Source organism: Oncorhynchus masou, chromosome 16 (assembly GCF_036934945.1).
Source record: "Oncorhynchus masou masou isolate Uvic2021 chromosome 16, UVic_Omas_1.1, whole genome shotgun sequence".
Classification (NCBI taxonomy): Eukaryota; Metazoa; Chordata; class Actinopteri; order Salmoniformes; family Salmonidae; genus Oncorhynchus; species Oncorhynchus masou.
This window is the reverse complement of record NC_088227.1, coordinates 9,568,495-9,856,852: the sequence shown is the minus strand read 5'-3', so window position 1 is coordinate 9,856,852 and position 288,358 is coordinate 9,568,495. Positions and strand designations below refer to the sequence as shown.

The following is a 288,358-nucleotide window of genomic DNA, read 5'->3' as shown; positions in this document are numbered from 1 at the left end:
AGAGACCAGGGAGAGACCGGGGGAGAGAGATGGAGAGACAGAGAGGAAAATACCTGCAGTCAGTCTGATCCTCTTCAGATTATAATCTGTTTGTCTCTCATGGTGGTGTCGATAGATACTGTACGTAGAGGCCTGGGCAAACAGCCTGGCTGCCATAGTGACTAATGGCCACTCTGAGGTGAGTTCATTTGTTCCAGAGTGACAGGGATGAGGTCACTGCGCTGTGCCACTACACGTCCACTCGTTTGTTCTGTATGTTTTCAAGTAGGGTGAAATGTTAATGAAAGAGGAGGCGAGGTGACAAGGCTGTGAAGGGTTTTCTACTATCAGGCCTACTTTTGACCAGAGCCCCCATGGAGTTCAGTTTAAACACCATAGGGAAGGGTTCAGGTCTACTCCAACAAGCTGTGCCTGCTGAGGAGAGCCTTTAGCCCAGGGGCCAGATGTGTGGAGGAGCTGTTGAGTTCAGCCATGCAGGGAAATTCCCCCACCCATCCCTCCAGTTGATATTTAATTTAGACTATGAGAATATCAGCACTTTGTTTGATTCACATTGACATAACACAATCAATTTCCTAAAAATGGAGGGGGGGGCAGAGAGATTCCTTTAGGGAGGAGAATGATATGGTATCAACCTAACATGGCTACTTCGCTTTTTGTACCCAATTCCATTTGGAATTGTTGTTTGAGTTTGTGTTTGTATATACAGTTGAGTTATAGTACCAAAAAGACAGGTTTCTGTCGGCCATCGGAAGTCACAGGAGGAGGTGTTACTTACTGGTGATGACACTCGCACAGTGCTAATGTTTCCACTAAAGGGGGGCTGAATCCTGTCCAGACCTGACTGCAGGAATGTTCTGGAACTTTCTTCTCCTGTGTTGTTCCGGAACTCCAGGACGGGAATGTGCCTGTCTTGTCTTTAAGGAACAGGTCTGGCAGGGGAGAGAGAGAGAGAGAGAGAGAATGGTGGAGGGTGTAAATGGATGGGGGTTGGAGAGAGAAGATAGGTATTGAGAGAGAGAGAGAGAGAGAGAGAGAGAGAGAGAGTGAGGTGGGGGGGGGTTGGAGAGAGAACAGAAGGATTGTGAGTGTGACTGGTGGTATCCCTGAGAGACAACTCCCTCTTCAGACAGTAACTGGCATTACTAACTAGCTACCTCTGAAACACCTCTGAAATGTCTGAAATGGTTGATGTCTAAATATGGTGGACTCTCATTCACTTTCTATGCAGTAGAGTAGAGGACAGTGCCACAAATAACTACCACTCAAAATATGACCTGAAACCATTGTAGTGATCCTGCAATCCCACTGTATAACAGCTAGGTTTCCATAACTATAAAATCTACCATACGTAATCAGTATGGATGGACACTACGGGGTCTTTTTGTTCATGTTGTTCTCACTGCCGCACACATGTTACAAACACTGGTGTTTTGGATACAATTCCTGCAATAAGCTACAATAAACAATTCTAACTTGTAACATATTTGGTTGAAAATGGATACTATATGATAAAGTCACCACATACAGTAATTTTTTATCATCCTGAATCTGATCAGTTTTGATTATGCGTTAGAGAGAGAGACCCTCTCCTGCTGAGGCTGAGCTCCCCAGCCCTGGTTGCTATGGAGACCAGCCCGACCACAGCAGCAGAGTGGTGGGCTGCAGGCTGGAGCTATACCCAGTGCTGAATGGGGAAACACACACACACGGAAAACCGACACACAAAAACCCCTCGCCCACTTTCATCAGCCAGCCGATCTTCCTCTTTCATTACCACATTTGAGGGTGCTTGTCAATGTATATATTACATGAGCCGACATCAAGGCCCTGTAACAGAAGACTAATGAGATGAATTAGGTGGGCTATTATAATAACCCGATTATAACAATAACAGTACATGTTGTGGGTTTTGGAGCTGCTCCAAGGTGATTTACTGTAAATGAAAGAGATGGAACAATAATACTTCATTGGGTTGTTGAGTCTCTAAGTCTGAACGTCTATTTTGGTCTCCAATAGAGTTACTCTTTTAGACAGTGCAGACTCCCCGGGGATGGTTCTCTTCCTGTTCCTGCAGGGTACCAATAATATTTGCTTTCTTCTGAAGTGTGCACTCGTTCACTACTTCCCACAAATCTGAAAGCATTGGATTGCTGGAGGCGTGAGCTAGAGGGATTTTCCACTATATTTCTTATACCAGCCATTTCCTTTCAAATCAGTTAAGGGAAGTGAACAAGTGCACACTTTGGGAAAAGGGAGGGATAACTGGGACGTAGCCACAGATGTCCGTGTTGTGTTGCGTTCTCACATTACCTCACCCCGGAAACATGCCACACAGACCCTAACCTCGGGGCCCTGGAATGTGTGACTCAAATCACCCTACCACAACTGCGTGTGTGGAAAGAATGTATTGTTCACATATGTAAGCGATTCAGAGAATATTGCTGTTATTTTTTATTTATTAAATGTTCAATTGAGAGACTAGGAGCACACATTTCCACAGCCTGAAGTGAAGAGAGTACAAAATACAAATCACAGTTTCTGCCCAATGCTGCAGCTGTAGAGCCATTATCATTGTGCAGAGTGGGAGAGGGTGGTGATAGAGAGAGGGAATGAAAAAGACAGAAATATTTATGACTGTGGCATGAAACGCTAGCAGACTCCGCATGCCCCTTTTCTGTGGGGTTTTCCAACAGACTTATCACAAAGCCTACATCACCTGACAGCCTACGCCCATCTCCTCCTCCTCCTCCTCCATTTGTGGAACACAAAAGGAATCACAAAGCAAGAGCAGCAGCGCATTTCAAACTGTCCTGTGTTTGTGGTATGTAGGCAGGCAGACAGGCAGGCAGAAAGACAGGCCGGAAGGGACACAAACAGGCAGTTACTGACTGTTACTGATTTCCATAGACAACAGGGTTTTGCTTTGCATAAATAAATGCTGTTGTCAGCCTGAGGGGCAGCAAACCATAAACTTGGTTCCTTTGGAGGCTAAGGCAGGCAGGCAGGCATCTCACGTTCAGGTAGCTCTTCTGTGGGGAAAACAGTAGGCTTGGTTTAACTTAAAACACACCACCACCAGCCATCACACCATTGTAGTAACAACAGGCACTGTATAGGTAATAGTGTGCCCTTTGGAACGGGCCGGTGCCATTTGGGAAAAGGATGCGTGGTGTTGATGTTTAATGTTGCTCTTCGGGATGGAGGATTAAATTCAGCCAGCCGGCAACAGTGAGCTCTGACTCAAACCTGATAATAAAATGATGCTGTGGAAGAGGAGCATAGCCCACTTTGTCTGCATTCCCAAATGGAACCATATTCCCTATCAAGTACAGTACTTTTGTCCAGGACCCATAGGGCTCTAGTCAAAAGTAGTACACTATGTAGGGCAGGGGTATTAAACTCTTACCCTACGAGGTCCGGAGCCTTCTGGCTTTCTGTTCTAGCTGATAATTAATTGCACACATCTGGTTTCCCAGGTCTAAATCAGATTAGAGGGACACAATGAAAACATGCAGTGGAATTGTCTTCGAGGTCCAGAGTTGAGTTTGAGGGATATAGGGGATATGGAGCCATTTGGGACACAGTGTCAGTATCTGAAAAAAACACAACAAAGCCCCCATAAACACTCTCCAGATGGCTCTGATGCTTTGTCAACAGAAACAACAGAGCCATCGTGGACGTCTGTGTCTTCGTCCCAGTTATTTATCCTTTCTCCCAAAGTGTGCACTTGTTTACTTCCCTTAACTGATTTGAAAGGAAATGGCTGGTATAAAGAATATGGTGGAAACTCTTTCGAGCCATCCACCAATCCAATGCTTTCAGATTTGTGGCAAGTAGTGAATCAGTGGAGGCTGCTGAGGGGAGAATGGCTCATAATAATGGCTGGAATGGACTCAATGGAATGGTATTAACCACATGGTTTTCATCCATTACACTCTATTCCAGCCATTATTATGAGCCTTCCTCCCTTCAGCAGGCTCCACTGATGAGTATTCAGGGACAGATGACCGTATGTATAGACCTTGGCATGATTAACTGGAGTAATATAAGACAAATTCTGATGTCTGAATGTATGACTCAAGCTATACTTATACTTACAAATGGATTTACCAAACAATGAATCCATCTACACACCCTCTTCTTCTTTCTTGTGGTTTCCATGGTGCTAGCTCCAATCCTGTCACACCACACAGTACAATCAGCACCAACGCCACCCACACACAGACACCAACTCATGACATAATCAAGTAAAGCAGGTCAATTATAGAGCAGATGCCTCAGGTATGGAAAATCACTACAATTAATGTAATGGATGACTCAGGTGATAACTACAAGCTACAACAAACAGTACACTCTCATTCTCCTGCAATCAATGTTGCCCTCTATAGGGAGACATCAGACATTGGACTTGCAACCCACCTGAATGAGCAGGCTAAAATACTTTTCAGATATTAAATATCTGTAATTGTTTTATTCTCTGTAGTTCAGATATAGTAAAAAACAAACATGTATTTATTATTATGTTGAATGTATACCCCTTGGCAACACGCTTTTGCACATGTGCTTGTGATGCACAGTAAAATCATGTTGATTCCTGTCGGGTGGATTTATTGGTAACACACAGGAAGTTCTTATTCCACCACAATAAACCAACACGTGAGAGTTCACTAATGTGAAACAAACTCAAGTGTGTGAAAATGGACGAAGAACAAACGGTAGGTTGTACAAGTAGGACGTGTTAAATTGTTATACCTGCCAGATTGATCTGAAAAACATGTTCTTGTTGTAACGTCAGTGGCTAACCTAGCAAAATGTTCATTTTTTTTTTTAGCCACAAGCAAACACAGTTGGGATTGAACATGTTTAAAGAACGTGCAAAACAAAACGCTTTTCAAACGCAAATCTTTCTTTTTCCCATGTATTAGCAGGTAAGGTAAAGCATTTAAGAACCCCTTAATGGAAGATTTTTTACCATAGGCGTGTAGCAGCTATAGTAGTTACAAATATATTAACGGTGAGAACCAGTGGAGGCTGTTGAGGGGAGGACGGCTCATCATAATGGCTAAAACGGGGCAAATAGTATGGCATCAAACTCACGGAAACCATATGTTTGATGTATTTTATACTGCTCCACGCATTACCATGAGTCCGTTCTCCACAATGAAGGTGCCACCAACCTCCTATGGTAAGAACTGTATCAACGATTTTTATTTTATTTTTATAATCGGTGTCGGCATTTTTGGTCCTCCAATAATCGTTATCAGCGTTGAAAAATCATAATCGGTTGACCTCTACTACAAACCACTTGAGTGTTGCTTTAGCAGTATGCTTAGGGTCATTGTCCTGCTGGAAGGTGCCCCTCAGTCCTATTCTCAAATCTCTGGAAGACTGAAACAGGTTTCCCTCAATTTCCCTTTATTTAGCTCCATCCATCATTCCTTCACTTCTGACCAGTTTCCCAGTCCCTGCTGAGGAAAAACATCCTATAGCATGATGCTGCCACCACGCATCACTGGGGATGTTGTTCTCGGGGGTGATGAGGTGTTGGGTATGCACCAGACATGGCGTTTTCCTTAATGGCCAAAAAGCTCAATTTTATTCTCGTCTGACCAGAGTCCCTTCCATATGTTTGGGGAGTCTCCCACGGGCCTTTCGGCGAACACCAAACGTGTATGCTTATTTTTCTTTAATCAATGGCTTTTTTTCTGGCCACTCTTCTGTAAAGCCCAGCTCTGGAGTGTACAGCTTAAAGTGGTCCTATGGACAGATATTCCAATCTCCGCTGTGGAGCTTTGCAGCTCCTTCAGGGTTATCTTTGGTCTCTTTGTTGCCTCTGATTAATGACCTCCTTGCCTGGTCTGTGAGTTTTGGTGAGTGGCCATCTCTTGGTAGGTTTGTTGTGGTGACATATTCTTTCCATTTTTTTAAATTATGGATTTAATGGTGTTCAAAGTTTCTGATTTCTTTATAACCAAACCCTGTTCTGTGCTTCTCCACAACTTTGTCCCTGACCTGTTTGGAGAGCTCATTGGTCTTGGTGGTGCCCCTTGCTTAGTGGTGTTGCAGAATCTGGGGCCTTTCAAAACTGAGATCATGTGACAGATCATTTGACACAGATTGCACACAGGTGGACTTTATTTAACCAATTATGTGACTTCTGAAGGTAAATGGTTGCACCAGATCTTATTTAAGGGCTTCATAGCAAACTTTTCAGTTAATTTTTGTCAACATTTTTATTTCTTACACAAAATAGTCCAAATTGGTGAAGTGAATGTCCATTACGTGAAATCCAAATAAACATCCATTTAAATTGCAGGTTGTAATTGCAACAAAATAGGAAAAACGCCAAGAGGGATAAACGTTTGCAAGGCACTCCGTTTGCATATTTCTTTTAGGGAATGCCTACTCTGAAGTGTGTGTAGTGTAATTACTAATTTCGCCCTTGCGCTCCTTCTAAACAACACATTTTTTACAACTTGCAAAGGGTAAAGTCTACAAAACTTTGATCACTCTGTTAGTAACAGATTCTAGTTTGGGAAACAGAACTGTATTGAGATTAAATGTTTCATCGATGAGAGAATTTGTAGAATGTCGGCCAAAATCCATCTTGCTGCATTTTCTTCCACTGCCAGACACTGGGCTTTCTCTCACCGCCTACTGGTGAAATATTGCTCTCATTGTTCTGTGACTATGCTCTCTCCATACTGCAGCATCCCTGATTACAGTTCCTATTCACCTGTGTGCCTAATAGACGTATGACCCAAAATATAGTTAGTTCCCTCTAGAGTACAAATTTAGTGAAATATGCAAAGTATATAGACAACACAACAACCACACAAGTAGTTCAAAATGGGTCCTACAGTCTCGTTAGTATGGCCCTCAGTTACAATTGTTGCCGCAGCTAGCTACATGCTCTCATATGTTGTTATGGATCAATGGACCTGATGTCTCTGTGTGTATTTAATACTATGCATAATGTGCCATATAAAATTGGATTTGATTATAGGGGGGCTACAGCGATATCTGTGGCCAGTGTGGAGAGGTGAACTGGGGGGTGTCGGATGAGGGTCGGTTCTACTGCAGGTCCTGTCATAATGTCATCGAGGTAAGCACTCTCATTTAACTACTATTCAAGATTGCTTCATGTTGAAGTAGTCATGGGCTACATCCCATATGGCACGGTATTTCCTTTTTGGTGCACTACTTTGGGACCGTAGTCCTATGTGCCCTGGTCAAGGCAGTGTACTAGTCAATAGGGTGCCATTTGGGAGGCACACGTGGACAACCATTTATTTTTTTTTTTTCCTCATTCTCTACACAGAGAACAAAAGAAGTGGTGGATACAAACACTTTTATGGTTGGTACCAGCAGAGTGTCCTCCATCTCCAAGGGAACCAGAAGGAAAAAACTAGGTTGGTCTCCACTCTCCTGTGTCATTAATTCCTACAAGCAAATTATTTTGATTTGGGTTTTTTTGTTTGTTGGTTCTGTATGTGCCTGACTTATTTGTGACTGTGTTTCAGAGCAAGGGCGGGAGTGGATGGTGTGTGAGGGCTTTCAGTTCATCCTAAAGCACCAGGCTGAGGCTCTTCTGGCCATGGGAGTCTGCCCACAGTTCAAGGTCTGTCAGAGGGAGCACAGAAGGGCAGTTTCCCGGACAGAGATTAAGCCTAGTAGTTAGAGAATCTCTATTGAAATGTTTAATCTGTCTCCGAGAAACCGGAAAGTAAAACCAAATGAGGCTATTTTACATCAATGTAAAGACACTCGACAAGTTCTGTAATTGTCTTGTATGGTCTGTGTTTTGTAGGATGACGTGCTGTGTCAGTTTTGGAGAATGTACCTACAGAAGAGTCGACAGGCCTACACCAAGAATCCTGTGCATGATGGGAAATTTAGACTGGTCAGTATTCTCATCACTTCAAGCAAAATGGCACTTTCTGATGAAGTGACGAAAGCCTTCCCTGTCTGTTATCGCCCCCTTGTGGTGGACGGTCGAGTCATTCACTCAATGTGTTTTTAGATTGGATACGTTTAGTTACACGTTTGCAGCACTCAGATGATAACTGTACACCTACACACACACACACCTCACCCTCCTTTTGGTTGCTGTATTGTTTATTTTGTGTGTCTGTCTCTTGTCTCCCCTTCTTATTTCCACTCTTTTTCTTGTTGCCCTCCCTAGCGTTCTCAGGGCTCTGGGGAGTCGGACGGTGCTCCGGAGTCGTCAGTGATGAGTGACTCTATGATGTCTGCCTCTGAGACAGACGGGGATGGAGATTGGGCAAGTGGAGGAGGTTCTGTCTCAGGTACAGTAAACAACACAAGTATGCTGAACAGCCAATGTACCTATGCACACTAGCCACACACAGTGATTATATATGTGAGTGTACATGCATCTGTGTGTGTGTGCACGCTAACGTGTGTGTTTTCCAATGTGTGTGCATGCTCCCCAGGTCACACCAGTGACGGAGCCTCCTCGGTGTGTTCCGGTTCTATTGATGCCGTCTCGTACCTGACCCCGCGCCAGAGGAGGAGCCAGGGGTTGATGAGCATGCCCAAGACCCTGGCACTGTGCCACCTGGCCCTGCTGTGGGCCAGAGAGGCCATCACATTGGCAGACCTGCTCAGGTTAGGGCCAAGTGGAGGTGGCGGAAACATGAAGTAAATGTTCACATTAAGTCTCAAGCTTTGCGTCCCTGACTATTGAGTTGCTCTCTGTGCTGGGCAGGTTTGTGAATGAGGGCCACATCCCCTATGTGAACGCCTACGAGGACTTCCCAGAGGAGATGAAGCTCTACGGCCGAGACTCACTCATCTTCAGAGTGGAGGTGAGAGCTCACATTAGTTGTTGATTTATTGGGGAAAAGATGTGCTGAGTACAAACTAGGCGATAACACGTTAAAGCAATTCCACTTTTGTCCATCGTGGTCCTTGACGGAATACAAACAAAATAAAAGGACTGTAATCTTTCTGCATCACACAGCATAGGACAAATAACGCAAAAATGAAAGATACAGGAAAATAAGAGTAAAGTCAACCTATTGTGATTCCGTCCTCCTGGACTCTAAATGCATTATACATTAATAAATCTACATCGTTATCAATTAAACTGTAACGCTAAGATGGCCTCTGGGCCAGACCTCTGTCTTTACATTTCTGATGTAGCAGAGGCATAAATGCCTTTCAGTCATTCAGCTACTCAACAAAAATTAGCTTTGACTTGTCCCCTTTTTTAAAAACACCCCTGGACTGAGACTGTTTAATAGGCGTTCCACAACAACTTCCCAGTGTAGAAGACTGAGTACCGTGCCATACTACTTCCTGTTGGCGCACTGACTCTCCGTGTTGTGGCCGTGTCGAGTGTGAGACACAGCTGTGTGTAAGCCTAAGTAGTCATGAGCAGTACTACTAATGGTATTATAGATGTGGTTAAGCTTCATCTAGGCAACAGATTCACTGCTTGGAATTTGTGTACTCCAACATGTGTTCTGGGGGGGTGCATTAAGCTGATGGTGACAGATGTGGTTTTGTTGTCAGACCACTGTACCACGCTACTCTCATTGAAACATGTATAAAGACATCAGAATGTTGGCTCAGGTGCAACAGAAACTGCTGCTTGTCCCCACATGCCAATACACCTGTTGTCTTGAAGTCTTATCCTGATCCTCCAAAGGGATTCCTTGCATAGAAGACCAGATTAAATCTGTGCGTCTGTGTGTTCCCTAGTCTATCCCCTCTTACAGCCACCTGCACAAGGAGGCCCAGACCCTGGCTGTGTTCCTGGAGCTTCCCCTGTTCCCCCCCATCACCCTGGACTGCCTGCTGCACCCCTCCCTGCTCACTCTCCGCTACCTCACCGAAGCCAACCTGCCCGGTGGGTCTGCCAAGCCAACAACACACTCTTAACTCTTTTGTTGTCCGTTGGTTAATTTGTGTCAGTCACTTTAAAGAGGAGACACCAGTTGTTGTTTTTTTGTCTAGTTGTTTATACCTGTTCCCCTTTTACATTTATTTATTTTAACTTTACACAATGTGTAACTCCAGTCTCAACACAAGTTATTCCAATCAACCAGTACTTTTTTTTTCTTCAGATGAGCTGCATGACTGGGTGTGCAGGATCATGAAGAAGGCTGGAATGGAGTCGTCCGTGACCTTTGAACCCATGAGGTCTAGATCCTCTCTCCCACACTACGATGTCCAGGCTGCTGCCCTGATCATCATCGCCATGAAGCTGCTCTTCAAACTAGACGACCACACTGAGTGGTAGCTATGCCGTCTGTTAAGTAGAGAGAGGGAGAGAAATGTATTTAAGGGCTTATTCTCACCAAATAGTCATGTACTAACAATTTACATGTACTAACACTTTACAATTCACATTAGCGACGGGAATGTTACGAGATGACAAGGGGTTTGGTTGACGTTCTTGCTTCGCCACTCAAAAGTACCGTAAATGTCACAGTAACCACTAGCCAGGACTCAGAAGGTTAAGCATTGCAAACTATTCTCCTAGCTAGCAACTAGTTAACGTTAACCAAGCAACTCTTCACACATCTACCGTTTTACACTCTTAATTACTGCAACAAAACCATGTTACACTTGAATAATTGAATAATGCAACGATTCACAAGCATGGGCAGACAGTTTTATTTTTTGTCTGTACACACCACATGTTATCTTCAAGACAAACACACAGATGTTGACTTATGTAGTCAAATTAGGTAGTATCGATGTAAAAAAAAAAAAAAAAAAAGTTTGAGTTTACTTGAAATCGCCAAGTCTAAAATATAAGGAAAATGTCTACTCTATACATTTCAGCTGTTTCAAAAACATTGCTTTGCTATTACCATTGATGCTGTAGGAATGTTGAGCTCAATGAGACAATTCTGTTTACACTGCCGTGCTTGGAGGGCGGCAACTGTCGGGTGCGACCTCCAGAGGAAGCACCCGAGACGTGTAAACTTGTGAAATTCTCACAACAGTATTGTCTCTCGAGAACCTCTGTACCTTTTGCTATCGTCAATTTAAAAACGGTCTCACTCCAAGGGGTTTGACAGTGCATAATACAGATTTTAACACTACATTGTAGACCACTCGGGTAGTTTTGAGACACTATGTAATCATAGTAGGCAATTCTAGTTCACTATATAGTCTGTCAGCCATGTCAACATTTTACCACAGTCTTAAAACCACGATGTTCTTTAGGAAGCTCAATATAGACTGGAACATCAAGTCTGCATGTCCCTGGTCATGTAAACAGTCGCACAGAAATGTCATAAATAGGGCCTCCCGGGTGGCGCAGTGGTTAAGGGTGCACAATTGGCCAAGCGTCGTCCGGTTTAGGGAAGGCTTGGTCGGTAGGGATGTCCTTGTCTCATCGCGCACCAGCGACTCCTGTGGCGGGCCGGGCGCAGTGCGCGCTAACCAAGGTTGCCAGGTACACGGTGTTTCCTCCGGCACACTGGTGCGGCTGGCTTCCGGGTTGGATGCTCGCTGTGTTAAGAAGCAGTGCGGCTGGTTGGGTTGTGTATCGGAGGACGCATGATTTTCAACCTTCGTCTCTCCCGAGCACGTACGGGAGTTGTAGCGATGAGACAAGATAGTAGCTACTACAACAATTGGATACCACAAAATTGGGGAGAAAAAGGGGTAAAAAAAGAAATGTCATAAATAGTTTAGGTCACTATGCCGACGCAAGATATTGCACTTTGGTGATTGTTTTACTACTGCTCATATCTAACGCAGTTCTCCTGTTTGTGTTTTTAGGGATTTATCCAATGATGCAAGTGACAAGAACAAGGAGAACCCAGGTAAACCTCATTCACTTTGGTGTGATAAGTTAATAACCAGCCCTCCCTGATGGCTGATATAGATGTGGATTTTTTTATTTTGCATCATTGAGAAGGTATTGATCTGAATAATCTCTCAGGAGTCTTGTGTGAAGTTGGCCCAAGGCTATAAGGAGTTGCATAGTACATACAGAGGAATAAATTAAACAGTTATTTACATGTGTTTAAACAGTTATTTACATATGTGTCTGAAGGGGTTTTAGCCAATGGAATGCCTTTAAAGGCAGTAAATGCTGTTTCTAATGTTCTGTTTAACATTTCACATGATCTTATCTTTTTCAGCACAGATAATCATAGTTTGTATTGTCCTACACATTGTGATTTAATGCTTTTCGTAAAGAGCGGCCATTGAGGTGTGGTCTTGTCTTTGGGACGGGGAATGTTGCATGTACTGTTTGTCTGCATTCCTTTGATTTCTGACTGCCTTTTTTCATTCACTTCCATTTGACAGCTTAGAAGTGAGAGTAGATTACATGGCTGGGCTGAAATATTTGGGTGATTTAGAAGCGCTAGAGTTTCCCCTTGCTATTTTCTGTGGTAATTAAAAAAGCAGATGGAGAATTCTGACTTTTTTTAACCTTTTTTATTTAACTAGGCAAGTCAGTTAAGAACAAATTCTTATTTTCAATGATGGCCTCGGAACAGTGGGTTAACTGCCTGTTCAGGGGCAGAATGACATATTTGTACCTTGTCAGCTCGGTGATTCAAACTTGCAACCTTTCGGTTACTAGTCCAACGCTCTATGCTGCCGCCCCAAACTTCTCTTAAGAAGTATAGCCAATCTTTATGAGACTTATATGAAGTCCATGAGTTCCTAGCCTGTTTGTTTGCAACTAGTTAGGAAATGGACACTTATTTTGGGAAGTCTTCTCAGTTGGACATTCCAAAAGTCAAGTGTCCTAAATTCTGTCTGGCACTCATCCCTCTCTTTATGTGCGACAGATGGGAACCGCTTTAACCTGAGGTGGTGGTACAGGGCAATGCAGACTGCCCTGACCACAGCTGCACGGAGACGGCAGGACAATATAGCCAGGTGAGACACCTCACTTTTAACTGGCTCTCTCTTTAAAGTTGGCTGGGCAGATACTGTGGTCTAGTGGTAACACATCTAACTGGGGTTCAATTCCTGTACCACCCTTGTTACTGTCTCCCCCTTTCATCTATCTATTTCCTCTATTTCATAAATGTCAGTATATAGAGTAAATGTATTTACCCACTTAATTTATTTCTACAGAAAGTATTGGAAGCCCCAGAAACCTCTATATACCTCGAAGAAAGACAAGTCGGTCGTTCTCAAAAGGAGACGTAGGTGTCACTCATATCAGTCTTTTCAGATAAAGAAGAAAAACGGACCTGGCTCATGTCCACTATTTAGTGTATGGCAAATGGGCTGTAAAAAGAGCTGGCACAAACATGCTGATGTCACTCACCGGCCTATACAGTACCAGTCAAAAGTTTGGACACATACTTATTCAAGGGTTTTTCTTTATTTTTATAATTTTCTACATTGTGGAATAATAGTGAAGACATCAAAATAACACATGGAATCATGTAGTAACCAAAAAAGTGTTAAGACAAATCAAAATAGATTTTAGATTCATCAAAGTAGCCACCCTTTGCCTTGATGACAGCTTTGCACACTCTTGGCATTCTCTCAACCAGCTTCATGAGGTAGTCACCTGGAATGCATTTCAATTAACAGGTGTGCCTTCTTAAAAGTTAATTTGTGGAATTTCTTTTCTTCTTAATGCATTTGAGCCAATCAGTTGTGTAGCCCTATTTGATAAAAGACCAAGTCCATATGACTGCAAGAACAACTCAAATAAGCAGAGAGAAAAGAGTCCAAATTTGAGATTTTTGGTTCCAAACGCCATGTCTTTGTGAGACAGAGTTTTAACAGGACAATGACCCAACACACCTCCAAGCTGTGTAAGGGCTATTGGACTAAGAAGGAGAGTGATCGAGTGCTGCATCAGATGACCTGGCCTCAACAATCACCTGACCTCAACCCAATTGAGATGGTTTGGGATAAGTTGTACCGCAGAGTGAAGGAAAAGAAGCCAACAAGTTTTCAGCATATGTGGGAACTCCTTCATGCATTCCAGGTGAAGCTGATTGGGACTGCCAAGAGTTTGCAAAGCTGTCATCAAGGCAAAGGGTGGCTACTTTGAAGAATCTCAAATATTTCATAGTTTTGACATCTTCACTATTATTCTACAATGTAGAGAAGAGTAAATATAAATAAATAAAATCTTGAATGAGGAGGTGTGTCCAAACTTGACTGGTACTCTGTCATTCTGCTTTTGCTAATCTCCCTTTTCTCCACCCTGATCTCACTACTCCCCTTCTCTTTCCCTCACCAACTAACCACACCCTTTTCCCTCACCATTTCCTGCACCCTCACTTTTCCCCCTCCTTCTCCCTCTCCAGGTATTGCAGAGCAGCTCCAGTTGAGTTTCCAGAAACTGTCTGGTTCCCCTGTGGCCCCACCATCCACCCCTCCCTCCAGCTTCTGTTTCCGCTGGGGTGAGGGGGGGGAGGAGGTCTGGGACGGGCCCAGCTATCACCACCTGACCCTGGACAGCAGCGTCCGGCAGAGAGGGGCAAGCCTCCAGCCCGCCAACCCAGAATACTGGCACCCAGCCCTGAGGGCCTGCAAGCCCAGGTAAGGCCCAGTACCTGGCAACCTAATCCTCAGCTTCCAATTGGCTCATTCATCCCCCTCCTCTCCCATGTAACTATTCCTGAGGTTGTTGATGTAACTGAGAATGTGTTCTCAGTCAACTTGCATGCAAAAAAAAACAACCTTTAAGGTAGTCAGTGATGCACAAAGTAAACCGCAGAGTCAGCTTAGACCTCTGCAACAAGCATACGATTTAACTTCTCTGTTGATCCCGCAACTATCAGCTTGCAGGAGTGGGAAGTGTACCCATCTTGCATCTAAGTTAATATTTCCCTTGTTGGGGTTACCCTGAACCTCACCTAAACATCCTAACTAATGTCTTTTTTTTCTAAACTATGATAGCCCTCTCACAAACATACAGTGCACAGTTACCAGACTGCTGAGAGCTTGTGGTGGTTGTATATGCTGGGTGAAGGAAAGGGGGAATGTAGGCCTGTGTTCTCTCTCTCCTCTGATGGGGGGCCTGTTTTCACTGTCAGCACTGATCAAATCTACCAAGCGACTCTTTCCTTTTCACCTTCCTCAGTTTGCTGAGGCTGAATCCTATAGTGATTGGCAACTGCACCCACCATTAATCTACACCTGGGGTCTATGCTTTTAGTTGTGGAGGCCGACTCCCTTCTAACCTGCCCCACAAGGGTTCCACTCTCCATAGGGCGTATCTAAACCATCCCTTTTAATAAAACCTAGTTTCAGCTAGAGACCGCACTGGCTATGGGTTTTCCCAGCATGCATAAGAATGCTTTAGGGAAGTTTTCAGAATTTTGGCAGACAATGTTGAGATGCGACTTGTGAATATACATATAGAAACCAAACGCACAATGACAAGCTTTAAATATGTTCTGGATGAGAGGACCAGGATGTCTGTCGTATGTTGTTTGCACACTAGTTATTAGCAGTGGTTAATAGTCGCATGCACAGGGGCGTGAGACGTACTCCATTTGCAAATCTGCCAACTTTTGGTTCTACTTGCAGAATTTCCAGTGCTCCATAAAAGTTAAATTCAACTCTCTCAGAATGGCCTTTACTGCACACCTCACAGGGATTGCGCTGCACGAGGCACACAAAGGGCCCGGGTCATGTACCTTCTTTAAAACATTATTGGTCATGTTTTCTTCCCCCCCCCACAGGTTTTGTAAGAGCCACTATGCGGAGGTAGAGGTCACTCTCCCCAGGATGTACGTGTGGCTGTTGGACCTCTTCTCCTTCCTCCTGGGGGTTAAACCTGGCTGTGTATACGAAGAGGTACTGAAGGTGGAGAGGTGCTTCCTTGGGAGCAGCAAGTCCCAGCCCAGGGCAAGAGCTACGCCCAGAAAGACACAGCCCAAAAAACGACACAAACAAACCAGTAAAACATGTTCTCGGTGACTAAAGAGAGAGTGACTTCATCTGGAACAACTGTCGATTATTTATATGGTTTTTGTATCAATGCAAATTGATTGTGCTTTTTTTGTACAAATTGTCTCATTGCATTGCCAAGGATGAATGGCAATGCTCCTGTGATTACAACGCAATATGAAGTTTATGAAAATGTACCTTTTTAAATTATATTAAACTGTTCTGTTATTACAATGTTATAAATAGCCATGTGTTGCTCTGTTCATTAAGGAATGCCTGACATTTTAGGCTAAGTACAAACTGTTCCGTTTTTAATGTGATGGACATGTAATAGGTGTTACCTGCCATTAGTGTGGTTTTGGAATACTTTGTTCCAAGTCTCAGGCACTTCTCTTTACGAAACTGGTATGTTTCGGTTTTTGTGAACCTCCACAATCTATTTCCTAGTACGTTTTACCTGAAACCCGCCCATTGTCACAGGAAGCCAATAGCGTGGCCTAACGCAGGTAAAACTTCGGCTCCAGCTCACAGATCGAGAAAAGCCGAATAAACTAGTTCTGGAGGACACGGTTGACATACGTTTACCTACCAGCATCTCGTGTTTTTTAAATAGTGAACGGATCGGATTTACCGTTCCAACTCGAAAGTCCAGTCCGGCAGAGCGAAATGACACAGGAGCTTGGCAAGTAAGTGGGCCTACACGGTCCAGTTGTGTTGTGTGTATGAATCTGAGCTGAATACGTCTGTTTACGGGAATGATAAAATGTTTATCGCAATTCGGTTGATGAACTTCAATAGCCGAACTCCAGGTAGCCTAGGTAAACTATTGTGAGTTACTGAGTCACAATTGTAATATTTTTAGTATTTTTACAGATGTATTTAAGATTGTTTAATGCTGATCCTGTAAATATTTTGAAATGGGTTTCACTTAATATTTTTAGAATTTGGAAAACTTTCGAAAGAAATCTATTACATTAATGACAGTTGTGGAATGCACTTGATTGTGCATTGAACTTAAGACAATGTACTCATACTGACACACTGGTCCTATTTCTGTACCCGACATCTTTTATTTAAACAAAGCTATTACATTAATTTAGTCTGATTGCCATGACACAGACAACGAATTGAATACCTGTCTTGCTGGTAGAGCAGGATAATAGATCTGTCGAGTGCTACTGCTTGAAGGTAGCACTTACAAACCTGCTGCTCACTATGGGACTGCTTCTGTCCGTGTAATATGTAACATTGAAGAGGTTGTGGCTATTATTGGGCATAATTAGGGAGATTCTGAACTAAATGTTGACCTGACCCACTGCAGAAAAATGGGGGTTCGAAACTAAAAGTTGGGACTGTCCCACTGTAGAAAGAGGGATTCTGAACTAAATGTTGGACTGTCCCACTCACTGTGCAGAAAGAGGGGTGTTCTGGTGCTCCAGAATGAGCCATCGTACAGCGGTGGTCAGCGTCAAGCATTCACGGAGGATGACGAGGCATGGAGGACCTTCCTGGAGAACCCCCTGACAGCCGCCTCCAAGGCCATGATGAGCATCAATGGAGATGAGGACAGTGCCAACGCTCTGGGCCTCCTCTACGACTACTACAAGGTACCTACTAAACTCAGCAAAAAAAGAAAGTCCTTTTTTCAGGACCCTGTCTTTTTAAGATAATTTGTCAAATTCCAAATAACTTCACAGATCTTCATTGTAAAGTGTTTAAACACTGTTTCCCATGCTTGTTCAATGAACAATAAACAATTAATGAACATGCACCCGTGGAACGGTTAAGACACTAACAGCTTACGGTCGGTAGGCAATTAAGGTCACAGATATGAAAACTTAGAACACTAAAGAGGCCTTTCTGCTGACTCTGAAAAACATCAAAAGAAAGATGCCCAGTTTCCCTGCTCATCTGCGTGAATGTGCTTTAAGCATGCTGCAAGGAGGCATGTGGACTGTAGATGTGGCCAGGGCAATAAATTGCAATGTCCATACTGTGAGACGCCTAAGACAGAGCTACAGGGAGACAGGACGGACAGCTGATCATCCTCGCAGTGCCAGACCATGTGTAACAACACCTGCACAGGATCGGTACATCCGAACATCACGCCTGCGGGACAGGTACAGAATGGCAACAACTGCCCGAGTTACACCAGGAACGCACAATCCCTCTATCAGTGCTCAGACTGTCCGCAATAGGCTGAGAGAGGCTGGACTGAGGGCATGTAGCTCTGATGTAAGGCATGTCTTCACCACACATCACCGGCAACAACGTCGCCTATGGGCACAAACCCACCGTCGCTGGACCAGACAGAACTGTCAAAAAGTGCTCTTCACTGACAAGTCGTGGTTTTGTCTCACCAGGGGTGATGGTCGGATTCACATTTATCGTCGAAGAAATGAGCGTTACTTGTTGAAGTATTTTTTTTATTGAACTCACACAAGAATGGTGTATATGTATAAAAGACAAGTATACCATTTTTATCTAAACATTAAAGAGCAAACAGAAACAACAAGACTCACGAGTTCTGGGTACAAAACAAATAATACAAAACACGACAGCACATGCTGCCCAAAGGTAGATTAAAATAGTACAATTGAGATTGTGTTAAAGTGTACAAATTCACTGCGCTTACTGGTCCAAGTAAGATAGGAAAGGCTGCCAGATTTGATCAAATGTTGATAATTTATTGTTCAGAATATATCTAATTCTTTCTAAGTGTACAGTGTTTGCCAATTCACTGAGCCATAATTTGGTAGAGGGCGCTTCCCTCTTTTTTCCAAAACAACAATATTGTTTTTTGTTGCCGCAATGAGACTGTAAGAGATGAGTTGTTTTGGGGGGGGGGTTGGTTAATCCGTTTAGGGAATCAGACACTCCCAGGATTATCAGAAGCGGGTCTTGGTCTAATGAAGTCTCCAAAACTTCAGTGAGGATCCTAAAAATTCCACCCCAATAACCATACAAGCTAGAGCATAGGGCAAAGCAGTGGAGTAGTGTACCCTGAGCAGCCTGACATTTATCACACATAGGGGATGAATCAGGAAATATCCTATGCAGTTTAGTTTGGAATAGTGTAATCTGTGTAATACCTTGAACTGTATGAGACGATGTCTGGAATTAATGGAGCATGTGTGGATATTCTCCAAGCTCTTTTTCCAGTCTGACACCGAAATGTCAGTCCCTAGTTATTCCTCCCATTTTGCCTTAATGGCATCTGTAGAAGTTGTGCTAACAGATTGAAAAGGGTCATATAGACAAGATATCAGTTTGTCTGAGGTGGGGGCATATTTTTATGCATCCGTCAAACATGGAAGGTTTAGCATTCCCAAATGTTGGGAGGTGTTTTCTAACATACCGACAAATTAGAGACTATCTGAAAAAGTTACTTCTGGGAAGATTATAAATTTCCCTCAGCAACTCAACGGAAGCAAAGGTGCCCTCTATATATAAATCCCCTATGGTACTTATCCCTAACTCTCCCCATCGCTCAAAGGTGTTATCAAGGTTAGAGGGGCCAAAGGAGGGATTCCTAGCAACAGGGAGCATGAATGATATTGGTCTAAGCTTAAAGTGGACTTTAATTTGCTTCCAGATTCGGACTGTGCTATGTATAATAGGATTGTTAAAATAAAGTGACATCTCCAGATTGACAGGCGACAAAATCACAGCGCCAATAGAGAAGGGATGACACTCCTCACGCTCCATACTAAGCCAGCAAAAACGTAACAGTGCGGAGGTTAGCGGCCTAATAGTCAAATATAAAATTTGGGAGAGACAATCCATCTTGGATTTAAAGAGTTTTTTTTACCTGTCCTGTGTGTTCTGTGTGTTTTATAATCCCAGATGAAAGGATTGATAATTGAGTCCAGTTGTTTATGAAAGGATTTAGGTATGAATGCTGGGATGTTCTGATATAGGTAGAGCAGTTGTGGGAGGAAGACCATTTTAATGGCATTATTTCTTCCGAGCAGAGAAATTGGGAGAGTTCTCCAAAATTGTATGTTTGCCTTGAGTTTTTGCATCAGAGAGGGGAAATTCTCTTTAAATAGTGAGGAGTATTGTTTGGTAACTACAATTCTTAGGTAGGTACATTTTTCTGAAGATAACTTAATGGGAGATGTTCTAGCCAGGAGGTGTTTTGCAACCGTATGGGCATTAATTCGCTCTTGTTCCAATTTATTCTGTATCCCGAGAAGGTACCAAACAAATTAATCACATCAAGAATAGCTGGAATACTAGCTTGGGGTTTTGTTACATAGAGGAGAATGTCATCTGCGTATAGGGAAATCTTATTTAGAGTATCTTTAGTATTATAGCCGTGTATTGCTGCATGAGATCTGATCGCCTGAGCGAGAGGTTCAATAATTAGGGCGAAGAGCATAGGCGACAGCGCACAACCCTGCCTTGTCCCTCTGTAAAGGTTCAATCAGGGCAACAATGATTGGTTAGTGAGTATTCTCTCACAGGGGTTCCTATATAAAAGCTAGATTCAATTTATGAACCCATCTCCAATTGAAATTAGCGTTACGCCGAGGCCTGTACTCTGGAGCGGGATCGATTTGGAGGTGGAGGGTCTGTCTTGGTCTGGGGCGGTGTGTCACAGCATCATCGGACTGAGCTTGTTGTTATTGCAGGCGATCTCAACGCTGTGCGTTACAGGGAAGACTCCCTCATGTGGTACCCTTCCTGAAGACTCAACCTGACCCACCTTTTGTTCAGGGACACATTATTCAATTTCTGTTAGTCCACATGTCTGTGGAACATGTTCAGTTTATGTCTCAGTTGTTGAATATTATGTTCATACAAATATTTACGCATGTTAAGTTTGCTGAAAATAAATGCAAATTACAGTTTGCGGATGCTTCTTCTTTTGATGAGTTTATATTACTACTACTATATACCTACTATACTATAACGATTCTATAAGTACCTCCACCGCCATAAATGTATCATATGTATTGTATTACTTCTAGGTGCCACGAGATAGGAGAACGGCTGGACAGCCCAAAACAGAAGTGCTCCTGGGCGATACTGATCCAAACAAAATGTAATGAATATCCTTAGTTATGATGTTGTTATCCAGTTATGACTTGGAATACTTACATTTACTGTAAATCGAGACAAAGTGTGTTGAAGTAAAGAAAGTTGCGCTCAGATTACATTTACTCTGATCATCTCCTCAGAAATGTCATGATGCCACTCCAAGACTCTCCCCTGAGGGCCGTCCCTCGCAACACTGCGGCCAAGGGCAGCAGCCAACCCAGCCGGGGGGACAAGATCCGGGCTCTCTACCCAGCCTCAGACTCCATAGTCTGCCTCTCCAGCCCTCCCTCCTACTCCATCAGCACAGGGCGGACCCTGGCCCTGCACTCCTTCCCAGTGGGCCTCCCCCCTGGTCCCCACAGCTCCCACAGTTCTCAGTCCGACGGAATGGCCTTCAGTCACCAGCTCAACCACAGCCAGTACAGCCCCAGAGCCAAGAGCCTCACCCCCGATTCCACCCACACAGAGCCCTACAAGGACAGCTCCGATGAGGTAGGTCCTCTAACTGTTCCTCAAGAACCAGATTGAACCAGGGCATCATTTTACACTGAGCAGCACAATCCTCTTGTGGAGCTGTACTGCTTACACCCAGGTTTCTTAAAAAAAAAAAAAAAACATTTTTAATTGATCCTTTATTTAGCTAGGCAAGTGAGTTAACAACAAATTCTTATTTACAATGATGGCCTAGGAACAGTGGGTTAACTGCCCCTGAACAAGGCCCAACGCTCTAACCACTCGGCTACCTGCCACCCCATTGAAATGAATGAGAGTGTCTCACGCTCTGTAAAAGTAGCATGCTTGTGAGAAACAGCCTATTCACTTGTAGTATAATATGTCATGGTCACCTATACAGATTATTATGGGTGCCACCCAAATGGCACCATATTCCCTATAGTGCACTATAAAGCCAAGTGAATAGGGTGCCATTTGGGTCGAATCCTATGTCTATGGTGCTAATGTTCCCCTGGAATGTTTTGTTGTGACCCACAGGTCTTCCCTCTCTCGGAGGAGCTCCAGCAACGTATGACCTCCATCCCTCCCGGTGGATACCCTTACTACAGCTTGACAGCAAGGTAACATACTCAGTCAAACATGGGATAGAGACTGGGAGACACATTGAGAGACACATTCCTTTTACACATTCATGTTAAAGGCAGAATAAATGAACTGAACTTTGTGTGTTTTCAAAAATGCTTTCATAGTCACCAGACATCAAGGGTGTATGATGACCAAGAATATTCTCTCTCTTAGTCAACACTTTGAGTACATGCTGGAGGCTCCCCAGTCTATCCGGCCCAAGAGCAGCAGTGGCCAGATGAGTTACCTGAACAAGGGCCAGTTCTACCCCATCACCCTAAGAGAGCTAAGGGGCCCCACGGTCCTACCCCACCTCAATGGAGCATTCCGAGTATGAGCTTCTCTATTGTATCTCTTCTGTTTCTATTCTTATCCCTCTTTCTGTCTCTCCTCCCTCCCTCTCTGTGTCTTTCTCTCCCTTCTCTTTCATCTCTCATCTATTTCTATTCTACAAGTATCTAGTGTGTCTCGAGGTTTGGGGAATGTTTTGGGAATGACTTACTGATGGAATATTTCAGAGTGTGGTGATGCTGGTGTTTGGAGAGGAAAAGTTCACAGATGACCAGCTCAAACACTGGAGATACTGGCACAGCAGACAGCACACAGCCAAGCAGCGCTGCATTGATATTGGTAAGGGGTTACACACACGCATTCATAAACACACTGCAATCATACGCACGCACACACTCTCACTCACACACTCTCACTCACACTAGGGCTGCACAATTAATTGAATTCACATCGAAATCGCAGTATTGACATGTGCAATATTCATATCGCAAGAAATCCATATCGCATGCAATATTTTGAAATGCATCTCAGCCGTGTGCCATGTCTGTTTTTATAATTTGCTATGTTTTTTTCTGCTCTTGTGGCCGCTTTCTGCCACACATCAAGCCACGCCCTCTGTCACTCAAGCAGCGCGGTCCCTATTCCTGCTGCTAAATTCATTATACGTCTGCATGATGTTGTGTTAGGTCAAATGCAGTCAATCGATTGTTCCAAACAAGAACGATGCTGCTTTACACACACACACACACACACACACACACACACACACACAACCAAAACAGTCACTAAACATTATTGTTTGTGTGTAAACCATCTTGTTGTATCTCTTCCCTGTTTGTTCATCCCAGCTGACTACAAAGAGAGCTTCAATACGATTGCCAGTATTGAGGAGATTGCCTACAATGCCATCTCTTTCACATGGGACACTAAGGACGAGCCACGGGTAAAAGAGGCCAATATTTTGGGCTCCGGGGTGAAGTTTCCCCTGGGTATAGATCTAGGATCAACTTGCCCTCCCCCAATCTTAACCTGAACCAATAGTGTAAAAAATGCAAGATCAGCATCTAGACTCTAGAGACTCTAGTCTAGAGGCAACTTCACTCTACACCAGAATTTGAAGCAAAATGTATGTCTTTGTCAGAAAAATAAAGTAGTTACAAACAATCTCCAGCTGGGGGAGACATACACAAGTAAATCAATCATACACAACACTTTGAAACAACCCAGGACTACAGTTTCTAGAGACTACAATTTTCTACCTTGGTTTTCTACCAGCATGAAAGAATTGTCATACTCAATGGAAATAAACCCATAAATGTGCATCAGGACTGTTCATTTACATGTAAAACATTCTGTCTACTCCTACTCTAACAGTGTATGTTTTCATGTCATCATTGGTGTGTTTATTTAATGTTGTATGTGAGCCTCATGCCATAGACTTTTCTGTCCAATGTAAATTGGATGAACAATAAAGTGTTTAAGAATTTGAATCCTTATGTACCTTGATCTTTGCCCCATCAGGTGTTTGTGTCAGTGAACTGTCTGAGTACAGACTTCTCCCCTCAAAAGGGAGTGCGGGGCCTTCCTCTCAACCTCCAGATTGACACCTACAGCTGTGGTGGCCATGGTGACAAGCTAGTGCACAGAGCCTACTGCCAGATCAAGGTGTTCTGTGACAAAGGTGCCGAGAGGAAGATCCGAGACGAGGAGAGGAAGCAGACTCAAAGGAAGGGAAGGGGACAGGAGACAACTGCAGCCTGTGAGTACAGTACACCTAATACAATCAATCAGTCAGTCTTTAAGTACACCCATACATATATACTACCGTTCAAAGGTTTGGGGCCACTTAGAAATGTTCTTGTTTTTGAAAGAAAAGCACATTTGGTGTTAGCTAATCCAAGTTTATAATTTTGAAGTGCTAATTGATCATTAGAAAACCCTATCGCAATTATGTTAGCACAGCTAAAAACTGTTGTTCTGATTAAAGAAGCAATAAAACTGCCCTTCTTTAGACTAGTTGAGTATCTGGAGCGTCAGCATTTGGTGGTTCGATTACAGGCTCAAAATGGCCAGAAACAAAGAACATTCCTCTGAAACTCGTCAGTCTATTCAGTGCGAGAAATTGCCAAGAAACTGAAGATTTCGTACAACGCTGTGTACTACTCCCTTCACAGAACAGCGCAAACTGGCTCTAACCAGAATAGAAAGAGGAGTGGAAGGCCCCGGTGCACAACTGAGCAAGAGGACAAGTACATTAGAGTGTCTAGTTTGAGAAACAGACACCTTACAAGTCCTCAACTGGCAGCTTCAAGAAATTGTACCGCAAAACACCAGTCTCAACATCAACAGTGAAGAGGCGACTCCGGGATGCTGGCCTTCTATTCAGAGTTACAAAGAAAAAGCCATATCTCAGACTGGCCAATAAAAAGAAAAGATTAAGATGGGCAAAAGGACACTGGACAGAGGAATGCCTAGAATGCCAGCATCCCCGAGTCGCCTCTTTACTGTTGACGTTGAGGCTGGTGTTTTACGGGTACTATTTAATGAAGCTGCCAGTTGAGGACTTGTTCTGTGAAGGGAGTAGTTTCCATGACCAAGCAGCCACACACAAGCCTAAGATCACCATGCGCAATGCCAAGCGTCGGCTGGAGTGGTGTAAAGCTCGCCACATTTGGACTCTGGAGCAGTGGAAACACGTTCTCTGGAGTGATGAATCACACTTCACCATTTGGCAGTTCGATGGATGAATCTGTTCAATTCAACTTACACTCAAACAAATTTTCTGCATTTCCTGCACTCATTTGAGATAATTTCCACACTGCCACGTAGGGTTGCACAATATGGGCAAACAATCTCGGCCTTATTTTTAACCAAATGTTGCAATTGCGATTTGACTTGTGATTTAGAGCAAAACACTTGGGTGAACTGTTGGATTCATGGAAATGTAATTATTATTCAAATTCTAAAGTTAGAATATTTTAGTAAGGACTTTAAATACAGTTTTACATGACGACAAATGAAAATGACAGGGAGGAGTTATTGTGACAGGGTAGGAACCAAAGTGTTGACCAGTGTTTCCTAGGGGACCCTATAATCTTTCGCTTCATTTAATGTTGCACAAAAAATATGCAGATGTACCATCACTGCTCGGACGCAGTACATTTATCAGCTCGCTTGCGATTAGCATTAGCGGCTAACAAGCTAGTGGATTTATATATATATATATATATATTTTAAAAAATTTACCCCGTTTTCTCCCCAATTTCATGGTATCCAATTGTTTTTAGTAGCTACTATCTTGTCTCAATGCTACAACTCCCGTACGGGCTCGGGAGAGACGAAGGTTGAAAGTCATGCGTCCTCCGATACACAGCCCAACCAAGCCGCACTGCTTCTTAACACAGCGCGCATCCAACCCGGAAGCCAGCCGCACCAATGTGTCGGAGGAAACACCGTGCACCTGGCAACCTTGGTAAGCGCGCACTGCGCCCGGCCCGCCACAGGAGTCGCTGGTGCGTGATGAGACAAGGATATCCCTACCGGCCAACCCCTCATATTGTTTCATGTGCTGCATTGATCATATATGTCTCTTGAGTGACAGGGGGCGGGGCTAGGTCTGTGTGGAAAGTGGCATGGACATAGAGAGTGGAGATGGATGACTCAAGTAGCAAATAAACTATATATATGGACATTACACACAGCATATCACATTTAACAAGTATTCAAATGCCGTTATAGAAGGTAAAGTAAAAACCAAATAGGTCCATGCATCAATACCGGTATATCGTAAAATAGGGTATACCACCCAGCTCTACCTGCTCGGATGCATAGTGCCAAATGTAAAGTTTGGTGGAGGAGGAATAATGGTCTGGGGCTGTTTTTCATGGTTCGGGCTAGACCCCTTAGTTCCAGTGAAGTGAATCTTAACGCTACAGCATATAAGGACATTCTAGACGATTCTGAGCTTCCAACTTTGTTAGGGGAAAGCCCTTTCCGGTTTAAGCATGACAATGCCCAGTGTACAAAGCAAGGTCCATACAGAAATGGTTTGTCAAGATCAGTGTGGAAGAACTTGACTGGCCCGCACAGCGCCCTGACCTCAACCCCATCGAGCACCTTTGGGATGAATTGGAATGCCAACAGCGAGTTAGGTGTAATCGCCCAACATCCGTGCCCAACCCCACTAATGCTCTTGTTGCTGAATGGAAGCAAATCCCTGCAGCAATGTTCCAACATCTAGTGGAATGTCTTCCTAGAAGAGTATAGGCTGTTATAGCAGCTGTAGAGGCTGTTAAAGGACCAAATCCATATTAATGCCCATGATTTTGGAATGAGATGTTCGACGAGCAGGTTTCCACATACTTTTGGTCATGTAGTGTGTGTGTATATATATATATAATTTAATCTCTCGATTACAGACAACATAAACATCAATGGTACCGTAGATCGGTCACGATACATGTGAGATAACGAGCAGCATTAAGAATGAAACACATCGACAATCTCACTGCCGAAATGTTTAGCCAGCTAGCTATGGGCTGGTAGTATGGGATTATGGAAAGTGGATTAAATTGTTTCTTTGTCATCTTTCTAGATAGTTATCTAGCTGTGGCCATCTGGCTAGTATCATCAAGGGCTTTCTACAAAATAGCAATAAACTAAGCAACACACGCGGACATGCATTGCCAAACAAGGCTACTGCCACCTTTTGGTTTGGAGAATTTTAACAAGGCTTTGTGGCTGATGACTTAAACGTCTTTTCTGTGTGAACACAAAAGAGATTGACTGCCTACACTGTTCAGAGGTGTAATTACTCTCGGCTGGTGAACGGTAGACAACCTTATGTGTGTCCCTGCTCTTAGTTCCGGTGCTTTGGACAAATCACAATTTCGCAGGTGTGTTTTGAATGGGTTGGGGACATTTGGCCCATAGACTTGCCCGCAACTTGCAAAGAGAGAGGGTGGAGCTCTTCAGTCCGTTTCCAATCCTCATTCTATCTCTTCTCAAAACATGAACCCAGAACTTAATCGAACATCTGACCAATTACGCAAGACTTTAGTTCTGGGTTAACCCGAGATTAATATATAGTGCTTATAATGAATACATTTTTCTTTGTGTGATTCACAAAATCCTGTCCTCAACTAACCCCTAAAAAAAAAGCCAGGGAAACAGCATGTCAAGGGTAAAGAAACTCAGTCTCTAGAGTTGACATACAATAGTAGACCTGCCTCAATAAAATAAAAAAACACCTTGAAGAAAAGGAAAAGCACATGTTCTTTGCAACAGTCCCATTGGTCTCTTCTCACAACCGATGGTGGAGTGCCCAGACGGAGGGCCCCTTATTTTGGTGAGCGAGACTACCGTCCCATCCTGCTCCCATGTTAACCTCTCTACCTCCCCCTGCTGTCCTATCGCAGGTGTGGAAGACCCTCTGACGCTGAAGCATGTGGACATAACATCGTTCAAAGCCATGAGTGATATGAACTCCCAGCCGGTCCTCTTCATCCCTGAGGTTTACTTCCCCAGCAGCCAGCGCCAGCATGTAAGTCCTACATTACATGTAAAGTTAAAATATTAAAGCATTAAACCGCTCTCTTAAAGTATCCATTGTCCAGAAATTCTCTACATCCAAATTGGTTTTCTAGAAAGGTACTTAGAGAGGCCCATCCTGTGTTTAAGAGTGGGCATCCCTCTTTAAAGTATCCTACTTTTTAAATGAAGTCAAAGTCGGCTACAATTTCAATTTCATCCTCCAGAAAAGGCAGATCTGATATTACAGCAAATAATATGGCTAAACTCCAATATACTGATAGAGAAGAAAAACACATTTGGGCGGAGATTTACTAAAAGGATATCATATTTATGAAGGACATTGTAAACAAAAATGGTAAAATTATGTCACACAAGCAACTAATAACAGTGTACCGAGGAGTGTGCTCAATTCGAAATTATAACCAACACATCAAGACTCTATCACAAAATTGGAAGAGACAATTACTTAAACAAGAAAGTAAACAATTAGTCTGTCTGCCTCCCATTAAAAATCATAAATGGCTTAAAATTATTAGTATAAATCAAAAAATGTATCAGTTCCGCTTAGAATCAAAAGGTTTGACAGTGATACTGTATACATTTCATGTCCGTTGGGAACAGGTCTTTGATGTCCCAATACCTTAGCATAGGGTCTGACATATAAAACTACAATTGACACATCAATCCGCTCGTTTCAACTATTATATAAAATACTTGCTACAAAAAGAATGCTCAATATATGGGGCGATTGAACAGTCAGCCTTGTACAAACTCTACCACAAGAAAACATATGTTCTTGTACTGTCCATTGGTGGCTCGCTTTCTGAGTCAGGTCCAGGAATGGTTGTTATTTCATAATAATATCAGGGTTCAGGTGGACCTGCAAACTGTAACGTTAGGGGACCTGAAAACCAGAATCAGTCAACGGGAAATATCAAAGTATTTATTTTTAGGGCAATATACTAAGTAGAAATGTCTAACGAGGGTCCTGAACCTCCCTATTTATAACATCATTGTAAAATGGAGGGATGTATTGCTGAAGGAAATAGCTAAATGGCATTATACTAGGAAAGATTGATTGATCTGTGGACATCGGAGGGTTGGTGTGGATGAAAAATCCAGCAATTGAAGAAACTACAATTTAACTACAGGTACCGTTAGATGTGAGCAAAATAACTGTAAGTAGCAGTAGTTTACCCGTTAGTTTACTCCAAGTAGGGTAGGGGGATAAGTAAAGGGAAAATCATGCAAACAATTTTTATTTTTTTAACCTTTATTTTACTAGGCAAGTCAGTTAAGAACAAATTCTTATTTTCAATGACACCTGGAAACAGTGGGTTAACTGCCTGTTCAGGGGCAGAACGACAGATTTGCACCTTGTCAGCTTGGGGATTCGAACTTGCAATCTTCCGGTTACTGGTCCAACGCTCTAACCACTAGGCTACCCTGCCGCCCCAAATTACTAGAACTATTAAACTATTAGAACTATTAAAGCTGATCTACCCCACCCCCTAGAGAGTAATCTTACATTACCCATGTTTAGGGTTTCAAAATTCTAGTAACTTTCCCAAAGTTCCTGGACTTTTTAGAAATACCAGTTGGAGGATTCCTGGAATCGAGGCAATACGCTGGGAGGCAATACGCTGGGAGGCAATACGCTGGGAGGCAATACGCTGGGAGGCAATACGCTGGGAGGCAATACGCTGGGAGGCAATACGCTGGGAGGCAATACGCAGGGAGGGAATCCTCCAACTGGGATTTCTGGGAAAAACCTGGGAACTTTGGGAAAGAAACTGGAATGCAACCCTACCCATGTTACACTGCAGCATATCGTCAAACTTACCATAGTTTCTAGGGACGTTTTGTTTTTAGCCTTTGCTAGGACTGAGCAACATTTTCCTGGATAATTTGTAATACAAATGAGTTATAAAGAAATATACACCTGGTTGCATACAATACTGCTGATTCATTTAAATACAATAATCAGCTGAAATAGAGGAGTAGAGCTCATATAACAAGACTTATTTAAATTTGTGTGAGATCACATGACATTTTTGAGACATCTTTTTCAGAAAATGTGTGTTGTGCAACATAAAGAACACAAAAGGACTATCACAGCTAAGAGACGGCAACCCTCAAGGGGTGCTGGTGCTACACTGACTGGAGAGTTTCAGTGTAGTTGGCTTGAGACAATAGCAGCTGAACAAATAGCCCAGGTATAGAACATTCTGGAGATGTGACATCACATGATGTCCTTGTTATTGTCCTGTAAGGGCTCGGGTTTCCCCCTCAAGGTGGTTGTCCCTGTAAACAACTAGAGTACTAACGATCCGAAACATGAACAAAGACTATGCTCTGGGTCATTTACATGTTATATTTATTAGCAGTTTTGTAAAGTTATTAAGTAAAAATCCTTTAAAGTACTAATTTCGTTGTTTTTTGGGGGTATCTATACTTTACTTTACTGTTTATATTCTTGACTACTTTTACTTCACTAAATTCCTAAAGAAAATAATGTCCTTTTTTCCCGGACACTCAAAAGTACTCATTACTTTTTGAATGCTTAGCAGGAAAGGAAAATGGTGCAATTCACACACTTACCAAAAGAACATCCCTGGTCATCCCTACTGCCTCTGATCTGGAGGACACGCTAAACATACAGGCTTTGTTAGTAAAGTATGTCTAAGTGTTGGAGTGTGCCATTGGCTATCCAGAAATAAGAAAAAAAAGAAAATGGTGCTGTTTGGTTTGCTTAATATAAAGGATTGTAAATTATTTATATTTTTACTTTTCATACTTAAGTACATTTTAGCCAAATACTTTTAGACTTACTCAAGTAGTATTTTACTGGGTGACTCACTTTTACTTGAGTCATTTTTTATTAAAGGTATTTTTACGTTTATTCAAGTATGACAGTTGTGTGCTTTTTCTCAATATAGATACGGATATCGGATATCTAATCTTGCTCTTTATCCTTTATCAGACATGCATATCAGATGACGGTGAGGATGGGTGAGTACAGTTCTTCTTTTAGACAAGACTTGTAATATCAGGTAACATGTATGGATGCTATAAATGTAAAAATAATAATAATAATAATTGGAAATGCTGCATACCCATAATAAGTGATTAACTGCATTTTCCGTACTCATCCATACTCACGAGTCATACATGTATTGTTTGTTTTTCTGCAGCTTGGGGCAGAAGAGACTGCTCCACTATGATGAGGAATTTGACTCTGCCACTCACAAGAGAGCCAGGAGGGAGGAGCCAGAAAAGGGTACATCAAACAGTAGAAACACAGGCAGACAGGCAGACAGGCAGACAGACAGACAGACAGACAGACAGACAGACAGACAGACAGACAGACAGACAGACAGACAGAGTGAAAAGGAGACCGTTTAGAGACAGTAAAGAGAAGGCATAAACCAGAGAGAGAGAGAGAATTATAGAACTCTGGAGCAAATAGAGAGAATGAGTGAGGGAAAGAGAATTAAAAAGTAGCATGAGAGAGTGGGAGAAATGCTTTCTGGCTGGCTGCACTGTAGTTGTGTTTGTTGCTCTGGCTGCTCCCACCTAGTTCAGCTTACTGAATTCATGTAAACACAGGCCACGTGGCTTCCAAAGCCCCCCCTCTGAATGCACAAAACACAACACACACAAACACACTCAACTGGTTTTCCAAGTGGAACGTGATCATTTTCCTGACATGTAGTCAGTCCAAAGGGGATTGCTTTTTTTCCCCACTCACGTGTGTGGCGGTGGAAAGGTTCTGAGAATGATTAGGGGCTGTTTACTGTTTGGTGTGGTCTCTGTCAGACTAGTCTATTGCTGACCAGGCTCATAGCCAATTCCCAAGACGCCAGCAAGAAAGGAGCAAAGTGCAATTATGGTCCAGCCTGCTCTCAGTGTAACAAAGGGGTGTCCAAAATGGCCCCCTATCCTGGGCTATGGTCAAAAGTAGTGCACTATATAGGGAATAGGGTGCCAATTCACTATCTTTATGGGGGTGAGAGTGGAAGTTTTTTCAGCATGAATACACACCACAACCATGGAAATATCACCCAACAGGATATTAGGGCAATGCTGTAGTAGTTGCTAAGATCTTACCTCAGTGACTTGACTGGGAGAGAAACCCACACAGTATTTTAATGTTTGAAACTGTCTCACACCCATGTCGAAAAACATACTTTGTGTGTATTCCTACCTCCATTTGCTTATGGCAACTCTCCCTCACACTGGGGGTTGGTGTGGTAATATCTGACTGGGTTGGTGTGGAATTTGAATGTACCTCTCCCTCACACTGAGGGGGTTGGTGTGGTAAGCAATCTTTTAGTGTGGTATCTGACTTTTGGTTTCGTCTCTCTCTGTGTTCCTCTAGTGCTGCTCTACGTCCGTAAGGAGACAGAGGAGGTGTTTGATGCTCTAATGCTGAGGACGCCCACTCTGGCAGGACTACTGGAGGCTGTGAGCAGATGTTGTTGGGTTCCATAGAACCTTTGTTTTTGCAGAAGTATTTTCAGAACTCCTCGGTTTTCGTAGATGAGTCCAAAATGAATCTATTTAGCTCAGAACGTCTTCTTTGACATGACTGTATTTATCCCAGGGATATAATTTATCAACCGGCAAAGTTCAAAAATAGCTGGAGTCAGACTTTGTCTGATAAGTGTTGTATGTTTTGAGTGTGTGCCATATAAGTGACCTTGATTTTTTTCCCCGTGGGTTTAAATACATAGTAAGCAGACATAGCTATTTGTGTGAAGTGTGCCACCCTGGATGTGTCCTAAATGACACGCTATTCCCTTTATAGTGAAATACTTTTGACCAGGGTCCATAGGGTTCTGGTCAAAAGTAGTGCACTGTATAGTATATACGGTGCTATTTGGGATGCAAACCACAGTGTCACAGTCAGATAGGTTTGTTTCCTGTTTGTGTCTGTCAGGAAGCAGTCACTCATCAGAGAAGGCACACAGACGTTCAGTGGAATGTATTGTATTGTCTGACTGTTCACGCCCAGGTCTCATAGGGGGTTTCCCATGTTTTTCATCACATCTCTAGGTATGTGATAAATATGAGCTGCCGCTTGGAAAAATGGGGAAAGTCTACAAGAGGTGCAAAAAAGGGTAAGACCGGTGTCACCGCTCATGATCTAGGTCACTGGGAATAATGTGTGCCCCAAATGGCACCCTATTCCCTATATAGTGCACTACTTTTGACCAGGGCCATAAGGCTCTGGTCAGAAGTAGTGCACTACATAGGGAATATGGTGCCATTTGGGAGGGGTAGAAAGTAAATAATCTAGAACATGTTTATAGAGTAAACTCCACTTTGAAAATAAGTAAATCACTTCTACTCTCTTGTCTGTAGGATCCTAGTTCATATGGACGACAACATCATCAAGCATTACTCCAACGAGGATGCCTTTCATATCCGCATGGAGGAGGTGGGGGGAAAGGTTCTGCTGACACTGACCGAGATCTGAGCTCTGAGCCTGGACATACATTAGGGCCAGCAACGTTTCAAAACGTTTCGCAATGGAAAACGAAAATAACAATTTCTTATTGGACCAGTACAGGTTATTGGACCTCCCTGTTTTATAAATGTTTCTTCTGTTTGGTGCCTCCAAGGTCAGGTCCTTGGAGGAGGGACACATGTTGAGCTCCAAGGGCGTGAGTAGGGATCCAGAACAGTAAGATTAGTCACCTGTTTACACAACTGTAACATACTTCTACAAGTAAAACTAGATCTTTTCATGACTTCTGCCTTTCTGCTGCACCAGTGACTACAAGGCCATTTTCTGGTTGCACAACATTGCTACCTCGTTCGCTGGCAAGATTCTTGTTGCATTTTCACTTAAAATATGACTGATTGATTCACTGTCTCCATGTTAAAAGTTGAAATTATTTTTGAGGAACATTTGGAAACAATATTGTGTAACAGCCAATAATATTTTCCTTGCTTAAATTTAGACATTTTGTACTACTACTTTACAGTATATGTCGCTGTGAATGAATTATTTTCCAGACGAGATGGCAGAGTGTTGTTTAGAATGTCAGTGTTCATATAAGTTCATATTATGTATTATTTTCAAAGATATGCAGTGGTCAGTTTTAAGAAATGGACTTGTAAAACATGATGTGGTGACCGGTTAGGGCTATTTCTGTCTGAGTATGTACTTTTATATTTTTTATTTGTATGTTTACATCATGAAAAAGTAATATATGAATTCAATAATATATGTATTTATATTTACATTTTGTGCCAAGTGTGGTGTGTGTATCTGAATCTAGATATATAGGTGTCAGCTCCATGTGTGATGACACAATGTGAATATTTCTTGGCAACAGGAAATGGGGGTGGGGGTGGGGGTCAGGAAGTGTGCGTTAGTGTTTCAAAACCTTGTCTGTCATGCAAGAACTGGTTTGAAATCAGTCCTGTTAGCAGATGCTTACCTACAGTGGTTATTAAATTTGTTAAAGTCGTTCTTCAGACTAAGTATTTCTTTGCCCATTGTGTTTTTGTGAGGGAACTTAACTCAACTGCATCAACGAGGCATGAAGCAGAGATGTGTGCAGATTTGGTGATTAGGCTCTGGTCAAAAGTAGTGCACTATATTGGGAATATGGTACCATTTGGGATGCAAGTTGAGTTTCATATAAATAGAACCACAATAGGAAAGTGTGTTTTAATTGCCCTTTAAATTGAGTTCGAAAAATAATATAGAGTCTGAGAATCATCTTTCTCACAGCTCTTTTCGTCCTATCCTGAACATCATGCAGTCAGGCTGTCCCATGCTACTTGTTTCAAAAACACCTAGGCCCGTACACATTATTTTGAACACTTTTGCCACAATGGTTGTGATACAACAGAGAGATATTCGGAACCAAAAGAATTCCAAAAGTGCTGTAGAGACCCATCGGAATGGTTGTGTAATAATCTTTGCACAGACGAAGTCTACTGCAACCATACTTAACAGGAGGATCTCGACCCGGGAACAGTGTCAATATGGACCACGGGTCCTGACTTTATTTTTGTTGTATTATTTATTTTGGGGAAATCAGTCTTGCTTTTTAACTTACTGATGTTGCAATAGTAGAAGGCACACGCTGCCTTGAAAATTGGTAGTATATGGGCAGTTTTCCTCTTATGTCATTCACTGACTGTCTGACCTTAGAGAGCTTTTACTAACTTGTCAGCAGAGATGGGCAGTATTTCAATTACTTTGGAGTATTCTGTCATTTGTATTACACTGGGTTGAACTACAGTCCAATGTATTTTGTAACAAGATACTTCTGAGAGTTGTAATTTGTATTTTCAATACCATTTTTTTTATAGCGGTTTTGTGGATTTTTTGTGAATTTTGTGGACCCCACTCACCCTGCATTGGTATCAGAAGCCTGATGGCACTATGGTGTGATTAGAGCATCTTATAAAATAATAAAATATAATTGTACATGTAACAATGAACAATTGCAATTCAATGGGGCACCTTAAATTACATTTTGGGGGAAAAAAGCCAACTCGGCTCCTTCATTCATTGAATCAGATGGCTCATTCATCACAAAGCCCAATGATATTGCAAACTACTTTAATGACTTTTTCATTGGCAGATAAGAAAACTTAGGGATGACATGCCGGCAACAAACGCTGACACGACACATTCAAGTATATCGGACCAAATTATGAAAGACAAGAATTGTACTTTTGAATTCCGAATGTCGTGTGGAAGAGGTGAAACAATTATTGTTGTCTATCAACAATGACAAGCCACCGGGTTCTGACAATCTGGATAGAAAATTACTGAGGATAATAGCAGATGATATTGCCGCTCCTATTTGCCACATCTTTAATTTAAGCCTACTAGAGAGCGTTTGCCCTCAGGCCTGGAGGGAAGCTAAAGTTATTCCACTACCCAAGATAGTAATGCCCCCTTTACTGGCTCAAATAGCCGACCAATCAGCCTGTTACCAACCCTTAGTAAACTTCTGGAAAAAATTGTGTTTGACCAGATACAATGCTATGTCACAAAATGAAAACAGAAGGAAGGACACCTCAACAAGTGCAGCACTTACACAAATGACTGATGATTGGCTGAGAGACATTGATCATACAATGATTGTGAGGGCTGTCTTGTTAGACTTCAGCGCAGCTTTTGACATTATCGATCATTCTGCTGCTGGAAAAACGTATGTGTTATGGCTTTACACACCCCTTGCTATAATGTGGATAAAGAGTTACTTGTCTAACAGAACACAGAGGGTGTTCTTTAATGGAAGCCTATCAAATATAATCCAGTTAGAATCAAGAATTCCCAGGGTAGCTGTTTAAGCCCCTTGCTTTTTTCAATTTTTACTAACGACATGCCACTGACTTTGAGTAAAGCCAGAGTGTCTATGTATGCGGATGACTCAACACTACACGTCAGCTGCTCACTAAACCCTAAACCTGAACTAAATCTTATAATAAATCATGTGGAAATAGAGCAAGTTTAGATGACTAAACTGCTTGGAGTAACCCTAGATTGTAAACTGTCATGGTCAAAACATAATGATGCAGTAGAAGCTAAGATGGGGAGAAGTCTGTCTATCAACAAGGCAGGTCCTACAGACCCTAGTTTTGTCGCACCTTCAGTCGTGTGGTCAGATGTCAAAATAAAGGATTTAGGAAAATTGCAATTGGCTCAGACCAGGGCAGCACGGCTGGCCCTTGGATGTACACAGAGAGCTAATATTAATAATATGCATGTCAATCTCTCCTGGCTGAAAGTGGAGGAGAGAATGACTTCATCGTTACTTTTATGTATGAGAGGTGACATGTTGAATGCACCGAGCTGTCTGTCTAAACTACTGGCACACCCATGCATACCCCACAAGACAGGCCACAAGAGGTCTCTTCACAGTCCAGAACAGACTATGGGAGGCACACAGTACTACATAGAGCCATGACTACATGGAACTCTATTCCACATCAAGTAACTCATGCCAGCAGTAAAACTAGATTTAGAAAACCGATTTAAAAACACCTTATGGAACAGCGGGGATTGTGAAGCAACACAAACATTGGCACAGACACACACACACACACACATGGATTTAGTACTGTAGATATGTGGTAGTGGTAGAGTAGGGGCCTGAGGGCACACAGTGTGTTGTGAAATCTGTGAATGTATTGTAGTTTTTAAAATTGTATAAACTGCCTTAATTTTACTGGACCCCAGGAAAAATAGCTTCTGCTTTGGCAGCAGCAAATTGGGAACCATAATAAATACAAATACAAATGCTGAGTATTATTCTAATGAGCTCCACCCAACATAATGCCAATAATAATACCCAGTGTGCTTTGCAGTTCATTTTGATATGTTCATTTTCATTTATAAATTTACATTTTTGTCATTTAGCAGACACTCTTATCCAGAGTGACTTACAGTCAGTGCATTCAACTAAGGTAGATAAACAACAACATATCACAGTTATAGCAAGTAAAATGTTTCTGTAACTGTTACTGAGAAGGTTGACATGGCAAAATGTGTAGAATTGTAGGAAAATAGCTTAAATAAAACAGCAACATTTTCTCTCCACCCCATGCCAAAATATGTAGAATTGCAGGAAAGACTTATTAAAAATGTAAAACTTTCTCTCCACCAACAAGAGGGGTGTTAACAGTTTGGGCTTACCTGCGTTGTGAGGTGGTGGTTTGTTACTACGCCAATAAATAACAATATCTACCCGGACCTTCTCAAGTAGTAGTACACCTGAGTACACTTGGTTTATTGTATCACAAAAATATCAGTTGTATAAGTCACAGCCATTGTGTGAAGTACATTGTTCAGCTAGCCATATGATGAGCCTGAGTACCAGGATGTACTGTAGTCAGGGTTGGGTAGGTTACTTTCTAAATGTTAGTTACTAGTTACCTGTCCAATCAGTAACGTAACTTTTGGATTACCCAAACTCAGTTATGTAATCTAGTTACATTCCGTTACTTTTAGATTACTTTCCCCTTAAGAGGCATTAGAAGAAGACAAAAGTGTATGTTACCTATTGAACGACATCTATTGCAGGATAATTCAATGTTAAAGTTTACACTGCGTGAATCAGGCCTTCATGGTCGAAGAAACACCTACTAAAAGACACCAATAATAAGAAGAGACTTGCGGAAATATGTCCTTTGGTTGAAATTTGAGATTTTTTGTTCCAACCTCTGTGTCTTTGTGAGGAGGTGAACGGATGATCTCTGCATGTGTAGTTCCCACCATGAAGAATGGAGGAGGAGGTGTGATGGTGTGGGGGTGCTTTGCTGGGGACACTGTCAGTGATTTATTTAGAATGCAAGGCACACTTAACCAGCATGGCTACCACAGCATTCTGCAACGATATGGCATCCCATCTGGTTTGCGCTTAGTGGGACTATCATTTGTTTATCAACAGGACAATGACCCAGCACACCTCCAGGCTGTGTAAGGGTTATTATACCAAGAAGGAGAGTGATGCAGTGCTGCATCAGATGACCTGGCCTCCACGATCACCTGACCTCAACCCAATTTAGATGGTTTGGGATGAGTTGGAGCACAGAGTGATGGAAAAGCAGCCAACAAGTGACCTTCAAGATTGTTGGAAAAGCATTCCAGGTGAAGCTGGTTGAAAGAATGCCAAGAGTGTGCAAAGCTGTCATCAAGGCAAAGGGTAGCAACTTTGAAGAATATAAAATGTCAAATATATTTAGATCTGTTTAACACTTGTTTGGTTATTACATGATTCCATATGTCTTATTTCACCATTTTGATGTCTTCATTTTCATTCTACAATGTAGAAAATAGTAAAAAAAATAAAAATTAAAAAAACGATTGAATGAGTAGGTGTATCCAAACTACTGACTGGTACTGTATATAAACTCAGCAAAGAAAGAAAAGTCCTGTTTTCTGGACCCTGTCTTTCAAAGATAATTTGTCAAAATCCAAATAACTTCACAGATCTTCATTGTAAAGGGTTTAAACACTGTTTTCCATGCTTGTTCAATGAACCATAAACAATTAATGAACATGCACCTGTGGAACGCTCGTTAAGACACTAACAGCATACAGACGGTATGCAATTAAGGTCACAGTTATGAAAACTTAAGACACTAAAGAGGCCATTCTACTGACTCTGAAAAACACCAAAAGAAAGATGCCCAGGGTCCCTGCTCATCTGTGTGAATGTACCTTAGGCATGCTGCAAGGAGGCATGAGGACTGCAGATGTGACCAGGGCAATAAATTGCAATATCCGTACTGTGAGATGCCTAAGACAGCGCTACAAGGAGACAGGATGGACAGCTGATCGTCCTCGCAGTGGCAGAGACCACCTGCACAGGATCGGTAACAACACCTGCGGGACAGGTACAGGATGGCAACAACAACTGCCCGAGTTACACCAGGAGCGCACAATCCCTCCATCAGACTCAGACTGTCTGCAATAGGCTGAGAGAGGCTGGACTGAGGGCTTGTAGGTCTGTTGTTAGGCAGCGCAAACTGTCTCTAACCAGAATAGAAAGAGAAGTGGGAGGCCCTGGTGCACAACTGAGACAGAGGACAAGTACATTAGAATGTCTAGTTTGAGAAACAGACGCCTCACAAGTCCTCAACTGGCAGCTTCATTAAATAGTACCCGCAAAACACCAGTCTCAATGTCGCAGTGAAGACAATGCTGACCTCCATCAGACTCAGACTGTGTAGGCCTAGGGATTCTGACTGTAGGCCTAGGGATGCTAAGAGGCTAGGGATGGACTGAGGGCTTGTAGGTCTAGGGATGCTGACTTAGGACTCCAGCGGCTTAGGGATGCTGACTGTCTCTAAGGCCAGAATAGAAAGAGAAGGGATGGGAGGCCCTGACTGTAGGCCTAGGGATGCTGACTGTAGGCCTGAGACAGAGGACAAGTAGGGACATTAGAATGTCTAGTTTGAGAAACAGACGCCTCACAAGTCCTCAACTGGCAGCTTCATTAAATAGTACCCACAAAACACCAGTCTCAACGTCAACAGTGAAGAGTTAACTCCGGGATGCTGACTGTAGGACTCCTGACTGTAGGTCTAGGGATGCTGACTGTAGGACTCCTGACTGTAGGCCTAGGGATGCTGACTGTAGGACTCCTGACTGTAGACCTAGGGATGCTGACTGTAGGACTCCTGACTGTAGACCTAGGGATGCTGACTGTAGGACTCCTGACTGTAGGCCTAGGGATGCTGACTGTAGGACTCCTGACTGACTGATAGACCTAGGGATGCTGACTAGGCCTAGGATGCTGACTGTCCTGACTGTAGACCTAGGGATGCTGACTTTAGGACTCCTGACTGTAGGCCTAGGGATGCTGACTTTAGGACTCCTGATTGTAGGCCTAGGGATGCTGACTGTATGCCTAAGGATGCTGACTGTAGGATGACTGTAGCCCTAGGGATGCTGACTGTAGGCCTAGGCTATGTGTTGAGGGTGGCAAACTACAGGTGAGCAAGGTAGCCTTGTTTGTGTGCAGTCTCAAATGGTCCCTATTTAGTTTAGTTCACCACTTTTGACCAGGGCCCACAGGGAATAATGTGCCAATTGGGACACATCCCTTCTCCTTGTGTAATCAGAGCCAGTCTCTGGCCTCACTTCACCCCACCCCGGGGCTGTGGGCTACATTCATCCCAGTGTGTTTTAGCAAGGTCTCTGCTCAGGCCCAACTCTCCTGACTGTGTGAATTGTTAGCTGCATGGTCTAACTGGCAGTCACAGTGCTGCCTGCCTGCATGCCTCAGCTAACCGAAAGCGCATGTGAGGGTGTGAGAGACATCCCACTGGGCTAAAACTGGTTGAATCAACATTGTTACCTGGCCATAAAAATGTTTTCAAAAATCAATGTGATGACGCTGAATCAATGTGGAAACTGAATGGATTTGAAAAAAGTAATCAACCTAAGTAAATGTACTATTTTTCTCACCCAAATTTGAACCTAAATCCACTGACATGGTGATTTTTTTTGCGGATTACCCGTTGAATTTGCATTAGTTGACAACTCAATCAAATGCAAATCAAAACTTGTTGTTGAAATGATGTTGAAATGCCCAATGGGATGCTTGGAGTGCTGTGTAATTGTTTGGTGTGGTTAAAATCTGAACCAAAGAGATATTTCACCTCATGGGTCAACAGAGAGGCATTCTCTTCTCCCACATATACTTCCACTAAGGGAGTTTGGGGTGAGAGGGAGCGTGGACAGTATGCAATACAGCAAGCATGTTACATCTCAGTGTTTGAGTCAAGCCCTCCCTTTTTTTGGGAGTGGGGTGACCAACATTCCAGAACCCCACCCACCACAACACACTCCACTCTCTGTTAGTTAGGCTCGCTGAGGTGATGTTCATTTTCCTGTGTGCATGTTTGTGTGTGTGGTGTGTGTGTGTGTGAGTTCCCCCTTGGTTGGTGAGCCCACCACTGTTCAGTGTCCCTGGGGGACGTCACATCTGTTGCCCAGAGCTCTCAGCAGCCTCTCTCTTCTCACACCCACCCACTCTGCATTGCCTCTGGGCTCACTGCTGACCAAATTAGTGACAACCTTAAAAGTTTATTTTCTGAAGTCTCTCAATCATTTGGGGATCAGCAGGGCTCTGGTCAAAAGTAGCACACTATATAGGGAATAGGGTGCCATTTGGGATGCAAGCCTTTGTGATGAGTAGGATGAGGATCCACACCTGTGAAAATATAGTGCGTATTCTGTAGCATTACACTACCAAAGTTGAAGGATATTGATTGTCTGAGTTCCTGAGCTTTAGAAGTTCTAAAGGGCACAAATGTGGGGTTGGGAGTAGGCTTGAAAGCGCGACCTCTGACCTCTGGGTAATGTGCACAACTGCTAGGACAACAGAACGTGACCTTAAGCACCCCTCGAGCATTCCACGCACTAAAGTCCTAATTTGCACACAACCCAACAGGTCAGCTCAATAACTAATGCAAATGATCTATTATAGATAATAAACAAACCTTGATGTGGACAGCAGTTTATGATCCCATCCCTTGCCTCCTTCCTTTCTGTTTTTTCTCACCGTAATAAGTTACTATCCCGTCACATGCCAAAATACCAATCAAGTCTCTCCATTAGGTCTAGGTGGAGTCTAGCAAGCAAAGTGTTAGTTTACTCCATATTCCAGCGTTTCCAAGACAACAGCCACCCAATTAGAATTTCCTGTAGCTTGGGGTGATGTCATGTGTTGATGTCATTGCGGGAGTTTGGTTCATATATCTCTCCATGTTCTAGAATTCTCATTTGATTCACAGAAAAGACCATCCACTTAGCTTAACATGACATGCTCCTATATAGTAAAAGCATGACTATACAAGGTAAAACAATTGAAATGTAGGTTGCTCACACTCAGAAACTGGGGTTGACATTTGGCTGTGTTGAACAATGACTTCTTTGTTCATAAGAAATTGCACGTCTCCTGGCCCCCAAAGGATGTCTTGGAAAACACTACATTTCATATGTGATCCTATTGAGGTCCAAATGAATTTGTTTAAAAGCAAGGCAATGCTTTAAACATTCTGTGGTTAGAAAATACCAGAAGTGTATATATGCTGGGTCAGGAGGTTAGTGGAGGAGCCAGATCTGTTATCCCTCAGTGTATTTTAGCATGGAGGGGATGTCAGCTAAAGAGGTTATATATTTGCACTACACTACACTACCGCCCCTTTACTGGAGTCTGGAGGAATTATGTGTGTGTGTGCATGAGCGTGTGTGCGTGAAATGAAAGTTCATTCAGTTTACCTCCCCTCCCACCAACCCTCTCTCTCTCTTTCTCTCTTGGTCTCTTGGCTATCAGCTGCCTGCATAGCGGCCCCTTGGCTTGCAGTGTGGCGTCACCCTGCAACTCCCTGCCAAACAGCTTCCCTGCTCCCTGCCCTACACACAACATTACAATGCCTTCTACACCCACAGCCTCAACAGGTGCTATGCGTTGCCTTAAAACAACACAATCTATAGAACAAACTCACTGTGTGAACAAGGTGAGACTGGATTGATCTGGAACTTAGTGAGAAGAAAGTTGCACAATGAGAGAAAGATATGTGTGTGTGTTTGTTTTAGTGCAACAGTCTAACCCCTGCATATACATCCTCGCATGAACCGCAGGTACACTAGATATACCTGGGGTGGCAGGTAGCCTAGTGGTCAGAGCGTTGGGCCAGTAACCAAAAGGTTGCTGGATCAAATCTCCAAGCTGACAAGGTAAAAATCTGTTCTGAACAAGGCACTTAACCCACTATTCCCCAGTAGGCTGTCATTGTAAACTAAGAATTTGTTCTTAACTGACTTGCTTACTGACAGTTGAATAGCCCTTCAAAGGGTAGCTTTTCCACTCTCTATTTAATATTGCTACTGGGTTCGAAACGGGTCTCTTGCATGTCACAAGACTGTGTTAGCCCACTTAGCTTAGCCAAAGCCCAAAGGGATGAGTTCAGGAAGCTTATACAAATCTTCAAGTCTCCAGCAAGGTTACTCAGCAAAAGAGCGTGGACCTCGGTTACATTTCACCCCATTTTGACCTCATACTCAGAGATCACAGCACCAATATAACTGACTGGGTTAGAACTCAGGCCTACTGCACAAGAACACCTTCTGTGTCAAACAGAAGCAGAAGGATCTGTGCGCCCCAATGAGAGTGCAAAAGAGGTGGTTTTCTGATCCATGCATTGTGATGAACAACCTTATCGCTTGAGACCTGAAGACGTGTTAGTTTGACTGACGGGGTTCTAACCCAGGTCTCCTGTGCGCCAGACAATGTAACTTTTCAGGTCTCCCCTTGCGCAATCGAAGATAGCACGGTGAGTCATTTCTGTCAAGGGTGTCAATAATTGTGGAAACCAAAGAGAATGAAATTGCCATTTATTTGACATGCATTCAGGTGTTTGACAGCTTTTCTGTGTTTTAAACGTGTAGATCAGGGGTACTCAACTCTGACCCTACAATGTCCGGAGCCTGCTGGTATTCTGTTCTACCTGATCATTAATTGCACCCACCTTGTGTTCCAGGTCTAAATCAGTCCCTGATTCGAGGGGAACAATGACAAACCTGTGGTTTTAATTGAACAGAGCAGTCATTAAGTGCATACAAAGGATATCAAGGATTCTGTATGGAGGAATGGTCAATTTGTTTTTTTAGAAATTAGCTCAAATCAAAATTTATTCGTCACATACAGTTTACAACAGGTATAAAAGGTGCAGTGAAATGCTTATGTGGTAGCTCTCTCAACAATGCAGTACATTCAGGAATAACAACAATGAAATGAGTCAAAATAACAAGTAGTAGAAGTAATAGAAGGAGTAGTATGCATAGTATGCACTGTATTTACAGTTTGTGTAAGTTTGTGTGGAAGGATTGGATGTGTGGGTAGTCAATAATACATTTCTAAGGTGTATATAGTCTATATAGTCTCTCTGGTGCAAATAGTCTAAGGTGCAGGTCTGTGACGATAAACAGCTGGGTTTAGCTTTTCAGAAGTCTGATTTTCTGGTGGTAGAAGCTGTCTTGGTGACTGTTGCTTCAAGACCCGATACTCCGATACTGCTTGCCAGATGGTAACAGAAACAACAGTCCATGGCTCCTTGACGATCTTTCGGACCTTCCTCAGGCACCGCCTGCTGTAGATGTCCAGGAGGGCAGGTAGCTTACCCCAGTGATGTGTTGGGCCGTCTGCACCACCCTCTGTAGGGCCTCCTGGTTGAGGGTGGCGCAGTTGCCGTACAGGCGGTGATGCAGCCGGTCAAGATGCTCTCGATAGTGCGGCTGTAGAGCTTCTTTAGGATTTGAGGGCCCCATGCCAAATTTCTTCAGGCACTTGAGGTTGAAGTGGCGCGGCTGCAACTTTTTTACCATGTGGTGGTGTGGTTGGACTATGTGAGGTTCTCTGTGATGTGCACACCGAGGAACATTTTATTATACCCTCTCCACTGCAGCCCTGTCGATGACAATAGGGCTGTGCTCCTCCCCGTTTCCTGAAGACACGCTCAACTCCTTGGTTTTGCTGATGTTACCCTCAAAAGGGGAGGCATTGAAAGGTATTGAAAACAGAGGTGTCAATATTTCTGACCCCTACCTTTTTGAAAAAATATATATATTACATGTTAAACAAAATCTCTTGCTTCTGAGCAATTGTATTAGTATAAAATAATATAATTTCCAAATGTTTTGGTGCATACAATATAGCTCAGTATTTGTATTTTTTCTATAAAGACATTTTTGCTCATCTTTATCAAGGGTGTCAATGAATTGGGATCCCACTGTAGATCGAAATGAGGGTTATTTCTGTGAGCTTAATACAACCTCCAGGGAGCCGGTGTGGAATGAGAAAAAGCTCTTTGTCTGCTGCCTCTATCTCAGATTGAATGACTGATGTATTCTCTCTCAACCCTCCAAGATCGCACAACATGGAAGACTTCTGCTGCATTTCTTATTTATACAAGTGGTGCTCATTTTCTGTGGTTCAGTTCCCTGTCAAATGGAGCAAAGTCCATTGGACCTGGATGTGCTCAAGCCTGGGCAGCACCATGTGAAATAAAAAGGTCCTTTTAAGGGTTAATGTAATGTACAACCACAACAAAAGGGGTGAAGCGAGCTCCCTTCCAGGCCCCACCCTGAAATTATTTATAGGAAGCCTGATACCAACCTCAATGCATAGGACTCCTTGGGTTCACCAGCTGGAGGGAAGAAAGGAGGGAAAAGGGGGAGGGAGGGAAAGGGGGCTGGAGAGTGGGGTGCAGATTTGAGATTCAGTCATAAGAGACTGGAGAGGAGGAATACGGCACAGCGCACAGGAAGACAATAAGAGACACAGAAACAGTGTAGGCTGCTGAGGGGAGGACGGCTCACAATAATGGCTGGAATGGAGTCTATGGAATGGTATGAAAAACATCAAATAAGTGTTTTCCATTTGGTTGATACCATTCCATTGACTCCATTCGAGCCATTATTATGAGCCATCCTCCCATCAGCAGCCTCAACTGCATAGAATGTATATACCTAAACTGAAATATACACTCACCCCGTTTTACGAAAATGGTTCGCTCCTACAGACAGTGAGTCATGTGCGCGTGGCTTGCTATATAAAGCAGGCAGACAGGCATTGATGCACTCAGTTACTGTTCGATTGAACATTAGAATGAGCAAAGCGAGTGATCTAAGTGACTTTGAACATGGCATGATTGTCGGTGCAAGGCATGCCTGTTGTAGTATCTCATAACCAGCCTCCTGGGCTTTTCACGCACGACAGTGTTTAGGGTTTACTGAGAATAGTGAGAAAAACAAAAAACATCCAATCAGTGGCAGTCCTGTGGGTGAAAACAGCTTGTTGATGAGAGATCGAAAGGGAATGGCAAGAATCGTGCAAGCTAACAGCGGCCCACAAACCAGTAAATAACGCCGCAGTACAACAGTGGTGTGCAGAATGGCATCTCAGAACACACAACTTGTTGGTCCTTGTTACGGATGGGCTATTGCAGCAGACGACCACACCAGGTTCCCCTCCTATTTGCTAAAAACAAGAAGAAGTGGCTCCAGTGGGAACGCAATCACCAACACTGGGCAATTGATGAGTGGAAAAACAACGCCTGGTTTGACGAATCCCGGTTCCTGTTGTGTCATGCTGATGGTAGAATCAAGATTTGGCATAAGCAGCATGGCCCTTTCCTGTCTGGTGTCAACAATACAGGCTGGTGGTGGTGGTGTAGCAGCATGGCCCTTTCCTGTCTGGTGTCAACAATACAGGCTGGTGGTGGTGGTGTAGCAGCATGGTCCTTTCCTGTCTGGTGTCAACAATACAGGCTGGTGGTGGTGGTGTAGCAGCATGGCCCTTTCCTGTCTGGTGTCAACAATACAGGCTGGTGGTGGTGGTGTAGCAGCATGGTCCTTTCCTGTCTGGTGTCAACAATACAGGCTGGTGGTGGTGGTGTAGCAGCATGGCCCTTTCCTGTCTGGTGTCAACAATACAGGCTGGTGGTGGTGGTGTAGCTGCATGGCCCTTTCCTGTCTGGTGTCAACAATACAGGCTGGTGGTGGTGGTGTAGCAGCATGGCCCTTTCCTGTCTGGTGTCAACAATACAGGCTGGTGGTGGTGGTGGTGTAGCAGCATGGCCATTTCATGTCTGGTGTCAACAATACAGGCTGGTGGGGGTGGTGTAATTGTGTGGGGAATGTTTTCCTGGCACACGTTAGGTCCCTTGATACCAATTGAGCAACGTTTCCATGCCCCAAATAATTCAGGCTGTTCTGGAGGCAAAGGGGTCCGACACGGTACTATATGGGTTTACCTTGTAAACTGGCCACTGAGTGTACATTTAACATTTAAATATACATTGAAATAAATATAAATTATATTTCAGTATATTATACGTTCTGTAATTTGTGCATTTTAGAAGTGTTTCAGTGGGCCATTTGTTGATATTTTCTAGTCTTCCACACACTACTCTGTGATCCTATTTGATCATGTTGCATAATTTCATTATTTATTTAAAAAATTGTGGGATTGTTTTCGTTTACTATGGGTATTGACATAATTGTTCAGAATGTCATAAAGATGAAGCTCCATTTATATTTCAACATATATTCCCATAGATCAGAAAATGAAAACTAATCATAATAGCCTTAATTGTATAATCTTATTACTGTATATATAAAATAAATGTCAAATCTGTAATATGAATTTTATGACCCGATTGATTCACAACAGAGTAACATCCATTTAATAGACCAGATTTGTACAATGCAATTACACTAATCGATAATAAAACAATTTAGACGCTATAAGATATTATCGGATTTATAAAATAAAAAACACAGCTAATTCTTTATTTCGAAGCCAACGTATTGCATTCTGCAGTTTCCCTATTAATTTCTTTGTGCCCATTTTGCGCATGCCCGCTTAGCGCGCGCTCTCGTTCCAAAGCAAGCCAGACGCGTGCAAGTATCTCACGATTCGCCGTTTCAACCTTTCCCCTAGTTCTCGAGCATTGAGTTCACCGAGTTTACTCTGACACCACTGACTCCTTCGTCACGCCTTCCAACAGCCACGCACCCTCTTTGCTCCAATCGCGACGCAGACACGTCCTGATCACGCGCTGCTTGCGATCTGATTGGACGACGTCCGCTACACCTTTGTTTTTGATTGGTAACATGTTACCACCCGCCAGTCTGCTCTGAATTTTGTTTCTGTTTTTTTCGTCTCCCCTTTTGATTCACTCAGCTAAGGCCAGTCTCAACAACTGGCAGCGGGAATACTTGTGTGCTCAGGGCTCGTTGAGTGGTTAAATTGCTACTGTCTCTACTATTATTGTTTTACTCATACTTTCCATATGGTGACTTTCACATCACCCCCGAATTCATAGCAATCTTGTCGGGTAAGTTGATTGATTTTTACTTTAAATGTTAAATCTTCGGGTATTTCAAGACCATCGATAAGTTACACACACACACACAAACACACACACACACATTACATCATTATATAACTTGAATTGAATGCATTGAAGCAAGCCGCCCAAGTTGAACGTGATGTTCTTTTAACCCAGGCAGTCTGGTTTATTTGAAGTCAGAATGAAACTAGTATCCCCGCGCAACGGCCAGTGTATCAACTGTGTGATCACACATTGCTACATTATATCCGCCTTATATCAATGCATTGTTACATTGTAATAATACTTTTTTCAATATTATTATACGTTGTTATTTTAAATTGTTACACACACACATTGTTACACAAACACACACATGCGCTCAGAACTCTCTCACACACACACACGACGCTGCTGTTCTATTATATACTATTTATTCTACTGCGTGACCAAGTCACTGCCCATTTTATATTTGTAAATACAGTCCATTATTAATATGCATACTACCTACTCCATTACTTGTTTTGTTTTTTTACTTATTTTTATTATTGATTAATGTACTGCATTGTTGCGGGAGCTAGCTCATAAGCATTTCGTTGCACATGATATTATACCTGCTGTAAACTGTGTATGTGACGAATAAAATTTTATTTGATATCGTGTTACATTTTAATTGTGGCCCTAAAAGCCAAATGGAACTGTACATCTCATTTTGCATTTTAGCGGGGCTCAACTAGACTACTGTGTTTGTTGTATTACTATGTGCCATTATCAGTCTGCTTGGTTGAACATTTTGGACATAAATTGACGATTGATTCATAGATGAGCTAATTGATAAAAGCATGAAGATTGGAATTGAATTGGATTATGAGCTGCTTCCATGTGTGTCAATAAAACAAGTGGCTGGTTGTTATTGCTGGAGAGTGTCCTCAAGCAGTTCAATAAGAGGCGGGGGTTCTCAATTCAACCCAATACTTCCTGATGCGGCCCACACCCCCTCAACAGTTCTTGCATGTTAATCAAATCGACTATTCTGGGTTTTTGTTGTTGATGTAGCACATTACTTACATGTCTATTTTTGGTGATGTCCAATGTTATGTGAGCTACTGGGAACTGGGAGGATTGGATGCACCCACCTGCCAGCCACCCGCTCAAATGGCTGCTGTTAGCTTAGCGTTGCAGTGTGGCCCCTCTCTCTCGCCATTCCTCTAAAGCAGCGAGCAGCCTCACTACGTGCAGCTGAGCATTCAGCGGATGACAACAAACTGCACTACATAGCTACATGCACATCTAGAAGAATACCCAGCCCTTGTTCATTGACTATTGTCTATGTGTTTTCCACCATTTTTAGGCTTATGTGGTTCATAACTTGAGCTAAAACCATCTGAGGGAACCATTGCAGTAGTAGGACTCTAGATATATTTAGTGAGATAGATGTCAGTGTTGAAAAGAGTCTGCAGCCATCAGAAGCTATTGAGCTGTAATTGTGATCAAATCAAATTGTATTTGTCACATGCACCGAATACAACAGTGAAATGCATACTTACAAGCCCTTAACCAACAATGCCGTTTAGAAAAATAAGAGTTAAGTAAAAAAATAGATTAAAAAAAAAAATTTTTTTTGCCTAAGAGCAGCAGTAAGAAGTGGACTGGCTAATGGGCAGTTTGGGCAAATACCAGATGGGCTGGTCCATCTTCAGCCCACTGGGCCAGTCTCAATATAATTTTTTGCACAGAATTTTCTTTATTTGGGGGGTGGGGGAATAAATAGACTAGAGTGCATGTTAGTATTGCCTAAACTGATTTCTGGTCTGATTAATGGTGCATCCTCTCCCACACTCCATCTGATCTAATGGCCAATAGGGCTCTGGTCAAAGGTAGTGCACTATATAGGGAAAAGGGTTCCATTTTGGGACACAGATGGTGATTGGCGGTGCATTTTCCCTGTGGCCTCCCATCAGGCTGATCTAATGGACATCAGGGTGATGATGATGGAGAGGAACAGGTACGACAGTGAGCAGTCCTGCTGCAGCACCTTTGAGTACCACGACCTGGAGGCCGCTGAGGCGCTCGTCAGCATGAGCTCCTGGGGTCAAAGGTCACCAAACCACAAGCCACGCCCCCTGACACCTACCTCTGACTCCTGCGACTCTCTCCTCCTGCACCCTGAGAGCATGGAGTCCCCCAAGGATCTGATCGCACTCTCATCACTGGTGAGTTGAATCCCATTATGTAGGCCTCAGTGGTTTTGAATTTCTACTGTAAAATATCACTTTTCTATGCCAACCGTAGTTAGTCTAGTAGCCTGAGTATAGAAAAATGATTGGTTGGGACTAACCAGAGGCTGCCATTTTATTCAAAACTACAATCAGCTTTTTTTGCAATAGAGAATTGAATGGGTTTGTGTCACATTTGAGAGTTAAAATGTTTAAAGCAGGGATCCGCAGGTGGTGGGCAACCTTATGCCGCGCCACTTCTTGTGTAGTGGGTTCAAATGGAACGAAAACAAGGGGATTGAGCCCTGAGCCGTTTTGGGCTGGTCTTCTGGGCTAGGTGTGTGGCTAATCCCGCTGCCCCGGAGCTGGAGAGGATGTGAGATTCACTTGCAATCTAACATTACAGCTGCCAGACACAAACAGAGCAGACGTAGTCAACAGGTATCATTCTCTGTTCTTGGATCTGAATCAACGACCCCAATAGAGAAAAAGAAGCGAGAAAACGACTGTTCATGACCAACCCAGAAACCGGATTAACATTGGAGTTAATTTTGAAAGGGGAAAGAGTGACGCCAACATGGCCACCGCTCTCATGGACTGGTAACGTTAGGTACAGTGCATTCGGGAAGGTATTCAGACCCCTTGACTTTTTCCACATTTGTTACATTACAGCCTTATTCTAAAAATGTATTCAATTGTTTTCTTCCTCATTAATATACACATAATACCACATAAAGATAAAGCAAAAAATAAATAAATGAAATATCACATTTAGATAAGTATTCAGACATTTCACACAGTACGTTGTTGAAGCACCTTTGGCAGCAATGACAGCCTCAGGAGTCTTCTTGGGTACGACGCTATAAGCTTGGCACACCTTTATTTGGGCAGTTTCTCCCATTCTTCCCTGCAGATCCTCTCAAGCTCTGTCAGGTTGCTGCAGCGCTATTTTCAGGTCTCCAGGGATGTTCGATCGGGTCCAAGTCCGGGCTCTGGCTGGGCCACTCAAGAACATTCAGAGACTTGTCCCGAAGCCACTCCTGCGTTGTCTTGGCTGTGTGCTTAGGGTCGTTGTCCTGTCTGAAGGTGAACCTTCGCCCCAGTATGAGGTCCTGAGTGCTCTGGAGCAGGTTTTCATCAAGGATCTCTCTCAACTTTGCTCCGTTCATCCCTCGATCCTGACTAATCTCCCAGTCCTTGCCTCTGAAAAACACCCCCACAGTATGACGCTGCCACCACCATGCTTCACCGTAGGGATGTTGCCAGTTTTCCTCCAGACGTGACACTTGGCATGCAGGCCAAAGAGTTCAATCTTGGTTTCATCAGACCAGAGAATCTTGTTTGTAACAAATGCTTTAACAAAATGTGGAAAAAGTCAAGGGGTCTGAATATTTTCCGAATGCATTGTAAGTGTTAGTTGCATTTTTAGCCTCCTAGCTACATTAGCTGCTAAACGTAGTGTGTCCAGTGTTCAAGCTAGCTAACACATACTTAGCTAGCTAGCTAACATTTTCTGTATTCTGACATTTTTGGTTTGGAAAGGCCATTGACACTTGCGCAAATAAGGATTTCAATTTATTTGAGTGATATAACTTTTTCTTTCCAATCACCATCAACACTGTCAGTGTAACAGAACCATGGATAACTTGGATTACTTACTGCATGATAAAATGACCACAAATCTGTTATGTAAAAATCCACATTTACATTTGAATTCACAATTAAAAACAAAAATGTGACTGATTTCTAAAAAGAAATGGGACAATTACAATGACAACTGAACACTTGTAGAACTTAAATGAAACACACACACACACAAGGCAGGACATGTACAGCTAGCTACCAGCTCCCAGGAATAAAGCCTCAAATTTGCTGAAGTGGATCACGGGAGGCCAGTACTTCACAGCAGCTTGGAATAACAACTCTGTTGCCAGGTCCCTCACCTTCAGGCCACAAACTGTTATGTGCTGTTCCTGGTTCCCACCTTTCATCTCCTACTAGAAGGTCATCAGAGCCGGTATAACCACAATGCATCCTTACTGCTCTGCTACAGAGGGTCAATTCTCAATGGCTGACACAAAACCTTATTTCTATCTTGAATTGAAATGTTTATTTAGTTGGGTTCTGGTGTAGCAGGTAGAACGTCACATGGGCACTGCTGATGGCGACGCATGTAGTGTAGCTGAAGGGTTAGGATATTCACATCTATGGCTGACTATGTTTCCTCCATCCAACAAGTCCAAGCTATCCTGTGCATAGGTTGACATTGTGGGAAAACATGAAACAAATTGTTATTTCATAGTACATGGTACAATACGTCATATCCCCATATGCTGAACATCCTGCATATGCCAAAATAAAAAGGGATTTTGATTTGATAACTATACTGGACTAGCTAAATACCCCTTACCCAGCTATCCAGTTAGCTAAACACTCATTTAAATAACTCAGTGAGAAACAGGGTGCCGTTTTGGAAGTTTACTTGAATCACAGTGTGAAACTGCAACAAACAGTAAAGTATGTTTTCAGTTACAGTATTATAGAGCACAGAATGTATTCCACAATAACTGCACTAAATATAAGGGATAAGAGTACTCAATCTAGAGTCAAATATAAAATAAAGTTACTAGAATGCAACTGTATGCTTGATATTACTCAGCTAGATGTCCCTGGGGAGAAATAGCACTAAAGCTAATGCAAAGTAGCTAACCGTTAACTTAATTTTCAATCTATTACAGAAGCATGAAAATGATATGTGATAAACATTTATCTTGTGTTAATAAACAAATGTACTTACAGACATGGTGTATTACAAAGCTTATATAGAAGGATGTTGAAGGATTATAACTACTCTATCAAACATTGCTTCACTTCAGAAACTGCTTCAGAAACTGCTTCCTGTCACATGACACAAACAGTTAAATTCCACCCTGCTGCACATAAACTGCCACTAGGGGGTGCTCAACAACTAACAGGTCCAGAACAATAACATAATATTGATAAAATATGAGTACATTAGTGAGAACATACCAGAGGTCGACCGATTAATCGGAATGGCCGATTAATTAGGGCCGATTTCAAGATTTCATAACAATCGGAACTCTGTATTTTTGGACGCCGAATATTTGTTTAGATTTGTTGAAATTTTTAACAAATACATTTTTTACAACTTTATTTAATGAGGCAAGTCAGTTAAGAACACATTCTTATTTTCAATGACGGCCTAGGAACGATGGGTTAAAACTGCCTTGTTCAGGGGCAGAACGACAGATTTGTACCTTGTCAGCTCAGGGATTCAATCTTGCAAACTTACGGTTAACTTGTCCACCGCTCTAACCACCTGCCTCACGAGGAGCCTGCCTGTTACGCGAATGCAGTAAGAAGCCAAGGTAAGTTGCTAGCTAGCATTAAACTTATCTTATAAAAAACAATCAATCAATTAATCATAATTACTAGTTAACTACACATCTTTGATGATATTACTAGATTATCTAGCGTGTCCTGCGTTGCATATAATCGATACGGTGCGCATTCGCGAAAAAGGACTGTCGTTGCTCCAACGTGTACCTAACCATAAACATCAATGCCTTTCTTAAAATCAATACACAGAAGTATACATTTTTTAAACCTATATATTTAGCTAAAAGAAAGGTTAGCAGGCAATATTAACCAGGTGAAATTGTGTCTCTTCTCTTGCGTTCATTGCACGCAGATTCAAGGTATATGCAACAGTTTGGGCCGCCTGGCTCATTGCCAGCATTTTACGTAATTATGACATAACATTGAAGGTTGTGCAATGTAACAGCAATATTTAGACTTAGGGATGCCATCCGTTAGATAAAATACGGAACGGTTCCTTATTTCACTGAAAGAATAAACGTTTTGTTTTCAAAGCTGGTGGTTCCTTTTAACATGAGTCTTCAATATTCCCAGGTAAGAAGTTTTAGGTTGTAGTTATTATAGAAATTATAGGACTATTTCTCTCTACGGTTTGTATTTCATATACCTTTGACTATTGGATGTTATTATAGTCACTTTAGTATTGCCAGTGTAACAGTATAGCTTCCATCCCTCTCCCTGCCTCTACCTGGGCTCGAACCAGGAACACATCGACTGTCACGCCCTGGTCTTAGTATTTTGTGTTTTCTTTATTATTTTGGTCAGGCCCGGGTGTGACATGGGTTTATTATGTGCTGTGTTTTGTCTTGTTTTTTTTGTAGGTATCGGGATTGTGGTATAGTGGGGTTATCTAGAAAAGTCTATGGTTGCCTGAAGTGGTTCTCAATCAGAGGCAGGTGTTTATCGTTGTCTCTGATTGGGAACCATATTTAGGCAGCCATATTCTTTGAGTGTTTTGTGGGTGATTGTTCCCGTCTCTGTGTTTGTTTGCACCAGATAGGCTGTTTAGGTTTTCACGTTACATTTGTTGTTTTGTATTGTTCGTGGTTTCATCTTTATTGAAGATGTATACAAGTAACCACGCTGCATTTTGGTCCGCCTCTCCTTCACCGCAAGAAAACCTTAACATCGACAACAGCCACCCTCGAAGCAGCGTTACCAATGCAGAGCAAGGGGAACAACTGCTCCAAGTCTCAGAGCGAGTGACGTTTGAAATGCTATTAGCGCACACCCCGCTAACTAGATAGCCATTTCACATCAGTTACACCAGCCTAATCTCGGGAGTTGATAGGCTTGAAGTCATAAACAGCACAATGCTTGAAGCATAGCGAAGAGCTGCTGGCAAAACGCATGAAAGTGCTGTTTGAATGAATGCTTACGAGCCTGCTGCTGCCTACCATCACTCAGTCAGACTGCTCTATCAAATCATAGACTTAATTATAATATAATAACATACAGAAATACGAGCCTTAGGTCATTAATATGGTAGAATCCGGTCAAATCAATTTAGCCTCAAATAAATAATGAAACCTGTTCAATTTGGTTTAAATAATGCAAAAACAAAGTGTTGGAGAAGAAAGTAAAAGTGCAATATGTGCTATGTAAGAAAGCTAATGTTTCAGTTCCTTGCTCAGAACATGAGAACAAATGAAAGCTGGTGGTTCCTTTTAACATGAGTCTTCAATATTCCCAGGTAAGAAGTTTTAGGTTGTAGTTATTATAGGAATTATAGGACTATTTCTCTCTATACCATTTGTATTTAATTAACCTTTGACTGTTGGATGTTCTTACAGGCACTTTAGTATTGCCAGTGTAACAGTATAGCTTCCGTTCCTCTCCTCGCTCCTACCTGGGCTCGAACCAGGAACACAACAGCCACCCTCGAAGCATCGTTACCCATCGCTCCACAAAAGCCACAGCCCTTGCAGAGCAAGTGGAACAACTACTCCAAGTCTCAGAGCGAGTGGCGTTTGAAACGCTATTAGCACGCACCCCGCTAACTAGCTAGCCATTTCACATCGGTTACACCAGCCTAATCTCGGGAGTTGATAGGCTTGAAGTCATAAACAGATCAATGCTTGAAGCACAGCGAAGAGCTGCTAGCAAACCCAAGAAAGTGCTGTTTGAATGAATGCTTACGAGCCTGCTGCTGCTGCCTACCATCCCTCAGTCAGACTGCTCTATCAAATATCAAATCATAGACTTAATAACACACAGAAATACGAGCCTTTAGTCATTAATATGGTCAAATCCGGAAACTATCATTTAGAAAACAGAACGTTTATTCTTTCAGTGAAGTAGGGAACCGTTCTAACGGATGGCATGTACAATTCTGGCAAATTAATTATGGTCTTTATTAGGAATAAATGGTCTGCTCGCAATGAGCCAGGTGGTCCAAACTGCTGCATATACCCTGACTGCTTGCATGGAATGCAAGAGAAGTGACACAATTTCCCAAGTTATAAGAAATTCATATTAGCGGGCAATATTAACTAAATATGCAGGTTTAAAAATATATACTTGTATATTGATTTTAAAGAATGGCATTGATGTTTATGGTTAGGTACACATTGGTGCAACGACAGTGCTTTTTTCGCGAATGCGCTTGTTAAAATCATCACCTGTTTGGCAAAGTAGGCTGTGATTCGATGAGAAATTAACAGGCACCGTATCGATTATATGCAACGCAGACATGCTAGATAAACTAGTAATATCATCAACCATGTGTAGTTAACTAGTGATTGTGTTAAGATTGATTGTTTTTTATAAGATAAGTTTAATGCTAGCTAGCAACTTACCTTGGCTTCTTGCTGCCCTCGCGTAACAGGTAGTCAGCCTGCCACACAGGCTCCTCGTGGAGTGCAATGTAAGGCAGGTGGTTAGAGCGTTGGACTAGTAACCAGAAGGTTGCAAAAATGAATTCCCGAGCTGACAAGGTAAAAATCAGTCGTTCTGCCCCTGAACAAGGCAGTTAAACCACCGTTCCTCAGCCGTCATTGAAAATAAGAATGTGTTCTTAACTGACTTGCCTAGTTAAATAAAGGTGTAAAAAAAAAAACGTCCACGACCGGTGTCCAAAAATACAGATTACCGATTGTTATGAAAACTTAAAAATCGGCCATTGACATCTACTTTGTTTACTACAGCTAAATGGGGAGGGGAGGGGGGGGGGGGTATTACCACCAAATAAGCCAGTCACAACAGTATATTTTACATGCAGTGCATTCAGGAAGTATTCAGACCCTTTTGACTTTTTCCATTACAGCCTTATTCTAAAATTAAATAAAAACAATTCTATACACAATATCCCATAATGACAAATCAAAAACAGTTGATTTATTTTAGCAAAAAACAGAAATACCTTAACATAAGTATTCAGACCCTTTGATCTGAGACTCGAAATTGAGCTCAGTTGCATCCTGTTGTTTCCATTGATCATCCTTGAGATGTTTCTACAACTTCATTAGAGTCCACCTGTGGTAAATTCAATTGATTGGACATAATTTGGAAAGGCACACACCTGTCTTTAAGGTCTCACAGTTGACAGTGCATATCAGAGCTCCGAGACACAATTGTGTCGAGGCACAGATCTGGGGAAGAGTACCAAAAAATGTCTGCAGCCTTGAAGGAACCCAAGAACACATTCTTAAATGGAAGAAGTTTGGAACCACCAAGACTCTTCCTAGAGCTGAACGCCTGGCCAAACTGAGCAATCAGGGGAGAAGGGCCTTGCTTGGTCAGGGAGGTGACCAAGAACCCGATAGTCACTCTGATAGAGCTCCTCTGTGGAGATGGGAGAACCTTCCAGAAGGACAGCCATCTCTGCAGCACTCCACCAATCAGGCCTTTATGGTAGAGTGTCCAGATGGAAGCCACTCCTCAATAAAAGGCACATGACAACCCACTTGGTGTTTGCCAAAAGGCACCTAAAGGACTCAGACCATGATTATCTGGTCTGATGAAACCAAGATGGAACTTGTTGGCCTAAATGCCAAGCGTCATGTCTGGAGGAAACCTGGCACCATCCCTACGGTTAAGCATGGTGGTGTCAGCATCATGCTGTGGGGATGTTTTTCAGTGGCAGGGACTGTGAAACTAGTCACGATCGAGGGAAAGATGAACGGAACAAAGTACAGAGAGATCCTTGATGAAAACCTGCTCCAGCGCGCTCAGGACCTCAGACTGGGGCGAAGGTTCATCTACCAACAGGACAACAACCCTAAGCACACAGCCAAGACAATGCAGGAGTGGCTTCGGGACAAGTCCTTGAGTGGCCCAGCCAGAGCCTGGACTTGAACCCGATCGAACATCCCTGGAGAGACCTGAAAGTAGCTGTGCAGCAACCTGACAGAGCTTGAGAGGATCTGCAGAGAAGAATGGGAGAAACTCTCCAATACAAGTGTGCCAAGCTTGTAGCAGCATATCCAAGAATACGCAAGGCTGTAATCGCTGACAAAGTACTGAGTAAAGAGTCTGAATACTTATATAAATGTCATATTTAAGTTTTTTATTTTTAATAAATTAGCAAAACGTTCTAAACCTGATTTTGCTTTGCCATTATGGGGTATTGTGTGTAGATTGATGAGGGGAAAAAAATATTTAGGCTGTAACCTAACAAAATGTCAAGGAATCTGAATACTTTCCGAAGGATGTGATGTTGCGCTGTAACCAGTTTAACATGTGTAATGCTAATGTGACCATCCTATGACTTTATGGCCCATAGTCTACCAATGTGTCATGCAGATGAGCCATTGTTAACTTGTCTGACCACGCTGGGTATTCAGTCTTTCTGGTGGGTAGTTCACACTAGGTAGGAAATCAATGCTGTATATAGGCAGGCAGTGTGCTCAATAGGCAAACATAGCTAACTATTTTGGTAGATTACCAACAAAATAACTATTGAATCACAAAGCATAACAAAAAATACCAACTATTTTTCAGTGTGATCCACTACTGGCTCCTTGATTAAGCTAGAAGTCGCTAGATCACATTGCTGCGATGACATCCCAGCACCAATTTGCATTGATGCGGCACAGCTACAGTCCCTGACGTAGCGTTTCACCCCCTCTCCAGCCGCACCCCCCCCCCCCCCCCCCTTGTGCTTCTCTGTCTGTGTATGCACCATTGATGTGACTTCTGTTGCACAGACAGTTTCTCCCACTCACGGTTTCAGCAGAATTGAGTGGGGAATGTCGCTAAATGCTATCAAAACCATAGAAACCCTCTGTGTCAAAACACTCCAAAGGCAGCCTGAAAAGTAGCTGAAATTTCCATGAGAAACATTTCCAAGTAAAAGTTGCAAAATGTAACGACAAAGTCACTAAGTTGGCAACACTGGCTCCGGGGCAGCAGGGTCATTCGAGTAGGCGGTATTAGCGCAAAGACACACTTAGCCTAGAAGGCCAGCCCAGGGCTCAACCCCTTTGTTTTCGTTCAAAGTGAAAACACTACACCAGAAGTGGGGCAGCATAGGGTCACGGACGACCTGCGATTCCTGCTTTAATTCATCTTTCTCTTCCTTTTTTCCAGTGCATGACCCCCCCTCAGAGCCCCATCTTTGCCGAGACCTCCACCTCCACAGCTGTCCTCACCACCACCACCTCATTGGCCAGCTCCAGCTCAGGCCCCAGACCAGTCTTAACCCGGCCAAGACTCTGTGCAGGTCTGCCCCACAGGAATGCCCCTCTCCTGGGCCAACAACTTGGCACGGCCCCCCTCTTCGAGAGCTCTGGAGCTCAAGAGCTAGCCAGCAGAGCCATGGTGACCAGCGTTATCCGTCACACTGCTGACAGGGCCCTCTCACAGCACAGTATCAACATTCCACCTCAGTCCCTCATAGGGATACAACACACCTCCTCCAACAGAAACCCTACAGCAGCCTCTTTGGCCGAGACCATTCCCATGCAGACTGAACCACAAAGCTGCAGCACTGGTCCGTGTGTTAAGGTAGAGAAGGACGTTAGTCCATCCTCACCTGACAGCAGCACAGGCCCCTCCACTCCTCCCACTGAAGGTTCCTCATCCCAAGCCACAGCCACCTCCCGGTCCTCACTCCCCATCCAAAGCTCCCAGGTCCTCTGCCAGGTGTTTCCAATCAATGGGCGGACAGGGATGATCTCTGCGTTTGTCCATCGGGGTCCGGTGCAGATGCAGACACAGGGGGGGCCCAAGCCAATACTAGCCCAGTCACCATCCTCCTTCCCCCAGCCGCTGCAGCTGGTGGGCTCCTCAGTGACTCGCGGGACGGTGATGTTTGTGGTTCCCCAGTCCCCTGTTTCCCAGGCCTCATCATGCCAACAGACTGTCATGACCCTCGGGAACACCAAGCTCCTGCCCCTGGCCCCAGCTCCAGTTTACATGCCCTCAGGGCAGAGTAGTAATGCCACACAAGCTGACTTCTCCCGCAGACGGAACTACGTCTGTAACTTCCTGGGCTGTAAGAAGACCTACTTCAAAAGTTCCCACCTCAAGGCCCATCTCAGAACTCACACTGGTAGGTACTACCTCCCCACCACACTTGTTAGACAATTTACTGGATATTCTAACCAATGGCAATTTGATTGATGGTCATGTTGAATAGGTAGTGGGGTTATCTTCTACTGATATAGTTTCCATTTGTCCCATGCCGTCCAGGTGAGAAACCATTCAGCTGCCACTGGGAGGGCTGCGACAAGAAGTTTGCCCGCTCCGACGAGCTCTCCCGCCACCGGCGAACACACACCGGCGAGAAGAAGTTTGTGTGTAACATGTGCGATCGCCGCTTCATGCGCAGCGACCACTTGACCAAGCATGCTCGCCGACACATGACCACCAAGAGGACCGCCACGTGGCCGACTGAAGTCAACAAGATGGCGGCATCTAAGGGTCCGTCGAGTAACTCCAGCCTTTCTCTCAGTGTGCTGGTCCCTTCCCCTAATTAGCTGGGTCTCAGGCCGTACGGTCATCTCAGGACAATATACCACCACCAACCACACAAGACCAGGGGTTTAAATGAAACAAAAACTATAGGCTGCTACTCATTCATGGACGGAGACAAACTGACCTTGCACTGGATTTTTTTATTATGCTTGTTTTGTACTTTCGATCTGTAATATGTATACAGTATGTAATGTTTAGCAAAATGTATGCACTCTTTTTGCCAAAGCCTTTGCATTGTGCTTTTCTGTTACTATTTGTCTCTGTGATTATAAATATGTATATATTAATATCTGTATATGAATGTTACATGTATTCCAATCTGCATTTATTGAATATATGTTATTGATATTTTAAAATGTGTCAGTGGACATTATACCTCACTGTGATACTACCTACTTTCTTGCTTTGCATATTATTTAATAAACATTTGTCTTAAAAAGTGCTGTTTGATAGCTTGAATGTTTTTTTGAATTACAGATACAGTATATTATGACTTAATAAATACTTTATAAAGCCTCACCCTACTAATAATATGAGTAATCCATTTATGAATGAATTCTATAGATATGCCATGTCCCAATGTGTAGTTTTACTAGCTTTCAATGTAGCCAATTGTAATTATTATGAGTCCCATTGTTTTTCCCCATAATAAAATACAAAATAAAATACACTAGTAAACTTGGTCTCTATATTTTCTCAATAACATGATGATGAAACACCCAATCTTGCTATTTCTCATTCTCAGCAGTGTTGGCGACAATATTACGTATTCTGTTACACAATTGCACTCGATCCCCTTTGATTTCGAATACCAGTCTCATCCCACCACCCAGTAACAACATTCCTCAAATCACATTGCAGTATTTTAGAGTGCTAAGGGGGTGTGACCAATTGGAAAATGTCCATTCAGCTGGAATATGATCAGAGGATTTTAACTGGCTAACACAGTACCCGCCCATTTGCCTTACTGACCGACATTCACATAAGCAAAATATTGAAAGGTCCCTGAAAGCGCTCCCACTAAAATATAGGCCAACAGCACCACTCAGTGGAAATAAATACTTCACAACGTGTGTGAATAAAGTAAAGCCTTGTCAGGTTTCCAGTTCTTAACTTTATGGACACACGACACACCAGGTTGGGCATCCTCATCAACCAGGCCACGGTGGAGACGCTCAAAAACGTCAAGTTCCCTTGGCGTACACATCTCCAAGGAGTTGTAATATTCAAACCACACGGACACCATGGTGAAAAAGGCACCACAGCAACTCTTCAAACTCATGAGGGTGAAGAAATTCGGCTTGTCCCGGAGGACCCACAGTGTTCTACAGGAGCACCATCTAGAGCATACTGTCGGGCAGCATCACAGCCTGATACGGCAACTCCTCCGCCACTGACTGCAAGGCGCTACAGAGGGTGGTACGCTCAGCCAAACACACAATTGGGTGCGCACTGCCTGCCCTCCAGGACACCTACAACATCAGGTGTCGCAGGAAGGCAGCCTCCCCGCTTCCATCACTCAGACACGGGCAGTTATGGCCTCATGGCAAAAACTAACAGACTGGCCAATATCTTCTACTCCCAGACCATCAGGCTGCTGAAAAGCCACCACTAGTCAGCTATCTTGCGACACCTGGTGTCCTGTACTCCCTGTTCACCCATAACGGCGGGGCCAACTCAATCATCAAGTTTGCAGACGACAACAGTAGTAGGCTTGATTACCAATGATGACAAGACAGCCTACAGGGAAGAGGTGAGGGCTCTGGGAGTGTGGTGCCTGGAAAATAACCTCTCACACAACGTCAACAAAACAAAGGAGATGATCGTCGACTTCAAGAAACAGCAGAGGGTGCACCCCCCTTATCTACACTGACGGGACCACAGGGGAGAAGGTGGAAAGCTTCAAGTTCCTTTGTGTACACATCACTGACAATCTGAAATGGACCACCCATACACAGAAATGGTGAAGAAGGCGCAACAGAGTCTCTTCAACCTCAGGAGGGTAAAGAAGTTTAACTTGTCACCTAAAACCCTCACAATTTTTTTACAGATGCACAATTGAAAGCATCCTGTCAGGCTGTCTAACCGCCTGGTACGGCAACTGCAACCTTCTGCAACCGCAAGGCTCTCCAGAGGGTGGTGCGGTCTGCCCAAGGTATTACTGGGGGCAAACTATTCGCCCTCCAGGACACCTACAGCACCCGATGTCACAGTAAGGCCCCAAAAAAATCATCAAGGACAACCACCCTAGCCACTGCCTGTTCACCCGGCTATCATCCAGAAGGCGAGGGTCAGTAACAGGTGCATCAAAGCTGGGACCGAGAGAATGAAAAACAGCTTCTATCTCAAGGCCATCAGAGTGTTAAACAGCCATCACCAGCACATTAGAGGCTGCTGCCTATAGGCAGACTAGGAATCACTGGCCACTTTAAGGAATGGAACACTAGTTACTTTAATAAGGTTTACATATCTGGCATTACTCATCTCATATGTATATACTGTATTCTATACTATTCTACAGTCTCTTTGTCACTTAATGTTGACATATCTAGCATTACTCATCTCATGCGTATATACTGTTTTTCTATACTATTCTACTGTATCTTAGTCCGTTCCGCTCTGACATCGCTCCTCCATATGTAAACTCAGCAAAAAAACGAAACGTCCTCTCACTGTCAACTGCGTTTATTTTTAGCAAACTTATCATGTGTAAATATTTGTATGATCATAACAAGATTCATCAACTGAGACATAAACTGAACAAGTTCCACAGACATGTGACCAACAGAAATGGAATAGTGTGTCCCTGAACAAAGGGGTGTTCAAAATCAAAAGTAACAGTCAGTATCTGGTGTGGACACCAGCTGCATTAAGTACTGCAATGCATCTCCTCGTGGACTGAACCAGATTTGCCAGTTCTTGCTGTGAGATGTTACCCACTCTTCCTTTAAGGCACCTGCAAGTTCCCGGACATTTCCGGCGGGAATGGCCCTAGCCCTCACCCTCCGATCAAACAGGTCCCAGGCGTGTTTGAGATCCGGGCTCTTCGCTGGCCATGGCAGAACACTGACATTCCTGGCTTGCAGGAAATTACACACAGAACGAGCAGTATGGCGTGTGGCATTGTCATGCTGGAGGGTCATGTCAGTATGAGCCTGCAGGAAGGGTACCGCATGAGGGAGGATGTCTTCCCTGTAACGCACAGCGTTGAGATTGCCTGCAATGACAACAAGCCTTGTCCAATGATGCTGTGACACACCGCCCCAAACCATGACAGACCCTCCACCTCCAAATCGATCCGCTCCAGAGTACAGGCCTCAGTGTAACGCACATTCCTTCAATGATAAACGTGAATCCGACCATCACCCCTGGTGAGACAAAACCGCGACTCGTCAGTGAAGAGCACTTTTTGCCAGTCCTGTCTGGTCCAACGACGGTGGGTTTGTGCCCATAGGCGACGTTGTTGCCAGTGATGTTTGGTGAAGACCTGCCTTACAACAGGCCTACAAGCCCTCAGTCCAGCCTCTCTCAGCCTATTGCGGACAGTCCTCACAACAGTACGGACATTGCAATTTATTGCCCTGGCCACATCTGCAGTCCTCATGCCTCCTTGCAGCATGCCTAAGGTACATTCACACAGATCAGCAGGGACCCTGGGCATCTTTCTTTTTGTGTTTTTCAGAGTCAGTAGAAAGGCCTCTTTAGTGTCCTAAGTTTTAATAACTGTGACCTTAATTGCCTACCCCCTGGAAACTGTTAGTGTCTTAACTACCATTCCACAGGTGCATGTTCATTAATTGTTTACGGTTCATTGAATAAGCATGGGAAACAGTGTTTAAACCCTTTACAAAGAAGATCTGTGAAGATATTTTGATTTTTACAAATTATCTTTGAAAGACAGGGTCCTGAAAAAGGGACATTGCTTTTTTTGCTGAGTTCATGTTATAGCTATTTCGTAACACTAGTTATCTTACTTGCTTGCAACTTTGATTAAGTGGTCATTATAGAATAGGCTAAACCTGCACACAAGTTGTGTTTATCTTCCTGCCTACTGATGTAATCAATTCTGTTGACGTAGCCAGCTGGCGTGTTTAGCAAACCTACATTTGAATTAGTCGACAAATAAATAGCTTTTAACAGGGAGATGTTTGTTTACAGTACATGGCAGACAAAATACAACGTTCCCAAGTTGCAGATACTTTGCTGATATTTTAAGCACAAAGCACCCCCCCCCCAAAAAAAAACGAAAATCAAAATGCAAGATTGGCATGCCTTTACCAATCGTGCCTTTACCAATCTTTTCCGTAGTCCTCAAACACGATGACAGTTGGAAATAAATAATTAGACCTGGATGAAACCAAATAAATATGAAAACGTTCCATTGAAACAGTTGTTCACATTTATTTTGGTTTCATTTAACTCATATTCATGTACCTATTTTGACACTGCTCGTTTGTTTTGTCAGCTGCTGCTGGACGCCAAAGAGTAAAAAGTAGACAAAATATTGTCAAGATAGTGAAGTTGGCCAAAGTCCTGTTGGAATTAAACTAATCTCCATCTATTGATTGGGAGGTAAAGTTGCTCTGAAAACTAAGATAAAGACGTATTATTTGTCTTACCACTGTTTACTTTATTGAAATACATATATGCAGTTCGACTTTGATCGTGATAACATTTATTTCTAACAAAATGGTGCTGTTGAACATTTTTTTCCCCCGGGTGTGTATGTGTTTACCTCATAGAAAAAAACAAAGACTGAAATGATTATGCAAACGCATTCTAAACCGCTATATAACCTCGGTTATCCCCCTTTGTGAATGAAAGGACAAACTAATTTCAATCTTCTCCGTGTAACAGATAGGAAAATGGGACAGTTCAGAGTACAACGCAGTTCTCATCCCTGGATTGAGGTACGTTTTCCGAGACATACAGTGAGCTCCATAAATATAGGGATAGTGAAATGTTTTGTTGTTTTGGCTCTGTACTCAAGGCCTTTGGATTTGAAAGGATACAATGACTATGAGGTTAAAGTGGAGACTATAAACGTTCATTTGAGGGTATTTCAATCCACATCAATATCGGGTGAACCGTTGAGAAATTATAGCCCATTTTGTACAGGACCGAGTTTGGGAAACCCTGTTTTAGGGGACCAAAAGTGTTGGGACAAATTCACTATTGTACAGTATTTTGTCACCAATTCCTAGCAGCAATGATTACATCAAGCTTGTGACTCTACAAACTGGATGCATTTGCTGTTTGTTTTGTGTTTCAGATTATTTTGTGCACAATGGAAATGAATGGTAAATAGTGTATTGTGCCATTTTGGAGTCAGGTTTATTGTAAATAAGAATATAATATTTCTAAACAGTATTACATTAATGTGGATGCTACCATGATTACTGGCATAGCTCAGTTTAGCGCGCCTTTCCTGACATTTGAACTTTTTCCTTTCTTGGTTTTGTAACAGTATCAGCAGTTTTACCGCAATCTTTAAAATGACGCGGGAGAAAAGTGCAATCTGATTGGCTGCACCCTCTTAGAAATTTAAATACCAACAAAAGCTTTGACTCTATTGACTGCTTGGAATCGACCGCCAGAAATTCAATAAATACGGGGAACTCGAGTCGTTTGCATTTGATTGTGGCGTTGATCTAGGCAATGGAATTGTGCTGTTGATAGTTGTAAATATATATATATTTTTTGTTGCAATTTTACTAACGTTTAACTTATCCTCAAATTGTTTGTTGTGTAACTCGTGTGTCTTTAAAAATGTTTGCAACTCGTTCACCACTCGTCAAGAAAGATGAAAACGCTATCAGCACTCAAATGGACAACATTTCACTCGTTGACAAGGAAAACACAGTAAGTTTGAAGTCGACGTGAACTCTTTATTTTACCTAGCTATTTTTTGATGTCTTTGGTTTTATTTAAAAGGTGGTTAGGCAAACTCGCCTCAGCTTGGTTAGCTAAAGGTCGTTACTAGCCGTAACCTAACTAGGCAACTTTAACGTGTCACGTCTTACTTTCTGTCCAGCACATTAATCAATTGAATGTAAATTAAAGGAAGCCAGTTATCTAATTTGTCAAATGTAACGTGTCATTCCTCCCAATGCAGCCTCCCAGCCTGAACATGACCCGGATTCTGGCCTCGAAAACCGCGCGCAAAATCTTTGCAGATTCTGAGGTGCGTGAACAATGGCTACTTTTGCTTGAAGTTGTCAGTTTATGCAGTTCTCATTTTTGTAGCTCATCGACATGCGTAATTAACGTTAACATGGTAATTAGCTAGAATGTGTCCGAGGTGTTCATTTGCCGCAAATAATGTCGCCTATTCTAGCTACCTGCCGAGTCATCAAATCATGATGTCGCCTATGTCAAATCTAAGCTAGCAATCGAGGAACTCAAGTCAAGCATATGTTTGAATGGTTAGTATTAGTTACACAAGCTGTCTACACAAGTGTTTCATAAGGCTAACGTCAGTTGCTAGCCAGTAGCCTTCCATTCCAGCTATGTCACAAAAGCCTTTGTCTTGAGTAGGTCACTAGCTAGTTACTGCTAACAAGCTAACTAATGTTACATAGCATAACTCAACCGTCTAACGTTGGGTTGTGGACAATCTTAACATTGTACATAAACTAGTATGCCTTTTTGTCTTACTACATGCATGTATTTCCACTTAAATTATAAGCACATTCTGTTTTTCTAACCATTGAGGAAAGTTTGTTTTACCTCTGCAACATTTGACCAGTAATGAGATTAAATTATTTTTTGAATGTTTTTTTTATACCTTGTTAGCCTAAAGATGTCGAGAAATTCAATGCTGAAGAAGAGCCACTCCTGAAGGAAAATCCACGCCGGTTTGTCATTTTCCCTATCAAGTATCATGACATCTGGCAGATGTATAAGAAGGCAGAAGCTTCTTTCTGGACTGCAGAGGAGGTATGTCCAAGTTGCTGCATCATTAGTGGTGTTGGCATAAGTAAATGATGTGAGCTGGTTCATGAGATTTTAGTTAATTTTGTTTTCCAGGTTGATCTGTCCAAAGATACACAACACTGGGAGTCTCTGAAGGAAGAGGAGAGATACTTCATCTCTCACATACTGGCGTTCTTCGCTGCTAGTGATGGCATTGTCAACGAGAACCTGGTAAATTGCATGTGTGTACAATACAACAGTCGATATATAGCTATCTACACTCAAGAAATCACTGATCTAATGGGAGACTCCTGTTTCTCTACTAGGTGGAGCGCTTTACACAGGAAGTCCAGGTGACAGAAGCAAGATGCTTCTATGGTTTCCAGATCGCCATGGAGAACATCCACTCTGAGATGTACAGCCTGCTCATTGACACCTACATCAAAGACCCCAAAGAGAGGTCAGACTGTCAGTCAAGCTCTTAGTTGGTAGTGCAGGGAAGTTCTGTATTTTCTGGCAGTGGTAAGAAGCACTGGTTTATGTACCTCAGTTTTTAATGGGAGCTGAGTGTAGCTGCTAGTTCTTAGCTCAGTGGGCATGTTGTCTGCTGACTGGGTGGGCTCCCAACATGATATAGATGCATGACTGTGCCTTATGATGATAAAATAAACACCACCAATGCCCTTAATTCAGTTACTTGACCAGTTGCCATGTTATATTTGCACTTTCTATGCTTCTGTCACAATTTTAATCTTATTTTCAGTTTTGTACACAGCTTCAAACTGAATAGTTTGAATGTACAAAACTATACGTTGCATGTTTTGTCACATAAACTGAAATTAGTAGAACTTAGTGTTCTTAGCAACCAGAAAATGGCAGTTTAAGTCTAAGGCATTTTATAGTTCAGCTTTCTACTTTGTGACAATGTTGCCTAATATACTTTGTCTTACAGGGACTACCTCTTCAATGCCATTGAAACCCTCCCTTGTGTGAAGAGGAAAGCGGATTGGGCCCTGAACTGGATCGGCAACAAAAGTGCTAAATTTGGTATGTACATAGCTTTTTTCCTAACCTGCACATGATTGGTCGGTCAGTTGGTAATGAGCTATGTTTGTATTCCAGGTGAGCGTGTGGTTGCCTTTGCAGCTGTTGAGGGGATCTTTTTTTCTGGCTCCTTTGCTGCCATTTTCTGGCTAAAGAAGAGGGGGCTCATGCCTGGCCTAACCTTCTCCAACGAGCTCATCAGCAGAGACGAGGTGGGTGTTTCTATTTACCTATGATCCCAGAATGCTAACCTAATTGAAATTAAATCATTACAACTATTTGGTTACCAAACTGCATGATGTTGGATACCTTTCACGTGCTTGTTTCACTGAAAAAGCAACGCTCTTCATGACTAGTTGACATGATCTTACTAACTAGTTCCATATGAATCCAGGGCTTGCACTGTGACTTCGCCTGCCTCATGTTCAAGCACCTGGTGAATAAGCCCTCAAAGGAAACTGTCACTAATCTGATCAGGAATGCAGTGGAGATTGAGCAGGTATGTTGATTAAAAGTGAAGGACATGTTTCCCTGATTGAAAGTCTAATGCAGTTTTTCTATCATTTCTGGGTAAGAATTAATTATCTTACTGTGATTTTCAATACAAATTCTCAGAAATGCATGGCTTCTAAGCAAACAGCTATTTTTAAAGCAGAACATTTGCTGGGAATGGTCTGGGGGGGACAACTTGCTGTTGGCAGAGGTTTGGTAGTATTATTGTTCTAACTAATTTACTGCCTGGTGACATCACTGGGCTGGCCAAAACTCAATTCCACCAAAACAGGCTAACATTAAATTCTTTTAAAATGACTACATTAAAAGGGCATTGTTTTCAGTTATTCCAAACTCTGTGTGTTAAACACAGGAAAATCTCATTTGACTGCACTTGGCCTTTAAACCTCCTGGGCTGAGGCCCAAATGGCACATTTTGACCTAAACTGCACTACTGTTACCAAGTCTATAAGCCCTTGTAAAGTCGTGCACTAAGGTGCCATTTGGGACATTAGCTTTTTTTACCCTACTTACAATTATTTTATGGTCTGATTGTTAATTTCAGGAGTTCCTGACAAAAGCCCTGCCTGTAAAGCTGATTGGTATGAACTGTGACTTGATGACTCAGTACATTGAGTTTGTCGCTGACAGGCTGATGCTGGAACTGGGCTTTGACAAGGTGAGATTATGGTTCATGGCTTTGTCCCCTCATGGTACCTTAATCCCTATGTATTTTTTTATTTATTTTATGTCACCTTTATTTAACCAGGTAGGCAAGTTGAAAACAAATTCTCATTTACAATTGCGACCTGGCCAAGATAAAGCAAAGCAGTTCGACACATACAGCGACAGTTACACATGGAGTAAAACAAACATACAGTATAAACACGTCTATATATGATGTGAGAAAATGAGGTGAGATAAGGGAGGTAAAGGCCATGGTGGCAAAGTAAATACAATATAGCAAGTTAAACACTGGAATAGTAGATTTGCAGTGGAAGAATGTGCAAAGTAGAAATAAAAAATAATGGGGTGCAAAGGAGCTAAAATAAATACAGTAGGAAAAGAGGTAGTTGTTTGGCCTAAATTATAGGTGGGCTATGTACAGTTGCAGTAATCTGAGCTGCTCTGACAGTTGGTGCTTAAAGCTGGTGAGTGAGAAGTGTTTCCAGTTTTAGAGATTTTTGTAGTCCGTTCCAGTCATTGGCAGCAGAGAACTGGAAGGAGAGGCGGCCAAAGAAAGAATTGGTTTTGGGGGTGACGAGAGATATACCTTCTGGAGCGTGTGCTACAGGTGGGAGATGCTATGGTGACCAGCGAGCTGAGATAAGTGGGGACTTTACCTAGCAGGGTCTTGTAGATGACGTGGAGCCAGTGGGTTTGGCGACGAGTATGAAGCGAGGGCCAGCCAACAAGAGCGTACAGGTCGCAATGGTGGGTAGTATATGGGGCTTTGGTGACAAAACGGATTGCACTGTGATAGACTGCATCCAATTTGTTTAGTAGGGTATTGGAGGCTATTTTGTAAATGACATCGCCGAAGTCGAGGATTGGTAGGATGGTCAGTTTCACAAGGGTATGTATGGGGTGGAAGGGTAGACTAGTGGTTAGAGCGTTGGGCTAGTAACCGAAAGATTGTTAGATCAAATCCCCAAACTGAAGTTAAAAAAATCTGTCGTTCTGCCCCTGAACAAGGCAGTTAACCCACTGTTCCTAGGCTGTCATTGAAAATAAGAATGTGTTCGTTACTGACTTGCCTAGTTAAACAAAGGTAAAATAAATAAAAATGTTATTAGACAATTGGAGTAGACCGTATGCGAATGGAGGAGTGTCCTCTCCTCCTGCTGAGGAAACAAGTATTCTACCGGAGTCATTCACAGAAGAGTTTTGAGATCTGCCTCATTCCCTTTGAATCTGCTGAAAAGCATACACCCTTAAAATTAGGGTAGTTTTCATCTATAAAAGGTCTTGCACAACTAGCTAAATTTGTTTTTCACTTCACACTTAGATTCCCCCACTGTAAATGTAAATTGCCTGATGCATGAGTGGAGCAGGAGTCTTATTTCATACAAGCAATTGATAATCTTGTCCCTTGAAACAAATGTGTCCTTTGACATGATGAGTTTCAATCCAATAAAACCCTATGTTTTGAGTTCTAACTATTTCCATGGGTCCATGCACTTTGTTTAGAAATTCATTCTGAAATGGGCTAGCAATGATGAAAAGCGCAGGGGTACGTACCTCAGCTGATAATGGGAGCTGAGTGTTGGTGTTCTCAGCTCAGTGGGCATGTGGTCTGCTGACTTGGTGCCAACACGATACAGACGCCTGACTGAGTCATGCCTGTAAAGCTATAGTAAAAGCATGGACATGTAAAATGTAGAAGCTCACTACTGTAAGTCTGGAAAAACTTTGCTATATGGCAATGTACAGTATTTAATTTGGATTTGCCTCAAAAAGAAGCATTTAACAGACTTTCCACTAACTCTTCCATTTTAGATCTACAGAGTGGAGAATCCATTTGACTTCATGGAGAACATTTCACTGGAGGGCAAGACTAACTTCTTTGAGAAGCGGGTTGGGGAGTACCAGAGGATGGGTGTGATGTCTGGCACCACAGACAACGCCTTCCGGCTGGATGCTGACTTCTAAAGCTCTGCTAAGCTCTTGAGACATTGACACTTTCAACACTTGAAGAGGACATGGGCCTAGCTACATGTTACTGGACCACCTCATTGTAGCTCCTCATCCATTCTTAAGAATGGTTCTCAAATGGCTCACTATATATTATTGCATAGCTTTTGACCAGAGCTCCCATGGGTCCTGGTTTTGGGAGGCAGACTAAGTCTTAATTGCTGGGTCCACAGACATTACCATGCACATTACCATTCACATCACCATTCACATCCCACATCTCTACAGTGTCTGGTTTTATGATGTATTTGTATAGTAGCATTTTTAATTGTTTTTATCTAGGTTTCTATTTTGTAATAAATGTACAAATTCAACATGCAGCGGCTATTTTTATAATAATTTTAGCCTAGTGCTTACTTAAGTTTACAGATGGTAATACTGAAGTCAACTCTTGGAATTAAAGTTATTCAGCTGACTGCTGTAATTACATGTGTTATTTGGAGTTGCTGATATCGTTTCAGTGGTGTATCTGTACTTAAATAACTTACTCCACTGAATTCCTAAAGACAATACTACTTAATAATTTTCCCGGACTCAAAAAAAAGGTTTCAAATGCTCAGGGCAGGACAGCAATGTGGTCCCATTCCACACCAATAGAATGTTTTGTAATCATTATTGCCTCTGATCTGGCGGACTCACTAAACAACTGCATTTTGAATTGATATTTGAGTAACCCTGGACAGTTGTGGGGGGAATGGACTATATTGTCATACTTGAGTAAAAGTAAAGATACCTTATAGAAAGTGACTAGTGAAAGTGACCCAGTAAAATACTAGAGAAATCATATTGTTGATACTGCAGTACATTAAATATAATTGCAAAAATACATTTCAAATTCCTTAAGCAAACCAGTTGGCAAAAAAATGGATGCCAGGAGCACACTCATAAGACTAGAGCATGTGTTTGCGTGTCAGATCAGAGGCCTGGGATGACCAGGGGTGTTGCGTGTGAGTGGACCATTCTATCCTGCTGTGCATTCAAAAGTTAACTTCTGGGTGTCAGGGAAAACGTATGGAGTAAAGGTAAATTAGATACCCCAAAGCTTAACTTGTAGTACTTTAGTAAAATACTTTAAAGTACTCTACACTGCTGTTCCAAAACAATTGTGCCATCTGGTTTGACATTTTAGGTATAGCGTATCCTTTTTTACTATTACTCTGGCATTTGAGTACTTTATCCATCACTGTACTGTGCATTTAAAACGCTGAGTATTTTTCTGGCTGACACTTAACGGAGTAATTTTCTATTAAGGTCTACTTAATAGAAAAGTAGACCTAGGAGTACTCAAATATGACAAGTACTTTATCCACCGCTGGCGTTTCATAAAGTGACAAAATGAGTGGCAAGGAACACTGGCATATCACCAAATTTGAGCCAGAAAGTTGAGCAGTATGAGCAGGCTACTAAACAGTTCAACTATTTTAAACAAATCGTACAATGGATGGGTTGGCTGAAAACTCCCAAGAAAGCTGAGCGCTTCGATTTGTCAGAAGTCCGCCTGTTTTGATTTTGGATGGCCAGATTGCTAGCAAGAATGGCACATTTCCAGGTGCGTAATCGTAAATGGCTCGTTTCAGTTTAGTTATTCTTATTAATTAGGTCTTGTTTTGATTGCTTTAATGTCAATGCTAATATGTCTCACATTCACTGGCTAACGATGTATTTGAGACGTGGTCATTGTTCAAACGTATTTGTTTACAATAAACATCGGAAGAAGATATAGTTTACATGTCAATCTTAGCCAACCTCATGTTTTGCCCCATGCTTTTGCGCGCGTCGTTTTGGACCAAGCCCCCACCCACCCACAAAGAAATCGTTGCAAGAAAGAAAATGTAATAAAGCGCAATCTGAAAACCGTGCCTCGACCCCAGCTGTCACAGCGAAGGCGGGGCTTTGAATGTCATTGGCTGAAAGCCGTTTGTTTTTTACATCGTATGAGGAAGTAACCGGACGGTTAATGAAAAGCTCGGGACGTTGGCAATCTTGGGCCCATTTGAACGCTTTCTGCTGAATCACTCAACTATGTCGATCACGAACCCGAAACAAACTGTTCTGAATCCGGTGAGATGCTTTGAAAATATATATTTTTTAATTGTGATTCATACTTGCACTTGCTCATACATCAACTAAAGCGAGATAATATTGAATTCAGCTCGGTCAGTTAGCTAGTTATCAGCTAACGTCAGTTATACAAGCGTTGTCTCATCATTTATCAGGTTGATATGAAGCTGGAAAACATGGTTTGATGACGTTTGGTACACGAACAGTCCCACAAGTACTGAACCTTTCTGAAGTGTCTATAGGTCAGGCGCGTGCGTGCAATGTTTTTGACAGCAGGAAATAGTTCATGGGATCTCATGCCGCGTTCATGACAACTGGGAAATAAGCTCAGTGTTTCCCACTTGGAAAGTGTCCGTTTCAACCAGTAGGAAGCTCTATGCAAAACTTGCAAGCACATTTTAACTCGGAGGTTCAAGATTTCCATGTTGTCTTGAATGCCGCATCAGGTCATACTTTCACTTTAGTTTTGTAGAATATATCTATTATGAGTGTTTCAGTTTAACATAAATTCTCATTTCATGCATTCAAACAACAACCTAGTCTTGCTATCTTGCTATAGTTTTGCTATCAATAAACACATTCTACTCTACTCACAGACCATTCCCTTTGCTGGGACAATCCTGGGAGGTTTACAGCCGGGGGAGATGGTGCTCATTCAAGGCACTGTTCCCAGTGATTGTGAGAGGTATGGGGTTGATTATGGATACACTACACACACATCTCAAGAATGACATCACATTACCGCCACGTGTCTCTAGACATGCAGTCATATGAAAGAACATTTTATGGAAGTTGATGAAGTCGCTTATAGCAAATTACAACTGTGTGCGAGTGTCCAGGTTTCAGGTGGACTTCACCCGTGGGAACAGCACAAAGCCCAGAGCGGACATAGCCTTCCATTTCAACCCTCGCTTTAAGAGATCTCCCTGCATCGTGTGCAACACACTGGAGAGAGAGACCTGGGGCAAGGAGGAGATCCTGTATAAGAACGCTTTCACACTGGGTTCAACGTTTGAGATGATCGTCCTGGTGCAGAAAGACGAGTTTAAGGTCAGGATAACTAGTGATCAGATTAGATGCCTTTAAGCCCATACTCGTAAATCGTCTCATAGTAGCGGTGCTGATGTAGGATCTGTTTTGCGTATTACTAATCACAGTTAATAAGGTTAAATGGACTATGGAGATCTGTTCCTAGATCAGCACTCCTACTCTGAGATGCTTGATACATACAGCCCCAGATTCCCCTGATCTATAATAGCCTTTGCCCTGGATCAATGTTCAGGTCCATAATTATTCATAACAATATTGTTAATTGAAAAGACTGGCTCGTGGTTCTGTGGGAGTAGGTGCTTTTTGGCCTTTTTGAGAGTTTTCAACATGCAACATACTTTTCATATCGAGAAAGGGATGCTCTTGTAATAAACGTTTTCCTCATGATCACTTCCTTTCCCTGTATCAGGCATAAGCCTGTGGACACGTCCCAAATGGCACCCTATTCCCTATTTAGTGCACTACTTTTGACAAGAGCTCATAGGGCCCTGGTCAAAACTAGTTCACTATATAGGGAACAGGGTGACATTTGGGACATGGCCTGTGACTCAAAGATTCACTTTCATTTCCTTGTTTTTTGTGTCACTGTTCAGTCCGGTGGTTGTATATTAAGCATGGGGGAAGGTGCTAAATCAGTTTTGCCTGCAAGACGTGTTAATAATTCAGTATAATATATTTTTCACTTCCCTTAGAGGTTGAGGTTGGCTTCAGAAGGTTTCTTATGTTCTTATGGCTAAGGTAAAAGCCAAATACAGTGCATTCAGAAAGTATTCAGAACCCAACCCTTTTTCCACATCTTGTTATATTATAGCCTTATTCTAAAATGTATTAAATAAATGTCTTCATCAATCTACACACAATACCCCATAATGACAAAGCAAAAACAGGTTTTTAGAAATGTTTGAAAAAACCCAGAATGCCTTATTTACAGTGGGGAGAACAAGTATTTGATACACTGCTGATTTTACAGGTTTTCCAACTTACAAAGCTTGTAGAGGTCTGTAATTGTTTTGATTTTTAAGTAATGAATTAGCATTTTATTGCATGACATAAGTATTTGATACATCAGAAAAGCAGAACTTAATATTTGGTCCATAAACCTTTGTTTGCAATTACAGAGATCATACATTTCCTGTAGTTCTTGACCAGGTTTGCACACACTGCAGCAGGGATTTTGGCCCACTCCTCCATACAGACCTTCTCCAGATCCTTCAGGTTTCAGGGCTGTCGCTGGGCAATACAGACTTTCAGCTCCCTCCAAATATTTTCTATTGGGTTCAGGTCTGGAGACTGGCTAGGCCACTCCAGGACCTTGAGATGCTTCTTACGGAGCCTCTCCCTAGTTGCACTCGCTGTGTGTTTCGGGTCGTTGTCATGCTGGAAGACCCAGCCACGACCCATCTTCAATGCTCTTACTGAGGGAAGGAGGTTGTTGGCCAAGATCTCGCGATACATGGCCCCATCCATCCTCCCCTCAATACGGTGCAGTTGTCCTGTCCCCTTTGCAGAAAAGCATCCCCAAAAAATGATGTTTCCACCTCCATGCTTCACGGTTGGGATGGTGTTCTTGGGGTTGTACTCATCCTACTTCTTCCTCCAAACACTACGAGTGGAGTTTAGTCCAAAAAGCTGTATTTTTGTCTTGTCAGACCACATGACCTTCTCCCATTCCTCCTCTGGATCATCCAGATGGTCATTGGCAAACTTCAGACGGGCCTGGACATGCGCTGGCTTGAGGAGGGGGACCTTGCGTGCGCTGCAGGATTTTAATCCATGACGGTGTAGTGTGTTACTAATGGTTTTCTTTGAGACTGTGGTCCCAGCTCTCTTCAGGTCATTGACCAGGTCCTGTCATGTAGTTCTGGGCTGATCCCCCACCTTCCTCATGATTATTGATGCCCCATGAGGTGAGATCTTGCATGGAGCCCCAGACCGAGGGTGATTGACCGTCATCTTGAACTTCTTCCATGTTCGAATAATTGCGCCAACAGTTGTTGCCTTCTCACCAAGCTGCTTGCCTATTGTCCTGTAGCCCATCTCAGCCTTGTGCAGGTCTACAATTTTATCCCTGATGTACTTACACAGCTCTCTGGTCTTGGCCATTGTGGAGAGTTTGGAGTCTGTTTGATTGAGTGTGTGGACAGGTGTCTTTTATACAGGTAACAAGTTCAAACAGGTGCAGTTAATACAGGTAATGAGTAGAGAACAGGAGGGATTCTTAAAGAAAAACTAACAGGTCTGTGAAAGCCGGAATTCTTACTGGTTGGTAGGTGATCAAATACTTATGTCATGCAAATTAATTACTTAAAAATCATACAATGTGATTTTCTGGATTTTTGTTTGAGATTCCGTCTCTCACAGTTGAAGTGTACCTATGATAAAAATCACAGACCTCTACATGCTTTGTAAGTAGGAAACACTGCCGATTTTGCAGGTTATCAAATACTTGTTCTCCCCACTGTACATAAGTATTCAGACCCTTTGCTATGAGACTCGAAATTGAGCTCAGGTGCATCCTGTTTCCATTGATCATCCTTGAGATGCTTCTACAACTTGATTGGAGTCCACCTGTGATAAATTACATTTTTGGGCATGTTTTGGAAAGGCACACACCAGTCTATATAAGGTCCCACGGTTGACAGTGCATGTCAGAGCAAAAACCAAGCCATAAAGTTGATGGAATTGTCCTTAGAGCTCCGAGACAGGATTGTTTCGATGCACAGTTCTGGGTAAGGGTACCAAAAAATACATGCAGCATTGAAGGTCCCCAAGAAGACGGTGGCCTCCATTTATTCTTAAATGGAAGAAGTTTGAACTACCAAGACTCTTCCTAGAGCTGGCCGCCCGGCCAAACTGAGCAATTGGGGGAGAAGGGCCTTGGTCAGGAAGGTGACCAAGTACCCAATGGTCATTTTGACAGCGCTCCAGAGGTCCTCTGTGGAGATGGTTGACCTTCTGGAAAGTTTTCCCATCTCTGCAGCACTCCATCAATCATGCCTTCCTTTGGTCAGATGGAAGCCACTCCTCAGTAAAAGGCACATGACTGCCCGCATGGAGTTTACCTTAAAGGCACCTAAAGGACTCAGACCATGATTCTCTGGTCTGATGAAACCAAGATTGAACTCTTTGGCCTGAATATATGGAGGAAACCTGGCACCATCCCTACGGTGAAGCATAGTGGTGGCAGCATCATGCTGTGGGGATGTATTTCAGCGGCAGGGACTGGGAGGCTAGTCGGGATCGAGTGAAAGATGAACAAAGCAAAGTACAGAGAGATCCTTGATGAAAACCTGCTCCAGAGCGCTCAGGACCTCAGACTGGGGCAAAGGTTTTCCTTCCACCGGGACAATGACCCTAAGCACACAGCCAGACAACGCAGGAGTGGCTTTGGGACAAGTCTCTGAATGTCCTTGCGGTGCCCAGCCAGAGCCCGGACTTGAACCCGATCAAATATCTCTGGATAGACGTTTTGCAATGGAAAACTAAAACAAGTGTTTCTCATTGGACAAGGTCTTGTAGTCCTTGTCCGTCCCTTTTTCAGTCTGCTTTCTTCCATTTGTCTAGTGAATATGACCCTGGCAAGCTAACTAGCCATCCTGCTGCTCCTATTAGGAATCAGCTTATTACTTGGTAACCAAGATGTAACATGTTGCTTATGTTAGAACAGAGAGACTATGGAAGCCTTTAGAGCATGTGTCAAACTCATTACACGGAGGGCCGACTGTCTGCGGGTTTTCGCTCCTCCCTTGTACTTGATTGATGAGTTATGATCACTAATTATACTGAACAAAAATATAAACGCAACATGCAACAATTTCTAAGATTTTGGATGGATTTCACATGACTGGGCAGGGGCACAGCCATGGATGGGGCTGGGAGAGCATAGGCCCACCCACTAGGAAGCCAGGCCCAGCCAATCAAAATGAGTTTTTCCCCACAAAATGGCTTTATTACAGACAGAAATACTCCTCAGAAACCCCTCGTCCATAAGACGATCCTACAGGTGCAGAAGCCAGATGTGGAAGTCCTGGGCTGACGTGGTTACTCGTGGTCTGTGGTTGTGAGGCCAGTTAGACATACTGCCAAATGACATTGGAGGCAGCATATGGTAGAGAAATGAACATTACATTCTCTGGCAGCAGCTCTGTTGGACACTTTGTGCAGTCAGAATGCCAATTGCATGGTCCCTCAACTTGAGACGTTGTGTGACAGAACTGCACGTTTTAGAGCTGTCTTTTATTGTCCGCAGCACAAGGTGCACCTGTGTATTGATCATGCTGGTTAATTGATATGCCACACCTGTCAGGTGGATGGATTATCTTGGCAAAGGAGAACTGCTCACTCACATGGATGTAAACACATTTGTGCACACGAATTGAGAGAGATACGCTTTTTGCGAGTTTGGAAAATGTCTGGGATCTTTTATTTCAGCTCATGAAACATGGGGCCAACACTTTCAATGTTTTATATTTTTGTTTAGTATAGTAAAGAACTCATCGCCTGGTTGTCTAGGTCTTAATTGAAATGAAAAAAACAAAAACCCACATACACTAGACCCTCCATGGAATGAGTTTGACACCTCTGCTTTAGAGGATTCTCCCACTGTTTGTCTCACTGTTATCTACCTCTCTAGGTGGCAGTGAACGGTGCTCATGTACTGCAGTATAACCACAGACTGGACCTGGATAAGGTGGACACACTGGCCATTTCTGGAAAGGTCAAGGTTCAGGCCATCGGCTTCTTCCCCGGCTCTGTAAGTAATTCATCCTAACTTCATTATTATATGTCAGATGGTATGAAACATTTCATATTATCTAGCTATAGCCTAACTGGCTTTATGATTTCAAGGCCTCCAGCCATATGTTATGCACCTCAAGTTGAATTCTACACAAGACTTATATGTCCTTGCTAGAGATTTAAGTTCTGAACAACAGTTTGACCTGTTGTGACCCATGGGTGTAAAAAGTTTTTGTCACTTCAAATTGTAGAACTCCGGTCCACCTCCACCTGGTGTTGTGAACAACAGAGGCCCACAAGCCAATGTAAGGAAGTTGCTTTATCAACATGAAATAAAAGGAAATCTATTGTTGCTAAGACTGCTAACGCGGTTGTGGTGCTTTTGGGGGGGAGCCTTTTTGACTCCAAGCGATGGGATTGTTTAACACACTGCATAGACTCTTTATGCCAACATGTATAACATTAAATTCAAGTCAAGTTATGCTTTGTCTCTAATGAGAGCAAAACATTTACTTTCTTTCTGACAGGAAGTGCTTTCAATGTCAGATGACTTGGTAAGTTGTTATTACATAATATATTATATGATTGTAATATGAAGCAGCTGTGCTGCCGATGTAATACATCACACATTTGATTAGAACAACATTTGTCAACTCGTTTTTTTACATTTTTTAAATTTCAAATCAAATTCAGCCCACTGGTGCCACAACAACTGGGCCTTTGGAAGTTGTCTTATTGAATCACCTATTCCAGACATGGACAAATATCCCAATAGCATTACAGCAGGCTCTGAGGGACTGTGATGTACATGTCATTTTCCACAGCGTCACGGTCATCCGAGTCTGGAAGATTGGGTGCCATGTACTGTACTACCTATAGCCTTATATTTGCAATACAACGCTCTGCTACTACCTAAGGTTCATCACATGTTACTCTGTACCAAGTCTGTTTTGTGATGCACCATTTTGAATACTTTACTCGTCTGACATGAACTGTGCTATTTATTTGTGTGACCTGCTGACAGAAGTAATTTGTGATTTTTGTTGTTGTTGTCGTTGCAGAGTCTGCCCTTCAGGGGCAAACTGACCAAGGGGTTGAGTGTAGGACACACCATCACAATCAAAGGACAGACCAGCCTGTACCCACACAGGTATGTCTGTAGCAGGCTAGGGGACATGAAAGGATTGTCCAAATATAAAATATAATTCACATTACTCTGTTCAAATTCCACACCATTCTTTATCCCCAAATTCTCTGAAATTTAGCAACCATTCAATTAACATTGATGAAATGCAGAGTTTTGTCATTCGCTGCTAAATTTACTTTTGTATTTAACTTGTAGCTTCTTGGTGAACCTGAGAGTCGGTAACACGGAGGACATAGCGCTCCACCTGAACCCCCGTATGAAGGCCGCCATGTTCATCCGTAACTCCTACCTGTCCGAGTGCTGGGGCCCCGAGGAGAACACCCTGCCCAGCTTCCCCTTCTCCCCTGGGGAGTACTTTGAGGTAACCCTTCCCCACCCTCTCCCTCTGTACTCCACTGGAGTGTATTCATTATCAAAATGTTAGGCAACAGAAAACATTTTGCGGGTTTCTTATTGGTGAAGTTCAGGTAGTCCCTCTCTGTTTCTTTCCGTTTTCTTCTGTTTGGTGTCTAGTGAAAACGACCCTGGATACACTTGGAATGTCTGGGGAAACGCCAGTACCACTTTAGGGTTTCTTGGCCTTGAAGTTGTCATCTTTCATATCAATAGTCTTAAGACAGAGAATTTTGGTCTGAAACAGTTTTATTGTCTGCCTGGAATAATGTTTGGATGACAGTATCTGCATTAATTCACAGCAAGGCCCAACAATGGAAAGATACAGCATTATACTGAATCATTCTGAATCTCATTGTTTTTTGTCAGATAGCATGACTTTCATTCCATTATGTAGGAGTGATGCTGCCTGATGCAAGACCATGTCTGAATACTACATCTGATTCTACCCCTCATACCCTCGCCCATTTGTTGCTCGTTCTAGATGATCATCCTGTGTGAGGCCCACCAGTTCAAGGTAGCGGTGAACGGGGTCCACCAACTGGATTATAAGCACCGTGTCCAGGACCTGAGCCGCATTACTGAGCTGGAGATCCTGGGAGACCTGCAGCTGCTGGATATCAAGCTGTGGTGACCCCTGACCTCCAAGATCTGTTTTATGTCCCAATTGTCTCTCCTTCCTCCCACATTCCTTCACTGATTTGAAAGGAAATGACCGGCATGAGAAATATGGTGGTTAACTTCCTCTAGCTAGCCTATGCCTTCATCAATCCAATGCTTTTAAGGATATATTATTGGGACACACTGCTAACCTCCAAGATCTGACCCCAGTCACCCTTAGAAGGTCCTCCAACTCTGGCTACATCACAATTCACAACCCTTTTCCAGAAATGTAGTAGCAGTAGCAGACCTTTCACACTCCCCATCATGGATTTAAAAGGATTGGTGCAAGCATTGGCTGGAGGAAGTATCCACCATTGTAAAAGCCATGCAAGAAAGTGTGCAAGTGTGCATTTTGGGAGAAGCATGGAGAATGGGCCATAGCCACCTCTGCCAGGGACTCAATATAGCTTTGCTGAAAAGCATCTTCCACTGCATGTCCTCTACCCATTTTATCCTTGATATTCCTCCTATGTGCACGGTCTGGTTTTAATTTGGGACTCTCAGTACATTAATGGACTACAAATCAAGTATCTGACAACATATCAATTCATTTTGGGGCAGGTTGAATTTAATTGGCAAATGATCTGTGGAAGCAGGTATGGGTAACGTGACAAACGGGTAGATAAACAAACACCTTTTTATTCATTTGAGGCAACGTGGGCAGGGTGATCAGGTGGCTATTGTGATAGTATCACTATGATCCGTTTTGTAATAATCATTTTCGGCCTAACGCATCAGAATAGCAATACTTTCATTTATTAACGCTTGTGCTTTAGCCGTTTTAACATTTTCATCCCTGGCATGTGAAAGCGTTCCTATTAGCAGGTTATCTAATTTACTAGACTCTACGGTGAAATATTTTACGCCACGGGCATAAAATATGGATGAAAGCTTATCTAATTTAATATAGCTCTAAGCTGTTGCACTGCTACCACTTCTCCAATCTAAAAATGGCATAATGTGATATGTTATACAATATACCATGTAGTACAAGAGTGAGCTTGTATGGTTTTGAATGATATTCGTGTTTACCCTTTTGCCTAGTTAAATAAAATAAAAATACCCTTGATAACTGAGCAAAAAGGTGTATTTTATGTTTACGATATACTGGGAACTGTGGCTAAACTGACAATGGCTTATATAGCAACTTAACCACTATGTATCATATATAAGCAATATCTGCGCAAATATACAATTTATCAGGGAGCCTCTTTAACAAAAAGTTGGGTAGTCATCAACTTTCCTATGCAAGTTTCCACACAGATATTCGTGAGCTTTCATTTTAAAGGTGGATTTTGTGCATATGCTACCTGTGTGTTGAGAATTTACTGTCCCCAAAACTGAAGTTTTATATTTGAATATCAACCAAGAACAACTAAGCAAAAGCCTACAAGCTTTACCATAGGAAATTACTGAAGTATGTATAAAGTTGTGTGACCATAATAAACTAACAAATTAAAGTCACACTCCAGTCTCCTTTTTACTTAGTTTACTTAACAATAGGCACATCTCAAAAGGTCTAGGTGTAGGGGTGTGTGTGTGTGTGTGTGTGTGGTACCACAGAATGAGTCATAATACCCATAAAACCTCGTGTTCAAACAAAGAAATGGTTACAATAATTTATTCCATAGGGGATTTTAAGAAACACTTCAAATGAGGGCTGTTTTGTGTAGACTTATTTACCAGTGGTATAAAGTACTTAAGTAAAAATATTTAAAGTACTACTTAAAGTAGTTTTTTGTGGTATTTGTACTTATTTATATTTTTGACAAATTTTACTTCACTACATTCCTAAAGAAAATAATGTACCTTTTACTCCATACATTTTCCCTGACACCCAAAAGTATTCGTTACATTTTGAATTTGAAGCAGGAAAGGAAAATGGTGCAATTCATGCACTTATCAAGAGAAAATCCCTGGTCATCCCTACTGCGTCTAATCTGGCAAACTCACTAAACACACATGCTTTGTTTGTAAATGATGTCTGAGTGTTGGAGTGTGCCGCTAGCTATCGAAAAAAAGAAAATGGTGCCGTCTGGTTTCCTTAACCTCCTGAAGCTAGGGGGCACTATTTTCATTTTTGGAAAAATAACGTGCCGCTAAGCAATCAATAAAAAATAGAAAATGGTGCCATCTGGTTTCCTTAATATAAGGGTTTGTAAATGATTTATACTTTTACTTTTGATACTTAAGTATATTTTAGCAATTACATTTACTTTTGATATGTAAGTACATTTAAAACCAAATACTTTTAGACTTTTACTCAAGTAGTATTTTACTGTGTGACTTTCACTTTTACTTGAGTCATATTTTTACTGTGTGACTTTTACTTGAGTCATAACTTTACTCAAGTATGACAGTTTTTTTCCACCACTGAAATGTACATGGTTATCAAAACAGCACGTCAGGGTAAGCCTGCACGAAACACAGACCTTATTTAAAGTGTTTCTAAAATTCCTGATGTGAAAAATGAAAGGGGGAAAATTGATTGGAACCATTTCCCTGTTTGACCGCTAGGCTATATGGGTATTATAGGGGCGGCAGGGTAGCCTAGTGGTTAGAGCGTTGGACTAGTAACTGAAAGGTTGCAAGTTCGAATCCCCGAGCTGACAAGGTACTAATCTGTTGTTCTGCCCCTGAACAGGCAGTTAACTAGGCCGTCATTGAAAATAACAATTTGTTCTTAACTGACTTGCCTAGTTAAATTAAGGTAAAATAAAAAAATAATGACATCTCCACTGTTGTACTGTTCCTGCAAGCTTGGAGCGAGGTTGATGATATTAGAGGGCACCTTCAGACCGAGTCAATGAAGTGTATAAAAAAAACACTATTTTGCTCACAACACTTTTTTATTTTATTACCCTTGTGTGTGTACATTCCTATATTTATAGGTGGGATATTCTTTTGCAGTGAGTCTTTAATCCAGCACTACCTACCGCCCTTGTGAAAGCTATACACTCCTGTCTGACAGCTACAGACTCCAGAAAACCAGTAAAGGTGAGGGTGTTACTTGATGATGTGTCCAAATCCATTGTTCGAGTAGATCAGGCAAAGCTCTCGCAACATCTGTCTGACATTGAACTGTGTCCAAGGTTTACTAGCCTGGCTCAGCAGCTACACCACCAGAAAGAAGGCAGAGAGTGATGGCAAATGGCACATTTAGGCCTTGGTCAGAGGTCACTTCTGGTGTGCCACAAGGGTGTGTGGTTTCACCACATCTGTTTCTCCTTCACATGTCCACCCGAAATGTTGTCTTCAGTGACACTCTGGATACTGGGTATGCGGACAATGTAGGGTTGTCCCGAGCCATACCATTAACCAGCATCCAAGAGGACACTTCCATGGGCTTGGAGGCAAAGCAGCTGGAAGAGTAGGCCCCATCCAACTACATGCTCCTGAACGGATAAAAAGTCTGTGGAAATTCTGCTATGTTTTTCAACAGACCCTCCACAACCTGCACCTCGAATCCTAGGAGGACAGGAAGTACCAGTGGTAACAAATACCAAGTATCTTGGTTTTTATCTAGACTCTAACCTCAGTGGTGACACATGTCGTGCAGTCAAGGTCTCAAAACGCCTACTCTTTTTGACTGTCCTTGTCAGAAATGGCCGACCCAATGAATATCTGGTCACAGTATACACTACACTGGTCAGGCCTTCTCTGGAATACAGTGGAGTGCTGTTAGTTGGATGCAGTAAAAAGCAGCCGGCCCAAATAGACAGGGTGCAGAGGGCCTTGAGGTTCATCTCCAGAGGTTGGGCAGTGCAACTACAGCTCCCGTCACTGCGACAACAGGCTGCAGTGCACGCTTACTTTAAAACTGCACCATTTTCTCTACTCCCCAATGGAAATGTTGTATACTTATTTTTGTTTATCCTCGATGATTCTTAATAAAGTGCATATTTTGTATGTGTACCTTGTTTTAAATGATCAAATAAATTAAACTTCAAAATAACATGTGTAGAATTGCAGGAAATGTACTTTAAAACTAAAAACTCTGGTGGTCTCCCAACCAAGTCTCGCTTAGGTCCCCAAAAAGGCTAGGGCCGGCCCTGAACTGACCTGCAAGCATTCAGTCATACACTTGTGAGAGAGCATGATACATAGTCATACACTTGGTAGCATAGTACAGAAGAAGCTGTTGGAATGGCATTGTCTACTCCAAATCAGTTTTGGTCAACAGATTACAGTTGCAAAATGCCAGTAACTTTCCCTAAATGCCCAGGTTTTCCTGAAATCCTGGTTGGAGGTATCCGGATGTCCTGCATATTCCTCCTGATTCTGGGAATCTTCCAATTGTGACGTCTGGAAAACCTGGGAATTTTGTCAACAGTTGCACCAGATTTAGCTAGCGGCTAATTTCCGTCTGCAAAGGGTATTCACTGAAAAGGGTATTGGGTATTGTGTTGCCCTTCTGTCAAGTGACTGCGCACTTGGTGAAGGACATGCACACTCTTGACCACCCACTGAATGACCCGTTCCCTCCAAAAAGTGGTAAATGTACCACCAGGCTCCTGAGAAACAGCCACGAACTGTCCTGTATAACTGTCCTGTATAACTGTCCTGTATAACTGTCCTGTATAACTGTCCTGTATAACTGCCGTCTGATCAGACTGTGAAACACCACTCTACCCACTGCTATTAGACTGTGAAACACCACTCTACCCACTGCTATCAGACTGTGAAACACCACTCTACCCACTGCTATCAGACTGTGAAACACCACTCTACCCACTGCTATCAGACTGTGAAACACCACTCTACCCACTGCTATCAGACTGTGAAACACCACTCTACCCACTGCTATCAGACTGTGAAACACCACTCTACCCACTGCTATCAGACTGTGAAACACCACTCTACCCACTGCTATCAGACTGTGAAACACCACTCTACCCACTGCTATCAGACTGTGAAACACCACTCTACCCACTGCTATCAGACTGTGAAACACCACTCTACCCACTGCTATCAGACTGTGAAACACCACTCTACCCACTGCTATCAGACTGTGAAACACCACTCTACCCACTGCTATCAGACTGTGAAACACCACTCTACCCACTGCTATCAGACTGTGAAACACCACTCTACCCACTGCTATCAGACTGTGAAACACCACTCTACCCACTGCTATCAGACTGTGAAACACCACTCTACCCACTGCTATCAGACTGTGAAACACCACTCTACCCACTGCTATCAGATTGTGAAACACCACTCTACCCACTGCTATTAGACTGTGAAACACCACTCTACCCACTGCTATCAGACTGTGAAACACCACTCTACCCACTGCTATCAGACTGTGAAACACCATTCTACCCACTGCTAGCAGACTGTGAAACACCACTCTACCCACTGCTATCAGACTGTGAAACACCACTCTACCCACTGCTATCAGACTGTGAAACACCACTCTACCCACTGCTATCAGACTGTGAAACACCACTCTACCCACTGCTATCAGACTGTGAAACACCACTCTACCCACTGCTATCAGACTGTGAAACACCACTCTACCCACTGCTATCAGACTGTGAAACACCACTCTACCCACTGCTATCAGACTGTGAAACACCACTCTACCCACTGCTATCAGACTGTGAAACACCACTCTACCCACTGCTATCAGACTGTGAAACACCACTCTACCCACTGCTATCAGACTGTATAATAACTCTAGCTCTTAAATGGCCTTTCCTTAAAATTCTCTTTTTAACAATCACATTTTAACATGTCAATTTCCATCATAAAAAATGTCCTTTTATGTTTCAAGTGTCCCGTATTCTATTCATGTCACGTGTTATGTATTTTAAATGAGTGTTTTGCAATTCTTAGTAATGTCAATTCTGCATTTTATCTGTGAGCAAGAATACATGGAAACTTAATATATCCTTCATTGATTGTGCGTTGTGTATTCTCTTTGACGACAGACTGAGTGCCAGTCAGTTTGTGCTATCATGCCAACTCCTTAGCACTGTTTGTCTTGACAACGAGCAATGGCAACAGCACCAACAGATTTGGGACCAAGCTACATTACTTTCAGTACAGATGATAAGTCTGAGGGCAAGTGAATCTCAGTCCTCAGTGTATCCACTAGAGAGCAGTATACAGCCTCTATCAGCCCTAAAAATAGCATTTGCATCATTATCTCACGAACCATCCAGCCAGCAGCTGATCCCTCACACCATGTGGACCTACCAGTACCTACACAATGTAAATAAGATATCAGTCACTGCCGTCAGCTGACCCAGGGCCGGCTCCAGGCATTAGTGATATAAGCGGTCCCTTGGGGCCCCCGGCCACTAGCGGAATCGCAGGAAATTACTTTAAAACTGCAAAAATATTTCTCCACACCATGGCAACATGAGTAGAATTGCAGGAAATTAGCTGTAAAACAGCAAATATTTTCTCTCCACCCTATGGCAAAATGTGTAGAACTGCAGAACACTTACTTTAAAACTGCACCATTTTCTCTACTCCCCAATGGAAATGTTTTATACTTTTTTTGTTTATTCTCGATGATTCTTAATCAAGTGCATCATTTTGCATGTGTACCTTGTTTTAAATGATCAAATAAATGAACCTCCAAAAGAACATGGCAAAATGTGTAGAATTGCAGGAAATGTACTTTAAAACTAAAAACTCTGGTGGTCTCCCAACCAAATCTCGCTTAGGTCCCCAAAAATGCTAGGGCCGTCCCTGAACTGGCCTGCAAGCATTCAGTCATAGACTTGTGAGAGAGCATGATACATAGTCATACACTTGGTAGCATGGTACAGAAGAAGCTGTTGGAATGGCATTGTCTACTCCAAATCAGTCTACTCCAAATTCACTGAAAAGGGTATTGGGTATTGTGTTGCCCTTCTGTCAAATGACTACGCACCGGCTGGTTGAATAAATAAAATCCACCCTTGTACATAAAAAAATGTGAATTTATTAATTATCCACAGGCATTAATGTATAAAGCTGGAAGTAAATGACAATTTCTTGGTAAAGTAATCATATTACATATTATCTACATCCCAAATGGCAACCTATTCCCTATATAGTGCGCTACTTTTGCCAGAGCCCTATAGGACCGGGTCAAAAGTAGTGCACTAAATAGAGTGTGACATTTGGGATGCAGTCGTGATGTTTTGGCATCACATTTGAACAAAACAAAAATTAAATGTGACTGGCGTCACACAGACACCAGGACTGACTAATGAACACCACCGATTACCACGTACAGTGTTGACACAATCTCAAACCGGAAGTGACATCATCTGTGGCCAGGGCTAACACTGATTGGCTGTGTCCATTACTACTGTATAAAAGAGTGTCACCACTCAGGACACACAACACACATGGAAACCTATAAACAAGTCCTGTATTTACTCCTGATTCATGTCTTTCCAGCTAATCAACAGTCCTGAAGAACCAGGGAAGTATCACGCTGTGTGTGTCCTCGGATGTCAGCAAAACAAAATGGCAACTGCCTTGGTAGGTTTTAGCTGAGAGAGAGAAGAGAGATTCAGGTGATTTCCTCTACATGTCATTGGAGAATAAAGCACAAGTCATGAACATTTGGCAGAAGGCTGAACCTGTATCCAGGCCTGGTAGACACCTGGTAGAGCACCAGCTATACTACTGTGAAGAGGAAGTGGGAGTCAGAAGTGTGACTTTGGTCCTGGTCAGGTGCAGTGGAGACTGAGGGTCTGCCTGTCTGTTTGGCACTACAATAGCTGAACTCAACAGGTGGACGCAAATCTGGGTGGGATGGAGGGAGGGCTCAGGTGGAATGTTAGGGGAAATATGGCTTTGGTCCTGAGTGTGGAGGGAAGGAGAGGTAGAGGGGAGAGGCTACATCCCAAATGGCAACCTATTCCCTATATAGTGCACTACTTTTTACCAGAGTTCATGGGCTATGATCAAAAGTAGTGCATTACATAGGGAATAGTGTGATGTCTGGGTAGTGGTTCCAAAGAGCCAGGGGGAAATGGCAGTGGGGCCCAGTCTCAGACAGAGCTGAGTTTAACCAGGCCCCTGACAGAGTCCTCATGCAGAGAGTCCTGGCTGGCTGGGTCGTAGAGCTGGGCCGGGTGGATGTGTCCACCGTGGGTCATGTGGGCAGCGCAGGGCAAAGTCAGAGACATAGGGCCAGAGGGCGAGGGAGTCTCCTCGGGGCTGGCAAAGTGGTGGTGGTGGCAGTGGGTGTCTGGGTCCCTCAGAGTCAACATGTCCCCTGCACAGCTCAGCCCGGGCATGGAGGGCAGGGAGGGCTGGCTGGGGGCCAGGGAGGCACAGGGGACCACCAAGGAGCTCTTCCCAGGGAAAGGGGGTCCCCCTCCACCAATCATGACGGAGTTGCTGTGGAGCAGGGGGGTGGCGGCAGCCTGCAAAACGAATTTGGTGCTCTGAATGCAGTGCTCTTGGTTACACTGAGGAGACAGGGAAAGTGAAATGAAGAGATAGATGAAGATAAGGGGAAAAAGAAACGGTAGGAGAATTATATGTTTTTGATGAGAGACAGGAAATGAAGGAAGGAAATTATAGGGGGAGTGGAAATACACACAAATAAAAAGGTTAACAGACAAAACAGAAAGAGGAGGAGGAAAGAAGAAAAATAACATGAAGTTAACTCACTACTTCAACTCAAACAACTCAACACATTTTGAGATTGCCCAAAATTGCTTATTTTAGTAAAAAAAATGAATATTTTCAACATCTCTCCACGGGCATTTGGCCAAAGTTACTTGTTCTCACAGCTGCCAGCTTTAAACAAGGCTGTATGCAAATGAGGAACCATCCAGAAGACTATGGTTATTCTGATTGAGATATAAAACACCTATTTGAAAAGCAATGCAGGGAGAGGATCCACCGACGTTGAGGGAATTATATTAATCATTATTCAGCAGAGTACCGGTGATTTAAAACATGGATATATTCAGAGTGAGGGTGATAGGAGTTCCTCATCCGTCACACTTAAAAGCAGAATGAGAAGTGAGAAGCTACACCCCGTTGAATTAATGAATACAAACACATGAGCTGTGTTCATTTACTATTAAATACTGCTCTCTGGATCAGAGGGTAAAGCCAACAGCAGCCACCGAGAGAGAGAAGTTCAGAGCCCAATAATGACATGGAAATAGACAGATTACTGCTCTCTGTTGGCATGTAATAACATCAAAGCCTGGTTCAATTTGTCATTTGTAAGCGAGAGCCCTTGAGTGAGTTACTGACGTACAGTATTAAAACCTCTACAGGATCGGTGGGTCCCCCGCGAAACGGCTGAGGTAGCGTAGGCTAATGTGATTAGCATGAGATTGTAAGTAACAACAACATTTCCCAGGACATAGACATATCTGATATTGGCAGAAAGCTTCAATTCTTGTTAATCTAACTGCACTGTGCAATTTACAGTGGCTATTCCAGTGAAAGACTACCATGCTATTGTTTGAGGAGAGTGCACAGTGATGAACTTGAAAATGTATTAATAAACCAATTAGGGACGTTTGGGCAGTCTTGATACAAAATTTGGAACAGAAATAAAATGGTTAATTGGATCAGTCAAAAACTTGCACATACACTGCTAGTGGCTGAAATTGAAATTGCGCCTGACTAGAATAATAGATTATGGCCTTTCTCTTGCATTTCAAAGATGGTACAATTTTTTTTTTACAAAAAAACACATCGTTATCTTTTACCAGATCTAATGTGTTATATTCTTCTAAATGAATTTAACATTTCCACAAACTTCAACGTGTTTTCTTTCAAATGGTATCAATAATACGCATATCCTTGCTTCAGGTCCAGAACCTCAGGCAGTTAGATTTGGGCATGTCATCTTAGGCGAAAATTGAAAAGAAAGGGTCCGATCACATCCAGCGAAAAATGTATTTGAAAGCGTTTCTCAGCAGATTTAAATAGTGAAGTGCCAACTCAGTCCTGTCAAACACTAAACATCTATTTACAGAATGCATAAAGAACCACACACACAACCTACCATGTGAGTGTGAAGCTGGGTGGAGGCGTACATGCTGCTTCCGTTGGAGTGTGACACAGGCTGGGGTGTGTCTGACTGGATGAAGCCTCTTCTGTCAATAAGACTAGGAAGAGAAGACAGGGGACATGAGCAGAGGTCTTGAAGTGTGTGTGTGTGTCGGCAAGAGCATGTGTGAGTTTGTTTGGGTGCGTGTGTGGGAAGCCTCCAGGGCCCATCCCTCCATGCATACTCACACACAGAGCAGACTGCAGCCACCTGTTTCCAGATGGAGAACACTCCTCAACTCATTCCCTTGAGGTAACGGCAAACGTGTTAATGATGTGTGAAATGCCCAGTGGATCCAACCCAATGTACAGGTAAATGCCAAAATAAAAGAAACACCAGCATGAAGTATCTTAATAGGGCATTGGGCCACCACGAGCCAGAACAGATTCAATGCACCTTGGCACAGATTCTACAAGTGTCTGGTACTCTATTGAAGGGATGCGACACCATTCTTCCATGAGAAACGTAATCATTTGGTGTTTTGTTGATGGTGGTGGAAAACACTGTCTCAGACGCCACCCCAGAATCTCCCACAAGTGTTTAATTTAGTTGAGATCTGGTGACAGATGGCCATGACATTTGGTTTACGTTGTTTTCATCCTAGTCAAACCATTCAGTGACAATAGTGCCCTGTGGATGAGGGCATTGTCATCCTATAGGGGCATAGCCATGGTAGCCAAAACAATGGCTTGCCTAGCATTATGGCTTGACCCTAAGCACAATGGGATGTTAATTGATTAATTAACTCAGGAATCACACCTGTGTGAAAGCACCTGCATTCAGTAAACTTTGTATCCCTCATTTACTCAAGCGCTTCCATTATTTTGGCAGTTACCTATACCTACCTACCGAACAAACCTTACAAATAACTCAACTACTATTACACATCCTATTGTGCAACTCTTCTCAAGTCAGTTGAAACCCATTCATGTAATAGAACTTACTAACGAATCAATGATAAATGTTGCTCCACCAGATGTTTGACAAACTAACCTGATTTTGTATTTGAGGGTAACATAATGTGTATGGAGTCAAATTAGTGCCAAAAATATCATTGACACTAAATTGACACTAATATTACTCCATAAATTTACTGGCCGAACAACATTATCTCCTCTAGCCAGACCATTTACGCTAAACGTCATAACCAACGATATGCTGTGAGGGTGCTAACAACGGAGGTGTCCCAAATGGCACCCTGTTTCCTATATAGCTCACTACATAGGGAATAGGTTGCTATTAGGGACGCAGACAATGTGCTGAGCTCATCCCCAATAGCGTGTAAGACAAAGCTAGTTCAAGTTCCCTCGAAAGACGGCAGAAACAGAGTGTACAGTAATTATTCCTGTGTGCGCTGATGGATATTGTGATTGAGAGTGCTGCTTATTAAAAAACAGTGGGAGGCTGTGTGATGCTGACTAATGCAGTCGGTGCTGACTAATGCAGAACGGGAGAGGAGGGGGGGGGAGAAGGAGATTGAGAGCTGAATCTAAGATCCCTTATAGCTACAGTCATGACTGGTGAGGATCCTTAGTGCAGGGTGTGTGCTCATTAGTGCAGGGTGTGTGCTCATTAGTGCAGGTGGTGGGACCAAGTTGCTATTATTGGAGTCACAAGCAAGTCTCAAGTCACAAGTCGAGTCCCAAGTAGAACGGGTCAAGACTTGAATCAAGTCCAAGTTGTGCATTCCAAGAGCAAGTCGAGTCAAGTCTCAAGTCAAGTAAAAAAATAATAATCTATACATGAAACGACTTGTTCAACTACAAATCCTTGTCTGTTTATTGAGGCTACCATTCTTTTCATTATTTTGTTTACAACACATTTTGATTAGCCTATGTAATTGTAAAATAGGGACTTTGGTTATCCAATCGTGAAAGAGTCCTATCATACAAAATATACAAGTAGATTTACCAAATATACACGGACAACAGCCAAAAAGAAATAACCTCTGTATAAGGCTTAAAGGAAAACTCCACCCAAAAAGGATATTTTGGTATTTGTTTCATTAGTCGATTGTTGACACAGTCCCAAAATGTTTTGCATGTCAGCAATCACATTTTCAAGATATGTAACATTCAAAATACACAAATCATTTACATATGATGCATCTTCCAAATTGAATTGAGAAACCAAATTGAGTCTGTCTAACAGGAGCTCAAACAGGTAATATAAGCACTTGGCCCCCAGGACCATACAATTACCCAATTGGAAATTCCAACCAATCAGCTGGCTCTACAATGTAAAAGACCCTTTCCACATCCATTGTTACATTGGTACATTTGTCTTAATCAGACTTAATGATTATTACTGACATTTAAACACCATGCATACATAGAACAATCATTTTCTCTTATGGAGCGCAGGCCACGTAGCCCATGAATGACACGTAGCCAAAAAATGAGTGACAAAACATTACAAAACCTGGCTAGATAATTTAAAGTCATCAGTCTCAAATCAAAGTAGAGTCAAAGTCATTTTATTCTCTAGAAAGTCGAGTTTCAAGTCATCAATTTTGTGACTCGAGTCCACAACTCTTGTGCACACCATGGCAAAAACGTTTTGCAATGGAAAACAAAAGGCTGAGTTCTCATTTGATACGTTTCAGCAAGTACCCTCCTGTTTCAAAACATTTTCTCCCAACTGAACGCAAACCCAGCCTGGCTGTTAGCTTAGCCCTGGCAGAGAGTAACTCACCTGGGTGGAAGAGGACCACAGAGGGCAGCACAACAGTTGGTCAGGATGTTCCCGTAGCTGTAGGGATTGTAGTTGTCCTTCGCCCGTTTGTTCGACCACGAGCCTTTAATCTGGAGAGGGAACATGACCAATCAGTGCAAAGGAAGGAGAACACTGCAGCTACCTCGCTCTCCAACCAAGGTTAATGAATTGAGGAGAAAACTAAAGTGAAGAGAAATGTTGAAACTCTTGGGAGGACAGTGGAACTTGACCAATCAGACCAGAGGAGACAGTTAAGAAGAATTAGGGAGGATTCTGGAGTGTTCAAGCTACCAAAACCTCAGCAGCGTAAGTGAACAAAATCATGCCAGCGACTTTCTTACATGGAAGCCCAAGCATGAAATGACCCTTAATGTGAGACAGAATTGTTATCAGCAGTCAAAGTCTGATAGAGAAAGAGGGGGAAGAGATGTGGTGTGTGTGTGTGTTTTTGTTTGTGTGTACGTACATCTGTGTGCTTGATTGTGTTCGTACTCACATCCTCATTGGTGGTCTGATTGGAGCTGATCAGGTAGGTGTGGAAGCCCGACAGACCCACAATGGACCACACCGAGAAGAAACACACCAGCACCTCCAGCACAGTGAGACAAACAGTCAAGGAAGAGAGACCACCATCACCATAACAACCTATGTGTTGTCATGGCAACACAAAACGCATGCATGCCCAGTCAAAGCTCTTCTCTGTCCGAGCACCTTAATGGTTGAGCAAGCTTCCACCTGAAACTAGGACAGCAGAGTCCCTGTCCATCTTATAAAAACATCTGAAACACTACCTCTTCAAAGAGTATTTTAAATAATCCCACAGCGCCCCCCTCAGACCCCCTCCTCACACCTCTCCCCAAAATAAATAAATAAAATAATTTTGTGAACTAACACTCACACTTTTTCCCCCTTACTAGCTATGAAAAAATGTAATTACTATGACTGTGATATGTGGTTGTCCCGCCAAGCTATCGTAAGCTGAATGCACTAACTGTAAGTCGCTTTGGGTAAGAGCTAAATTAATAAAATGTAAATGTTAAATGCATGCATCAATCAATTAGACCAAGTTGAGATGAACGGCATCTAAATGTGGGTGAGAGATGGAGAGAGCTCTTGCACTTGACCTTGCTAATGCACAGAGTTGGGCATAGTTGCACGGACTACCAGAACATTGTGTTGGGGCCATTGATTTCCTCGGCAATGCTCTAAACATATGGTACGGCTACATGAAATAACTGCTATGTCCTCTATAATGTTCTGAATGACTCCAGGCAAAGTGGATACATACCAGCCAATCGACTAACATACACAGTCAATGCATACAAACACATCTAAAGCAACGCACGTGCCACACACAAGGCAAATCAATGACTCTCCCTCTCATTTATTTAGTGTATTTCAGCCATCTGATTGTGTGCGTGTCACATCCGTTGCCTTTCTGCAGGCTGACTGGGGGCCTGCCTCTCTCTCTCTGTGTGTGTGTGTGTGTGTGTGCCCAAATGATGCGTGACAGGTGCATGATTCTCAGAAAAGCAGCGGGGTGGCTGGATGGGGACTAATGGAAACAGAGGCAGTGCATCTGGCTGCAGCTGCTCCCTAATGGAAATGAAATGCCGGCATCTAGCACTCCCTTCAAATCAAACCAAATCCTGCACTACAATTTACAGTGCAGAATTTACCCCCTTAAAAATGGTGTTTATCGCTTCTGAGTGTTTGTTAGTGTGTGTGTGTGTGTGTGTGAAAGTGAGTGTGTGTGAGTGATAACCTTTAGATGACTCCCACAGTTGGAAAGACGGAGATAAGGGCAGTGTTATCTGCCATTCAGAGATCATGCTAATGACGTTCAGTGCTATCTCCTTCCAATTAAAGGGCGAATAAATAAACAGAAATAAAGAAGTCCAAAATCTAAATGTGCGCACGCACACATACACACTCTCCCCCCAGTAAAAAGATATCTGGCAGGGCTGTCTTTGAGTGCGCTGAGGAAGCCTGTCCGGTTGGATCCTGCGGAGAGCAGAGAGAGCAGAGAAACGACGGGGTTTGTTACATAAGGAGGGGAACATCCAAAGGTCCACGGAGCACCATGATGATGAGCTAGTCAGTACATACACAACATTACTTCCCACAGAATTAGAGCTTCTCAGTCCTGGTGACAGAATATCTCAGAGCTGCTTCACAGCACCCACAGTAGGACAAGAAGCTGTATGCTCCGAAGGAGATTATTCTGCCTCCGACTCAAACGCCTGTCAATGTCTGTATTTCTCAAGTCTGGGAAAACATGTCTACGTACAGTTGAAGTCGGAAGTTTACATACACCTCAGACAAATACATTTAAACTTTGTTTTTTCACAATTCCTGACATTTAATCCTAGTAAAAATTCTCTGTCTTCGGTCAGTTTAGGGTCACCACTTTATTTTAAGAATGTGAAATGTCATAATAATAGTAGAGAGAATGATTTATTTCAGCTTTTATTTCTTTCATCACATTCCCAGTGGGAAGTTTACATACACTCAATTAGTATTTAGTAGCATTGCCTTTAAATTGTTTAACTTGGGTCAAACGTTTCATGTAGCCTTCCACAAGCTTGGGTGAATTTTGGCCATTCCTCCTGACAGAGCTGGTGTAACTGAGTCAGGTTGGTAGGCCTCCTTGTGTAATTGTGAAACGCAAGCTTAGTTAGCGGTGGTGCACGCTAAATAGTGTTGTGTTTCAATCGGTGACGTCACTTGCTCTGAGACCTTGAAGTAGTAGTTCCCCTTGGTCTGCAATGGCCGCGGCTTTTGTGGAGCGATGGGTAACGATGCTTCGAGGGTGACTGTTGTTGATGTGTGCAGAGGGGCCCGGGTATGGGCAAGGGGACGGTCTAAAGTTATACTGTTACATTGATGCTGTTGACCCAGATCACTGGTTGCTGCGGAAAAGGAGGAGGTCAAAAGGTGGGTGAGTGTAACGGATGTGAAACGCTAGCTTAGTTAGCGGTGGTGCACGCTAAATAGTGTTTCAATTGGTGACGTCACTTGCTCTGAGACCTTGAAGTAGTAGTTCCCCTTGCTCTGCAAGGGCCGCGGCTTTTGTGGAGTGATGGGTAATGATGCTTCGTGGGTGACTGTTGTTGATGTGTGCAGAGGGTCCCTGGTTCGCGCCCGGGTAAGGGCGAGGGGACGGTCTAAAGTTATACTGTTACACTTGCTCGCACACACTTTTTCAGTTCTGCCCACACATTTTCTATAGGATTGAGGTCAGGGCTTTGTGATGGCAACTCCAATACCTTGACTTTGTTGTCCTTAAGCCATTTGCCACAACTGGAAGTATGCTTGGTGTCATTGTCCATTTGGAAGACCCATTTGCGACCAAGCTTTAACTTCCTGACTGATGTCTTGAGATGTTGCTTAAATATATCCACGTAATTTTCCATTCCTCATGATGCCATCTATTTTGTGAAGTGCACCATTCCCTCCTGCAGGAAAGCACCCCCACAACATGATGCTGCCACCCCCATGCTTCACGGTTGGGATGGTATTCTTTGGTTTGCAAGCCTCCCCCTTTTTCCTCCACACATAACGATGGTCATTATGACCAAACAGCTCTATTTTTGTTTCATCAGACCATAGGACATTTCTCCAAAAAGTATGATCTTTGTCCCCATGGCTTTTTTATGGCGGTTTTGGAGCAGTGGCTTCTTCCTTGCTGAGCGGCCTTTCAGGTTATGATGATATAGGACTCGTTTTACTGTGGATATAGATACTTTTGTACCTGTTTCCTCCAGCATCTTCACAAGGTCCTTTACTGTTGTGCTGGGATTGATTTGCACTTTTCGCATCAAAGTACATTCATCTCTAGGAGACAGAATGCGTTTCCTTCCTGAGCGGTATGTTTATACTTGCGTACTATTATTTGTACAGATGAGAACATGGTACCTTCAGGCATTTGGAAATTGTGCCCAAGGATGAACCAGACTTGTGGAGGTCTACCATTTTTTATCTGAGGTCTTGGCTGATTTCTTTTGATTTTCCCATGATGTCAAGCAAAGAGGCACAGAGTTTAAAGGTAGGCCTTGAAATACATCCACAGGTACACCTCCAATTGACTCAAATTATGTCAATTAGCCTATCAGAAGCTTCTAAAGCCATGACATCATTTTTTGGAATTTTCCAAGCTGTTTAAAGGTACAGTCAACTTAGTGTATGTAAACTTCTGATCCACTGGAATTGTGATACAGTGAATTATAAGTGAAATAATCTGTAAACAATTGTTGGAAAAATTACTTGTGTAATGCACAAAGTAGACGTCCTAACCGACTAGCCAAAACTATAGTTTGTTAACAATACATTTTTGGAGTGGTTAAAAAACAAGTTTTAACGACTCCAACCTAAGTGCATGTAAACTTCTGACTTCAACTGTAACTGATGCTAGTCACACTGACCGTACCAAAATAGGTTAAGCCAGGCCTAAATGTGTAGGCTCAATAGGCTAAAATAGGCTAAAATTTTCTACCAGGAACTCTAGTCTTGATCAAAACTAGAGGGAGGGAATGTGTACATCTCAAATGGCACCCTATCCTGTAGTGCACTACTTTAACCAGGGCCCATTTGGAACGCAGACAATGACTGACAGCTAATGGTTCAGAAGGAGTTCCCCAAGCCCCATCTCCAGCCTACCCACAGGAACACGAAAAATAAGAACTAACCAACATCAATACCCACAACCTGTAAAATGGGCCGAATGCTGATGACTGATACAGATTAAACCTGAATCCACTCGTTATCGGCGGTAGAAAAGCCATAATCACCCAGAAAAGCCATCGTGGGATTTGTGGAAATGGCTAAGAAAGAAACAGGTAAGTCAAGCCGGGACATGTGTTCGTTGCCTCTCTCTCTCTGCACAGTGAGTGGTGGTCCCCAGACTGGTGTTGCACTGTGCAAACCTCTGGGGCCGTATGTATAAAACTCAGTGTATCTCAGAGGTGGAGTGCTGATTTAGGATCAGTTTATCCTTTTAGATGAGATTACATGGGGGGGCTGATCCTAGTTCAGCACTGTTACTCTGAGAGGCTTGATACATACAACCCCTGGCCTGCTTCTGCTCTGCCTGATTGATCTGTGTGTACAGTAAAGCACCACAAACACCGCTCCCTCTCTCCCTCATAGAGAGAGAGACCAGCCGTGTCAGCAGCTTTCCTGACAGCCAGCCTCCACTGGCGCTGGGAAGCAGGGAGAGAGGGAGGGTAGTATTCTGAAGAGGGGTGGAGGAAGAGGGGCGGAGGGGAAGTGGGAGGTGGTGCTGATCGAGAAGAAGTGCCCTAGGAGGTAGTGCTGCTCAGGGCTAGCGGCCTTTTGTTTATGGGTGTAACGGATTTCCTCCTCTTCGTCTGAGGAGGAGTAAGGATCGGACCAAAGCGCAGCGTGGTAAGTGTTCATGATGATTTTTAATTCAAACTCAGAACACTAAACAGAAAATAACAACGTGAATTTACAAAACCAAAACAGTACCGTGTGGTCAAAACACTCACACGGAAACAAACACCCAAAACCCAAAAGTGAAACCCAGGCTAGCGAAGTATGATTCTCAATCAGAGACAACTAACGACACCTGCCTCTGATTGAGAACCATACTAGGCCGAACACAAAAACCAACATAGAAAAACCAACATAGACTGCCCACCCCAACTCACACCCTGACCATACTAAAACAAAGAATAAAATAACAGAACTATGGTCAGAATGTGACAATGGGTGGATACTGCTGATGGTGAAATACACCTGAAAACCTGGTTGTGGGTAACCGTTTGCTCAACCGCTGTGTATGGGGTAAGGATAATTAGAGTTACAATTAGAGAAGGCTAGGGGGAAAAAAACTTGATAACGTGTGAGAGAAATACCAGTGTTATGCATTTACTCATCTTGTCATTGATGATATTATCTGGATAACAAACAGTATGTTCTGGGCACCTGGGGGACATTGTTTGGGGAAAAACAGTGTTGTGTGTATTTCAGGGCATCACCGCTTTGTGTGTGTTTCAGTCTCTGGTCGGTATTATACTCACTCAGGATGACGTGTGTGATGACGAAGGCGAATATGAATAAGGTGAGGAAGGAGAGGGAGAGGATGAAGAGATAGAAGAAACGGTAGTTCCTCTTTCCCACACAGTTCCCCACCCAGGGACAGTGGTGGTCAAAACGCTCTGCAGAGAAGAGAGGAGAGAGGAGAGGAGAGGAGAGAGAGAGAGAGAGAGAGAGAGAGAGAGAGAGAGAGAGAGAGAGAGAGAGAGAGAGAGGTACGTTTTGACAAATGTAAATAGAAAAGTGGTCGGACAGAGGGAAGGGAAATAAACGAGTGGAAAGAGAAAGAGAAAGGGAGAGATGGGGAGAGTAGGTGGTTAAAAAGTCATGCATATGGAGCAGCCATTGAGTTAGTTAGCTTCTACTATTATTTTCAGGACTACAGTACTCACCCACACAGTTGTCGCACAGGCTGCAGTGCGAGGCCCGCGGGGGCCTGAAGATCTTGCAGGTGAAGCAGTACTTGAGCTTCACCGTCTGCCCATTGATGACCACCTCTCTGGTCCTCGGGGGCGGCCTGTACCCTGGACCACTGGGGCCGTTAGCCGCGCCTGAGGAGGACCAAACAAGAGCAAGTCAGATTTGGTTCACAAGGGAAGCATATTCCTTTGTTCTCCTATGGTGGATATTCAGTACAGCCTCAGAGCTGTATCTTATTCCTAAAGCACATCCTGTCCGTTAGGGGCCAGACACGAGTTCCTGTATCCAAGGGGGTTTGAGTTTGGGCAATTTTCAGGCTCTGTTTTTATTTCCCTGTGATAAACAAAGCAAGTCACGCCATCACATGTCAGGGGCTTCTAAACAGCTTCTATCACCAAGCCATAAGACTCCTGAACATCTAATCAAATGGCTACTCAGACTATTTGCATTGCCCCCCCCTTCCCCTCTTTTTACCCTGATGCTACTCTCTGTTATTATCTATGCATAGTCACTTTAACAACTCTACCTACATGTACATATTTCCTCAATTACCTCAACTAACCGGTGCCCCTGCACATTGACTCTGTACCGTATGATGGAAAATTTCAAGATCATGTTATAATACTTTTATTGCATCAAATGGTTGTTTTATGCAACAGAATAGAGGATTCTTATAACTATTGTGTGTGTGTTCTACTTAGGATGGGCCTCTGGGAGATAACACTGACAGGGGATTTACCATGTCTTTTGGGTGATAAAACCTAAAGAGCAATCCAAAGCATGAGTTAATTTTTCTGTTCTATACCGTACCAGGGAGACATGGCTCCAGTATGGAGTTAGAGGGCCAGACACTGGTCTCTACACAATGAAAATTGTTGACACGGCAGATACTGTCTGCTATGAATTACAGGTGTCTTTCATACAAATCTTAACCTTGTGACCCATTCTATACATCTGTTGTTTGTCATGTAGGTTGAAAGGGGTGTATCTTGGCTATAAAATACCTTTGTACTTTGTCTCGGTCTCTCAACGAATCATTTGAGCATGAATCGTTGGCCAGCCAACATTATTGTAGAGCACTCAATCGATTCACTTTATATGTGTGCATTGTATTGACCTGCTCCCTTATTAATAAGCGATTAAAGATTTAGTTTAAGTATAACTCTGACTTGTACGATAGGTTTGTCTCTCCTCATTTAATAGTAAAGAAATGAACCACCACAACTGGTACCCCCTGTACAGTATATAGCTTCGCTACTGTTATTTTACTGCTAACTTTAATTATTCGTTACTTTCATTCCTTATTTTTTTAGGTATTTTTCTTAAAACTGCATTGCTGGTTAAGGGCTTGTAAGTAAGTATTTCACCTGTTGTATTCGGCGCATGTGGCAAATAAAATTTGATTTGATTCAATTTGATTACATAGGCTTTCGGAGCTTGATATATCAGTCAGCACATTTTACTGGCTTCCTCACTGATGTATTTTACAGTGGCGGGCCGCTAGGGAACGATGTTTACTTGGCATTACATTATTCATCTGCTCAGCAGGACCTAGCACTCCACTCAGAGATAAGAGGCACATACACACACAGACTCACAAGCAAACACACACACACACACACACGGCCTGCTCCTCAAGCTTGGGGGGCAACACCTCTGCGGCTCTGCATATTGCTCACTCAGCGTCACTTAATTCCCTACTCCCGTGACAGGAGGACTTTTTTTAAATGTGATTTTATTTAATATATATATATATATATATATATCCCATTTAGCAGACGCTTTTGTCCAAAGCGACTTACAACCTTTATTTATTTAGTCAGTTAAGAACAAATTCTTATTTACAATGACGGCCTACCCCGGCCAAACCCTACCCCTCCCAATCACAGGCGGTTGTGATACAGCCTGGAATCAAACCAGGGTCTGTAGTAATGCCTCAAGCACTGAGATGCAGTGCCTTAGACCGCTGCGCCACTCGGGAGCCCCAAAAAACAATACTACTAATAAAATAATACTACTTATAGCTTTTACCGTTTACAGGTAAGTTACTGTAAATGTCATTTACAGACACCTCACAAGTCCTCAACTGGCAGGTTCATGAAATAGTACCCGCAAAACACCAGTCTCAACGTCAACAGTGAAGAGGAGACTGGCCTTCAAGACAGAGTTGCAAAGAAAAAGACATATCTCAGACTGGCCAATAAAAATGAAGATGGGCAAAAGATCAAGTTGGGCAAAAGAACACAGACACTGGAACTCTGCCTAGAGGAACTCTGCCTAGAAGGCCAGCATCCCGGAGTCGCCTCTACACTGTTGACGTTGAGACTGGTATTTTGTGGGTACAATTTCATGAAGCTGCCAGTTTAACTAGACACTAATGTACTTGTCCTCTTGCTCAGTTGTGCACCGGGGCCTCCCACTCCGCTTTCTACCCTGGTTAGGGCCAGTTTGCACTGCTCTGTGAAGGAAGTAGTACACAGCGTTGTACGAGATCTTCTGTTTCTTGGCAATTTATAGCATGGAATAGCCTTCATTTCTCAGAACAAGAATAGACTGACGAGTTTCAGAAGATAGCTCTTTGTTTATGGCCATTTTGAGCATGTAATCAAACCCACAAATGCTGATGCTCCACTAGTCTACTCAACTAGTCTAAAGAAGGCCAGTTGAATTGCTTCTTTAATCAGAACAACAGTTTTCATCTGTGCTAACATAATTGCAAAAGACTATTATAATGATCAAATCAAATCAAATTTTATTTGTCACATACACATGGTTAGCAGATGTTAATGCGAGTGTAGCGAAATGCTTGTGCTTCCAGTTCCGACAATGCAGTAATAACCAACAAGTAATCTAACTAACAATTCCAAAACTAATTTCTTATACACAGTGTAAGGGGATAAAGAATACGTACATAAAGATATGAATGAGTGATGGTGCAGAGCAGCATAGGCAAGATACAGTAGATGGTATCGAGTACAGTATATACATATGAGATGAGTATGTAAACAAAGTGGCATAGTTAAAGTGGCTAGTGATACATGTATTACATAAGGATGCAGTAGATGATAGAGTACAGTATATACGTATGCATATGAGATGAATAATGTAGGGTATGTAAACATTATATTAGGTAGCATTGTTTAAAGTGGCTAGTGATATATTTTACATCCTTTCCCATCAATTCCCATTATTGAAGTGGCTGGAGTTGAGTCAGTGTGTTGGCAGCAGCCACTCAATGTTAGTGGTTGCTGTTAAACAGTCTGATGGCCTTGAGATAGAAGCTGTTTTTCAGTGTCTCGGTCCCAGCTTTGATGCACCTGTACTGACCTCGCTTCTGGATGATAGCGGGGTGAACAGGCAGTGGCTCGGGTGGTTGTTGTCCTTGATGATCTTTATGGCCTTCCTGTAACATCGGGTGGTGTAGGTGTACCCTGGAGGGCAGGTAGTTTGCCCCCGGTGATACGTTGTGCAGACCTCACTACCCTCTGGAGAGCCTTACGGTTGTGGGCGGAGCAGTTGCTGTACCAGGCGGTGATACAGCCCAACAGGATGCTCTCGATTGTGCATCTGTAAATGTTTGTGAGTGTTTTTTGGCTGCATGCCAAATTTGTTGTTGGTAATCAAGCCTACCACTGTTGTGTCGTCCACAATCTTGATGATTGAGTTGGAGGCGTGCGTTGCCGCGCAGTCGTGGGTGAACAGGGAGTACAGGAGAGGGCTCAGAACGCACCCTTGTGGGGCCCCAGTGTTGAGGATCAGCGGGGTGGAGATGTTGTTGCCTACCCTCACCACCTGGGGGTGGCCCGTCAGGAAGTCCAGTACCCAGTTGCACAGGGCGGGGTCGAGACCCAGGGTCTCAAGCTTGATGACGAGCTTGGAGGGTACTATGGTGTTAAATGCCGAGCTGTAGTCGATGAACAGCATTCTCACATAGGTATTCCTCTTGTCCAGATGGGTTAGGGCAGTGCGCAGTGTGGTTGAGATTGCGTCGTCTGTGGACCTATTTGGGCGGTAAGCAAATTGGAGTGGGTCTAGGGTGTCAGGTAGGGTGGAGGTGATATGGTCCTTGACTAGTCTTTCAAAGCACTTCATGATGACGGAAGTGAGTGCTACGGGGCGGTAGTCGTTTAGCTCAGTTACCTTAGCTTTCTTGGGAACAGGAACAATGGTGGCCCTCTTGAAGCATGTGGGAACAGCAGACTGGTGCAGCTATTGATCAATAAGCCTTTTAAAATGATAAACTTAGATTAGCTAACACAACGTGCCATTGGAACACAGGAGTGATGGTTGCTGTTAATGGGCCTCTGTACACCTATGAAAATATATTACATAAAAAAATATGCCATATCCAGCTACAATAGTCATTTACAACATTAACAATGTCTACTCTGTATTTCTGATCAATTTGATGTTATTTTAATCAACATAAAATGTGCTTTCTTTCAAAATCAAGAACATTTCTAAGTGCCCCAAACGTTTGAACATTAGTGTATAAATACACACAGTAGCAGTCAAAAGAACTTATCCTCTGCAGCAGAGGTACTCTGGGTCTTCCTTTCCTGTGGAGGTCCTCATGAGAGCCAGTTTCATCATAGTGCTTGACGGTTTTTGCAACTGTACTTGAAGAAGTTCTTGAAACGCTTCGGATTGACTGACCGGTTAGGACATATATATATATATATATATATATATATACAGTTAAAGTCGGAAGTTTACATACACTTAGGTTGGAGTCATTAAAACTCATTTTCAACCACTCCACAAATTTCTTGTTAACAAACTATAGTTTTGGCAAGTCGGTTAGGACATCTGCTTTGTGCATGTCAAAAGTCATTTTTCCAACAATTGCTTACAGACAGAATATTTCACTTATAATTAATTGTATAACAATTCCAGTGGATCAGAAGTTTACATACATTAAGTTGCCTGTGCCTTTAAAATTAAACAGCTTGGAAAATTCCAGAAAAGGATATCATGGCTTTAGAAGCTTCTGATAGGCTAATTGACATCATTTGTGTCAATTGGAGGCCTACCTTCAAACTCAGTTCATCTTTGCTTGAATTCATGGGAAAATCAAAAGAAATCAGCCAAGGCCTCAGAAAAATATTGTAGACCTCCACAAGTCTGCTTCATCCTTTTGAGCAATTTCCAAACGCCTTAAGGTACCACGTTCATCTGTACAAATAATAGTACGTAAGTATAAACACCATGGTACCACACAGTCGTCATACCACTCAGGAAGGAGACACGTTCTGTCTACTAGAAATGAACGTACTTTGATGAGAAAAGTGCAAATCAATCCCAGAACAACAGCAAAGGATCTTGTGAAGATGCTGGAGGAAACAGGTTACAAAAAGTGTCTATATCCACAGTAAAACGAGTCCTACATTGACATAACTTGAAAGGCCGCTCAGCAAGGAAGAAGCCACTGCTCCAAAACCGCCATAAAAAAAGCCAGACTACGTTTTGTAACTGCACACGGGGACAAAGATTGTACTTTTTGTTGAAATGTCCTCTGGTATGATCAAACAAAAATAGGACTGTTTGGCCATAATGACCACCGTTGTTTGGAGGAAAAACGGGGAGGCTTGCCGAACAACACCATCCCAACCGTGAAGCACGGGGGTGGCAGCACCATGTTGTGGGGGTGCTTTGCTGCAGGAGGGAATGGTGCACTTCACAAAATAGATGGCATCATGAGGGAAGAACATTATGTGGATATATTGAAGCAACATCTCAAGACATCAGTCCGGAAGTTAAAGCTTGGTCGCAAATGGGTCTTCCAAATGGACAATGACCCCAAGCACACTTCCAAAGTTGCAGCAAAATGGCATAAGGACAAGAAAGTCAAGGTATTTGAGTGGCCATCACAAAGCCCTGACAACAATCCTATAGAATATTTGTGGGCAGACCTGAAAAAGCGTGTGCGAGCAAGGAGACCTACAAACCTGACTCAGTTACACCAGCTCTGTCAGGAGGAATGGGCCAAAATTCACCTAACTTGTGGGAAGCTTGTGGAAGGCTACCCGAAACGGTTGACCCAGGTTAATCAATTTAAAGGCAATTTTACCAAATACTAATTGATTGTATATAAACTTCTGACCCACTGGGAATGTGATGAAAGAAATAAAAGCTGAAATAAATCATTCTCTCTACTATTATTCTGACATTTCACATTCTTAAAATAAAGTTGTGATCCTAACTGACGTAAGACATGGAATCTTTACTAGGATTAAATGTCAGGAATTGTGAAAAACTGAGTTTAAATGTATTTGGCTAAGGTGTATGCAAACTTCCGACTTCAACTGTGTGTGTGTGTGTATATATATATACAGTGGGGCAAAAAAGTATTTAGTCAGTCACCAATTGTGCAAGTTCTCCCACTTAAAAAAATAAGAGGCCTGTAATTTTCATCATAGGGACACTTCAACTATGACAGACAAAATCTCCCTCGCCCTCCATTTTGTAAATATGACCACAACTATATCCACCTGATTCCTGCTTACAAGCTAGAATTGAAGCAGGAAGCACCAGTGACTCAGTCTATAAAAAGTGGTCAGATGAAGCAGATGCTAAATTACAGGACTATTTTGTTATCACAGACTGGAACATGTTCTGGGATTCTTCCGATGGCATTGAGCAGGACACCACATCAGTCACTGGCTTTATCAATAAGTGCATCGAGGATGTCTTCCCCACAGTGACAGATCACGCTGTCCATAGCCGACGTGAGTAAGACCTTTAAACAGGTCAACATACACAAGGCTGCATGGCCAGGCGGGTTACCAGGACGTGTGCTCCGGGCATGTGCTGACCAACTGGCAGGTGTCTTCACTGACATTTTCAACATGTCCCTGATTGAGTTTCTAATACCAACATGTTTCAAGCATACCACCATAGTCCCTGTGCCCAAGAACACAAAGGCAACCTGCCTAAATGACTACAGACCCGTAGCACTCACGTCCGTAGCCATGAAGTGCTTTGAAAGCACTGAGCCATGAAAAGCTTTGAAACCCTAGACCCACTCCAATTTGCATAGCGCCCAAACAGATCCACAGATGATGCAATCTCTTGCACTCCACACTGCCCTTTCCCACCTGGACAAAAGGAACACCTATGTGAGAATGCTATTCATTGACTACATACAACTCAGCGTTCAACACCATAGTACCCTCAAAGCTCATCACTAAGCTAAGGATCCTGGAACTAAACACCTCCCTCTGAAACTGGATCCTGGACTTCCTGACAGGCCGCCCCCAGGTGGTGAGGGTAGGCAGCAATACATCTGCCATGCTGATCCTCAACACTGGAGCCCCCCAGGGGTGCGTGCTCAGTCTCCTCCTGTACTCCCTGTTCACCCACGACTGTATGGCCAGGCATGACTCCAACACCATCATTAAGTTTGCAGACAACACAACAGTGGTAGGCCTGATCACTGACAACGACGAGACAGCCTATAGGGTAGAGATCAGAGACTTGACCGGGTGGTGCCAGAATAACAACCTATCCCTCAACGTAACCAAGGCTAAGGAGATGATTGTGGACTACAGGAAAAGGAGGATCGAGTACACCCCCATTCTCATCGACGGGGCTGTAGTGGAGGAGGTTGAGAGATTCAAGTTCCTTGGTGTCCACATCACCAACAAACTAGAATGGTCCAATCACACCAAGATAGTCGTGAAGAGGGCACGACAAAGCCTATTCCCCCTCAGGAAACTAAAAAGATTTGGCATGGATCCTGAGATCCTCAAAAGGTTCTCCAGCTGCAACACTGAGAGCATGTTGCATCACTGCCTGCTATGGCAATCGCTCGGCCTCTGACCGCAATACACTACAGAGGGTAGTGTGTACGGCCCAGTACATCACTGGGGCAAAGCTGCCTGCCATCCAGGACCTCTACACCAGGCGGTGTCAGAGGAAGGCCCTAACAATTGTCAAAGACAAGCCACCCCAGTCATAGACTGTTCTCTCTACTACCGCATGGCAAGCGATACCGGAGTGCCAAGTCTAGGACAAAAAGTCTTCTCAACAGTTTTACCCCAAGCCATAAGAATCCTGAACAGGTAATCAACTGGCTACCCAGACTATTTGCATTGTGTGCCACCCCCAACCCCTCTTTTACACTGCTGCTACTCTCTGTTTATCATATATGCACAGTCACTTTAACTATACTTTCATGTACATATGTCCATACTACCTCAATTGGCCCGACCAACCAATGCACATTGGCTAACCGGGCGATCCGCATTGTGTCCCGCCACCCACCACCCGTCAACCCCTCTTTACGTTACTGATACTCTCTGTTCATCATATATCCATAGACACTTTAACCATATCTACATGTACATAATACCTCAATCAGCCCGACTAACCGGTGTCTGTATGTAGCCTTTCTACTGTATGTAGCCTCTCTACTGTATGTAGCCTCACTACTGTTATTTTACACTGTCTTTTTACTGTTGTTTTTATTTCTTTACTTAACTATTGTTCACCTAATACCGTTTTTGCACTATTGGTTAGAGCCTGTAAGTACGCATTTCACTGTAAGGTTCTACACCTGTTGTATTTGGCGCACGTGACAAATAAACTTTGATTTGAAGTACAGTTCATTATTACTATGCATATTATCCCTTGCACATCTGTTCTGCTTTTTTTCTGGAGGAGGAAATTGAAAATATGTAGCCAACTCTGTATGCCTTCATTTAAAAAGGAGGATACTTTAAACAAGGTTTCATTGCCATCACTCAGCATCACTGCCTTCCTTGGACAAGTATTTTCACACACTGTGCCACTGGTTTTATAGTTTAATATAAACTGAGTGTATAAAGTTAACTATAAAGATTTTAAAGAGGCTGTAAAGTAACGTTGGATCAAAGTTTCAGGCAACACCATGCGTCAATGTGGTGAACATCTGTGGGACTGAGATTTAGCCTAAATATTTAACCACGACTTTGTGTACATGAAAAACAAGACATTGACAGTGGTGGTGATGGCAGTTGCGTTGGGATGGAGCATACATTATGCATATTGGGGAAAGGGAAGGAGATCACTTGCTGTCACTTCAGATGCCGTTCTTATACACAGAGGATTGTGAATGCATTTAACAACAAGACTCCTGCTGGAAGACAGTGCAGGAATGATGAGATGTGTATAGAAAGGAGAGGAGAAAAACAAACACACACACACACACACACACAGTGCAAGAGAGAGATGAAGCAGATATCAGACAGAAGGATTTGTTTGACTGCAAGTGAGTTGTGGGAAGCAGCAAATAAAGCAGCTTAGAATTGAAAACATATTGAGCTGCTCGAAAGCAAGCATTTGTTGTGAGCGAGACTGGAGAGAGGGAGCGACAAAGACAAAAGAGAGGGAAAGAAAGTCGTTTGAAGGAATTTAGAGGTTGCAAAAGCTAGTGAAGGTTGTGAAACAGACAATAGGACTAGACTACTTCTCCAAAAGTTCACCGCTTTTTCAGTGCAGGCCTGTAATATCACTTTTCATCAACATTTAATAAACAAAATGTAATTCTTGTTCATAGGTATTGTTTACAGGTATGATTTTGATGGCAATTAGCACCAATTTCGCTGTTTGTAGAGTTGACCACACAGTACTGAACCTCCAGATCCTCTACTAGAGGATGTGTGGATGTTGTTTCTAGTGCATCACATTGTGACCGGCCACAGACTGTAAACAACCGAATTGAGTAAATATAACAGTGAATTACTTCTACCCTTCCTCAATGGCTGTTTAAAACACTGTTGATGTGGTGAGACATAGGTGTCTGTCCCAAATGGCACCCTAATCCCTATACAGTGCACTACTTTTGACTGGATCCCTATGGTAGTGCATAACGCGGGGAATAGGGGGCCATTTGTGACGGAACCACGAGAGACGCTTTCTCTCCTGCTCTAAGAAAGCTGGAGTTAGATAAACAGAGCAAACAATGCCCAAATTTGGTCATTCTCTTAGTACTGGATATTTTGTGATTGACAAGTCTATTCTGGAATGCTGTATTCACAGAAAAAAACAGAGTTCCAAAAATACATCCAGATTGTTCTGTCTGTATAGCACAAATTTTGCTCATTGAAAATCACTGACTGATTCTTCTTGGTACGCATTGGATTGGACATCTCATAACAAAACGGAACTAGTGGCTTGCTCCTGTGATAGAGGGTTGCATCCCAAATGGCACCCTATTCCCTACATATTGCACTACTTTTGACCAGAGCCCAATGACCCTTGTCAAAAGTAGTGCACTATACAGGGAATATGGTACCATTTGGGACTCTGATGAGATATTTTCTAGATTGAACTCTAAAACGAGGCCTTTAGTCAGACTGTTTGAACAATATTGCACTACTTTTGACCAGAGCCCAATGACCCTTGTCAAAAGTAGTGCACTATACAGGGAATATGGTACCATTTGGGACTCTGATGAGATATTTTCTAGATTGAACTCTAAAACGAGGCCTTTAGTCAGACTGTTTGAACAACATGCCATTGGTGCTCAGGGTAAAGCACCTCTCAAAGCTGATGTCATCTCCAAACATAAACAACACTGAATACCTTATAATCTCACACGTGAACACAGACACCAAAGGCGGTTAGAGGCCGCATGTGATTGGCTCGATCCAAACCGTTTGACAGTGGTCAGGGGAAGTTCACATTGACCTCAAATCTATCTGCCTCATTAGCTGAACACAAACAAGGAGAATAAACAGCATCAGAGACTCTGAGTGCAGAGTCCTGCCTGGTCCAAGTCCCAAAATGCACCCTATTCCCTATATAGTGCACTACTTTTGACCAGGACCGTGGACTACTTTTGACCAAAAACCTACCTCTGGTCAAAAGTAGTATACTACTCACATACACTATATAGGGAATAGGGTGCCATTTGGGAAAGCATCCCCTGGACTCTGGACCGTCAGGAAACGACGGTCTATTACCTATTTACCTATCTAGTTACCTATTTGTCTCTCCAGGTCGGCAGCCTCGTCGGGCGTGGCGCGGGGCAGGACCCCCGGGTCACTGAAGCTGGCCCTGAAGAGCATCCCCAGCACAAAGAAAAACAACACCCCTCCGATCACTGGGATGGCTGGGGTCAGGTTGGACGCCAGGAACGGACAGCTGCACGAGAGAAGATAAAAAGAAAGGTTTAAGAATGGAAAAGTATGGAGGCCTAATTGGTAGTTGTTCTTAGTGTGGTCTCTGTATTTGAGTGGGTGGAATGTTTACAACTAATAGAACTGTTAGGACAAACAGACATGCACGCACACACAGACATGCACGCACACACACACAGACAGGCACGCACACACACACAGACAGGCACGCACACACACACAGACAGGCACGCACACACACACAGACAGGCACAGACAGTAATTATTTGATTAGCTAACTCACTTATCCCAATCCCAGTGTTTTGTTCATGAACAGATGTTCGTCAGTGCAATCACATTAAAGCACTTCTGTCATGTCCTTTGTATCTGACTTCATTGGGTGACAAGACAAGAGGGCCAGGGCCAATGAGTAATGGCCTTCCTGGAAAGTGAAAATGAATAGTCTGCTTTTCAGTGGCACAATTCAACACACCCCATAGGGCTCTGGTGAAAAGTAGTGCACAATTTTATCCTCCTGAGACCCAGTATTTCATTTTTGTCTTCTCTAGTGAACGTCAGTTCTTGGTCTGTATCTCTGAGGCCACAGTATTCAGTGAGATGTGTGTGGGTGTGACCTTGACAACTTTATCTTCTTGGTTCTTAAAAAAATGTCTGCCATCAAAATTAGCATATATTATAGAAATTTGAAAATAAGTTTGATTAAGTAATTACACACACTCCTTCAATATAAAGTTGTTTTTGATGTGTCAGTGTGGTGTGTCAGTGTGTCACTTTCATGAGGTTGGAGTAATAACATGTTCAACTACTTAATACATTGGTTCAAATCTAGGTTGTGCCTTTCTTTAGATTAAGAAAATGAACAACTTAAGAAGAATTGTTCACTTCTCTCATTGACTTCTCAAACCCCGGCCTGGTCTGGTTTCGCCTGTTTTGCAAGCGTTCCCGGAAGTCTCGCTATGTTGCGCCTCTGGGTTTAGAAACTCTGTGCTTTAATGTAAATGTTTTCATGTTTACATCCTAATGACCACGATAGAGGACAATTTTGCACATACAATAAAAGATAAATAACAATATTTTCTAACTTTTTTTTATTCGTAAAATGTTGTTTTCCACCCCAAACACTTCTTATGTAAAAAAAAATAATAAGTGTATCCCAAACGTATTTTTTCTTTCGGGTCTAGGGAATATGGGGCCATTTGGAATGCACCCACTGACTGAAATCTACTGGCCTAGGGCTGAGAAGAAAAACAATTTCCAAGCATCTTACTCGACTGGCATCCGTGACAAAGCCATGAAATGAAAGGTATGCCCTTGTGTTTATTTTCACATTATTTATAGATATGAACAGAGGCTCCCTTCTTCTCTTCTCAAAGCCTGCTGCTGTCTGGGTATCTAGTAGCACATTCTATGCATATGGCAATGGTATGGCGCTACGTGCATTTTACCATACAAAGGGCATGACCTTCTGTGCATTTTAAAAAATATATATAAAGTAAAAGTAAGTATTGTCTGAGCCAGAAAAGCTCCTGCCCTGTAGGCAAATCTCCTGTTTATAGCGTGAGATTGCATTATGTACGCTACAAGTACACCCCCTGGACTGGGCGCTTTCCATAACTATGTTATGGCCTTATATGCATTTTTCCATTCAAATGGAGTGGCCTTCCACAACAGTCACTGGCTGTCTGCTGTGGATTCAGCTCTAATGCAAATAGTACACTCCAGGAAGCCCCCGATACGATAGTATCACGATGCAGGTACGATTTGTATTGCGATTCTATTAGGGCTGACCCGAGATTTCATTTCGTTTGCGGTCGCAAATTTATCAAAAATATGTCATGCCCGATGTCCACCAGATGCATGTGTTTTGTTTTGTCGAATGTCTAACCCGCCTTTTATGTACCTGAGGCACATGTACTTCGCTTTTCAACTCTCTAAAAGCTAGGTAGTTCGAGTGTGTACTCCCGTTTGTACCACCGCACGGTAAAGCAACACACAAGTTGAAAATATTGAATGAATGTAGTACACAGAACGCAGCCTAACGAGGCACCTCGAACGTAATGTTGCGGACTGCTCCATTGAAAATGAATGACATCCGCCGGAAAGCAAGACTATGGTGCATCTGGTGGACATTAAGAGTGGACTAATTCATTGCGGAAGGCCGCGGGGATGGCTCGGTCCATTTCTCTGCACAAGGCGCGTCTCTCTCCGGCCGGTTTGTGCACATCCATTGTTTCATAACTTAATTGTGTGAATTATTAGCCCTTTTATTGTTAGTGACTATCAATTCCCCATTACATATATCACCAGTAATACATTTACCGTTAATTCCCATATTTTCTCATCTACAATGTTTGTTTGGTTACTGTCATTTCTGTTAATGCATACAGTCGTTTACCGTTCTCATCGTCGAAGTGGACATGTTGTTTGCAGAGCTCACAACCTATGCTACACTTGTGAGAAACAAGTTTTGGTTTATTTCATTCCATTTACGAGTTGTTAATTTATGAATTGTCTTTTTTTTGTTGCGCTCCTGTCAATGTTGAGTAAAGACGCGCACCTGATTACGCATGGAAGTAAGCTTAGGCTGCCTGGCCTGCGCGCAAATGTACACATTTGGGGATGTCTGATAGTTTTTCTGATTGTCCTAACTCACCACTGCTAATGAGCTGTGGAGCTTCTCAAAGTATTTTTTTCTTCGCCTCAAACAGCAAGGTAACCAAGTCTGTTTTTTTACATCCATTGAGAATGATATACAATAGCTCCTCAATGTATTTGACTATTCTTACCAGTTCTCTCCCTTATAACCACCAAGCCTCGGTGTGAAAGGGGAAAATATCATACAGTGAAAACGTCATAAAACACCTGATTACGCTACTTTCTTATCCCTTGAGAAGTTCTGCAAATACAGCGGTGTCTGTCTGGAGCTCACTGCAGGGGTAAACTGAGGGCCCAGAATAGTTGATACAATGTTTCAAGTTTGCTAGAGCGACCCGAGGGCCGGACCCAGTTAATAGTTGATATGAACTTGTAGTTTAATAGATGATATGTTTCAAGTTCGATGCAGACAGGCAGAGTAGAGAGATGAATGTGATTGAAAGAACATGAACAAACCTCCATGTGTAGCCAATGTGATTTAGGGCTATAGGATATTTCTTTTTAAATCATGATATTTTCTACCTACAATGTTTTTATTTGTTGGCTTTATGGAGGCTTTTTTTTAATACCCATAATAATACAAAAATACATTATTATAATTGAAGTGTTCCACGGAAATGTGTATATGAAAATCATAACTGGCATGCAGATCGGTTAGAAATTGTAAGATAAATTGTGTATGTGGAAGAAAAAAAACGTTAAATTGTCAAGTTAGTGTAACGGATGTGAAACGGCTAGCTTAGTTAGCGGTGCGCGCTAAATAGCGTTTCAATCGGTGACGTCACTTGCTCTGAGACCTTGAAGTAGTAGTTCCCCTTGCTCTGCAAGGGCCGCGGCTTCAAGGATGACTGTTGTTGATGTGTGCAGAGGGTCCCTGGTTCGCGCCCGGGTATGGGCGAGGGGACGGTTTAAAATTATACTGTTACATTAGCACTCCCCATGAAAAAGCTTTCCGACCCCTGGTGTATCCTATTACCAGCAACTTCAGGAGCATAATGGCAAAATCTGTGAAGAGGAGCAGGAGGGTCGGGAACAGTTTTTTTCCTTGGGGTTATCTTGATCTCTGGCTCCCTCGAGTCATTTGTGTGTCTTAATTATTTATTCAAACAGTGCACTTAAAGCATCAAGCTCAGTGCATATAGTTGATTTTATTAAAACACATAGGGTGTGTCTATATCCAGAAGTTCAGAGAGGATCTCTGAATGATCCAATGTTGACCTAAATAAAAGTCTCCGTATAAAACTGTGATAGTCTGGTGCAATTGAAGAACAAGGAACACACCAGGCAGGTCCGAGATACTGTTGTGAAGAAGTTTAAAGCCGGATTTGGATACAAAAAGATTTCCCATGCACATTGATAATATTGAAATGGAAGGAGTATCAGACCACTGCAAATCTACCAAGACCTGGCCGTCCCTCTAAACTTTCAGCTCATACACTCTGGAGGAGATCTAAGAGGTCATCTATCAGACCAAAGAACAGACAACATTTTGGTCTGGAAGACAGATGAAACCCTTTTTGGCAACAAGTCTCATATACTGTACATGGTGGTGGCAGCATATTATTCAAACAGTTCACTGAACTCGAGCTGTTTTGCAAGGAGGAATGGGAAAAAATGTCAAGCAATCAAGCTCAGTGCATATAGTTGATTTTATTAAAACACATAGGGTGTGTCTATATATATATAAAAAAATGGTGCAATTTCGACCAATTGATTGGTCGAAAGAACAGACAACATTTTGGTCTGGGACAGCCCTAGATTCTATATGTATTACGATTCGATATGGCAATTTCAATGCAATTCACTGTTCCAAACATTGGTCACTATATTTCTCCTGTAGAGGGACAAGAGAGAGTCATGAGAAAATGAGTTTGATCCGTCATGGATATAAGTACTCAAAACATATTAGCTCACCATTTAAAGTGGAAATCTGCAGTTCAAACAATAACAAAGCAGTCTCTAAGCCACTATTTTGGTAGAACACTGAGGGATGGGGCTAGAGAAATGTAACCATTCTCAAACTCATGTACAGAGTTATGGATACAAGGACCGACCATCCACGATATCAAAATTATACAGTGTTTGTTTATATTTACCTAGTTTACAAACAAAGACAAAAACAAGCTTATATTTTGGGTTCTGATGGGGTAGGACAGTTGAACTAAGCTCATAGGCATCTAAGTTATATTCTTCAAGAATCAACTGGTATATATCATCCATTTAAAGGTCTAAATAATGGACGTAGCGACTGCAGATAGCCCCTTTAACAGTAAGATCTTAGCAAAATAAAGAAACTTTTTTTTCATTTTATTTTTTGAATCAACACTTTGTCATATAAATTGATATCGTAAAAAAAATGATACTGCTGTATCAATTTTTCCCACATCACTAATATCTTACCTTCAGCACTCTGGTCGATATCTTTAAAACATCCATTAGTACTGATGATCCATATTCTTAGGCAACCTTACCATTAAGAACTTAACCTCTGTCTGCAAGACTGAGTGAGAGGACAGAGCGACTGGTCCTAGGGGTTAGTAAGAACAGCCTCAGATCCTGTTATTCTGGGCTTGGTGGGGAGATTCATCAAATACTCCACTATGGCTCCTCTCACAAGACTTCAGTCATTCTCAGATCATGGCTATGTCCCAAATGGCATCTTGGTCAAAACCACTGCACTGTGTAGTAAGTAGGGTGCCATTTGGGACACAGCCCATAATATAAACATTTGGGAAAGATTTGGAATGTTCCTTCCTAAATTAGATTGAGTATTATCTATTATACAACAATTTGATTAGAGCAAGGATTGGATGTCCATTCATATTTTAGTGGGTACAATATCCAAATCAAACTCTTTCATGAAATAACCCCATGTAGGTTCCCTTTAATAAAGTGCTCTATGTGTTGTTCCAATATCAGACATTGAGATCTCCATCATTTCATGGGGGGGGTTATGTTGAGCTCAGGTTTGATTCATTGGTTTCAGGTTATAGCCTAGGCAGTGAGGGTAGAGAAGCACCTCTAAAACTATATTAAATCTTAAATGGTAGTAGTCATGAAGTGAAATACCATGCTTTTATCCACTTACAGCTGCATAGTCAGTGTTGACTGATATGAGAGCAGTATAGCTGCCACTTTAGCACTGTGAGGCGGCTACACTGGAATTGAATTAGACCGAAACCCAGAGACCTTATCGGTCTGTCATAATTGGGATTGGAAATAGCTGCAGAAAGTTTCCAAGTAGTAGCTTAGTCCTTCCTTTTTTTTGTCCTTCTAAGGAGGTGATTATCAACCAAGAAGACGTGGATGTCGATTATGGCAGACCCCCGCACCTCTCTGATTCAGAGGGGTTGGGTTAAATGCGGAAGATACATTTCAGTTGAAGGCATTCACTGTTATACAACTGACTAGGTATACCCCTTTCCCAATGTTGTTGTTGGCATTTTACCCAAAACAGGGATAATTGTCAGAGGGCTTGAATCTGGTGAATCTGGCACACAGTGGAGGGAAAGGTTGGGTAGGGACATTGTAGCGAGTCTTTCAATCTACAGTATATAGCTGTATTTCTCTATCCCACTGCCTTTGTAAAAGGACTGTGCCCTTGGTATACAGACTATGGAATATGGACAGTCTTAGATAATGTACTGGAAAAATAGTCTGAATGAAAGCTTAAAAATACACAAGGACAGTATCTTCTGGACCCCAAATTTCAGGCAATGGTGTTCTGGGTCCTATTATTATAAATGTATCCCCATGAATCAAATGAATGTTTCTCAGCCTTGAGGAGAAGTGAAAACATTCAGACATCATCATCTTTCCGTCATTTCATTTTCTGATGCTCTATGCAAAAATCACGAAACAACATGCAAACATTAACCAGCAGTTGATCCATTCCATGGTTGAATCACGACACATTAATTTGACCATTTGTGCTATGTTTCCCAGGCAAATCCCAGAGCATGTTGGACTATAAATGGATTAATGTTTTGGCTCTTCACTCAGGCTAGAGGATTGTAATTACTTTAGTCTTATCCTTGAGTCAAACACAACCAACAGAAACCAAGGCTGACTGCATCCCAAATGTTACCCTATTCCCTATGTACAGTGGCTTGCGAAAGTATTCACCCCCCTTTGCATTTTTCCTGTTTTGTTGCCTTACAACCTGGAATTAAAATATATTTTTGGGGGATTTGTATCATTTGATTTACACAACATGCCTCCCACTTTGAAGATGCAAAATATTTTTTATTGTGAAACAAAGAAGAAATAAGACAAAAAAATAGAAAACTTGAGTGTGCATAACTATTCACCCCCCAAAGTCAATACTTTGTAGAGCCACCTTTTGCAACAATTACAGCTGCAAGTCTCTTGGGGTATGTCTCTATAAGCTTGGCACATCTAGCCACTGGGATTTTTGCACATTCAAGGCAAAACTGCTCCAGCTCCTTCAAGTTAGATGGGTTCCGCTGGTCTACAGCAATCTTTAAGTCATACCACATATTCTCAATTGGATTGAGGTCTGGGCTTTGACTAGGCCATTCCAAGACATTTAAATGTTTTCCCTTAAACCACTCGAGTGTTGCTTTAGCAGTATGCTTAGGGCCATTGTCCTGCTGGAAGGTGAACCTCTGGCCCAGTCTCAAATCTCTGGAAGGCAGACAGGTTTCCATCAAGAATTTCCCTGTATTTAGCACCATCCATCATTCCTTCAACTCTGACCAGTTTCCCAGTCCCTTTCCCAGTCCCTTTCCCAGACGATGAAAAACATCCCCACAGCATGGATGGTGTTTTCGCGGTGATAGAGTTTTCCTTGACGGCCAAAAAGCTAAATTTTAGTCTCCTCTGACCAGAGTCCCTTCTTCCATACATTTGGGGAGTCTCCCACGTGCCTTTTGGCAAACACCAAATGTGTTTGCTTATTTTTTTCTTTAAGCAATGGCTTTTCTGGCCACTCTTCTGTGAAGCCCAGCTCTGTGGACCACTTAAAGTGGTCCTATGGACAGATACTCCAATCTCTGCTGTGGAGCTTTGCAGCTCCTTCCGGGTTATCTTTGGTCTCTTTGTTGCCTCTCTGATTGATTAATGCCCTCCTTGCCCGGTCTGTGAGTTTTGGTGGGCGGCCATCTCTTGGCAGGTTTGTTGTGGTGCCATATTCTTTCCATTGTTTTATAATGGATTTAATGGTGCTCTGTGGGATGTTCAAAGTTTCTGATATTTTTTTATAACCAAACCCTGATCTGTACTTCTCCACAACTTTGTCCCTGACCTGTTTGGAGAGCTCCTTGGTCTTCATGGTGCCGCTTGCTTGCTGGTGCCCCTTGCTTAGTGGTGTTGCAAACTCTGGGGCCTTTCAGAACTGGTGTATATATACTGAGATCATGTGACAGATCATTTGACAATAAAGTCCCCCTGTGTGCAATCTAACTAATTATGTGACTTCTGAAGGTAATTGGTTGCACCAGATCTTATTTAGGGGCTTCATAGCAAAGGGGGTGAATACAAATGCACGCACAATTTTTTGAAACAATTCATTATTTTCATTTCACTTCACCAATTTGGACTATTTTGTGTATGTACATTACATGAAATCCAAATAAAAATCCATTAAAATTACAGGTTGTAATTCAACAAAATAGGGAAAACACCAAGGGCGTTGGTCAAAAGTAGTGCAATATAAAGGGAACAGGATACAACCTAAATCAAACTGGGACTAATCGGTGACTCTCCTCCAGTTGCCTTGCAAGCTGTTGGTTTGACAGGACACAAAGAGCTCAAGAGGAAACTGTTACTACGGAAACGAGAACACTACGGTGCCATGTTTTGGTATGGAATGTGGGAGGAATGAAAGACCACAGAGGGAAAGGTGGGGGATGGGGAAAGAGACAGGAAAATCTCTGTCAGTCATCCCTCGACTCTCTGCATATTACCATTGATGTCAAATGAATGAATTTGCATGTGATAACATTGGGCCTTTACAAGCTGTCATGAACAATTCTAATTGAAGACATCTGTGTATGTGACTTAATTGCCTTATATTGGTGACATTTTAGCACTCAATGAGTAGGCCATTGAATTGCAGGCTTTTCAGGCTGATACACTAAGCAAATCCAAAAAGGTTCTTAATTGGAACCCGTTTTGATTGCAATTGTATAAATCTTTAAAAATGACCCTTTGGAAACCTGCAGAAGCTTAGAGATCGATGGGTTGGACGATCCTTTTCTCCTCAATCATCTTGAAAAAAGTATACTTCAAAACTGGAAATCAACCAATGCTCCATCGTTAAAAAAATGGAAAAGTCAAATACTTTATTATCTAAATGTTGAAAGTGCATGGGCTACTGAGAGAAGCAAAATGCTGCAGTTTGAGGCCATGTGGCGGAGAGTAACACGGGTGCTGGAGATGGATGGAGGTGTAAGCAGGTGGGTCTGGGCAGGAGTGATGTTGTGGATGTTTGTATGCGTCTGTTGTCATTTATATGTGTATGTTTTAAATATTTATATTAAAACAATTTGAATGAAAAGGAAGCTTAGAGATCTATGAAAATGTTTCACAGACCTTCAACATGTGAGAAAGGATCACAGAGGATGAGTCTTGCTGACTTAGTTAACATTTATGTACACTGCATTCAGCCTTTCTTTCCAGCTCTCTGCTGCCAATGACTGGAACGAACTGCAAAAATCACTGAAGCTGGAGACTCATATCTCCCTCACTAACTTTAAGCACCAGCTGTCAGAGCAGCTTACAGATCACTGCACATGTACACAGCCCATCTGTAAATAGCCCATCCATCTACCTCATCCCCATACTGTTATTTGATTTATTTTGCTCCTTTGCACCCCCGTATCTCTACTTGCACACTCATCTTCTGCACATCTATCACTCCAGTGTTTAATTGCTATACTGTAATTATTTCGCCACTATGGCCTATTTACTGCCTTACCTTCCTTATCCTACCTCATTTGCACACACTGTGTATAGACTTTATCTATTGTATTGTGTTGTTGCTTGTGTTGCACTGCTTTGCTTTATCTTGGCCAGGTCACAGTTGTAAATGAGAACTTGTTCTCAACTAGCCTACCTGGTTAAATAAACGTGAAATAAAAAAAACATTTCAAAATAAAAATTCAGAAAGTATTCAGACGCCTTCCCTTTTTCCATATTGTTACATCACAGCCTTGTTCTAAAATTCATGAAATCGTTTCCCCTCATCATTCTACACACAATACACCATAACTACAAAGCAAAAACAGGTTTGTAGAAATGTTTGCAAATGTATTAAAAATAAAAACGGAAATATAATATTTACATAAGTTATCAGACCCTTTACTCAATATAACCAGGATCTCCAGGAGATTTTTCTCCAAGACCTGCGCCACCTGTCTGTTACAGTCCTCATCGCCCCTGGGACTGTGGCATCGACCTGCTTGCAGGCTCTACGCCTCCGCGCAGCCGCACCCTCTGTCGGTGGCTGAAACCAAGGCCATGGAGGAGTACCTCCAGGAGGCTCTCCAACGGGGTTTCATCCGAACGTCCACCTCCCCTGAGTTGGCGGGCTTCTTCTTTGTTGCCAAGAAGGACGGAGATCTACACCCGTGCATCATTTACAGAGGACTCAATTCCATCACCACCAAGTACCGCTACCCTCTCCCGTTTGTGCTGGCCGCGATCGAACAGCTAAGTGGGGCCCGTTTCTTTTAATACCAAATTGGACCTCCGGAGTGCCTACAATCTGATCCGCATCCGGGAGGGGAATGAATGGAAAACGGCATTCAGCACGATGTCTGGTCACTATGAGTACTTGGTGATGCCTTATGGATTAGCCAATGCTCCGTCAGTGTTCCAGGCATTCGTTAACGAGGTGTTCCGGGACATGCTTGGACACAAGTGGTGGTCGTGTATATCAACAACATCCTGGTCTACTCGGTCACCTTGGAGGATTACATCGCCAAAGTCAGAGTAGTCCTGGAACAACTCCTGGAGAATCACCTGTATGTCAAAGCGGAGAAGTACCAGTTGCATCAGGTCGCTGTCTCCTTCTTAGGATCAGTCCATAGGGAGTTATGATGGAGAGGAAGGTCGATGCAGTCAGGTCATGGCCAGTCTCAACCACCATAAAGGGGCTACAACGGTTTTTAAACAAATAGTGCAAGGCAATATGCATTATAACTGTTAGCCTAATGGCACATCACAATTGAAGTTGGGGTAGTTTGCTGCCTTACAAGTTACAAGCAAGAAAGACAAGTCTGTCTACGATCTCTGGCTTTTTGCCCTATGGCAGGTCACTATGTTGCCACCTGTGCTAAAAACACGCTCTGAGGGGGAGCTGGTCACAGGAATGCACAGGTAGTGCTTTGCTAGGTGGCTGACTTTGGGAAAGTTTTTTGGGTGGATCTTCCACCAGTTCAGTGGATTGGTTTCACTGTCAGCATCAGGAGATTGAAGGTAGCAGCTGAGTTCCTTCTCTACCAGTTGGATTTCAGTAAGACCTGTGGTGATGGAGCATGGATTTTTGAAAAAACTGCCCAATTAATTTATCTTTTTCGCTGGCAGTTGTGGTGAAGCAGCAGCAACTTCTCCCTGTGCTGGGCTTTCATGTCCCTCATGGCCATCTATGAGACAGCTCTTGTTTTTATGTGGCCCACCTTCTCCTCTTTGATGTAATGCATTTTAAACCGAAGGTCAACCAACGAGGCTATGTCCAGGAGGTCATCTGTGGCTAGGTCATCATATTTCTCATTCAGATAGTCCATGACTATCGTTTTGATGGTTTGGGTGAGCTCTGTTTCACCATCAGGTTTCATGACCTCTGTATTGAACAGGTGTAGTACTGGCTTCAGATAAGACACACTGACATAAGACTCACCAGACAGAGCATTTGTGAATTCTATTAGTGGGGTCAATATCTGGTTGATGGACTCAAGAACATCTATATCAGTATAGGTGGGAGCTAAGTGCCGGGTCTTCTGGTCACTGGACAAGACCTGCGAAATGTCTTTCTCTTGCTCCAGGACTCTTTACACCATCCTTTGACATGATCCCCACCTGGTAGGCGACTCTGTCACCAACTTGTGCTGGGGTAAGTTGTCAGAGATTTTAATACAATTTTAAAATCACAATAATCCCTTTAGTTATATACAAATGTAATATTTAACTTAATCAATCGATTAAAAAAATGCACATTTAGTTTCATCTAACCAATCACTTCAATATACACAATTGACAAGGTTACTTACCAATGGCCAAGTGCAGACAATGTCCAAAACATTGCAGTCGCGTCCATTTGTTGATTTGAGCGGCCTTCACCACGTTCGCACCCCTATCCGTTGTAATGCAGACCGGTCTGTCTTGTCCCCAGGAGGCGATTCACGTCACGGGTATGGAAAGCCTTCATGGAGAAGCTGGGGGTCACAATAAGCCTCACAGCCGGGTACCGGCCTCAGAGCAAAGGGGAAGGAGAGAGGATGAACCAGGAGCTGGGGAGGTTCCTTAGGAGTCACTGCCAGGGGGAATGGGCCAGGTTCCTTCCCTGGGCAGAGTACGGCCAGAATTCACAGCGTCACTCCTCCACCGGGCTGACCCCCTTCCAGTATGTCCTGGGATATCAGCCAGCCCTGGCTCCATGGACCCCGAGCCAGACCGAAACTCCTGCGGTGGACGAGTGGTTCAGGTGCGCCGAGGAGGTTTGGTCCACTGGCTGGTGCGGTCCTCCGCGGTCCGGACCAGCCCACTCCTCGCCATCGGGGCCGCCCCCCTGGCCAGCGTTATCCTGCGGCTGTAGCCGTACGTCGGGAGGGGTACTGTCATGTCTACTCATGCTCTCCTGCTCCGGCGCTCGACGTCGCCGGTCTACTAACCACCGGTCATGGCTACGCACATCTGGCAACCATCATTGTGCACACCTGCACCCCATTGTTGCGCACACCTGGACTTCATCATCAACCTGATTATTCTCCCTTTATTTAGCCCTCATTAGCCTCAGTCTTCAGACAGTAGTGGTTTTGTTTACGTTCAGCACACAACAATTTAGATGTTTCTTATTATTAAAATCACCTTCTGAACCTGCTCCCTGACTCCCTGTGTATGTGTTACATTAACATTTATAATTATGACATTAAGTATTTATTTAGACACTTTAAATTGGGAATTATTTTTGGTGTATCATGAATTAGGGACATGAGTGACTTTGCTCCCAGTGATTTTAGCTCTCTGGGTCATACAAGTAGGCTATAGTAAAGTGAGAAAGATCATAGGCCTACTTATGTTTTTTGAGCATGTATTTTTTCACATAAAATCCATAAAAAATAAACAAGTTCATATTTTAAAAGTAAATTGTTGTGTGGAAAACAAAGTTGGTTTAACCCTTTGACAAGTACCAACACACGGATGTGAACAATCTACAGTGATCCCTGTTTAGACATTCGCAGAAGTAACGACTGCATAACACAATCATCCAAACCGGAAAATATAGGCAACATTAGTCCTAGCGCCAACTGAGGACAGATTGACGTAACACAAGCGGTCCTATTTAGATAACTCTCGGTTGACAGAAACCATAATATGAATTACCTAATAGCAATTACTATTTACAATTCATCACATCACGGGTGAGCTCACTATTGATTGAAATAATTAAAAGTAAAACAATGTCAAAAAATCTGACCATAGCACCGCCTGGAGTTTGATAAACAACATTGGCACTTGGAATGGGTGCTATGGTCCGATGATATGAGCTCTTTGGCGTCGAGAAACTGTAAAATATGGTGGCGGATCTTTGATGTTATGGGGCTATTTCACTTACACTGGTCAACGGCATGAACTTTACCAAGTACCAGGATGCTGAGACCTGGTCTCAAGTAGATCTTCCAGCAAGACAATAACCCCAAGCACACATAAAAATGTACAAACATATGGTAAATTTATCACAGAAAAAAACATTTTGAAATGGCCATCTCAGTCTCCTGACTTGAAACCCATTAAAAACCAGTGGTTTGAATTGAAGAGGGCAGTCCATATTCACATACAAAGGATATCAACGATTGAGAAAGATTCTGTATGGAGGAAAGGTCTAAGATCCCTCCCATTGTGTTCTCCAGTCTCAAATAATTGTATAAAAATGCTCAGTGTAGAGTATATTGTATTTTTCAGAACATCAAACTTTGAATTTTAAGAATATAAAGGTGTACTTTGATAAGAGAGGTCAAGGAACCCACCACACTTGTCTGTAGATCTGTAGCTCATATGGACAGGTAATATTAATGTATTTTCAGTTAAATGAAAAATGGCAATTCTAATGAGTGTACTATGAAGAAGGGATGTCATTGACCTAACATCAAGTGGTTTTAGATGTACTGCATACGGTGCATTCGGAAAGTATTCAGACCCCACACCTTTTCCACATTTTGTTACGTTACAGCCTTATTCTAAAATTAAATTGTTTCCCCCCTCATCAATCTACACAAAATACCCCATAATGACAAAGTAAAAACATTTTTTTTTAAATTTTTGCTAATAAAAAAACAAACAACTGAAATATCACATTAACATTAGTATTCAGACACTTTACTCAGTACTTTCTTGAAGCACCTTTAGCCTCGAGTTTTCTTGGGTATGACGCTACAAGTTTGGCGCCGGATAAGTTGGCTGCCGTTCTACAGTTTCCTAACCAACTGTGTTTTTTCACGTTATTTGTAACTTATTTTGTACATCATGTTTCTGGATATCAGGACAGTGATTACTCACCTCGTAGTGGACAAAGTTTTTTCTTTAACGAGTCGGACGCGAAGGATTTACTTCAGACACCTGACAAGTCACAAATCCCAATCATTTGCATAAGAAAGAGATATAGGGGACGTAAATAAACTATAGATGAGCTACGATCACAAATATCCTACCAACGGGACATTAACCGCTAGCGGAACCCCTCGACAACATTCCGCTGAAAAGGCAGCAATATTTTTTAGAAATATGTAACTTTCACACATTAACAAGTCCAATACAGCAAAGGAAAGATAAACCTCTCTAGGGTAGGGGGCAGCATTCAGAATTTTGGATGAAAAGCATGCCCAAATTAAACAGCCTGCTACTCGGGCCCAGAAGATATGATATGCATATACCTGGTGGATTTGGATAGAAAACACTCCAAAGTTTCCAAAACTGTTAAAATAGTGTCTGTGAGTATAACATAACCGATTTAGCAGGAAAACCTGAGAAAAATCATTTTTTTTGTTGGTTTTGTAGTTTTCTATTCAATGCCATTACAGTATCCATTGACTTAGGCCTCCATTTGCAGTTCCTATGCCTTCCACTAGATGTCAACAGTCCTTAGAAATCGTTTCAGGCTTGTATTCTTATAAATGAGGGAGTAAGACCAGTCTGAACAAGTGGACCCTGACGTGTCGCAGAGTTTTTTTCAGGTGCATGTGCATTTCTTGTTTACCTTTTATATTGACAACGTTATTGTCCGGTTGAAATATTACAGATCATTTAGGCTAAAAAACAACCTGAGGATTGAATATAAACATCGTTTGACATGTTTCTATGAACTTTACGGATACAATTTGGATTTTTTGTCTGATTGTTTTGACTGAGTTTGAGCCTGTGGATTACTGAAGAAAACGCGCTAACAAAACTGAGGTTTTTGGATATAAAGAGACTTCATCAAACAAAAGGAACATTTATTGAGTAAATGAATGTCTTCTGATTGCCACCATATGAAGATAATCAAAGGTAAGGGATTCATTTTATCTCTATTTCTGAATTTTGTAACGCTTCTGCTTGGCTGGTTACTGTTTGTAATAATTTGTCAACTGGGATATGTTCTGGGCTCGGTATGTTCTGGACTAGGTATGCTTTCGCCGAAAAGCATTTTATAAATATGACACTGTTTTTGGTTTAACAAGAAGTTAATCTTTAAACCTATGTAAAATATGTTTTGTTTTCTGAATTTTTATAATGAGCATTTCTGTAATTTGGAGCTCTGCAACCTCACTGGACATTGGCCAGATGGGACGCTAGCGTCCCACATACCCTAGAGAGGTTAATCTACCCATCGTGTCCAATTTCAAAAATGCTTTACAGCTAAAGCACAACATATGATTATGTTAGATCACCGCCAAGTCGAAAAAACACAGCCATTTTTCCAGCCAAAGATAGGAGCCACAAAAAGCAGAAATATAGATAAAATGAATGACTAACCTTAGATGATCTTCATCAGATGACACTCATAGGACATCATGTTACACAATACATGTATGTTTTGTTAGATAATGTGCATATTTATATCCAAAAATCTCAGTTTACATTGGCGCCTTACGTGCAGTAATGTTTGGATTCCAAAACATCTGGTGATTTTGCAGAAATACTCATAATAAACATTGATAAAAGATACTAGTGTTATTCACAGAATTAAAGATAGACTTCTCCTTAATGCAACCGCTGTGTCAGATTTCAAAAAAACTTTGAGGAAAAAGCATAATCTGAGAACGGCGCTCAGAACCCAAAACAGCCAGAGGAATATCCGCTATTTTGGAATCAACAAAGTTAGAAACAACACCATAAATATTCACTTACCTTTGATTACCTTCATCAGAATGCACTCCCAGGAATCCCAGTTCGACAATAAATGACTGATTTGTTCCAGAAAGTTCCATAATTTATGTCCAAATAGCCACTTGTTGTTAGCATGTTCAGCCCAGTAATCCATCTTCATGAGGCGCAGGCACTTCCTCCAGACAAAAACTCGAAAAGTTCTGTTACAGTCCTTTAGAAACATGTCAAATGATGTATGGAATCAATCTGGGAACTTTCAAGGCTGGGAACTTTAATGCAGGGAAATCCGTTTTACCTAATTTCTACCAGCATGTTAAATGTGCAACCAGAGGAAAATAAAAAAACTCTAGATCACCTTTACTCCACAGACACGTACAAAGCTCTCCCTCGCCCTCCATTTGGCAAATCTGACCATAATACTATCCTCCTGATTCCTGCTTTAAAAGCAAAAACCAAAGCAGGAAGCACCAGTGACCCGGTCAATAAAAGATGTAGTCAGATGACAAAGATGCTAAGCTACAGGACTGTTTTGTTAGCACAGACTGGAATATGTTCCCAGGATTCTTCCGATGGCATTGAGGAGTACACCACGTCAGTCACTGGCTTCATCAATAAGTGCATCGATGACATTGTCCGCACAGTGACCGTACGCACATACCACAAACAGAAGCAATGGATTATAGGCAACATCCGCACTGAGCTAAAGGGTAGAGCTGCCGCTTTCACGGAGCGGGACTCTAACCCCAAACACGTTTAAGAAATCCCACTATGCCCTCCGACAAACAATCAAACAGGCAAAGCGTCAATACAGCATTAAGATTGAATCATAATACACCGGCTCCGACGCTCGTCGGATGTGGCAGGGCTCGCAAACTATTACAGACTACAAAAGGAAGCACAAGGCGAGAGCTGCCCAGTGATACGAGCCTACCAAACGAGTTAAATAACTTATATGCTTGCTTCGAGGGAAGTAACACTGAAGCATGCATGAGAGCATCAGCTGTTCCGGACGACTGTGTGATCACGCTCTCTGTAGCCGATGTGAGTAAGACCTTTAAACAGGTCAACATTCACAAGGTTGCAGGGCCAGACGGATTACCAGGACATGTACTCCAAGCGGGCACTGAATTTTGGCCCATTCCTCCTGATAGAGCTGGTATAACTGAGTCAGGTTTGTAGGCCTCCTTGTTCGCACGTGCTTTTTCAGTTCTGCCCACAAATGTTCTATAACATTGAGGTCAGGGCTTTGTGATGGACACTCCAATACCTTGACTTTGTTGTCCTTAAGCCATTTTGCCACACCTTTGGAAGCATGCTTGGGGTCATTGTCCATTTGGAAGACCCTTATGAAACCAAGCTTCAACTTCTTGACGGATGCCTTGAGATGTTGCCTCAATATATTCACATAATTTTCCTCCCTCAATATGCCATCTATTTTGTGAAGAGCACCAGTCCCTCCTGCAGCAAAACACCCCCACAGCATGATGCTGCCACTCCCGTGCTACGCGGTTGGGATGGTGTTCTTCAGCTTGCAAGCCTCCCCCTTTTTCCTCCAAACATAACGATGGTCATTATGGCCAAACAGTCCTATTTTTGTTTCATCAGACCAGAGGACATTTCTCAGGAAAGTACGATATTTGTCCCCATATACAGTTGCAAACCGTAGTCTGGCTTTTTAGTGGTGGTTTTGGAGCAGTGCCTTCTTCCTTGCTGAGCGGCGTTTCAGGTTATGTCGATATAGGACTCGTTTTACTGTGGATATAGATACTTTTGTACCCGTTTCCTCCAGCATCTTCACAAGGTCCTTTGCTCTTGTTCTGGGATTGATTTGCACTTTTCGGCACCAAAGTACATCATCCTAGGAGACAGAACACATCTACTTCCTGAGCGTTATGACGGCTGCATGGTCCCATGGTGTTTATACTTGCATACTATTGTTTGTACAGATGAACGTGGTACCTTCAGGTGTTTGGAAATTGCTCCCAAGGATGAACCAGACTTCTGGATGTCTACAATTAGTTTCTGAGGCCTTGGCTGATTTCTTTTGATTTTCCCATGATGTCAAGCAAAGAGGCACTGAGTTTGAAGGTAGGCCTTGAAATACATCCACAGATACACATCTTCTAAATCTTCTAAAGCCATGACATCATTTTCGGGAGTGTTCCAAGCTGTTTAAAGGTACAGTCAACTTATTGTATGTAAACTTCTGACCCACTGGAATTGTGATACAGTGAATTATAAGTGAAATTATTAGTCTGTAAACAATTGTTAGAAAGATTACTTGTGTCATGCACAAAGTAGATGTCCTAACCGACTTGCCAAAACTATAGTTTGTTAACAAGAAATGTGTGGAGTGGTTGAAAAACTAGTTTTAATGATACCAACCTAAGTGTATGTAAACTTCCGATTTCAACTGTACATATTAATATATGGATGAGCGATGAGTGAGCGGCATAGGAAAGATGCAATAGATGGTATAAAATACAGTTTATACATATGAGATGAGAAATGCAAGATATGTAAACATTATTAAAGCGGCATTATTAAAGTGACTCGTGATCCATTCATTAAAGTGGCTAATGATTTCAAGTCTGTATGTAGGCAAGCAGCCTCTCTGTGTTAGTGATGGCTGTTTAACAGTCTGATAGCCTTGAGATAGAAGCTGTTTTTCAGTCTCTCAGTCCCAGCTTTGATGCGCCTGTACTGACCTCGCCTTCTGGATGGTAGCGGGGTGAACAGGCAGTGGCTCGGGTGGTTGTTGTCCTTGATGATCTTTTTGGCCTTCCTGTGACATCGGGTGGTGTAGGTGTCCTGGAGGGCAGGTAGTTTCCCCCCGGAGATGCGTTGTGCAGACTACACCACCCTCTGGAGAGCCTTGCGGTTGTGGGTGTTGCAGTTTCCGTACCAGGTGGTGATACAGACCGACAGGATGCTCTCAATTGTGCAGCTGTAAAAGTTTGTGAGGGTTTTTCTTCAGCCTCCTGTGGTTGAAGAGGCGCTGAGGCGCGCCAGGACCCAATACACAGGCTGGGGTTGAGACCCAGGGCCTCCAGCTTGATGATGAGCTTGGAGGGTACTATGGTGTTGAATGCTCAGCTGTAGTCAATAAACAACATTCTTACATAGGTATTCCTCTTGTCCAGATGGGATAGGGCAGTGTGCAGTGTGATGGCGATTGCATCGTCTGTGGACCTATTGGGGTGGTATGCAAATTGAAGTGGGTCTAGGGTGGCAGGTAAGGTGGAGGTGATATGATCATTGACTAGTCTCTCAAAGCACTTTCTGATGACAGAAGTGAGTGTTATGGGGCAATAGTAATTTAGTTTTGTTACCTTTGCCTTCTTGGGTACGGGAACAATGGTGGCCATCATGAAGCATGTGGGGACAGAAGACTGGGATAGGGAAAGATTGAATATGTCCGTAAACACACCAGCCAGCTGGTCTGTGCACGCTCTGAGGACGTGGCATGGGATGCCGGCCCAGCCTTGCGAGGGTTAACACGTTTAAATATTTTTCTCACGTCGGCCACAGAGAAGGAGAGGGGGGGCCCGCAGTCCTTGGTAGCGGGCTGTGCGGTGGCACTGTATTATCCCCAAAGCGGGCAAAGAAGGTGTTTAGTTTGTCTGGAAGAAAGACGTCGGTCACCACATATGTCTCGTATCTGAGCTGTTGAATTGCCATTCCACTTTGTCTCTATACCGACATTCTTGTTTGATTGCCTTGCGGAGGGAATAACTACACTGTCTGTATTCAGCCATATTCCCAGTCATATTTCCAATGAGCCATATTCCCAGTTCCATTTCCAATGTCCCACTCTGAGCACTCTGGAGCAGGTGTTCATCAAGGATCTCTCTGTACTTTGCTCCGTTCATCTTTGCCTCGATCCGGACTAGTCTCCCAGTCCCTGTCGCTGAAAAACATACCCACAGCATGATGCTGCCTCTACCATGCTTCACCGTAGGGATGGTGCCAGATTTCCTCCAGACGTGACGCTTGGCATTCAGTCCAAAGAGTTCAATCTTAGTTTCATCACACCAGAAAATCTTGTTTCTTATGATCTGAGAGTCTTTAGGTGCCTTTTGGCAAACTCCAAGCGGGCTATCATGTGCCTTTTACTGAGGAGTGGCTTCCGTCTGGCCACTCTACAATAAAGGCCTGATTGGTGGAGTGCTGCAGAGATGGTTGTCCTTCTGGAAGGTTCTCCCATCTCCAAAGAGGAACTCTGGAGCTCTGTCAGATTGACCACCGGGTTCTTGGTCACCTCTGTGACCCAGGCCCTCCTCCCCCGATTGCTCAGTTTGGTTGGCCGGCCGGCCGGCTCTAGGGAGAGTCTTGGTGGTTACAAACTTCTTCCATTTAAGAATGATGGAGACCCCTGTGTTCTTGGGGACATTCAATGCTGCAGTAATGTTTTGGTACCCTCCCCAGATCTGTGCCTCGACACAATCCTGGCTTGGTTTTTGCTCTGACATGCACTGTCAACTGTGGGAACTTATATAGACAGGTGTGTGCCTTTCCTAATTTTGTCCAATCAATTGAATTTACCACTGGTGGACTACAATCAAGTTGTAGAAACATCTCAAGGATGATCAATGGAAACAGGGTGCACCTGTGCTCAATTTTGAGTCTCTTAGCAACGGGTCTGAATATGTACAGTACCAGTCAAAAGTTTGGACACACCTACTCATTCCAGGGTTTTTCTTTATTTTTTACAATTTTCAAAATTGTAGAATAATAGGGAATATATCAAAATTATGAAATAACACATATGGAATCATGAAGTAACCAAAAAGGCGTTAAACAAATCAAAACACATTTTATATATCAGATTCTTCAACGTAACCACCCTTTGCCTTGATGACAGCTTTCTTCTTCTTTTCTTCTCTCAACCAGTTTCATGTGGTGGTCACCAGGAATACATTTCAATTAACAGTTGTGCCTTGTTAAAAGTTAATTTGTGTAATTTCTTTCTTTCTTAATGCATTTGAGCCAATCAGTTGTGTTGTGGCAATGTAGGGGTGGTATACAGAAGATAGCCCTATTTGGTAAAATACCAAGTCCATATTATGGGAAGAACAGCTCAAGTAAGCAGAAAGAAATTACAGACCATCATTACTTTAAGACATGAAGGTCAGTCAATCCAGGAAAATTTCAAGAACTTTGAAAGTTTCTTCAAGTTCAGTCGCAAAAAAAACATCAAGCGCTATGATGAAACTGGCTCTCATGAAGACCTCCACAGGAAAGGAAGTTACCTCTGCTTTAGAGGATAAGTTCACTAGAGTTACCAGCTTCAGAAATTGCAGCCCAAAAAATGCTTCAGAGTTCAAGTAACAGACACATCTCAACATCAACTGTTCAGAGGAGACAGCGTGAAAAAGGTCTCCATGGTCGAATTGCTGCTGCAAAAAAACATCACTACTAAAGGACACCAATGAGAAGAAGAGACTTGCTTGTGCCAAGAAACACGAGCAATAGACATTATGACCAGTGGAAATTTGTCCTTTGGTCTGATGAATCCAAATTTGAGATTGTTGGTTCCAACCTCCGTGTCTTTGTGAGACACAGAGTAGGTAAACGGATGATCTCCGCATGTGTGGTTCCCACCGTGAAGCATGGAGGTGTGATGGTGTGGGAGTGCTTTGCTGGTGACACTGTCTGTGATTTATTTATAACTCAAGGCACACTGAACCAGCATGTCTACCACAACATTCTGCAGCAATACGCCATCCAATCTGGTTTGCGCTTAGTGGTACTATCATTTGTTTTTCAACAGGACAATGACCCAACACACCTCCAGGCTGTGTAAGGGCTATTTTACCAAGAAGGAGAGTGATGGAGTGCTGCATCAGATGACATGGCCTCCACAATCACCCGACCTCAATCCAATTGAGATGGTTTGGGATGAGTTGGACCGCAGGGTGAAGGAAAAGCAGCCAACAAGTGCTCAGCATATGTGGGAACTCCAGGTGAATCTGGTTGAGAGAATGCCAAGTGTGCAAAGCTGTCATCAAGGCAAAGGGCGGCTACTTTGAAGAATCTAAAATCTTAAATATATTTTGATTTGTTTAACACTTATTTGGTTACTACATGATTCCATGTGTTATTTCATAGTTTTGATGTTTTCACTGTTATTCTACAATGTAGAAAATAGTAAAAATAAAGAAGATTAGTAGGTGGGTCCAAACTTTTCACTGGTACTGTATGTAAATAAGGTATTTCTGTTTTTACTTTTAATACATTTGAAAAAAAATTAAAAACCTGTTTTTGCTTTGTCATTATGGAGTATAGTTTGTAGATTGCTGCAGATTTTAATTTTATTTTATCCATTTTAGAATAAGGCTGTAACATAAGAAAATGTGGAAAAGGTCAATGGGTCTGAATACTTTCCGAAGGCACTGTATGTCATTTGGACTGGAAGCTATTGAAAATTAGATCTGTACGTTAATTAATAACCACAGTTGTACTAGGCAAACATTTTTGGAAAATCAATTGTGAGGTGTACCTTTGAGAAGATATCAAGGAACCCAACATACTTGTCTGTATATCTGTAACTCATATGGACAGTGAGCTATTGAAAATATCAGGAAACGTTCAGGTGAAAATCAGGGTGGTGAACTGGAATTATAATGAATGTAGCATGGATTGGGGGGGGCGCAGTGACCTCACATTATGTGACTTTACATCTGCATTTCACCTGGTATCTTTGTAGATAGATAGATGGAATATAGTACCCTTAGTAGTTAGAGGTAACTAATAAACATTTTGGGCCGACTCGAGGTACTACGCAATGTGTAATGTTGACATAGGGCTAACCCTCTTGAATGGGAATGCAACCGATATTGCACTTTTACGATGGCCCCTAAAGCACCTGAGCGCCAGAAATTGCATATCGCCTCATTTTCGGCTCTGTTCGTGGAAGAGTTCGACCATCGGTAAAAATAAATGGTGTACCTTGCTCTCTACCATCTCCTGATTCTAGTTATATAATTATTATCATCCTAGGACCTTGCGTCTGAGAGCTATTGACGAATGAACTCCGAATATAATATAATATCTTAAAAACAAATTGACTGCGGTTACATAGCCCACCCCTTGCTCACAAATGTGCTCAGTGCATCACCAGTGAATTACGTTAAGGTCTTGCATGAGCAACTGTAGTGTGTAATTTAAACTTACTCGAACGCGAAGAAAAGCCCGCTGGTGACCATGATCAGGACTAGGGTTAGGTAGAAGACCCCAGTCTGCCTCGCCATCATGACCCTTCCATTACAGTAGAATCTATTTCGACCGGGAAAGACCTGCCACTTCCTTCTGGGAATCTTCTTCTTTTTGTGCCCTAAGGTCTCCATAGGTAACGAGTTGCGCGTGCAGATCTGATTATACTGGCATTCCCGCACGGGCTCATCAAGTCCGAGATACATCTGTAAACAGTGCACCTTTTACAACAATACAAAGAATCAGGGGGCAGCTGATAAATGGGGGGTAAAGATGTGCTCCGTGCTTGTTCCAGAGATACTCCTTTGCCACAGAGGTGATGCAATGCTGTCAGAGCAAGAAAAGTTCCGTTACTGAACAATACATTTCCACTACTCAGATTAGTGGGATAAGAAGAATAAACATCCTGATGATCGTTTATTCAAATAATAAAAACATAGCCTACTTTTTAAATTACGTTTCCTCTTCGGCCTTGCATCCTCCTGAATTTGATCAGATATGCCACTTTGTCTGAGAAAAGAAACATCATTGCCTCAATTGTTTGAATAATACTTCCATTGCGTTTAAAAAAAAACTAACTGCCTGTAGCCACCCTAGGCGACCGATGTTACTGTCAAGTGGCCAGATTTATGTAAACACAATGAAAATCAAAAATCTGGAGAGGAAGCGAGAAGAAACCCAGTCATAAATACGTCCTTTGAGTGTCCTTAAAAAGAGAAGAATTCTTTTCACATGCTTTTAGCCACTCAAAGTGCAGAAAATGCAATTCTCCAACGAGAATATTCGACAAATAAAAGACGAGGATTTTACTGCAGAATAGCGCCGATTAGATTTCCTAGAAGTGGTGGCACGGCTTTTCTTGCAAGCCGCCAGCGCAATAACGTCGTGCCCTTGCTCTCGAGAACCCAAGGCATTAAACAAGGCATTATGCAAATCACAGGTTCTCAGCTATAAACACCTTTTACTGATGGGACCATGTAAACTACAATCCCGAAGCTCTGTTTCAACATTTAGAAACATCAATAATCCAACCTGGACTCAGCTGGTAGAGGTAACATAGTACACGTTAATAGTTGTCGCTGGTAGAGGTAACATAGTTGTTAAAATAATGGGCATAATGCCAACCCAGAGATGGCGCTAGTGGGGCACCTATCTAGGATATATAAACAGGTGCATTATGAGTATCTGATTAGGATGTGTGACCTGTAATTTATAATACCTGATTAAAGGATTATGCTAGCATTTTTACCACACTCTCTGACATGAGTTATTCCCATATACATAATAACATGGTGTTAGAAGTGGTATGAATATGGAAAATAGGATACGGTATGTGGACAATGCAATCGCTGTCGAATAAACGCAAGTGGGACAGCTGAGCGAGGACACAGAGCCTGCAATGTCTCTCAGTCAAATTGTTTTTCTGTGATCAGTGGGAGAATTATGAAATCACTACGGGCTTAGATAACATTTTAAAAAGACCTGATTAAAAAAAGACCTGCATGTGCGAGTGGCAACACTGCTTAAGAGAGTGCCATATGCTTCAAAGAATATCCTTGACGTTTTACAAAGACATGTTGAACACAGACGTAATGTGATTTATGAAAGATGTATTTTTAACACGTGAACAAACTCAAGCAGAGGCGTCTGTTAAAATATGTTGTGAGGCTGCGTCAATTGTCTGATTCATGTTGTTTAGAATCAATGACAGACAAAATGATCAGAGACAGACTTGTGATTGGGTGTAAAGATAACAGAGTAAGAGCAAGTATGCTGTGCCAACCACAACTTACGCTGTCTAAAGCCATAGATATATGCAAAGAAAGCGAACAGATGCAGATCCAATTAAAAAAGATCAACACTGTCCCTGAACAGGCAAAATCTGTAAATAATGCCACTCAGAACAAATACAGAGACCATGTTGATAAAAAATGGAAACATTCATTGGACAGTGATGCAACATGGAAAAATACTAAAGATGGTGCATGTACTGTGGATCAACACACACAAGAGCCAAATGCCCAGCACATGGGGTTGTATGCAAATTCTGTGGAAAAAATAAAACAATTCCTAGTGTGCAGATAAAGGCACAATTAAGCTCAGGTTCACAAGTATTACATATATGGGACATATTTTGACAGATTAAGGCCTGAAGCCAGACCCCAAGAAGGTGGAGGCAGTACAGCAAATGCCGCCACCTACAGACGCAAAAGCATTGCAGCGACTGCTTGGTTTTGTAAACTACTTAGCCAAATTCTTACCTCCTATGTCTAACGTATGCCATTGGGTTGGCTGACCAATAAAGAATGTGCTGTGGGCATGGCTTCCTCAACGTGATGATGCATTGGAGCAAATCAAGAAATTGGTAAGCAACCAACCAAGATTGAGGTACTATGACCTCTCTGAAGAAGTGACCCTACAATGTGATGCAAGCGACAAAGGCCTAGGGGCAGCGCTCCTGCAGAAGGGGCAGCCCATTAAATTTGCTTCAAGGACATTGAGAACCACGGAGCAAGGATATTCCCAAATTGAAAAGGAGTACCTAGCCATAGTGTTTGCCTGTGACTGTTTTGATCAATACCTTCATGGCGGGGACTTTATCATGGTGCACACTGATCACAAGCCGCTTGAAGTTATCTTCAAAAATCCTCTTCTGGCCTCCCGGGTGGTGCAGTGGTTAAGGGCGCTGTACTGCCGCGCCAGCTGTGCCACCAGAGACTCTGGGTTCGCGCCCAGGCTCTATCGTAACCGGCCGCGACCGGGAGGTCTGTGGGGCGACGCACAATTGGCCTAGCGTCGTCAGGGTTAGGGAGGGGTTAGCCGGTAGGGATATCCTTGTCTCATCGCGCACCAGCGACTCCTGTGGCGGGCCGGGCGCAGTGCACGCTAACCAAGGTTGCCAGGTGCACAGTGTTTCCTCCAACACTTCCGGGTTCGATGCGCGCTGTGTTAAGAAGCAGTGCGGCTTGGTTGGGTTGTGTATTGGATGGAAGCATGACTTTCAACCTTCATCTCTCCCAAGACCCTACGGGAGTTGTAGCGATGAGACAAGATAGTAGCTACTAAACAATTGGATACCATGAAATTGGGGAGAAAAAACGGGGTAAAAACAAATCCACTTCTGTCTGTCCCGAAGCGACTTCAAAGGTTGATGATAAAGCTTCAGCGTTATCAGGACATCACAAGGCTGCTTCCGACTGTTCTACGACAGATGCCAGGAGCTGACACTGTCGTAAGTCATGTGGGGTCAAACGACATCAGGAGGGCTAGCTCGGAACATTTGAACATTGATTTTAAAGAACTGATTATAAAGACTCCAAAAAATGGGCAATCAGTTCAGGTCCATTACCACTGTTGGGCCGCATGTGTGAAAGATTCAGCAGACTGCTGGCATTACACATCTGGCTAAAATATTACTGTAGCTCTGCTGGAGTCACTTTTATTGATAACTTTGACACCTTCTGGAAACGGAAGATACTCTGCAGGAATGACAGAGTCCATCCAAATCATCATGGCTCCTGGACTCTGTCCACGCATTTCAAGGCTGCTCTGAAACAATGACTTTTCAATGATCCAAGACCAGCTCAGTTAGTCCCTACAATTGTGACAATGAGTTGTCATAATGCTGCATCTAATGTACATGATCCTAGAGGCATTGGCAAACACAATGTAGGTAACTTAATTTATGTGACCCTAATTGCACCGAATACCTCTGTTTATCCTACAGCTATTGTATGCAGTAATCATGAACCTATGAACCAGTTACACTGTTAGCACTGAGGTGGTGTGCCCTAGTAGGAAGATCACTTAGTGCAGGGTGAGCTGCACAATCAGCTCCAATATAAATAATATGGGCAAGTCTACTTCTAATTAGCTTCCCAGTAAAGCATTAAAAACAATCAAGCAAACCATAAAAGTGCTTAAAACAGCTCATATTAACATATGCACCCTGAGAAACAAGGTCCATGAAGTCAATAACTTGCTTGTAACAGATGACATTCATATTCTGACTATCTCTGAAACTCACTTAGATAATACCTTTGATACAGTGGTAGCAATACATGGTTATAACGACAATCGAAAAGACAGAAATGCCAACGGTGGCGGTGTTGCGGTCTATATTCAGAACCACATTCCTGTAAAGCTTTGAGAAGATCTAATATTAAATACTTTTGAAGTAATATGGCTACAGGTTCATCTGCATCACCTAAAGCCCGTTCTTGTGGGAAGCTGCTATAGAGTATCTGGATAATGTGTGAAATGCTTGATAATGTATGTGATATAAGCAGATAAGTATATTTTCTAGGTGATTTTAAATATTGATTGGCTTTCATCTTTCATTGATTGCTTTCATCTTTCAGGAAATAAACTTCAAACTGTAACCAGTGCCTGCAACCTGATTCAGGTTGTCAGTCAACCTACCAGGATAGTTACAAAGAGCACATGGATTAAATCCTTAACATGTATTGATCACATCTTTACTAATGCTGCAGAAATTTTCTTTAAAGCTTTATCCAAATCCATAGGATGTAGTGATCACAATATAATATAATATAATACAATACAATATCTAGAAAAACCAAGGTTCCAAAGGCTGGGCCTAATATAGTGTATAAGAGGTCATACAATAAGTTTTGTAGTGAATCATATGTTGTTGATGTAAAGAATATTTGCTGGACTGTGGTGTATAATGAGGAGAAACCAGACTTGACACATTTATGATATTGCTTATTCCAGTTACTAATAAGCACCCATTAAGAAAATTACTGTAAAAACTGTTAAATCCCCCTGAATTGATGAGGAATTGAAAAATTGTGTGGTTGAGAGGGATGAGGCAAAAGGTATAGCAAATAAGTCTGGCAGCCCAACTGATTGGCAAACCTTCTGCAAATTAAGAAATCATGTGACTAAACTAAATCAACTATAATATGAAACAAAGATAAATTATATAAAGAATTATAGTAAAAGGCTTTGGGGCACCTTAAATTACATTCATTGAATCAGATGGCTCATTCATCAAAGCCAACTGATATTGCCAACTACTTTAATGACTTTTTCATTGGCAAGATAAGCAAATTTAGGGATGAAATGCCAGCAACAAACACTGACACTACACATCCAAGTATATCGGACCAAATTATGAAAGACGGTAATTGTACTTTTGAATTATTTTGAATTAAAGTCAGTGTGGAAGAGGTGAAAAAAGTATTGTTGTCTATCAACAATGACAAGCCACCAGGGTCTGACAATCTGGATGGACAATTACTGAGGATAATAGCAGACGATATTACCACTCCTTTTTGCCACATCTTCAATTTAAGCCTACTAGAAAGTATGTGCCCTCAGGCCTGGACGAAAGCTAAAGTAATTCCGCTACCCAATTCCGCTAGCCCCTTTACTGGCTCAAATAGTTACCAATCAGCCCTTAATAAACTTCTGGAAAAAAATGTGTTTGACCAGATACAATACTATTTCACAGTAAACAAATTGACAACAGACTTTCAGCACGCTTATTGGGAAGGACACTCAACAAGCACAGTACTACACAAATAACTGATGGCTGGCTGAGAGAAAAATACATTTGTTTGTTGTTTTTTTGTTGTTGTTGTTGAATTTTTACCCCTTTTTCTCCCCAATTTCATGGTATCCAATTGTTGTAGTAGCTACTATCTTGTCTCATCGCTACAACTCCTGTACGTGCTTGGGAGAGACGAAGGTTGAAAGTCATGCATCCTCCGATACACAACCCAACCAGCCGCACTGCGCACATCCAACCCGGAAGCCAGCCGCACCAATGTGCCGGAGGAAATACCATCCCGCCACAGGAGTCGCTGGTGCGCGATGAGACAAGGATATCCCTACCGGCTCCTCCCTAACCCTGACGACGCCAGGCCAATTGTGCGTCGCCCCACGGACCTCCCGGTCGCGGCCGGTTACCACAGAGCCTGGGCACGAACGCAGAGTCTCTGATGGCACAGCTGGCGCTGCAGTACAGTGCCCTTAACCACTGCGCCACCCGGGAGGCCTGGCTGAGAGAAATTTATACAATTATTGTGGGGGCTGTCTTGTTAGACTTCAGTGCAGCTTTTGACATTATCGATCATAAGTCTGCTGCTGGAAAAACATATGTGTTATGGCTTTACACCCCTTGCTATAATGTGGATAAAGAGTTACTTGTCTAACAGAACAAGAGGGTGTTCTTCAATGGAAGCCTCTCAAACATAATCCAGGTAGAATCAGGAATTCCCCAGGGTAGCTGTTTAGGCCCCTTTCTTTTTTCAATCTTTACTAACGACATGCCACTGACTATGAGTAAAGCCAGAGTGTCTATGTATGCGGATGATTCAACACAATACAGCTAACACAGTGTCTGAAATGACTGCAACACTTAACAAAGAGTTGCAATTAGTTTCAAGTAATACGTTAGCCCAAAATATTTCCCAAACTAAAAGCATTGTATTTGGAACAAATCATTCACTAAACCTCAACTAAATCTTGTAATAAATAATGTGGACATTGAGCAATTTGAGATGACTAAACTGCTTGGAGTAACCCTGGATTGTAAACTTTCATGGTCAAAGCATATTAATACAAGAGTAGCTAAGATTGGGAGAAATCTGTCCATAATAAAGTGCTACTCTGCCTTCTTAACATCACTATCAACAAGGAAGGTCCTACAGGCCCTAGTTTTGTCGCACCTTGACAACTGTTCAGTCGTGTGGTCAGGTGACATAAAAAAGGACATTGCAATTGCAATTGGCTCAGAACATGGCAGCATGGCTGGCCCTTGGATGTACACAGAGCGCTAATATTAATAATATGCATGTCAATCTCTCCTGGCTCTCTCCTGGCTCTCCTGGCTCAAAGTGGGCCTGAGGGTGTGTTGTAAAATCTGTGAATGTATTGTAATGTTTTTAAAAATGGTATAAACTGCCTTAATTTTTCTGGACCCCTCGAAGAGTGCTAACGGGGATCCATAATAAATACAAATACAAACTACAGGTAATATACGAGAAAGGAGTAGAGTTTCACATTGCAGATTTCTTGTCTAGAGCAGCACTACCGACAGCTAGTTAACCGCAATATCGGACAAATGAGACAGTATATGCTCTACAGGCTGAGGTTGAAGATGTGAACTATGCTACTGATCAAAACATCTCCCCACAGACAAAGGATGCTAGCAAAGCTCATTCAGCAGAGGACAAGACTTCTCAAAAGCTTCAGTCTTTTATCCTAATGGGATGGCCAGATACAAGAAAGAGTACACCCATCCTGGTGAAGGACTACTGGAAATACAGAGACTAATTTACAATGCAGGAAGAGGTTGTCTACAAAGGTGACAGGGTGGTAGTGCCAGACACTCTACACCCAAGGATTCTCTCTCATACCCATGCAGAGCACTCAGGGGTCGAAGCAAGTATCAGCAAAGCCAGAGACTCAGTATTCCGGCCCAACATGACCCAAGAAATTAAACATTTTGTGGCTGTGTGCAGCATATGTAATGCTAATCTACCTAAGCATCAAAAGGAAACGCTGCACCCACATGACGTACCAGCACGCCCTTGGTCTAAAGTGGGAATGGATTTGTTCACAGTAAAGAACGTTCCTTTTCTGATTATAGTGGATTAATATTTAGATTTTTGGGAGGTGGAAAAATTGATTGACACATCAGCAACAGACTAACATGGAATCAAGCACATCAAGGCAGTTGTGAAGAGGGCACGACAAAACCTATTCCCCCTCAGGTGACTGAAAAGATTTGGTTCAGATCCTCAAAAGCTTTTACAGCTGCACCATCGAGAGCATCCTGACGGGTTTCATCTCTGCCTGGTATTGCAACTACTCGGCCTCTGACCATAAGACACTACAGAGGGTTGTGCGTACGGCGCAGTACATCACCGGGGCCAAGCTTCCTGCCATCCAGGACCTCTATACCAGCCGGTGTCAGAGGAAGGCCCTAAAAACTGTCAATGACTCCAGCCACCCTAGTCATAGGTCCTCTCTGCTATCGCACGGCAAACGGTACCAGAGCGCCGGTCCAAGAGGCTTCTAAACAGCTTCTACCCACAAGTCATAAGACTCCTGAACAGCTAATCAAATGGCTACCCATGCTATTTGCACCCCCACACTGTTGCTACTCTCTGTTATTATCTATGAATAGCCACTTTAATAACCCTACCTGTATGTAAATAATTACCTCAACACTGGTGCCCAGCACATTGACACATTGACTCTGAACCGGTACCCCCTGCAGGTAGCCTAGTGGTTAGAGCGTTGGACTAGTAACCGAAAGGTTACAAGATTGAATCCCTGAGCCGACAAGGTACAAATCTGTCGTTCTTCCCCTGAACAAGGCAGTAAACTCACTGTCCCTAGGCTGTCATTGAAAATAAGAATTTGTTCTTAACTGACTTGCCTAGTTGAATAAAGTTAAAATAAAAAATTAATAAAAATATAGCCCCGCTATTGTTATTTACTGCTGCTCTTTAATTATTTGTTTTTCTTATCACTTGCTTTTTTTATAGGTATTTTCTTCAACTGGTTGGTTAAGGGCTTGTAAGTAAGCATTTCACTGTTGTATTCGGCGCATGTGACATAACATTTGATTTGATTATACATTTTTATTTGAAACCCAGGTCCAGCGACTGTCAACCCAACACCTTAACCGTTACACCAAGATGAGGTCTTGTGTTAAGGTCGTTAGAAGGCAAGGGGTTAAGGTTAGGGGAAGGGTTAGCTAACATGCTAAGTAGTTGCAAAGTAGCTAAAAAAAGTAGCAAGTAGTTGCTAATTAGCTAAAATGCTAAAGTTGTCCTTGATGAGACTTCAACATGCAACCATCGCATTGATAGACGTTTGAGTTATATTCCTACTCATCCACCCCGACCAACCACCCTCCTTTCATTTTTGCCTTAAATAACCTGTCTTATGTTACCATACCAAACGCTTTTACATTCCCCGGATTTACGTTTACTATGTTACGTGTAATCTATGAGACCTGGCAGAAAATCACTTGGAATAGGGTTTACGAAGCATGGAACAAAGCAGAAACAATCTTTCAAACTAAAAAGATACACTTACTGTAGCAGGTTTGCACAGATCCATAAGGCTATGTGTGCCTCCAGCCTACAAACTATACTTTCACTAATTGCTTAATATCCCAGACTGCATCTTTAATTTAACCTTTTGTTTTTGAAAAATACTTATTGCTGATATGAAATATACATTCCTTATGTTTCCAAAGCCAGTGGGATGCATGCCAGCAAAGTCACTACACAACACTAAACCATACATTAATTGCACTATAATGGCGACAAACGGTGCCCACAAACTGTTAGGGCCAACATAAAGCCATCCCAACAGCAGTCCCAACATCTTACCACTGATACACCTGGCTATCAGCTCAGCCTTGTCTGGCAGCGAAACCGTTCATTTAGCCTCATTTACTGCCTTTAAAAAAACATGGCTGACTTGCTTAATAAACCAATGTGGTTTCTAATGCCAATTGAGATGTGCAAACTATGGCATAAGGGGACGAAGTGGATAAGAGGCCATCCGTAATTTCGATTAAGACAATGAGCTAGTTTGGATGGACATAACGTTATTAGCCAGCTAGCCAGCTATTGTCGTTCTTTTAAAGTAACGTAACGCAATCAACCTGCTAGCTAGCCAGCTAGCCCCCGAATAGCAGCACTGTAGAAACTATTACACTCGACGGAACGACTTGATTAGTGTAGTGTCAACATCGCAGCCACTACCAGCTAGCCTACTCCAGCAGTACTGTATCATTTCAATCATTTTAGTCAATAAGATTCTTGCTTAAGCTTAACTTTCTGAACATTCGAGACGTGTAGTCCACTTGTCATTCCAATCTCCTTTGCATTAGCGTAGCCTCTTCTGTACCCTGTTAACTATGTGTCTATCTATCCCTGTTCTCTCCTCTCTGCACAGACCATACAAACGCTCCACACCGTCGCCGCGGCCACCCTAATCTGGTGGTCCCAGCGCGCACGACCCACGTGGAGTTCCTGGTCTCCGGTAGCCTCTGGAACTGCCGATCTGCGGCCAACAAGGCAGAGTTCATCTCAGCCTATGCCTCCCTCCAGTCCCTCGACTTCCTGGCACTGACGGAAACATGGATCACCACAGATAACACTGCTACTCCTACTGCTCTCTCTTCGTCCGCCCACGTGTTCTCGCACACCCCGAGAGCTTCTGGTCAGCGGGGTGGTGGCACCGGGATCCTCATCTCTCCCAAGTGGTCATTCTCTCTCTCTCCCCTTACCCATCTATCTATCGCCTCCTTTGAATTCCATGCTGTCACAGTTACCAGCCCTTTCAAGCTTAACATCCTTATCATTTATCGCCCTCCAGGTTCCCTCGGAGAGTTCATCAATGAGCTTGATGCCTTGATAAGCTCCTTTCCTGAGGACGGCTCACCTCTCACAGTCCTGGGCGACTTTAACCTCCCCACGTCTACCTTTGACTCATTCCTCTCTGCCTCCTTCTTTCCACTCCTCTCCTCTTTTGACCTCACCCTCTCACCTTCCCCCCTACTCACAAGGCAGGCAATACGCTCGACCTCATCTTTACTAGATGCTGTTCTTCCACTAACCTCACTGCAACTCCCCTCCAAGTCTCCGACCACTACCTGGTATCCTTTTCCCTCTCGCTCTCATCCAACACTTCCCACACTGCCCCTACGGATGGTATCGCGCCGTCCCAACCTTCGCTCTCTCTCCCCCGCTACTCTTTCCTCTTCCATCCTATCATCTCTTCCCTCTGCTCATACCTTCTCCAACCTTTCTCCTGATTCTGCCTCCTCAACCCTCCTCTCTTCCCTTTCTGCATCCTTTGACTCTCTATGTCCCCTATCCTCCAGGCCGGCTCGGTCCTCCCTCCCGCTCCGTGGCTCGATGACTCATTGCGAGCTCACAGAACAGAGCTCCGGGCAGCCGAGCGGAAATGGAGGAAAACTCTAATTCCTGCGGACCTGGCATCCTTTCACTCCCTCCTCTCTACATTTTCCTCCTCTGTCTCTGCTGCTAAAGCCACTTTCTACCACTCTAAATTCCAAGCATCTGCCTCTAACCCTAGGAAGCTCTTTGCCACCTTCTCCTCCCTCCTGAATCCTCCTCCCCCTCCCCCCTCCTCCCTCTCTGCAGATGACTTCGTCAACCATTTTGAAAAGAAGGTCGACGACATCCGATCCTCGTTTGCTAAGTCAAACGACACCGCTGGTTCTGCTCACACTGCCCTACCCTGTGCTCTGACCTCTTTCTCCCCTCTCTCTCCAGATGAAATCTCGCTTCTTGTGACGGCCGGCCGCCCAACAACCTGCCCGCTCGACCCTATCCCCTCCTCTCTTCTCCAGACCATTTCCGGGGACCTTCTCCCTTACCTCACCTCGCTCATCAACTCATCCCTGACCGCTGGCTACGTCCCTTCCGTCTTCAAGCGAGCGAGAGTTGCACTCCTTCTGAAAAAACCTACACTCGATCCCTCCGATGTCAACAACTACAGACCAGTATCCCTTCTTTCTTTTCTCTCCAAAACTCTTGAACGTGCCGTCCTTGGCCAGCTCTCCCGCTATCTCTCTCAGAATGACCTTCTTGATCCAAATCAGTCAGGTTTCAAGACTAGTCATTCAACTGAGACTGCTCTTCTCTGCATCACGGAGGCGCTCCGCACTAAAGCTAACTCTCTCCTCTGCTCTCAAGACCTATCGGCTGCCTTCGATACTGTGAACCATCAGATCCTCCTCTCCACCCTCTCCGAGTTGGGCATCTCCGGCGCGGCCCACGCTTGGATTGCGTCCTACCTGACAGGTCGCTCCTACCAATCTGTCTCCTCGCCACGCGCTCTCACCACTGGTGTCCCCCAGGGCTCTGTTCTAGGCCCTCTCCTATTCTCGCTATACACCAAGTCACTTGGCTCTGTCATAACCTCACATGGTCTCTCCTATCATTGCTATGCAGACGACACACAATTAATCTTCTCCTTTCCCCCTTCTGATGACCAGGTACATCTCTGCATGTCTGGCAGACATATCAGTGTGGATGACGGATCACCACCTCAAGCTGAACCTCGGCAAGACGGAGCTGCTCTTCCTCCCGGGGAAGGACTGGTTCCATGATCTCGCCATCACGGTTGACAACTCCATTGTGTCCTCCTCCCAGAGCGCTAAGAACCTTGGCATGATCCTGGACAACACCCTGTCGTTCTCAACCAACATCATGGCGGTGGCCCGTTCCTGTAGGTTCATGCTCTACAACATCCGCAGATGACCCTGCCTCACACAGGAAGCGGCACAGGTCCTAATCCAGGCACTTGTCATCTCCCCGTCTGGATTACTGCAACTCGCTGTTGGCTGGGCTCCCTGCCTGTGCCATTAAACCCCTACAACTCATCCAGAACGCCGCAGCCCGTCTGGTGTTCAACCTTCCCAAGTTCTCTCACGTCACCCCGCTCCTCCGCTCTCTCCACTGGCTTCCAGTTGAAGCTCGCATCCGCTACAAGACCATGGTGCTTGCCTACGGAGCTGTGAGGGAACGGCACCGCAGTACCTCCAGGCTCTGATCAGGCCCTACACCCAAGCAAGGGCACTGCGTTCATCCACCTCTGGCCTGCTCGCCTCCCTACCATTGAGGAAGTACAGTTCCCGCTCAGCCCAGTCAAAACTGTTCGCTGCTCTGGCCCCCAATGGTGGAACAAACTCCCTCACGACGCCAGGACAGCGGAGTCAATCACCACCTTCCGGAGACACCTGAAACCCCACCTCTTCAAGGAATACCTAGGATAGGATAAGTAATCCTTCTCACCACCCCCCCTTAATGATTTAGATGCACTATTGTAAAGTGGCTGTTCCACTGGATGTCAGAAGGTGAATTCACCAATTTGTAAGTCGCTCTGGATAAGAGCGTCTGCTAAATGACTTAAATGTAAATGTATGTAATGTTATTCAATATAAACTATTTGTTTAGCACTTTTGAAATGTACAGCGACCAAATTCAGAACATGGGCCATTTCTACAGTGTTCACCAAGTCCGAATCGTAGGATCTCGGCCTTCCGAGTTAACAGTTGTTTTGGGTGTGGCACAAATCATGCTTCATTGACAGCATGGCCAATGTGAATGTTTATCATTTTAAATTTGGAAAAGAGCCTCTTAATGCCAGATTTGGGATCACAGAGCCACTGTCACTGATTTCTTCAAAACCACTCTTTGAATTTGCGATTTCCAACTTGTTGTGTAATGTTTATGTCCAATGGCCGATGAGCACCGACACGTTTTTATCTATAATTTCTCTTCATTATTTCTCTTCATATGACAAGGATTAAAAAGGATTTTCCAGTAGATTGTCGACTTGATTCATGATGATGACTGCTAGCTAAGATTGGACTGATCATGTCACCATCATACTTTCACAATCAAAGCTACTGTACATATAACATGATTTGACATCATTTTATCTGTGACCAATGACCTTGAGCCTTCTTGGATTGGCACTTCTATGACAGCTGCCTAAGGGCTAGAATTTTCAATGTCTCCTCTTACACTTGGCAGTGACATAAAGTCCCCATGAGTGACAGAACACTGAGCTAATTATGGCACAACGCTTTGTATTTTCTGCTCACTTGCCCCAACACCACAGAAAGCACCAAGCTAGGCTGAAACACCTGCATTTTGGAGTTGCCTTACTCAAGAAAACACAAAAGAGACCATGTTTGTATGCAGCTTTATTAACTCAATGATATATATTATTTTACATTGTTTGCAAACTGATATGTGGCAAGTATTAATGCCAAAATAACATGCAAAACAGGCTCTGTCCCACCTGCTTGAATGAAAGTTCGTCACTGGCTCTTCAGAAAACTCCCCCGACCAGAAGATACTGTATTTTAATGAATAGACGCTATAGGTAGTGGGCTAGTGGTGTCCAGCAGGATGCTTTGATACATCTCACATCATCCCAATTATTATAGTACAATATCATAGTCTCGTTGTGGAGCGCATTTTTGTGTTCATTGTTTGAAAGCTGGGACATTTGTATGACTAAAAGGACAGCCCGCCCAGTCTCACGATGCCGCTGCCTATAATGTAATGCAGCTCCCACAAACACATGTGAGCGAGCACAAGTTAGGCAGTAACTGTTAGGGATGACCAGGGATGTTCTCGTGATTAAGTCCGTGAATTTGACAATTTTCCTGTTCTGCTAAGCATTCGAAATGTAATGAGTACTTTTGTAATATAAATAGTAAAGCAAAGTGTACATACCCCCCAAAAATACTTAAAAGTACTACTTAAGTACTTTACACCACTGACGTAGTGTCATGGGAATCGTTGTATCCGTATATGTATTTAACTCTCAAATGAAAATATACATTCCCATGTTCAAATGCACAGTACTGAATCATTCATTATACTACGATGTATTGATTCGGTAGCCCTAAAATGGCTTAGATTTTCGTGACAGAACGTTAAAAACGAATGAAATGTTCCTAGCATGTTTCCACCGGAATTATTTAAGTGATGGACAGAGGCTTGTCTTTTTTACAAAATGACAGCTGAGAAAGAAAATACGAGTTTGAATGTCACTACTGCAATTGTGACAGATAACGACGACAAACTACAGCTAATGAAAGGCAAGCGGACTGCTTATTTAACAATTGTTTCACTGTTTGCACAGTTAATTCGGTTTTTGAATTGCTGCTGTTAGCTACATTAGCTTGACCCTGACATACTCACTACAAATGATTTAATTATTGGCTAGCTAGTATAGTTGATTACTCACATGATAATTTTTTGAGACCCATAACCAACGTCCCATCGACCTTTTTCAGGTGCAGCTTTCCTGACGACTGTCGCATCTGCTGGGATGATAGCAGGATTCGGCTCCACGTTAGCCTTGGCCAAGAAAAAGAGTCCAGGCTGGTTTAGCAAGGTAGCTATGATTTGATCTAGCTACAGCATTACATACAGGTTAAGTTACATTCATGTTAGTCTTAACCCATGACGACGTGATATTATGTAGGGCTGGGCTACATAATGACAATGTCTGAAATGTAAGGCATTGATTCCATTCCATGACCTCCATGTATGCAAGGCAAGCACAACTGTATCTTTATGGCACAGCACAATTGGTAGCAAGTGTGCTCACCCTGTAACTGCTGTTCTACAAAATTGCTACATTGGTGGGATAATGTTTACATTTTGGTAATTTAGTAGACATTCTTATCCAGAGTGACTTACAGGAGCAATCAACGTTAAATGCCTTGCTCAAGGGCACATCAAGATTTTTCACCTAGTCTGCTTGGGGATTCAAACAGTTACAGTATTTAGGACACCCAATAAGCTGTCCTAACCAGTTAAGTTACCAGCAGGTGTCTTGATAATAGAAAATTGCAGCGAGTCAGTGGTTTCTGTCACACGCAATTGCTTTTGAGTTAATAATGTTTTGATATTTTATCAATCCATAGATAATCTAGATTTACATGTAACAGTAGTATCTCTTGACAATTTCACAAGACATATTTTATCTGACATGCCTAAATACTTAGAACCACTAGGCTAATAAATACATGATTTTCTTTGGATTATTTAATTACTTAGTTCATGTTATTTCAAGTTATCCATTTGGAACGCCACATCACATTGTTAAAATTATCCCTCAATTGGGCATGCCTATAAATTATGCAATTGAAGGCATCTATAGTGCTTATGTTAACTTTGATAGTGTTTGATGAAAATGATGGCCTGTCAACGTTGTATGCAACATTATCGGCAAGTGACTTGATGCCTACCGTGCCAAAGCAATTTAGTTGTTAAACGGGAGTGACGATGAGTGTGTTGATAACGGTAATATTGTGCAAATTACACTTTTAACAACCATAAACATGTGATTAAAAAAGGCTATGCATGGCAATAATTAAGATCCTGTCAGGCAAATGTTTTATAAAAAGTTTTACCATTACAACATTTGATATATGCTCACATTCACTGTCGTGGTCTGAAGCATGCTGTATAGACCCCTTTCTGTGTTTGCAAAGATTTCCACATTAGGATGATGCACGCAAGTTGGTGGCAGAACAAGGGGGAGGGAGTTCCTACAGAACAGCAGCAAAAAAAGTCTCTATTTACATGTTGCTTATGAGTGCATTTTACACTACTTTTGGATTACAATTGGATTTTAAATGAATGTCCTGCTTAGGGCTGTTGCTGTGACCAAATTATCGCCACACCGGCGGTCACGAGTCATGAACGCAGTCAAATTCCACGTGGCCGTTTAGTCACTGTAATTAGGCTTCTCCAAGCTGATGCTACTGCTGATCATTAGTAGCCTACCAAACTTACTAACTGCCTGGTACTCAGCACTCTATTGTCCCCCTAATCACCTGACATCAATGCAAATGTGATTGAAAATCTAATCAAACTTCATGAGCTCACTTTGCGCAACGTTTCTATAGGCTATGCAATTGGGCGAGAAAACAGAGTGATGGCCTCTACTAAAAAGAGGGTCGTCCCATTAGCTTTCTATAGACTAGGCCTACTATATTTATTTATCAAATTCCTAATATTAAGCACATTGTTTATCTTTATAGCAGGAGTATAGCCAACCTGGCTGGCATGAAAATAACCCACAGGAAAAGCGTCCTCCATTCGCTATTTAAAAGCATAGATGACGTATTTTATTTCCCACTGCCCCTGTTTCGAGACGGGTGCATGATGATGGTCCACTCTAAATTGAGCATTACAGCCACAAAGGGGATGCCACCATAAATTCCAGGTATTATCACATGCTTGTCAAGTTGTGAATGAGAGACTATTGAAATATGTACAGCCTACTCAAAAAAACAAAGCAGAGCTCATGCCTTTCAAGCAAGTTTTTTTCAAATCATCATTAGTCTCATCATGCAGCCTTACAATGTATTAAAAATCCAAACGTATAGCCCAACGTTTGAAGAACAACTAAAGTTACATTAATAACTCTAAATTAAGCATATAAAAGTACCTATTTATTTGTTAACCGCTCATTAGAGTAGCCTCAAATCGTTTGGAGAAAATATCCTTTCTATTTTATTCAGCTTTGTTCAATTTTATTCTTTATACTTTAAAATAATGCCACGGAATTCTAAGACAATTTTGTCAGCTAAATTAACTTGTGTAGCCCACAGCCATTTGGCATAGCCACACCAGGACCTAACATAAGAACAACTCACGAGTATGCTATCCTTCTGAAATAGACTACATTTTCTTCATATCATGCCTCTTTAAACGTGTCTAAAATAAATCCTGGATTTATTGTGAAGGTTATATTACATGGATTTGTTCCAAAGGTCTGCATCAGTGGCTTGTGTCGAAGCCAGGAGATGCTAAATGTGTTTGTTAATTAACGGTCAATTACCGTGAGACCAACCGTTATTTGCCTGACAATCATTGGCTGACAAAGTTTTGTGACCGCCCTAGTCCTGCTTAATATAATGTTTGTGTCATCACCGCAAATCAACTGCATTATACTTAAACACTTCAACCAGTAAAATCTCTTTGGCTAGCTTTTGATACAGCCTATATCAATGAGCGTTAGCATTCGAGCTAACAATTGCTACACCCAAAATAGTTATTTTGCAAAGATCAAACAAATATAATCTTAGCGACTATTAAAACAGAAATCTAAACATCATTGTAAGTGTATGAGAACTCCAAAAATATATCTTCTGAAGTAAAGAGTTGTAAATCTATGTTGAATGGGTGCAGATGGAGATGGCTTTCTTACTGCCGCAAGAGTCAAGCGCGTCAGTGTGTTGTGTAATGGAAAGGGGTCTATAGAGTTCACAGCTGGCAACGCCTCATCGTGATTGGTTATTCCCAATAATTTGCAACAATCATGATGAGGCATTGCCATCTTTCCTTTGTGGTACCTCAAACGGTCTGATTACCAGCTGAGAAATGTTACTTTGAGCTGAGAGATTTTGTTGTTGTCTTTAAACGGGCTTTAACAGGATTACTAGGAACTTTTCTGAGATGCTTTGTGAATACAGGCCCAGGGTCACAAGTTCTGAGCTGATATTAGTTATGAAGATATACTTGGCCCAGCAGCATAGTGGTGCCTTTGTTGGATTTTTAAGTCTATTTTTAAGCCCATATGGCCATCTTTGTAAACATCAATCTCAGCCGAATATGCCTTGTAAAGTGGTCAAATTAGATTTAGTGCTTTGTGAGAGGTATGCGGTTGTGAGGTCACACTGGCTGGCTGGAGTGCTTCTTTCATAGAGAACAGAGATGGACTGTAGAGATTGTCCAGAACCTGACGAGATTGCTACAGTTAACATGTCACTGTTATGTTAATGGAGGCACTGTAAAGAGCAGATACCAAGGCTTGTTTGTCATGGAACCAGGGCTGTCTCTGGTATCTCATACATGAATCTGGCAACTCGCATATGTAGATTTCATGCTGTTATGACTTATGGCTGGTTTTGAGGAGAGAGTTTGCAAATTAGTGACCAAACTCCATAAGACATGTTTGTAGCACACTCACAGCACCGCTCATACCCATCAGAGCAAAACAACTCGTAAAGAATCAGATGTAAAATAAGACAGTTGGTAACATTATATGCAACACTAGGGATAGGCAGCTGATGTTGATGGACACTGACTAGCCTACACCAAATCAAATCTCTTCAGGCAGCCTTTTAACCATCTAGGAAGAGCTACACTGAGTCTGGCCGAACTCTAATAATAGCTAATCTAATGAGCAGGCCACATGGACAATAATTACATTAAGAGGTAATAATATTAGTGACCTGAGTCTGGTTTCTAAACCGCTTCTTCAGTCTTGGATGCATCCCAAATGGTACACTTTTCACTGCATAGTGCATTGCTTTTGACCAGAGGTCTGCTTAAAAGTAGTGCACTATATAAGGAATAGGGTGACATTTGCGACGTAACCTTGAAATACAGCTCCTCTTCCAGGGTAGGTTTAGAGTTTCTCTTTCAGTTAGATAAATTCCGTTTGCAGGGTGGCGAACAGTTTTCACCTCCTTTAAAATGTTTTCTGCTCACTTTGGGCCCATGTGTAGATAAACCCATGTACATGGTTTATCATAAGTATTCACCCCCTTTTGATTTTTTTCTTCACATTTTTTTAAATATATTTTTGAATCTACACAAAATACTCTGTTGAAGTAGAATAAAAACATGGATATCGTTTGTTAAATGAATGAAAATAAAATACTAATATACCTTGATAAGCTAAGAATTCACCCCATGTTAGAAACACCTTTTGGCAGCGATTAGGGCTGTGAGTCTTATAAGAGCTTTGAAAAAAAAAATGTTCTTCAAGCTCTGTCATGGTGTTGAGTATCATGGCTAGACAGCAATTTAAGTCTTCCCATAGATTTTTAAAGCGGATTTAAAATCTCAGGAACATTCACTGTCTTCTTGGTAAGCAACCAGTGTAGGTTATTGTCCCACTGAAAGGTGAAGTCCTCTCCCTGTGTCTGCTGTAAAGCAGTCTGAAGCTGGTTTCCCTCTTGGATTTTGCCTGTTCTTAAGCTCCATCCTGTTTATTTTTATCCTGAAAAACTCCCCAGTCTTTGACAATGTCAAGCATACCATGAGGCAGCCACCACCATGCTTGAAAATAAGGAGGCAGTTACTCAGGGATGGGATGTTTGCCCCAAGCACAAAGCTCTGCATTTAGGCCAAAAAGTTTATTCCTTTGCTTTAAAAAAAAATTACTTTAGTGCTTTGTTCCATGCATACTCCCTGTTTCCGCGTCTCTGAGGGTTGGGACTACCCAGGCTTCGAAGAGCATGTTCTGCAGCCATATCCCCATAGTGATACATTGAAACAAGTAACTCCGGTTCTCTGATGAGTAAGATGTAGCACCGCCTTCCCCTGGTTGCAAAAGCGTGAGAAAGAAAAGAGGGAGAGAGGCTCCTTTATAAGGAAGTGCCATTTTACCCATCTGTCTCCAACAGACTCTTCTGATAGGTCCTTCGAGTTGGTGATAAAGCTCACTCATCAGAGAACCGGGGTTACAAAAGTAACCTTAAGTTTGGAACCATGTGTAGAGCAACTCTTGTGTACCTCATGTGTATGTATGTGTTCTCTCAAGGGAACAATGGCCACTGCTGCAGTACCGGAGACTGGGGCGTCCCTGGCTCTCCGTGCCCTGGGGTGGGGCTCTCTCTACGCCTGGTGTGGAGTGGGCCTGCTCAGTGTCGCAGTCTGGAAAGTCATGGGGGTCCATAGTGTACGTATTAACCATCTCATGGTCTTGCCCTTTATCATTCCATCGGAAAAGCGTGAAAGACTAACAACACCTTTTAACTAACACTCAGTAAATGTAAACAAATAAAGTCCATTCATGTACTGCTCAAGAAACCTCTACTTCATCTTCACAGCTCACAGAGTTCAGGCAGAAGATGCAGTCTGTTTTCCCAGCTATTCCCAAAACCGAGGAAGGACCGGCCAACTCGGAGGAATGGGACTCCATCTTCAAGTCTAAAGAGAACAACGGATCTAGCTGACATTCTCCCTGTCTGGTTCAGGGCAGCCTTAATAAACCACTAGTTAAACAATTACTGTGGCATGGGCTGAGAAGGAAAGGAACTTGGCATCCACTGGCAGGTTACTGGGCTCATTCACCAATGCTCATCTGAAGTCCATGCAGAGTACTCCTTGTGTGGAAGAGAAATCATGAACTAAACTAATGGATTGAGGCATCATGGTTAATCTTAATTTCTGATTTGAGGCTTAATATTTAAGATCACAGGAGCACAGGACTGTCTTGTACTAGTATAGGAGTTAGTCTTAGTGCCAGTCTGTGTGCTCTTGCCAACTCCATTGCTCGTTGTCATGCCAATGAGTGACAACTTAACATGATAGCACAAACAGACTAGCACAGTATTCCTAGGCAGCAACTGCTTTCTAATATTGTAATCTCTGGCTATTTGGATTTCTTCATAGGCCATCATGATATAATTGACACTTCTATTTTTGTTCTATGAAACTAAAAAAGCTAAATGTGTTTGCAGTTCTGAAGACCGTGAAGGCTGGCCAGCTGAATGTGAGGCACCTGTCTGGTTTCACTTAAAACAGACCATCATCCAACGTAACACCTATTTAAGTGTTTGCCGTTAGCTATTCCCATGAAAGACAAGTATCAAAGCGAGAACAGACATGAACTATTTTAAACTGTCCTGGCGAGCCGTAGAAATACATGTGCTTGTGACTGCCGCCCCTGATGTTTCACACACAAAGTTGAAAGAGCGTGACGTGGAGCACGGTGTTGGTTACAGCTGAACCAGCACTTCTCTGTGGTGCATATAGTCATTCCTTGCCTGCTGTGCTAAATAAACCTCTGTACTTATCTACAGTCTGATAGGTTGCAGTTATTTAGCAGATGCTTTTATCCAAAGAGACTTAGTCATGAATGCATGCATTTTTTTTTACATGGTTGGTTGTGATACTTTGTAGAGGAGATTCTTGGACAATGGAAGTGAATAAAAACGTTTGGCCATATTCATTCTGCCACGATTCTCCAGTTTACAATCTCTGGACAAAAGAGTCAAACACCCTTCACAGTGCTCAACCAGATTTCATGTACATTTATTCTTAACATGTGGAACATATAGTATAAACATTTTACTGAAAACAATGTTCATCAAATGTTAACTGTCAATCGGACATGATTTTTTTTTTAAACAATTCAATTCCGGAATACAGTTCTGCCCATTGTGATCTATTTGTTAGCTGACTGTACAATCTAAATAAGTGTGTCAAAGCTAGTCAGACTGAAATCATCTCTGTGTCAGTCAGTCAACATAATTCTTTTAAATACATAAAATGACTGACCTCCAGTTGAAGAGTCACCAAATATCCATTATTCAAATACAAAGTAATCATAACATCCATTATAATGATCAACTACCATCACTTCTCTATACCAAATAGGGCTGTCTGAATATACAACTTCTATATACAAATGGGCTTTTATATTTATATATATATATAAAAACAAAAAATAAGACTGAGGGAAGTACTGCACGTGGGTTTGAGAGTTTACCTGTCTGTTGCTATGGTTACCAGGAAGTAAGTCAGTTGAACAGGGTGACTCATGTCTCCCTCATATACTGGTATTGTAATATTATGCAATGCTTATTTCATAATCTCCCCCAACTGAGGCCTAATTACAATCTGATCAAGCGTTAACCTGCGATAGCAGACACCCGTATAGCTCATGTTTTAGCGGTGACCCGGAGGTGGAACTGTGTCGGTGCTGTCAAATTGGTGAGCAGCTGCTCTTGTGGTTATTGTCACGAAGCCACACCCATCGAATTGAAAATCATTCAAATGAAATAATGAGGAATTCTCTCTCACATTCCAGTGTTCAAACTTGTAAACAAGGCTGCGTGGGATTATTCTTAATGCGACTCCATGCAGCCAATGGCAATGTTCACTTTAGGTATAATGCCAGGAGCCGCTTGTAGATTTTTATTTTACCAGGTAAGTAGACTGAGAACAAATTCTCAATACAGCAACGAGCTGGGGAAAAGTTACAGGTGAGAGGGGGGATGAGCCAATTGGAAGCTGGGGATGATTTGAGGGCCAGATTGGGAATTTAGCCAGGACACCAGCGTTAACACCCCTACTCTTACGATAAGTGCCAGGGGATCTTTAGTGACCACAGAACCCCTTTAACATCACACCCTACACAGGGCCAGCCCCCCGCACCTCTCTGATTCAGGGGGGTTGGGTTAAATGCGGAAGACACATTTCAGTTGTACAATTGACTAGGTATCCCCCTTTCCAATCACTGGCATTGGGAAATTGTTTTTTAGACCAGAGGAAAGGGTGCCTCCTACTGGCCCTCCAGCAGCATCTTGTCTCCCATCCAGGGACCAACCCTGCTTAGCTTCAGAGGCAAGCCAGCAGTGGGATGCAGGGTGGAATCCTGCTGATTTGACAGCTCTAATGCAGTTCCACAATCAAAATATCAGCTATGCGGATGTCGGCTAAAGTGGTTCTGATTGAGTCAGGCCCTTAATCCTTTTGCACAATATACTTTCTCCCCCCCAGAACAGGATACATGATGATCTGTATATTCAGAGTTAAGTCAGTGTTTTTTTTCCTTTACATTAATACATAAGAGGTCTATCTACAACATGATTCACAATTTAAATAAGTCTGCGTCTTCCTGCAGAAAACCACCATCAGAAAGATCCCACACAGACAAACAGCCACGGATAATTACCAAACATTTTTTTTAAGAGCAAGAGACCCCAAAACTAAAGTACGTTCTCTATCATCGGGTGCCAACTTTGGTTAAAACAAAAAGAACCGACAAATAAAAATAATAGATAAAAATGTAAAATACAAAGTATTAAATATTTGTATTAAAATGATTTAAAAATCCCAAATGAAGGTTGCGAATGGGGCATAGGAGCTATATATATTCTATATATTTATTTGTATGTAAAAACATTTTTGTTTTATTTAAATAAAAATATTATACCACGCACACCCATGTTCGTGTTCACTGTAGCTTGGCTGTCAGACCAAGCACCCCCCTCCCTCTGTGTCTTTGCCTGTGGCTGTCACGAGGAGCGTCCAATCTTAAATAGTACTTCACACATGATGGCCGCCACGGCAGAGCTCAGCACAGAGGACAGAGAGCTATCCAGTAGCCTGCTCTCGTAGAGAACAAACTCTGGCCGGTTCTCCTTCACCTTGGCCATGGCCAGCAGAGCCTTGGCGGCCCTGCACATCATGTTAACGCTGGGGGGTTCGGGGTGGGGGACTGGTGCTGGGTGTAGCAGGCTGTGGGGTCCCTGCTGGTGCTGGGCCATGGCCACGCAGTCCTCCAGGAAGCCGATGAGTGTTCCCACGCTGCCCTTCTGCAGAGCGATGGCACGCGCCGCCGTCGGGTCCCCCTGTGCCAGGTTAGAGAGCACAGCCACCGCCATCTCCCGGCATACCTGGGACTTCCGCTCACCCACGTGGCGCACCAGGGTGGCGTAGAGCTTCTCCTGGCGGCTGAACGGCGGCGTGGCCAGCAAGAGGTCCACGTTGTTGTCCTGGATGCTCAGCTTGCACAGGCACTCCAGCACCAATCTCTGGGGGGTGAGGGAGGAGGAGCAGCCCGCCGTGGTGAAGGGGTCCTGGGCCTCGGCAGAGGGACACACCATCCAGTGGAGCAGCCCGTCCAGGATGGGCAGACAGATGCTCTCTGGGTAGAGGGACAGGTCTAGTTGACCTGAGATGTTAGCCAGGGTGACCAGAGTGTTCTCCCTGAGGGCTGACAAACAGTCCCACCACCACTCGTCCTTGCTGCAGGCCTGGCCCTGCTCCTCCTCTCTCTGGTAGCTGGGGGGCGTCCTCCTCCTCTGGGGGTGCAGGTGATGCAGAAGGACCAGCCGCCCCAGGATCAGCACCAGGCCTGGGTGGCGGGACATGTCGTTGTCGTTCCCTGGGATGAAGGAGAGGCCGCGGACGATGTTGGAGACGCAGACACAGCGGCGGGCCAGGGCGTCCTGCCAGGGTTCGGCCGTGGAGAGGGCGCCTCGTCCCAGCAGCGAGGCTCATCCTCCAGCAGGGTCAAGATAGGGCTTTGGGTCTGCGCCCCTCCTACAAAGGAGAACGTCCCAGTAAGATTGTTCTTCTCTGAGAGAGACTGAGAGCCTGGTCGGGCACTCAGCATATCGTCCACGGTGGCTGTCTCAGTCATGGTCTTCTCTACAACGGCCCCTTCTTCCACCTTCCTCTCCTCTGTATGCTTGCTGTCCGTCTCTTCGCTGCGTTTCTCAAAGTGTGTCTGGATGTGGGCCGTGGAGTCCCCCCCTCCAGCCTTCCAGTGCAGCAGGCCGGAGTTGAAGCCCCTGGGCAGGCTGAGTCCCTGGCGCTCCTCCACCTGGTCCTCCTCCGCACTCTTCTCCTCCACCTTGATAGGCAGCTTGTCGTACTTACTGGCCTGTTTGGGCCTCGGTTCTGGGGGCCCCTCGGGCTGGGGAGGCTCAGACTGCTCCGTGGTTGCCCCCACCTCAGATTCTTCCCCTTCTACCTTCTCCTCTTTCACAGTCACCTCGACAGGCTCCTCCATCTTTTCGTCTTGGACCGCCTCCTCTGTGCTGCCGTTGGCTGTGGGCTTCTCTATCTCCACCTCTTCTGGCCTGTTATTCCTCTGCTCTTCGCGTAATTGGCTGCCAAGCTCTGGAATGGTAGGCTCTTCCTCTTGGTCTGCGATTGGTCCTAGCAGCGTTCTCTGTCCCTCTGTGCCCACCTCATACTCATCCAGGATCCCAAAGATGGAGATTAGGCACCGGCGGAAGTACTCCACGATCAGCTCCAGGAAGCCAGGCAACTGGGATAACACAGGGAACAACATATTAGTTGGGTGCATTCTGAAATTATTGTGTGAAAGACCATAGACAATAGCTTAATCATTTGGCCTTCATCCAGTCATGGTCAAATCAAATTATATTTGTCACATACGCCGAATATAACTATAAGTGTAGACCTTACCGTGAAATGCTTACTTCCAAGCCCTTAACCAACAGTGCAGTTCAAGAAATGGAGTTAAGAAAATATTTGCTAAATAAACTGAAGTAAAAAATAAAATAAAAGGTAACACAAAATAGCAATAACGAGGCGTTATACAGGGGGTACCGGGTACCGAGTCAATGTGCGGGGGGTGCAGGTTGTCAAATATCCACACCACTTAGAATGAAGCCATGGTGTGGGCCTGTATTTGACATGGTATAGTATAGATATCGGAGGGAATATCATTGGTTTAGTCCCGTCTCGTGGATAATGGATATCATTGGACATTGGATATGGTTTGTGTAGCACCGTCTCACCTGTGCGAGGGTGAAGGAGGACACAGTGTTGTCGTCATACAGCAGGATGTTGATGGTGTCCAGGGCCCACGTGCTCTCCGCCAGCAGACCTGACTTAAGGGACATCATCACGCGCCACGCCTCCGGAGTTCCTGTGGGTAAGAGGTCAAAGTACAGAGGTCGGAGGGGAGCAACCTATATTAGAGCTGGGACTATAAAAGAAACATAAATCAACACCGACCATACCGATCACAGGCATTTTGCTGATACCGTTCATTATGATAAGTAGCCTATACTAGAGAAATGTCAAGTATAAATGAATTAAGTTTGCTAATATGGGTGATAGTTAATGAGACAATTGACGGCTTACAACAGTCAAACCATTCGTAGTAGTTTAAAGGATGAAAAAAAACCATGGTACAGATTGTTATAAATATATAGTTTTATTAATCGTTATTGAATCAATTTATCACGATATGGATTTTTGTCCATATCGCCCAGCTTTGCCCTTCATAGTGCAATACTTTTGACCAGGGCCCATAAAGCTGTGGTGAAAAGTAGAGCATCATAAAGGGAATAAGGTGCTATTTGGGAAGCAGCCATTATGAATTTAGTTAGTATGCTTCATTCTCCTACCGGTCTCCTTGGAGGTAAGTCTGCGTCGGGCCTTGAGTTTGGGCAGGCTGGCCTCCACTGACCCCACGGGGAAGCTGATATCTCTGTGGAGAGGTAGAATGCCCTGCCCTGACATCCCTCCGCCGAGTGAGCCTGGCATGGATCCGGGCATCCCTGCCTTCTTCAGAGATGCCATGTAGGGGCCCCCATTGTTGGGGGACAGGGGTCCGGATCCCCCCATGGGCCGGGGGAAGGGCGAAGGGCTGGGGGCTCTAGAGATGTGGTTGGCCATGGCGGGGTTGGATTGGTAGGAGGAGGTGGGCTGTCTGGATGCCATTGGGGGCATGGAGGAGGCAGAGGAGGAGTGGGGTGGATACGGGGGCTGGTGCTGGCCTGGAGGTCCGGGGGGCCACTGCCCATCTGGGGAGTTCCTTCCCTCTGGGTCATCCCCCGGGCCCCGTCCCAAACCAGGGTAAGGGGGCCCCTGGCCCAGTTGGCCACGGTAAGACCCGGGGTAGCCCATGTCTGTCCTGGGGTGCCACATGTTAAGCTGTGGGCCCTCTGCAGAGGCTCCGGAAGAAGCAGGGGGCCCACCACTCATCATGGCGTGTTGCTGTGGCCCCTGGGTGGCCCCCATGCGGTCTCGGCTGTAGGGGTAAGGGTACTGGCCCTGCATGGGCCTGCGCTCTGGCCCCATGTAATTCCCTCCGTACTGGCTGTACATGCCTGGCTGCTGTCCTCCGTACTGCTGCATGCCGTAGGCCTCACCCTCATGGCGCTTAGCAGGGGGGCCGTACATAACCTCTGGTCCTACTGGCCTCTTATAGCCCTGAGAGGGAACACAGAACATTACACATTAGATACTGTAGTCAGTGCATTGCAAAAATGATAGCTTCTCATTTGCAGGCGTACCTCACTCAAACACACACAGACATTAACGTTCAAAAATTTGGGGTCACTTAGAAATGCCCTTGTTTTTGAAAAAAATAAAAATAAATAAAAATAAAATAAATATATATATATATATATATATGTATATATATATGTATATGTGTATATATATATGTATATATCCATTCAAATAACATCAGATTGATCAGAAATACAGTGTAGACATTGTTGATGTTGTAAATTAATATTGAAACTGGCCAGCATTCCAGATACATATATATATACATACATATACATACATACATACATATTACTGTTGACATTGAGACATACATATACATACATACATACATACATATACATACATACATACATCACATATATATATATATATATATACATACATATATATATACTGCCAGTTGAGGACTTGTGAGGCGTTTGTTTCTCAAACTAGATACTCTAATGTAACCTCAGTTGTGCCCCGGGGCCTCCACTACCTTTTTCTATTCTGGTTAGAGCCAATATTAATTTGCAACATTAACAATGTCTGATCAATTTGATGTTATTTGAATGGATAGCATATATATATATATACATACATATATATATATATATATATATATACATATATACATATACATACATATATATACATACATACATACATACATACATACATACATACATATACATACATACATATATATATATATATATATACATACATACATATATATACATTACATACATACATAATATGTATATATATATATATATATATATATATATATATATATATATGCTATCCATTCAAATAACATCAAATTGATCAGAAATACAGTGTAGACATTGTTAATGTTGTAAATTAATATTGAAACTGGCCAGCATTCCAGAGTCGCCTCTTCGCTGTTGACATTGAGACTGGTGTTTTGCGGGTACTATTTACTATTTAATTAAGCTGCCAGTTGAGGACTTGTCATTTTTATCCTGTAATCGAACCCACAAATGCTGATGCTCAACTAGTCTAAAAAAAGTCCAGTTTTATTGCTTCTTTTAATCAGCAGTTTTCAGCTGTGCTAACATAATTACAAAAGGTTTTCTAATGATCAATTCGACTTTTAAAATGACAAACTTGGATTAGCTAACGCAACGTGCCGTTGGAACACAGGAGTGATGGTTGCTGGTAATGGGCCTCTGTACGTCTATGTAGATATTCCATTTCCAGCTCCAATAGTCATTTACAACATTAACAATGTATACACTGTATTTCTGATCAATTTGAGGTTATTTTAAAAGACAGAAAAATAGCTTTTCTTTAAAAAACAAGGACATTTCTAAGTGACCCCAAACTTTTGAACGGTAGTGTATATATAAATTCACAGCAGAGAGAAATCGGGAGAAAATAGACTTCTTGGATCTTACAATTCACAAAAATAAAGACAACAGGTTGGAGTATACCATCTTCCACAAGCCACAGAGTAGGAATAGACTTTTACCCCCAGACAGTAACCACCGGTCTACGCGGAACATCCCGGCAAAGCTAACGATTATGCCACCAGGTTCCTGACAAGTGGGTATGTTAAGAGTGTCATTGAACAGGCCTATAACCCGTGCTAGAGAGACTGAACGTCAACGCCTACTCACTGGCACTAACAGAAACCAGGACAAAACGCTTGTGTTTTTCCCCCCACAGAGTACAGCCCAAATCTTTTATATTGAAACAATGCAACATCCTCAAAAGTGATCAAAATCGAGGAGAAGTCACAACATTACCCGCTCACGTTTCCCCCCCGCCGTGCGCGCAATCTAGCCGACTCCGTTACGCACAGCATGCAGCTACCCAAGAAGCGTGACACTTGGCTCCCGGGCTCGCCCAATGGCAATTACAAGTGTGGCCACTGTGTACAATGTGACAGCACGAGCAATACTATCTTTTTTTTCATTGTAGCACCACAAATATCATATACATGCTGAAATGCGTCAGCGGGCTGCTTATATTGGTCAAACTAAACAAGCATAGCAACTTTGCGTCGTAGAACATAAGGCTGCTATTTGTAATAAAAACATGGACTATGCCATTGCGCAACACTGCATGGATGCCAACCATGGCTCATCTTCCTCCCGACACTTTATAGCTATAGAACACTTATACTTTTCACTTTTGTAAACAAACAGAGGCTGGAACGTAACAAAATGTGGAAAAAGGGAAGGGGTCTGAATACTTTCCGAATACACTGTATTCACACACACAGATACACCCCTTCAATTTAGTGGATTTGGCTATTTCAGCCACAGCCATTGCTGACAGGTGTATACAATCGAGTACACAGCCATGCAATCTCCATAGACAAACATTGGCAGTAGAATAGACTTACTAAAGGGCTCAGTGACTTTCAATGTGACACTGTCATAGGATGCCATCTTTCCAACAAGTCAGTTTGTCAAATTTCTGCCCTGATAGGGCTGCTATTGTGAAGTCGAAACATCTAGAGCAACCACGGCTCAGTCGGGAAGTTGTGGGCCACACAAGCTCACAGAACGGGACCGGAGAGTGCTGAAGCACATCTGTCTTCAGTTGTAACACTCACTACAGAGTTCCAAACTGCCTCTGGAAGCAATGTCAACGCAATAACTTTTACCTCGGGAGCTTCGTGAAATGGATTTCGATGGCCGAGCAGCCGCACGCACACACAAGCCTAAGATCACTAGCAACAAGACATGTCAGGGGTGAAAGATTTAATTTCTTCCCGGTACGGGACATCTTTGTGTGCACGTGCGTTCCCCAAAAACATTTATGGGCATATTTAACAGGCCTGGCCCTGGACGTTCTGCCGCCCTAGGCGAGACAAAAAAAACAACTCATATCCCCGTTAAACTAGAATGGTGTGCAGCAGGGGTTGGCAATAGGTTTGGCCTTGTGGCAATTTTTTTCTCAGCTAATTGTTGGCAGAACATAACTCTATTCCCTATTCATAGGCAAATGCATCTGGTTAGTAGGTTATAGAAATCAGTTCAATGTCAATAACATATCCTAATATATTCAATCTGATTACACTGATAAAATCAGCAATGTCTCTATTCAATTTTTTAAAAAGTAAGCTTCCTGGCTATTCATCTGTTGCTGGACCCAACAACTGAAGTGCTTTCCTGAAACCTGCCTGGGTTTAAACATCTGTTTCAGAAAGTGAAAAGCGCAATTTCTTTGGTCTCCTACAATAATTGAAGGCCGCAGCTCAGCTTCAGAATGTCAGAGACTAATCAATATACTGTATCTCCGCACGCAGAGTCCCGTCTTTTGGTTGTTTTTAAATCATGCTGTACTAGACAGTTTTCTTGACATTTAGTTGTAATTATTCTGATAGCGCTCATGTTTTACCGGTACGGACCTTACTTTTCCCCCTGCATGATGTGCTGACCATTTCTTAGCAGACTGCTAATCGAGCTGAGTTTAAACTTCACTTTGCATTGAAATGGCTAAGTTAGTCTATTTTCCCAGGTCACTTCCAATAGATTGAGTAGCTTAAGCACAATGCCCTCTAGGAAGGGGAGGCTGGGACTGACCTGTTGCTGTGGATACATTCCAGGCTGGTGAGAGCCGTAGGGCATGGGGCCGTGAGGGTATTGCTGCTGCCCGTAACTCTCATGTCCATGTGGTCTGTGGTGGAGGAGGATGACACCAGTTAGAACACAGATAGATGGGGACAAGGGCGTGTTTCTGCTAAACTGATGATCATCATTAGCCTAGACGGACGTCTTACCTCTGCTGAGGGTATCTGTTGGCAGAGTACATGCTGGGGTCACCGCTGGAAGGTCCCATATTGTTCTGACCGCCAGGGGGAGCCATACCCCCCTCTGGACCCATCACATGGTCTGGTCTGGAAGGTAGGAGGACACAATTATTTTGGGCATTTATAGAACTCTCTGATCAATGTCTCTGACTGAAACGTTGTGCAATGTTTATGACTTGTGATTTACAATTAATAATATATTTTTATAATAGAGTGCCGTGCCACAACTTTTGATCCAGCATTCGATTTGAAGGCGGCACCTCTACTCCAGTTGTTTGAGCACGAAACACCCCTTTTCCTACAGGTATAACACCCAGTGATGCATCTACTATGGTTAGCAGAATACACACCTTCTGTCGTAGCCAGGCCCGTAGGGGTACTGTGGCCGGGGGCCGGGGCCCATGCCCATCCCTGGCATGGCTCCTGAGGGAGGACCACGGGGGTACATATCCTGCACGGCACCGCTGGGCATCTGACCTGGTCCATAGGACTCACTGCCCCCTGGCCCTGTGGAGGGAGAATAGACATGGTATTGTACATACTGTATGTAGAGTACGTGTCAACACTAAGTCAGCACCCTTTCACCAGGTTAAATTCCTTGGTATGTGTAAATGCACTTTGCAAATACAGGCGATTCAGATGTCATCAGCAATCATGTCAAGCGTTATCCAAGGCAAGGGTGTGTAGTACATCAGTTGACCACTGGGTGGCAACATAGTCTAAGGAAACAATCATCCCTACAGAGCGTTTTTTTTTTTTTACATCGGATCTGATGGCCTAACCAAAAACAAGGACGAAAAAGACATTTAAAAAGTACCAGACCATATCCTATTCAGACAATAGGTGTATTATGTAGATTTTCATCTAATTCACAGTGCACACAAGCAATGGGGATAATACCAGTGTATGACTGCACTGTGTTATACTACGTGTTTTAAGATCGCCTGGTCCACTCACCTTTCTGGGGCCCTCCATAGAGGTCCTTGTTGGCGTCGTACTGCATCCTCATGGAGGGGTCTGAACTACCGCCACTCTGCTGATAGGGGGCGCCAGAGGGCATAGGCCCCGCTTGTGGAAGGCAGGGTCACTGATCTCTGAGAAGGGATCCTGGACACGGATACCACCACTGTTCCTGAGGCAGACACATACAGGAGGGGTGAGGAGGACAAGAAAGGATGATACAAAGGGTATCCATGTGTGTATACAGTAAGACTAAGTCACACACACAAACATACACAGAAACACAGACATCCCTACAACACACTGAGTGGCCCCCCGGGCCCTGGCCTCTACCTGTTTCCTGGCTGTGGGGTCATGTGTCCGTGGGGTGTGGTGGCTGGGGTGGGGCGCTTCATACCCTCTGGCATCTCACTCATGGAGCTGCTGCCTGTAGACTGGGGGGTATGGGGGCCCTGTAGTGAGCCGGAGTTGGCTGGGGGGAAAATGAGCAACGGCAGTCAAAATTGAAAAAAGAAAGAAAATAGAGTTCTGGTAAATGTAACAGCCGGCTAATGGAGTAAGATACTGAACACTTTTTGTATTTAAGAAATATTGACTGAATTATACAACAAACATGGGGGCCCTACAGGGATCCTGAGGGAAAGGACACAGCCATACAGCATATTTTTTGCAATTTATTTTTATTGAACCAGGCAAGTCTTTTAAGAACAAATCCTTATTTACAATGACGGCCTAGGAACAGTGGGCTAACTGCCTTGTTTAGGGCAGTTCATCTCAGGGGATTCGATCTAAACAACCTTTCGGTTACTGGCTCAACGCTCTAACCACTAGGCTACCTGCTGCCCCATATAGAGACATGTACAGTGGGTATAGAAAGTCACCACCCCCTTTCAAAATGTTCCCCTTTTGTTGCCTTTTCCCCTTTATTTACACACAGTAACCCACAATATCCAAGTGGAAAAATATACATATAAAAAGGTACTTTCAAATTATCTACGAGATAAAGTTGCAGAAAGGCACAAGTCAGGGGATGGATATAAAAATATTTTGTCTACCCTCTGAGCACAGGTAAGACCATTATTTCGAACTGGAAGGGGTATGGCACCACCCAGAACCTCCCTCCAAACTGGATGACCGGGAGGAGGAGACTGATCAGAGTGGCTCAGAAACCAATGGCGACTTTGAAGGAGCTTGTGACCACGATATCACAAGGGCTCCACAAATATGGCCTCTAACCACTTCCCCCAAAAAAGCCACGTCTCGTTTGGACTTTGCCGAAAAGCACATTGTGAACTCCGAGACCAAGTGACAAAAGTTTCTGTGGCCAGATGAGACCAATTTTACTTCTTGGCCTGAACAGCAAAACCACCACACCTACAGCAAAGAACACCATGCCTACGGTAAAGACCACCATGCCTACAGTAAAGAACACCATGCCTACGGTAAAGACCACCACGCCTACAGTAACAACCACCACGCCTACGGTAAAGACCACCACACCTACAGCAAATAACACCATGCCTACGGTAAAGACCACCACACCTACAGCAAAGAACACCATGCCTATGGTAAAGACCACCACACCTACAGCAAAGAACACCATGCCTACAGTAAAGACCACCACGCCTACGGTAAAGACCACCACGCCTACGGTAAAGACCACCACGCCTACAGCAAATAACACCATGCCTACGGTAAAGACCACCACACCTACAGCAAAGACCACCACGCCTACGGTAAAGACCACCATGCCTACAGTAAAGACCACCACGCCTACGGTAAAGACCACCACGCCTACGGTAAAGAACACCATGCCTACAGTAAAGACCACCACACCTACGGTAAAGAACACCATGCCTACGGTAAAGACCACCATGCCTACAGTAAAGAACACCATGCCTACAGTAAAGAACACCACGCCTACGGTAAAGAACACCATGCCTACAGTAAAGACCACCACACCTACAGCAAATAACACCATGCCTACGGTAAAGAACACCATGCCTACAGTAAAGACCACCACGCCTACGGTAAAGAACACCATGCCTACGGTAAAGACCACCACGCCTACGGTAAAGAACACCACGCCTACGGTAAAGACCACCATGCCTACAGTAAAGAACACCATGCCTACGGTAAAGACCACCATGCCTACAGTAAAGAACACCATGCCTACGGTAAAGAACACCACGCCTACAGTAAAGAACACCATGCCTACAGTAAAGAACACCATGCCTACAGTAAAGAACACCATGCCTACAGTAAAGAACACCATGCCTACGGTAAAGACCACCACACCTACAGCAAATAACACCATGCCTACGGTAAAGACCACCACGCCTACAGCAAAGAACACCATGCCTACAGTAAAGAACACCACGCCTACAGTAAAGAACACCACGCCTACAGTAAAGACCACCACGCCTACAGTAAAGACCACCACGCCTACAGTAAAGACCACCACGCCTACAGTAAAGAACACCACGCCTACAGTAAAGACCACCACGCCTACAGTAAAGACCACCACGCCTACAGTAAAGAACACCACGCCTACAGTAAAGACCACCACGCCTACAGTAAAGACCACCACGCCTACGGTAAATACCACCACGCCTACGGTAAAGAACACCACGCCTACAGTAAAGAACACCACGCCTACAGTAAAGAACACCACGCCTACGGTAAAGACAACCACGCCAACAGCAAAGAACACCACGCCTACAGCAAAGAACACCACGCCTACAGCAAAGAACACCACGCCTACAGCAAAGAACACCACGCCTACAGCAAAGAACACCACGCCTACAGCAAAGAACACCACGCCTACAGCAAAGAACACCACGCCTACAGTAAAGAACACCACGCCTACAGTAAAGAACACCACGCCTACAGTAAAGAACACCACGCCTACAGTAAAGAACACCATGCCTACAGTAAAGCACGACAGTGGCAGCATCCTGTTGTGGGGGTGTTTCTCTTCAGCAGGGACTGGAGCGCTTGTCAGGATAGAAGGGTAACTGGAGAGTGCAAAATACCGACAGATTCTCGAGGAGAACCTGCAGCCCTCTGCCAGGAAGTTGAAAATGGGGCGATGGCTCACGTTTCCACATGACAATGACGCAAAGCACACCACCAAAGCAACCGTACGGTGGCTGAAGGACAAGAAGGTGAATGTCCTTGAGTGGCGTAGTCAGAGCCCTGACCTAAATCCCATCGAGAATCTGTGGGATGACTTGAAGAGTGCAGTCCATGAGCGGTCACCATGCAATTTGACTGAGCTTGAACAATTTTGCAAGGAATAATGGGCAAATAAAGCACAGTCTAGGTGTGCAAAGTTAGTAGAGACATATTCAGAGACTCATGGCTGTAATTGAAGCAAAAGGTGGCTCTACCAAGTATTAACTCAGGGGGGTGTTCACTTATCCAAATAGGCTATTTTACTGTTTTTATTTTTAATATATTTTCAGAGTAAAAAAAAAAAAAAAAAAAAAAAAAAAGTATCTTGAACATTGTGGGTTACTGTGTATAAATACAATTAAACGGTCGAATTTGATGTGTTTTCAACAAAAGGTGAACATTTTCAAAGGGTGGGGGGAGAGGTGACTTTCTATACCCACTGTATGTACAGTATAAGTAAGCCTGGTCAGAACCAGAACGCCCCAGAGGGAAGGAGCCCATCTTCTGTTTGTGTAGCATGAGGCAGCTTGTACAAGGACACCCCCTGGACAAAACGCAAGTCTAGAGGTAGAGATATGCATCTAAATCTGTGTTGTATATATGGAATTTGGGAAAGAAAGATGCTTTGAACTCAATATCTGAGAAGAACAACATTGTACGAGATAAATATGAGTACTTAAAATGTAAAAAAATATATGATACATGTACAATACAGCACTGGTACAACAATGTTACCTCTCTGATTCGGCTAGATGGATCCTCAAGCCGGCTCTGCTATGTATGACGACTGCTTAGTCTAGCAATAACGTCGGCTTCCCAAAAAGTAGTGCACCATATAGGGAATAGGGTGCCATTTGGGATGCATACAATTAATTCAGAATTTTACATTCTGGCATCTCCTTATATCAAAATGACTGTTCTCATTAACGATACAAGACCAGAATAAAAGAAACCAGACAAATTATTTTTTATTTTTTTAACAATTCAAGAAATTATTAAAAACCCTGTCTGTAATAATATGAGGCAGAGAGAGAGAGGCAGAGAGAATTGGCTGGTCAGGTCAATGTGTTTGTAAATGAGAGGTGTTTCAAAAGTAAACAATGAAGTGGTTCAGCCATAGGCCATCGCTCTCCCCCCCTCTCTCTCTGAGCGTGTGAACCCACATGACCCCACCATAATCAGGCGGGGAGAGAGCGAGAACAAGGGAGAGAGAGACAAAGAGAGAGAAAAAAAAATGCTGCCTCACTGGTCCATCTGTCTGTGGGAAACTAGGTCAGACGGAGGTCACTGTTGTTTATATCCCAGACAGCCACACCACACTCCTCCCTCCCCTATTCATCTTCTCTAGGGGGAAGGGATATTCCCCCGCTGCTTGACAGCTCTACCCCCCCCCCCCCCCCCACCCCCCCCCACTTCCTCACACAGTCTTAGCTGTGTGTCCCCCCCCCCCTTCGCTCTCCCTCTGACATCAACCATCTCGCCTGAGGGTGGGGGGGAATCCTACAGCTGGCTGTCTGACAGCTCTCCCCCCTCCCTCCCTCTCGCAGTTTGACACAATCACCTGTCAGACAGAAATAGACCCACGTGCTGGGAGGGCGCAGGGAGTGAGTAGCCAGCCCAGGGAGAATGGAGATGGATTAAATGGAGGGCCGGATGACTGAGCAGAGGATGTGCTTAGTTTAGACACACCATACGGGGCTGCCTGTGGATGTACACATATCCCCTGTTCATGCCTGTGTATGATGACTATGGACGGGTGTACATATTTGTCAACCACAGCAGCAGGTAGCTTATCACTCTCGTCTACACACACAGCACTCACACCTTGGACGTACAGCAGGTGTTACACACAATGACTGAAGTGAAGAGTGAAGGGCGGTAAACTCCCCGCATGTGGGACAGAGCATAGATGAATGCGTTATTACAGGTCTGTATTGTACTGCATGGACGGGTTGGTTGTTTAGCAACAACAAAAACGGGATACGCGCGCAACTATGGGGCAAAACAGATGGGGTTGGCTGTTTTAAACTATATTTCGTCTCCAAATGTTAATTGAAAATATAAATACATTTGCACCATGAGCATTTGTTGGCTCTCAAATACATCGTTACAGTTGTCGGTTAGCTAGCTCAACACTTTAGCCGTATTAGCATTAACATCCGTCAAAACAAGACGTGGTGTCAAGATCAAGATACAACTGGCTGAAACGAGCCACCTACGATTCACCTCATGGCAGCTTCTTGTCACTGCTGCTAGCCATCTGGACGTTCAGAAGCATAACACCAGCACGGCCTTCCAGGCCACATCGATGCGCGCCCATCGTGTTCGTGACGTTGTCAGCCAACCCGTCTGTGTCACGAGCAACAGGTCACAGCTCAGTGACGTGGCTACAGTTCCTCGTAAAGTAAAGCCTTGTCCGAGCCGGCACGACCCAGAGGGCATGAGCCTACCTCCTGGACAACGGCCACCGCTTTACTGATTCAAACAGAATTACAACACACGATATACATGTCTCCATGGCTCTACTCACCTGGTGAGGGCGGCTGGATCCGAGCCTGGTGCGCCTGGGCCTGTTTCTTGGTTTCTCCCGGGATCTCCAGCGGCGGCTCCTCTCCCCGCTCCACTTTACACTCGAAGGCAAACAGGTACTGGATGTACTGCTTCTTCAGAGAGCTGGCGGAGCTGCTGGACGTGCCCACGTTGAGGTGGGTAGACAGCTCCCTCCACTTCTTACTCTTGTTCACCTGTAGAGGGAAGGGGGGGGGGGCATGGCCAACAGGAGACTGAGCAATCAGTGTTGGGTATGAAAGCGTATATGATCTGGTTAGCACGAAGATGGATGGGCGACATCGGCCGTAAATAGCGATCGGTGACACAAGGGGCTGTCTGATGGAAATACGAATTTGAGGTGTGGATGCAGCACACCTACTGCTTAAAGTCTCCAGCCTATCGTTCCTGTGATCAACCAGCATTTCCCCCACTAACGGTTCAGATTGGGGGAGGGGAAGCTGATCCTAGATCTGTACCTAGGGGAAGCCACTTAGACTCACCATAGCCAGGCCTCCTATCTCTCGGACAGACAGATAGAGGCGGCATAGGTCCAGGGGCTTCTTGCCCACGGCAGGCAGCATGGGTACGGGCGTGCCCCTCTCCTCCATGAAGGCCAGGTAGCGGTCCACCCACATCCTCCTCTCGGGCTCCCCGCCCATCTCATACAGGATGCGGATCTTCTCATTGGTCATGGTGGCCGGGCTGGGCTTCTAAAGGAGTGGGGCATATAGTAGAGGTGGGGAGGTCAGTCAGGGCTACCACTGTTGTCATTGGTTATGGACGCTTTCATACAGACTGATGTGATCAACATCCAGGTTTACATTATTAGACTTTGTTGTTGTTGTATATTCCATTAAAACCCAGTTGAATGGCAGCTATACAGCCAGGTAGGTCCCACGGCTGTCAAACAGTAACAGAGCCTGTGTCACAGCTACCCCATGTGACACAGGTCCACTCACAGGATTGGAGAACTTTCTCATTAACACAATCAATCATCCGAACAATAATACGCAATACAAACTAGAGAGTTTCATGTGACAAGAGAAGCATTTGAGATATTGTGGGGAAGCAGGACTGCCAGGTAACCAGCATCGTATGGGAAAGAGGTAGGAGGAAAGAGAGTGTTAGAAGGGAATCCTTTGTCCAGCTCCAATTGCATGCATGTCTTAATAAGAAAGTCTCGGTCACAAATAACGACAACACAATCACATTTCAGTCGTCAAAAAACAAAGACACACAAGCTGAGTAAAAGTGCTTGAGGCACTTACAGGGCTGGTGGGGGTCTTTGGCCAGGCCCCAGCGACAGCAGGGTGGCTGCTAATGATATCTCTGCTGTCCTGCGCCCCGTGACAAGAGGACAGACTAGCAGGGCTGGGGGACAGGGGACATGGGGTGGGGGCTGGGACATACACTGAGAGGAGCTGTAGCGGTCCTGCGTCGGGGAATAGACGGAAACAAAAACATAAACACGCCGCACGCACACGTGACGAGAGAGATTTCAGTCGGACTTTCATACACTTTCTCACAAAAACATAGTCAAACAATCATGCAAAACCTTTCCTCAAAGGCATCCTGTGAGTGAGCACTCAGCGGTCTGCTGCAGCCAACGCATACGCGTGTGTAGCTACCCTACGGAGAAACCCCACAGAGAAACCCGAGCCAGTATGCAACCTTTCGCCTGCTTCGCTCGCTCTTTCTCTGCGTTCCCCCCCCCCCCTCTCTTTTCTCTCCCCGATGGCCCTTCTCTCAGTCACACCTGGAGTCTTTCAGGCAGGTTTGACTGGCTTTAAAATATCCCAACACAATTGGAAAATCACACGGTGGAAACTACACGGTGAGAGGAGCCATACAGACGGGTTTGAGCAACAGCATTCTAGGGCAGGCAGCCAAACAGGAGCAGGCGAGGAGCTTTAGCACCAAAGGCCACAGCCGTTATTACTAGTACTCTTATGTTCTCACGAGTTGAAACATGAAGCCATGCTAGCTACTGCTGCGGTCTTTGCCCTGACAGCAGAAACGCACAAAGCCAGGCAAATATAGGAGGAGTGATCATTAACTAGACCTGAGACAGAACAGAAATAACAGAAGTTCCTCACAGACGAGTTGGGCTGACAGACCTCTTTCAGTTGTTTGTGATCAAGAGGCCTTTCTCACCAGCCGGTAATGAGGTGAACAGACTCAAATGAACGCGGGAAGGAGAAAAAAAAAGAAAGTTGTTCACATTCACACAACTATGTCTGGAACTAAGAGGAGGAGTACAAATACCAAACTAAACCAGCGAGAGGGGAATTTGAAACAAGGGAGGGAGGGGGGTGAAACGAGAGAGAGAGAGAAAAAAACAGGAAAACCCCAAAAGAAGCTCTGACAAGAGAAATGGGAGCCCGTGAGAGAGAGCATTGTGAACAGTAACAAGTTCTTTGCAGTTGACTGGAGACAGGTTATTTTGGTATGCCTGTCTGTCAGACATCCAAAATCAGTCAAAAAAGACACTCCCTCACACAGTCATGAGTGGGGTAATAATGATGAACAACATGCTGAAAAGAGAGCATGAAAAGCCTTTTTTAATACAAAATGGCACCGCTATAAAGCAGTATTTATTTTGGCATCCACTCTCCCAGTAGGCACAGAAGAAGACTATGATAGAGATGGAGAAAGCGAACCGATGTCAGTGCTTCTTCCTTTAGAAAATCCTCACAACGACTCAAGAATGTTTTTCTCAATTCTCTGTGTTCCTTTTTGTCTGCTGTCTCGTTAGATGCGGTGTTTGCTGCGCTTTGCCACATTCAGGTTCCTCATCCAAACACATGCATTATTAGGACATGCTTTCAGAGGTACTGGCAGGAAACGAGTACATGTAAAAGGAACGGAGAGGAAAAGCGGATGCCTCTGTTAGAGCGATAGCTGGTACCTTGGGTTTAGGTGGTGGTTCGACGGCCGGGGCAGGAGTGTTGCCCTCCCTGTGCTGCTCTGGAGGCCTCCGTTTGGGGTCAGGGGGACCCACCATCCCCTCTCCTCCCATCTGCATGGGCCCTGTGGCGACGGGAAAGGGGGTTAGGCTCTTGTTCACTGTTATACTGGGGCTTGTCTGTCTGGTATACATGTAAAAATACGTTGGACATTGGGCTAGTTAGCGAGTTTCGACCCAGATCTGTTTGTTTGTGTTTTACAGCCAACTCCTATGGCCATGAATGATCATATGAGTTGGCTATACAACACAAACAGATCTGGGAACAGGCTATTAGTTAGCTGCCTTGTCAGAATGCATGGCATACCTGAGGGTGGGGGTGCGTTGTAGAGCGGGTGGGGCCCCTGTGGGGTCATCCTTCCAGAGGTGTTAGCCCCTGGCTGCTGGCTGTAGAGGCCTCCAGGGCTGGGGCCCACACCTCCGGGGCCCATGGGGTTCATGCCTGGGTGGTGCGGCATGGGGGTCATTCCCTGCCTGAAAACCAGAGCAAGAGTTTGGATTAGTCATTTACCATCACCTTAATACATAACATCATTACCAAAGGCATTATATTTATACAGTACACTCAACTATCAGTGGAGGCTAGTGAGCGGAGGACAGCTCACAGTTTTGGCTGGAATGGAATGAACCGAACCGTCTCAAACACTGGGAAACCATATTCATTCCGGTTCAGCCATTACTAGGAGTCGGTCCTCCGGTTTAAAGTGCCACCAGTCTCCGCTGTTATACAGTACATTCAAGTTGAACTGACGGACAGATGGAAGTATTGGTAGATTGAGGGATTTTAGTTGTGAGCAAGAGACAATATGAATAGTGCATGTCGGTAATGAAAAGCAGTCCGGCAGCAGCTTTTTTCAACGCCACAAAGAAAATGCGCTGTTAAAACAGAAGAAGGAGAGCGAACATTTACAACACTAAATCCTGGGGGGGGGGGGGGGATAATATGCACATCTAAAGGCTGGGGAGCAGTGAGAAGAAACCCCCTGTGTTCACTGCTCCCACCCACCGTCAGGCTCCCTGTGCGCCACACAGAGGGTGCATCCTAATAATGTCTCCTTCCCCCCAAAGTGTGCACTCGTTCACTTCCCTTCACCGATTCAAAGGGAAATGACCGGTATAAGAAATATATAGCGCTCATGCCTACACAAATCCAATGCTTTTAGATTTGTGGGAAGTAGTGCACACTTCAGGAGAAAAGAAAGACTATTGGGAAGTACTCAAACACAGCACACGTCTCGATTCCTCCCTCTTCATTTCCCTTAGAGGGGAAATTAAATGAGTAACGTCCCCGACCTCTATTGGAGTAACACGTCCATACCCAACCAGTACCAAATGGCACCATATTCCCTGCATGGAGCACTACTTTTGACCAGGGCCCAAAGGGTGTCATTTGGGATACAACCATTGTCTTCTCCCACCCCCGTACCAACATTCATTCCTCTCCCAATCCACTGATGCTAATAATGAGACCATCTACATTACCAATTAAATCAATGCTAAACTAATGGAGCTAACAATCCAACCAATGCTACAGGGGATTGGATTTACCTTCCCTCTCTCACTCTGTCTGACAGAAATATTCCCTCCAATTTTGGGGGCCACTGAGCAAATTTCATGTCTGTGCAACTTCCATCACGCGTTTACTGTGAACACTGAAGCTGTACCCGCTTTAAGTTACAGTTTCAGACAGTAGCCAAGTAGGCTATTGTGGCTATTTGATAATAATGTAGGCCTACCAGAGTGGCCTACTGTCAAAAACAATGGAGAAAATGCACCCCATAACATGTTAACATGGAAATAGCTGTTCTGTTGTTCAGCCTACAGTACCAGCCAATGAGTGGTGTTCAATGTAGGCCAACATTCCATGAGACTCTAAGAGAAACACGCAGAGCTTGACATGAACTCATTTATCCACTTGTCCTTCAGACAAGGAGTTGACTGAACATGTTGTCGTGTTGTTTGGTGCAAGAAACCACATGACCATTCATTATTACAGAGAATCAGAAACTGATCCTGCCCACTGCCTATTGGCTACTTAGCTTATTCAAGCCTGTCTCAAATACAACACTGCCCTTTACCTGACTGGCTTTTCAAAGATGTCTAGAAATGTACACGTTTTGTGTTCTCGTAAAAAGCTATGACTCCCCCATTTCTGACTACAAATGATCTATAACTGGGCTAATAACTCACTAACTAACATCTATTATTGAGAAGAGAATTGGATTGGATTCAGCGTTTGTGTACCATGTCTCCTAGAGGTCTGAACCAAGAGTTTGATATCAGACCATTTCTTTCATGAATATGTCACTTTTGATTTGTCTTGCCTTCCAGGTCACCTACTTTGTAATTTTGAAAATACATATTATGTTCTGGAACCATTACATGCACCCATCTCGTTGTTATTTAATTATTAGAGATATACATATGTTTTTTTGCACTCACCATGCGTCATGTACACAATGGTCATGTGAGGTGAAATGTGTATATTTTGGGATGTGAACCCTCAGTGTGTTTGACCTGATGAAGATCCGTTTCGGATGGAAACGTTGAATTGGTGAATTGGGAGTTTTAAGAGTGTGCGGACCTTCTTGTTCTATACAGATCCATATATGGCAATGGTCTATTTACATACAGGCCTACCGTAGCTCTGATTGGTTATGCCGCACCGGTTAGTGTGTAGAGTACGGGCTGAGTGGTGCCTGTCGATGCAATAGAATCCTACTCCGATGCGTTCTGCCTACAAGAAAATCTCTTACATAGTTAGTTTTACATATTAAGTCTTGCATAGTTCCTTTTGTTTCAGAAGGTTGTATTGAAAGTGGCTAATATTGCGTTGATTCTATCGCAATTCCCACAGTAAAGGGAAACGTTGATAGTTAACTATGGGGGAAAAGTTCAATCTCACGCTTCTCTGCATGGGCTGATATTTCTTCTGTGCGGCAGTCCCGGGGGAGCTGCGCGCCCCACACACGCGCACAGCTTAGAGGGAGCACTGGCAGTCTCGCTAATAATATATCCAATCCTTTTGCATTGCCCATGTTTTATTTCAATCAAGTTCTGAATTTCTAATCAGCATTCTTCCCTTTTGACTTTGCAGGGTCATAATATTGCTTGGCCTTTTTCTCTGATTTGTCGAGGGATTGCTTCGACGGTGCAAATAAAGTACTGTACACATCCGCTGGTCTCTGACGAAGCCATGCAGTAGCAGGAGAGAAAACATGCCCGTGTTTACTGGCCACAGTGGCCAGGTTAGTCTCACAACCCACAGTTGAGGAGTGGGAGTCCTGTGCAGCGGAGCCTCAGTGGAGCCCAGGGTTAGTCTGTCTGAGTGAGTGGGGTGAAGTGTCTCCAGTGGAGCCCAGGGTTAGTCTGTCTGAGTGAGTGGGGGGAAGTGTCTCTAGTGGAGCCCAGGGTTAGTCTGTCTGAGTGAGCAGGGGGGAAGTGTCTCCAGTGGAGCCCAGGGTTAGTCTGTCTGAGTGGAGCCCAGGGAGTCTGAGTGAGGGGGGGAAGTGTCTCTAGTGGAGCCCAGGGTTAGTCTGTCTGAGTGAGTGGGGGAAGTGTCTCCAGTGGAGCCCAGGGTTAGTCTGTCTGAGTGAGTGGGGGGAAGTGTCTCCAGTGGAGCCCAGGGTTAGTCTGTCTGAGTGAGTGGGGGGAAGTGTCTCCAGTGGAGCCCAGGGTTAGTCTGTCTGAGTGAGTGGGGGGGAAGTGTCTCCAGTGGAGCCCAGGGTTAGCCTGTCTGTCTGAGTGGAGCCCAGGGTTAGTCTGTCTGAGTGAGTGGGGGAAGTGTCTCCAGTGGAGCCCAGGGGGAAGTGTCTCCAGTGGAGCCCAGGGTTAGTCTGTCTGAGTGAGCGGGGGTGAAGTGTCTCCAGTGGAGCCCAGGGTTAGTCTGTCTGAGTGAGTGGGGGGGAAGTGTCTCCAGTGGAGCCCAGGGTTAGTCTGTCTGAGTGAGCGGGGGAAGTGTCTCCAGTGGAGCCCAGGGTTAGTCTGTCTGAGTGAGCGGGGGGGAAGTGTCTCCAGTGGAGCCCAGGGTCTGAGTCTGTCTGGAGCCCAGGGTTAGCCTGTCTGAGTGAGTGGGGGGAAGTGTCTCCAGTGGAGCCCAGGGTTAGTCTGTCTGAGTGAGTGGGGGGGAAGTGTCTCCAGTGGAGCCCAGGGTTAGTCTGTCTGAGTGAGTGGGGCGAAGTGTCTCCAGTGGAGCCCAGGGTTAGTCTGTCTGAGTGAGTGGGGGAAGTGTCTCCAGTGGAGCCCAGGGGTCTGTTGAGTGAGTCTGTCTGGAGCCCAGGGTTGTCTGTCTGAGTGAGTGGGGGAAGTGTCTCCAGTGGAGCCCAGGGTTAGTCTGTCTGAGGAGTGGGGGGGAAGTGTCTCCAGTGGAGCCCAGGGTTAGTCTGTCTGAGTGAGTGGGGCGAAGTGTCTCCAGTGGAGCCCAGGGTTAGTCTGTCTGAGTGAGTGGGGGAAGTGTCCAGTGGAGCCCAGGGTTAGTCTGTCAGTGGAGTGTCCCAGTGGAGCCCAGGGTTAGTCTGTCTGAGTGAGCAGGGGGGGAAGTGTCTCCAGTGGAGCCCAGGGTTAGTCTGTCTGAGTGAGCGGGGGGAAGTGTCTCAGTGGAGCCCAGTGTCTGTCAGTGGAGCCCAGGGTTAGTCTGTCTGAGTGAGCAGGGGGGAAGTGTCTCCAGTGGAGCCCAGGGTTAGTCTGTCTGAGTGAGCGGGGGAAGTGTCTCCAGTGGAGCCCAGGGTTAGTCTGTCTGAGTGAGCGGGGGGGAAGTGTCTCCAGTGGAGCCCAGGGTTAGTCTGTCTGAGTGAGCAGGGGGGAAGTGTCTCCAGTGGAGCCCAGGGTTAGTCTGTCTGAGTGAGCGGGGGGGAAGTGTCTCCAGTGGAGCCCAGGGTTAGTCTGTCTGAGTGAGCAGGGGGGAAGTGTCTCCAGTGGAGCCCAGGGTTAGTCTGTCTGAGTGAGCGGGGGGAAGTGTCTCCAGTGGAGCCCAGGGTTAGTCTGTCTGAGTGAGGGGGAAGTGTCTCCAGTGGAGCCCAGGGTTAGTCTGTCTGAGTGAGCGGGGGAAGTGTCTCCAGTGGAGCCCAGGGTTAGTCTGTCTGAGTGAGCGGGGGGGGGAAGTGTCTCCAGTGGAGCCCAGGGTTAGTCTGTCTGAGTGAGTTAGTCTGGGGGAAGTGTCTCCAGTGGAGCCCAGGGTTAGTCTGTCTGAGTGAGCGGGGGGGAAGTGTCTCCAGTGGAGCCCAGGGTTAGTCTGTCTGAGTGAGCGGGGGGGAAGTGTCTCCAGTGGAGCCCAGGGTTAGTCTGTCTGAGTGAGCGGGGGGGAAGTGTCGGGGGGGAAGTGTCCAGTGGAGCCCAGGGTTAGTCTGTCTGAGTGAGCGGGGGGGAAGTGTCTCCAGTGGAGCCCAGGGTTAGTCTGTCTGAGTGAGCGGGGGAAGTGTCTCCAGTGGAGCCCAGGGTTAGTCTGTCTGAGTGAGTGGGGGGAAGTGTCTCCAGTGGAGCCCAGGGTTAGTCTGTCTGAGTCTGTCTGAGTCTGAGTGAGGGGGGAAGTGTCTCCAGTGGAGCCCAGGGTTAGTCTGTCTGAGTGAGCAGGGGGGAAGTGTCTCCAGTGGAGCCCAGGTTAGTCTGTTAGCCCAGGGTTAGTCTGTCTGAGTGAGCGGGGGAAGTGTCTCCAGTGGAGCCCAGGGTTAGTCTGTCTGAGTGAGTGGGGCGAAGTGTCTCCAGTGGAGCCCAGGGTTAGTCTGTCTGAGTGAGCGGGGGGGAAGTGTCTCCAGTGGAGCCCAGGGTTAGTCTGTCTGAGTGAGCGGGGGGGAAGTGTCTCCAGTGGAGCCCAGGGTTAGTCTGTCTGAGTGAGCGGGGGAAGTGTCTCCAGTGGAGCCCAGGGTTAGTCTGTCTGAGTGAGCGGGGGAAGTGTCTCCAGTGGAGCCCAGGGGAAGTGTCTCCAGTGCAGCCCAGGGTTAGTCTGTCTGAGTGAGCGGGGGGGAAGTGTCTCCAGTGGAGCCCAGGGTTAGTCTGTCTGAGTGAGCGGGGGGGAAGTGTCTCCAGTGCAGCCCAGGGTTAGGTTAGTGATGTGACCAGTGGACAGCAGCATGCAGAGTCTGTATTACAGACTGCAGCCGTGACACTGACACCTACCCGTACTGCTCAGCCTGCTGCTGCTGCATCATGGGATGGATATGGCTCTTTGCACTGCTGACCTGGGGGTGGTAGGAAGGAGAGTGGGGAGGGTGATGGGGTCGGGGATGGGGGTGTGGGGAGGTTTGGGGGTGAGGGTGGGGCTGATGATGGGGGTGGGTGGAGGGAGAGTGATGGGGTTGATGGTGGGGTCGAGGATGTGGATGGGGTCGAGGATGAGGGCTGTCTTGGGGGTGAGGATAGGGGTGCGGGGAGGTTTGGGGCTGATAATGGGGATGGGGTTGAGGGTAAGGATGATTGCTGTGTTGGGGATGAGGTTGAGGGCTGTGTTGTGGATGGGGGTGTGGGGAGGTTTGGGGGTGATAATGGGGATGGGGTTGAGGGTGAGGATGGGGGCTGTATTGGGGATGAGGTTGAGGGTGTGGGGAGGTTTGTGGGTGGGGATGGGGGGAGGGAGAGAGGGGAGGACGGACCCCAGGCCAAGACTGGCTGGGGTAGGCAGGGGAGTGCGCGTAGGGAGGCCTGGAGTGAGGGACGGAAGGAGAAGTCTTTGGTTTCCAAACTCACACAGAGACATGAGGAAAAAGTCTGTAGCGTTCTTTAGTACACACCTCATAACCTTAGTGTGTAAAAGATGGGTGGATGCGGGGTGTGGAGGAGTGAATGTGAACATGAGGAATTTAAGTGTCAGTATAGCCCTTGGTTGCATCCCAAATGGCACAATATCCCCAATATCCCCTATGGCTCTGGTAAAATGCACTACATTTTACCAGAGCCATATGGGCCCTGGTAAAAAAAAATAGGGGATAGTATGTAATTTGGGACGCGCCCTATTAGCATGTATAACCCTTCTGTGGCCCTCCCTGGCCCCTGTCCTGACTCACCGGCCCTGGGCAGAGGGGTTGGAACCAACGTTTGGACCCTGCATGGCGTTGGGGCCGGGGCCTGCCTCGTGGCCCGGCTTGCGATTAACGTTGGGCAGGGGCGGTCTCATGCCCTGACCCTGTACGGCAGGCTGCGGCATGCTGGGAGAGGTGGGGGCCATGGTGTTGGTGGTGGCACAGGGGTAGGGGCGCCCGCTGGCCCCTGGACCCAAGCCTCGCCCGGCGGGCATGGAGCCACAGGGCTGTCCGGGGCCCTGGCCATGCATGGGGCTGCTGGCGTTCATGCCCAAACTGTTGCTCATGCCAGGGCCGGGGCCACTGTAGTTGGCACTGGGAGCCCCGCCGTAGTTCGGGGGCCTGGGGTAGTTACCTAGAGACAGAGAAATACAGTAACTCATCAGGACTGAGAATCATCAGCTTGATTCACAGACACTTCATTCTTCTATCTATGTTAAGACTTTCAAAAGCAGGGGCCCTCGTCAAAAGTAGTGCACTACATAGGGAATAGGATGCTATTTGGGATGCAAGCAATGTGATGTGAACAGAGCATTGCCTCATGTTCCTCTGTGCCACTGGATGTTCTCCACTCCAGCCAGACCGGTTACTTTCACAATCTGTTATAGTGTATTTCACAAGAGTGGGGGGGGGGGCACACAGAGAAAAGACTCTCGGCCGTGGCGTTGGAGGGAGAGCTGCCATTTTGGCTCTTCCTGGAGTTATTCTAGGTCTGCCCCTATAACGAGCTCTGTTCAAAGGCAGAGGAGGATGAGAGAAAGAGACGTAGAGAGGGAGGGGATGTGAGGAGGAAAGAGGGATAGAAGAGAAGAACAGAAGAGGGGGGTGAGAGGATAGGAGTGGGGAAGTGCAGGCCTAAGTAAGTCCTGGCAGCCAGACAAACTGTTGAGCATGAAAAGGCCTGCAGTGTCGCAATTCTTGACACACTCAAACCGATGCACCTGGTACCTAAATCTTTGTCTTCACCCTCTGAATGGAGAACACAACACAATCCATGTCTCAATTGTCTCAAGGCGTAAAAATCCTTCTTTAACCTGTCTCCTGCTCTTCATCTACACTGATTGAAGTGGATTTAACACGTGACATCAATAAGGGATCATAGCTTTCACCTGGTCAGTCTATGATTTGTACACTCAGTGTATATGGAAATGATCTGGCAGCGACAGCTCCTCTGTAGAGTCATGTTATACCCAGAATCCCCCTGGGGAACAGAGGGTGTGACCAGTGATGTTTTTAACCCTGGATTGCTGAGGCTATGTATTGGTCAATGAGAGGCTGTGAAACCGCTGGTCGGCCATATTGGCACTCCCCAGAAGGTGCAGTCCGCCATAGGAATTCTACAGTATTTCAAGGACTAAATTACATGTATTTAAGTCGTTTTTGTTGTAGTGGGGAAAATAACATGACTTAAAAAAATGTTTTATAGCTCAGACATAATTTAGAAGTATGCATTAAGGTGTCTGTAATATAATACATGTTGTAAAAACTAAATGTAGACATTAATAAATGCATTTCTATATCTTCCTACATTTTTTTCCAGTCATTCTCTTGTGTGTGTATATTCTATATATATATATATATATTAGACAATAGTATATTAGTTACTACCGCACTGTTGGAGTTAGGAACACAAGCATTTCGCTACACCCACAATAGCATCTGCTAAATATGTGTATGTGACCGATTTCATTTGATTTATACACTGAACAAAAACGTAAATGCAACATTCAATAATTTTAAAGATTTTACTGAGTTACAGTTTTTTCACCACTGGGAAAAAGATATTCATCTGTTGGTCACAGATACCTTTAAAAAAGTAGGGGCATGGATCAGAAAACCAGTCAGTATCTGGTGTGACCCCCATTCGACTCATGCAGCGTGACACATCTCCTTTGCATAGAGTTGATCAGGCTGTTGATTGTGGCCTTGTGGAATGTTGTCCCACTCCTCTTCAATGCCTGTGCGAAGTTGCTAGATATTGGAGGAAACTGGAACACACTGTCGTACACGTCGATCCAGAGCATCCCAAACATGTTCAATGGGTGACATGTCTAGTGAGTATGCAGGCCATGGAATAACTGGGACATTTTCAGCTTCCAGGAATTGTGTACAGATCTTTGTGACATGGGGCTGTGCGTTATTATGCGGAAACATGAGATGATGGAGGCGGATGAATGGCACCACCATGGGCCTCAGGATCTCGTCAAGGTGTCTCTGTTTATTCAAATCGGCACCGATAAAATGTTGTGTTCATTGTCCGTAGCTTGTGCCTGCCCATACCATAACCCCACCTTGGAGCACTCTGTTCATAATGATGACGTCAGCAAACCGCTCGCCCATACGATGCCATAGTGGTCTGCGGTTGTGAGGCCGGTTGGAAGTACTGACAAATTCTCAAAAACAACATTGGAGGCGGCTTATGGTAGAGAAATTAACATTACATTCTTTGGCAACACCTCTGGTGGACATTCCTGCCGTCAGCATGCAAATTGCCCGCTCCCTCTAAACTTGAGACATCTGTGGCATTGCGTTGTGTGACAAAACTGCACATTTTAGAGTGGCCTTTTTGTTGTCCCCAGCACGAGTTGTGCCTGTATAATTATCAAGCTGTTTAATCAGCTTCTTGATATGCCACACCTGTCAGGTGGATGGATTATCTTGGCAAATGAGAAATGCTCACTATAACAGGGATGTAAACAAATTTGAGAGAAATAAGCTTTTTTTCATGTGTATTTGCACAGTTCTGGGATCTTTAACTTCAACACTTTACATGTTTATATTGCGTTTATATTTTTGTTCACTGTATACATCTTTGGGTGTGACACAGATCAGAGACTAGGTAAACCCCCCTCCACCTCCCTGAGTGTCCAAGGAAACAGTCTATGGAGTCACAAATAGAACCCTATTCCCTATATGATAACACTACTTTTGACCAGCGCCCACAGGGATCTGTACTGCTCAGGGCTGTTGCATAGATGCTTATAGATAGTTGTGAAGGGGCCTCTGTTTTAGGCTTTCTTTAGGGTTGAGACATTGGAATGTAGTTATTTGAATTACTGGAGACATGCGGCGCGTCGAGAACCCTTTGGTTGACTGGATGAAAGCCTGCTGTGCAGCATTCATCAAGCTACTCTGTTGTTTCAGCTGAGGAAGAAAACCAACCCATGAACCAGTGTGTGTGTGTGTGTGTGTGCTGGGTTGTGTGTACTCATCTGGAGCGGGGGCTCACACACACATTGGGTCATTATGGTAATCCATCTCATGCGTTGTGCCTTTATGATGAATGCGTGGCCGATGTGTGCGTGTTTTCATAGCTCTGGTCCTCGCCCCCCACCCGCTCCAGAAGCCTGATTAATAGTCCTTGCTTGTGTGTGTGTGCCACTGCTCTGCTCTGTTGCCCTGCTAGGCCTGGGGTAGGCTCTGAACACCACACACTAGACCTGGGTTCAAATACTATTTGAAATATTTCAGATACTTTTGAGCATTTGCCTTAGTCCCTGTAGAGTGCAAGGTTGGAGGGGTTTAGAGTTTTGGGACTATTATTTTGGTTCCATTGAGCCAGGCAAGCTCAATCAAGCCCAGATAAATGTGAAATTATTTCAAATAGTATTTGAACCCAGGTCTGCTGGATAGCACAGCCAGCCACACAGCTCTCCTCCATTACCCCAGCCCTGACACACACACACACACACACACACACACACACACACACACACACACACACACACACACACACACACACACACACACACACACACACACACACACACACACACACACACACACACACACACACACACACACACACACACACACAGGGGAGGGAGAGTACAGTATATGTAGAGAATGGAAAACTTGAAGGTTGATTGGAGATTTACTTAGCTGCGGAAAAAGCCCAGCTCTCTCCAACCCTGTAGAAACGTGTTGGAGTTGGGCCATAGGATAGTCATAGCACTGGCACCATTCCACTAGGTGGCAGGTAGCCTAGTGGTTAGAGCATTGGGCCAGTTACCGTAAGGTCACTGGTTCAAATCCCCAACACAACAACAACATAAAAAAAATCTGTCGATGTGCCACTGAGCAAGGCACTTAACCCTAATTGCTTCTAGATAAGAGCTAAATGTAAATGTCAAATATAGCCTTCTGCTTCAGGGACGAGAGTGTCCCCCCTATCCACCCACTAACCCCAGCAGGCTGCTTATCTCTCATACTGTATATAACTGTTATTGTGAATTCGTTGTCTACTGTATGCATTGTTCTTGTCCTTTTTCTTAAACACCATTTAAATGTGTACATCACACTGCAACACATTTTTGGACAATAAAGTGAGTTAAGTAAAGACAGTCTTTCTATAGGCCAGACTAGGGTGAAGAAACGGGCTGGACTGTCTTACTGGGCACCGACATACTCATCAGTCCCGAGCACGGAGGATGTATTACCTCGTGGGGAAGTGCCCCTAGATGCTGATCTTAGGTCAGCTTTGCATTTCCCCTACCAAATGGTTAAGGTTAGGATTGGGGAAGCTGATCCTAGTTTTGTACTTCGGGGAAACTTCACCCTGGAGCGGAATATTACCTTGGGGGCCGTACTGGCTGGTCTGGGATCCGTACGAGGGGCCAGGGCCCCCCTGCTGCTGCTGATGATAGGAGCCCGGGTGCATGGAGCCCCCCAGGGAGGGGTGAGGGGACACGGAGGGCCCCTGGCCCGACTGCTGGGGGCCTGGGGTGTTCCGCTGCATGGCAGGTGGGAACCCTGCAGGGAGGGAGAGGGAGATAATCTTAAATGCATTCAAACTGAGACCCGAACTAAAGGAAGGTTAGAATGGGGGTACTTAAAAAATAGACATTTCTAATAATCTCTCACGTACTCAATGATATGAGAACCCAATTGTCAATGTTGCAAGTCTGTTCAATTTAAGTGAACTCACTTCAATTGAATGGTAACACTTAGCCTTGTCTGTTGAAAAGCACTACTAAATGCTACAGTGGACGACCAAATAAACATTTAAATTGATCTGAATAGGGTGACAAATACCACAAGAGCTAATACATCCGCCCCGGCCACTGCAGAAAAGGTCTCATCTGTTATAAATTTTAACTTTTCATCTTGCTTGATCAAAACCACATCTTAGGGCATAGTAGTGAGAAAATCATTTGAATACCGTACCTCACTACCACTTCAAGGGTTAGTTTACCCAAATTAGGTACTGTTTCCTTACCCTGTATCAATGTTTCCGTTAGCCGGTAATAGCCGGTTTTTCCGTTCAAAAAAAAGAAAAGACGATAAATAAAATTGTCCAAGATTTTTTTTTAAATGCCCATTGCGAGATAATCAATCAAATGTATTTATAAAGCCCTTCTTACATCAGGTGTAGAAGCACAAAGTGCAGGTGTAGACGCACAAAGTGCTATACAGAAACCGACCTAAAACCCCAAACTGCAAGCAATGCAGGTGTAGAAGCACAGTGGCGAGGAAAAACTCCCTAGAAAGGTCAGAACCCAGGAAGAAGCCTAGAGAGAAAACCAGGCTCTGAGGTGTTGGCCAGTCCTCTTCTGGCTGTGCCGGGTGGAGATTATAACAGAACATGGCCAAGATGTTCAAATGTATTTTAGCCAATTAATTGATTGAAATACCAGTTGATGTAGCACGAGAGATGCTGCGACAGCTCATCAAACATGTGCTTTAATAAGCCCAATCATTGCGGCAAAAAATTTAAAGGCAATTGCATGTAAAAAAAAAAAAAAGAAAGAAGAAAAAAACAAACATGTCACAATTAAAAAGAGGCCTACAATTTTCTTTCTTCTCAACTGGTGAATTGAAGCACGCTTCCCATTCGCCATTCAAGTGCATTGGCAACTAGGCAGGTTTCAGATTGTCACATTGCAATGAGCTGGAGGCAGTATGCATTTTGAAAACACATACTTATTTGTTTAAAACCTGAACGTTTTACTTACTATTTTGAGGCATGCCTTGCCTTGATAGTAGCCTAGCCAAAATCTAACCAAACGTGCAGGCAATTATTTTAGGAACACTTCCATATGCCATTGAAACAAGTAGCCTTTTTCGCTCATAGTCTTTTGGTTTCCAAATCAACCTTTTCTTTCCCATTGTCCAGTAACCTAAGGCACAGTCCTAGTCATATTAGCAACCCGTGCTCCATGTTGCATATTTACATATCCTTTCTAAATTTCAACTGATATTTTCATCTCTGTCACATGAAACCCCTCACAAATGGTGTTTTCCCGCTAATTGCATTATGGAACAAACATAACGCAATTAGCGTAGCCTACTGCCTTGTGCGCATTGCTGTGCTTATGAGTTTTACGTTTGGGGAAGCTAATTTTCAGCATAAAAATGCACCTTTATAAAAAAAGCATTCCATGCGACCTCACATTTGTAGACCTATGTAAGATAGTCATAATTTAGGCTAATAATATAACTCAATCAAAAAAAGACTGTTCAATGTAGTACGTAGTGGCGTCCAGTAAGCAGGCTATATCACAGGAAAATGTTGGCCTTTCTTAAACAAATTGCATGCAATTCTACTACATTTTAAATGACTGGACACATTAGCAGAATGCTTTTTCACACAATTTACAGGGTAGACTACTCTGGGACTAACAAAAGTGGCACTTACCCAATGATAAAGACAGTGAATATATACACATCATGGGGGCACTCTTTTCACAACGTTGACATCAGCAAACCGCCACGCCCACATGCCACCCTACACGTGGTCTGCGGTTGTGAGGCTGGTTGGACGTACTGCCAAATTCTCTAAAATTACGTTGGAGTTGGCTTATGGTAAAATAAATTAAATTCCCTTGCAACAGCGCATTTACCGCCATCAGCATGCACGCTCCCCTAAAAACCTGAGACATCTGTGGCATTGTGTTGTGACAAAACTGCACATTTTAAAGTGGCCTTTTATTGTCCCCAGTACAAGTTGCACCTGTGTAAAATCATGCTGTTTCATCAGCTTCTTTATATGCCACACCTGTCAGGTGGATGGATTAGTTTAGCAAAGGAGAAATGCTCACTAACAGGGATGTAAACAAATTTGAGAGAAGTAAGGTTTTTGTGTGTATTTAATATTTCTGGGATATTTTACACTTTACATGTTGCGTTTATATTTTTATTCAGAGTAAATGTGATTCCTGGCATTCAGAGCTCTGTGGGTTGACACCCTAATCGGGTTGCGCAACCAATGCATATGTACCCGGTAAATGTCTTAAATGTTTGTGAATTAAAATGCTCCTGGCCAAATATGTCCGGTGCCGACCTTTCCTAACAAAAAACCTGCCCTGTAATCAGTCTATGGACACGGTAAGACAGCAATTAATTTGGGTGAACTATCCCTTTAGCAAAAAAAAACCATGACTTTCCCCTTCCCTGGGCTTTCACAGCACCCACAAAACCTATTTTAATTGACTCCCCTCCCCAAACTTGGGCCTTGGAGTGAGTGATCATTTGTATTAATGCCACCACTGTTACAATGATCCCCTTCAGACAGTGAGAAAAAGCTTCTGTCTGGCTGGCTGGCGAGGTGTTATTTTGACTACTCACAAACATGATTTGATTTGGGCCTTTACCCCCCCAGCCTCAGTGCTGGACAGCCTCATTGACATGGCCTGACATCACTGACAACCATATTGGCAGCCGCTGCTGAGAGACAGAGTTACGGTTCCTCTATGAAGGCGGCGTCTGCGTCTTAAATGGTACACTATTCCCTACATAGTGCATTACTTTTGACCAGAGCCCAAAATCATAGCACTATATAGGGAATGGGTGCCATTTGGGACACAGCCAGAGGTCTGGCCCAGTGCTGACAGCAGCCCAGTGGTTTAGAGGCATTGAAGGGAAGATGATCTATGGCTAATCTGTTGTACTAATGATCCTATGGAAAACACCTGCGACCGAGCAGGGGAAATTGACTCCTAGAGGGACATAGGTTCACTAGTATACATCATTAGGGACTAAAAGCTTGAGTTGCCCATAATCCGTTCAAATATTTCCCTCATAGGGTCAAGATTGTGTACAAGAGGGGAACCTCATTTATCAAACCATCGATGAAATGAAGGGGACGTGCGCAAAAGCCCCCCCTCCCCCCGTACTTGACTTATCCGAGCGTATACCGATCCCCGCGGACTTCATCGTTCACACGCATGGTAAATATCCTGGAGGAGAGAGGAGGATCGTGGTTCCCAAGGCGGTGTGATGTGCAGGAAAATCTCACCTCTCTCCTGAGACATGGGGGACTGGCTCAGGGTGGAATGGGAGCCCACATCAGACATGTTCCCAGGGGTCTGGGGGGCCATCTGGGTGCCTGGGAGAAGAGGGAAGCAAACGTCAGTGGGACACACACACACACATGCATCCATATCCGTCGTGTTAGTGTGTTGGCCTGAAGAGCAGCAGTGTGTCTAGAAAAACGAACCCCTCTCCCTGGGAGCTGTGTGCCTGGTGCCCTTTAATGAGCCCTACAGTGTATGTGTGCGTGTGCAGCAGTTTCTGTGGCGATGGGATGCAGAGGAGATCACAAGTCCGTTGGTACCTCAGTGTGGGGGCTAATGGCTGACGGCTCTCCCAGTAGGGGTGAAAGTGTGTGTGTAGATGACTAAATAGTCTCCCGTCGACCTCGTTATCACCACCCAGAGTAGCGAGAGAGAAAGGGTCGGGGTATAAACTGTAACTCTGGCCACAAATAAGGACAAATCTCCCTAAACTAGTCCAGCCTGGCGTCAAACGGGCAACAAGGCGCTGCACTGTGGGAGAGTAATTGTATTACAGTGACTCCGAACTGCTAACATAGTTTAGAAACTATTTTAATGACTGAGGCCTTTGTTTTGGAGCTGAGGCTAGAGCTCCTCCCCAGCTGCCTGTACGGAACCAATCCCCAGCTGCCTGTACGGAACCAGACTTCTCTCTTCCACTGTGACTAACTACTATAGAGTCGCTAATGCAAAAGAAGTTCTGAAAGAACTGCCTGTAATGAGACAAAGGAGCTCTTTTCCCTCTACAGTTTTGCCAGTCATGACAACCAGAGCTGTGCTGTTCCACTGTGGAGGTCTCAGAACTGCTCTCTGAACTAGAAATGGCTGAAATACTACAAATTCAGTTAGTGTATCAAGCCTGGCAAAATGGCCCTTGTTCCCTGTCTGGAGTATGATATGTGTGTGTGTGAGATGGCGTATAGTGTTTGAAGGTTACTCCTAGAACTAGGTGCAGGGTTTCGTTCTATACCTGGGACGCTGGCGGGGGAGATTGGGCCGGAGCGTGATTGGCTGGAGCCAACAGGTGATCCCACGGGGGAGGGCGAGGGGCCGCTGCGCAGGCCGGGGAGGCGCGGGGAATCATGGGGTGAGAAAGGCGACTGGGCCGGGTTACTCTGCTCGCCCTGGCTGCTGGTGGACCCCGAAGCACTGACCGCTGAGCTGACCGCCACCTCTGTACCCGTAGGAAGGTCATCTATGGTGCCAGACAGGTCCTGGAACAGCAGAGGAGACAAGAGAGGAAGGTTAGTGTGAGGCAAACCAAGGGGAAAGCCAGGGTGGTGTTCACACACACCAAAAGGAATAAGAAAAAAAAAACTGAGTGAGCAACTACCTGGACGAGACCAATAACAAACGCAAATTAGTATCCGGTTGCAAAACATTTTAAAAACGTGTTCCGTTGTGTGCTCTACATTAACATGACCCAGGAGAAATTCTGACTTCGAGCCAGTCTGCTAAGGTCAAGAACACCTTGAAATACAAATTAAGAACCTCCACCGGTAGGTAGTCAAATCTTTACCAGTTACTTGATGACTTGACATAACGTCAAACATAGACGGAGAGACATTGGAGTGTTGGAAATTTCTCTTGAAGTCCAGGAAGGCTTTACACAATTGAGTTACCGTAAAACCAGGCAGGCAGGCGCATGGTGGAAAATATTCTCCCAGCACTACAGTCAGGCTAGACTGTCAGTCTGTTCCAAATGGCGCCCTATTCCCTACTTGATGACAAACTAACTGGGCAGAAACAACTCAGGTATTTAGACAAATTTGGCCATATTACACCCATGAGAGAGCCATGCCAACGGCGTCAATGTCTTCTCAGGAGTGGAGCCAATGTCTAATAGTGCCAACGAGTTGCCCTCCAAAGTGGCATGGGACCAAGTCATTTGCCTCCCCTCCCACTCAGCTACCGATTCCTGTGGAAACTGTGCTGTCGATGCTAGGGCTGTGGGATGCGTTAAGATCCCAGATTAATACAACCACTCGCATCAACAACAAACTAAAAAACTGTTAAAAGCAATGAGGCTGATGCAACAGCTCAGAACATAAGCATAAAATGTTGATCAACTATTAGGCTATTTCTTCACATTATAAATGCAGGAAATGTACACACGGCAGTAGGCTATAAGTGGGACTGTTCCAAAATGCAATAAATTAGCTGGAAAAAGACCATTCTCAAAAGTGACCAGAAATGTGATTATGCATGAAAATACTTCACTATAAAAAGGTGCTTTTTTATGGTGAAAATTCTTCCCCAAACTCGACACTCACACGCCACCTTTGTATTCCAGTTAGGCTCTACACCCCTTGTAAAGCAGATTAATGTGTCCAGCATCCCGGAGTCGCCTCATTGCTGTTGACGTTGAGACTGGTGTTTTGCAGGTACTATTTAATGAAGCTGCCAGTTGAGGACTTGTGAGGCGTCTGTTTCTCAAACTAGACACTAATGTACTTGTCCTCTTGCTCAGTTGTGCACTGGGGCCTCCCACTCCTCTTTCTATTCTGGTTAGAGCCAGTTGCAGAGTAGAGATCTTCAGTTTCTTGGCAATTTCTCGCATAGAATAGCCTTAATTTTCTCAGAAGAAAGTTATTTGTTTCTGGCCATTTTGAGCCTGTAATCGAACCCACAAATGCTGATGTTCCAGATACTCAACTAGTCTAAAGGCGGACAGTATTATTGCTTCTTTAATCAGCAGTTTTCAGTTGTGCTAACATAATTGCAAAAGGGGTTTCTAATGATCAATTAGACTTTTAAAATGATAAACTTGGATTAGCTAACAACGTGCCATTGGAACGCAGGAGTGATGGTTGCTGATAATGGGCCTCTGTACGCATATGTAGATATTCCATTAAAAATCAGCCGTTTCCAGCTACAATAGTCATTTACAACATTAACAATGTCGACACTGTATTTCTGATAAATGTGATGTTATTTTAATGGACAAAAAAGTGATTTTCTTTAAAAAACAAGGACATTTCTAATTGACCCCAAACTTTTGAACGATAGTGTATATTTACAAAATGACCAAGTAGGTGACCTGGAAGGCAAGACAAATCACAGTGATTTGTAAGAAATGGTCTGATATCAAACTCCCGATTCAGACCTCTAGGAGACATGGTACACAAATGCTGAATACAATACAATTCTCTTCTCAATAATAGATTATTAGTATCTCCCCCCTCCGTAGTCCTAAAATGACATTTGTTTTGGACCATTATCATGCACCCGTCTCGGAACAGGAGCATGGGAATAAAATACAGATCTATACTCTTAAATAGCGAATGGAGGATGCTTTTCCCTTGGTTCATTTTCATGCCAGGTAGGCTATACTGTTGGAAAGCAAAGCAATGTGCTTAATATTAGAAAAGTTGAGAAATAAATAGAGTAGGCCTAGAAATGTTGGGCAAACATGAGCTCATGGGCTCTCATGAAGTGTTTGATTTAATTTTCGACACATTTGCATTGATGTCAAGAGTGATTATAGGAACAACAGTACTGAGTACCAGGCAGTTAGCAAGTTTGGTAGGCTACAAATGAGCATCAGCAGCTTGGAGAAGCCTAATTACTGTGACTAAACCGTCACGTGGAATTTGACTGCGGTCATGACGTGTGACTGCCGGTATGGTGGTAATACAGCCCCCACTCAGAGCTGGAGTTGGTCACCTACGACCTTTCATTATGACACAATCTGAGGCCATAACAACCACTTAGAATGTATGATCAGTAACTTAACACACACACCACACACACAGCAGTGAAGACCATCTCTGCATAAAAAAATATATCTTCTGCTATCAATCTTAGCCTACGTCAGCCAATTATACTTGAATGCACCTTACTGTGCAGTGGGATTCTTCTCCTCTCATTTGCACTCCTCTAAAGCTCCAAATGTGTTCCAAAAGTCTTTCTACTTCACCATCACAGAAGCGGATTGCGTCATTAGAGGCATGGGGGGGGTTGGGGATTAGCCCAGAGCCCTGGTCAAAAGAACTCAGCCAAGGCCTTTCTCTTCAGTATGTGTAACACATTTGCAAAAAAAACCTTTATTTCAAAGTTTGAAAGGCATTGGAGGGCCACTTAAACCTGTTTACATATTCCTCAAGACTTGTGCCGCTTGCATGATTTATGGTTATAATTATTCACATTCGTTATGGGCCTCGGCTTACTAAATTGATGAATATAATTATTCAGCCTCATTGGTCTTTCGGGCTTTTTACCTCCTTCCCTTCCCTCATCCCCCTTTCCATTCTAGACTCTGCAGTGAAATAGGGGAAGGATAAATAAATGAATGTGGGTTCTCATTGGGGCAGAGAGAGTGAGAGAGACGGGCACAGCAGTAGCGCCCACATGCAGTCAGCTCCTCTCAGTTCACTCTTTCCATGCAGTGTTACCCTCGAGTTTGGGCAGCAGCCATGTAAAAGAAAACACCAACAACAGAGAACCATTACATTTTCTACAGAAACGCTTACAACTCAACTTTAAAGGAGCCAAGTACACTTGTACCACAGTGCAGAGGGAGAGGAAGTTGCCATTTTGTTTAGCTGCTGAAAACCTGTTTCTTATAGTATCTTGCTGATTTCCCAGCACTCAGAATGGCTCTGCCTGAGTGTGTGTGTGTGTGTGTGTGTGTGTGTGTGTGTGTGTACTTGTGATTCACCACAGGCAGCAGTGTGGGGGAGTAAGTACATCCAGAACATTACTGTCCTCGCTACTCATACCCTGGCTATGTGGACACGCCGCACCAGGACCAAGGACTTATAATCAAAGACAAGCCTTCCCAAATGTCACCCTATTCCCTATATAGTGCCCTACTTTTGACCAGAGCCCTATGGAACCTGGTCAAAAGTAGTGCTCTATAAAAAAAAAAAGGTATTAGGGTGCCATTTGGGACAGACTAGATGAAACCAGGGATGTAAACTAGCTATGACCATGAACACATTCACCAGAGCAGCCACCATTTTCTTCTTTTTCATCCCCCAGCCTTTTGATTCTGTCCATATAGCTTGATGAAAGAAAAGAGTTTGCCTTTGAAAAATATGCAATTGAGAAAATACTGAAAGCCAAGGAAGGCCAGGGGGACTGCCTGGGCCTCGCCTAGATCTCTCCCCTATCAAAATTGTCCCTGATTGGGCCTCCTGAGAAGCAGTAGGAGGCAGCAGCGGTGGTGGAGGTAGCCCTGAGCAGAAAACTGTGGTGTGTACGCACACAGAGACATTCACAAGACTGATGAGGGGAATCAGACTCTCCCCTACTGTGAAATCTGACAATCTGAAAGGAGCGCTGGCGTATTAGGTTTGATAAGCGCTCTCTGGAGGCTGTGTGTGTGTGCGTGTCTGGAGATGGTGGGAACGTGCCTCTGTGCGGAGTGATGGATGGGGGATTAGACAGACAGCCTCTAGAGGGGAGGGCACGCACACACAGACACACACACACACACACACACTCTCTCTGGGATGAGGAAGAGGCACAGTCATGCCATGTTCAAAAGAGGGCTGACTGGCTATTCTTCTGAGGAGGAGTTCAGAAGAAACAGCAAACTCAAGCACTGGTGCAGAATGGTAATGTGAACAAGAGTGAGCTTTTGTGTGTTTTAGTGTATGTGATGTGCACATATGCCAGAGAGAAAGAGAGAGGATGAGGTTCTTCCTCAGTCTTCAGCACGCTCATATGCCCACTGTGACTGCACCTTCCAAAGCACACTCCATAAGCACTGCCTTAGCAATACCATAATAAAGAAATTATCAATTGAGAGGGGCCTGAAATATAACCTTGTGGTACTCCTTATCTTTCTCCCCTCTCATCCTGTCTGCTATTTAGCCCAAGGGTTAGTGTGATGAGTGAGTCACTCTCCTTCCCGCCATCACAACACAACAAACGCACGTACGCCCCCCAGGGGAAAACTCTCACATTCACACCCAATTAAATATTGACAGCCAACAGAGGCTTTTTGTGGTGTCACTATTTCAGACGGCGCCCATCACCGTGGCTCTGGATGCCCCGGTCTCTGTGGAGATATTGCGGGCAGGCTAGAGCCAATCGGCTCCGGGCCTGAATTAGCCAACCACCAATGAGGAATGGCGTCATAAGGAGAAGAGAGGCTTGGGGGAAGGAATAGTCGCTAGCAATAGAATGAAACGAACCCATCCCAAGGAGTTCTCTCGGAGGAGTTGAGGAGAGAAGCATCAGCATTTGCAATCATGAGTAGCAGTCAGACGACAAACATGCAAGGCTGTGCTGGGAAATAATTGAGACTTAATGATAGCGTTTAAGAAATAGTGGGGAACGGGGACAGCAGCAATCTGACTGATTTCTCTAAGGGTGCCTGTGTGTGATTGAGGCTGGGCGAGTGTGTAAAAACCAAATATAGCTGAGCAGTACAATTAAAACAATATATTCCTCATTTGGCTTGAATAGAGGTGCGGGACATGTTTGAGGGAGATGGGAGTTTGTGTAGAATAGATTTACCAATACGATATGGAAAAAAGGAAGAAAGCGAGGAACACGAAAATAAAACCCGCTGGCGAATTTGAAACCTGTACAAGACTTTCATTATCTTTGATGTTGTAGATGGAAAAAAAGCGCAATTTAGTCAGCATAATTGCCTCCTCCCTTCGCTCTCTCTTCCTCCTGCTAATCAATGAGGGAGTGAGGGACAAGACTGAGAGCAAGAGAAGATGAGAACAAGAGAGGATGAGAGCAAGAGAGGATGAGAGCGAGAGAGATTGAGGGAGCAGCAGACGTCACCACTAGCTGCCTGATCCTGATCCCGCCACCCCTCCTGCTCTGCCACTGCAGTTGACACGGCGCCAGCTGGCGCCTTTGTCTGCCACCGTGGTAACCGGCAGTGGCAGCGGTTAGTGCCCGTCTGGTGATGGACAGGCAGGCGCAACGACTGCCCATATTCTAGTCTGAGTCCCAAATCGCACCCGATTCCCGATTTAGTGCACCACTTTTAACCAAGGCACTACATCGGGTTTAGGCTATTTAGGGCACTATATAGGGAAAAGGATGCCATTTGGCACGCATCCCTAGCCCCCATCATGGCCCATTCCTCCGTTTATCAAAAGGTCTAGACGGAATATGCCACACACAGAACCTATAATCTGCCACCCCACACACAGCCACTCTGGGAGGATGAGAAGAAAAGCCCGTCTGATTGTATTCTAGTGATCGTCCAGGACATCCCAAGCCTTCAAACCAAGCACATATGTTTATTTCATGTTTGATCATTTTGCCCATGAACACATTTCTGTTTGCAGCCCATGGCTGTGTTCATTAGACACCGAAAGGAAGAAAACCAACAAACTGCGTGGGACTACCTGAACTTGAAACTTGTTGCAAAACATTTTTGCTATGGTGTACACTATTGAATACGACCCATGTGTTCCACTGTGAAATGGACTGGATGTTTAATTTGACCCAGAGCTGTAATCTCCCTGGACACCTTTTGTTCTTAGTTTATCCTCACGGTGATGCAGTACGGTGAGGAAAAAGGGCTGGAGAAAGAGTGAGAGAGAATGAGAGAGAGAGAATGAGAGAGACAGAGAGAGAGAATGAGAGAGACATAGAGAGAGAAAGAGAGACAGAGAGAAAGACACAGAGACAGAGAGAGAGAGAGAGACAGAGAGAGAGACAGAGAGGAGGGGGTTGAGGGCTAGAGACAGACATACAGTTTGTCTGTCTGTCTGTCTGTCTGTGAGAGAGAGAGAGAGAGAGAGAGAGAGAGAGAGAGAGAGGAGGGGGTGAGGGCTAGAGAGAGAGAGGAGGGGGTTGAGGGCTAGAGAGAGAGAGAGAGAGAGGGGGTTGAGAGGGGGTTGAGGGCTAGAGAGAGAGGAGGGGGTTGAGGGCTAGAGAGAGAGAGGAGGGGGTTGAGGACACACTCCACCTCAAGAGCATCACTTCTGCTCCGAATGAAAGAAGCTTTGCTTTGAAATGGAAACTACTGGCTCAGCAGATGCTTTGAGAGATGAGATTGGTAGAAAGATGAGACATAGAGAGAGAGAGAGAGAGAGAGAGAGAGAGAGAGAGAGAGAGAGAGAGAGAGAGAGAGAGAGAGAGAGAGAGAGAGAGAGAGAGAGAGAGAGAGAGAGAGAGAGAGAGAGGGGGGCAGAAAGATGAGAAAAGAAAGAGAGGGTGGGGGGTTGGATAGACTGCAGGTAGAACAGACAGAGTAGCTGGTTTGAGAACACACTTCTCGTCCTAGGTTTTAGAGAGAGCATGTGAGAATGAGAACGTGTGCTAGACAACAGATAAAGCTGACGGCAGAACACAGACTGCATCCCAAACGGCACCCTATTCCCAACATAGTGCACTAGTACCGTCATTGTGTAGGCCGTCATTGTAAATAAGAATTTGTTCTTAACTGACTTGCCTAGTTAAATAAATATATATATATTTTTAAAATCTATGCACTATATAGGAAATAGGGTGTTTCTGTGACCCGCTAATCTGATCTCTGGTTTAAAAAAATAATAATTAAAAAACGCATGTTAATCTTCACTTTCCAGTGGAATGGCATGGGCCCTAGTCTCACCCCATGGCAACATCTCATTGGCAGACTCACCTGTCTGTCAAGAGTCTGGAAGAGGACCGTCTTAAAAATTCTGGGGATGCGGTGTGTAACCAGAGGGAGATTTTCCCCCACATGCAATTTATTCTGGCGCGAATGCGATCAACGTTCACCCTTGTCAGACAGCTCTAAACTCTAATTCACATAAGCGAGGGTACTAAGTTATCCCGCATCTCCCCGATATAAATAACCATATAGGAGACTTGGGGTGGGAGGGTTACTTTTACTGAGAAATATAAGTTGGCTAACCGGGCGATCTGCATTGTGTCCCGCCACCCACCACCCGTCAACCCCTCTTTACGCTACTGCTGCTCTCTGTTCATCATATAAGCATAGTACCTTTAACCATATCTACATGTACATACTACCTCAATCAGCCCGACTAACCGGTGTCTGTATGTAGCCTCTCTACTGTTATTTTACACTGTCTTTTTACTGTTGTTTTTATTTCTTTACTTAACTATTGTTCACCTAATACCTTTTTTGCACTATTGGTTAGAGCCTGTAAGTAAGCATTTCACTGTAAGGTCTACTACACCTGTTGTATTCGGCACACATGACAAACTTTGATTTGATACCAAATTTAAAAAGGTGTGTCATTGATCATTTCAGTATATGTCTATACAGCTTAAACCAAGCCATGCCTCTACGGCTTAATAATGGATAGAAATACTGCTTCAATCCTGTAGTAGTCTGTGCACAACCTTACCTCCAACAACTAATGTTTCAGCTTATATTTCATCTTGCAATGCAGTCTACGACCTAACAGCACAGCACATTGAGTGCTAATGATATAAAGATCAAAAAATGGTGGGGAGGGAGTCTTTCCCTCTAATTCTTCACGTATGCACACAGCGGGTAAAAACAGACAGGCCCTGTGATGCTTTTCCACCTCAGCGCTGTGGCGGGCTTGATGAGCTGTTGCTGAACGGAGCTTGGCTCCCTGTAGAAGCTCACAGAAGAGAGGAGAGCAGAGCAAAGAGAGGAGAGGAAAGAAGGAGAGCTGAGGAAAGCAGAATATAGGAGAGGAACACTGCACTGGAGCTCCCATCCTCTCTCCCCCATCTGCCCCTGGGACCCAGGCCAACCAATGGCAGCACGGCAGCCCATCCCCCACCCCCTGCCAACTGCTCAGCCAACCAGCTCCCAGCTCTGCCTGCCTCGGCAGCACACACCCCCACCTCTCTCTGCCTGCTTTAGTCTCCCTTCCTCCTCCCCCTCTCTCTCGTTTTCCGTCCCCCTTGTGCGCATTCTAATTATGGGGAGTGAGCCGCAGCGCACGAAGGAGAGAGAGAAGAATCAAAGGAGCTACGGAGAAAAAGGAGAGGAGAAATGAGAGCGAGAGGATACATTCTAGGGCTCAAGAGAAACACTCTCCTTTCAGCCTGCAAGTAAATTAGAATGCAGTGTATGTGTGCGTGTAGGGAAACACACACACACTGCATTCTAATTTACACCCTGCATTCCCACACTTCCCTTCACTCCCTCAAATACCATAGCCCCACTATCAAAGCACGGGCACAGGGGAGAGGATGGGAGCCCAGACATTGAAAGAGGAGAGAAAAAATTTCAGAAGATGGAAAAGAGAGAGAGAAAAAAAGGGAGAAAATGCATGTGTGTAAGGGGAATGGAAACAGCAGAAAGAACAAAAATCATTGAGGAACGAGAAAGAGGGAGGGGGAGGCTGGTTGTTTCAGAGAGCAGGATGTAGCTAATGAACAGCAGACGAAGACAGAGCAAAGAGAAGAAGGAAATCGCAGAATGCAGGCTTTTTGCGTTCTCTTCCCGCTCTACTCTGCTATAATCTTTCAAACTCAGCAGCCTCCCCCTTGCCTCGCTGGTTTATTTATTGCGGTGCATTTTTCTGCCTCTGAAACGAGTTCTGGGCTCAAAGCCCCCACTAGACCTTTTAATCATCTTATGCCTCATATTCTCTGTTGGTTCTCTCTCTCGCTCCTCACCAACTCACTCTTTGAGCTGCACTTGCTCCTATTCTCCCACAAGTAAACATTAGTCAGTTCTATTGTTTTGTAATACAAATATTTCTCTTTCCTTAACCTATCATTTTCACAAAATGGGCTCTGGATAGAGAAAGAGAACAGCGTGGGCAAATAAACACACACCAAGAGGCACTGCCTGTCTCTGTGTGTGTGTGTGTGTGTGTGTCGCATTTCCATCTACGTGGGCTGGTACCCGTGTCTCACTGGGCCATGGCTCCAGAGGTCCTGCTCGAACTTGGAGCCAAGGCAAAGTCCTGGGTACTTTTCAGCTGGCACTTACATAATGACTTCACAAAGCAACAGTCTTTAATGATGCAGAGGTCGTTGATTCCGCTCGCCCAACATCTTTAGTGTCACACTCCTGATGGAAACACGATTACACTAGAGCTTACATGAACATAAAACACTGACGACACCCTAGTGTGGGGCTAAGCCCCCCCCCCCAAAAGCACCAACCTACACAAATCAGGTGCTACTAAGGCCTTCTGTAGCTCCTGATTGGCTCTGCTGCTAGAATCTGGTGATGGTGCTAGTGAATATTGTGTCAACCACTATGTCACACAGTAGATTTCATAATTTGTCTCTCAGTGTACTAGTAACACAACTGATCTGGTGTTATTGTAGATGCTCTTCCCGATAAGGGATTCCTTTGAACTTCACAGTTAACCCAGTGGCCGTGTCCGACTACCCATACTAGCGTACCACATGCCTAAAACGGCATACTATTTAACATGTACCGTTTAGTGCAAAGTGTAAAGTATGTCAGGTCCGCAACACAGTAGCGGCTCCTGATTGGCTGAGTAAGTGGGGCGGGGCCGAGTGCGGGTGGATTTTTCCAAATTCAACAGACATGTGTTGCATTAACCAGCCTGATAACAGCTCATTTCCAATTCAATGAATGTCTCTAAACTCTGAACAGGGGAGGAATGGGGTTATAGGCTTACTCAGGCTGGTTATAGGCAGACTATCACATTCAACCTAAACCGTAGCCCATCTATCCTATTGATGAAGGACTGCAGACAGAAACAGATCATTTCGTTCCATATACAGTGTTTATTTTGTGAAACCAAAGTGCTAAAACATACAATACCAGTCAAACATTTGGACACACCTACTCATTCAAGGGTTTTTACTATTTTATACATTGTAGAAGAATAGTGAAGACATCAAAACTATAAAGTAACATATGGAATCATGTGGTAACCAAAAAAGGGTTACATCAAAATGTATTTTAGATTTGAGAATCTTTAAAGTAGCCAGCCCTTGATGACAGCTTTGCACACATTTGGCATTCTCTCAACCAGCTTCATGAGGTAGTCACCTGGAATGCATTTCAATTAACAGGTGTGCCTTGTTAAAGGTTCATTTGTGGAATTTCTTTCCATGTTAATGTATTTGAGCTAATCAGTTGTGTTCGAGTAACAGACATCCCAACATCAACTGTTCAGAGGAGTCTGCATGAATCAGGCCTTCATGGTCAAATTGCTGCAAAGAAAACACTTCTAATAGGACACCAATGAGAAGAAGAGACTTTGCGTGGGCCAAGAAACACAAGCAATGAACATTAGACCGGTGGAAATCTGTCCTTTGGTCTGATGAGTCCAAATTTGAGATCGTTGGTTCCACCAGCTGTGTCTTTGTTAGACAGAGTAGGTGAACGGATGATCTCCACATGTGTGGTTCCCACCGTGAAGCATGGAGGTGGAGAGATGGTGCTTTGCTGGTGTCAGTGATTTATTTAGAATTCAAGGTACACTTAACCAGCATGGATACCACAGCATTCTGCAGCGATACGGTTTGCGCTTAATGATACTATCATTTCTTAATCAACAGGACAATTACCCAACACACCTCCAGGCTGTGTAAGGGCTATTTGACCAAGAAGGAGAGTGATAGAGTGCTGCATCAGATGACCTGGCCTCCACAATCACCCGACCTCAACACAATTGATATGGTTTGGGATGAGTTGGACGGCAGAGTTAAGATAAAGCAGCCAACAAGTGTTCAGCATATATGGGAACTCCTTCAATACTGTTGGAAAAGCATTCTAGGTGAAGCTGGTTGCAAGAATGCAAAGCTGTCATCAAGGCAAAGGGTGGCTACTTTGAAGAATCTCAAATATAAAATATGTTTGTTTAACACTTTTTTGGTTACTACATGATTCCATATGTGGTATTTTATAGTTTTGATGTCTTCATTATTATTCTACAATGTAAAAAAAACAACCCTTGAATGAGTAGGTGTCCAAACTTTTGACCGGTAGTGTATATCAATTAAACACCAACACTTTTCAAACTACTTGGCCTACAATTAAACACCACAGCAAAATCTTTGCTATTCGCCATATTACCAATTAAGTAGCCTGGTTTCGTTGTTTGGCTACGTGAAGAGAACTAGGGCCTATAACGCGCAGCCCACCTCTTCATCTGTATTGTGGAAAAGTGTGCATCGATTTCTACTAGAAGAGCCGAAATGAGCAGAACACCCTGGCATTTAAACCATACTCAAGTTTAGAAAATGCACAGTCCATTTTCACACACTGAGAACGCATCATGTGTGATTGCGTCGTTTCCCGTTATTCGTTGATTTCGGTAGCACATCCCCATATCTAAATTGATCAGCTGTTGTCAAAGCCTGAAAAGAGTATGATATCGGGGCATTGGAACAACACTGGATTTTCTAAATGTCGCATACTATATATATATATATATATATATATTTGTAAAAAAAATGTGCGCATACTCAAACAACCTATTTTAGGACGCAAAGTATGGTATTCTGACAAAGCTGGTGTTCAGGGTGTCATGCCTTATTTAGGCACCAGCATTGACATCAGCCCCTGGTGCAGAGGAAGTATTATCTGTGTGCCTTGAGTGTGTTTGATTGGAATGTGTACACTTGCAAGTAGTGTAATTAATAGCCGGCCGTGTTTGATCATCCCCGTAATAAAGGGAATTTGAAATATACCCCCCCCATTTGTATTTATTTAAAATCAGCCAGTCTTTTTAAATAAAATAATACAAATAAAATAAACATGGTTAGCCTCCTGGAGGTAAATGGGCTTCTCTTTTTTTCGTGGTCTTTTCTTATGCCTTAACGAAGGATGAGTCCCAAATGGCACCCCATTCCCTATATAGTGCATTACTTCGGATGAGAGCCCTATGGGCCTAGTTAAAATATAGTGCACTTTAAAATGGAATAGGGTGCCATTTGGGCTGCAGTCCAGGCCTCAGAGGTTTATGGGCGGGGAGGCAGCAAAAGGAACCCTGTTGTTGCTGTGTGGTTGTGATGTCTGTTCTGCGTGGTTACAGACACATGCTAATGGAGCTAGCGCTAGAAACCAAAGCCTGGCTCACTAAGCCTCTCTCCTGCTGAGAACCACACTAATACCTCATGCAAACTCCCAACTACCTGCCACATAGGTTTCACTCATTATTTACACTGATTGATGCGTGTGTAGCTGGTCACCATAAGGAAAATTGCTATTTTAGGCTTAGGAGTTAGGGGTGGGGGGTGGGGTTAAGGTTCGGGGGTTAGGGAAAAAAGGATTTTGAATGGGAATCAATTGTTTGGTCCCCACGAGGATAGTAAAACAAACGTGTGTGTGTGTGTGTGTGTGTGTGTGTTTGTGTGTGTCAGAGAAAGATGGCTAATGATGTATGTTCTTATTTTCCTAGACCCTCTTACGCTTTCAGGGCACACACACACACACACACACACGATTCCCCTTAGACAGTATAGACTTTGTCCCACTATGTTTAAAATAGCTAGGACAAAGGCCAACTGGACAACACAGAGTCGCAAGAACAAAGCTACCCCTTTAATACAGAAACATACTTTCTCCACCAGCACAAACAAATCTACATTTACTGGCCAAAGTCCCTCTCGTCGCCACTATTTAACCAGACAAGTGGTGCATCTCTGACAGGAGAAAATCATCACCAATAATAATAACTGAACAAAAATATAAACGCAACATGTAAAGTGTTGGTCCCATGTTTCATGAGCTGAAATAATAGATCCCAGAAATGTCTTAAACGCTCAAAAGAATATTTCTGTTTACATCTCCCATTAGTAAGCATTTCTCCTTTGCCAAGATAATCCATCCACCTGACAGGTGTGGCATATCAAGGAGTGGATTAAACAGCATGATCATTACACAGGTGCTGGGGACAATAAAAGGCCACACAGTTTTTGTCACTACACAATGAAATAGATGAAAATAGATGAAATAGATGTCTCAAGTTGAAGGAGTGTGCATTTGGCATTCTGACCGCAGGAATGTCCACCAGAGCTGTTGCCAGAGAATTGATTGGCTGGGCCTGGCTCCCCAGTGGGTGGGCCTATGCTCTCCCAGGTCCACCCATGGCTGTGACCATGCCCAGTCATGTGAAATCCATAGATTAGGGCCTAATGAATTTATTTCAATTGACAAATTTCCTTATATCAACTGCAACTCCGTAAAATCGTTGAAATTGTTCCATTTACATTTTTTTGTTCAGTAATAGTTCCTTAATTCCTTAAGCCATTTAAAATGTGGCACGGTCGGATGTGGGGTGATGTAGTGAATAACGCGTGGGCCACTTGGCTCAAGGGTGTGACAGTGAGAGCCTTTGCTCCGTTTCTCTCTGACAGACAGACACACCACACAGTTTGAATGTCTTCTCCTGCAGAATGAGAGAGCAATAGTCATTAGGGGATGTGATACGCGGGCAAAGCTATGCATGCCCTGTCATGTTGGTGGGCTGCCTCTCCTCTGCCTCTCTCATGCTGCTTTCTGACAAATAAGGGCAGTGTGGACAGGACCCCACATGTACCTCTAACACACACAGTGTATGACAGTAATCCCCCCTTGTGGGTGTCCAGTGGGGCGCTTGTCATCCTGTGTGTGTGTGCGGTGTGATGTGTCAAGACGACAGCGAGATCACCTACAGGGGGGTATTCAGACAGAACTGGCAGATTTCCCCCCGCTGAACAGACACGTGTCAAACGGAGCCCGTGTCCTAAATGGCTCCCAATTCCCTTTATAGTGCATAACTTTTTTTTTTACCAGGGCCCAGTAGTGCACTATAAAGGGGACAGAAGAGGCCATTTTGTCTGGGCTCCACAGGGAACACCTAGCTGACTGAGAAGAGAGGACAGTGTTAGGATAGGCGCCCATGGCTACTCATATACCTCAGCTTTAGAATGGAACTGGAGCGGTTGTGAGCAGTATCAGTGATAAAGGCTCATTCACAGCCCTCGCTGCTCTGGGAGGGGCAGGGCTGTAAAAGTCTATGGGAGGAGACTGAGGAGATAAACAACGCAGTGCACACAAAAATCAGCTGTTCATCGGGCGGCGTTGGTGATTCTTGAGAAATTAGGCAGTATGGGAGAAATCGGGGCCGATGCGAGCTGGACAGGGCTCAGCATTAACGCTTGTTCTTCTCGCCTGGGCCAAGTAAAAATAAATGTCGGACCAGCAGGTTAAGTTGTCCGAATGGACGAGTAGAAAATATTACGCAAAAAAAAAAAAAAATCACAATAACAAACTAGGCTACGCCGACCAGAATTGGATCAAAAGTGTTCTCCGGATACAATGTGTTACAATGACATCCCAATCTCTGCAGAGTGCACCTTTCAATCATGCAGTCGCAAGATGCATTTTGAGATCAAAACGAGGCTACAGCAAACATTTGTTGGTATTAATTACCAGTTAGCATGTTATTTGCCCAGTTAGTTAATCCTGGAAAAGTCACGGTGTGTGCATCACCTGCGTGTGTTACCAGTGGACTGTTGCCAAAGGAGAGAGAACGAGAGAGAGACACATTAACACAGCAGGTAAAATAAGGATATAAAGTAACTAGATAGCCAATTCAAAACATAGTGTAGTTTGGCTGGTTAACTACTAGCATGTATTCATGTCATTGTCATGTCCGATGTCCTAAAATAACTTTCCACCGGCACTCGTGTATAACAGCAAATGCCCATTACACAGTTGATACGGGTGCATAGTTGATTGAACTAAACAGTCTCTCATAATTGGCAAGGATTCCCCTCTATTCAATACTGGCAATGTACCGTGCCTTGCAAAATTATTCATCCCCCTTGGCGTTTTTTCTATTTTGTTGCATTACAACCTGTAATTTAAATAGATTTTTTATTTGGATTTAATGTAATGGACATACACAAAATTGTTTAAATTGGTGAAGTGAAATGTAAAAAAATTGTTTAAAAAAACATCTTTAAAAAAAAAAAATTATTCAAAAAGTGGTGCGTGCATATGTATTCACCTCCTTTGCTATGAAGCCCCTAAACAAGATCTGGTGCAACCAATTACCTTCAGAAGTCACATAATTAGTTAACTAAAGTCCACCTGTGTGCAATCTAAGTGTCAAATGATCTGTCACATGATCTCAGTATATATATATATACATATACACACCTGTTCTGAAAAGCCCCAGAGTCTGCAACACCACTAAGCAAGGGGCACCACCAAGCAAACGACACTATGAAGACTAAGGAGCTCTCCAAACAGGTCAGGGACAAAGTTGAGGAGAAGCACAGATCAGTGTTGGGTTATAAAAAAATATCCAAAACTTTGAACATCCCACGGAGCACCATTAAATCCATTCTAAAAAAATGGAAAGAATATGGCACCACAACAAACCTGACAAGAGAGGGCCACCCGCCAAAATTCACAAACCAGGCAAGGAGAGCATTAATCAGAGAGGCAACAAAGAGACTGAAGGAGCTGCAAAGCTCCATATCTGTCCATAGAACCACTTTAAGCCATACACTCCACACAGAGCTGGGCTTTACGGAAGAGTGCCCATAAAAAAGCCATTGTTTAAAGAATTAAAATAAGCAAACACGTTTGGTGTTCGCCAAAAGGTATGTGGGAGACTCCCCAAACATATGGAAGAAGGTACTCTGGTCAGATGAGACTAGAATTGAGCTTTTTGACCATCAAGAAAAACACTATTTCTGGTGCAAACCCAACACCTCTCATCACCCCGAGAACACCATGAAAACAGTTTTCATCGGCAGGGTCTGGGAAACTGGTCAGAATTGAAGGAATGATGGATGGCACTAAATACAGGGAAATTCTTGAGGGGAAACCGGTTTCAGTCTTCCAGAGATTTGAGACTGGGACAGAGGTTCACCTTCCAGCAGGACAATGACCCTAAGCATACTGCTAAAGCAACACTTAAATGGTTTAAGGGGAAACATTTAAATGTCTTGGAATGGCCTAGACAAAGCCCAGGCCTCAGTCCAATTGAGAATCTGTGGTATGACTTAAAGATTGCTGTAAACCAGCGGAACCCATCCAACTTGAAGGAGCTGGAGCAGTTTTGCCTTGAAGAATGGGCAAGAATCCCAGTGGCTAGATGTGCCAAGCTTAAAAAGACATACCCCAAGAGACTTGCAGCTGTAATTGCTGCAAAAGGTGTCTCTACAAAGTATTGCCTTTGGGGGGGTGAATAGTTATGCAGTTATGTATGTTTTTTTGTCTTATGTCTTGATAGTTTCACAAAAAATATTTTGCATCTTCAAAGTGGGAGGCATGTTGTGTAAATCAAATGATACAACCCCCCCCCAAAATCTATTTTAATTCCAACAAAATAGGAAAAATGTCAGGGGGGGTGTGAATATTTTCACAAGCCACTGTAATCCTGGCAAAGTTACAAAATATTATTAGATTCACAAGTAACTCCTTTGCTGTCAAGATCTCCCCTGAACACTGCATATTTTAACCATATGTTAACCCTTATGAGTCAACCTGCGCATCACTAGTGTACAGGGTTCACAAAAGCCAAGGCTAAGAGTGTTTACTGTAGGAGCCGTAGAACAGAACACATAAGGGAGAGGAGAAAAACAAACAGATGGAAACCTGGAGGATATAGGTTATAAGGGCAACACATCAACAGAAACTCCTAGTATGGATGTTTGAGTGTGTGCTTATGAAAGAGAGAACAAGAGACAGAATGAGAGAGAGCAAGGGTTGATGAGACAAGAGGAGCAGAAACACATTAGTGGAAACCAAGACTGTTCTCAGGGCAGACCTGGTTGTAGCTAGATATGTTTGAGTCATGTTGGGGACAATTTTAGCTAACCCGAACCCTGTTCCTAAACTGCCACGTGAATACTCCTAACCAGCTGCGCAAGTTCCCCTAACCTGCTATGAAAAGTCACTTCTGCTAGTCAAAACCGACAGGCCTCCCCTGAGACCAGTCTGAGTATCCACTAATGCATTACAGCATTAGAGGGCTGAATGCGTCACCATTTCCATCCCAGCACCCCGCCACTGTTCTCTTCCGTACTCGGCCTCGTCAGTAGTTTCCCCTCATCGCCACTGATCTCCATCTGGGCCAGATGTATCCCAAATGGGACCCTATTCCCTATATATTGCACTACTTTTGACCAGGGCCCATAGGGACTATATAGGGAACAGGAGGCCATTTGGAACAACGATGGAGTACAGCACGAACTCCCAATGCCTCTCATAAAGCAGATGAGAAATAATGTTTCTTTCCCCTAATGGATCTGATGATCACTCCAGGCGAGCTTACAGTTAAGGATGACTAATCAATCTCCCATCTTAAGCTGACTTCGGAGAAAGAGATGAAAGGGATAGAAGAGGCCTTTGAAGGCCCGTGATGAGAGATCAGCTGAAGAACTCAGAATACTTCTCTCACCCAGTGAACAATGCACCAAACATGGGAGAAAGTGTAGCCTAAGCTGTTCTTATTCTGGGCACCTAACGCTATTGGTTCTGTTGAAGCTCGTCCCAAATGGCACCTAATTCCCACACTATACAGGAAATAGGACACCGTTTGGGACACAACCATGAGTGAATGTGTATCCTATGCAGTTTTTTTATTCAGGACACTTGAATAACTACAGATTTGATCGATCAGGGTGTAACTAGCCAGAGGTTTATCTGAAGCGGAGGTTCATCTGCGAGGATCTGCATTTTGAATGAGTGAGACTTGCTAGCCACACGCATAGAAGCCACCAGTATCCACCTTTCACACCATATTGACAAAACAGACTTACGTCTATGTGAGCTCACTTCAAATGAAATGGCATAGAGGCCCAAATATTTTATGAGACCACACAGTGGGTAAACAGTGCACCAAAATGGCACACAGTTCCTTATATAGTCCACTACTTTTGATCAGGGGCAATAGTGCTCTGGTCAAAAGCAGTGCCCTATATAGGGAATAGGGTGCCATTTGGACAACATACTGGGCTACATCCCATGCTTCCACCAGTCTGTCTTTATGAAGAGGCCAGAGTAGGCATAAAGCAGGCCTGATGACATTCAGGTTGGCTGAGGGGACTAGCAGGATGCAAATGCACTTAGTGCTGAGAGACTATCAGTCACTCAGTGAGACAAGCCACTCTGTACCCTCTTCCCACTAGATTAGTGGCTACTGCTGCCTGCCTTCATAAAACAGAGAAACACCGTGTCGGCGTCCCAAATGGCACGCTATTCCCTAATCAAAAGTAGTGCCATTTGGGACACAACCAGAGGAGTAATTCACTTAGATCCATCTGGCCTCACTCTGCTCCCTCCCATAGAGAACCAGGTGCTGTTGCCAGACATTTCTTTTTACCATTGGTTTATACTTAGACACCACTAGTAAATAAAACGATCCATAATCCTTCATCATGTGTTTTGTGGCATACTCGGAACGGGACAGGGCTTTTTCTTGAACAGAAAAAAAAAGGTTATTGGTTGGTGGGGCAAAATGCCGGCTTATCACTAAAGCAGCCATGTTTAAAGTGGCTATGTAGACACCGCAATCTAGCCAAAATGACAGTTGCTGCCTGCTGCATATTTTATACTGGCAGCTCACCCACGTGACTCTTCCATCATGTCTTGTGTCACTGGTTGTAACTCCTGTTGTGGGCTATATCCCCTATCCAGCTCTGTTAGTTCCAATCTACCATCTCTCCAAAAGGTGTGGCATATCTATTCCATCATGGTCATTGATGGTAACGCTCTTGTAAGGTAAACGGCGACATCAATTGTTACAGCTCTGTATGTAAACGCTTCATGACCTGTCTATTGTTATCACATGCAAAAGAGAGCACTGAGAGGTAGGAAAACCATTCAGGCTGTGAAACAAACTCACAGTACTACTTGCAAACTCAGACACTACTATGACACGCAACACACACACACACCACACACAGTGGTCCAGCGCTCAAGCTTGGTTCCCGAGCTCGGAGTCTGAAAGCCTCCCGCGTGTGTCTGATAGCCCAGAGCAGTGCTGCGTAGGAGCTGTTCTAATACGGTATCAAAGTGACACTTCCTGGATCCTGGTTTTGTAAGCCAAAAACAAATATCAAATTTGCATCAAATAAATGTAAGATATTAAAATGTATATGTGTTTCCGAGTGAATTTACCTCCCATATGCCAGTTTTATAATTATTTGATGGCCAAGAAGAAGCACAAAGCCAAAAAGGTGGAACACACATGAACTACAACTACTAATTCCCACTAGCTGTATAAAGTCTCACTTGAGACCGCCTGCCAGTCTTTAATTTATTTTTACTGGTTGGCAACGTTTAGTAAAATATATATATTATTATAATAATAATATAAAACAAATGGCCTGTAATTAACAGGTTCTTACCCTCGTGTGAGTCCTCAACTCGAGCAGGCACGATCCAGCATACTAACACGGATGCAGGAGATGTAGTTCAAATTAGACTAACTGTCGGCGAAGTGTCTTACTTCTTCAGCTTCAAATAGTTTAATAAAAGGCATTGAGTATGAGCAAATTTATACACAAATACAATCTTATATATCTTACATTGCCTTGTTTTCTTAAATTTGATTATATAATCTTGATTATATAATCCTAGTCAAGAGATTATGGGACACGACCGAGGAATTATGACATAGGAACCAGGGGTGGAAATTAACACCTGCCAAAAGTGGGTAGATTGGCAGGTAAGAATGCCTATTTCACCAGCCACGTTGGCAGTTGTTCACACAGAGATTTTGGGAACAGTTTTATAACATTTATCTGTAGGCCAAATTGACAAGAAAGGCTACTAAAGTGTGAATTTGTCCTAGTGTTTCTTGTCCAGTTATCCCATTTTATTCACACATTTGTTTTTCAATGTTAGTTTGAGTTTGTTGCAACTCCCTGCTACTTGGAAGGAATCATAGTCAGATTTTTTTCATTATAGACAAGCTAGTGCCCAAGTTACCACTAACGGCCCATCCCTTAAAGGGGCAGCTGAACATTTTTGTCGCATCTAAGGATTGTACTTGATTGAGCAGGGATCACTCCTAAAAACATTCATTAACTTTTAGGCACTTTTTATCATTAAAGATGCACTATGCAGAAAATCACTCTGCCATTTTCTGGTTGCTAAAATTCAAAAAGTTTGCCTAATTTCAGTTTGTGATAAAACAAGCTAGTGTAGAGAATTACATTTACATAAGTATTCAGACCCTTTCCTCAGTACTTGTTGAAGCGCCTTTGGCAGCAATTACAGCCTCAAGTCTTCTTGGGTATGACGCTACACGCTTGGCACACAAGTACTTGGGGCGTTTCTCCCATTCCTCTCTGCAGATCCTCTCAAGCTCTGTCATGTTGGATGGGGAGCGTCGCTGCACAGCTATTCCCAGGTCTCTCCAGTGATGTTAGATCAGGTTCAAGTCTGGGCCACTCAAGGACATTCAGAGACTTGCCCCGAAGCCACTCTGGCATTGTCTTGGCTGTGTGCTTAGGATCGTTGTCCTGTGGGAAGGCGAACCTTTGCCCCAGTCTGAGGTCCTGAGCAGATTTTCATCAAGGATCTCTGTGTACTTTGCTCCGTTCATCTTTCTCTCGATCCCAAATAGTCCACCAGTCCCTGCCGCTGAAGAACATCCCCACAGCATGATGCTGCCACCACCATGCTTCACCGTAGGGATGGTGCCAGGTTTCCTCCAGAAGTGAAACTTGGTATTCAGGCTAAAGAGTTCAATCTTGGTTTTATCAGACCAAGGGAATATTGTATCTTATAGTACAAGTCATTTAGTTGCCTTTTGGAAAACTCCAAGCGGGCTGTCATGTGCCTTTTACTGAGGAGTGACTTCCGTCTGGCCAAACAACCATGAAGGCCTAATTGGTGGAGCGCTGCAAAGATGGTTGTCCTTCTGGAAAGTTCTCCCATCTCCACAGAGGAGCTCTGTCAACAGTGACCATCAGATTCTTGGTCACGTCCCTGACCAAGGCCTTTCTCCCCCGATTGCTTAGTTTGGCTGGGTGGCCAGCTCTAGGAAGACCCTTGGTGGTTCCAAACGTCTTCCATTTAAGAATGATGGAGGCCACTGTCCTCTTGGGGACTTCCAATGCTGCAGAAATGTTTGGGTACCCTTACCCAGATCTGTGCCTCAATAATTCCTTCAACCTCATGGCTTGGTTTCTGCTCTGACCGGTGTGTGCCTTTCCAAATCATGTCTAATCAATTGAATTTACCACAGGTGGACTCCAAGTTTTAGAAACATCAAGGATGAAACGGAAACACGATGCACCTGATCTCAATTTCGAGTCTCATAGCAAAGGTTCTAAATAATCATGTAAATAAGGTATTTTTTTATAATACATTTTGTAAAATTGTTTTTGCTTTGTCATAATGGGGTAGTGTGTAGATTGATGAGGGAAAATGTGTCTTTAATCCATTTTAGAAGGTATACAAATATGGAAAAAGTGAAGGGGTCTGAATACTTTCCGAATGCACTGCACATACCAACTGTTTGCTCACAACTCACCTTGAGATGTATTGAAAAGGGTGACGCGGAGGCCGAATTGAGTAAAAACAACATAAAACCTCTTTTTTCAACCATCCTAAGACTTGAAGCAACCACGCCAAATCCTCAAAGCTGTCTTTTATTGTTTGTTTACAGAAAGCCATGTTTCTGAGCTGTGTGTGTGTGTGTGTGTGGTCTTTTTCTCTCCATTAGTGCTGTTTTAAGGGGAGCCATGATCACCCAGGCTGAGAGAGTGCCTCCCCCCCCCCAAATGGCCCCATATTCCCTCCGTAGTGCACTACTTTTGACCAACACACTATGGGTCCTGGTCAAAAGTAACATGCAATATAGAGAATAGGGGGTGCCATTTTGTGATGCACCCAGAGCAGAGAGGCCAAATCAGCCCACGCTATGCTGTGCCTGTGCCTTGGGGGGGTGGAAAAGATTTAAGGGTGCCGTTCAAAGCCTGGCAGTTGCCGCCTCCCTCCCAGTTCCCGAAGGAGCATCCAGCATGGCCTGTTTACACCGGCGCCAGAAAGGACGAGGTGGATTTGATTAGGCCTTGAAAAGAAAATGTAGATGAAACCCCAGTTGCCGAGAGAGTTTAACATCACTGTCTTCAATTAAAATGTGTGACACTTGAAAAACAAAGGGCAGCGTGGCAACACTGGTTAAAACCAGATTGTAAATAAATATCTAAGTGGAACACACGCCTCAACCCTTTCCAGAGAAATTGTTGATTTTAAAATTTAATGATGGTTTCAACTAGTAATTTAAATCAACATTGTGGAACTCCAATACCAATCATATTCTGCAGAGTGTCCAAAGTCAGCAACATCCAATCAGAGACTTCCATTGGGAATATTGACGACATAAAAATCTGATCAACAGTAAGAAAACTAGGTGGTGGTGAAATGCTTTACTGATAAAATACACTGGCCCAGATGATTCACTGGTAGTACAAAATGTTCTTCAAACTATAGAATATACCACATTTGGGCTCAAATGCCGCAATACACAAAAATATAAACAAGCAAATCGGGGTGGGGGGGACAACGTCAATAATAACAAATACCATATGAAGAATAATGTGATTAGTACATCAATCAGTTGCTTTAATATGCATATTTTTGAGGGGGCTGTTTTCTCAGCCCCGTCGTCATGGCAACACCAGTGGCGGTTAACTTCAAAGGCAGCCTGAGGAGGAGTGGCAACAGCGGGCAGAGTAGAGAGGAAAAGGGAGAGCTGAGGTACAGGCAGGCAGCGGAGTGTTGCTTCAGTACTGAATCCCAAATGGCACACTATTCTAAATGCAGCGCATTACTTTCGACCAGGGCCGGCAGGGCCCTGCTCAAAAGTAGTGCACATTATATGGAATAGGATGCAAAGGGCTGGGAATTGACAGGGACATTACAACACGATATCATCCCGATACGATATGCATTTAGATTCTCACTATTTTATATGTATTGCGATTTTAAACTTAGATTTCATTGCAATTTGATGTTCCAGTTCATTTGGAAGGTATTCAGACCCCTGGACTTTTTCCACAATTTGTTACAGCCTTATTCTAAAATCCATTAAATAATAACATTTCCTCATCAATATATATACACACACACACACACCACAATACCGCACAATGACAAAGCAAAAACTGTTTTTTAGAAATGTTTGCACATTTATTAAAAATAAAACAGAAATACGTTATTTACATATTTACATATGTATTCAGACCCTTTGCAATGAGACTCAAAATTGAGCTCAGATGCATCCTGTTTCCAACTTGGAGTCCAAATGTGGTAAATTCAATTGATTGGACATGATTTGGAAAGGCACACACCTGTCTATATAAGGTCCCACAGTTGCCAGTGCTTATCAGAGCAAAAACCAAGTAATGAGGTTGAAGGAATTGTCCGTAGAGATCCGAGACAGGATTGTGTCGAGGCACAGATCTGGGGAAGGGTTCCAAATACATTCAGCAGCATTGAAGGTCCCCAAGAACACAGTGGTAACCATCATTCTTAAATGGAAGAAGTTTGGAACCACCAAGACTCTTGCTAGAGCTGGCCACCCAGCCTGGTCTGATGAAACCAAGATTGAACTCTTTAGCCTGAATGCCAAGCGTCACGTCTGAAGGAAACCTGGCATCGTCCCTACGGTGAAGCATGGTGGTGGCAGCGTCATGCTGTGGGGATGTTTTTCAGTGGCAGGGACTGGGAGACTAGTTAGGATCGGTGGAAAGATGAACGACGCAAAGAACAGAGATTCTTAATTGCAAAAACCTGCTCCAGAGCGCTCAGGACCTCAGACTGGGGCAAAGGGTCACCTTCCAACAGGACAACGACCCTAAGCAAATAGCCAAGACAACGCAGGAGTGGATTTGGGACATGTCTCAATGTCCTTGAGTGGCCCAGCCAGAGCCCGGACTTGAAACTGATCAAACATCTCTGAAGAGACCTGAAAATAGCTGTGCAGAGATAGCGTCATACCGAAGAAGAATCAAGACTGGAATCGCTGACAAATGTTCTTCAACAAAGTACTGGGTGAAGGGTATCAATACTTAAATGTAATAGAAATTCAATCAATTTCGCAAAAATGTCTACAAACCTGTTTTTGCTTTAACATTATGGGGTATTTGTGTGTAGATTGATGAGGGAAGAAAAACTATTTGATGTATTTTAATGTAACAAAATGTGGAAAAAGTGAAGGACAAGAGAGAGACGAGAGAGAGCATGATAAAACATGTTTATCAGTCATGGAAATAAAAGTGCTGAAAACAAGTTGACTCATTATTTAAAAATAATACGGAGAACAAGCTATAGGGTGAAAAATATCTGAGTTTTGGTGCAGGTACAGCCGACTAGTGCTACTGTAGCTAACGCTACCTAGCATAAATAAATAAAATATACATATCATTTTTTACAAATCAATACTTTTAGTCAAAGTATCTATATAATATCGTCAGAAATAATACTGCGGTATGAAACTTGATCGATTCTTCCCCCATCACTAGGCCGGTGGTTCCGGGATTGGCAGCTGGTGATTAACTAAAGACACAGCTGGGTTGCTGGTAGCTGTAACAGGGTGTGCTTCCCAAACGGCACCTTATTCCTTATATAGTTCACTATATAAGGAATAAGGCTGGCTGTGGCAGTGACATGATGAGCTACCACGATACAGCTATAGACACTACACTTACCCTGGGGGTGGGATCACTGCTATATCTGAGGAGGACAGTGTGCTTTGCCTTCACATAGACAACCCAATGAGAAATCAGCAGAAGCATTGGAAGTATCAGCATGTAGGTCTGGTCCAAACAAGTTTCAACAAGATTACCTTTGGTAGTCATAGATCAGGGGTTCCCCAAGGCATCCTTTATCACATTTTTAAAATGACAAATGTTTTTGTATATCAAAGACAATGGTGTAAAGAACTTTAGTACTTCAAATAATTTTTACTTAAGTATTTTTTGGGGGGCATCTGTACTTTACTTTTACTTCACTACATTCCTAAAAAAAACATTGTACTTTTCACTCCATACATTTTCCTTGACAACCAAAAGTACTCGTTATATTTAAATGCTTAGCAGAACAGGAAAATTGTCAAATTCAAGAACTTATCAAGAGAACATGTGGTCATCCCTACTGCCTCTGGCCTGGTGGATTCACTAAACACAAATGCATCTTTTCTAAATAATGTCTGAGATTTGGAGTGTGACCCTGGCTATCCATACATAAAAAAAATGTAAAAAGAAAATGGTAATAAGGAATTTTACATTTTAAAAGTATATTTTAGCAATTATATTTACTTTTGATACTTAAGTATATTTAAAACCCAATACTTATACGCTAGTATTTTACTGGCTGACTTTTACTTGAGTAACTTTCTATTAAGGCATCTATACTTTTACTCAAGCATGACAATTGGGTACTTTTTCCACCACTGATTAAAGACAACACCGCCTTGTTTATTTTGTTTTATTTGAGGGACACACAAAAATGTTGTTTTGAAGCTCATTTCCTGCGATTATACGTAGTTTAACAAGACTCATGACATCTTTTAGATAAGTTATTTAAATGATAAATGGATAAGGAAAATAAAGTCTCGACCTGATTTCCCTTAATGTTGAGCTACCGAATAGGTTTTATAATTATTATAAACCCTCAATTTGATTATACATATTCTCTTTTACAAAAAGTGATTCGATCAAATGATGGCGACAGAGTCACAGATTGTAGAAGATCGCTTCCCAAGCAAAGTCCAATTTCTTTGACTCTTCGACTTTAGGTCGTAGCTCAGCTTCTGAATGTCTTAGAGACAAACCAAAGATATTCCCATGTGGGGAGTCACGTCTTGCCAAGAGTGAGACACTTTCATTATAGCGCTTGATGGTTTTTGCGACTGCACTTGAATAAACTTTTTAAGTTCTTGAAATGTTCCGTATTGACTGACCTTCATGTCTTAAAGTAATGGACTGTTGTTTCGCTTTTTAGAAATATGGACTTGGTCTTTTACCAAATAGGGCTATCTTCTGTATACCACCCCTACCTTGTCACAACACAAGCGATTGGCTCAAACGCATTAAGGAAAGAAATTCCACAAATTGACTTTTAACGAGGCACACCTGTTAATTTAAATGCATTCCAGGTGACTATCTCATGAAACTGGTTGGGATAACGCCAAGAGTGTTCAAAGCTGTCATCAAAACAAAGGGTGGCTACTTTGAAGAAGCTAAAATAACTTTTTTGGGGGTTACTACACGATTCCATGTGTTAATTCCTAGTTTTGATGTTTTCACTATTATTCTACAATGTAGAAAATAGTAAAAATAAAGAAAAACCCTGGAATGAGTAGGTGTGTCCAAACTTTTGACAGGTATAAATAATTGCGAGTTGTAAAAAACAAAAACAAATGTTTTGCTCGTCAAATCAAGGAAAATTCCGCTCCCCCCAGCAAACGTTGCCGCCCCATATGGGGGTGCGCCTGCAGTTTGGGAACCCCTGACATAGACAAATATGAAAGTGTGGACAGGGTTACGAACAAGATTTTTTTTTGTTCTGAAGAATATTACTGTAATATAACACTACTAAATAATACCTGTGAGAGTCAAGGACAAGCAACAGTGGACAGTCAGTGTAAAAAAAAAATAATAATAAAATAAATACTTGGAAATTGTATTCTTTGGCGGGGTTCCCTATGCCATTGTTCCGTGATGACACAGTGAGTGCTTTATAAATAAAAGGATCCTGCCTGCACACACTCTGCATGTCATCAGTCTGCCCAAAGCCGCAGGTCACGCAGCATGTCTACAACACTGTGGTCGGCCTCTTACGGTCCTCAGCTAACCCATCAGCTATCCATACAGAGACAGACACACTGACTGAGACACACACAGGTTTATCAGGCGCTAAGTGCATGACTCCAATGTGAGATGATAAATAAATACTAAAATGTGTCTCCAGTCTGCGTCTCAGCTGGAGATCTTTAAAGAGCTGGCTGGCGATATGCCATCAACACAGTTGGACTCCCATGCTTTCTATTTAGAGCACAGAGAAAGAAGGGCATCTTTAAACCCTGCCTGAATGTTGCCCAAGAGAATCATGAGACCAAAACAGGATAGCACACTGTAATCAATCCAAATTACTCTTTGAAATCGTATCCAGCGATGAGATTCCCAGTGTACACCTCGGCTGTCCGGACTGGCCTTACATTTTTTGTGTGCTAAAATTACTCTTAAGTTGACCTCCATAATGATTTTTCCCTCTCAGGAGCAAAAGTGGTGGTGGGGGAGGGGGGGGGGGTCTATTCTAGCTATGCTTATTGGTACAAGTCCAAACATTAACAGCTAAGCATGGTCATTAGCAATGAAATGATCAGTAAAATCTACTAGTCCTGTTCTATGACACAGAAGGGGGGGGGGGGTGTCTATTCTAGCTATGCTTATTGGTACAAGTCCAAACATTAACAGCTAAGCATGGTCATTAGCAATGAAATGATCAGTAAAATCTACTAGTCCTGTTCTATGACACAGAAGGGGGGGGGGTTCATGGGAGCAACGAGGAAGAGCGCCGATTGGCTCAGAGAGCCGTGGGCCCATCCTGACTGACATTCCTGTGCTCCAATGGCGTGCCGACAGCTCAGTGGAGCACTGAAGAGCCGCAGAGGAGAGACTGCAGCAGGGAAAGAGGAGCAACGTTAGAGGAAAAAGGCTGAGAGCTGAGCTCCTCCATGAGAAAGCAAATAAGGCCTGAAATGAGGCCTGTGTTAGCAAAGTCAGCTTAAAAGCCACGGAGAACCAGCCCTCAGTGGGAGACTGGCATTGAACAACTAGGGTTGTTTCCCAAATGACACCCTAATTCCCTACATCATGCACTTTTGACCAGAGGGACCTTTTTCAAAACTAGTGCACTTTATATGGAAATAGGGTGTCATTTGAAATCTGGGGGGGATCTGGCCCGTGCCTCAGTAATAAGTGACAGCGTGAAGAGTGTTGTTTTACAGACTGAGCCTGATGTTGGGCCCAGTTGAAGCCTTGTGGTCTTGTTAAAGCAGTGGCAAGGACCCAAAAGGTCATGTCCTTGACACTTGTCTGGGCTGACATGGCTCCTGCCCTGCAATAAATATGCAATGGGTGGGCTGACACACAGATTGTGTGTGTGTATGTGTGTGTGCGCGCGTAGCTTTTCCCTCAGTAGTGCGCACCTTTTGTGGTGCCGTGCTTCACAAGATGCCTTTCCAATGGCTGTGAAGCAGAATTACAGCAGATTTTGCAGTGTGTATGACTGAGGTTTTCTGGTGTTTTTCCAGATACTGTGAAGTGGACTTACAGGTAGACTGGAAGGTCTGTCCTGCTGGCTGAGGCCCATCTCCTCATGGTTGGGCTTCCCAGGGGTCATAGCAGACTGGCCCCTGTTGCCATAGCCCTCCTGTGACACATCCTATACAGAGAGAGAAAGGGGGGGCGAGATCGGAGATAGGGAGGCGGCGAGAGAGCGAGTGAGACGGAGCGTGAGAAAGAGAAGAGGAGGGGGGTAAGATAGAAAAGGTAAAGAGAGAACGAGAGTTGAGGGTTTGCAGGGAGAGGGAGAAGTGAAACAGAAATTAAACTTTGGCCTAATCCATTTCTGCGGACATTTGAAATGCCCCACCCCACTCTTCCCTATGAAGGCATGTATCACGATTCTTCCTCTGGTTCGGTAAGCAGGACACACACTGGGTTATGCATGCCACTCTCAATGAACAGGCAGAGAGTGGTGGTAACACTATCCCATAGTCTCCAGCACAATCAGTGTAAAGCCCGTAACTGGGTCTGGGCATGTCTAAGGAAAAATCACTGGATTTAACGCCGCAAGTATCATGATACTGTTTTAACATGGTAAATACTAGGGCTGGGAATTGCCAGGGACCTTACGATATATTATCACGATACTTAGGTGCCGATACAACATTTATTGAGTTTCTCACGATTCAATACTGAACAAAAATAAATGCAAAATGCAACCATTTTAAAAAGAGTTACAGTTCATATAAGGAAATCAGTCAAATGAAATAAATAAATTAGCCCCTAATCTATGGATTTCACATGACTGGGCAGAGGAGCAGTTATTGGTGGGCCTGGGAGTGCATAGGCCCACCCACTTGTGAGCCAGGTTCACCCACTGGGGAGACTGGCTGGGCCTGTAACAATGAGTTTTTCTCCACATAAAGGGCTTTATTACAGACAAAAATATTCCTCAGTTTCATCAGCTGTCAGGGTGGCTGGTCTCATACGAGCCGGATGTGGGGGTCCTGGGCTAACATGGTAACATGTGGTCTGCGGTTGTGAAGCCGGTTGGAGGTACTGCCAAATTCTCAAAAAAGACGTTGGAGGCAGCTTATGGTAAAGAAATTAACATTCAATTCTCTGGCAACAGCTCTAGTGGACATTTCTGCAGTCAACATTCAAATTGCACGCTCCCTCAAAACTTGAGACATCTGTGGCATTATGTTGTGACAAAACTGCACATTTTAGAGTGGCCTTTAATTGTCCCTAGCACAAGGTGCTCCTGTGTAACAATCATGTGGCTTAATCAGCTTCTTGACATGCCACACCTGTCAGGTGGATGGATTATCTTGGCAAAGGATAAATGCTCACATACAAGGATGTAAACAAATGTGTGCACAAAACTAGAGCGAAATAAGGTGTATGGAACATTTCTGGGATCTTTAATTTCAGCTCATGAAACATGGGACCAACACTTTTCATGTTGCATTTAAATTTTTGTTCAGTGTATATGTACAGTTCCTTCAGAAAGTATTAATTCCCATTAACTTATTCCACATTTAGTTGTTTTACAGCCTGAATTCAAAATGGATTAAATATATATTTTTCCCTCTTAACCATTATACACAATATACTCCATAATGACAAAGTGAAACATGTTTTTAGAAATGTTTGCAAATTTACTGAAAATGAAAAACAAATGTCCAATTTTTCACACCGAGTAAATACTTTGTAGATGCACCTTCGGGCAGCGATTACAGCTGTGAGACTTTACTGGGTAAGTCTAAGCACACCTGGATTGAGAAATATTTACTCATTCTTTTCAAAAAAGTGTGTCAAACAGGTTGTTGATCATTGCCAGACAACCATTTTCTAGTCTTAGATTTAAATCAAAACTAACTCGGCCACTGAGGAACAGTCACTGTCTTATTGGTAAGCAACTCCAGTGTAGATTTGGCCTTGTGTTTTAGGTTATTGTCCTGCTGGAAGGTGAATTCATCTCCCAGTGTCTGGTGGAAAGCAGACAACCAGGTTTTCCTCTAAGATTTTGCCTGTGCTTAGCACCATGCAGTTTATTTTTTTATCCTGAAAAACTCCTCAGTCCTTAACAATTACAAAGCATAGCCATAACATGATGCAGCAGCCACTATGTTTGAAAAACAATGGAGTGGTACTCTGTTGTATTGGATTTGCCCCAAACATAACATTGTATTCAGCACAAAGTTAATTGTTTTGCCACTTTTTTTGCATTATTACTTTAGTGCCTTGTTGCAAACTGGATGCATGTTTTCGGAATATCTTTATTCTGTACAGGCGTCGTCCTTTTCACTGTCAACTAGGTTAGTATTGTGGAGAAACTACAATGTTGTTGATCCATCCCCAGTTCTATCACAGGCATGAAACTCGGTTTTAAAGTCACCATTGGCCTCATGATGAAATCCCTGAGGGCGTTTCCTTCTTCTGATTCAGAAGGGTTGGAGTTAAATGTGGAAGATATGTCAGCTGTCAGCTTTCCCTCTCTTGCAACGGAGGTAGGAAGGAAGGACGCCTGTATCTTTGTAGTGACTGGGTGCATTGATACACCATCCAAGTCTGATTAATAACTTCACCATGGGATAGTCAGTGTTTCCTTTTTTTACCCAGCCACCAATAGGTGCCCTTGTTTGCGAGGCTTTGGAAAACCTGTGTTTGAAATTCACTGCTCAACTGAGGGACCTTACAGATACTGTAATTGTATGTGTGGGGAACAGATGAGGTAGTCATTAAAAAATAAAATGTTTAAAACACCATTATTGTACACAGAGTCCATGCAACTTATGTGACTTGTTCAGCAAATGTTTGCTCCTGAACAGTATTTAGGCTTACCATAACAAAGGGGTTGAATACTTAATGACTCAAGAGATTTCAGCATTTCATTTTGTATTATTTTGAGAAAATAATCTATAAAACATTACACTTTGACATTATGGGGTATTGTGTGTAGGTCAGTGATACATCTTAAATGCAATCCATTTTAAATTCAGGCTGGAACACAACAAAATGTGGGAAAAGTTAAGGGGTGTGAATACTTTCTGTCGGCACTGTATTGCCATTTGATACTGGGATTTTATTTGGGAAACATATAGCTCACCCATATGTCTGCTGCAGAGGGACAGGAAACAGCCATGAGAAAACCAGTTTGGATCAGCCATGGAAATATAGCTTAATTTCTGGACTATTAAGCGCACCTGAATATAAACCGCACCCACTGAATTAAAAAATATATATGTATTTTGTACATAAATAAGCCGCACATGTCTATAAGCCGCAGGTGCCTACCGGTACATTGAAACAAATGAACTTTACACAGACTTGAAACGAAACACGGCTTGTAACAAAAATAAATAGGCTTTAATAACGAAACACGGCTTGTAACAAAAAATATAAAAAAAATAGCAGTAAACAGTAGCCTACCAAGAAAGTCATTGGTCACCATCTTCCTCCTCCTGTGCACTGAAACCACTGAAGTCATCTCCTTTGGTGTCGGAGTTGAATAGCCTCAGAATTGCTTCATACGATGTTGGATCGCTGCTCTCTTCAACACGCAGCAGTCCAGCTTTTCGAAACCCGTTGATGAGTGGATTTTTTGACAATGCTCCACGCTGTCAGCAGCTCTATTTCCTTTTCCAACAGCCAGATCGATCACCTTGAACTTGAAAGCTGCATCATATGCATTTCTCCGTGTCTTTGCCATGACGAGGGTGACAAAATGACTACCGTAATCAGAATGATGGGAAGTTTGAGCGCGCTCGATTTACGTCACATTATGTGACGGTGCTCAGTTTGTTGGAGGCATGAATCTTGTGAAAGCGGGAAAAATCCATAAATTAGCCGCGTCATTGTATAAACCGCGAGGTTCAAAGCCTGGGAAAAAAGTAGCGGCTTATAGTCCGGAAATTACGGTATTTAAAAAATATCACATTATTACATTTTAGACTTTTAGCAGACACTTTTTAGTCTTTTATCCAGAGCGACTTACTGTAGTGAGTGTATACATTCTTACTTGTTTCATAGCGGGCCCCTGTGGAAATCAAACCTACAACCGTGGTGTTGCAAGCGCCATGCTCTACCAACTAAGCCACACGGGATCATGATATGGAAGTAGAGATCCCCCATCAATAGTAAATACTGGATTCAAATGGTAAATGCTGTGTTAAAATGTTAAGCACTGTAGTCTCAGCCAGGAAGGTGACTACAACCCACCAAAACAAACTGCCTTCAATCCCAAAGAGCTCACACATGGAACAGAGAAGGGATGATTTGTACTTTTTTGTTTATGTAAATCATACAGATTAATATGAGCTGGCCTGCCACCCAGTGACTTAGAGGATATTAAATCTTCTGCGGTTAATTTACTTTGTAGGATTTCCTCAAACGAGAGCCCACCATTTCCTGAGGTAAGCAAATACTCAGGAGGGGGAAAAAAGTACTGAAAAGTATGACTGAGGGCTTTCTATGCTTAGCATACATCTGAAAATGTGCATGTGTATACAAACTGCACCTAACCAATAACCCACAGCCAGTTCATCGAGAATCCGAGTCCGTTTGAAATGGGGTGCGGAGAAAAAGTGCAGTACAAACTAGTGCCGTGCGGCTGTTAGCCTGGTGAAATGTTTACAGACAGACGAGGGCTGGCTGGCGAGGTTTACTCAAGTGGAGTGCCGTGATCGCTGGTTCACGGCCAGGTCAGTGTTAACACTGACGATATCAGTGCTCTGGTGTGCTCGCTGACACGCCGATCGTATGGAACAGCTGCTCTGGCATGATAAAGAACACCAACAGGCAGGAAGGACCAGAGGAGAGGAGCAGGCAGTGTATTGTGTCTGAGTGAGTGAGTGAGTGAGTGAGTGAGTGAGTGAGTGAGTGAGTGAGTGAGTGAGTGAGTGAGTGAGTGAGTGAGTGTCTGGGACGGGCACGCGCGGGAAACGCATCATAGTGAAAGTATGCAGCCAGCAAGAGGCCAACTCTACCCCCAATGTCTACTGGAGTTCTGCATATAAAATCTAGTTTTATTTGTCACATACACATGGTTAGCAGAGGTTAAGGCGAGTGTAGCGAAATGCTTGTGCTTCTAGTTCCGACAATGCAGTAATAACCAACAAGTAATCTAACTAACAATTCCAAAACTACTGTCTTATACACAGTGTAAGGGGATAAAGAATATGTACATAAAGATCTATGAATGAGTGATGGTACAGAGCAGCATAGGCAAGATACAGTAGATGGTATCGAGTACAGTATATACATATGAGATGAGTATGTAAACAAAGTGGCATAGTTAAAGTGGCTAGTGATACATGTATTACATAAGGATGCAGTAGATGATATAGAGTACAGTATATACGTATACATATGAGATAAATAATGTGGGGTATGTAAACATTATATTAGGTAACATTGTTTAACAATGCTACCTGGGGATGGGGATGAATACGGGTTTCAGCTATAGATGCATCATAAGCTGGATTTGGGGTTTACACGGGTAATAGAAAAAAATAGAGATGAAATTCAGCCGTGTCAGTTGTTTCCATTATTTTAATGTTTCCCGGTCATTTGAGATGTTCGTACTGTGTAAATGCATAGACGTACTCTACAAGCTCTTAGCTTTACCAGGCAGACCGTCAGAGAGCGATATTACTCATAGCTTACACATGAAAGATGATTCCTTTGCTTTTGAAAGGCTTGGCTGCAACAGTAATGAAATATGTTCAGAGGGAATTTGTTTGAAGTACGGCGAGGGATGCATGATGTAAGGGAATTAAACAGAATTCATCCTGTGGCAACAGCATCACAGACTATGGCTGCATCCCAAATGGCACCCTATTCCCGACATAGGGCAGGCACTACTTATGACCAGGACCCATAACGCTCTGGCCAAAAGTAGTCTACCATGTAGGGAATAGGGTGCCAGTTGGGATGCAAGCTCATCAAAGCGGCAATGCCGAGCCATGGCCAAACGTGGCAGTAACTCTGGCTGACGGGCACTTTATGCGTTTGAGGTAAAGGTGACATACATTAGAAATGTATAGGCAAAAAGAAGTGTAAAATACACATGCTATTATTCCCCAAAGCAGCTGTCCTCTGGGTGCTCAAGAATATGTCATAAGCAAGCGCCCTGTTCATCATTTAATTGTGATCATTTCGGAAGTATTTAGTGGTTATTAGGCTCTCCAATTAGCTACTGCAGAGGCAGCAGCTACTCTTCCTGGGGTCCAAATAGGAAACACGACAAATAAAACACGTAGCAGTACATTTACATTACAATTTAGCCATTCAGCACAGCTACTGCATTCATCTCAAGATAGCCGGGTGAGACAACCACGTATCACATATTACTACATAATGCAATGCAAAATACATAAACGTTTGTGTGTCTTCACAGTCCCCGTCGTCGTCGTGCCGTATTGTGTTCGTTTATCTGGTTTTATTGCTAGCTTGAGTTACCTGGGGTGGCAAAGGAATCTATTTAGTCATGGCTTTATTTAATAATGTGTGTTTCCCAGCCTCTGTTCTGGACCTAGGGACTGTGAAGAGACCTCTGGTTGCATGTCCTGTGTGGTACCAATGAGTGCCCGAACTGTGTGCCAAATGCTTGAACAGACAGTTCGGTACCTTTAACAGCTCACACAAAAGACCAATAGTGATGCAGTCAATCTCTCCTTAACTTTGAGCCAGGAGAGATTGACATGCATATTACTGACATTCGCTCCCCGTGTACATCGAAGTGTAATACGCGCTGCTCTGTTCTAGACCAACTGCAAATTTTCCCATGTCTTTCTTTGCAGCATCTGACCACACAACTGGGCAGTAGTCAAGGTACGACAAAATTAGGGCCCGTAGGACTGGTCGCCTTAAGCAAAGCCTTATCATGGGCAGACCTAATTCCCATTTTAGCAGACATGGAGTCTATATGTTTTGACCATGACCGCTTGCTATCTACGATTACACCCAGCAGTTTAGCCTCAACTTTCTCAATCGTCACATTATTGAATAATATATCTAGATGAGGTTTAGAGTTGAGCGAGTTATTTGTCCCAAAAACAATGCTTTTCGTTTCTGCGATATTTAGCACCAGCTTATTGCCAGTTACCCATTCTAAAACTGACTGGAGCTATGTTAAAGGTGTCAGTTATTTACTTTACTGTCCTAGCTGACGTGTATACTATTGAGCCGACAGTGTACATAGACACAAGCTTTATCCAAGGTCAGTGGGAAGTCAGTAGTAAAAACAAAACAATGGCTCAAGCCAGTACACCACACTTTTTTAGATTTAGCCTAGTCTTAGTCATTTTGACTAAAATATCATTACGTCTTAGTTACATCTTTGTCATTTGGATCTGATGACCCATACCAAATCTTTTCAGTCTCCTGAGGGGGAAGATGTTATGTCGTGCCTTCTTCACAACTGTCTTGGTATGTTTGGACCATGTTAGTTTGTTGGTGATGTGGACACCAAGGAACTTGAAACTCTCGACCCGCTCCACTATAGCCCTGTCAATGTTAATAGGGGCCTGTTTGGCCCACCATTTCTTGTAGTCCACGATCAACTCCTTTGGCTTGCTCACATTGAGGGAGAGGTTGTTGTCCTGGCACCTGGCCAGTTCTCCCTATAGGCCGTCTCATCGTTTTCGGTGATCAGGCCTACCATTGTTGTCATCAGCATACTTAAGGATGGTGCTGGAGTCATGTTTGTCCACGCAGTCGTGGGTGAATATGGAATACAGGAGGGGAGTAAGTACACACCCCTGAGGGGCCCCAGTGTTAAGTATCAGCGTGGCGGAGTATCAGCGTGTTGTTGCCTACTCTTACCATCCCGGGGGCGGCCCGTCAGGAAGTCCAGGATCCAATTGAAGAGGAAGGCGTTTAGTCCCAGAGTCATTAGCTTTGTGATGAGCTTTGTGGGCACTATGGTGTTGAACGCTGAGCTGTAGTCAATGAACAGCATTCTCACATAGGTGTTCCTTTTGTCAAGGTGAGAAATGGGCAGTGTGGAATGCGATTGAGATTGCGTCTTATGTGGATCTGTTGGGGCGGTGTGCGAATTGGTGTGGGTCTAGGGTGTCCGGGACGATGCTGTTGATGTGAGCCATGACCAGCCTTTCAAAGCACTTCATGGCTACCGACATGAGTGCCACGGGGCGGTAATCATTTAGGCAGGTTACCTTCGCTTCCTTGGGCACAGGGACTATGGTGGTCTGCTTGAAACAAAGGTATTACAGACTCATCAGGGAGAGGTTGAAAATGTCAGTGAAGACACTTGCCAGTTGGTCCGTGCATGCTCGGAGTACACGCCCTGGTAATCCGTCTGGCCCAGCGGCTTTGTGAATGTTGACCTGTCTAAAGGTTTTGTTCACAACGGCTACAGAGAGCATTATCACACAGTCATCCAGAACAGCAGGTGCTCTTGTGCATGCTTCAGTGTTGCTTGCCTCGAAGCTAACATAAAAAGGCATTTAGCTCGTCTGGTAGACTTTCGTCACTGGGCAGCTTGCGTCTGGGTTTCCCTTTGTAATAGGTAATAGTTTTCAAGCCCTGCCACATTAAGCTGGTGTAGTAGGATTCAATATTAATCCTGTATTGATGCTTTGCTTGTTTGATGGTTCGTTTGAGGGCATAGCGGGATTTCTAATAAGCGTCCAGATTAATCTCCTGCTCCTTGAAATTGGCAGCTCTAGCCTTTAGGTTGATGCGGATGTTGCCTGTAATCCATGGCTTCTGGTTGGGATATGTATGTACAGTCACTATGGGGACGACGTCGTCGATGCACTTATTGATGAAGCCGATGACTGGGGTGGTGTATTCCTCAATGCCATTGGATGAATCCCAGAACATATTCCAGTCTGTGCTAGCAAAACAGTCCTGTAGTGTAGCACCTGCATCATCTGACCACTTCCATGTTGAGCGAGTCACGGGTACTTCCTGCTTTAGTTTTTGCTTCGAAGCAGGAATCAGGAGGATATAATTATGGTCAGATTTGCCAAATGGAGGGCGGGGGAGAGCTTTGTATGCATCTCTGTGTGTAGAGTAAAGATGATCTATGATTTTTTCCCCTCTGGTTTGCATGTGACATGCAGATAAAAATTTGGTAAAACTGATTTAAGTTTGACTGCATTAAGGTCCCCAGCCACTAGGAGCGCCACTTCTGGGTGAGCATTTTCTTCTTTACTTATGGCCTTATAGAGTTGGTTGAGAGCGGTCTTAGTGCCAGTTTCGTTCTGTGGTGGTAAATAGACAGCTACAAATAATATAGATGACAACTCTCTTGGTAGATAGTGTGGTCTACAGCTTATCATACGCCATTCTAGCTCAGGCAAGTAATACCTCGAGACGTCTTTAATATTAGACACTGCGCACCAGCAGTTGACAAATAGACACACGCCCCCACCCCTCATCTACCAGAGGTAGCGTCTGTTCTGCCGATGCATTTTCGTGCGTCTTTTATTCACACAAAAGATGTGAATCTGGGCCTGTTCCAGTGAAAGCAGGATATCCTTCTCGTTGGACTCGTTAAAGGAAAAAGTTTCTTCCAGTCCACGTCAAGTAAATCACTGTTCTGACATCCAGAAGTTATTTTCAACATAAGAGCAGCAACATTATCTACACAATAAGTTTAAAAAAAAACAAGTTACAAAAAAAACAAAATAGCACAATTGGTTGGGAGAATGAAAAACGTCAGCCATGTTCCTCGACGCCATCTTTGAATAGAGACGTAATTCCTCAATCAACATAGAGAGACATGTTTGTTCTACATAGCATATTTCTATCTGAATGTTCACCGACTTCCATGTGCACAAATATACATAGCCTTGTCCTAGCAACATATTTTTCTGTATAACATCCTATTCTCTTCTCTTCCAACAGCAGAAATATGACATATACAAGAATATATTAATTATCTGGTCATGTAAATGCCTAAACCAGCCTAAATACTGTAGATCTTGCACGCACACACACACACACACACACACACACACACACACACACACACACACACACACACACACACACACACACACACACACACACACACACACACACACACACACACACACACACACACACACACAGAGGGGTAGCACAATCACCAGACGGTGCAGCAAAGTATTAGCAAAGTAGTGTGGGTTGCCCCTCCGTCACTCGGTCATTGCCATGGTTATCAACGTTCCACAGGCACCGCAGCCACATTGGTGTCTAATGACTGAACGAGAGCTACCCACTGGGCAGACGTCAAGTCAATGCCTATTCCATGTTGGTTCAACGTCATTTCATTGAAATGAAATGTATTCAACCAGTGTGTGCCCACTGGTTAATGACTGTTTCACCCAGTGATGTAGTGGAGTCACAACATCGAGCCCCCTGTACTCAAGTCCGAGTCAGAGACACGAGTAACTACCTATGGCTGAAGTCCATGCCCCGGTGCTCGAGTCCTGGTCAAAGTGCTCAAATCTGAGTCACTGGGTCCACATTAACTCAACATAAAGTGATTTACCCAGTCAGATATAGTGTAGTAGCAAGAAGGATTTAGTCAATAAATTGCTTGCCATCCCTTTTCCTTTCTTTCTGTGCCACCAAATGTTTGCATATAGAATACTGGAAATGTTATCAGGGCCACGTTCCGTTACAAAACGTTGTCAAACATCCATGAAGACGCCACTCCTTAATCAACATGTCAGAGAGACACACGTGTTCTACATAGCATATTTCTATCTGAATGTTCCAAAATCGTTGCGTCCAGCTGAACCCGCCACAGGTTGTTAGCTATAGCTTGCGTGGTAAAATTATTGAACAAGTTGTCTCCTAAACAAATGGTTTATGGCCCGGTCTACAAGTAGCCTAGTTTTAGAAAAGCCCGCAATATGCTTCATGAATGTAAAAATGCGGTCTATTAATGCATGATAGAAAGAAAACACAGCGTCAGTATTATGGGTCATATCTTTTGAACAGTAAGGGCTAGAATCAAGCCGTCTTCACAGAGGAAACAAGGGAGACTTCGCTACGTTGGCTTCAGAACCTGGCTATGAAATGCAGTGCAGAAAGTGGGAGGGTTGAGCGAGACTACAAATTCAAAGACCGCCTACTTTTCTATACTCAGGGGAGAGAAACATAGCGAGACAGTTGTTTTACTATTAAACTCAATGCAGCTATTATTTTGAATTTAGTATGGCAGCGTGTGTTTCTTAACCATGTAAAGGGCAGCTAATTAGAAGGCTGGTGGTGACTGGTTAGCTACGGAGAAGAAAGGGTCGCCTGCGCAATGGGTCTAATCGGAAGGGGAAACTGTCTGCCCACACTCATCGCTTGCTCCCCCGCAGTTCACTAGCTGATGTCGGTGTGTGTGCCAGGTGTGGAGTTTCCTTCCCACTGCTGAACAGAACTGTGCATCTGTGCTGCAAATAATAATTGTGCTTATCACTGAAAAGCTCTCAATCTCTCCAAAAACTCTTGTCCAGTCCACTTTGTCAGATTTATTTAGAGATAATTGTCTCATCTTAGTCAACTGAAATGAAATCATTTTGGTTTAGAATTTAAGATGTAAGACCTTTAATACCATTTGGAATGCAATTCAATACCAAATGAGGTCTGTGTGCGCCACAAACCTGCTAATATTCCCATATTTATAGAAAGCATTAGCTAGATCACTACCTCGAAAGATACACTGAACAAAAATATAAAAACGCAACATGTAAAGTGTAAAAATAAATACCAGAAATGTTCCATACACACAAAAAGCCTATTTCTCTCAAATTGTGTGCACAAATTTGTTTACATTCCTGTTAGTGAGCATTTCTCCTTTGCCAAGATAATCCATCCACCTGACAGGTGTGGCATATCAAGAAGCTGACTAAACAAGCATGATCATTACACAGGTGCTGGGGACAATAAAAGGCCACTAAAATGTGCAGTTTTGTCACACAACACACAGTCTCAAGTTGAGGGAGCGTGCAGTTGGCATGCTGACTGCAGGAATGTCTGCCTCCCAACAGCATTTTAGAAAATTTGGCAGTACATCCAGCTGGCCTCACAACCGCAGACCAAGACCTCCACATCCTGCTTCTTCACCTGCGGGATAGTCTGAGAGTCAATGAGACCGATGTGCTCGTAGAGACCAATGTGCTCACAATGGCAAATGCTCATTTCGCTCACTCCATATCTCAAATCCATCAATTTCTTGGTTGTAAAATATACCTGCACAAAGCAGAGAACATCCTCTCTTCACCTGTGACAAGTAAACTCAGCAAAAAAATAAATTTCCCCTTTTCAGGACCGTGTCTTTCAAAGACAATTCATCAAAATCCAAATAACATCACAGATCTTCATTGTAAAGGGTATAAACACCGTTTCCCATGCTCGTTCAAAGAACCATAAACAATTAATGAACATGCACCTGTGGAACGGTCGTTATGATATTAATAGCTTACAGACGGTAGGCAATTAAGGTCACAGTTATGAAAACATAGGACACTAAAGAGGCCTTTCTACTTACTCTGAAAAACACCAAACACCTGCTCATCATCGCGAACGTGCCTTTGGCATGCTGCAAGGAGGCATAAGGACTGCAGATGTGGCCAGGCCAATAAATTACAATGTCTGTACGTGAGACGCCTAAGACAGTGCTACAGGGAGACAGGACAGACTGATGATCGTTCTTACAGTGGCAGACCACGTGTAACAACACCTGCACAGGATCGGTACATCCGAACATCACACCTGCAGGACAGGTACAGCACGGCAACAACTACGCAAGTTACATCAGGAATGCACAATCCCTCCATTAGTGCTCAGACTGTCCGCAAAAGGCTGAGTGGCTGGACTAAGGGATTTGCAGGCCTGTTGTAAGGCAGGTTCTCGCCAGACATCACCGGCAACAACATCGCCTATGGTCACAAACCCACCGTCGCTGGACAAGACAGGACTGGTAAAAAAAAGTGCTCTTCACCGACGAGTCGCGGTTTTGTCTCACCAGGGGCGATGGTCAGATTCGCATTAATCGTCGTAGTTATGAGCATTACACCGAGGCCTGTACTCTGGATCAGGATAGATTTGGAGGTGAGGGGGTCCGTCGTGGTCTGGGGTGGTATGTCACAGCATCATCGGACTGAGCTTGTTGTCATTTGCAAGCAATCTCAAAGCTGTGCGTTACAGGGAAAACATCCTCCTCCCTCATGTGGTACCCTTCCTGCAGGCTCATCCTGACATGACCCTCCAGCATGACAATGCCACCAGCCATACTGCTCGCTCTGTGCGTGATCTCCTGCAAGACACGAATGTCAGTGTTCTGCCATAGCAAGCGAAGAGCCCGGATCTCAATGCCAATAAGCACGTCTGGGACCTGTTGGTTGGAGGGTGAGGGCTAGGGCCATCCCCCCAGAAATGTCCGGAAACTTGCAAGATGCATTGGTGGAAGAGTGGGGTAACATCTCACAGCAAGAACTGGCAAATCTGGTTCAGTCCATGAGGAGGAGATGCACTGCAGTACTTAATGCAGCTGGTGGCCACACCAGATAATAACTGTTACTTTTGATTTTGACCCCCCCCCCCGTTCAGGAACACATTATTCAATTTCTGTTAGTCTGTGGAACTTGTTCAGTTTATGTCTCAGTTGTTGAATCTTGTTATGTTCATACAAATATTTACACGTTAAGTTTGCTGAAAAAAAAAACTTAGTTGACAGTTACCAGGGCCTAAAACAAACTTGTATGTATATACCAGCCACTGTACTGTGGCAGGTAAACTATATATATATATATATAGTTTATATATATATATATATATATCCCTCCAGCATGACAATGCCACCAGCCATACTGCTCGTTCTGTGCGTGATTTCCTGCAAGACACGAATGTGTGTATGTGTGTGTGTATATATATATGTATTTTTTTGTCTACCTGCCACAGTGGCTGGTATACATATAAGTTTGTATGTCTTTTATACTGGTAACAAGTTCAACAAGTTCAAACAGGTGCCATTAATACAGGTAACGAGTGGAGGACAGAGGAGCCTTTTAAAGTTACAGGTCTGTGAGAGCCAGAAATCTTGCTTGTTTGTAGGTGACCAAATACTTATTTTCCACCATAATTTGCAAATAAATTCATTAAAATCCTATCCTCCTAAAATCATTTTTTCCCCTCATTTTGTCTGTCATAGTTGAAGTGTACCTATGATGAAAATTACAGGCCTCTAATCTTTTTAAGTGGGAGAACTTGCACAATTGGTAGCTGACTAAATACTTTTTTGCCCCACTGTAAATAGCCAAGAAACACGAGGACAAGTCTCTTTAGTAGACTTGAGTAAATGAGACCAACTTATGCCTGTGCGCCCATTGCTTCTAAAAACAAATCTTTAGGATTCAGATTTCTTTGTGCATTACCAAATATGAAACAAAAACGACAGAAATACTTTGAAAACAGCTACTGCAGCCTTTATTTTGCTATAAATCGCAACTCTCACTTTTGGCAATACTTGACTATTTTTCCTAATTGCTCACATTGTAGAGCCCAGAGTGTTACCACGCGCTATCGTGGATGGTACATTAGTCCTTCTTACGCACCAATGCCAAAATCTACCCGCGCTTGGCAGGTGGTATATGTGGTATAATGTCAATATAACACGGCTTAGGGCTGTTCTTACGCAAAACGCAGCGCGGACTGCCTAGACACAGCCCGTATCCGTGGAATATTAGCCATATATCACAACCCCCCCGAGGTGCCTACTTTCTACAGGCGCGCAGCGGGAAAGGCAGTAAAAAGTGGCCCGCTCATTATCACTGCAGCAGGCCCCAGCGAAACAGGTACATGGGCAGGGCAGTCACTTTCATTTGAGGAATTATGAAGATAATGCACTTTGCTGTTTGACCAAATCATTCAATAGCTAAATGGTTAACAAGCTAGCTAACTAGCCGAGCTACAAGCAATCTTTAGACTTGGCTATCCATTTTGTACATAGAGTTGTAGGCTACATGAGAAGCGCTGTAGCATCTTGAAAAGGAGTAGGCTATAATTTGAGCCGCGGTGGCAACAATTTAACAGCTGCACAACATTGCTGAAACACCGTAGTCATCTCCGGTCGCATTGTTTTGGACAATAAGACATTTAAGGCCTTTAATTTAGATAAATGAATGTAAGGACCCGCGTACACCCTGGTTTAGTCAATTTCTTTCATCCAATCATCAGTCATTTGTGTCAGTGCCCTTCATTCATATTGAGTGCCCTTCCCTGTAAGAATGTGGAAAGTCTTCATTTGGTTTCTGGAAAATAACACTATTTGGTTAAACATTCTTTCCCAAAAGCTTGATAAGCACCGGTATGATGCTGATTGGTTGGCTGTTTGAACAATTAAAGAGTGCTTTGCTATTCTTTGGCAGCGGTACGACCTTTGCCTCCCTCCAGGCCTGAGGGCGCACACACCGTCTTCAAGGCTTAAATTGAAGATGTGGCAAATAGGAATCAATTCAAATTTTATTTGTCACACGCGCCGCGACAACAGGTTGCACCTTACAATGAAATGCTTCCAGGAGTCGCAATGTATTTCACTACCAACCTCAGTAATTTAACATCCAGGTTGTCGGTACCAGGTGGTTTGTCCTTATTTGTAGATGCTTTCGCCTCTTCCGTGCTAGCTTTGCAGGATTCAAAACTACAGCGCTCGTCTTTCATTATTTGGTCCGTTATGCATGAATACGAAGGCTCCGTACTTGTGCTTGTAGGTCATGCCTAAATTAGCTAATCATCTTGTCAACGAAAAAAAAAAGTGTTTTGTTATGAGCAACCCATCTGCCTCAATGCTTTTTTGCCTAGAATTTCATTTAAGGTACTCCATAGCCTTTTACTATCATTCGTTATCTTTGTTCCAAAGTAAAGTTCCTTCTTTTTGTTTAGTTACGCGACTTCTCAATTGACTGTATGTTTGCCAATCTGCTGTGTTGTCAGACTTATTTCCTATTCCCTTTGCCCCATCCCTCTCAGCCATACAATTTTTCAAGTCATCATCTACCCATGGGGATTTCTTCTGGCTGGGCACATGCCTTTCAGTAACCGGAAGAAGCTATTTATTGAATGCTTCAAGTGCAACATCAGGTTGTTTCTCTCTCATATCTTCGACATAGGAATCATTCTAAACCTCTTGCATGATCGCTTATACACAATTTTAGGTCCAGTCTTTGGAACTTTGTTTTTCTAGATGTGATTACTATATTATGATCACTACATCCGATGGGTGTGGATACTGCTATTATATGTGGTCAAGATAATTTAGTTCCTGTTCCGTTTGTAAATACCCTAGTAGGTTGACTTTAACCTGAACCAGATTGCAGGCATCGGTCACAGCTTGAAGATTATTTTTGAGTGGACAGCTTGATGATAGACAGTCAATATTTAGGTCTCACAGAAAATATACCTCTGTTGATATTACATACATTATCAAGCATTTCACAAATATAATAAAAATACTGACTTGTAGCACTCTGTGGTCTATAGCAACACCCTACAAGAATAGGCTCTAGGTAAAAAGGAAACAGGTACACAAGTATATTTATACACAGTAAAACGAGTCCTATATCGACATAACCTGAAAGGCCACTCAGCAAGGAAGAAGCCACCACTCCAAAACTGCCTTAAAAACGCCAGATCACGGTTTGCAACTGCACATTGGGACAAAGATCGTACTTTTTGGAGAAATGTCCTCTGGTCTGATGAAACAAAAACAGAACTGTTTGGCCATAATGACCATAGTTATGTTTGGAGAAAGAGAGGGAGGCTTGCAAGCCAAAGAATACCATCCCATCCGTGAAGCATGGGGGTGGTAGCATCATGTTGTGGGGGTGCTTTGCTGCAGGAAGGACTGCTGCACTTCACAAAATAGATGGCATCATGAGGTAGGGAAAGTATGTGGATATATTGAAGCAACATCTCAAGACATCAGTCAGGAAGTTATAGCTTGGTCGCAATGGGTCTTTTAAATGGACAATGACCCCAAGCATACTTCCAAAGTTGTGGCAAAATGGCTTAAGGACAACAAAGTCAAGATATTGGAGTGGCCATCACAAAGCCCTGACAACAATCCTATTGAACATTTGTGGGCAGAACTGAAAAAGCGTGTGTGAGCAAGGAGGCCAACAAACCTGACTCAGTTTCACCAGCTCTGTCACAAGGAATGGGACAAAATTCACCCAACTTATTGTGGGAAGCATGTGGAAGGCTACCAGAAACGTTTGACCCAAATTAAACAATTTAAAGGCAATGCTACCAAATACTAATTGAGTGTATGTAAACTTCTGACCCACTGGGAATGTGATGAAAGAAATAAAAGCTGAAATAATTCTCCCTACTAATTATTCTGACATTTCACATTCTTAAAATAAAAGTAGTGATCCTAAATGACCTAGGACAAGGAATCTTTACTAGGATTAAATGTCAGGAATTGTGAACAACTGAGTTTAAATGTATTTGGCTAAGGTGTATGTAAACTTCCGACTTCAACTGTATATGCTAATATGGAATTTTTGTTGTCCTTTTTCTGGGTTGCTTGTTTATTTATTAGTGCTTTTCTGATTGGCTGATCCAAGACATACATGTCAGTGACATTTGCATTTGAGCCAATGGTACTGAGTGGGCTTCCCACAGTGGGCTTCTTCCTAGGGCACACAATATCAGTGCAAACAGTGGAATTAAACTCTATGGGCATATGATTATTTCCGACAATACCCTCAGACCTCACAGAATATAGATTAGGTTATTGAAAATTCCCATGTCCTATGTTGCTTATTATGACAGGGAGGACTGGAGCACTACCAAACCCAGGCAGTCGGTCTCTTAAGCAGTAGCCCCCCAAAAAATTAAAAAATATAAATAAATTGCTCTAAAAAAAAGTTTGCCTATTTTAAAAGGGATTTGCATCTGACCAGTGTATGCCTGCCCTGCCTGGTGAATGCTGGTAATTTTACATCCCCGGTAATTGATATACTAGCAGACTTGAGCGTTTTTTTTGTTTGTTAAAAAAAATAGGAGCCGACACTTAATCACCAATTAATTCTAGTGAATCGTTTGAGAAGAAAACACTTGTCAAGTTGCAGCGGTCTGCAAGGCTGTGCTGTTACCATAGAGACCCAGACAATGAGAGTAGAAGGGCTGCCTGAACAGGTTCAAGACTTCTGGTGAACTACAGGCCTACAGCACATTCAGAAAGTATTCAGACCCCTTGACTTTTTCTACCTTTTGTTACAGCCTTATTCTAAAATGAATTACATCTCCCCCCCTCATTCTCCACACAATACCTCAGATCTGTGCCTCGAGACAATTCTGTCCGGAGCTCTAAGGACAATTCCTTCGACCCAATGGCTTGGTTTTTGCTATGACATGCACTGTCAACTGTGCGTATATAGACAGGTGTGTGCCTTTTCTAAATCATGTCCAATCAATTGAATTTACCACAGGTGCACTCCAATCAAGTTGCAGAAACATTTCAAGGATGATCAATGAAACAGAATGCACCTGAGCTCAATTCCGAGAATCATAGCTAAGGGTCTGAATACTTCAGTATACAAGGTTGTTTTTTTATATTTTTATAGATTTGATTAAAATCTAAACCTGTTTTCGCTTTGTCATTATGGGGTATTGTGTGTATATGGATGAGGGAATTATTTTTATTTAATCCATTTGAGAGTAAGGCTGTAACGTAACAAAATGTAGAAAAGGTCAAGGGGTCTGAATACTTTCCAAATGCACTGTATATCTAGTCAAATGGAGCTCAGGGAGAAAAGCTCCTCTACTTTCAAGCCGACTAAGGCCAAAACCATCTTTCCTGCAGAGTGTAATGTAACCTCCTGTCCAGCTCCATCACAGCTGATAAAAGGCTCCTTGGCTTGTCTGAGAGCAGCATTAATATTCTCAGTGAAATACCGGGGAAGGCTTGGACCCTGGCAGCTAGCTTGGAGGATTTTTCCTACTCCCCTCACTCGAGACCGTTTTTCACAGAGATAAGACACAACAGCCAGGCTGCAGTTACCAAACAAAGGTTGCGTTCCAAATTACAACATATTCCCTATAGAGTGCACTACTTCTGACCAGAGCCCTACACTTTATAGGGAATAGGGTAACATTAGGGACGCGTCCACACTCACTCCTCATCAATGAAAACCCATGTCCGAGAGGGGAGCCTCCCCCCCTCTTTCTTTTCCTTTCTCCCGGCTTCATTGTATCAAACACACACCCGTTTCCCAGGGTGTCCGCTGACTCATTGTCTCACGAAGGCAACACACACACACACAAAGCTAATTAAGGCTGTCGGAGGAGAGAGACTGAGTCACGGGGGAAACACGCAGAGCTCAGTACAGACTGCCACTGATAAGCTCTTCATCACTCGCACAGGGTCTAGAATCTGATTGGGATTTGTGGCTGCTGGAACAATGTGTAGGGATCCTATAAGGAGATAACTTAGAAGCGCCCCCTCGTCTTGTTTGGTGGCCCCTGACAGAGTTCACACACACCGTTGTTAGCAGCCGAGCTTCATCATTACAACCCCAAGTTTCACCATAAACACTGGTCTAACAAGCACGCTGGCGGCCATCTTGGGACTGTGGTTTTAGCAGGAACCGTGGCAATCGAGGGCAACAGTCTCATTTCACCTGCATATTTCCCCCATCCTCCCTGTCAAAAACAGTGGGAGTGGACAGAAATGGAAAATGTTTCTCTCTATCAATCTTGCTGTCATCTAAGAGAAAATGAAAATGATACAGTTAGGGGTGTGGGAATAAAAAGAAGCTTAGCAATATGACGGAGCAGCTCGCTGCAGTGCGTGTACCGCTCTCCTCAGATATCACACTGGAAACCCCAGAGAATTTTACTCAAGGTCAATCTCTCATTACTCCATCCAGCCAGCACCACTATACACTCCCTCCCTCCCTCTTCCCTTGCTCGCTTTGTATTTCTTCTCAGAGGCGCTCTCTCATCAAATGAGCCACCAGGTATTACATCAATATCCCTTTCAAACATGAGACAAAACCCCATCAACTTTGGCATTCCGACAACTTTTCTTCATATCTGAAAGGTATTGCCGGTGACAAAGCCGGTACTTTTATTTGCATCATCACCTAAAAGGGGCTCCTGAAACGTCACCTTTCATCTTACCGTCTTCGGTACGCATTAAAATCATGAACGTTCCATTGTTGTTGTACGACATCAAACTTGTCCTTGTCATTATGAAAAAGTACAAACACAATAACGGTAGTGGGCATGACATCGCAGCAGCCTGGTCCAAATAGCAACGTTACCTGCTCTATTTTTTTTGCACCAAAAAACCCACAGCATTTTAAACATTTAGGATATGTCAATCTAGCAAGCCAGGCAACTAAAAACAATTTTCTAGACAATGTCTCAGTTTGTTGCTAGCTTGTTAGCCATCTAGCCAGCTCATATAGTTACCAGAAAATATCTGACAACATTGAGTAAACTGTAGGCTAATGTTTTTTTCACCATAACAGGAAAATTGAACACATTACAAGATACTTATTAACAATTATGGCGATCTGCAAACTTACTGTTGTGAAATTGAAGAATTGAAACGAGTGCATTTCTGTCTGAGGAATTTAGAGCTTGCTGTCAGGGCAGGTTACCATGACAACAATTGCAACAGGGTCAAAGTTGAATGTCTTGCTCAGTTGTGGCTAAGCAATGGCTATAAAAAGCGAATTCCAAGAAGAATGTGTTACAAATTTGGCTGTTTGAAAGAGGACCATACAAACATTGCCCAATACTTTTTTTAGGCAACATACCGAAAATCCTATGTGAATCAGGTAAACGGGTCAGGGTTTTCCCTTCATCCAAGGACTCCCTGAACGGTAACTCTCTGCTCCGCTGAATGCAAAGCACTGTGGCTGACCTGCTGCCTCCACCTCAAAAACATGAGCAGCCAAATCGCTGACTCAATATAACAACCAGAGAGGGTGGACTTCATTAAAGCCACTGGCCCCCGTATGAGATCCAAGGTCTGCCTCTCAAATGGAACCCTGTTCAATATATAGCGCACTCCGGTTTCTAGTCGTGCACTACAATAGGAAATGGGATGCCATTTGGGACACAGATACAGAGAGGATGGAACAGAGGAAGTGCAGATGGAACAGATACCGGCCCACTCTAATCTCTGGAGAACACTACAGCGCAGAATTAGTATAATGTATTGCTCTTTTCATTTTTTAATTTAGCTAGAATAAACAGGGGCCACCCAGGTCCATTAGCTAACAAATGAAAACAGACAATCCTAGTGAACTTGAAACCCTAAACAATGAGCCCCAACGTTCCAAAAAGGAAGGTCTCTCCACTTGTGTATTATGCATACTTATAGAGTGAACACCCCTTTGTTACACTCTCCCACACCGGTATCAAGGACACGGACATGAACTAACCAATAAGCACTGCCGAAAAGTCTGTCAAACCCAAGTCCTCACAAACTGCTGCTCAACTTCCTCACGAGCAGGGTATTGTGGGGTTTGTAGTCTTACCTGTTGTGGTGGTTGTGGGCGTGGCTGCATGTAGGGGGGCTGTGTGGGGGCGGTGGGCTGTTGCTGGGGAGGGCTGAAGTACGGGGACTGGCCCTGCGGCTGGCAGTACCCACCCTGCTGCCCCTGATGCTGCTGTCCATACTGGGCTACCATCTGCTGAGAGACACAGTAAAGGGAGACCTCAAGTCAGGTATCATAGAAATACTCCTTAAAACATCTCACTGTCAATGTCCACAACTCCGCGAGTCGTTCTCGACCAATGGCCTTTAGTTCACTATCATTAAGCCATCTTATCAGCGGTCAATAAAGAACACCAATCCCAATTCATATCAGAACTGAATTTGATTAACTACACTCACAATCACCTTGGTGAAGTAGGCCTATAGCCTAAAAGATCTGCACTCAGTCCCAAGTAGGCTAACTATGTTCTTCGCCTTGAGTATGGGGTTGACTAATAGCACTGTGAGAAGTGACGAGCAGGAACTCAGGTTTTGCTTTTTTTCCAGCCTTGGGGCATTACTGTTGTGTTGACGTCGATAATACACACAGCAGCTGCATCCCAAATGGCACTGTATTCCCTAGAGTGCACTACTTTTAAACCAGGGCCCAAAAGTAGTGCATTATAAAAGGGAATAGGGTGTCATTTGGGACGCACACACAGGCTCTCCCTCCTTCCTTTCACTGCGTCTTATGTAAGACGTTTTGGGGAACAGCTGTTATTGGCTCATCCCTCTCTCTGCCTCATCTGGAGTCACTTACATTAGGCAACAATGTGTCAAAGTCTTCATTATTTAAAAAAAATAAGCCTAAACCATCAGCGGTGAAAATGAGAACGCGGTTTTTGATCAATGTACAGAAGAGCAAGAGAGATATATATTCTAGAGTAAACCATCTCGAAAATAATCATAACATTTCTGCTAGAGGCGGAATTCAGCTTGAAAGACGTTTATTTTAATTTCTGTGTAGGTGATAAAATGATTCAATGCAAAAGCCGAGCACAACACTAGCCTTGTCAATATATTAAATATCACAGATCTAGGAAACCTGAGAGGAATGTGTGTCTATGTCCTAAATTGCACCCTATACCTTATTGTGCACTACTTTTGACCAGAGTCGTATGGGTCCTGGTCAAAAGTAGCACCCTATAAAAGGGATAGGGTGCCATTTGGGGCACACATAAGAGCAATCAATGAAATATAGCTGGGTTATTTCCATTTCCTGACCTTAAAAGGCAAATTCCTCATTCATCATCTCCAGCATCATAGCAGCGTCTACATATGTGACAACGGCGCACAACAGTGGTTGAAAAGGGTCTTAAATCCTACTCTGTGACAAGTTTTTAGCCAGAGGGAGGGAATTTTCTTGCTCCCTACGTCACCATCAATCTCAGTATTTGAAAATCATTGTTTTTAAATGTCATCGGGTATGACTTTGTTTACTACAAAATATAGAAATATGTCACCGTCACATATGTAGACACTGGTATTGTGATGGAATTGCACTTTAAGTTCCACACCATGTAGATATAATTTTCTTCTGTTAAAAAAAACAGCATTTCAATAGATTAGATCGATAAGAGGCCTCAAACTCCCAGATATATAGCTCGAACACGACTCGCAGAGGTGTGGACATTGACAGTGAGATGTTTTACTATTCAGCAGGGCCCATGGTAAAAATAAGTACCCTATATAAGGAAATGGGTGCCATTTGGGACACAGCCCCAGAAACATGGTTATTCGACTGCATCGAAAGGGAGGACACCGACGAGGAGACCCATATAAAATAAATGTATTGTAGTGCAGCAATGAGCGGTCTTACAATCCAATAGCTGTATGCAATGCTCATTGCCCAACCAGCCAGGAGCTCCTTAAGCTCTGAGGGCGGCGAGGCTGTTTTTCCACACATGAGCTCATCACTCTGGAACCGAGACACTGATATCTGGGAGCCTAACTCAACCTCCCCTAGCTCGCTGCCGCTCTCCATGCCTCGCTCTCCTCTCCGAGCTGGGAACCCTTTCTTTTTAACAGAGGGCATCACAATCTGTTTTCCCCACGATTGCAAAAATGGTTGTGCATTGACTGCATGTCAGAATGCGTATTTCCCTCCCTGTGCCACTCGTAATGTAAATGTGCCTCGAGAGTAATATTTATCTTGCATAGAACACACAAGGTAAATAGATTATCTATTCTATTATGGGGTTGTCAGATTTTTCTATTCATTACTCATTTTGTTTGCAGATGAAAAGTTCATATGGACTGTTCTAGCATCTTCAAAGTGCGCCTCAGCAGATATTTTAAACCCATAAAAGGGGGGGATTTCTACTAAGCTATATGGAATTGTTTAAAGGTCATACCAAGGATCATTTTACTATTTGATTTTTAAGACCCCCCAAAAAAAATGTTTTAATGAAAAATGGTATTTGGCCTTACTGCTATTAGCCCATACAAACACATTGAATAACAGATAGTCCCCCCCCAAAAAACCTAAGGAAGTTATTCTGTCCTATATCTAAGAGAAAGATCAGGAAACATTTTTTAACCCCTTATTTTTGGTATTAAACCATCTCCATATGTTCTGAACTTCCATACATTTTTTAAACCGGGACCGGGGGACATTCAGACGAGTCACGGCCTGTGGGCGTCCTAGAGCAAAACAACCGACATGTACAGTACGTGAGAGTCTCACCTTAATATAGAGATGTCATATTAGTGTGTAGCCCAAACTGCTCGGATGCTACAGACAGAGGTTGGCAGATCAGACGAGTCCTGAGACGCGTATGGGGGTCATAAAGCAAAACGGAGAACACCATTGTGTTTGTGAGAGTCTTCTCTTTCCATAGAGGGGTCATAATAGTTTGTAGGCCAAACCGTTGAGAGGCAACAGACAATGTTGTGAAAAGACAGATTTTAGGGATGTCTCATGGTCTGACAAACACCGCTCGAGCTCTTGTCACCGTAGACGTGGAAGTGCGGCATCGGCGGACGATTTAGATGCATCCAAGGTTTTAATTATTATTTTTTAAATTAAAAACTGATCTAGCCTAAACAGATTTTTTAACTGGGATTTTTTTTTTTATAAGCCCATGTGATTTCCGCTAGGGCACGGACATCGACTCGTGGTTTAAATACTAAAAGACTGCAGCTGATTAGCCAATATGTATAAAGATGGAGGAGGCATGGCTTAATCCTGCTATCACTTCAGTAGGCTTAGACTTTAAAAAAAGGGTGCTGCTGCCAGTGCCACAGTCTCTCAATGCGGCTCATTTACTAAGAACAGACTGACAGCTACCAACAGAAAAACACAGGATAGGCACTAGGAAGACCTTTGCTTAAATTAAGTGTTGGTCGCTGAGACATTACAATACCAAACCATACACAGGGTAATGTAAGTCTCAAAGACATCTTAGCTAAAGTGTGTATGATCTATAATCAAATCAGCATGGCCATCAAGAGTTTTGGCAGAGTAGCATCATGCTTAATCCTCAGGTTTTTAACGGTCTGAAACACCTTCAGACCCCCCACAAAGAGCAAGGACTGATGACACCAGGTCTCAGTCCCATATGGCACCTATGTTTTTACCAGGCCCTATAGGGTACTGGTCAAAACTAGTTCACTATAAGGAAATAGGGTACCATTTAGGACAGACCAAAGACTGCAGGATGTGAGGGAAGACACACATTGAATAGGAAAGCCAGCCTGCATAATCGACAGAGGAAAATCAATTCCTAATTATCTTGAAATATTAAGGTTGATCTCCGAATGGCATCTCTAATACGGTCGTCTGCTCTGTTGCATCTCTTCTCTCCGTGGCGGCCATCCTCTCTCCCCCCACCGTTTGGCCACTTGTTCTACGGGAGCGGGGAACATAATCGTTATAAAACAGCACAGCAGGGTACCGGTGGTATCTGACCAGTTGAAACATCCAATTTCAGGCGGGATCCGTGAGGTAATAAAGAAGGTGTCTCAGGGCCATCTGGGGCCCGGTGCAGATAAAAGTCATTACATGCTCCATCCCTCTTGGAGATGGAAAAGCAAGCAGAGCTGACAACACTGACAGAGTCTTCAGTGCAAACAGGAAAATTCTGCCGATTTCTAACGATGTAATGGGTCGTTTTCTACTATCGTTGTGATGGCGGTTCTATGGGCAACGTCATTTTTGTAATTTTCAAAGCTGGTGTTTTGAATATTTACTTTTCGGTAATTTAGCAGATACAGACTTAGTCGCACTGGATAAGCGTATGAATATGGTGTATGATAGAGAAAATGGTTGTATTCTCTCATCTTCCTTACAGTAGCCAGCTGACAGCGAACTTATCCTTGTAAAATGACTCACTGGTCTGTTAACTCCGGCTTGTAAAAGGGGAGGTTAGCTCAAATTGAGTGACTTTTTGATTGGTTCTCATATGCACGCCATTTGCATGCGCAACGCCCCCCACACTCCCTCGTCAATTTGCTACGCCCTCACTGGAGGTAAACAAGCCAAGCCAAAGGCTAGCTAACTAAAACAGTGGAGAGAAAAACTGCGAAGGCAGGATGTATTGGTGGTCTTTGAGGGAAAGCCTCATTTACCAGCTAACTACCTAGTTCTAATCTTCAAGAAGATAGGAAAACAGCCTCCACTTCTGACAATCATGTCTGCGCTAAAGGCTGTGGTGGACAGATGACCAAATCCGAGAGGCAACAGTCCTGGGTCTCAGAGTGGCGATTGTGGAAGAAGAATGCTATATGGGAGGGCATATGCGGCCACTGGTTGGGGAAGACCGCAAGAGCTGTGTTGGCCTCAATCCTATGCAGCGCAAAAAAAATGGATGAAGTCCATACGACCGAAAAATGGTACGTACAATGACCTAGAACTGGACTTCGGCGGTATAGAAAGGCACTGCGGTGGATACATGTAACGTCCAAATGGAAATTATAGATGTCACACATGAATGATTGACATTTTTTGTATTTGCACAAACATATTGAGTAAATCAACGGTTGTTTGCATGACAGGCCAAAAAACAAATAAAGTGATACAACTGTATCATCAACGACTGGGTGATAGGCAGCATAAGGGCTGAATGAGGCACTACAGAAAGTACACTGAACAATAACATCAACGCAACATCTAAAGTGTTGGTCCCATGTTTCACGAGCTGAAGAAAAAGACACCAGAAATGTTCCATAAGCACAACAAAACTCATATTTTGTGAAAAACAAAACGGTTTACATCCCTGTTAGTGAGCATTTCTCCTTTACCAAGATAATCCAGCATGATCATTACACAGGTGCACTTAGTGCTGGGGAAAATAAAAGGCCGCTAAAATGTGCAGTTTTGTAACAACACAATGAAACAGATCTCAAGTTGAGCAAATGTGCAATTGGCATGCAAGAATGTCCACCAGAACTGTTGCCAGAGGATTTAAATGTTCATTGCGCTACCATAAGCTGCCTCCAAAGTCCAAACGGTCTCAAATCACAGACCACGTGTACCTGCGCCAGCCCAGGACCTCTACATACGGCCTCTTCACTTGCAGGATTGTCTGAGACCAGTCACCCGGACAGCTGATGAAACTGTAGGTTTGCACAACCAAAGAAGTTCTGCAAAAACTGGTGGGGTTATGGTATGGGTAGGCATAAGCTACGGATAATGAACACAATTTGAATGCAGAGAGATAGCGTGATGAGATCCTGCAGCCCATTGTTGTACCATTCATCCACCGCCATCACATGTTTTCAACATCATAATGCACAGTCATGTCGCAAGGCTATGTACACAATTCCTGGAAGCTGAAAATGTCTCAGGTCTTCCATAGCCTGCATACTCAGACATGTCACCCATTGAGGCATGTTTGGGATGCTCTGGATCGACACGTTTGAGAGTGCGTTCCAGTTCCCGCCAATAATAGTTCCCGCCCAAAGAGTGGGACAACATTCCACAAGTCCACAATCAACAGCCTGATCAACTTTATGCAAAGGAGATGTGTCACGCTGCATGAGGCAAATGGAGGTCACACCAGATACTGACTGGTTCTCTGATCCACGCCCCTACCTTAATTTTTTTTTTTTTAAGTATCTGTGACCAACAGATGCATATCTGTATTCCATAAGTGAAAGCCATAGATTAGGGCCTAAAGCATATATTTCAATTGACTGATTTCCTTATATGAACTGTTACTCAGTAAAATCTTTGTAATTGTTGCATGTATATTTTTGTTCAGTGAACTTTTACTGGATTAAACTACGAGAACCCTGCACAACCTTTTCTTATATTGTTACCAATTATACATTTAGTCTAAATGAGAGCCTACTTTTTAAAACTGTACAAACAGTATTTTTCTGTAGGGGTCAAGGCTCAAAATGAAAACCTGCCTTTCGGGAGAGTTTTGGCAAGCTTGGAAAACTGCATTATTTGAAAGAAGATGAGATTACTGATGTTAGAGAAGATGAGCACATGATGTTCAAAAATGACAGACATCAGGAGGTATCTACAGTGTATTCGTTAGCTATTCAGACCCCTTAACTTTTTCCACATTTTGTTATAGCTGTATTCTAAAATGGTTTAAATGCCCCCCCCCCCAATCTACACATAATACCCCATAATGACAAAACAAAAACATGTTGACATTTTTGCAAAATGTACTATAAAAAAAAAACTGAAATACCACATTTACATAAGTAAATGTAAGCCATAAGTAGGCCATCCCTGCGTTGTCTTGGCTGTTTACTTAGGGTCATTGTCCTGTTGCAAGGTGACCCTTTGCCCCAGGTCCCGAATGCTCTGGAGCAGGTTTTCATCAAGGATCAGCAGAACAGAGAATCTTGTTTCTCAGGGTCAGAGTCCTTTAGGTGCCTTTTGGCCAACTCAAAGCAGTCTGCCATGTGCCTTTTACTGAGGAGTGGCTTCCGTCTGGCCACTACAATAAAGGCCTGATTGGTGGAGTGCTGCAGAGATGAGAGAACCTTCCAGAAGGTCAACCATCTCACCAGAGGAATTCTGGAGCTTTGTCAGAGTGGTTACAAACTTCTTCCATTTAAGAATGGAGGCCACTGCGTTCTTGGGGACCTTCAATGCTGCAGACATTTTTTTGCATCTTTCCTCAGATCTGTGCCTCGACACAATCCTGTCCCGGAGCTCTACGGACAATTCCTTCGACCTCATGGCTTGGTTTCGTCTCTGATATGCACTGTCAACTGTGGGACCTTACATATACAGGTGTGCGCCTTTCCAAATCATGTGGTAAATTTAATTGATTGGACAGGTGGACTCCAATCAAGTTGTAGAAACATCAAGGATGAGTAATGGAAACCAGATAAACCGGAGCTAAATGTATTGTCTCCTAGCAAAGGGTCTGAATATTTATGTCAGTAAGGAATTTGTCTTTTAAAATAAATTTGCTAAGATTTTCACTGTCATTATGGGGTAGTGTGTCTAGATTGATGAGGATTTTTTATTTAAATCGATTTTAGAATAAGGCTGAAAGATAAAATGTGGAAAAGGGGAAGGGGTTTGAATAGTTTCCGAATGCACTGTACATACACAAAGTGAGAAAGAAAGAGCGAGCGTGACTATATAGTCTGGTTTAGGAAGGGAATGTCTATGCAATGTTTTATGGAAACAATGTGTTCCTCAAGGACTGCAAGAAGTAGTGGTAGAGGTAGTTTAACTAAACAGAAGCCCATGCAGGTGTCTGTGGGGATGCTTGCTCACCTGCCCTTCAGCACAGACATCATGACGAGATGCATGAAAGACACCTTCACTCTACATTTTCACACTTCAAAAAGTCATTCCATGTTCGCTTCATGCATTATATTATCCTGCAAAATAGTTAATCTTGCACACTTTTCTTTATCTTTACATTTGTACATGTTGCATTAGATAGACATTCTCTTTTGGTTTGGTTGGTCATACTCGCTGTACTCTGATCTTTTTGGGACAGACTATGAACTATTATTTTTTTAGGGTACTTCATGCTCATGCATTGCAAAATTAGGGGACAGGGAGGAAACTTGACAGAAGTGAACATGGGTAGTACAGTAGTAGCTAGCTGGAATGCATGGGTGATTCATATCGTTGCCCTACTATATATACAGAAGACAGCCAATAAAGAAAATGAATAACTTCAATGGGGTAAGGAAATGTCCAGCCTATAATTAGCTAACAAAAAAACATACATTTGACTAGCTAGCCAATTTCAAGTTGATAGCAAGCAAGCTAAAGTTTATTAACTGGCTGGCTGTCTTTGGGCTGAACAAAGCTAGCTAATGTTAGCTGTACTAGCTAATGTTTGTTGCTACTTGATAGCCACAAAAGCATAATTTTTAACAGGTTGCAGTTGCCTAGTGTAAAAGAGTTGTTATAACGTTTAGAAAATGTGTTAAGATTTTTGCGCCCTATCCATGATATTAAAAATCGGCAAACAATGTCCGAACTCCAAAAGTTTGTTCTAGCTAGCTACTGTGTGTGCTTGCTTATGCCGGCAGGGTTGGCTGGAAGCGGAAGGGCGATCCTATGTAAAACAATAGATCATGATTCATACAATTAGAAATGGGGATATCCAACCAGTGTAGGGTGTTGCCGAAGTCTGAGGGCACAACCCCTTCATTATCATTGCTTCATGCTGACACATCAAAGCAACCTTTCCAGACTTTCAAGTCAGGGACGTAGAGAGGCTGGTGTTCGGGAGAGCATGGTTAGTCTTGCTGAGTGAGAGAGGTGCACATTTTGACAGACAGTCCAACAACAAGTCAGAAGGTTTATTTCCCTTTAAGAGAGGGAAAATGATTGTATTTGCTGTCATCAAAACAACTTCAGTGACAGAGACACTAGCATGGTGATGAGGACTGATGACAGTAATGGACACCGTAAGACCGTTCGTGATGTCATGCTGTATCACCACCATCACACGGACTCGGGGAGGGCATGTCTGTGTGCATGCGCTCGTCACGCAAAGTCCTTGCCTTCAGCCAAAGTGGAGGGCATAGTAAGCTATTATCCATTAATATCAAAATGGGTTTTCATTACAATTTTTTCCCATCACTTGGCGTTGGATCGATAACGGTAGGAATGAAATGGGGGCCATTGTGAAACAGAACAGCAGCTAAGTCCAGGCATTTTACTTCAATCGGCAAAACACTAACAAATAAAGGATGATATAGCATAAACTGTGTGTGTGTGCGTGTGCGTGTGCATGTGTGTGTGTGAGAGAGAGAGGAGAGTGTGAGAGCTCGCATGGGAGTGTGTGCGCATTGTGTGTACTACACATAAATATTACTGCTGAGACCAAGTCCTTATTAACGGCCATTACACATGCTACGTCGGCAGCCTAGTCCCATGGGAGTGCCACTGCCAGGCCATCTCTGGAGGAGCATTAGAGCCAAACCCAGCAGTCTGGGGGCTAAATATAGCAGCAGGGTCGTCTGACTCCGCACCCAGAATAGACTGACCCAACCCAGCCTGTCCTGGCCCACGCTCTGACAGCCATGCTGCATGTCAACAGCTCCCTCACATTCACTCACAGCCCTGTCCATCTGCACAGGGTCTGTGTCCCAAATAGCACCCTATTCCCTATATAGTGCATGACTATTGACTATTGACTAGGGCCATAGGAAATATGGTCCCATTTGGGACACACTTACACATTAGGGTTGAATGGCGGGAACCCGTTTACCGAGATTTACTGCCTAAAACCACTCCCTTTTCCCAGGATGATAATAAGAAATTATTAATATGAAGAGAATAGCGTGAAAATGTAACTGAAAATATGCGACGTATAAACCTGGCTCCTCTACGGCCTCTGCATGATGACTCATCAACGCTCAGGGTGGGGACAGACAGCCCATCTCAGTACGGAGCGCAGTTCACAATGCATGTAGACCTCTCTCGTCATGGTAACTTTATTTCTTGTGACAGGTAGGCCTACATTTGCGGCAGCATAGTCTATGCTACAGTAATCTAAAAACCGAATGCGCATCTAATTGACCCATCTCCATCTAGCTTTCGGGGGCCAACTTAATTATTTTGTTGTTGCATTATTTTTTTATTGCAGCTGTAGAGTTTTAAAACAGCCCATCACTCGAATATAGCTGCTTTAAAATCAGTGTACCTGTGAGCAGTCCGTCTTTCTCTCTCCATCAATTCCATGCAAAATAGATAATCCTGTTCTAGATTAATATATATCCCTATACACACACAGATATATTCATATATAAATAGAGAGATATATACATCTATGTCCTAGCCTACCTCTAAGGTAACAAATGCTATCCAGTATTAGCCTTATATTTAGCTAATTAATGATGGATGCATATTTTGCATAATAAGCTTCGAACTCATAGCCGCCGTCTCTTGCGCAATATTCACACACACCTGTGCTCCGCTTGCATCTCTCCTTAAAAAAAGCCCATGCATGTCATTAGAATAAGGACATTGAAACTTGCTTCATTTAGGGTAACAGTTGAAAGCGAGGAAGGAATAAAGTAAGAGGAGCGAGAGAAAGAGGTAGGCAGGCTAATAACATTAGGGGAAATATTATGAAAGATATACAATACCAGTCAAAACTTGACACAACTACTCATTCAAGGGTTTTTTAATGTTTTACCATTTTCTACATTGTAATAATAGTGAAGACGTCAAAATTATGAAATAACACATTTGGAATCATGTAGTAAGCAAAAAGTGTTATATCAAAATATTTTATATTGGAGATTCTTCAAAGTAGCCACCTTTTGCTTGACAGCCTTGCACACGCTTGACATTCTCTCAACCAGATTCACCTGGAATGTTTTTCCAACTGTCTTATTTTACAGACCCATGCCTTGTGCCTGTTGTGATGGGACAGCAGGCTGGGGATTGACGAGCCCTCTGCCTTTCAGTGACTGTCACTAATGAAAGGGGTCCCGATGTTTCTAGTTAACGCGTAATGTGATAACTACTGCATGCTGGCAGTAGCCCAGTCTGTAGAAGAGTAGCCTACTCTGGGCAGATATTTAGGTAGGGGTAAAATGACTAAATGAAACATACCTGCTGCTGTTGAGGATACTGCATTCCACTCATGCCCACCTGACCCCTCCCGTGCATTCCCATTGGATAGCGGTGAGGAGAAGGCGATCCGTATGGCTGGCCAGGGTAAGAACCGCCCCCGCCCTGTTGTTGCTGGGAGTAAGGGTTATTGCCTATGCCGTAGAGCTGAGAGCGCTTCATGGCCATGGCGTCCATGGGTGGCACCTAACAGAGAGAGAGAGAGGAGGAGTTGGAACATGGTAGGGCTTGTGTAATAAACAATTAACAGTTGAAGATATAGCTTGCAAATTTATAATTATCTCTCTTAAACTGTGCATACACTACACAACTTCTAAAATCTTAACTTTGATGTGCTCACATTTCCCGATTTCCTTGTCCCAAATCTTTCATTCCATCCATCCTCAACTCCAGGACGGGGGTGCTCACATTCCCTAGTTAATCTTGCCCTGGTTTCTCAGTTGTCGTAGGAAATAAATGCAGACACAAACAGTGATCTGCTTTTTATTGCAGATTATTATGTGCTAAAATATCACAAAAGGAGATGGGGGTTTTATTGATTTTACTGTCATTTAACTAGGCAAGTCCATTAAGAGCAAATTCTTATTTTCAATGACGGCCTAGGAACAGTGGGTTAACTGCCTTGTTCAGGGGCAGAACAACAGATGTTTACCTTGGGGATTTGATCTTGCAACCTTTCGGTTACTAGTCCAACGCTCTAACCACTAGACTACCTGCTGCCCCGAGGTGCAGAATAAGGAATCATCTTTTTGGTTTCTGTCATGATAGGATGCAAATGTAGTATTGGCGGAGTTCGTTGTGCAAGGCCCGGTGCCCCGTGTGGGTGGAGATTTTGTTTATGGAATGGTCTAAAATGAGCAAACGCCACCCATCCAGTGCACTGGGCAATGTAAAATAAACTTGCCCATTGAAAAGGCAGCCATGTTCTCTCCACAGTGCTACCAATCGTCTTCCATCACCTTGGTCCACAAGGTGTGTGTTGTTGTTTTTCTCTTTACCACGTACACGCGCGCACACACACACACACAATTTATTTATTTATTTATTTTTGTCCTGCAAAATACAAAAGTATATATATTTTTTATACATCTCAATGAAATCAGCACTCTCCATCACTTCAGCAGAGCCCTATCAACTGGCATGAGGATGGCAGACATGGGTCTAGTGGTTGGTAAAGATATCCAGGCTAATGTGCCGTCAAGTGCTTTGAGAGTCAGGTTATTCTTGAGAGACTCGGCAGGCTGTGCCAAAAAAAAGAGAAAAAAAGAGTGGAATTCAAGCAAATCTTTTTATGTCACTGCCAAGTTCAGGCCAATTGAAGCACCACTTACAGAAACTGTGAGCAAATCGAGAAAGCCTGAGAGGCCACTTTAAACGAGCAGTCTAAGTGTCAGCAGTCATGCCTGGGCACCCTGAGTTAACACACACGGGTAAGGTAGACAGCGTATTCTGAAAAAAAAACCCACTAAAATACTCAGAAGGGATTCTCGTCAATGAAAGCATGTGGAGGATGTTGCACTAACATTGTCTTTTGTAAAATTACTGTACATCTGGCAGCATCCAAATGAAATCAATTATTGTTAAGAAACAAAAAGACCAAAGCAACCACCAATCAAATTTCCATTTCCCAGAATCCAGCATGGTAAACACAAATGGCTAACAGTTGAAAAAGAAAAACATCTACTAAACATGACCTAAACATAATCCCAAAGACCCAAACCCTACACGTTTTAGACCAAATACGTACGCAACACTTCTAATGAGGTTGAAAGCAAAAGAAACATGTAACCCACTTCCAAGGGTGCTTCCGGTGTATACGGTGAAAAACACTGCTGCTTCTTTTTGGGACCAAACTCTTCCAAAACGTTTTATTTTTTTATTTTTATTTAAACGTTTTCAAAGTGTAGAACAAAGATCAGCCTGTAAATGGAGGCAGCTGAAGGCTGAATCCTGTGAGGGTGAAATAGTCAATTGACAGACTTGTTGGGGAATGTTTGGCTAGCCTAGCTATAAAATTAGCTGGTTATCTACCTTGAATGGCAATAACAGAAACACTTAACCGCTAAAACATACAGACTCCGGTAGAAATCTACGCAGTGGTGAGAAAAGCATGGAGCCAAATTTATCAAAGAAAGAAAGTGCCAATAGCATGGCTAATCTCACGGAGATAAGGAGCCTAGCTACAAAGATGGAAAAAAGATTGACAAAATGAAGGTGAGTATTGAAAAAGGGCTGAATAGTAAAGTAGACAGCTTACGTGCATCTTTGGAGAAAGCCATTCAGCATAATCATACAGCTATGCTGCTGACTCAACTGGAGAATAATAACAAGCAGCTACAAGACCGCGTAGCTCTTGAAGTTGGACGTCTGGAGTCCCGTGTCTATCATCGTGGCAGGACTGCCAGCTGATGAAAAAGAGGACCTAATCTCCAAAGTGAACCAGTTGATATCGGTTGGCCTAGGCTGCAAAACAGGTGATTGCAGTTGAGAGTGTCTGTCCGTGGAGGAGAAAGTAGCTCTTATGGGAAAAACAAAAGCTTGCGAGGCCATCCTGATCATGACAAAGTCTTCCTTCGATCGGCCAAGTCCCACACCGATCGCCTTATAGAACTGCTCTTCAAGATGCTTCTGGGGGAAATAACAGGAGGAAAGGACTATTTCGTCACGGGAAGCGGACGGGTCGTGAAACGAGATCAACCAGAGAGACATGTATGGTATGGAGACAACAGAAAAACTAATGTGAGAGCCCCTTGGGGCTCTGGGGGAGTGGGAATGTGTGTAAAGTTGTGTGTTTTCATGCTATTTTCCAAATGAACAGTCCACATCCTCCTATAGTCATTTGTTAAGTCAAGTATACCTATATTCAGAAGTAGATGCTATTTACATACAGTGGGGAGAACAAGTATTCGATAACCTGCAAAATCGGAAGTGTTTCCTACTTACAAAGCATGTAGGAGGTCTAATTTTTATCATAGGTACACTTCAACTGTGAGAGACAGAATCTAAAACAAAAATCCATGAAAATCACATTGTATGATTTTTAAGTAATTAATTAGCATTTTAATGCATGACATAAGTATTTGATACATCAGAAAAGCAGAACTTAATATTTGGTACAGAAACCTTTGTTTGCAATTACAGAGATCATATGTTTCCTGTAGTTCTTGACCAGGTTTGCACAGACTGCAACAGGGATTTTGGCCCACTCCTCCATACAGACCTTCTCCAGATCCTTCAGTTTTCAGGGCTGTCGCTGGGCAATACGGACTTTAAGCTCCCACCAAAGATTTTCTATTGGGTTCAGGTCTGGAGACTGGCTAGGCCACTCCAGGACCTTGAGATGCTTCTTATAGAGTCACTCCTTAGTTGCCCTGGCAGTGTGTTTCGGGTCGTTGTCATGCTGGAAGACCCAGCCACGACCCATCTTCAATGCTCTTACTGAGGGAAGGAGGTTGTTGGCCAAGATCTCGCGATACATGGCCCCATCCATCCTCCCCTCAATACGGTGCAGTCGTCCTGTCCCCTTTGCAGAAAAGCATCCCCAAAGAATGATGTTTCCACCTCCATGCTTCACGGTTGGGATGGTGCTCTTGGGGTTGTACTTATCGTTCTTCTTCCTCCAAACACGGCAAGTGGAGTTTAGACCAAAAAGCTCTATTTTTGTCTCATCAGACCACATGACCTTCTCCCATTCCTCCTCTGGATCATCCAGATGGTCATTGACAAACTTCAGACGGGCCTGGACATGCGCTGGCTTGAGCAGGGGGACCTTGCCTGCGCTGCAGGATTTTAATCCATAACGGCGTAGTGTTTTACTAATGGTTTTCTTTGAGACTGTGGTCCCAGCTCTCTTCAGGTCATTGACCAGGTCCTGCCGTGTAGTTCTGGGCTGATCCCTCACCTTCCTCATGATCATTGATGCCCCACGAGATGATATCTTGCATGGAGCACCAGACCGAGGGTGATGGACCGTCATCTTGAACTTCTTTCATTTTCTAATAATTGCGCCAACAGATGTTGCCCTCTCACCAAGCTGCTTGCCTATTGTCCTGTAGCCCATCCCAGCCTTGTGCAGGTCTACAATTTTATCCCCGATGTCCTTACACAGCTCTCTGGTCTTGGCCATTGTGGAGAGGTTGGAGTCTGTTTGATTGAGTGTGTGGACAGGTGTCTTTTATACAAGTAACGAGTTAAAACAGGTGCAGTTAATACAGGTAATGAGTGGAGAACAGGAGGGCTTCTTAAAGGAATACTAACAGGTCTGTGAGCCGTAATTCTTACTGGTTGGTAGGTGATCAAATACTTATGTCATGCAATACATTTCTGGATTTTTGTTTTAGATTCCGTCTCTCACAGTTGAAGTGTACCTATGATAAAAATGACAGACCTCTACATGCTTTGTAAGTAGGAAAACCTGCAAAATCGGCAGTGTATCAAATACTTGTTCTCCCCACTGTTTGTGGGGATCTTAACAAATTGGGAGGCTAGATGACTACATATAAATTATATTGATGATGGTACATGGCCTGTTGCTTTGGATTACTTTGTTACTCATCATGGGGAAACCCTATTAGAATTCCATCGGGACTAACATGTATAATTAATGGAAGGATATGCCCGTTAAGCGATAACTTTACATCCATACAGTATCTGTCAAAGGAAAAGCTGTGATGGACTTCATAGTTGCCTGCATAGTTGCCACGACTGTCTAGAAACTTGTTTGGCATTTAAGGTGTTCTCCTACACAGATGGTTGAAGAATGCAGATGTTTTGACTTAAACTGGAAAGAAAAAAATAGACTTCCTGATTACTCTTTCTGGTTGGCCACAAACTTTCTCAGCCAGGTATTACTGTGCATCATTTGGAGCAAACGATACAGGCTTGAATGTAATTAAAGAAAAGTGCCAAATGACTTTCTATCAGAGGTCGACCGATTAATCGGAGTGGCCGATTAATTAGGGCCGATTTCAAGTTCTCATAACAATCGGAAATCCGTTTTGCCAATTTTTAATTTTTTTACCTTTATTTAATCTTTATTTAACTAGGCAAGTCAGTTAGGAACACATTCTTATTTTCAATGACGGCCTAGGAACGGTGGGTTAACTGCCTCGTTCAGGGGTAGAGCGGCAGATTTTTACCTAGTCAGTGCAGGGGATTCAATCTTGCAACCTTACGGTCAACTTAGTCCATCCCGAGATTAGGCTCGTGTAATGATGTGATGTGAAATGGCTAGCTAGTTAGCGGGGTGTGCGCTAATAGCGTTTCAAACATCACTCGCTCTGAGACTTGGAGTAGTTGTTCCCCTTGCTCTGCATGGGTAACCTGCTTCGAGGGTGGCTGTTGTCGTTGTGTTCCTGGTTCGAGCCCAGGTAGGAGCGAGGAGAGGTACAGAAGCTATACTGTTACACTGGCAATACTAAAGTGCCTATAAGAACATCCAATAGTCAAAGATACATGAAATACAAATAGTATAGAGAGAAATAGTCCTATAATTCCTATAATAACTACAACCTAAAACTTCTTACCTGGGAATATTGAAGACCCATGTTAAAAGGAACCACCAGCGTTCATATGTTCTCATGTTCTGAGCAAGGAACTTAAAACGTTAGCTTTCTTACATGGCACATATTGCACTTTTACTTTCTTCTCCAACACTTTGTTTTTGCATTATTTAAACCAAATTGAACATGTTTCATTATTTATTTGAGGCTAAATTGATTTTATTGATGTATTATATTAAGTTAAAATAAGTGTTCATTCAGTATTGTTGTAATTGTCATTATTACAAATACATTTATTTAAAAATGGGCCGATTAAATCGGTATCAGCTTTTTTTAATCCTCCAATAAAATCGGTATCGGCGTTGAAAAATCATTTTTTTTTTTTAAATCGGTTGACCTCTACTTTCTATGTTCTGAAATGGCATGTAGAGCTCTGGTGAAACTCATCGAAACCCTGCAAAGATTCCAAAAAACAACATTTGATTTTGATGTGTGGTATGAAAAATTGTGATATTATATACTCTGAAATGTGGGAAAAAAACGAAAATAAAGAATAGACCCAAATCCAGGAAAGATTACAAGCCTTATTGGAATGACTAGTTAAGGGATCTATGGTCAGTAAAATGCTGACCACACCGCTTGCATCGCACACGTGAGCGTTGCAAAATAAAAGTACACATACATGCTATTCAATCATTGCACTCACACCGCTCACCTTTTGCATAGCCTGGCGCTACAATAGAACTTGGTTCTATGTGTGACGTTTGACGGCCTGCAAGTCCGGTCTCTCCCATCTCCTCATTGGTTTTTGAGGAGCATATACCCATGTGGGTGATTGAAAGATAAACTGAGGTCCACACTCCAGTCGGAGGTGGTAATGCACCTTAAAGTTGGTTGCCAACCGCCATATGAAGGCCAAAGAAGAAGAAGCCTGAAGGAGGAGAGATTACTAGAAACTAACTATCCCTTTTAGCTGTGGATTAATTGTCAGAGTAGATGACCTTGTGCATTTCAGGTAAAATAATAACCAAATGTTTAAATCCCAGGACAAATTAGCTAGCAACAGCAAGCTAGCTAGCTAAATTGCCATCAATGTTTAATGCTTTTCGACCTGTCACCAAATTAATATAGTTGGTTCAGAGTTTGTTTTGATATTTCAACCTGTGTGTCCTGATTGCGTCTGGGGTGGGTGGACAAAAATCAACATGCGGGCGTAGGCGCGCGAGCGGTCCGGTCAGAATGTCATACACAAAGCTGAATATGTATTTTTACAGTGTAAAGATAGAAATACAAGAGAACATTTCAGGAAGGAATTTAAGAAAAACCAGCATGTTTGATTAAAGACTGTGCCTATTCAAACTGAGATATCAGAGAGGGCGGTTATTACACCTTGAAGAGATTTCTTTTCTACCTTTATTCAGTTAAGAACAAATTCTTATTTTCAATGACGGCCTAGGAACAGTGGGTTAACTGCCTTGTTCAGGGGCAGAACGACAGATTTTGTTTTACCTTGTCGGCTTGGGGATTCGATCTTGCAACCTTTCAGTTACTAGTCCAACGCTCTTACCATTAGGCTACCTGCCGCCACAGTTACAGGAATCCTCAACCGTTTGAGCCAAATAAGTTAGGACCAAAACGACATGAGAAAATTACAATGAAAGTCAGGGAAGAGCAGGGGGGTTTGAACTCTGATATTACACAGGTACTTAAGGACTGGGAGAAGTGGTTTGATAGTTTGTTCTTTGGTAACAAAAATGTGGCATATTTTGAGGAAGAATTGTATTAAGACATATGTTCCCTGAGAACTAAAATGCAATGTTAAAACCCTCTGATCAACACAGAGGTGGAAAAAGTACACAATTGTCATACTTGAGTAAAAATAAAAGATCTTAATATAAAATAACTCAAGTAAAAGTCTAAAAGGTATCAGATTTGAAATGCAATTAAGTGGTGGGGGAAAAAAATACTACATTTTCATACTGAAGTAAAATAAAGTAGAATTCCTTAAATTAATTACATTTAACAAACCAGCACAATTTCCTTTTTATTACTTTTGACAGCCAAGGGCACACTCCAACACAATTTACAAAGGAAGCGTTTATGTTTAGTGAGTCCACCAGATCAGAGGCAGTAGAGATGACCAGGGACGTTCTCTCCAGTGTGAACTGGACCTTTTTCCATGTACTGCTAAGCATTCAAATTGTAATCAGAACTTTTGATTGTCATGTATGGAGTAAAAAGTACATAATTTTCTTTAGGAACGTAGTGAAGTACTAGTAAAGTACAAAAACCCACAAAAATGACTTAAGTAGTACTTCACACCACTGAACACACAGTGGATTCGGAAAGTATTCAGACCCCTTGACTTTTTCCACATTGATACGTTACAGCCTTATTCTAAAATGGATTTAAAAATAAAATCATAATCCTCAGCAATCTACACACTATAATGACAAAGCAAAAACTTTCGCAAATGTATTAATAGAAATGCCTTTACAAAAGTTCAGACCCTTTGCCATGACACTCAAAACTGAGCACAGGTGTATCCTGTTTCCATTGATCATCCTTGAGAAGTTTCTACATCTTGGAGTCCATCTGTGGTAAATTAGCATGGACATGATTTGGAAAGGCACACCTGTCTATGTAAGGTGCCACAGTTGACAGTGCATGACAACCCAAGCCATGAGCTCTAAGGAATTGTCCATTAAGCGTTCGGAGACAGGATTGTGTCGAGGCACAGATCTGGGAAAGGGTGCAAAAAACATTCTGCAGCATTGAAGGTCCCCAAGACCACAGTGGCCTCAATCAATCAATGGAAGAAGTTTGGAACCACTAAGACTCTTCCTAGAGCTGAACGCCCAGCCAAACTGAGCTATCGGGGGAGAAGGGCCTTGGTCATAGAGGTGACCAAGAACATGATGGTCACTGTGACAGAGCTCTAGAGTTCCTCTGTGGAGATGGGAGAAACTTCCAGAAGGACAACCATCTCTGCAGCACTCCTGGCCAGATGGAAGCCACTCCTCAGGAAAGGCCCATGACAGCCCGCTTGTAGCTTGCCAAAAATCATCTAAAGAATCTCATACCATGAGAAACAAGATTCTCTGGTCTGATGAAGCCAAGATTGAACTCTATTGCCTGAATGCCAAGCATCACATCTGGAGGAAACCTGGCACCATCCCTACAGGGAAGCGTGGTGGTGGCAGCATCATGCTGTGGGGAAGTTTTTCAGCAGCAGAGACTGGGAGGCTTGTCAAGATCGAGGCAAAAGATGAACGGAGCAAAGAACAGAGATATCCTTGATGAAAACCTGCTCCAGAGCTCTCAGGTTTACCTTCCACCGGGACAACGACCCTAAGCACAGAGCCAAGACAATGCAGGAGTGGCGTCGGGACAACTCTCAATGTCCTCGGGTGGCCCAGCCAGAGCCCGGACTTGAACCTGATCAAACATCTCTGGAGAGACCTGAAAGTAGCTGTGCAGCAAAGCTCTCCATCCAACCCGACAGCGCTTGAGAGGATCTGCAGAGAAGAATGGAAGAAACTCCCCAAATACAGGTGTGCCAAGCTTGTAGCATCATACCCATGAAGTCTCAATGCTGTGAAGTACTGAGTACTTAGATAAATGTGATATTTCCATTTTCTTTTAAATATTTGTAAAGTTTCCAAAAAATATATATATTTGAATGTTTTTGCTTTTTATTATGGGGTATTATGTCAATTGATGAGGGGAAGAACTATTGAACTAAAAAACTATTGAATACATTTTAGAATAAGGCTGTAACGTAAAAATGTGGAAAAGGTAATGTTGTCTGAAAACTTCTGCCACAGAAAAGCTCCTTTAAGTATGGGTTACACACAGTGCCGTCGAAGTTAAGGTGATTGACGCTGCAAAAAAATGGGTTTGACATTGATGAACTGCCTAATTAAGTTTTAAAATCCAAATTTGTTTTGAGTACAGTACACTGCCATCCATAAGTCTATAGTTAATTCCATTCTGAAATTAAATTCAAAACAATGTGACTGAATTAGAGGCATAAGTTCATGAAGTAAAGTCTATAAAATGATATTCATCCATCCTCAACAATAGGCTAATTACCTTTTGAGAATCAAAACATTCTAGTGGAAGAACAAAATGGTTTTGGTAAATCCAGAGCCTCTATAGATCATATCTTCTCCGTCTGTACAATAAGACAGATTACACAAAGCCTACTTTTGCATGTTTCAGTCATCTTTTAGCCTATAGTTTGTTAAAGACAGGGATTGATGGGAAATTGTATCATGCAATCCAGTATCTTTACAAAGTACCAATTGCTTGTGTGCGTGTTAATATCGTACAGATTGATTTCCCACACCCTCAGGTGTAAAACAAGGAGACGCCTTATCACTGACTTTGTTCGCTATGTTTATAAATTATTTGTCAAAATAACCCCGTGAGGTGAGACTTTGGAATAGACTGTTGGATATGCCAACTGCCAGAATAGCTAGTAGGTAGGTAGAATGTGTCTGACTATATGGTGGAAAGACGACTATTTTTTTAAATATATTTTTTTACTTTTTACTAAGAAAGGGCTGTATGTTTTAATTTTAGTATGTGTTCCGGAAGTGGAAATGTATCTAATAAGCTATAAGAACTTTATTAATGGATATTTATATTTTGTGTTTTAAGTTATCATTTCAGATTCATTGATTAGTGTTGGGCCAGTAACTGCAAGGTTGCAAGACCGAATCCCCGAGCTGACATGGTAAAAAACAACAACATGTTGTTCTGCCCCTGAACAAGCCACTGTTCCCAGGCTGTCATTGTAAATAAGAATGTCTTAACTGACCTGCCTAGTTAAATAAAGTTTATCAATGGGATCTATCCACAGGGGGAGCCTGGGCAACTGAAATGTCTGACCTTTTTCAACCGTGACTGAACATTTATACAAAAAAAAAAACAAATTAAGGGAGACATTGATATTATCAGAAAACAACTTGATGCAATATACCCAAATTGAGAATGTTTTGTTTGATTATGGGTGAATTCATGTGTGTGTGAGATATATTATGTATAACCTACCTAAAAGGAAGACATAGCTATGTGCACAGGTAAGATCAGGGATATTGCCTCTGCTTATTGAAACAGGTCGGTAATTGTGGCAAAATGGAAAAGACCTCGTATTGTGACCTTGAAGAAATAAAGAAGCTAATTTTATCCTCTATTGGCCTATCTACCATGGCATAAGCTTGCTCTTAATCCAGAAAGCACACCATGGTTGTTATGTACGTAAGCACAGTACCATTCAAAAATTGACACACCAACTCATTCAATGTTTTTCCTTTATTTTACATTGTAGAATAATAGTGAAGACGTCAACTCTGAAATCACATATGGAACCATGTAGTAACCAAAAAAAAGTGTTAAATAAATCAAAATATATTTTATGAGATTCTTCAAAGTAGCCACCCTTTGCCTTGAGAGCTTTGCACAGGCTTGGCTTTCTCTCAACCAGCTTCGTGAGGTAGTCACCTTGAATGCACTTCAATTAACAGGGGTGCCTTGATAAAAGTACATTTGTGGAATTTCTTTACTTCTTCATTTGTTTGAGCCAATGAGTTGTTTTGTGACAAGGTATGGGTGGTATACAAAGGTTAGCCCTATTTGGTAAAAGACCAAGTCCCTATTATGGCAGGAATAGCTCAAACAAGCAAAGAGAAACAACAGTCCATTACTGTAAGACACGTTTCTTTGAAAGTTTCTTCAAGTGCAGTCGCAAAAACCATCAAGCGCTATGATGAAACTGGCTCTCATGAGGACCGTCAAAGGAAAGAAAGACCCAGAGTTACCTCTGCTGCAGAAGACAAGTTCATTAGAGTTAACAGCCTTTGATTGCAGCCCAAATAATCAAATCATGTTTTATTTGTCACATGGCCGAATACAAGCCCTTAACAATCAATGCAGTTGTAAGAAAAAAAAATTTAGAACAAATAATTAAAGGCGCAACAATAAAATAAACAGTAGCGAGGCTATGTACAGGAGGTTCCGGTACAGTGTCAATGTGCGGGGGCACCGGTTAGTCAAGGTAATATGCACTCGTATGTAGAGGTAAAGTGACTATGCATGGATAATAAACAGTAGCAGCAGCATAAAAATGGGGGCTTGGGTGGGGACTAGAGGTCGACCGAATATGATTTTTCAAAGCCGATACCGATTATTGGAGGATCAAAAAAGCCAATACCGATTAATCAGAAAGAGAGAAAAATTTGTAATAATGACAAGTAAATAATGAAACACGTTCAATTTGGTTTAAATAATGCAAAAACAAAGTGTTGGAGATGAAAGTAAAAATGCAATATGTGCTATGTAAGAAAAATAACGTTTCAATTCCTTGCTCAGAACATGAGCATATGAAAGCTGGTGGTTCCTTTTAACATGAGTCTTCAATATTCCCAGGTAAGAAGTTTTAGGTTGTAGTTATTATAGGACTATTTCCCTCTATACGTTTGTATTTCATTAACCTTTGACTATTGAATGTTCTTATAGGCACTTTAGTATTGCCAGTGTAAAAGTATAGCTTCCGTCCCTCTCCTCGCTCCTCACTGGGCTTGAACCAGGAACACAACGACAACAGCCACCCTCGAAGCAGCGTTACCCATGCAGAGCAAGGGAAACAACCACTGCAAGGCTCAGAGCGAGTGACGATTGAAACGCTATTAGCGCGCGCTAACTAGCTGGCCATTTCACTTCGGATACACCAGCCTAATCTCGGGAGTTGATAGTCTTGAAGTCATAAACAGCGCAATTCCTGACGCACAACGAAGAGCTGCTGGCAAAACGCACGAAAGTGCTGTTTGAATGAATGTTTATGCGCTTGCTTCTGCCTACCACCGCTCAGTCAGATACTTAGATACTTGTATGCTTAGTCAGATTATATGCAACGCAGGACACGCTAGATAATAACTAGTAATATCATCAACAATGTGTAGTTAACTAGTGATGATTGTTTTTTATAAGAAGTTTAATGCTAGCTAGCAACTTACCTTGGCTTACTGCATTCGCGTAACAGGCAGCCTCCTTGTGGAGTGCAACGAGAGAGAGAGAGGCAGGTCGTTATTACGTTGTAATAGTTAACTGTAAGGCTGCAAGATTGGTTCCTCCGAGCTGACAAGGTGAAAATATGTCGTTCTGCCCCTGAACGAGGCAGTTAAGCATTTGTATGTTTTACCGCCTGCCATGTGGTAGCAGAGAGAACAGTCTATGACTAGGGTGGCTGGAGTCACTGGCAATTTTTTGGACCTTCCGCTGACACCATCTGGTATAGAGTTCCTGGATGGCAGAAAGCTTGGCCCCAGCGATGTACTGGGCCGTACGCACTACCCTCTGCAGTGTCTTGCTGTCGGAGGCCGAGCAGATGCCATACCAGGCGGTGATGCAACCAGTCAGAATGCCCTCGATGGTGCAGATGCTTCAGAGTTCAAAAGTCACATGAACATCAACTGTTCAGAGGAGACGACGTGAATTTGTATTTATTATGGATCCCCATTAGCTGCTGTCAAAGCAGCAGCTACTCTTCCTGGGGTCCAGCAAAATTAAGGTAGTTTATACCATTTTAAAACAGTACAATACATTGACAGATTTCACAACACACTGTGTGCCCTCGGGCCTCTACTCCACCACATATCTACATTACTAAATCCATGTGTGTGTGTACATACATGTGTCTGTGTCTATGTTTGGGTTGTGCACAGTCCCCGCTGTTCCATAAGGTGTTTAAAAAAAACAATTTAATCAAATTTTACCGCTTGTGTCAGTTACTTGATGTGGAATAGAGTTCCATGTAGTACTGTGTGCCAGGCCTTCATGGTCAAATTGCTGCAAAGAAACCACGACTAAAGGACACCAATAAGAAGAGACTTGCTTGAGCCAAGAAACACAAGCAATGGACATTAGACCTGTGGAAATCTGTCCTTTGGTCTGATGGGTCCAAATTTTTGGTTGCAACTGTCGTGTCTTTGTGAGACACAGAGTAGATGAACAGATGACCCCCGTATGTGTGGTTCCCACGGTGAAGCATGGAGGTGGTGTGATGGTGCTTTACAGATGACACTGTCAGTGACTTATTTAGAATTCAAGGCACACTTAACCAGCATGGCTACCACAACATTCTGAAGCGATAGGCCATCCCATCTGGTTTGCGCTTAATGGGACTATCATTTGTTTTTCAACAGGACAAACACACCTCCAGAGTTATGTTTTCCTCACCTCAAACCGCAAGCAAGCAAAGTCTGTTTTTACATCCATTGAGAATGACAATAGCTCCACAGTGTATTTGAAAAACAACTGTGTGAAAAGGGACAAATGTCATGCTCTGATCCAGTGGAAAAGTCATAAAATAGACCTACCCAATTACTTCGTATCCGTTGCGCAAATAGTCTACAGCTGTGTCTGTCCTGAGCTTACTGGTGTGGGAAACTGAGGGCACAGAATATTTTAAAGCGTTGCAAGTTCGCTAGCATGAGCTTCAGGCCAGATCCAAGTTAATAGCCACATGACAATGATTGAGATACAAAAGATGTTATCATAAATGAAACCTTTCCACAAAAATGTGCATATGAAAACCAGAACTGGCATGCAGATCGGTAGAAATGGTAAGATAAATTGACATGCCATGTGATAAAGGTCGCTGACTCCTCGTGTAGCCTATTACCGATAACTTCAGGAGAGTAACCGCAGAATCTGCAAATGCCAGTAGGAGGATGGTCAGGTTAGGTTTATCTTGATCTTTGGCTCCCTCAAGTAATGTATGTCTTATTTTAAACAATGCGCGTAAAGCATCAGACAAGCTCAATGCATATATAGTTCATTTTATTAAAATGCATAGGGTGTGTCTTCATGGAGAAATACACATTTGAGAATTTTGACCAACCGATTGGTCGAAAGAACAGATGACTTTCGGTTGAATAAGATCATTCTTTGGTCCGGGACAGCCCTACATTTTAGACAAAGCCTTTTCAAAACAAAACTCCGATAACCAGTGCAATTCTGACAAAACTATGATAAATATGCCAGCAGTGTAAAAAGTGTTTTGAACACCCAATGTCAGGTTTGTCTGACTCCAAAAGGCATGGAACGAACCCTCTCTAACCCACAATGAAGTGGCCAACACACTGACGTCCAGGCTTGTCATGAATAGAACCATCCTGCACATTATAGGCAATAAATATCTGCATTTAGCAGAGCATCTTGCTATAGGCCTATATCCACAAACGGCATCTTTGTTGTAAATATACCCAATTGATTTGTCAAAATATACCATAACTAGATCGTTGGATAGCATGGTCAAAGACCAAAGCGAGCATCAAAGCTATTTTGGTGTCTCTCCTCCGTATTTCTTCTGAAGCTCCAAAGTTTGTGTGCTCAAAGCCTGAATTAGAGCGAGCTGCTAGAAAAACAGGGCACGTCCTCTTTAATAAGCCTAATTTAAGATTCAATTACAATACCTCTGAAGATCATTAACTTCCAAATTAGACATTTACTGTAGGCTTGTCAGTGACAGAATCTCAATCTGATGGAGACAGCGGGTATGAGCTGGTAAATACACAAAGAAGCGTCTATCTGAAACCTATTTTTTTTTAACGCTGGTGTGAGGTAGAAATTGTATTCAAATTTTTTCCAGAAAGAAAGCATGCCCACATTACAATAAGACAATGATGCCTTGAAACAGGTTTTTAGAGCAGGTTGTCACCGGGCAGGACTGACCAGTGCACGCACACGTGCGCACATGCTCCTGCTGAGGTAAATAGCTGGCTGGTGGTGGGATCAGGCACATGGCTAATCTGCATGTGTGAAGGTCAGGGGCTCAACCACTATGGGAGGTGAGACCACATAATGGGCTCCCTGCCAAAAAGCAGGATCACATCACTAGATAAATGAAGCAAGCAGCCAGTGTTAGAGATTTCATTACACAATGTAAACAGAACACAATCCTGAATCCTACCCCACACCATTACTGAAGGGATTAAGAAATTAGGCAAGAACACAGTAGACATCTCTATTTACATCTGCAGTGGAAATACACACATTTGATAGATGGTGAGAACCAAGCAGATGCAATATTATGTAAACTAGGCAGTAGCTGTCAAATGTCACTCCAATTCTCAAAACTTCCAAAGTGCCCTCAGAAGTGCAAGCTGTATACTTGCCAAATATTGGACTACAGGAGCCTAACGTTACTCCTTAGTCCAAGGACCTTACATGTTCTGTTTAAAGTGAGAATTGGCGCTGGAAGCCAAAACAGTGAAATACTCTTAAGTTAAAATGTGAATCAAGTCTTAATTGCGGTATTGATCTAGAAACATAAATCCCTCTACTTTCACAATAATTTCATAAATGCAAAATACACATACCATACACCGTTTTAACAAGAGTTGCAGCCGACAGTATTGTCCACTGGCAACACGTTTGTGGTGTATGTATGCCATTTACACACAGGTGTTCGGGGACTCAGAGACAGCCAATTAGCACATTACGTTTCCTGTAAACAATCGCTATAACATGGAAATATGTCCATGTGTGAACCTTAACCCTAAAAATGTGTGTATCAATTTAATGTATTATTCTTTGTCAATATATGAAAGGTCCTTATGCTACCAAAACCGTACCCACCGGCGATGCGTGTCAATGTCCAGACCACGCGTCACAGCTCTTAATACAGAAGACGCCTTCCTCCAATGACTTACGTAATGGAACTGAAAGTCATGATCAAGAGCTAGCTGGACACCAGCTATTGAAATCTCTCTAACCAATTGATTGCAACATGGGAACATAGCTAGCTACTAGCATAATATATTCTTTAAAGGCGTTGGCAACTCTTTATGCACAATATGGGCCAAGGAGCATATCTAGCTAGCCAACGCGAGGCCCTCAAACTAGTGTTACAAAGCTAAATGTTATCAGGCTATGCTATAGCTAGCACATAACAATTTAGAGTGTATAATAAATAGTTCGCTGGATATCAACAAACGAATGCTAGCGTTAGCTAGTAAGAATTGTACTTGTTCAACATACGTTGATATGCTTTTTGAGATTTGAAATGGATACTTCAATAGCTCAGCAGTTGCACACATTCTGACCTGACTACTAGCTAGATAGAGCCAGCATTGCTAGTTAGCAAGTCAATGCTAGTTAGAATGGTCCTTGGTTTTTAAGCAAGCGGAACATTAGATGGAAGGGTCGACGATATTTTTTGTAAGTCCACAAGTTAAATTGCAAATAATGTTTTTTAATTGAATCACCACGAATGTATAAGTTTACTTGGAACTATGTATAGCTAAAATGGTTTTAAAATGTTGGAGCAAAGACTATAGAAACTAGGACGCAAACTAACTGAAACGGATCACTTTGTTGTCCCCAACCGGAAGCCACATTTAATGCCAACTTCAAGCAGCCAAAACATAAGTTTGCTAACTGCCCATATGGCTGCTGAATTCATAAAATGACAACGTGGATGTTATCTCCGCCTGCATGTGTATATATTATACAGTAGAATGTTAGGTACTGTAATGTAGCTACACAAATATACAGCCAGACTCAGAAGTCTGGAAGTCCTAGCCGCACTGGCTGGCATATTGGCATAACGTTCCCTAACGTGTCTCTCTGACCATAGCTACATTAATTTAGCTAGGGTAACGTTAGTTAACTACAAAACCGCCTGGAAAGCTTAGTTAGTTTGGCAAATTAGTCCAAAAAAAGTGACAATGAATGTATAATTTACCTGTGATCTGCCGCTTCCTTGTCCGTTGTTTCCAGGGCTCATGGCAGGGTGATTTCTTTGTTGTCCTCCCCAAACATGTGTAACTGAACCGTATTGGGGGTTTATGTCTTTGGTCAGCCCCATGCTCGATTGTTGTTGTTGAGCAGAGGGATTAGTGTAATCTTGATAGCCACCGCCATAGCCCCGCATCATAGGACTCGGGGATGTCAGTAGTTGGTTGAGAGTTGGGGTAGCCCCCGAAGGATGTTGCTGAGTTTGCCCTGGAAATCTCTGAAACCCTCCAACATTAGCACCACCAGAAGAGGCAGCGGCCATGGCAGCTTTGCTATGATTAGCAGCCGCCGTGTTGCTGCCTAGGCCCATCATGTTGTTCCCCTGCCGAGAGGGACTCATCATCCCATATCCACTATTACCGTAGCCAGGTCGGTAAGTCGGGTAGTGGTTGTACGGGTTGTTGTGGTACCCTTCGTGGGAGTTTTGTTGAACTTGATCCATATTCTGTTGTACCGAATGCATTATCCCAGACCCAGGGCTTTGTTGTCCGCCATGTTGATCAAAGCAAGGCCCTCCTTTACCATTTCCATAATAACTATTAAACTCCGAAACAGAGCTGGTACCACTTTGGGACGGGTTGATGTTGTTATTTGTTGGTCCCGAACTGGCATGCTCGTACCTGCTGTCCAACCGGTCTTCCGTTTTGCTCGGTTGGTCGTCCTCATTTTTATTCAGCATTTCCTGTTGCTGATGGCGTTCGACTGTATTCCCTAAAACAACATTCCCTTTTCCTCCATGTTGGCGGTTTCCACTTTCTCCATGTAGCGACTGCTGGTTGTTGTTCTGAATTTGGCGTTGTTGGTGCTGAAGGAATTGGTTGAATGGCTGTTGCTGAGGAGGTGTATGGTGGAGAGATGGAGTATCTTCGCCACCAACATTTTTCACTTTATGACTAACAAACATTCCCGTCTCCATGCTAGAATTTGAAGTCGAAAAAGACGCCGATCTAGAATCTCTACTTTCCTTCTCACGTGGATTCGAATCGTTGTTTGCAGGAGAAGCTCGAGCTCTGCTGGTCGGGTTCAGTTCATGGCGTTCTACATTATTCATAGCATGAACGCTAGTCCCATTTCCTACCCCAAGCACAGCTCCACCAACTACTCCAGACTTGCCAGATTTCAAATCTTGACTCAAGCTACTAGCTAAATTCGACCTTTTCTTACCATTTGATGTTGGGGCTGTTGCCACTTGTGCGGCCATGATCAAGTCCACATCTCAGGCATAAAGTCCAGTCGAGCTAGCAAGCTAACTGGCTAATGAAAAAAAAAGAGGAAGAAAAGCAGAACACAAAAGAAGCCAGACAGCTAACGTTAGCTAACAAGAAAACGACGTTAGCGTAAAATGAAAAAGCGCAAGAGTATCAAATATCCGCATAAATACCGTCTGTTAGAGCAAGCTCATGTTATACGTTTTCAGACAGACATGAAACTTTTTTCCTTCCATGTCTAACCCGGATACAGGCAAATGCCTTTTCTCTCCGAAGCCCCTAGCCCAGCATGGCATCAGCGAAAACAGCGAGCGTTGAGAATCAAGGGCTCTAGCCAACGATGGTGGATAAATGAAGATGTCTACTCAAGCAGTTTACCGTTTGAAAAAATGGTCAAGGTTCCTGTCTGTGTAAGTGGGTGTTCCTTCTCTCGCGTGAGCATGCTTTCCCACGTGAGACCAATGGTGGAGTTCGGTTTGCATGGCCAGGTGTCACGGGTGGGTGGAGATGTATTGTAATGACAGGGGTGAAAGTGAGGCAAAATACATATCAGGGTAAGCCATAGTGGTAACACATCAAATCAAATCCAACTTTGTCACATGCTCTGAATACAACAAGTGTAGACCTTACTGTGAAATACTTACTTACAAGCCCTTAATCAACAGTGCAGTTCAAGAAGAGTTAAGAAAATATTTACCAAATAAATGAAAGTAAAAAGTAACACAATAAAATAAGGGGGCTATGTACAGGGGGTACCGGTACTGAGTCAGTGTGCGGGGGTACAGGTTAGTTGAGTTCATTTGTCCATGTAGGTAGGGGTGAAGTGACTATGCATTGATATTAAATAGCGAGTAGCAGCAGTGTACAAAACAAATGGAAGGGGGGGTCAATGTAAATCCTCCGGTGGCCATTTGATTAATTGCTCAGCAGTCTTATGGCTTTGGGGTAGAAGCTGTTAAGGAGCCTTTTGGTCATAGACCTGGCACTCCGGTACCGCTTGCTGTGCGGTAGCAGAGAAAACAGTCTATGACTTGGGTGACTGGAGTCTGACAATTTTATGGTCTTTCCTCTGACACCGCCTATTATATAGGTCCTGGATGGCAGGAAGCTTGGCCCCAGTGATGTACTGGGCTGTACACACTACCCTCTGTAGCGCCTTACGGTCAGATGCCAAGCAGTTGCCATACCAGGTGGTGATGCAACCAGTCAGGATGCTCTCGACATGAGCCTTTCACAATAATTAAAACAAAATGTCAAGAAAACTGTAAGCTATTACACCATTATTTAGAATTACCACATGTCAGAGACATGAAAAATGGACTTAAACGGGTGGTATACCAACCTACGAGCCAAAATGCAATGTGCCAATCGCCAAATGTCATTACACTTTTTGGTGTTTGGTGTACAAGATGTCTCTTTCCATTCACCACTGTTTAGAGGCTGGAGATATTTTGTGAGTGGATGAATGTGCGCGTGTAGTCTAGTAAAGGAGCCCATTTTATTTATTTTATTAAACTATTATTTAACTAGGCGAGTCAGTTAAGAACAAATTCTTATTTACAATGACAGCCTACCAAAAGGCAAGTGATTGTTTGAGAATTTGATGATCTGAACATCATGACTTATTGTGGCATAAACACAACCAAAGGTAATACATACAAGTTAAAGCTACAATATGTAACTTTTTGGCGACCCAACCAAATTCACATAGAAACATATGTTATAGCTCTGTCATTTATTGAAAGCAAGTCTAAGAAGCGGTAGATCTGTTCTATGTAAGGTACTTCCACGCTTCCCGTTCTTAAGTGTCGTTTTTGTGAAACTGAAATGCACAATTTGAATGCCTGAATTGGAAAACAAGGAATGGATCCTAATGTATTTCACACTATCATACCAGGTGGAATTTAAATGTTTACCAAAAAGGTGACGGGGTAAACGCGTTGAATCCCATATTACCCCTTTAATCATCAGTAGATGTATTAAATTAATTAGAAATATGCCTGTGTTTGAGTATGAGAGGCACAGACCTATTTTTGTGATGAATTGAGCCATTGTTTTTCCTGCTTTCTTCACAGTTTGTCTGATTGAATTCATTTCATATGTGGGACAATTGTTGACTGTAACAGTACTCATTCTTCTATATGCTATTATGTTATTAATAAAGTACAAGAATGGAAAGAAAAGGATCAACAGGAAAGGAAACAGGCCATATGAGAATGTCTGTTTGTTTCTACGTAGGCCTAAATGAGAGCGAATATACATGAGCGAATTGTTAGTCTGTGTGCAGATGAGGGATTGACTCACTTGAGGGACTCAGTGGCCTGTTCAAGGGGAATCGACTGGGCCCTCCCCCAGCAACGGCAGCAGCAGCCCAGTCAAGTCAAGCAGGGAAAGTGGGTCAGACAGAAAACCCCCTGAAAGCAGTACAGCACAGCTCTCAGTAACACACTGACACCACACGCCTTGTATTTTTTGTACAAGAAAGGAAAAATTCTGCTCTAACACAGTAATTGTGAGTCAAATACAAGAATATTCCCTTGATAGTGCACTACATTCGGACGGTGCCCGGTCAAAAGTAGTGCCCTATATACGTAATAGGGTGCCATTGGGGACGTACACAATGAAAAGAGCCAAATTTAAACACACCTTGCTATACAGACACTGGCCAGACCAATGTGTTAAATTTCAGGATGGAGTAAATAACAGTTTTACAAGTGATTTGTTTACTTGGATGGCTTCAGGTTTCTCAACATGCAGTGTATAAAAGAGTGACTGTGTTCTCAAATGTGTCTTGAAGACTGACCCCCTCAAGTTAAACTGATCCATTTTGTATGATATGTTAGGAATTGAAATTCGTACAATACGTTACGAATTTGCAAAGTGCACAATATGTTATGAATTTGTAAAACGAATAACATGTTACAAAATTCTAATCGTTTTTGCAAACGTTAGTTATGCTAGGAGTTAAGTTTAGGGTTAGGGCAAGGGTTAGCTAAAAGGGTTATGGTTAGCTAACACACGAAGATATTTCAAATTAGCTAACAATTAGTATGTAGTTGCTTATTAACTAAAATTATAAAGTTGTACGTGATGAGATTTGAATATGCAGTCTTTGGGTTGTTAGACGTTTGCGTTATACGCCCGCCTTAAGTAACCATCTGTCTTATGTAACATATACTAATTTCAGTGTCCTGGATTTACATGTACTATGTTACGTCTAGTCTATGAGACCAGGCTGTGTATTTTCCATCCAAGTTCATGCCTATTTCACTGGATAAATGTAAGCAACCAAGGGCATCTTCTCAAACCTCTGACAGCAAATACTTTGTGGATGAAGGTAGAGATAAGAGTAAATCACACTTATTGATCTCAAATCGCAATGCATTGCTGAAATTATGCGAGTACATAATATAATGACATAATATAGAATGTTACATTATAGGTCTCTCACTGCATAATTCCACCAACACTATAACACTATGATTCAACAAAATGTTGTGTCAACCTTGTGTTCAATGCTTTGCACATTAGCAATAACAGCTTATAATATGATTGCTTCAAACATCAACAAATCAGTGAAACCTATGGAACAAATCTAATGAGCAACAGCTGAACAGTGACTTTTCATAGTGGAAAGCATAATCATTTCCATTAATGCATAATAAGGCAGGGTCTATGCATGCAATTAGTCCATAAATGTATTATGATGTAAGGTTGAAGTACATAGAACAGAAACAGGGATGTAGACTACTCAGCACTAACCATGCAACAAAGGAATTACACCATCTGCATCCCAAACAGCGCGCTATTCCCTATATAGTGCCCTACTTTATGAGCCCTGGTCAAAAGTAGTGCCCTACATAGAGAATAGACTCAACCCATGACAAATTATAATTTTCACCCATTGTCCATTACAGTCCAGTCTACTGCATAGAGAGCCTATTATAGTGTTAAAGGGGGACTATGTCATAAACCCTCTAAGTTCCATAAGGGGGCCAAAATGGCTCCCATTTTGGTCAGGGAGAATCCAAAACCAGTTTAATTGGAATTAATGGCAGTAGAGGCATTTCCAGCTTTTACTTTTGCAAGAAAATAAAAGTATGACATGATGTATCAGAAATTGTGTATGCTATGAGTGCTATTATATGATACAATATCAGTACTAGTTGCATTTACAAGTTGTCGAAGTCCTATCATCAACTGATTTCAGCCAGTGTATGGCTTTGGATTGTTTGAATGGAATGTTGGCATATTGGCAGTTAATAAAAAAATAAAAATAATTGGAATCATTCCTCTAAAACTGTTTGGCCAGCTAGCTAACACACATACACTGCAGATAAACTCTTCACATTCATTGTTTAACACAATATATTATCACAGCGCTGTCAAATCATGGTTTACCAACTCCTTAACCAACATGGTTGACCTTTGGACCATCATAAGAAGGTTCTAGTATTCTAATTCCTAATTCTATGGTCTACTGTCTGTGAGCATCATCACTTGACTCTTTTACATTGACCCTCTACCCCACAGCTACTTCTCGACCACCCAGACCCCTTTTATCACCCCACTTAAAGCATCCATGTGATAGCTGGCTTTTAATGAACAATTTCCCTGATGTGCCTTAGGTTGGAGCTGGCAGTGACCCAAGCAGAAATTGGTCTCTGGGTCTGGGTCTGAAATGGCACCCAATTCTCTACATACAGTAGTGCACTAGAAATGGAATAGGGTGCCATTTGGGATGCAGCCACAATGAGACGAGTGACACTGATTGCGTTTCCCCACATTAAACCTCACCTGACCTTGGCAGAGGTAAATCATTAGTTCCCCGTTGTAATCATCACACGGCCGCAATTATACTCCATTGGACCTCCATTTGCATTTAGACGTAGCTCAGGCCACGCCAAAAAGAAAATACACGCTGACAATGTCAGAGAAACTCAGTGACAGTGGTTTGCAAGCCAAAGGGATTGCATGATTGGGGCATAGTTATACATACAGTACAGATAAGCAACCACAGAGCACATATTTTGTGGGCAACTCTTCGAAACAAGTCCACCTTACAACAACACTCTAATTTAAGAATATTCAACCATAGCGAGAGAGAGAGCCATTTGAGTTTACATTACTTGAAATGCAGCCCATAACTGAGAAAAAAAGATAATCAGGGAATTACTTGCATCATTAGTAATTAATTACTTTAGTAATAAGGTGTTCTTTCTTACTGGCAGCTGTCTTACTGAACTAAGGGGTTGCCTAGCAATCACCATTACACACTGGGTGACATCATTCATGGCTGAATCAATCCAATCTCTTTAATTCAAATGACCAAGCTGACCATGTAGCATTATTTTCATAAATGTGACCTTCAAAATAAGTCAGAAAACGTGAGCCCAGTGGGGGGGGGGGGGGTGAAATGTATCCAAGTCAGATTAGTAGGGTGAAAAGGTAAAATGCTGTGGTCTGCAAAATCATTGCTGAGATTCAATTTTACCACAGGGTAGGCACAATAGGCGTGACTTAATTTCCTCTGAAACACGCCAACCATGCTGTAGTAGACAGTGGAGAACAAAGAACAAAGCAGCCTGAAGTAGAGCACATCATGGCTACAATACTGACGCCAGCAGATTTAATTTAATAATAATCTCCCATTGTAGGTTGGAAATAGAACAATTGTGTATAATAGTATTGGTAATCTACAGCAGGGGCTCCCAACCTTGTTTTTCACAGGGCCTCCTTTTTCACATTTGAAAAATGTCACCCCCTCTCTTTTTAGAATTGTTCATTGAGATACCCTATGTTAAATACACCACCAAAAGCTTGATTTTGTTTAATTTGAGGGAACTCAGATTTTTTTTTTTTAAGATAATTTCCTACAATTCTCATGGCATCCTTTTAGGTCGGCTATTTAATAATGATCATAACAATAATAATAATAATGGAGAAGGAAAGTAAACTCTAGACCTGATTTCCCCAAATGCTATTTAGCTACCAAATTGTTTTATTATAATCCATATGAACCCTTAATTTAATTCTACATATTCTCTTTTACAGAAAGTGAATAGATCAAATGATAGCAACAGAGTCACACATTGTATAAGATTACTTCCCAAGCAAAGTCTTGTTTTTTTTACTCCTCTACATTAGGTCAGCCTCAGATATCTCCATGTGCTTCGGAGATATGTCTTCCTCTGGCATTTTATAGCTTGTTTCTAGCCTAACGCAACACAGAGTTATAGATCGGTTTATACAATTGCGAATTTGTAAACCCCTAGGTTGGGAAACCCTATTCTAGAGTAATTTAAGATACGTCCCATAGGGATTTCTTCAGAAGCAGTGCATTATAGGGAATAGGGTACCATTTGGGACTAAACCCTTGGTGTCAGGGACAGCATTCTGACACTAGACACAGAGCCACTAGACACATAGCCTATGCCCTGACAATTCAGGTCTTTCAATCCATTAGGGATCACCACTAATCATTTAGCCAGCAGATTGGCGAGTCAAGACCTGGGTTAATTTGTCCTGGCACACAGTGAAATGGGGCTGTGCATTACAAATGGCACCCTATTCTCTTTATAGTGCACTACTTTTGACCAGGGCCCATAAAACTCTGGTCAAAAGTAGCGTACTATGTAGCTGTTCCACAGATATATACACGTGTCATGGTTGATTGTGGATGCTTGGCAAGGAAAACAACCCCTCGATGAGATGTCCCCCCCTCTGCTCACCGCTCCTTAGGCTGAGTCTCAAATGGCACTCTGTTCACCATATACAGATCTTAAGGATAGGATCTTAATTTGACCACACTGTTGCTGCGGGAAATGCAAATGTGTTGTGTATTCAAAGTTTTAAAAAGGCTTCTAAAGTTTGTAATTTCCACTTAAAAATGTCAGACTTGATTTGCCCTAACAAACAATGTATCAACCCCTACAAATATGTCCATTAATTATAATCCACACAATAATTCACATTTCCGGTTGCTGTAAGATTATTTTCCTTCTTGAGAAACTGGCCAAATGAAGATCCAACACCTGTCGTGCACTACTTTTGACCATTGCCCTTTGGGCCCTTGTGAAACATAGTGCACTATAAAGGATATAGGGTGCCATTTGGGGATGTATTGATGCAGACTTATATACACTGTTCTCACTAAGTCTGGGATATGATCTATATATTCTGTCTGAACACTAGTTTTTAACAGACACATTTTTCTGTGTATTTTTTTATTATGCTAATTCGATTTCCACAGGGTCATGGACATCAACTGTATGGCTGTAAAATAGCAGCATGTGTTTACAGAGGGGGGAAGGAGGTTCAAAATCAATGAGCCATCTCAGTAGGTAAATGTGTAAAAAAAAATCACATTTATAATTTGTGGTATTAAATTAGTATAAATACAATAAGGTAAAACATTGTATATGATGGTGCACTCTAGTGGTGTGGGGCTGTGCTTTGGCAAAGTGGGTGGGGTTATATCCTTCCTGTTTGGCCCTGTCCGGGGGTGTCCTCGGATGGGGCCACAGTGTCTCCTGACCCCTCCTGTCTCAGCCTCCAGTATTTATGCTGCAGTAGTTTATGTGTCGGGGGGCTGAGGTCAGTTTGTTATATCTGGAGTACTTCTCCTGTCCAATTCGGTGTCCTGTGTGAATCTAAGTGTGCGTTCTCTAATTCTCTCCTTCTCTCTCTCTTTCTCTCTCTCGGAGGACCTGAGCCCTAGGACCATGCCCCAGGACTACCTGACATGATGACTCCTTGCTGTCCCCAGTCCACCTGGCCGTGCTGCTGCTCCAGTTTCAACTGTTCTGCCTTATTATTATTCGACCATGCTGGTCATTTATGAACATTTGAACATCTTGGCCATATTCTGTTATAATCTCTACCCGGCACAGCCAGAAGAGGACTGGCCACATAGCCTGGTTCCTCTCTAGGTTTCTTCCTAGGTTTTGGCCTTTCTAGGGAGTTTTTCCTAACCACCGTGCTTCTACACCTGCATTGCTTGCTGTTTGGGGTTTTAGGCTGGGTTTCTGTACAGCACTTTGAGGTATCAGCTGATGTATGAAGGGCTATATAAATACATTTGATTTGATTTGATTTCCACTTCCACTAACAGATCGTGGACTATTAGTTTATAAGCAAGAATGTATTTATAAAAAAAACTATTTATTGTGTGTAACAAAAAAATACATATTTTCATAATAAACTATGGAAATTGCCTGTGTCACTTGAGTCGGTCTACTCTTGGACGCAAGCGTATTAGTGTTTCTCGTCTGAAAGCTGTATAAAACTACTCAACAACTCAAAGGAACATTTCCATTAAACAAACTTTGAATGTTGTTAGCTATGTACAACTCACATTTAACATCTGACATTTATGCTTGCATTTCCCCGCCCTGCCAGTCATTTAGACATTTTTAATTAGAAGTGTTCCACTCTGTTTTCCCTGGACTCCTATTTGCTGTGACACTTTGTCCTTTATTAGCACAATTGCCCTGGAATGCAGGCCATGTTAATGGAACTAAATGATCAAACCACATTTCCAAAGAGAAAAAGGCTTAGAGGATAGTCTCTCTGGGTGTTTGTGGCCTGGCCACAGGATGTCTGTGATGCCTCTAGTGCAGTAGTGTAGTAGGCAGTTAGTGCAGTATAGTTACAGGATAGTGATGGATGATGCATCCATAAAGGGCCTGAGGATGAACCTTTGAATTCCGCAGATGGTTCATTGTCAGTGGAGGTAGAAACAGCAGGCTCTGTGTCACCAACTAAGAGAGATACAATGCAACAAGAACAGAACAAATCAAAGTTTATTGGTTGCGTACAGCGAAATGCTCGTCTTACTAGCTCCTAACAATGCAGCAGAAATATCAAACAAGTACACAAGTAATAATCAAAAGCAAAAACAGTAAAAAATCACAGGACGAATCCAGTTAGCAACACACATAACACTGTATCAGTAATCCAAGTGCAACCTATGCGTATATACACCAAAAAGATACACAGGAGCAAAAGACCACGTTTTTTTGCCAACCTTAAACCAACTTCGATTTTAAAAGGAAGCCTGGACAGTGACAGTTGTTCAGTATTGAACCAAAATCATCACCATCACCTGCTATGAAAAAATTGTGTGTGTGCTGTGTGCTGCAGTGTGAATAGATCAAGACACCAATTTATGAGGAAATGTGCAGAACAAAATACACCTTAAAATGTACGAAACAGAAGAGTTTTCCATTGCGTCAGCTGTGTATACTAAGACCAGATGCTGCAGTGTGGACAGACGGAGGACTTAGTGACTGTCACAGAGAAGGTTGGAGCAGGATGTGGGGTGCTGGAGGGCCACGTGGCCGATGAGGGCCTCCAGCTTAGGGAACCTCTGCAACGTGGTCCAGTAGGCCTGGATGGACAGGCTGTAGAGGCGGCAGAGAGTCAGCGCCGTCATGTTGGCCGAGTGCTTAGCATCCGTCACCAGGCACAGCTCAGAGCGCAGTCGGACCAAACCAGAGACAAACAAAAAGACAGGTCAGTAGTTGAGATGTGCTAGCGTTGCTAAGAATGGAATGGGGTCCTCATCTGGGTAAGGTCATGTATTCCACAAAAGAAAAGACGATGGTACCTAATGGGTTTCCATCAGTCAAATACAAAACAAGTAAGAATTTAGCAGAAATATCAACCGTGATCAGCAGCCACTAACAATGGCTGAAACGAAGTCTTAATTACACAGCAACGTAATAACATTTCTATGGAGAGACCGAAATGGAAGCGTTCATTAAGGGTGGTGTGAGCTACTTTGATCTTCAATCTTTTCATACACTAAATGTGGCTCAGTTGGGAGAGCATGGTGCATGCACCACCAGGGTTATGGGTTCGATTCCCGGGACAACCCATACGTAAAATGTATACACGCATGACTATAAGTCGCTTTGGATAAAAGAGTCTGCCAAATGGCTGAAATTACATAAATATGGTTGTTAAAGACAAGACTTCGTTAGGTTTGCTGTCATGTTTTTTGTTGTTGATTTTTTTCTCCCCAATTTCATGGTATCCAATTAGTAGTTACAGTCTTGTGCCATCGCTGCAACTCCCGTACGGACTCGGGAGAGGTGAAGGTCGAGAGCCACGCACCCTCCGAAACACGACCTTGCCAAGCCACACTGCTTCTTGACACACTGGTCGCTTAACCCAGAAGTCAGCCGCACAAATTTGTCGGAGGAAACACAGTAAAACTGCAGATCGAAGTCAGCTTGCAGGCATCCGGGCCCGCCACAAGGAGTCGCTAGAGCTCGATGGCACAAGGAAATCCCATCCGGGCAAACCCTCCCCTAATCCAGACGATGCTGGACCAATTGTGCGCCGCCTCATGGGTCTCCCAGTCACGGCCACTTGGAAGGTCATTTTCATGTTTTTTTATAATTAAATGTAATTACCATACCATGCATGTACATTGTGTTGTTCACATAAACATCAAAGAACAATCATATTACTATGATGTCATTCTCTAAATCCCTTTAACAATTTGCATGACAATCCTGAATGTAGCATCTGTTTATGCAACATTCACCTCAGATTCCTTGATTGCCAACCCAAAACAAATGTTGTAGAATAAAGATGGAAACAAATGGCTTTTGACCATGCAACTACTTATGCCATCAGCAATGATCACATTTATCTAATTAGAACAAACAACAAATTAGACACCTATTATAGCATGAGTATAAACACATATTATAGCCAACTTCCTGATTGAATATCTGGCACATCTCATCAGTTATGATCATCATGTTCACCCCTGCTGAGGCATCCCTCAGTGCCTTTCATTTATAATCTCAACACTTTGAGCAGTGATCAGTCACTGTCAGGGGGACTCTGCAGTAGTAGGAAGGACAGGGAGGAAGACCGTCCTAAGCCAGTGCTATTATGACCTACAGTTGAAGTCTGAAGTTTACATACACCTTAGCCAATTACATTTAAACTCAGTTTTTCACTATTCCTGACATTTAATCCTGGTAAACATTCCCTGTCTTAGGTCAGTTAGGATCACCACTTTATTTTAAGAATGTAAAATGTCAGAATAATAGAGAGAATGATTTATTTCAGCTTTTATTTCTTTCATCACATTCCCAGTGGGTCAGAAGTTTACATATACTCAATTAGTATTTGGTAGCATTGCCTTTAAATTTTTTTACTTGGGTCAAACGTTTCGGGTAGCCTTCCACAAGCTTCCCACAATGAGTTGGATGAATTTTGTCCTTAAGCCATTTTGCCACAGCTTTGGAAGTATGCTTGGGGTCATTGTCCAATTGGAAGACCCATTTGCGACCAAGCTTTAACTTCCTGACTTATGTCTTTAGATATTGCTTCAATATATCCACATAATTTTCCTACCTCATGATGCCATCTATTTTGTGAAGTGCAGCAGTCCCTCCTGCAGCAAAGGACCCCCACAACATGATGCTGCCACCCCCGTGCTTCACGGTTGGGATGGTGTTCTTCGGCTTGCATTACAGTTATATTTTTGTTTCATCAGACCAGAGAATATTCCTCCAAAAAGTATGATCTTTGTCCCCATGTGTAGTTGCAAACCATAGTCTGGCTATTTTATGGCGGTTTTGGAGCAGTGGCTTCCAGGGAATGAGCTATGACATCCTACCTGTCTGGGGGGGTTCTGAGAGCTCAATGAGAATGGCCTTTTCATCAAACCTCTTTCCATGGTAACAATTCTCCAGGTGGTCAAAGATGTGCTGGCGGAAGCTGCCAGGGAGACGGTAGTGTCACTTATACTTCTTCAGGTCACTGTGCTAGATGGAACAGTAAATGTTTGAAAGTGTAAGATTTAAGATCCAAATTTTATTAAACTGAATCGTGCATCTATACTGCCCTCTGGTGGGGATTGTATGTATACAACTTCCATAATTATTTTACACTGACTGGACCAATGCAACAAATGCAAATAATCCTGCATATATATATATATATATATATATATACAGTATTCAATACACTGCCGATTTTGCAGGTTTTCCTACTTACAAAGCATGTAGAGGTCTGTAATTTTTTATCATAGGTACACTTCAATTGTGAGAGACGGAATCAAAACAAAAATCCAGAAAATCACATTGTATAATTTTTAGTAATTAATTAGCATTTTATTGCATGACATAAGTATTTGATACATCAGAAAAGCAGAACTTAATATTTGGTACAGAAACCTTTGTTTGCAATTACAGAGATCATACGTTTGCTGTAGTTCTTGACCAGGTTTGCACACACTGCAGTAGGGATTTTGGCCCACTCCTCCATACAGACCTTCTCCAGATCCTTCAGTTTTCGGGGCTGTCGCTGGGCAATACGGACTTTCAGCTCCCTCCAAAGATTTTCTATTGGGTTCAGGTCTGGAGACAGGCTAGGCCACTCCAGGACCATGAGATGCTTCTTACGGAGCCACTCCTTATATATATATATATATATCCAGGATTATTTGCATTTATTGTATCGGTCCAGTCAGTGTAAAATAATTATGGAAATTGTATACATACAATCCCCACCAGAGGGCAGTATAGATGCAAGATTCAGTCTAATGAATTTTGGATATTAAATCTTACACTTTCAAACATTTACTGTTCTATCTAGCACAGAGACCTGAGGAAGTGACACTACTATGCATATACACATATATATATATACACATATATATATATACATATATATATACATATATATACATACATATACACATACATATACACATATATACATACATATACACATATATATATATATACACACACACACACACACACACACACACACACACACACACACATATATATATATATATATATATATACACATATATAAATACACATACATACATATATATATATATATATATACATATATATATATATATATATATATATATATATATATATATATATATATATATATATATATATATATATATATATAATACCATTCAAAAGTCAAAAGTTTGGACACTTACTCATTCAAGGATTTTTCTTTACTTTTACTATTTTCTACATTGTAAAATAATAATGAAGACATCAAAACTATAAAATAACACATATGGAATCATGTAGTAACCAAAAAGTGTTAAACAAATCAAAATATATTGTATATTTGAGATTCTTCAAAATAGCCACCCTTTGCCTTGATGACAGCTTTGCACACTCTTGGCATTCTCTCAACCAGCTTCATGAGGTAGTCACCTGGAATGCATTTCAATTAACAGGTGTGCCTTAAATGTTAAATTGGGGAATTTCTTTCCTTCTTAATGCATTTGAGCCAAACATTTGTGTTGTGACAAGGTTGGGGGGGTTTACAGAAGATATTTGTTAAAATACCAAGTCCATATTATGGCAAGAACAGCTCAAATAAGCAAAGAGAAACAACAGTCCATCATTACTTTAAGACATGAAGTTCAGTCAAATTTGAAGAACTTTGAAAGTTTCTTCAAGTGCAGTCGCAAAAACCATCAAGCGCTATGATGAAACTGGCTATCATGAGGACCGCCACAGGAAAGGAAGACCCAGAGTTACCTCTGCTGCAAAGGATAAGTTAATTAGAGTTACCAGCCTCAGAAATTGCAGCCCAAATAAATGCTTCACAGAGTTCAAGTAACAGAAACATATCGACATCAACTGACTGCATGTATCAGGTCTTCATGGTCAAATTGCTGCAAAGAAACAACTACTAAATGGGTATCAAGCAGAAGAGACTTGCTTGGGCCAAGAAACATAAGCAATGGACATCTGTCCTTTGGTCTGATGAGTCAAAATGTGTCTTTGTGATGTGCAGAGTAGGTGAACGGATGATCTCCGCATGGGTGGTTCCCATCGTGAAGCATGGAGGAGGAGGAGGTGTGATGGTGTGGGGGTGCTTTGCTGGTGACACTGTCTGTGATTTATTTTTAATTCAAGGCACACTTAACCAGCATGGCTACCACAGCATTCTGCGGCGATACGCCATACCATCTGGTTTACGCTTAATGGGACTATCATTTGTTTTTCAACAGGACAATGACCCAGCTCATCTCCAGGCTGTGTGTAGGCTATTTGACCAAGAAGGAGAATTACATTATTAGGGCAATGACCCAGCACACCTCCAGGCTGTGTATAGGCTATTTGACCAAGAAGGAGAATTATGGAGTGCTGCATCAGATGACCTGGCCTCCATAATCACCTGACCTCAAACCAATTGAGATGGTTTGGGATGAGTTGGACTGCAGAGTGAAGGAAAACCAGCGAACAAGTGCTCAACATATGTGGGAACTCCTTCAAGACTGTTGGAAAAGCATTCCAGGTGAAACTGGTTGAAAGAATGCCAAGAGTGTGCACAGCTGTTATCGAGGCAAAGAGTGGCTACTTTTAAGAATCTCAAATATAAAATATTTAGATTTTTTTACACTTTTTTGGTTACTACATATTTCCATATGTATTATTTTATAGTTTGTCTTCACTATTATTCTACAATGGAGAAAAAAGTAAAAAATTAAGAAAAACCCTTGAATGAGTAGGTTTGTCCAAACTTTTGACTGCACACATTTGTTTACATCCCTATTAGTGAGCATTTCACCTATACCAAGATAATCCATCCACCTGACAGGTGTGGTATACCAAGAAGCTGATTAAGCAGCATGATCATTACTCAGGTGCACCTTGTGCTGGGAACAATAAAAGGCCCATTGTGGTGATTTTCATCTGCTGCCATCACCTTGTGTTTCAGCATGATAATGCATGTCCCAAGGATCTGTACACAACTCGTGGAAGCTGAAAATGTCCCTATTCTTCCATGGCCTACATACTCACCAGAAACTTAAGTAACTCAGTAAAATCTTTGAAATTATTGCATGTTGCGTTTATATTTCTGTTCAGTGTATATATCAAGATATGTTAAATAGCCTAGGAGTAATCATTGAATTACATAGGCCTGTGGAATCCCCCCTATTCGTTTCATATATGATCTCTCTGGGCCTAGTAGCTATCCTAGACCGAGTTAAGATTTGTCATATCACTTTTAACCTTTTAATGTGGCATAAACACAACCAGTCGTGATGTTTTCATCTAACTGTTGTCAAACGATCACTGTAGGCTACCCGCGCACGTTGGTACACACAAAAAAAATCCTGCATCCAAACAGTGCCGCCTTGTCAGCGCGTCTTGGTCTCCGCCTTGGCAAAATGTAAGTGTTCTCGTCGAACCTCAACTCAATTTGGAGCGTATACCACCCGGTTTCAAGTCAATTCGCATTTTTTTTTCATGCTGCTGGCATGCGATAATGTTAAATAATGATGTAATATCCTAAACAAATGTGGCACCCCATAGCTAGCTAACTGGAGACGAACTGCATTGGTTTAACAATCTGCCACCGAGCTTCTAGGTAGCGTTTCCAAGCAGCCACTTGAGAGTAACATGCAATGTTTG

General features: G+C 43.2%; 8 protein-coding genes and 1 non-coding gene across 11 annotated transcripts; 7 read left to right on the top strand and 2 right to left on the bottom strand.

The window, feature by feature from the left end:
* Window positions 1–4,630: 4,630 nt before the first annotated feature.
* On the top strand, window positions 4,631–16,109 carry taf1b (TATA box binding protein (Tbp)-associated factor, RNA polymerase I, B). Of its 2 annotated transcripts, XM_064990705.1 has the most exons (16): window positions 4,631–4,718; window positions 4,835–4,931; window positions 7,010–7,108; window positions 7,325–7,415; window positions 7,527–7,624; window positions 7,814–7,906; window positions 8,189–8,312; window positions 8,460–8,634; window positions 8,735–8,834; window positions 9,733–9,880; window positions 10,098–10,269; window positions 11,770–11,813; window positions 12,795–12,885; window positions 13,087–13,157; window positions 14,283–14,517; window positions 15,666–16,109. In XM_064990705.1, the coding sequence occupies exons 4-16, from the start codon at window positions 7,358–7,360 to the stop codon at window positions 15,901–15,903; spliced, it is 1,647 nt and encodes a 548-aa protein (XP_064846777.1). In that variant the 5' UTR covers window positions 4,631–4,718; window positions 4,835–4,931; window positions 7,010–7,108; window positions 7,325–7,357; the 3' UTR covers window positions 15,904–16,109. The 2 variants fall into 2 exon arrangements, with proteins under 2 accessions (XP_064846777.1, XP_064846776.1); XM_064990704.1 differs by lacking the exon at window positions 4,835–4,931 and having other exon boundaries at window positions 4,633–4,718.
* A 255-nt stretch (window positions 16,110–16,364) lies between these two features.
* Window positions 16,365–34,308, top strand: LOC135557444 (grainyhead-like protein 1 homolog). 2 transcript variants are annotated; one of them, XM_064990703.1, is made up of 15 exons: window positions 16,365–16,559; window positions 17,288–17,480; window positions 20,850–20,923; window positions 21,060–21,411; window positions 21,910–21,992; window positions 22,171–22,327; window positions 22,515–22,626; window positions 23,136–23,230; window positions 23,809–24,046; window positions 27,705–27,829; window positions 30,803–30,831; window positions 31,014–31,099; window positions 32,201–32,286; window positions 32,878–32,942; window positions 33,187–34,308. In XM_064990703.1, the coding sequence occupies exons 1-15, from the start codon at window positions 16,540–16,542 to the stop codon at window positions 33,299–33,301; spliced, it is 1,830 nt and encodes a 609-aa protein (XP_064846775.1). In that variant the 5' UTR covers window positions 16,365–16,539; the 3' UTR covers window positions 33,302–34,308. The 2 variants fall into 2 exon arrangements, with proteins under 2 accessions (XP_064846775.1, XP_064846774.1); XM_064990702.1 differs by lacking the exon at window positions 16,365–16,559 and adding an exon at window positions 16,579–16,701.
* Window positions 34,309–48,019: 13,711 nt separating this feature from the next.
* Window positions 48,020–61,403, top strand: klf11a (Kruppel like factor 11a). The gene is made up of 4 exons (XM_064990701.1): window positions 48,020–48,210; window positions 50,166–50,417; window positions 59,349–60,312; window positions 60,453–61,403. The coding sequence occupies exons 2-4, from the start codon at window positions 50,175–50,177 to the stop codon at window positions 60,737–60,739; spliced, it is 1,494 nt and encodes a 497-aa protein (XP_064846773.1). The 5' UTR covers window positions 48,020–48,210; window positions 50,166–50,174; the 3' UTR covers window positions 60,740–61,403.
* Window positions 61,404–66,326: 4,923 nt separating this feature from the next.
* LOC135557442 (ribonucleoside-diphosphate reductase subunit M2) lies at window positions 66,327–72,200 on the top strand. Its single transcript, XM_064990700.1, has 10 exons — window positions 66,327–66,599; window positions 66,853–66,921; window positions 67,533–67,676; window positions 67,767–67,883; window positions 67,979–68,112; window positions 68,605–68,699; window positions 68,775–68,908; window positions 69,091–69,195; window positions 69,754–69,867; window positions 71,688–72,200. Exons 1-10 carry the CDS (start codon window positions 66,507–66,509, stop codon window positions 71,838–71,840), a joined length of 1,158 nt encoding a protein of 385 aa, XP_064846772.1. The 5' UTR covers window positions 66,327–66,506; the 3' UTR covers window positions 71,841–72,200.
* On the top strand, window positions 71,398–71,529 carry LOC135558037 (small nucleolar RNA SNORD94). Its single transcript, XR_010458299.1, has one exon. It is a non-coding gene; the product is annotated as a small nucleolar RNA SNORD94 (small nucleolar RNA).
* Window positions 72,201–73,800: 1,600 nt separating the features above from the next.
* On the top strand, window positions 73,801–83,393 carry lgals8a (galectin 8a). Its single transcript, XM_064990699.1, has 9 exons — window positions 73,801–73,943; window positions 74,540–74,628; window positions 74,783–74,993; window positions 79,627–79,746; window positions 79,982–80,035; window positions 80,258–80,284; window positions 80,792–80,880; window positions 81,073–81,238; window positions 81,755–83,393. Exons 1-9 carry the CDS (start codon window positions 73,905–73,907, stop codon window positions 81,902–81,904), a joined length of 945 nt encoding a protein of 314 aa, XP_064846771.1. The 5' UTR covers window positions 73,801–73,904; the 3' UTR covers window positions 81,905–83,393.
* A 5,463-nt stretch (window positions 83,394–88,856) lies between these two features.
* On the bottom strand, window positions 88,857–150,573 carry LOC135557440 (palmitoyltransferase ZDHHC14-like). The gene is made up of 11 exons (XM_064990697.1): window positions 150,499–150,573; window positions 136,151–136,215; window positions 135,667–136,032; window positions 112,131–112,291; window positions 101,137–101,295; window positions 100,729–100,866; window positions 96,640–96,688; window positions 95,181–95,283; window positions 94,664–94,773; window positions 91,925–92,027; window positions 88,857–90,359 (listed from the first exon to the last, which is right to left on the bottom strand). Exons 3-11 carry the CDS (start codon window positions 135,909–135,911, stop codon window positions 89,937–89,939), a joined length of 1,491 nt encoding a protein of 496 aa, XP_064846769.1. The 5' UTR covers window positions 135,912–136,032; window positions 136,151–136,215; window positions 150,499–150,573; the 3' UTR covers window positions 88,857–89,936.
* tmem242 (transmembrane protein 242) lies at window positions 150,234–157,233 on the top strand. Its single transcript, XM_064990696.1, has 4 exons — window positions 150,234–150,349; window positions 150,548–150,648; window positions 155,821–155,958; window positions 156,110–157,233. The coding sequence occupies exons 1-4, from the start codon at window positions 150,265–150,267 to the stop codon at window positions 156,233–156,235; spliced, it is 450 nt and encodes a 149-aa protein (XP_064846768.1). The 5' UTR covers window positions 150,234–150,264; the 3' UTR covers window positions 156,236–157,233.
* A 52-nt stretch (window positions 157,234–157,285) lies between these two features.
* Window positions 157,286–273,306, bottom strand: LOC135557438 (AT-rich interactive domain-containing protein 1B-like). The gene is given in 22 exon segments (XM_064990695.1): window positions 157,286–160,263; window positions 160,266–161,067; window positions 161,564–161,694; window positions 162,179–162,986; window positions 166,613–166,706; window positions 166,810–166,926; window positions 167,190–167,346; window positions 167,797–167,899; window positions 167,902–167,971; window positions 168,133–168,271; window positions 173,507–173,720; window positions 174,027–174,236; window positions 176,435–176,556; window positions 176,799–176,965; window positions 183,487–183,856; window positions 188,077–188,253; window positions 191,738–191,827; window positions 192,745–192,988; window positions 221,920–222,030; window positions 243,386–243,541; window positions 254,390–254,593; window positions 271,661–273,306. Coding segments are annotated over 22 exon segments (6,699 nt in total). The 5' UTR covers window positions 272,915–273,306; the 3' UTR covers window positions 157,286–159,304.
* Window positions 273,307–288,358: the final 15,052 nt, after the last annotated feature.

Excerpts from the sequence above, each read along its gene's own strand:
- taf1b (XM_064990704.1), top strand. Across the intron at positions 7,109-7,324 it reads CCTGTCATAATGTCATCGAG|AGAACAAAAGAAGTGGTGGA; the intron begins GTAAGCACTCTC and ends TTCTCTACACAG. Across the intron at positions 11,814-12,794 it reads CAAGAACAAGGAGAACCCAG|ATGGGAACCGCTTTAACCTG; the intron begins GTAAACCTCATT and ends TATGTGCGACAG.
- LOC135557444 (XM_064990702.1), top strand. The coding sequence starts at position 16,637 with ATGTTTATCGCAATTCGGTTGATGAACTTCAATAGCCGAACTCCAGGT. Across the intron at positions 24,047-27,704 it reads ACAGGAGACAACTGCAGCCT|GTGTGGAAGACCCTCTGACG; the intron begins GTGAGTACAGTA and ends GTCCTATCGCAG. Across the intron at positions 31,100-32,200 it reads GAGGGAGGAGCCAGAAAAGG|TGCTGCTCTACGTCCGTAAG; the intron begins GTACATCAAACA and ends GTGTTCCTCTAG.
- klf11a (XM_064990701.1), top strand. The coding sequence starts at position 50,175 with ATGGACATCAGGGTGATGATGATGGAGAGGAACAGGTACGACAGTGAG. Across the intron at positions 50,418-59,348 it reads TGATCGCACTCTCATCACTG|TGCATGACCCCCCCTCAGAG; the intron begins GTGAGTTGAATC and ends CCTTTTTTCCAG. Across the intron at positions 60,313-60,452 it reads CCATCTCAGAACTCACACTG|GTGAGAAACCATTCAGCTGC; the intron begins GTAGGTACTACC and ends CATGCCGTCCAG.
- LOC135557442 (XM_064990700.1), top strand. The coding sequence starts at position 66,507 with ATGTTTGCAACTCGTTCACCACTCGTCAAGAAAGATGAAAACGCTATC. Across the intron at positions 66,922-67,532 it reads AAATCTTTGCAGATTCTGAG|CCTAAAGATGTCGAGAAATT; the intron begins GTGCGTGAACAA and ends ATACCTTGTTAG. Across the intron at positions 67,677-67,766 it reads CTTTCTGGACTGCAGAGGAG|GTTGATCTGTCCAAAGATAC; the intron begins GTATGTCCAAGT and ends TTTGTTTTCCAG.
- lgals8a (XM_064990699.1), top strand. The coding sequence starts at position 73,905 with ATGTCGATCACGAACCCGAAACAAACTGTTCTGAATCCG. Across the intron at positions 74,629-74,782 it reads GTTCCCAGTGATTGTGAGAG|GTTTCAGGTGGACTTCACCC; the intron begins GTATGGGGTTGA and ends GCGAGTGTCCAG. Across the intron at positions 74,994-79,626 it reads TGCAGAAAGACGAGTTTAAG|GTGGCAGTGAACGGTGCTCA; the intron begins GTCAGGATAACT and ends CTACCTCTCTAG.
- LOC135557440 (XM_064990697.1), bottom strand. The coding sequence starts at position 135,911 with ATGTATCTCGGACTTGATGAGCCCGTGCGGGAATGCCAGTATAATCAG. Across the intron at positions 100,867-101,136 it reads CCTGTGCGACAACTGTGTGG|AGCGTTTTGACCACCACTGT; the intron begins GTGAGTACTGTA and ends TCTTCTCTGCAG. Across the intron at positions 95,284-96,639 it reads CTCAAAGACAGCCCTGCCAG|TGTGCTGGAGGTGCTGGTGT; the intron begins ATATCTTTTTAC and ends TGTTTGTCTCAC.
- tmem242 (XM_064990696.1), top strand. The coding sequence starts at position 150,265 with ATGACAGCTGAGAAAGAAAATACGAGTTTGAATGTCACTACTGCAATT. Across the intron at positions 150,649-155,820 it reads GTCCAGGCTGGTTTAGCAAG|GGAACAATGGCCACTGCTGC; the intron begins GTAGCTATGATT and ends TGTTCTCTCAAG. Across the intron at positions 155,959-156,109 it reads AAGTCATGGGGGTCCATAGT|CTCACAGAGTTCAGGCAGAA; the intron begins GTACGTATTAAC and ends TCATCTTCACAG.